The sequence below is a fragment of the Mesocricetus auratus genome, unplaced genomic scaffold (genome assembly GCF_017639785.1).
Source record: "Mesocricetus auratus isolate SY011 unplaced genomic scaffold, BCM_Maur_2.0 Super-Scaffold_100028, whole genome shotgun sequence".
In the NCBI taxonomy this organism is placed as follows: Eukaryota; Metazoa; Chordata; class Mammalia; order Rodentia; family Cricetidae; genus Mesocricetus; species Mesocricetus auratus.
In genome coordinates this window covers 24678444-24926272 of record NW_024429209.1, presented here as the reverse complement: position 1 = coordinate 24926272, position 247829 = coordinate 24678444, and the positions used below count along the sequence as shown (strand labels likewise).

The 247829-nt window shown below is 47.2% G+C and overlaps 9 protein-coding genes, 1 long non-coding RNA gene, 1 other non-coding gene and 1 pseudogene across 29 annotated transcripts; 6 read left to right on the top strand and 6 right to left on the bottom strand.

Moving 5' to 3' along the window:
• Positions 1–11575: 11575 nt before the first annotated feature.
• Positions 11576–11834, bottom strand: LOC110341710 (annotated as a pseudogene).
• A 9847-nt stretch (positions 11835–21681) lies between these two features.
• Positions 21682–92881, top strand: Zbtb46 (zinc finger and BTB domain containing 46). Of its 2 annotated transcripts, XM_040732691.1 has the most exons (5): positions 21682–21839; positions 53684–54653; positions 66137–66421; positions 84476–84651; positions 89181–92881. In XM_040732691.1, the coding sequence occupies exons 2-5, from the start codon at positions 53717–53719 to the stop codon at positions 89583–89585; spliced, it is 1803 nt and encodes a 600-aa protein (XP_040588625.1). In that variant the 5' UTR covers positions 21682–21839; positions 53684–53716; the 3' UTR covers positions 89586–92881. The 2 variants fall into 2 exon arrangements, with proteins under 2 accessions (XP_040588625.1, XP_040588626.1); XM_040732692.1 differs by lacking the exon at positions 21682–21839 and having other exon boundaries at positions 53170–54653.
• Positions 50804–50907, top strand: LOC121134622. The gene has a single exon (XR_005871713.1). It is a non-coding gene; the product is annotated as a U6 spliceosomal RNA (small nuclear RNA).
• Positions 92882–93053: 172 nt separating the features above from the next.
• On the bottom strand, positions 93054–95927 carry Slc2a4rg (SLC2A4 regulator). The gene is given in 9 exon segments (XM_040733123.1): positions 93054–93556; positions 93644–93826; positions 93880–93954; positions 93956–94009; positions 94091–94224; positions 94227–94305; positions 94307–94415; positions 94772–94894; positions 95846–95927. Coding segments are annotated over 9 exon segments (951 nt in total). The 3' UTR covers positions 93054–93444.
• A 957-nt stretch (positions 95928–96884) lies between these two features.
• On the bottom strand, positions 96885–99767 carry Lime1 (Lck interacting transmembrane adaptor 1). Of its 2 annotated transcripts, none has more exons than XM_005074546.4 (6): positions 99648–99767; positions 98189–98308; positions 97958–98015; positions 97806–97887; positions 97359–97708; positions 96885–97261 (listed from the first exon to the last, which is right to left on the bottom strand). In XM_005074546.4, exons 2-6 carry the CDS (start codon positions 98284–98286, stop codon positions 97058–97060), a joined length of 792 nt encoding a protein of 263 aa, XP_005074603.1. In that variant the 5' UTR covers positions 98287–98308; positions 99648–99767; the 3' UTR covers positions 96885–97057. The 2 variants fall into 2 exon arrangements, with proteins under 2 accessions (XP_005074603.1, XP_021085451.1); XM_021229792.2 differs by lacking the exon at positions 99648–99767 and adding an exon at positions 99095–99561.
• Positions 99704–120937, bottom strand: Zgpat (zinc finger CCCH-type and G-patch domain containing). Its single transcript, XM_005074547.4, has 6 exons — positions 120149–120937; positions 102027–102160; positions 101640–101795; positions 100809–100928; positions 100315–100720; positions 99704–100119 (listed from the first exon to the last, which is right to left on the bottom strand). Exons 1-6 carry the CDS (start codon positions 120727–120729, stop codon positions 99981–99983), a joined length of 1536 nt encoding a protein of 511 aa, XP_005074604.1. The 5' UTR covers positions 120730–120937; the 3' UTR covers positions 99704–99980.
• A 124-nt stretch (positions 120938–121061) lies between these two features.
• On the top strand, positions 121062–128752 carry Arfrp1 (ADP ribosylation factor related protein 1). Of its 7 annotated transcripts, none has more exons than XM_040732693.1 (8): positions 121062–121201; positions 121644–121821; positions 122079–122166; positions 122350–122432; positions 125817–125898; positions 126217–126287; positions 127477–127673; positions 127747–128752. In XM_040732693.1, exons 2-8 carry the CDS (start codon positions 121729–121731, stop codon positions 127832–127834), a joined length of 702 nt encoding a protein of 233 aa, XP_040588627.1. In that variant the 5' UTR covers positions 121062–121201; positions 121644–121728; the 3' UTR covers positions 127835–128752. The 7 variants fall into 7 exon arrangements, 6 of the variants coding, with proteins under 6 accessions (XP_040588627.1, XP_040588631.1, XP_012972106.1 ...); XM_013116652.3 differs by having other exon boundaries at positions 121067–121201; positions 127573–127673; XM_040732694.1 differs by having other exon boundaries at positions 121071–121201; positions 121647–121821.
• A 374-nt stretch (positions 128753–129126) lies between these two features.
• Rtel1 (regulator of telomere elongation helicase 1) lies at positions 129127–164305 on the bottom strand. 8 transcript variants are annotated; one of them, XM_040732686.1, is made up of 36 exons: positions 164054–164305; positions 162840–163091; positions 161340–161535; positions 160705–160798; positions 160093–160174; positions 159794–159854; positions 154628–154703; positions 152698–152782; positions 149901–149966; positions 148874–149027; positions 145865–145903; positions 145718–145796; positions 144144–144241; positions 142916–142971; positions 140165–140239; positions 139978–140059; positions 138255–138387; positions 138018–138131; positions 137891–137931; positions 137613–137698; positions 137390–137467; positions 136890–136967; positions 136446–136592; positions 136252–136367; positions 135916–136039; positions 135662–135812; positions 135437–135576; positions 134774–134869; positions 133013–133211; positions 132680–132817; positions 132112–132183; positions 131707–131931; positions 131462–131623; positions 131242–131364; positions 131061–131164; positions 129127–130179 (listed from the first exon to the last, which is right to left on the bottom strand). In XM_040732686.1, exons 2-36 carry the CDS (start codon positions 162939–162941, stop codon positions 130018–130020), a joined length of 3834 nt encoding a protein of 1277 aa, XP_040588620.1. In that variant the 5' UTR covers positions 162942–163091; positions 164054–164305; the 3' UTR covers positions 129127–130017. The 8 variants fall into 8 exon arrangements, with proteins under 8 accessions (XP_040588620.1, XP_040588619.1, XP_040588622.1 ...); XM_040732685.1 differs by having other exon boundaries at positions 132112–132189; positions 164054–164225; XM_021229789.2 differs by lacking the exon at positions 129127–130179 and adding an exon at positions 130642–130960 and having other exon boundaries at positions 132112–132189; positions 164054–164222.
• A 6909-nt stretch (positions 164306–171214) lies between these two features.
• Positions 171215–179095, top strand: Stmn3 (stathmin 3). Of its 2 annotated transcripts, XM_013116717.3 has the most exons (6): positions 171251–171372; positions 172501–172684; positions 176239–176334; positions 176563–176738; positions 178169–178360; positions 178747–179095. In XM_013116717.3, exons 2-6 carry the CDS (start codon positions 172624–172626, stop codon positions 178804–178806), a joined length of 585 nt encoding a protein of 194 aa, XP_012972171.1. In that variant the 5' UTR covers positions 171251–171372; positions 172501–172623; the 3' UTR covers positions 178807–179095. The 2 variants fall into 2 exon arrangements, with proteins under 2 accessions (XP_005074600.1, XP_012972171.1); XM_005074543.4 differs by lacking the exon at positions 172501–172684 and having other exon boundaries at positions 171215–171372.
• Positions 179096–188505: 9410 nt separating this feature from the next.
• On the bottom strand, positions 188506–191450 carry LOC121134460. The gene is made up of 2 exons (XR_005871542.1): positions 191174–191450; positions 188506–188860 (listed from the first exon to the last, which is right to left on the bottom strand). It is a non-coding gene; the product is annotated as an uncharacterized LOC121134460 (long non-coding RNA).
• On the top strand, positions 191422–224194 carry Gmeb2 (glucocorticoid modulatory element binding protein 2). Of its 2 annotated transcripts, XM_005074542.4 has the most exons (10): positions 191422–191551; positions 202777–202964; positions 210535–210632; positions 211457–211584; positions 215756–215859; positions 216909–217066; positions 219720–219791; positions 220033–220170; positions 220393–220515; positions 221182–224194. In XM_005074542.4, the coding sequence occupies exons 2-10, from the start codon at positions 202834–202836 to the stop codon at positions 221820–221822; spliced, it is 1593 nt and encodes a 530-aa protein (XP_005074599.1). In that variant the 5' UTR covers positions 191422–191551; positions 202777–202833; the 3' UTR covers positions 221823–224194. The 2 variants fall into 2 exon arrangements, with proteins under 2 accessions (XP_005074599.1, XP_012972161.1); XM_013116707.3 differs by lacking the exons at positions 191422–191551; positions 202777–202964 and having other exon boundaries at positions 211462–211584.
• An 8022-nt stretch (positions 224195–232216) lies between these two features.
• Helz2 (helicase with zinc finger 2) lies at positions 232217–246933 on the top strand. 2 transcript variants are annotated; one of them, XM_005074597.4, is made up of 19 exons: positions 232217–232302; positions 233207–234301; positions 234668–234851; positions 234930–235037; positions 235611–236128; positions 236229–236870; positions 237791–238574; positions 238759–238834; positions 238978–242656; positions 242792–242928; positions 243014–243145; positions 243228–243389; positions 243470–243617; positions 243702–243818; positions 244347–244539; positions 244641–244994; positions 245167–245323; positions 245418–245585; positions 245678–246933. In XM_005074597.4, exons 2-19 carry the CDS (start codon positions 233286–233288, stop codon positions 245800–245802), a joined length of 8700 nt encoding a protein of 2899 aa, XP_005074654.1. In that variant the 5' UTR covers positions 232217–232302; positions 233207–233285; the 3' UTR covers positions 245803–246933. The 2 variants fall into 2 exon arrangements, with proteins under 2 accessions (XP_005074654.1, XP_012972127.1); XM_013116673.3 differs by lacking the exons at positions 245167–245323; positions 245418–245585; positions 245678–246933 and having other exon boundaries at positions 244462–244539; positions 244641–244818.
• The last annotated feature ends 896 nt before the right edge of the window (positions 246934–247829 follow it).

Genomic DNA, 247829 nt, shown 5'->3' with positions numbered 1-247829 from the left:
AGAGAGAGAGAGAGAGAGAGAGAGAGAGAGAGAGAGAGAGAGAGAGAGAGAGAGAGAGAGAGAGAGAGAGAGAGAGAGAGAGAGAGAGAGAGAGAGAGAGAGAGAGAGAGAGAGAGAGAGAGAGAGAGAGAGAGAGAGAGAGAGAGAGAGAGAGAGAGAGAGAGAGAGAGAGAGAGAGAGAGAGAGAGAGAGAGAGAGAGAGAGAGAGAGAGAGAGAGAGAGAGAGAGAGAGAGAGAGAGAGAGAGAGAGAGAGAGAGAGAGAGGAGAGAGACTGCACAAGCCAGGAAGCAGTGTTCCTCTATGGCCTCTGCTTCAGTTCCCTCCCTCCAGGTTGCTGCCTTGATCTTTTTTTTTTTTTTTTTTTTTCCGAGACAGGGTTTCTCTGTATTGTTTTGGAGGCTGTCCTGGAACTCGCTCTTGTAGACCAGGCTGGCCTCGAACAGAGATCCACCTGCCTCTGCCTCCCGAGTGCTGGGATTAAAGGAGTGGGCCACCAACGCCCGGTTTAACCCCACTCTTTTTTACTTTTGTTTTTGTTGTTTTGCAGAGCTGAGTATTGAAGTCAGAACTTAGAACACACTAGGCAAGCATTCTACCCTTGAGTAACACACCCAGCTTCTGTTCCAGAATCTATTGAAAAGAAATTAAACATGTTTATACAGACTTGTCCTCAGATGTTCATAGCATGAATCATAATGCCTTGAAACTAGCAAAACCCAAGTATCTATACACTGGTGACCAATAAACAAGCTGGATGCAGCCAGGCGTTGGTGGTGCACGCCTTTAATCCCAGCACTCGGGAGGCAGAGGCAGGCGGATCTCTGTGAGTTCGAGGCTAGCCTGGTCTACAAAGTGAGTTCCAGGACAGCCTCCAAAGCCACAGAGAAACCCTGTCTCGAAAAAAACCAAAAAATAAAAATAAAAAATAAAAAAACAAGCTGGATGCTTCTATATAATAGGAAGAAAAGCATCACAGAGATTTTATGCTAAATGAAACAGCCACGCATAGAAGACCACATATGGAGCCAACACTGGTGTCATAGGTCTGTAATTCAAACTCCCGAGGAGGCTGAGGCAAAATGATTAAAGTTCAAGGTCTGCTTTGGCTACAGAATGAATTCAAGGACAGTTTGGTCAACTAGGTAAAGCCCTGTCTCAAAGAAATAATAAGAGGGTTTAGGATGTAGCTCAATGGTAGAGAACTTGCCTAGAGGGCACCGACATTAGATTTAATCCCTAGCACTACACGAAGCAACACACACACACACACACACACACACACACACACACACACACACACCACCACCACCACCACCACCACCACCATCATCACCACCCCCACATACTTACCACAACCATACAAAACGCATGATTCTGTTCACATGAAATCTTGGAACCATGGCATTCTATGACATGGGGCATGGTCATGAATTTGTTAAAATTCATTTGTGCTGTACTCAATATGGATGACTATCATATGTACAAATTAGATTTTTAAATGGAGATTAATTTTTTGAAAAGATGTAAAAATTGGAGGTGGAGCTAGAGAAATGTCTCGTAGTTAAGAGCACTTATTGCTGTTGCAGAGGACCTGGGTTCAGTTCCAAGCACCTACATGGTGGCTCAAAACTGTCCAGAGAGCCAGGCGTTGGTGGCACACGCCTTTAATCCCAGCACTCGGGAGGCAGAGGCAGGCAGATCTCTGTGAGTTTGAGACCAGCCTGGACTACCAAGCGAGTTCCATGACAGCCTCCAAAGCCACAAAGAAACCCTGTCTCGAAAAACCAAACAAAAAACAAAAAACAAAAAACAAAACTGTCCAGAGGATTCAATACCTTTTTTTGACCACTATGTACTCTTGTACACATGTAGTATGCACATATATACTCAGGAACATGCACATAAAATAAGTTAAAAAATATGTATACAGGGGATTGGGCTGGGAGGGGTGGGGGTGGAGCTGGTGGAGGAAGAAGGGGGGAGCTGGGATTGACATTTGAAGCATGCATGTTTCTAATTCAAATAAAAAAAAGGAAAAAATATGTATACACACACATACATACATATTTGAGACATGGTTTCTCTGTGTAGCCCTAGCTGTCCTGAAACTCACTCTGGGAGGCTAGAGAGATGACTCAGTGGTCACTGACTGCTCTTCCAAACAACCCGGTTCAATTTCCAGCACCCATATTGTAGTTCACAACTGTCTGTAATTCCAGTTCCAGGAGATTTGACACCCTCATACAAACATACATGCAGGTGAAAGTCCTAGTGTACACTAAATGAATAAATAAATAAATAAATAAATAAACAAATCTTTAAAAAAAAAACTCACTCTGTAGATCAGGCTGGCCTTGAACTCAGGGATCCATCACCCTCTGCCTCTCCAGGGCTGGGATTGAAGGCATATGTCACCACCACCTGGCTTTTTTGTTGCTGTTAAAATATTTTAAAATTATTTTATGTATCTGATTATTTTGTCTATATGCATCTCTAGGTATCATATTCATGCAGTGCTCTCAGAGGCTAGAATAGGGCTTTGGATCCTTTGGGACTGGAGTTACAGACAGTTGAGAGCCACATGTAGGTGCTGAGAAGTGAACCCTGGTCCTCAGGAAGAGCAAACCAAGTCAGGGTTTCACTGTGTATTCTTGGCTGTCCTGGAACTCACTCAGTAGACCAGGCTGACCGCAATCAAACTCGCAGAGAACCACCTGCCTCTGCCTTCTGAGTGCTGGGATTAAAGGTATGCATTACTACTGACCGGCTCACAACCAATAACACTCTTAAACATGGAGCCGTCTCCCCAGTCTCAATATTTTTAAGAGAAACAAAATATTTGAAGTGGAACCGTGAGAAAGGAAGCAAGTCATAAAGGTAAGAAGTGGAGACAAAGTTTTGGAGCATCCTACCAGATCCCCAACAAAGGGTTTCTTTTTCTTCCTATGTTTCCCTTCCCACTTACAGAGCATGCCTCATGCGTGGACCCCTAGGAGCAGAGACCCTGGGTCACATGGTGACCCTCTTAGTAAGGGGAACAGGCAAATCCAGACTTGAGCTCTATGCCAACATGTTCACTGGTGCCATTTCCCACTTAGAGTTAAGGCAGACATGCAGAGGTGCTCATAGATAGCAAGTAGTGGGTGTTATGCCAAGTGTGAAAGATAGGTAGGAGGCTAATAGGGTAGAGGAACTTCCGTGGACTCTGATAAGGCAGGTGGACTCTCACAGACCCTGTTAAGAGACGGGGCTTTCGTGAGTCCTGGTAGAGAAATTGGTTCTCTCTGGTTCTAGTAGGGAAATAGGGGCTCTCACAAGGCCTGGTAGGCCCAGTGTGGTGAATCAAACTTTCTTGCTAATGTCCTCTAGCTCCTCCAAGGGCCACTATCTCCTAGGCTAGGGTTTGAACTACAGTAGACAGTCTTGGCCCCTGGGGCAAGCGTGGGAGAAAGGTCTTCATGACTTTCAACCACCACTGGATTGCACTTAGCTTGCTTTCTTCCAAGGGCAGTGGACTTTCTTGGAATAGAAAGAAGTAGATGCAAATCCAGTTAGGTAGACATGGACAGCTGGGCCCTGGTTTCCCCCACACTTTGTGATACCACTCTCAGTGGTGGTGCCTGGGTTTGTCGGTGACTGTATTTTCTCTTGTTGTGTGGTCAGCTCCACAACTTAACTGGCTGGAGCCCAGAGGCAGCTCAGTAACTGGGGTATCCCTTTGACATTTTCTCCTTTCATTCTTAGTGCCCTGGCCTGGCCGTTGAGGCACTCCTAGTGAGCCCTAGGCTCCAGTGACCTTTTCCCCTATGGCCCTGACAGGGTCTGGGAACCTCCGACCTGTTGTCCTATGTCCTGCCAAGAGGATGTCCTGTCCACCCCCATTTCCCCACCCTTATTCCTCCCAGGAGCCGCCCAAGAGTGGAGAGGGGGTGAGAGGGTGGAGGGGAATTGGAGTCACAGCATCCCGAGCCCCCATTCCTCCTGCTGCCTCTTCCCTCTGGACCTGATGAAGTGGATGAGGCTCCCATCCCAGCCCCTAGGCCTGCAGATCAGACTCCAGTTTTCTCCCCGGTCAGGGACAGCTGCTATGAAGCAAAGGCTGGGAGGGAGGGACGGGAACAGGGAGGAGAGAGGGAACAAGAAGAGATACTACTCTTGCCCTTCTAGCCCATCCTGAGTTTCCTGTCCTTTCTGTGAGGACTGAGCATGAGGGTTCTAGAGGATGCCTTTGAACTCGGCTCAGCTCAGATTCCTGGGAAGCCTGTTTCTTGTGGAAGAGCAAATGAGAAGGTGTTTCCAGGGTGAGGAGAGTGTCACGAACCCTGGAGTATCGTTATTGGGCTAGTACTTGTGAAGAAGGACAAATTGGGCCAAGCAGTTCTCTGTCCTTTACTTCAGCATCTGGTCCTTACATTCCGCAACAGCACACACACACACACACACACACACACCGGGGGGGATAAGTATGAATTTTGGCACAGTAGATGTGTGCATTTGATGTGTGTCTCAAGTGTATTTCTGTATGGCCTCCCTTTGTAGCTGTGTTGGTGAATGGAATACTATTTCTCCTGTAAGGTTAAGAATGACCAGTGCCCCTAGGATGCCTGGACTTCTAGAGTGTGGGGGCTGGACAGCAACTGCTAGGCCCTTTCTCCTGGGCCCTCCCCCTAGGGCTTGGTCCACCTTCCACTCTGGCAGCTCAGCCAAGTTAAAAATAGCCCCTGGGCCTCTGGAAGCGGAAGGGGTAGAGGCTGCTGAGATCAGACCCTGAGGGAGGAGGTAGGAGCCAACCTCTAGTGGGTGAGGCAGGCAGGCAGTTCCCCCTGTCTCACGCCAACGCTCCCTGGCTAGTTGCCCACGTTAGTGAGGTGGGCTCAACATCTGCTGGCCCTATCCACACAGTTTAATCCTTCTACCCTAAAGTAAGGGAAAGGAGGGGGTGCTGCTCATGAGCTTAGCCTAGCAAGGCAGAGGCATCATTGGTAGTCAGTCTGGCCAGCCAGGCCCTGCTCTAAACCACAACTCCTCCCAGGACACCCTTTCCCTCTTTGGATCCATTCCCTCTGTGAGGGTCCTGTGAGTTTTCTGAAGAGAGAAAAGTAGCCTCAGGGGCTGGCCTAGTCAGGATGCAGAACAAGTGGTCCTCAGGGAACATTCTTTCCTCTGGAAGCATCTGTGCAGGGCTTCTTAGACACTACCCCTACCCCGTGTGTAGCTTATACATCAGATGCCTACAGGAAAGTGTGCATATTTCAAGGATATAGTTTGATAAATGCTCATAAGCTGAAGGCATCTTGTTCAGCACCCATAAGAGAATGGTGCTATTCTTCTGTGGTTTTGTTCATGTCATGTATGTGGTTTGGTGAACCCAACCATGCATGACTGTGGGACACATCTCTTCAGCTGGACAGGTTTCAAGACCCTTTGAGCATCTGCTGGGGCTGCTGTGGGCTCTCCTCTGATGGTGCTGACATTGTCAGAGATTTCAGGGAATGTGTGCCTCTGCTCCCAGGCTTCTAACCTCCAGAATGGGGACTGGTTTGTCTTTGTGGCTCTGAGTTTCCCAAGGAGAAGCTATCTTCACTCCAGGAGGAATGGCAGAGCATATGTCCCTCTTTACTGGCCTAGGCACACCCAGAGAGGCGCCTGTCCTGGAATACACACCCAGCCTTCCTTCCTCAGGAAAACCTGTGGTCTGATAAGGACTCCAGCCTCCACCCCGGCACCAGGATCCCCATGGGAGGAGGAAATGGAGCCTGCCACCTGGGGCTGGGGTCAGGGAGCCTGGCTTTTGGTGTTCCATCCCAGTAGAAGCACAGTACTCCATAAGACTCCAGGAAAGGGGAACTTTGACCGCTTAGGGTATCTGGATTTGGGACTGTGAAGCAGAGGGAGACCAAACAAGAGGTGGGTGGCTGTTTGCATGTACTGCTTAACCAAGGGCAGGACCTCCACTCTCCCTTAAGGCTTTGACCAAGGCTCCAGTTCCTTCTAGCCCCCAATTTTGGGTTTCCCAGAACACGAGCTCATTCTGGGTTGGACTTGATGATGGCAAAGGCCCAGGGGAGAAAAATCCTCAGATCTTGCTCTCTGCCATATAGCATGAAGGTCTCAGGACCAGGCAAATCTGGGTCTGCAATATAGCCTCCTCCAAAGGTCCCACGGCCTCTGGGCCTCCCAGGAGCAACCAGGACAATTTTGAGCCCAAATCTTAACAGGAAGGAAATGTCTATCAGCTATCTAAAACTGAAAACACCCTCCCAAATCTCAGCCCATTCTCAGCATCTCCTCCCTAGTTCTCCTACCCCTCAGACACCTGCACTGTATGGCTGTCAACTCTCCTATGACAATTATGCTAATAAGATGAGAAAGCTTTGCAGGTACAGACTGTGACCACCTAACACCATGTGGAGTGACTCCAACTTTGGCTAGGATGGCTGTGGAGCATCAGGTCACAGGGCCAAGGGAAACAGGAAGGGGAGTAAACAAAATACCAAGGAAAGCTGGGCAGGACTTTGTCTTGGTGATGAGGAACCAAGTTTGGGGTATTTGCTGGAACAGTTGAGAGTCACCAAGGGGCAGGAGCAAGAAAGGCCTTTGGGGTTGAGGGGATAGTAGAGATATCCCAAGTAGTGTGGGGGGTTGGGGGTGGCAGGTGGGGCAATTGGAGAAGGGTACAGGTAGTTGGGTAAACAGGGAATGAGCTGGCCACCTCTTATGTCCAAAGCCTGGTGCCCATCTGGGATTCATGTTCCTTGCAGTGCAGAAGACCGGTTGTGAGGAAGATGGAGGGAGCCCATCTGAGCCAAGAACATGGAGGGAAGGAAGAAAGGAAGGGTCTTTCACCTTTATCTCAGATGTTTTCTGCTTCCTTCAGGTTGTGCTGACCAGCAACAGATTCTAGATTCTGAGCTTTGGGACCTCCTGACATGTGTTGACACTGCAGATTCTGAAGTTTCAGCCTAGAACTATGCAGCCGAGAAATGAGACGAGAGACAAGGCCACAATTGGAGATCATCTTGCTAGGGTTTTGGTTGTTGTTAATTTATTTTTATTTATGTGTACATGTGTCTGCTACCACATATGTTCAGATATCTAAGGAGGCCAGAATAGAGCAAGGGATCTCTGGAGCTGGAGTTACAGGCAGTTGAGAGCTACCTGTAATGGGTGCTGAGAACTGAACTCTGGTCTTCTGGAAAAGCAGGAAGTATTTTTAACTACTAGGCTATCTGTCTAGCTACTAATGAAAAATAATTTTTAAAGCAGGCACTCACTTTGTAGCTCTCTTTCGGCTGGAACTGGCTATGTAAACCAGGATGATTTGGCTGAACTCACATGGATCCTCCTGCTTCTGCCTCTGCTTCCTGAATGCTGGGATTAAAGATTCAGAGACAGATATTGGTGTTTAAGCTTCAAGCTGAAGATCAGGGAAGCAAAGCAGACAAGTCAGTAGCTCCTATCTCTACCTAGTTGAAATGACAACCCTGTCCCTAGGAATCCTCCAGGGCAAAAGGCTCTTAGATCCTGTCTCTTCCTCCTTATATTCCTCTCTCCACCCAGCCACATCACTCCTGTCTCCACCTCCCAGTGCTGGGATTAAAGGCATGTGATACTAGGTGCTGAGATCACCTTTGTGTGAGCTGTTTGTTTTAAGATGGGATCAGGGCTGGGCGGTGGTGGTGCACTCCTTTAATCCCAGGCAGACGCAGGCGGATCTCTTGAATTCAAGGCCAGCCTGGTATACAGAGTGAGCTATTTATTTATTTATTTATTTATTTATTTTTCAGTTTAAATTCAGAGTGAGTTCTAAGGTAGTCAGGGCCACACAAAGAGATCCTGTCTCAGAAAAAAAAAATGTGTACCACTATGCCCAGGTATTTTTCTGTATTTTGATAGGGATCCTGAAGGTCATCATCTGCTGTGGGACAATGTCTTGAATCATGCTGCAGTCTAGATCAGGGCCCTACAGTTCCATTCTGTGGGGGCAGAATGTGGAAACTCAATGAGGGCCAAAGTTATCCAAAGACAGTGTTCTGCTCTATACCCTGAATAATCAATTCTGAAAATGCTGGTTGGGAAGAAGGAGAAGGATCATAGGTTACCTAACTACTGTATGGCTTCTTCTGACCTCAGTTCTCTGCATCCCTGGGAGTTAAGTGATCAATGACAGGGTTGCCACTCCTGTTGTTTCCTCCTAAACTTGCTCCTGCTAACCTTGCAGCTCTGGTTTCTCTCCTTTAGGCCTGGCCTGTAGCGCCTGTTGTGGGTCCTACATCTGCACCTCTTTGGCTTCCAGTTCAAAGAACAGTCATCTGTCACCCACTGCCATGTGGGAAGGCAAGCACCTCCTCTGGCTTCCCCTTTGTCCTTTACTTCTTCTAATCCAAGGCCACATCAGTCCTACCCCCTAAAGTACCTCTGACGAGTCATAACTAGATTGTATCTCTTGTTCAGAAACCTTACTGGTATTCTTTTTTTGTTTTTGTTTTGTTTTACGAGACAGGGTTTCTCTGTATTGTTTTGGAGGCTATCGGTCCAGCCCGGCCTCGAACTCAAGAGATCCGCCTGCCTCTGCCTCCCGAGTGCTGGAATTAAAGGCGTGCGCCACCACCGCCTGGCCCTTACTGGTATTCTACAGAAATCTCGCCTTGGCTATAGTTAGAACCTGGCTCACCCTACATAAGCCCAGTGAGCCTCATCACCAGCCATACAGTACTCACGTGTGGCTCAGTCTACTGAAGAGATTCCCTGCTTGGATTGAGGCGAGTGCTTCCAACCCTGGCTCCCCTATGGAACCAGGTCTAACAGAAAGTTGCTCACAGTCCTCAAATCCCTGCAGAGACGCATGCTATGCTGCTCTGAGATTCAGCTCAAGGGTTTGTCTGCCTCTTGGCATGGGGCCCCTCAAGGAAAGATCTTTTGGAGGGCCAAGGTCCAGATTGGACTTGGCATTGGGTTCATAGAAAGGTAAGTGCACCTGTGTGTATACAGACCAACAGGGATGACCCTCTGTGAACAGTTACTCAGGAGGCTGGACGTTGGTGAATAGCTTGGGCTATGAAGTGAGTTCTAAGCCAGCCTGGGTTACAAGTGAGACCCTGTCTCAAAAAACAAACCAGAGGGCCTATATAGTAAGATCCTGTTCCAGAAGAAGAGGAGGAGGAGGAGGATAAGGGAGGGGGGGGAGAAGCAAACAAAACAAAACAAAACAAACAAACAAAAAAACAAAAAAGGTATAGGTAAAGGCCCATAAAATTTGCTGCAGATGGCAGGACAGATTGATGTTGACCCAAACCACTGCCCTGGGAAAAGATATATTATACATATTTAATGCCAGTATAGATAAAATAACTGAGGTGTTACCTTGTGTTTTATTTCTTTTACTTTTGAAAAATTTTTGAAAAAGAGTCTCACTGTATGGCCCTGGTTGACCAGGAACCCAGAAAAATCTGCCTGCCTCTGTCTCCCTAATGCTGAGAGCTGAGATTAAAATTAACAAAGTGTGTGTGGGGGGGTGGGGGCTGGAGAGATGCCTCAGCAGTTGAGAACACTTTCTGCTCTTCCAGAGGACGGACCTTGTTTTAATTCTCAGCACCCACATGGCAGCTCACAATTGTCTGTGCCTCCAGTAGCAGGGTACCCAACACCCTCACCCTCACATAGACATAATCCTGGCAATGTACATAAAATAAAAATAAGTTATTAAAAGTTTAACGAAGTGCCGGGCAGTGGTGGCGCACGCCTTTAATCCCAGCACTCGGGAGGCAGAGGCAGGCGGATCTCTGTGAGTTCGAGACCAGCCTGGTCTACAGAGCGAGTTCCAGGACATGGTCCAAAAAACAATACAGAGAAACCCTGTCTCGAAAAAACAAAAAAAAATTTAACAAAGTGCTTTTTATGATTACCTCGGGGGTGTAGGTCAGTGTGTTTGTCTAATGCACAAGGCATTAGTCTGGTCCTCAGTTCCCTCTCTATCTGTATTTGTAAATTTGTGTGTAGACAGATATTTGTAACTGAATTATTTTATTATTGTTGTTATTGTTATTATTACATCATTATTTGTTTTTCAAGACATTGTTCACTGCATGACAGCCTTGGCTGCCCTTGAACTCACTCTGTCGGCCAGACTGGCCTCGAACTCCCAGAGATCCATCTACCTATGCCTCATAGTGCTGGGATTAAAGGCGTACACGACCATCATTTGGCTGAGTTTTTTATTTTATTTTTTAAAGATTTATTTCTATGTGCATTGGTGTTTTCCCTGTATGTATAAATATTTGAAGGTGCCAGATCCCCTGAAACTGGAGCTATAGACAGCTGTGATCCACAATGTGAGTGCTGGGAATAGAATCACAGTTCTCTGGGAGAACTCTCAGGGCTCTCAACATCACAGCCATCTCCCCAGCCCAAGGGTTTCTCTGTGTAGCTTTGGAACCTGTCCTGGCACCCACTCTGTAGACTAGGCTGGCCTCGTACTCACATAGATCCACCTGCCTCTGCCTCCCGAGTGCTGGGATTAAAGGCATGTGCCACCACTGCTCCACTGAGAATTTTTTTTTAAAAAACAAAACCAATCTCACAGCATTTATTGTAACCCAGTAAGATACAGATCACCAAGCAATATAAATAAATATTTCAGTCTGCTTCAGCAGAAGACATCTTTATTTTATTATTATTTGTTTTTGTTTGCTTTGTTTTGTTTTTCAAGACAGGGTTTCTCTGTATAGCTCTGGCTGTCCTGGAAGCCACTCTGTAGATCAGGTTGGCCTCAAAGAGTTGCCTACCTCTGTCTGCCAAATGCTGGGATTAACGTGTCCAGGTGAGTGTCCAAAAGAGATGGTGTGTATGTGTTCTTGGGTTTGTGTCCTCGCTATATTGCTCAGTCTGGAGTACAGTGACCATTCACAGATGCAATCCCATTACTGATCAGCATGAGAGGGTTTTTTTTTTTCTGAGACAGTGTTTCTCTGTGGCTTTAGAGTCTGTCCTGGAACTAGCTCTTGTAGACCAGGTTAGTTTCGAATTAACAGAAATCCACCTGCCTCTGCCTCCTAAATGCTGGGATTAAAGGCATGCGCCACCACCGCATGGCTCAGCATGAAATTTTTGACATGTTCACTTTCCTTAGACAACCTGGTGGTCCTGGTTCCTGGGAGGTCATCATATTGATGCTGAACTTAATGCTAACACCCGATCCACACAGCACACTACAGCCCAGAACTCTAGGACTCAAGAGATCCTCCTGGGGCTGGAGAGATGGCTCAGAGGTTAAGAGCACTGATTGCTCTTCCAGAGGTCCTGAGTTCAATTCCCAGCAACCACATGATGGCTCACAACCACCTTGAATGAGATCTGGTGCCCTCTTCTCCCCTGCAGGCATACATGCAGACACAACACTGTGTATATAATTAATAAATAAATAAATAAATAAATAAATCCTCCTGTCTCAGACTTCCCAGTAGCTGTGATGACAGGTGTGCACCACCTCACCTGGCAGAAGACACCTTCAAAAACACTGTATTGCCTTCTCAACGCCTCCTGTCCTTGACCGTTTCTAGTTGGAAACCTGTGAAGCAGAGTAATATTATTTCCTTTTAGCATGATCCGGCCCAGTTGTTTTCTTGACTTTGTTTTGGAATGAATCTCTTACATCATCTAATATGAGGCCCATGTACTCATCAAAGCCAATAATGCAACCCTCACACAACCACATCTGAATTTGGGATCTATTTTGCAAATACTCCAAAGCCCAGAGCTCATATGCTGTCGTGTAGGGTACAGTGGGCTGCACTATCACCCTCTGTACCTTCTGGCCCTGGTCATGGTATGCCATGATGAAAGTCACAAAACATAACTGAGATCTTTTATTTTAAATATTCATTATTAATTTTTAAATGTAAGTGCACTACATGCATACAGTGATGACAAGGCCAGAGGAGGATGTCTGATACTCTGGAACTGTAGCTCAGTGTGCTTATCTAACACACAAAGCATTAGTTTGGCCCTCACTGGCCTCTCTGTCTAGCTATATATGCATGTCTACACACAAAATTTGCATGTAGACAGATATTTGTAACTGAGATTTTTTTTCAAGACAGGGTTTCCATGTGGCTTTGGAGGCTGTCCTGGAAGTAGCTCTTGTAGACCAGGCTGGTCTGGAACTCACGGTGATCCGCCTGCCTCTACCACCCGAGTGCTGGGATTAAAGGTGTGTGCCATCAACGCCGGGCAAGATACTACTTTTTTAAACAAAAATAATCTCACAGCATTTATTGTCACCTGGTAACATGAAGGCAGTCGTGAACCACTAGGAGGCAAGAGTTCTTTAGGAGCTGTCCATCCTTTTATTTTATTTTCAAGATAAGTTCTCTTATTGGAATCTGGGCTCCGGAACAGGCCAACATAGGTTAGATACACTAGCTAGGCACCTATCTGTCTTTACCTTTCCAGCACTGGCATTACAGATACACAGGTGTCACTGCACTTCAGCTCTTTGTGTGAGTGCTGAGGATTGAACTCAGGTCCTCCTGGTAGCATGGCAAGCACTTTACTGACTGAGCTATCTCTGCAGCCCCAAATGGAAGCACCATCAAGGTTGTGCCCATGTAGACAGAGGCTAGGATGGAAGGTGGCAGGCCCTCTCAACAGTGTTCAAGTGAATCTTGTGGTTAGCCCAAGAGCCCAGAGCTCACCACAGAACAGCATCCCCCAGTCTGTGGTGTTTGGGGGGTGGTAGTAATGAAAATTCCAAAGTGCTAATTCCTTTATTTGATTGGTTGGTTGGTTTTTCGAGTTTCTCTGTGTAGCACTGGCTGCCCCGGAACTAGCTCTGACCTCAAATTCACAGAGATTCACCTGCCTCTGCTTCCTGGGTGCTGGGTTTAAAGGCATAAGCCACCACTGTCCAGCTGAAGTGCTAAGTCTTTTTTTCTGTTTGTTTTTTTCAGACAGGGTTTCTCTGTGTAGTTTTGGAGCCTGTCCTGGAACTCACTCTGTAGACCAGGCTAGCTCTGCCTGCCTCTGCCTCTGGAGTACAAGGATTAAAGGTGTGTGCCTCCATTGTCCTGCCATGAAGTGCTAATTCTTCTGTTTGTTTGTTTTCTCAAGACAGGGTTTCTCTGTGTAGCTTTGTAGACCAGACTGGTCTTGAACTCACAGAGATCCTCCTGTTTCTCTGCCTCCCGAGTGCACCACCGCCGCCCTGTTGAAGTGCTATTTCTTACAAGTGGAAATAAACCAGGCGGTGGCAGAGGCAGGTGGACCATCCTGGGCTACACGAAAATGGATCCAGTCTAAAAGAGAAACAGAGCTCACATAATGATGATCCTAGCACTTGGGATCACAGGCCTTTAATCCCCAACATTAGGGAAGTGGAGACAGGAGTGATATGGCTGGGCAGAGAGGTGAATATAAGGTGGGGAGATACAAGAGTTCAGGGAAGTCTGAGTAGCAGTCTGAGGAGCAATCAGTCTTGAGGAGGCAGTCTGAGGACAGGATCACCCCTTTGGTCTGAGCATTGGTAGAGGTAAGAACTCTAGTGGCTGGTCACTCTGCTTCTCTAATCCTTCAGCTTTCACCCCCTGATAGCTGACTTCCAGTTTTTATTAAGATTAAAGAGAATTCCTACTGCAATGGGGTGTGCTTTCTGATGACTAAAGTAATGAGTTTTAGAGAGAATCTCAAAGAGATGAGGTGCCCTCTTGCCGTCTCACTTTGGAGGTACCTGTAATCTACACCATTACCCCCTAGTGCTGGGTGGGGTCACCTAGGTGAGGTGGTATTTACCGAGAATCTCCACAAAACTCCTATTCTTCCCTTCCCTGGTCCTATGTTTTATTTTTAAATTATGTGTACCTGCGTTTTGGTTTGTACATGTGAGTGTCGATACCTGTAGAAGCCAGGGGTGTTGGATTCCCTGTAGCTGGAGTTTCAGGCAGTTGTGAGCCAGCCATCCTGGGTGCTGGGAACCAAACTTGGGTCCTCTACAGGAGCAGTATATGCTTTTAACTGCTGAGCTATCTTCTGGTTCTTCCGGGGAACCCCAGAAGGATTTTCCTGATGGGAGGGAGGAGCTACAACTCAAAAGGCAGGACAGACTGCTTTGCACAGTCCTCTGTGGTCCCCAGTCACTGTTTACTTTCTGTCCCAGGCCCTAGCTCAGGAGGAAGGCCCAGGTGACTCCAGGATAGTAATTCACATGGAGAGATGCTAGGCACATAGTAGGTACTCAGGGAATATGCCGCCTTTTCCTTCCTTCTAGTACTAGTCTGACACAACAGTTTTTCTTTCCCTAGCATGTCTCAGGCTGGTAGACCTGGGAACTCCCAAATGGAATATCAAGCAGAGCCAGGTGTTGTAAGGATTCAGGCATTATGCTGGCCTGCCCCTGTCACCTGGCAGAATGCACTCAGGCAGGACTCTGGTCAGCGCAGGGTTCCATGACTACTAGTCTGCATGAAGATGCAAAGGACCCCTTTAAAAGACAGACCCTTCAAGCCGGGCTGTGGTGGCGCATGCCTTTAATTCCAGCACTCGGGAGGCAGAGGCAGGCGGATCTCTGTGAGTTCGAGGCCGGGTGGAACGACAGCCTCCAAAACAATACAGAGAAACCCTGTCTCGTAAAACCAAAAAAAACAAAAAACAAAAACAAACAAAAAAAGACAGACCCTTCTTCCCCCGCCCACTTATGAGCTCTTTTCCCTCTCTCTTCCCAGCTCTCTTTCCGACTGTTCCCCTGGGGCACACAGGACTTGTCCTGTCTCCCTCTTCTCTTCTGTCCTGTCTCTGTCTCTTAACCTCTTTTCTCTTTCCTTCTCCCTTCCCTCCCCTTTCTAATAAAACTTCTCACTTAAGCTCTGTCTGCCTGGCATGTTGATCCCCACCTTGGTCAACCTCATCTGCCATGGAATCCCGCCAAGGTCCCCCAGGTAAGGTCCCCTCCAAGCTTTATCATAACAGGTGTCCCTTTTCACCTGTGGTGCTATCTGCAGAGCTATCACCAGCCTGTGCAACGTGAGCCTTGAAGGTTGTAGCCTCTGGGATGCAGTGGCTTTAAAGCTGGGACTAAGGCCCAGTCCTCATTGCCTGTTCTGGAAATACAGCCCCCGACTTGCACCAGTAAGGCCAACAACAGTTTCTCTCCCCAAGGCCTGGTGAAGGCTCCAGGTACTTCTATGTGCCCTGGCCTAGCCAGGATGGCAACCTGTCAAGTAGGTTCAGGGAGAGACTGAGTACCAAGGCTTCTGAGTGTGGTTGGATGAGGCAAGTATTCCTTTATATGTGTGACGTGTCACAGAGACTACTGGATAAAGGTGGAGAAGGTGCTTTGGGGATGCAGAAGGGGAAAGAAGACCACAGCTGGGAGCTGGAGAAATGGCTAGAACTTGTGTGGAAAATCTATTCTTAAGAGACAGTCTATGAGCCGGGCATTGGTGGCGCACGCCTTTAATCCCAGCACTCGGGAGGCAGAGGCAGGCGGATCTCTGTGAGTTCGAGACCAGTCTGGACTACCAAGCGAGTTCCAGGACAGCCTCCAAAGCCACAGAGAAACCCTGTCTCAAAAAACCATAAAAAAAAGACAGTCTATGGTGGCCCCAGGACATCAGCTGAGACATGGCAGCAGGGTCCTGCTTTAGTGTGGAAGGCCGGTGGGCGCCTGAGGGTATGGTGGGAGCAGGACTCTTTCTGATCTATGCCAAGACCTTCCCAGGGACAAGCTGCTTAGAAACTCTCAGCTCTACCACACAGCCTGGTAAGGTCTGTCTCTACCCAAAGCATATAGTTGGTTCTGACTGGGCACTGTGGCTGCTTCTTGCCCCTGTGCTAAGCCTAGCAAAGGGTGTGGGCTGACACATCCTCTGCTTCTGCTCTGTTCTTTCACTGACTCTCCCCCTTGGTCTGCTGAGGCCTGGCCCCCAACTTATTCTCTTGGTCTTGAGGTTCAGTACCTCTCCTTCCCCCCAGCCCGTGGTGAACCAGGAATACAGCAGGTGTGGCTTTGCTCCTTCCAGTATGGTTGAAAATGCAGGGAATTCTGGAATGCTAAGCCCCCCCCCCCCCATAGCTGGTAGATAGGAGGCATGGCTTAGAAAGCAAGGAGCTGCCAGTTGGCTATGGTACTTTGGAAGGACAGTTGGGGGTGAGGGAGCACTTGGAATGGAGATGGGGCGACAGTTGGCAATAGCAGCTGGAGTGGCAGTTGGGGCTTGGCAGGGGCACAAGCCTGGAGGACAGTTGGGGTGGGGCAGTCATGGGATTGGCAGGTAGCCTCTGGCCTGGAGCAGCTCTGGAGGACAGTCTTGTGGAGGCCTGGACAGGAGGGCAGGTCCAGATGGCTCTAGACCTGGCCAAGCTATGCCCAGGAAGCCCACATTACAAAAGCCTGGGTGAGGAGCCCTTCCCGTGGCCATGGATTGATCTTTGCTGCAGACTAAGGCAGGCTTCAGTTCCACTAGGGAACCAGGGTGATGTGTGGTGGGCGGTTCCCTGGGCAGCCCCAGTGTCCCCAGCCCACAGGAGTAACCTTTCTTCCCTCCCTGCTCTTGGCCTCTCTAGATAGGGACTTCCAGCAGAGTCCTGGAGAGGGCAGGGACAGGTTCTGGGCCGTTTCTGGAAGGGGGCAGGACTCCCAGGGCTGTTGCCATGGGGACGACTGAGCAACACCAGTGGCTGGAGGATAAACAGGCAGTCTCTCTGACCAGTGACTGAGACAAAGACAGCTACAGAAATCCCAGCTGGAGGTAGATGAGGAAATGGTGCCTTGGGGGAGGATGTCTAGCGATGACAGGGTACATGGGGTGACGCCTCTACTAGATACATAGGGATATTTTGCTGTTCTTCTGGAATTTTCTGTTCCAAAGCACCTCCCCAGGTTATTACTTACAAAGCAGACCTTGAGGCTAAATGTAAGTAAGTCCCTGATTTCTCTATTGTTTCACACCACTTGCCTGAGGTTGGACCTCTTTTTGTTCCTCTGCCCCTTGAGAGCCACATGGTGTGTTTGTGGAGGGCAGGGTAGCAGCAAAGCAAGCAGCACATGGGGTTCTCTAAGGTTTACAGGGGATGCTGGACTTGGCCAGCCACATGCCCCCACTCCCATGGTTTCTCTGTGGCTTTGGAGCCTGTCCTGGAACTCGCTCTGTAGACCAGGCTGGCCTTGAACTTCAGAGATCCGCATGTCTCTGCCTCCCGCGTGCTGGGATTAAAGGCGTGTGCCACCACCACCTGGTCCATATGGCACTCTTTTTTTTTTTTTTTGGTTTTATGAGACAGGGTTTCTCTGTATTGTTTTGGAGGCTGTCCTGGAACTTGCTCTGTAGACCAGGCTGGCCTCAAACTCACAGAGATCTGCCTGCCTCTGCCTCCCGAGTACTGGAATTAAAGGCGTATGCCACTAATGCCTGGCTGCTGTTAGTTTTTTAAGATACGGTTTTACTGAATGGCCTGGATCTTATTTTGTAGACCAAGTTGCCCTTAAACTCAGAGATAGTAATCTGCTTCTGTCTCCCAAGTACTGGGATTAAAGGTATATGCCACTACACCTGGTTCGGACTTTTTTTTTAGTGTGTGTGTGTGTGTACATGTGCAGCTGGCTGCCTATCAAGGCCAGAAGAGGATGTTAGCTCTCCTGGAGCTGGGATTACAGGCAGCTGTGAGCCACCACAACATGGATGTTGAGTGAGAATTAAATGAGTCCTATGCAAGAGCATTAAGCAAACACTATTATTAAACACTGAGCCATCTTTGCAGTTCCTGGGGGTACTAGGCAACGACCTCAACAGGGTTGCCATATGTCTGTTCACATGTCTTTTCTACTACTCACCGTTGACAGCAAGGATTATGCCTATCTTCATTGAACCTTGACAGACCCTTGCTATGGATGCTGAATGCCATGGTCAGAGTGCAAATGAGGCCAACATATCTGTTCATCCTCGAGAGCCATCTCTAAGACAGGCCACCTGGTGTGAATTCCTGAGACATGCTGGCGTGCCTGCTGCGCAGCCTGTATCCGAGAATGTGCGGAGGGTGTCGGGATTGATGACACAGATAGTAGTTTTTGTTTCTTTCTTAGCAATTAAACAGTTTAAAGACAACACAACAGCACACAGTATCCAGACTCTCCGTGTATTTTCCATTGCATATACTTTTACCTTTTTTCTTTTCACTTAATACCAGTACCTCGTTTACTAACTGTTACCAATTTTCAATTCACCTATTTTCAATCCATCCTCCAACCGAGGATCATCTCTCAGGCAAAAGCCTTAAGATTTACTCAATCCACCCTCCAACTGAAGGTGATCTCTCAGGTTCCCCTTTCCCGACCTTGCGGGAGAAGGCCTGGAGATTTTACCTGGTACCCCTAACTTGGTACCCCTTTCCAATACACCCTCATAGTCTTACTTGCTGGCCAGCCTTTGAGGGTGATCTCTCAGTTCCCCTTTACTTTCCTGACCTCAATGGATCAGGTGAAAGGCTGGAGATTAATTTAATATACCTTGTCCTTAGAAGGTGATCTCTCAAGCAAAAGCCTGGGGATTTGACCATTCAATTTTACTGTTAGAAGTTGAGGTACCTTTCTTTTTGGTTTTTCGAGACAGGGTTTCTCTGTATTGTTTTGGAGGCTGTCCTGGAACTCACTCTGTAGACCAGGCTGGCCTCGAACTCACAGAGATCTGCCTGCCTCTGCCTCCCGAGTGCTGGGATTAAAGGCTTGTGCCACCAACGCCCGGCCAAGGTACCTTTTTTAAAATTATTTTCTTTCTCGAGTCTCTCCTGAGTCTTCTTTCTGGCTGATCTTTCCCAGTCTTTCAAGTCTCTTTGGATCTCGGTGGGACCTCCAATTGTGGCGCCTACACCACAAGCAACTCCGAGGTATCAGGAAAAGAAAGACCAGATGTCCAGATGTTTGTACTAAGTAGTGTCTTTATTTTGCAAGTGCTAAGGGGTCTCTCTCTTGTAGGAGGGAGCAGTCTTTTTTTTTGAGACAGGGTTTCTCTGTGGCTTTGGAGGCTGTCCTGGAACTCACTCGGTAGACCAGGCTGGTCTCGAACTCACAGTGATCCGCCTGCCTCTGCCTCCCGAGTGCTAGGATTAAAGGCGTGCGCCACCAACGCCCGGCTTGGGAGCGGTCTTATATATAGTCTTGCAACACAGTAATAAGAAGAGAGCGTGTTTTCCTCCTGCTAGATGTTGATGTCAGTGGGGCAATGCGGGGGCAGTAAGCCGGGACTAGAAAACAGGATGCACTTGTGACTATCAGCTGACAAACAACTCAGAGACCCTGTCGGGGCTAGGCCCCAACAGTCAGAGTGCAACTGAGGCCAACATATCTGTTCATCCTAAAGAGCCATCTCTAAGGCAGGGCACCTCGTGTGAGTTCCTGAGCCATGGTGGTAAAGCAACACATCAAAGCAGACACATCACGATGCCTGGGCCAGCTCAGCGCTATGACACTCCCCTTACCCTCATATCTGCCAAGAAGTTGCAGTTGCTGCTGTTTGGGTTTTTAAACAATTATGGGGTTTATTAGCTTGCAGAACAAGATAGGGTGGGTCTGTCTCATCTCAGGGGGATTGTTCTTCAATCTGTTTACAAGCTGTATTGTCTTTATGTCCAGGCCCAGTGTCCTGCTGTTGGCTTTTGGAGCAGAAAAGACAGGGGTCTTGTTTCTGGTAGAGTTTCTGGGGTGGAGGTGCAAGTGTGTACGAGTATTAGAGAAAGGGGTTATCTATTCTGCCTTGACTCATTTCAGAGTTCAAGAAGACTTCCTAGGAACATGAGTAGCCCTTTTGGCATATGAAGTGGGCCTGTTAGTGTTAGACACAGGCTTGGTTTTAATGGGCTTCCTGAGGGATGACTGAGTCCCATTGTGTTCATGGGCTAGGCTCTTCTATTGCTCTGCATGGAAAACAGACATCGTAACATCAACACAATCCTTCATGAATGATGGCTTGGGTGCCTAGCTACCTTGGGAAAAACTGGGGCTCTCTCTGAGGGAAGAGCGACTGTAGAGGTCTTTCCTCATGCTTTACTTCCTTCATGGGCTGCAACAGAGACCAAATCGGGAAAGGAGACCGGTCTGAAGGACTATCTACAGGCAGTGCTCTTTGTCCCCTCAGAGGGAGGTATATACAGATGGACCCTCCTGGAGGTCAGGAGCAGTATGTCAGAACTGTGCCCGCTCTACTTCTCCAAGGATAGGCACACAGGGGTGTGAGGGGGGAGGGAGGGGGCTTGCTTCAGACCAGTTGTGCCAAGAGGGTGCCTCAGCAGAAAGAATGAGGCTAGGGACACCTGGGCCATGAGTGCCAGCCTAGATGCCTGGTGAGGGGTGGGGAGGGTTTGGAGCCAACGAAGTGTGAGGGAGTATCCCAGGCTTTCATCTTTGACTGCCAGACCTCTGCTCGCCCTTGCTCACTCAAGGAGAATCCCCTTCAGTCAGCCCTCCCACTGCCGCCCGTGAATGCCTCCTCACACAACATGAGAAATCCTCCATCAGGGCGGGCGCCTCCCACCTCCAGAGGAATTCCGTGGCGCTGGCCCCTCGAGGAGGCAGGGAGCGGACAGGCCAATGCGAATCGCGATTGGTTGGCACGGCAAGGCTCAACTCCCCTACGCCTCTGGTCAGCTACAGGCTCACCTCCCTTCCACCGCTGTGCCCAGGAGGGAGTGTGGTGGCCTTTAACCCCTCGCGCAAGCCAGTCAGAAATGTACGTACGCTACCCGTTCCAGCTCCCCAACGACCCGAGGACACAGGACGCAAGAAGGGACGCGCGGCACCGCACCACTGGGGGCGGGGTGAAGATACCCATCCCTAGCTCTACGGGAATCGAGATGCGATCACTGGCTGGGAGCTGCGGGCCAAGACAAGGTTCTCGCCCCTTGTCTGAGCCCCACGCCCTCACCGGCAGTTGGAAGACAAGATCGACGTGCGGCAGCCAATGCTCCTAGTTGGCCAAATATGAGTATCGCTTGCAGGCACCGCCACGTGGCCCCCTTCTCAACGCGCGCATCTCTGCGAGAGCGCCCAGGTCCCCGGATGGCGGGGGTGCACAGTGACCAGCTCCTTCTGGGCACCGCGCCCCTAGAGCGCGTTTTTCTCCGCTCAGCATGAGGCCCGCCGAACCGCCATGGCGCGCCTGGAAGTCGCTAAGTTTGGGAGACGCGCGTACGGCGACGGCTCCTCGGGGTTCGGAGACAGCCATGACCCTGGGTCTCGTGCGTCCCCAGACAACGCGGGGTGCGCCAACCCGACCCGTGCTGCGGTGCCCTTGTCCAGCCCACCTCTCCCATCAGGTGGTCTCCGGCTGCGCGATCCCGCAGGGCGGGAGCGTCGGACCCACGGACCCCATTCCTTGCCACTCGCAAGCCCATGGGAGGGGGCTTCCCACAATGCCCAGCGAGCTCCAGCCCGCACTTCCGCTGTCCGGCCCCGCGGGGGTGGGGGCGGTGGGCCGCCGGAGCACCGGCGGCTACTCGGCCCCGGCCAGTCCGCTGCGCCCTGCCGCCGGAGCGGGGGGCGGGGCCGGCAGGCGGGGGCGGGGGCGGGGCTGGGGCGGTGGCCGAGGCCAGGGCGCAGCACGGGCCAATCAGCGCCGGCCGGGCGCGCGCTGGGGGCGGGGTCAGGGGCCGCGGGCGGGGCGCGCGGGGGCCGCGGGGCTGGAGCAGCGCGGGGGCGCGCGCCGGCCTGACGGACGGACGAACGGACGGGCGGGCGGACCAAGCCACCAGGGCGAGCGCGCAGCTCGGACCCTCCCGGACGTAGCGCTCGCCGGTGGCCGCGCGAACACTGGTCCGCGGCCACGGCGCCCGCCCGCGCCGGCGCCCCATGGGGTCACAGGTAAGCTGCGCCAGCTTCATTGTCCGCGCGGCCGGGCTGGCGCACCACGCCGGGGCCGGGGCCGAAGCCCTGGCCGGAGCGGGAGCCCCGGCCGGGCGGGGGCCGGACAGCTGCAGCCCTGGCTGCTGTGAGCCAGGGCGCGCCCCCGCCCTGCCACCGGCCCCGCCCCGTCCCGCCTCGCGGGGGCGCCCTCCTGGGGGCGATGGCGCCCGGGGACAACGCGGACGGAGACCCAGGCCGGTGGGGCCACGGCCCGAGTGGCGTGGGCGGGGCGGCGCGGCAGGTCCCGGCGGGGCTGATCGCAGAGGCGGCCGCGGAACGGAGCTGCCCGAACCCTTGGACCCGTGGCACCACCGGCAGCCACTGCGACCGCCGGGGTCCCTCTTCGTCACCTCCGAAAGGGGAATTTTCCAGCTGATAATTTCTGCTGCGTCAACGCCTGGCCCCAGGAGGCAGCCCCGGGGGCGTCTCTGTGCCCCCCGCCCGCGCCGCCCCGTGCGTCCCCCGCCCGCGCAGCGGAGCCGCACCCGGACCCGCCCGCGCCGAGTTTGCCAAGAGTCAGAACTGCGGGAGGTGGGCCCTGGGGGGGGTCTTAGGGGTCATTGTCTCTCCAGAAGCTGAATGCCGGTCGTATTAGATTTCCATTTTAATCTTGGACCGAACTGGGGTGCAGGGCCCTCCCGGTGCGGTGGAGAGGGGAGCGCAGATAAGACGCGGCGCTCGGAGCGCACGGGGCGCACAGGGGAACCGGGTCCGCTACGAGTCGCGTCTTTGTTTCCCAGTAAATAGACCTGTCAGTTTCACAGGTTAGCGAAAGTCAGTGTCCGACAACTCAATCCCGAGGGCAAAACCGGAATTTTCTGCACCATGGAGAGGGTTCTGGCTAGTTGGGGGATTCCCTGGTGTGGCTAGCGATTTCACTATTAGTAGGCGGAACCAGCCACACACAATAGGACTGAATCCGGGAGCCCGGGAACAAGCTAAATGGGGCGAAGGACAGATAATTTCTAACCCGAAGAAATAGAAACAGAAGAAAGTTTGACTGAAATTCTCAATGAATTTCCTCCGGTTCTCAACGCTACAACCTCAGCGTGCATTTAGTGAAGGTTACCGTGGCAAGGTTGCTATCAGCATGTTTAAAGAAATGGTAATTCGAAAATGGGTTTAGTGAACCGCCTAGGCACTGACACCTGTGCACCGAGCACTCACTCCTGTGGGTGCATTGTCTGGCTTGTAGAATGTTGGATTGGATCCATCCTCTAGGCTAACTTCCCATTTGGGTGCAGATTCAGGAATTTCGCTCTTGCTGGTCCTCATCCTGCCTGTGCAAGGCAGTGTTTCCACTCGGCAAGAGAATAGTTTGTTCACCAAAAGGAATTTTATGGAAGGGTTTCCACGAGAATGAGGAAGCAAAGTTTATTATAGTAGGATTCCTCCGTTTTGCCATGTTTTGTGATATTAGGTACTTTGAACTGAAAAGTTTAGGATGCATCTCCCATATTATTGCAGAAAAGATTGAGCAAATGATAGTGGTACTTAGGTAGACGTTATTTATTGTAGATAGAGGTTTAGCATTATCTTTGAAAAGCTTGTAATTGTTCCCATATTTTTTTTCTGAAGAGAAACAACATGGGGGGAGGGTTACTGCTAGTTTTCTCTTTAGAATAGTAGAAAGAACTCACTTTGGATTTCTAGAAATCCAAAATCCAGTCTTGCCTCAGGCCTGCCTGAGGACAACATTTAATTAAGCTCCTCACTGACACTGACAATGGAATGTAAGAACTTTGCTGAGATAATTTCTATTCATGTTCCATTGCTTTATGTAAATGTAAAGTTGTCCTGTGTCCGGACCCCAATCTCATCTCTTCCTGACTTGTCAGCTGTTACCAGGGCCACAGGTGATACTCAGTACCCTGCATCAATCGGCTATGCCAGGGTCAGGCCAATCCTGTCCACTTCCCTGTGACTTCTGGTGCTCACACAGTAACAGAGAAACCAGGACATACACATCAAGAAATGGAGAAAATGCTTCAAAGATTCATAGACAGTGCCCGAAAGTGTGTGTGTGTGTGTGTGGGGGGGTGTCGTCTGTTACTGCTGAAGATGTCTTATTTACAAATACTGCTAAGCTGAATTATATATATTAACAGCGAACTTCCTGACTTTCTCCTTGTGTGGGGGGTTTTCAAATTAAGGGTAATTGGGCCACTCTGTCCCTGTGGTCTGGTTTCTGGGGCACCGATCAGCTGCTGTACTGTACTCCATGAGGTCTTAGACCAGCCTTTGAGAACTGAAGAGTCCCATTTAGTGTATAGGGCAAAAAAATACTTGAGCTAATTCCTCACAGTGTAGTCACTTTCTGTGCTTAGTTACCCTCTTAGCTGTTAGTGAGAAGAAAGTTTAAGAAAGAAACCATTGTCTCGTCTAATTTACACACCAGGGTCCTAGCACCTGCCTCAAGCTCCTGTTCCAGGGCCTTCGTGTTTTGTTTTGTCTTTTTTTTTCTCATTTTTGAAAAAAAAAGTAGGCTTTCTATTCTTTTCTAAAAACATACTCTAATTTAAATTCTCTGTAGTGATGGTGGGCTGTTAAGAATTTCCCCTTGAAGCTGGGGCTGGCGGTGGTGGTGCACGCCTTTCATCCCAGCACTTGGGAGGCAGAGGCCGGCAGATCTCTTAAGTTTGAGGCCAACTTGGTCTACAGAGTGAGTTTCAGGACAGCCAGGACTACACGAAGAAAAGCTGTCTTCAAAAAACAAAATGAAACAAAAAAGGATTTAGAATTTCCCTTAAAGTCTATCTCCTGGCTGGGAGTGGGTGGAAATTTTTGTTCCTAGAGTTTGCTGAGTGGCCTGACCCCTAAGAATAAACAGATAAGGGAAATGTTCTATTAAAACCAAAAGACAAGTCTGACACAGTGCCAACTTGTTCCAGTCATGATTTTCTGTCTTGTTGTTGCTGCTGTCTTTGACCTGATCAGTTTGGTCCTGAACTTGTCATAAGAACTGGGATCTGGGAATATGGAGTTGGTAGAGCATTAACTCCTTTCTTTCCTCCCTTCTCCTCTTTATTTTCTGAGATAGGGTTGTACTCTTTAGCCCAGGCTGGCTTCAATTAGAGGCAATTTTCTCGTTTTTAAGTGCTATTTTACAGCTTTTTGTGTTTTGACAGATGCATTTTATGAGTTGTGTTAGCAGACATTCTGGCTTTTCTTCATTATTTTTTCCCTCTCTTCAGTTTTTGAGATGTGATCTTGCTACGTAGCCCATACTTATTGGTCTGGAACTCAAGATCCTTCTGTCTCCTGAAAGCTAGAGTCAGAGATATATACACCATCATGCCTGTCCCAAGGGTTTCTTATGGCTGTTTTTTTTTTTTTTTTTTTTAGCATTCAAAACCTGCTACAGATAAGACCTTGGGTCATTCTGGGGACACAACTAATGTGACAATAAATGTGGGTGAGAAGCATCTCAGAGAAAGTAGGCAAGTTGAAGAGGGTCTTGGATTTTCTCCAGGTAACCTGAGGCAGTGGCCTTCAACGTTTTCACTCAGAGCTTGCACCCAGTTAGATGTGTCTTCCTCTGCTTTGTGGATATTGGATTGCTGGTGAGAGCTGACAGATCGAGGACAGACAGGTAGTCGTGCTGGTCATGAGATGTGATTAAGTTTATATTCTACCTTTTCTAGTTTGTCTTCAGCACACAGCCCCTTCTGTGGGGAGACCCCTCTTTGCTTTTTGAAAGCAGTGACATGGTTCCGCAGCTATCTTAATTGCTGCGTGTACAGGTGCCCAGGTGGCATACTGAGTTTCTTCTACATTTTCTGCCAGTAGTCCTCTAACTTCTGGCTGTCATTTCAATTACCCACAAAATAGGAAAGATGCATAAATTCACACGAATGATGTATTTTAAAAGATATCTTAGGTGGGTAGTGGTGGTGCACACCTGGTCTACAGAGTGAGTTCCAGGCTCCAAAGCTACAGAGAAACCCTTTCTTGAAAAACCAAAAAGGTAGGCATCTGGCTGTGGTGGAGTTCACCTTTAATCCCAACACTTGGGAGGCAGAAGTAGACAGATAGATCTCTGAGTTTGAGGTATGTCTGGTCTGCAGAGCAAGTTCCAGCACAGGCTCTAAAGATATACCCCCCCCAAAAAAAGATAAGGGAGATGGAGAGATGGCTCAGGGTTAAGAGCACTGTCACCTCTATCAGAGGGCCCAGGTTTGATTCCAATTGTCCACATGGTGTCTCACAAGCATCTGTAGCTCCAGTTCCTCTTCTGGCCCTTAAAAACATCAGGTGGAAAAGTGGTGCACATACATACATTCAGGAAAACACACCCATGGACATAAAAAAAATTAAAATTATCTTAATTTAGTCAGACATGGTGGCGTGTGCCTTTAAGCCCAGTACTCAGGAGGCAGAGGCAGGCAAGCTTTGTGAGTTTGAAGCTAGTCTATTTTACATAAGTTCTAGTGGTATAGTGAAATCCTATCTTAAGTGTGAATTAATTTAATTTATGCAAAAGTTTAGATAATATTGCTACTTGGCATGGGGTAGACGTTTGTTTGTAAGCCATTTAGTTTCCTTCATCATCTCTTCCTCTAATTCTGAAGAAGTATGGTCTCTTGCACTTAATGCCAGATGTCTCCTAATATATCCCTTAGGCCCTGTGTCTATCTCTGTGTCTAGATGTTCAGAGAAAGTTGCTCTTGTATTTTGGACTGTGTACAGGGGTTTAAGACTGTGTGGGGGGTTTAGTTTAGTTTTGGTTTTGGTAGTGGTGATGGTACTGGGGGTTTGACTCCGCCTTCCACTTTATTCTACCACTGAAATGTAACTACTAGTCCAACATGTCCAAGAGCTGTCTCCATGAACAGTGGATACACTTGGGTAGCATGGTCCCCTTGCTTGTGAACAGATTACTTGTCTTTGTATAGGACAATAGGAGAACTGGGGATTTAATCTACAGTCTTTGATAACTGTCCATTTTTTTAATTTTGCATTTATCTATAAGAGAGAGAGAAAATGCCTGTCTGCCTGCCTGTCTGCCTTGTGAGTGGAGGTGGCCAGAGTAAGGCATCAGATCCCCTGGAGCTGAAATTACACATGGTTGTTCCTATGGTGGGTCCTAGGAACTGAACTCAGGCCTTCTGGAAGGGAAGCAAATGCTCTTAACCACTAAGCCATGTTTCCAGCCCCAGATATTTTCTACTCTTAATGTTCACTTTTACGTATCTGTTGGGGCTTGGAGAGCAAAGCAATAGCTCTTCATTGGCAGAACAGTAATTTATCCAGACACGCATCTACCTGTCTACATGGTTGAGTGACTACTTCCCTGATTTTCCTGAAAAAAATCCCACCAAGGGTTACACAGATGACACACTGTTGAATTCTTAAGAAGTCTGTCTGAAGATCGCCAGGTGGTGGTGGCTCATGCCTTTAATCCCAGCACTCGGGAGGCAGAGGCAGGTGGGTCTCTGTGAGTTTGAGGCCTACCTGGTCTACAAAGTGAGTTCCAGGACAACCACCAAAGCCACAGAGAAACCCTGTCTCGGAAAAAAAAAAAAGTCTGAAGATCCTGTCAGATTTGTGGGCTGTGGGGTCACAGGCAGACAACAGATTTTTCTAGAACCATCTATAATTAATAACCAGCCACAGGCCCCCCTGCTCAGTGGAGGTTAAGGAATGGAGTGTGGCATGGATGAGATGGTTCAGTGGGTAAAGGCATTTGTTGCCCAGCCCATCCGCCCGTGTTGAGTTCTCCAGACCCACAAGGCAGGAGAAGAAAACTGACTCCTGCACACTGTCCTTTGAATTCCACATGTGTGCTATATACTGTTCATTCGCATGCTAAACAAATACATGAGAACAGAAAAGGAGTTAAGGACTGGGGGTGTAGCTCAGCAGTAGAGTGCCTGCCTGTGACGTGTGAGGCCCGGGTTTCATTCCCAGCACCCGGGGGAGTGGGGAATGAGGCCATTCTGGCTGTCAGGACAATATGAACAGTGGTGGAACCAGAAAACAGAACTGTTCACATTACTAGTGCAGCTGGGCAGTGTGGGGACATCGGTCTTGGAGGAACAAAGGCTAGGGGTCTGATTGCTTACAGTAAAACAGAGGTTCAAGGTCTGTTGCACAAAACTTTGGTATGTATAATTTCAGTGGGTTTGTGGTTGCTGAGTGTCCTCCGGTCCGTGAGATGTCAGAATGGTCATCCCACGAGGCTTAGGTCTGGCTGAACACTGGACTGTCTCTACCGTATACCCGCTGAAAATGAGCTGTAAAGAGAAAGTGGTCCACAGTCTTGTCTTGGTGCTCAAAATAGGTCTGTTCTGTGTTCTCATTCTATCCCATTTAAAGCACTGAAGCCTGTGAGTGGCAGTACGCTTTTATTTAGGAAGTTCAAAGCCAGTTTGGGAATTTCTGAAAGAAGAAATTACTCATCTTCATTTAAAGATGAGGACAAATTGGGAACAATTTGCTGGTGCAACTGGCATTCTTCATTTTCCAGTTTTAAACAGAATCTGTGACCTTTTAAATACTTATATTTACTTATATTTCAAGGGGACCTGCTCAACCTCAAGATAATCTTAATGTTTGGACTTTATGTATATAAAGCCAAAACACCTGTCTGAGACTCCACACTGAGGTCTGGTCACAAGGAAGCCTTGGGTCACCTAAGCCTCTGCTGCATTCAAAAATCTCTCTTTTCAAATGCAACTTTGTCATTCATAGTAACCATTCCTTGACCAGCATCCCTCATAGCCACAGAAGAAGGGATGGTCACAGAGAGCAAGTGCCCAGAGTTCCAAGACATCAAAGGTCAGAAAGACACTGGGGCAGAAGAAAGGAAGATGCAGAAAGGAAAAACAGTATTATGAGGAACACATGATCACAGATGAAGTGTCCTGAATTGTTGTCTATTTCCTTCTTTATGTATTGATGCTCTTAGTCACCTGCATTTTTGTGGCTACTGTGCATGTAACATGTAGATACTATGAATAGTTATTTTCATTGCATGTAGTTTATGGGTGCTGTGTGTGCAGTGCGTTGGTGATATAAGATACTGATACTGTGAGTTCAGAGTGTCGGTGCTGTGTGTGCAGTGTGTGAGTGTTATTAGTGTGAGTGCTGTATGTGCTAGTGTGGATAGTATGTGGTATGCATGCTTTGTCAGTGCTGTGTGTAGTGTGTGAGTACTATGAGTTCAGAGTATGGGTACTACTGCACATGCAGTGTGTGGCAGCTATGTGTGCAGTAGGATAAGTGCTTTGTGTGAATATGTAGCTGCTATGTGTGTATTTTGAAGATGTGTGTCCAATGTGTGGATGCTGTACACATAGAGCGTGGGTGCCGTGACTGTCATTCTGTTTTCCTTCATTGACTGGTACCTGTTCCTGAAAACATGTTTTCAGATCCAGCATGGGAGTATAAAGAAGCTGCCAGTCCTGATGTGTGGCTGAGCCTAGTCTTGTGGCTCATCAGAGAACCCAAAGGCTTGTAAACCTAGTCTTCTGCATTCTCCTCATTGGGCCTCAGAAGCCACTATATCCCTCAGACTTATTTTTCATATTTGCATATGTCACCTCTGGGGATGTTCCCAAGGCTTTCAGCAAATTCCCAGTTGGGATCTATGTCCCACAGGAAAGGGCAATGTTTGGGGTTACTCCAGGGCATTGGACTGCAGCTGGGAGGTGCTCAACAGTATGTGCTCCTCCTTCCTGGCTGACTCTACCTACCAGAACCAACATGGCATCTGCTCTGTGCAAGGATGTCACTTTTCCAACTCTTCCCATATGCCAGTTCCAGTGGATCAGCTTTCTTCATCCATTCCTACAGTGTTAACAGCACTGAGAATTCCCTGTACATTGGAGCTGATGGCATGGTCCTCCCATAGAAACATTTCGGGAGAGAAAGTTAAAGAGTTTTTGGCTCTTGCTGTGCTCATTGAGTGAGGAGATTTTCCTGGATAGTATGACTCGGGCAAGCCACCCTGGCCTTGTGTTCTGAGAACTTGAAGTAGTATGAAGATACTGTTTCCTGGGATTATTTACACTGAATCCACTTGTGTGATTCTGAATGGAAACTAAGAGAGTCAGAGTATTTAAAACACTCGGTGCTTATTAAGTGACAGGAATGCTCCTGCCTGAAACAAATGAGAGTTGAGATTAATGACACTCTACAATTAGACATTTCTTTCCCCCCCAAACAGCCCTGACTGTCCCAGAACTCGTTCTGTAGACCAGGCTGACCTCAAACCCAGAGATCTGACTGCCTTTGCCTATCCAGTGTGGGATTAAAGGTGTGCACCACCACTGCCAGCATTGCTTTTTTTGTTTAATATGTGTGTATGTGCATACACACATGTTTGCAGGTGTATGTGGAAGTCAGAAGTTAGCCTGTACTTTATCTCTGAACCCAGACTCTTTGCAGAGCTTTACAAGGGTTTATTTTCCAACCTCACTATAAAACTGCTCAATGAGAACTTGGTGGCTGAAGTCATGTGAGTCCCAGGTGAAGATAACTAACACCATCTCAGTTTGCGGAAGGTAGGGTCCCATTTGTATGTGTGCCCATTTAGCTTTCAGTACTGCTTAAGAGCAGCTACACAGTACTTTACATATACTTTAAATTTTTTTTATGTTTTGGAAGCCAGAAGTTCAAGATCCAGGTGTCGTCAAGTTCCTCCACTGTGGCCTAGGAGAGTTCTCGTTTCTCCCAGTATCAGGTGTCGATAGTTGTTGTTTATAGACTTATTTCTCCATTCTCTGGCTTCATCTTCTCATGACTTTTCCCATTGTGTGTCTGTGTACAAGGACACCAGTCAGAGTGATTTGGATCTACTCTACTGTATGAGTAGTTTATCTCAACTTGACCATACCTACAGAAACCCTTTTCCCAAATGAGGTCACTGCTGGAGGTCAGAGCTTTCACAGACCTGTTCAGCTCTGATACCTTTCCCACATAGATTTGGATTTTGATCACTCTAGCATTTATCAAGGCCTCTCCAAGCATTACTAGCTGTCGCCTTCCTCAGCCATGATATCCTTGATGGTCTTGTTATTTACAACAGAACTGGCAGGTAATCAGCAAATCAGTTACAATGGACTGTAAACCTGCACATACCCCAAGCTTGTGGTTAGCAGGGTTTTCAGCTTGGGTGTTAGCAGTGACAGCAAACTAGACACTGTGGTGAGGGAGGCGATGATGTAAAACAGATTGGAGTGTCTTTTAGTGGCAGGACCCTGGAGGGAGATGCAGCAGAGGAAGGAGCGAGGAGGGATGAGATTGACATTCTGTGTGATGAGGGGAAGTGGAGACTGCTGAGCTATTGAGGCTGTGCATGCGTTCCCCATCCAAAGCAGGATTTGGGTCCCCATGTTTGTCATGCTGCTGCATTTCTTGCTATCTATGCCACTACATCATATTAGGCTCCTGGCTGTTTCTCCTCCTTGGGCAGCAGATAAGTCCTTGCAGCCTCTTTCAGAAAAGCATTTTGTGGAAATGTGTATGGATGGTGGGGGATCAAACCAAGGGTCTTTACATATGCTAGGCAAGTGTCTGTGACTGAACTGGGCCTCCAGCCCCAAAAAGGCATTTAAAATATCCTCTCTGGAAATGAACAGAAAACCCTGAGGTATAGTTATGGATACTTGGAAAGATTTGGCTTGTGATATAGAAACATTAAATAATTTTGTTGTGTGATAGGTCTAACACTCAGCTTTGAGGTACAGATGGATATAAAGAGATTTCCAGGGTTGTAGATGTAGCTTAGTTGGTAAAGTACTTGCCTAATATGCATAAAGACCTGGATTTGATCCCCAAACACCCCATAAAACCAGTTGCAGTGGGCTGGGTATTTGTCTAAGGTTTTCTATTGCAGCTACAAAACACCATGACCAAAGAGCACGTGGGGAGGAAAGGGTTTAATCTTCAGAATTGCTGTTCATCACTGAAGGAAGTCAGGACAGGAACTCAAAACGGGGCAGGATCCCAGAAGCAGGGACTATTGCAGAGCCCACGGAGGAGAGCTGCTTACTGGCTTGCTTTGCCTGGCCTGCTTAGCCCACTTTCTTATAGAACCCAGGACCACCTGCCCAGGAATGGCACCATCCACCATGGGCTGGACGATACCCCATTGATCACTAAATGAGAAAATTCCGTATAGCTGAATCTCAAGGAGGGACTGGAGCTGGAAAGATGCTCTGCAGTTAAGAATATTTGCTGTGCAAGCCTGCCAACCTGAGTTCCGTGCTTGAAGCTGTAGGAGGCATGTAGGTATTTGTGCTTGGAGAACCCATGCAAAACTAGAAGGAGAAAACTGAAATTTAAAAAGAGCATTACAGCTGGGCGGTGGTGGTGCACGCCTTTAATCCCAGCACTTGGAAGGCAGAGGCAGGTGGATCTCTGTGAGTGAGACCAGCCTGGTCTACAAGAGCTAGTTCCAGGGCAGCCTCCAAAGCCACAGAGAAGCCCTGCCTTGGGAGAAAAAAAAAAGAACATTCTAAGGGGGCTTTCTAAGACACCTGTGGTAGCCGTGGTCAGCTGTGAGAATGTGGCTTGTCTAAAATGGACTCCTATGATCCAGCTTGCAGCACTTCTTGGACTGAAGAAACGGAGTTGCTGTCCCTGAAGGTCACTTTGAGTGTGGCCCTGGCTTGAGGTGAGGGACTAAGCAAGGTAGCTCCTTCTGCAGATATGAGTAAGTCTTGCAGAGGGATAAGGTGACTAGAAGGTGAGAACCACATCTGTAGAATCGGGTACCAGGTTAGAAAGAGTCTGACATATTTGCTATTATCTCTTGAGTACATACTTTCCCAATTTTGTAAGAGTGATATTTGCTTATATCGTACTTGTATTAAAAAATAACTTTAGACAGGGTGGTCAGATGACTCAGTTGGTGTAGTTGCTAGCTTCAAAGCTTGAGGGCTTTTGTTTGGTTCTCAGGACCCACATGGTGGAAGGAGAGAACCAGGGCAACAGTTAAGTTGTCCTCTGACCTCCATACCCATGCAGTGGCCTAGTGCTCACCTGCATTGATATATCACAATTTTTATATATAAAGCTTTAGACTTTTTGTTGTTTTGTTTTTCCAGACAGGGTTTCTCTGTGTAGCCATGGATGTCCTGGAACTCACTCTGTAGACCAGGCTGGCCTGGAACTCACAGAGATCCTCCTCCTTATATCTCCCAAGTGCCGGGATCAAAGGTGTCTGCCATCACCACCTGGCACTCTAGATGTTTTTGAATCTACAGGAACTTAGAAAACTTGTCCCTGTCCCCGACTGTAGTGACTCCTGGGATTCTGCTCTGCTTGTTTCAGTTACCACCCTCTTTTTTTTTTTTCCTTGAATAATTGAAAGCAAATCCCCGACATTCAGTTTTGTCTTTGAGCACATTCTTTCACCCTGTAGGGCTAGCATAGCAACACACCCAGAAATCCACTTGTCCCACATTGAGCATGCCCAGGTTGGGTCCCTGTTTTTCAGACTATCTCATGATGGGGAAAATTCCCTCTTTGTTGTTGAGTCTGTCATGTGGTGTTCTCTGTTTTGAGTTCATAACCTTGTGACCTGGACAAGTGTCCTGGGATAGTATAGTAGTACCAAAGGGAAACTGGAAGTACAAACTCATCTTTAATGGGCAGGTCCTTCTGATGGTGTGCAATAATGACATTTTTTTTTTTTTTGGTTTTTTCGAGACAGGGTTTCTCTTTGGCTTTGGAGGCTGTCCTGGAACTCGCTTGGTAGTCCAGGCTGGTCTCGAACTTACAGAGATCCGCCTGCCTCTGCCTCCCGAGTGCTGGGATTAAAGGTGTGCGCCACCAACGCCCGGCTCGCAATAATGACATTTTTTACCTGAATTCCAATTTAATGTATTTTTTAAAGATTGAAATTTATTTGTTTATATGGTATATGTGCACATATAGAGGTCAGAGGAGGCTGTCTAGTACCCTGCTGTATTATTCTCTGCCTTATTCCTTTGAGAAAGGAGCTCTTACTGAACCTGGAGCTAAACTGGTGACCAGCAAACTCCAGTGGTCCTCCTCTCTGTCTTTCACAGCATTGAGGTTACAGGCATGTGCAGGCACGCTCAGCTTTTTACACGGCTTCTGGGGAGGGGGTTTGAACTCAGGTCCTTAGGCTTGCACAGCAAGTGCTTTTACCTTCTGAGTCATTTCCTTATTCCCAACTGAATACCACCCCCCACCCCTATCCCCACCCCCACCCCCTGCACCTGCTACACCCCCTTCACCCAGCTCAAACCTGTGCGTGCATGTACTGGCAAAGGCCAGAGGACAACCTGAGAGAGTCAGTTCTCTCCTTGTACCATGTGGGTCTCAGGGATAGAACTTGGGTGGCAAGCTTGGTGGCAAGCGGTCCGTCCTACTTTTAAAGATGTGTGTGCCTTTTATACTTTAGCCAAAAGATCAAAAAGCAATACACATCTGCCTTTTGTTGTGGAGACTCATGAATTCTTTAAACTGTCTACCTATGTGATGATAAATCCAAAACCTGTTTTCTTTAAAAAAGAAATTCTAAATTTGTTATTGGCTAATAAAGCATAGGAATGTCTTGTGAAATGTTTTTAACCTCAGAAATGTCTCAGTTCTCTCATTTTAAGTTGGTTTCTATTTAATTTTTAGAAAAAACAAATTAGATTTACTTCTCCTTCCCCTCCTCCCTCATCAAAACTAGCCTATAACAGGCCTTGTAACTCAGGATGACCTTGAATGACCTTCTTCCTCTACTGCTGAAGCTCTGAGATTACAGGAGCCAGTCACTGCACCTGTTTCCCCGGTAATGTAGGAGAGATGGATGTGTAATCTTGCTTAAATGTAGTGTTTTCCAACTAGTGAGGACTTTCCTAGAAAAGAATGCACAAAAACTTACTTTGAGATGTACAGGGTTGTTTCTTTTGTTTTTGTTGTTGTTTTGTTTTGTTTTCCAAGACAGGGTTTCCCTGTGGGCATCCTGGAACTCACTTTGTAGACCAGGCTGGTCGTGAACTCAACAGAGATCCACCTGCCTCTGCCTCCCAAGTGCTGGGATTAATAAAGGTGTGTGCCACCACCATCTGTTCTTTTGAATATTTTAATTAATGTTTCTCATTTTGGAATTAAGACATTTTTGATGTTTTTTTTCTTCCAGTCCACAACAAACACTATGTCTAAAAACATACTTATTCAGTTCCTCCAGGAAAGCAGAGTTGATGAACTAGGCATGCCACTTGAGGTATAGGGTTTGGTTCTAAGAACATTGGAACTCAGGGAGGAAAATAGGCTTGCACAGTGTGCCACTGTTACTCTCTGATCTAACATGTGGCATGAAGGGAACTGTCGTCTGAGCAGGGAGGAACTGAGTTAAGGAAGTACCTGACTCAGTCATCACAGAACCCTGATACATGTCATTGCTTGCTAATCTAGGCATGTTAAAGTCATTGGACAGGTGACCCATAGGCCATCAATCTAGGTCTAGATAGACCATACACCGTAAGTTCTGTATGAGCCAAGGCATCCTGGCTCTCATATTGCTTGTGGTCTTGGGCACAAGGCTCCCGGAAACCTTGCACCAGACATGTGGTGAGGGTACATCCTGCCAGAGCTACCCACAGGCTTGCAGGGGAATTTCCATCTGTTCTGGGAAGTCAGTGCTTTGGACAGCTCTTTTGTGAGGAGCAGGTAGAGAAGCCAGTCTCTGTCTTGTTAAGAAAGACACTGTCCCGAGATAGCTTTGGGATTCTAGGTGGCATGAGGGCAGTAAGCCTCACCTGACCCATGGCCTTCATGTCAGGGACATTTGTGGGGAATCACAGGTACAGGCTTTGCCTGGCTTTCCTAACTCCAGCCCTCACGGGAATAAGGACTGAGGAATTTTCTCATACTGGTATTGGGTTTAACCTCCTGGGCACTGACATCTTACATGGTGACCATATATTTGGTTTTCTTTGTGAATAAGGAACTTACTTTTCCAGGGAAAAGGGTTGAAGCCAGTGTTTTGAGTTTGACCCAGGGATGGACATACACACACATACACACACTGCTATTTCTCTTCTGATTTCTGTGCCATTAATTCCATATGAATTGTTGAGCGTTGATATAAACAGCAGTCAATGTTCCTCTAATTGGAGTCTCAACCATATTCTATTTGTTAGGAATTTGGGAGTTTCTTGCTTTTCCCTGATACACAATAGTTCTTAGAACAAATGAGGTTTGGGGTTGTGGAGACCTTTTCTTAAAATCTAATGTATTGTTCATAGTTTCTTTAGATGTTTATTTAAAGTTTTAATATTAAATTAAGCTGCTAGGTTTAGAATTAACTTTGATCTTAACAGACTAAAACCAGTCAGGTAGTGGTGGTGAAAGCCTTTAGTCTCAGTACTCAGAGGCAGACGCTGGCAGATCTCTGTGAGTTTGAGGCCTGCCTGGTCTACAAAGTGAGTTCCAGGACATCCAGGGCTACACAGAGAAACCCTGTCTCAAAAAACTGAGCGGGGGTGGGTGGTGGAGGCAGGAGAATCAGAAGTTCCAGGTCATTTTTGTGTATGTTAGAAGGTGTTGAGAAACATAAGACCCTGTCTCAAATAACAAAGCAAATAAGGTGAGTGTGGTGGCTCAGTTCTTTAATCCCAGCACTTGGGAGGCAGAGGCAGGTGGATCTTTGTGAGTTTGAGGCCAGACTGGTCTACAGAGTGAGTTCCAAGCAAGTGGTAGCACTTGCCTAAAATCCCAGAGCTGGAGTCAGGAGGACCACCTCAGCCACATGTTTGAGTTTGAGGCCTGCATGGCCTAGGTGAGATCTTGTCTCAAAAAATACAAAGGACTGGAGAGATGGATGGGTCAGTCAGTGGTTAAGATGAAATACAGCTCTCTCAAAGGACTGAGTTCAATTCCCAGAACCCATGTTATGAAGCTCATATCTGTAACTCTCTGGCCTGTGGGCATCTGTATACTACACGGTCTCATACACATACACATAATTAAAATAATAAAATAAAGCTTAAATTTTTTTGCAGGAGTTTATTTTTATTTTATATACATTGGTGTTTTGCCTGCAAGTATGTCTAGATGAGGATGTTGTATCCTCTGGAACAGGAGTTAACAGACAGTTGTTAACTAGCATGTGGGTGCTGGGAATTGAACCCAGGTCCTCTGAAAGAGCCTCTAGTGCTCTGGACCACTGAGCCATTTCTCTAGCCCAATAAAATAAATCTTAAAAATAAACAACTTAATCCCAGTTTTTGTGAGGCAGAGGCAGGCGGATCTCTTCGAGTTTGAGGCCAGCCTGGTCTACAGAGCAAGTTCAAGGACAACCAAGGCTATAAAGAGAAAACCTGTCTTGAAATACCAAAACCAAACAAACAAGCAAGAAAGAAAACAATATCAGCCAGTGTTGATGGTGCACGACTTTAATCCCAGCACTCAGGAGGCAGAGGCAGGTGGATCTCTGTTGAGTTCAAGGCCAGCCTGGTCTACAAGAGGGAGTTCCAGGACAGCCTCCAAAACAATACAGAGAAACCCTGTCTCAAAAAACAAAAACAAACAAACAAAAAAACCCATAAAAAAAACAAAACAAGTGGGGATAAACCAGGCATGCCGATGTCCTCTTCCAATTCCAGTGCTTCAGAGACTGAAGCTGGAGGATTGTCATGAGTTTGAGATCAACCTAGACTACATAATGAGTACCAGGCCAGCTGAGGCCGCACAGCAAGACCTTAACTTCAACAACAAAATGAAAAAGAATAAAGGAGAATTTGGGGAGTTGTCTGGTGCCATCAGCTAAAACTCTATAAGGTAGTCCTGATGTCTTCTTTTATCTGTCTTAGGTACAGCATTGGATGCGTTTGCTCTTACCCCAGGAGGTTCAGACCCTATGGGTAGCTTCATTGCTTCTCTGACTCTAATGCAAAGGAATTCAAGGTTCTTAGTACATACAATGCCAGTTTCTGAAGCAAGGACTAGAAACTGTTGGGGGTGACCCCAGGTAGACAGCACACCGAGAGCTTTTTAATACTTGTTCCTCTCAAAGGGGTCTGCACCTGCCTGTTCTTTCTTTCATTTTCTCTCTTTCATTTCCTCCCACCCTCCACCTCTCTCTCCCTTTGCATTGGATCTTGACAAACAGCCTGTATATACCATGGAAGTGGAGGGCACAATAAGATGCCAGGGATGAGAAAGGATCAATTCAGTGACTGGATCTGATGAGCACCTGTGTCTGAGAGGCCTGTGCCTGTGCATCAGGAACTTTGAAACAAGAGGTCAGACCCCAATGTGACCATGACAGGGACTCTTGGGTTCTAGGCCTGCTGCTCAAGCCCTAGAGCATTTCTACAAGCAGTCCAGAAATGGATTCCCGTGCTTCCAGCTAGTGCAGCTTTTTTGACATTGTATTTGAAATTATTTGACTTATTTGAAATTCTGTCTTTTCTTTTCTTTTTTTTGAGAAAGAGTGTCATGTAGCACAGGCTGGCCTACATATATAGATAAGAATAGCCTTGAACTTCTGATACTTCTGCCTCTGACATGCCTGGTTTATATGGTACTGGGAATCAACCTAGGGCTTCATGCATGCTGTGCAAGCAAGCACTCTACCAATTCAGCTGCATTCTCAGCTAGTGTGGTTTCTAAGAAAGAAGTGAGAAGACCTCACCACTTACTTGCAAACACAGCCTAGAATGTGCTCAACTTCCTGCTGTTTGAGTCTGAGTGGCCAGGAGCTCAAGCCTCCATTCCAAGTCACAGCATTTAGCTGATGTCATCTTTTTAAGTGGCTGGCATCTACTTTTGTCATTTTTAAAGATTTTGGGTATGGGTCTGTAATTGAGGCAGGTATTATATTGAAGCATATTTCCTATCAGTACCTTACTATGCAGACTAGGCTGGGTTGGAATTCATGGTGTTCCTGCCTCCACCTCCTAACTGCTAGGATTTTTGGGCGTGTGTCACCACATCTGGCTCTGATCAGCTTTCTTTCTAATAAAAAGTCTGTAGCTTATGTCTAAGGCCCTGGAGATGCTCATAAACTAGGGGCTTCCAGTAGGAACTTATTCTTGACTGGTTCTGGTAGTCAGGAGGCCAAGGTTAGAGTGTGACAGGAACATTTCCTCTGAGGTCCCTGCCTCTGTGGTTCGCAAAGCATCCTTCCTTGTGCATCTGTGTTTTGAGTCCCCCTTTTATAAGGATACGTCACATCTGGTTGGGATTGTCATCTTAGTTTGGTCAAATCTACTACAAAGCTTTCTTCCCGAATAAGGTCCCATTCTTAGGTGTCAGGGGTTGATTTGAGCAAACCTTTTAGACAGGGTTTAAACCATGGCAACAATAGATGTTCTCTCAAAACAGCACAACCCCTCTGCCTTGTGTGGGACCGGGACACTGCTTGCCTTGGCCTCCTAGCCACCCAGTGGTTACACATTTTCTACCTTCAGTTCTTTTCCTCAGTGCAGGGATTTGGCATCTTGTTTTGTTTCTGTTAATACCCCAAAATGGAGTGTTTAGAATATTTCAAAATAAACTATTATAGATTTAATGTGAAGAAGGTATTATGCTTTTTTTTTTTATTCTCCGTGTATGAACAAGCTTGTGTGGTATTAGGATACGATCTCCAGGCTGAAGTGTAGTAGTATCAGCAGGTAGACGGCAGGGCAGGGCAGGGCAGGGCAGGGTGGATAGTGAAGTGTTATGTACTGGGTGTGCAGTCTGCTTAAGGACAAGTGTCTGGCATGCTTGAGGGGCTTCCTGAAACATGAAGCAGTGTCTGGCTACTGGAAGATGTGTCCCATCCTTACCCTTGTACATTGACAGACCTGATATAGTTGAGCCTTTGAACTCAGGTATAGTCTAAAGGAAGAGTTATAGAAGGCAGATTCAAGGCTAGAAGGGACACTTGGATCCTGTGGCTCACATAAGGGGCATCTTCTATTCCTTTCTTTCCCATTGCACAAAGCAAGGAAACTTCCCCATAACAGTCTCCTTTCAGCCAAAGGAACAGAGCTGACGATCCCCAGTGAGTGGGCCTAGTTAATGTGGCAGAGCAGGAGCCTGTCCTAGGCCTGTCCTTGATCCATGGGGCCACTTTTCCATGAGTCAGAGCCTGAGTGAGGATGTTCATTGCCTTGGTCGGTGGCTTCCCATGGCCACAATGAAGTGAGAGCATTCAGCTGAACTCCCATCTTGAGACTAGAGCCCCAACCACCTGACAGCTCTCTTGTCTCCCAGTACATGCTGACCACAGTTCTCCTTGTTTTCATTCTGGGCTGGTGTGTATTTCTGCCATTTCTATGCTTCCAAACCATCCAGGGACAGGGGCTCTAGGCAGCTCTTTTATTCTTACATGCACCGACCCACCTGAGATCTATGGGGCAGTTCTACCTGAAGCTTTGCAAAGAGGGTTACACTGGGCCAGAACAGCCATACACACTACTTAATGATATGGCCCTTAGCAGGATGCTGGGTCATCAGTTTTTCCCCATTCCTGGAGACCCAGGAAAGGCTTGGCCAAGACTGTCAGGGAGTTTCTTTATCCCCATTCTCTCCATTAGTGGGAGTCACAGGGAGGGTCACAGTTAGAAGGGCCATCAAGGTTATGAATGTCACAGTGGGGACTCCTTGGTGGTCTTCTAAAAACCACCTACCACTTTTTTCTGGGGGATTGGTTTCAGTCTCCCTGGCATCCTCTTTACCTCTCTACTGTGTGGGTCCCTCTCAGGCTTTGCTGGAGTTGGCCTGACAGAAGGGATGGTCTTGGTCTCCCACCCAGTTCTGCTACAAGCTCAGCTGCAACATTAGGGCTCTGGGTACCTGGTCAGAGCTGGATTGTGCAGACGAGACCTAGAGCTCCACTCTTGCCCTCAGCCAGATGGCCTTCAATGGACCTGAGCCCTGGGGGCTAAAGCAAGTCAGGGAAGAAAATTAACTCTTGGCTGGAAAGAAACATTCCACAAAATTTAACCAATGCTATCATAAGATAATGTGAAAGGAAAAAAAAATTAAAAAAAAAAAGATAATGTGAAAGGAGAAGCAACCTACGTGGTCTGGGTGGCATGAACATACCCCCTAGAGAGGATGTACACAAGGCAGGTTGGGAAGGGAAGAGCTAGGTCGCCCAGGCATGAGAAGTCAGGGATGGAGCATAGGGAACTGAGAAAGGGTAGCACCAAGAGGAAGAAGGAAGAGCAAGGAGTGGCCGGTTGCATATGGGGAAGAAGAGTGGGCAGGCATCAGGTACAGGCTTGTGTTTCAGATCACATTGACTGCAAAGTGGAAGAAAAGTTCTCCGCTGTGTGATGAACCAGTTTCTGTTCCCAGGCAAAAATGTGGGTGAGGCCCCGACTCACTGTCTTATTACCATGGTTAGTCAGTTAATGCATTTTGGAGTATTTCCTTCAACTCAGGAGTTTATTTAATTTCCCTCCCTCCCTCCCTGCCTGCCTCCCTCCCTCCCTCCCTGCCTTCCTTCCTCCCTCCCTCCCTCTGCCAACCTCTGTCTCCCACTTTGAACTTAACATAGAGCCCAGGTTAGTTTCAAATTTTGAATCCTCCTGCCTCAGTCTCCTGAGTACCAGGATTACAGGCATTCACTGCCATGCCTGGTGCTCATTTAATATTTGTTTTTAGTACAGCTGTGAGCAGTAATAATGTGATGTGATAGAATTCACTTTATGTAGTAATGTCATGTCACTTGTGCTTCCTTCTTGTGTTTTTAGAAGAAAAATAAGCCCTCTAAATATCTCAGTGTGTGAGGAGGCTACTTGACTCTTGCTGTGGGATATGCAGGGTAGCCTTTGCCTTCCCTGGTCTTGGGTTGCTACTTGGTAGGAGTATCATGTGGCTGTCATAAGTGCCACAAATTAAATTTGTGAGCAACAGAACTTTCTGCTTTCTTGGTTCAAGAGGCTATATCCTTGAAAGTGCTGGGAATTGTGTTCCTGAGCCTGTGGCACAACAGAGCCCTCACAGGGTACTTTCTCTGTTTTTCCTTTTCAAAAGGCACCAAATCATGGGATTAGGAGCCTATGCTGATGGTCTTAATTAACTAATTACATCTAGATGACCAGTTTCCAAATATGGTCAAATTCTGTGGAATTTACACAGGAAGTTTGGGGGGGCGCAATTCAACCTATTTTTTGACACCTGATCCTTTAGATAAGCAAGTAGAGAATTATGACTGACCAAGAACTGAGGCTGAGTTTTGAACCTGAGTACACCTGCCACCCTGGCACTTGCTAGGTTAAGATAGGTGGTGGCACACTCCACACACACCTTTAATTTCAGCATTCAGGTGGCAGAGGCAGTTGGATCTTTGAATTTGAGGCCAACCTGGTCTACAAAACTAGTTTCAGGGTAGCCTCAAAAAAAAAAAAAAAAAAACAAAAAACAAAACCAAAAACAACAAACTAACAAAAAACCACCACTAACAATAAAACTTGAATGAGTAGGTGTTGATGGGATGTAGCTCAGCTATGAATACTTACCTACTATTCATGAGGCCCTGGGCTGCCAAAAAATGAAACAAAAATGTTTTTCATCAGCTATATTGAGGTATAATATATACACAGCAAACTGCACTTCATAAAGTGTAATTTGATGATTCTTTATTCTAGGGTACATTTCCCATGAGTTTTTTCATTTTCTCTTCCTTATTTCACCTCCATCCTGGACATCTACCTACCTACCTTCTGTCCCCAAACTTTCCCTGACACTCTTCTTGTGGAGGGCCATACCCTGCTTTAGTCTAGCTCCTCAGCTCAGCACACTTATGCTGGCTACTATCCTTCTGTGGTGGGAACAGGAAGGCTGTGCAGAAAAGCCCTTCAGGAGTACAGGCCTGTACTAGGGTCTCAGGCATCCCTTCCATTGCTGAGCAGAATCTGTTGCTGAATGTCCTTTTTGTCTATCTGTCCACCTGTCACTGAGCATTGGGACTGTTTTCAAATGCCCAATGCCACTGTTGAGTGGCATTGCATTGTGTGCATGTGTCTTTTAAATTATCTGTAGTATCCCATCTTTTGGGGATTCAGTTGGAGCCCGGTTTGCTCCTGAGAGGGGGAGAGTGGATTGAGAAATGGCTGACAAAGTTTCTAAGGAAAAGACAGAGATACAGGATAGAGACAGGAGATAATTCAGTGAATACTGAGTTCCCCTAATTTATTCTTCAACATTCTTAAATACCTCTACCAAAAAGGGGAACATGGCAGAAGTCTTCTTTATCATGTACAAGGAACAAACAGACTTTCTTACTTAATTCTCCTAACATTTAGTAAACATGCCTTAGACTAAATCTCTTGTTATCTGGCCTTGAGGGTTAAGAGTAACCACACCTCAGAGCAAGTCTATTGTTATTTAGATAAGCCATCCACAACCAAGGCGAAACATCCTACAGTAGCCACACCTTAGACCTTTAGGTCTTAGGACTAAAACTTTGGAAGAGTAAGGATAGTTTTGAACTCTCTGATCTTAAGTCAAGATAAAGCGAAGCCATTTTTATGGGCCTTGACAGTTATCCTCAGATTTCATTGTTCCTAACTGTAAACCATGCTCATGTGGCATTGGGTGTTTTTGTTGTCTGTTTTGATGTTTTGAGATAACATCTTGCTTTATAACAAGGTCTTGCTTTATAGCTCAGGCCAGCCTTGAACTTACGATCTGCCTGTCCCAGCCTAAAGAGTGCTGGAATTACAGGTATCTATAACCTGGCTCAACTTTTCAAGATACTGCCAAATCACTTCTCAACGTGGCTGTGCCAGCCCCATACAAGCTTCCTGTTGCTTCCATGTCTGTCCATTGTGATTGTGTGGGAGTACAGGGGCCTCTCTGCGTAACAGCCCTAACTGTCTTGGAACTCACTCTGTAGACCAGGCTGGTCTGGAACTCACTGAGGTCCTCCTGCTTCTGCCTCCTGAGTGCTGGGATTAAAGGTGTGCGCCACCAACGCCCAGCTATTAGTGGCATTTTTAAGCAAAATATTTTATTGTTGTTATTACTATCTTCATTATTATTTTGTAGCGCTGGAAATTGAACCCAAGGCCTGGAAGAACATGCTGAGCAAGCTTGAATCCCGTTACTTAAATGCAATTTCAAATAAAATGTTTAACCTGAGATACGGAAGTTAAGTCAGAGCTGAGAAACTAAAGTGCTGTGAAGTTTGAATGTGGCCAAAGAGTTTGATGTTTGAGAGGAATGTTCACATACGAAGGAAATGTTATGGAAAAACAACAGAGACTTTTCATGAATATGCCCAGGGAGGAGTTATGGCTTCTGAGGCACTATTGGAGCCCAGTCAGTAGGGGGAGACTTGGAGTTGTAGATTCTGACTCCCTAGGTCACCAACTCTGAGTGTGTAAGTACACAGAACCAGCATGTTGGGATAGTACAGAAACACTAGGTCTAAGTAGTCTAATATCCAGGCTTTGTTGAAGCTGACTTTAAACCTGCCTCCATTTCCTTAGTGCTGGGACTGTAGGCATGCACTTCTTGTCTAGTCAGGGTCTGACATTTTCATTAAAATCAGTAGTCTTCCTGCTCAAGTTCCATAAGCCCAAAGGAAACACTCCACCCAATCTGTTCCTTACCTTAATGCTTTAAGCAGCAAATGAAGACAGTGCTTTGAAGGCTTCAGAGCTCATTGTTCTTGTGTATTTTAAGATGTGCTATTTGAAGGGGCTGGAGAGATGGCTCAGAGGTTAAGAGCACTGGCTGTTCTTCCAGAGGTCCTGAGCTCAATTCCCAGCAATCACATGGTGGCTTACAACCACCTGTAATGAGATCTGGTGCCCTCTTCTGTATGTGGAATGTAGAACATTGTATATATATAATAAATAAATAAACCTTAAAAGAAAAAAGCTTTTCAGTTTCAGGAGATCCCATTTATTGATTGTTGCTTTCAGTGTCTGTGCTACTGGTGTTATATTTAGGAAGTGGTCTCCTGTGCTGATGCGTTCAAGGCTACTTTTCACTTTCTCTTCTATCAGGTTCATGTTGTATTTGAGTTTTGTTCATGGTGATAGATATGGATGTATTTGCAGTCTTCTACATGTTGACATCCAGTTATGCCAGTACTATTTGTTAAAGATGTTTTCCTTTTCCCATTGTACCATTTAAACTTCTTTATCAAAAATCAGGTATTCATAGGTGTGTGGATTAATATCAGGGTCTTTGATTCTATTCCATTGATTCACCTGCCTGTTTTAAGGTAAATGCCAAGCTGTTTTTTTTTAAGATTTATTATGTATAGTGTTCTGCCTGCATGTACACCTGCAGGCCAGAAGAGGGCACCAGATCTCATTACAGATGGTTGGGAGCCACCATTTGGTTGCTGGGAATTGAACTCAGGACCTCTGGAAGAGCAGACAGTGCTCTTAGCCACTGAGTCATCTCTCCAGCCCTGCCAAGCTGTTTTTATAACTATAGCTCTGTAGTAAGTAGAATTCAAAGTCAGGGATGGTGATGCCTCCAAAAGTTCCTTTATTGTACAGGATTGTTTTTTTGTTTGTTTTTTGTTTTTTTTTTCGAGACAGGGTTTCTCTGTGGCTTTGGAGGCTGTCCTGGAACTCGCTCTGTAGACCAGGCTGGCCTCGAACTCACAGAGATCCGCCTGCCTCTGCCTCCCGAGTGCTGGGATTGAAGGCGTGTGCCACCAACGCCCGGCCCCAGGATTGTTTGAACTATTCTGGGTTTTTTGTTTTTCCATATGAAGTTGACTTTTGTACTTTCAAGGTCTGTGAATTGTGTTGGGATTTTGTGGGGATTGCATTGACTCTGTAGATTGCTTTTGGTAGGATTGCCATTTCTATTAGGTTGACCCTACCTATCTAAGAACATGGGGGATCTTTCCATTTTCTGATATTGTCTTCAATTCTTTCTTTAGGGACTTAAAGTTTTTGTCATACAGGTCTTTTCACTTGTTTGGTTAGAGTTACCACTAGATATTTTGTATTTGTGGCTATTGTAAAGGGTGATATTTCTCTTGATTTCTTTCTCAGTCTGTTTATCATTTGCATATAGGAGGGCTGCTGATTTTTTTTTTTGAGTTAATCTTGAATCTCACCACATTACTGAAGGTGTTTATCAGCTATAGGCATTCCTGGGTAGAGTTTTTGGGGTCACTTATGTATACTATCATATCATTTGTGAATAGTGATAGTTTGACTCCGTCCTTTCCCATTTCTATCCCCTTGGTCTCCTTTAAAGCTTCTGTAAGGCAAAGCACACTGTCAATAAGACAAAATGACAGCCTACAGAATGGGAAGAGATCTTCACCAACCCCACATCTGACAGAGGGCTGATATCCAAAATATATGAAGAATTCATATATCAAGATATCAAGATACAAAATAACCCAGTTGAAAAATGGGGTACAGAGCTAAACAGAGAATTCTCACCAGAAGAATCTCAAATGGCCAAAAGATATTTAGGGAAGTGCTCAATATCCTTAGTCATCAGGGAAATGAAAATCAAAATGACTCTGAGATACTCTGTCTTACACCTGTCAGAATGGCTAAGATCAAAAATATTCAGGACAGCTTATGTTGGAGAGAATGCGGAGTCTACAGGGTAAACTGGGAATGGGTGGGGGGCAAGGGAGAGGGGCGGGGGGATGGTCGAGTTGTGGGAGGGATGCAGGGGTGGAAGAGAATTGAAAAAGATATCTTAATAGAGCCACCAAGCACCAGCCGGAGAAGAGAAGGAGAAGGGAATACATGAGCAAGGGAGGCCAAGATAATGAAGGGGAAATCTACAGAGATAGCTGAACCAAACTCATGGAACTCATGGACTCTAGACCGACAGCCATGGAGCCCCCATGGGATCCGAGCTAGACCCTCTCCATGTGGTAGACAGTTGTGTAGCTGGGTCTATCTGAAGGGCCCCTGACCACAGGGCCAGGATCTATCCTTAGTGTATGAGCTAGCTTGTTGGAGCCCATTTCCTAGGGTGGGATGCCATTCTTAGCCTTAATGCAGGGGAGAGGAGCTTGGTCCTGGCTCAACTTAATGAGCCAGGCTTTGTCAACCTGCCATGGGACCCCTTACATGTAAGAGGAGTGGATGGGAGGTGGGCTGGGGGGGGCAGGAAGAGGGGTGGGAGGGAGAACTGTGGTTGGAATGCAAAATGAAATAAAAAAAAGAAACTTAAAAAAAAAGGGGTAACACCCAGTTCAATATTGAACTATCAGTGATCCACTGGCCAGAGGTATCAAGCTGTTTCTTACATTTTTGAAGATACAATCTGAAGTTGCCAGATCTTTTCTTTTATTGTACCTGATTGGTTAACATAGAAGCTACATTCCTCCCCTAGGAAGAGACAAAAGCTACCTCGCTGCTGTTAGTAAATCTAATCCTTGACAGTTTTGTAGTACTATGGTAGCCAACCAGTCTTATTTGGCACTGGAGGGTTTAGGATGGTCTGAGCCACCTGATGAAGATCCTGGATGAACTTTGAGGAAAACCAATGGTAAATAGCTAGGGAAGTAGTCAGTCCTGATGTTCCAGTGGTGACACCAACAACTATGCCTAGGGCTGCCCTGACAATAATGGACTAAACCTCTGAAATGATACGCCAGCCCCAATGAAATTTTCCTTTTTAAGAGTTGCCTTGATCTGCTGTCACTGGGGCCATGGCATTTTGGGTGGCCCTTGCTGCCACCTGGGTCCATGGTGACAACCAGACCCAGCCAAGGTCTGTGTTGATGTCCATGGCCCATGTTTCTACCAAAGGCCATATGAAGCCTGGAGTCTGGGCTGAAACCTCTGGCCTTGCTGGTGTCCAGAGACCATGCTGTTGTCAAAACCATCCTGATCTATGTGGCTGGGGCTACCACCTGGAGCTTGAATGTTGACCTGGCTGAACTGCTGTCTATGGCCATGTCTAGGTTCATGGTCCAGCTGCAGCTGAGGTCTGTGTTAAAGTATGTGACCCAGGTTGCCACTAGGGCCCACAGGGAGGTCTGCGATCTGGGTCACAGCCTTCGGCCTTGGTGGAGTATGTGGGCAATGCTACAGTAGGAGCCATGTAGATCTGGATGGCCTGTGCTGATACCTGGGCCCATGGTATCATCCAGGCCTAGGCTACTGCCGAGGATTACGTTTGGGTTCATGACCCTATAGCAGTCAGGGTCTGGATTGATGTATGTGGCTCCTGTTACCACTGCAGGCCATGAAGATGCCCAGGGTCAGGGCAGCCACCTAAATCTAGCTTGTTGTCCAAGGGCCATGATGCATGCAGATCTGAGTGGTGTACACTGCTGCCCAATACCATGGTAACATCTGGGCCAGGGCTGCATCTGAGGGCCATGTTTGGATCCATGGCTCTGCTGCAGCCAGGGTGTGCTCATGTTTGAGGCTCCTGTTACCATCAAAGGCAATGCAGATGCCCAAGGCCTGGGACCATGTTGGTGTCTCAGGGCCATACTGCCATTGGAGTGGGGACCATGCCAATCTGAGTAGCCTTCACTGCCACCTGGGGCAGTGGTGACATCCAGACCTGGCTGCTGCCGAGGACCATGTCTAGGTCCATGGTCCTACCATGGCTGAGGGCTGTGTTAAAGTTCAAGTCCCATACTGCCACCAGAGGCCTCATAGAAGCCCAGGGTTGAGGATGTAGCCTGAGGCCTTGGCGGTGTCTGGGGCCATGCTGCCACCAGAACCACCCAGGATGTCGTCTGGGCCCAAGCTGCTGCCAAGGGCCATGTCTGGTTCAGTTGCAGCTGACATCTGTGTTGGTGTCTGTGGCCCATTTCACCTCAGGGGTCCTTAGGAACCATTTGAGATTAAATAAGAGGGCCCTGCTGGCCCCACCCTTTGATGACCCAGGGAAAGCTGGCCTTGTCTCTTTATGGACACTGCAGCAAGACAGGAGAGCCAGTCTCCAGAGAGATGGCTCCTCCCCTCACCACAGGGGAGGGTGAAGCAACCTTGAGGGCATGGGCTTAGGGGAGCTGACTCCACCCCCTCATCTGAGGTGGGTGGCCTCAGTGGCCTGGACTGACCAGCTCAACTACCACCCGGGTCCACCATCGGATCTTGGGTTGGCCTAGGGTGACATCTTTCCCATCTAGGACCTGCTGGAACTTGCAAAGGAACCGGTCCTGTTGATCAATACTTGCAGGATCTCCAAGACCCAGCCAGGGCAGCCACAGGATATCTGAGAGAAGTTCTAGTGAGGATCCAGTGATAATGGTGTACCAGAAACCAGAGGCCTTGAACCAGACCAGTGACTCATTGCAATGGACATTTGCTAGTAAAGCTGATAGGACAAAAGAGTATACTATAGTATACTCTTATATATGACACACTGAGGTCCCTGGCGCCCGTAGGACGAATGAAGAGTGTTGGCGAGGCGGGAAAGAGGGAGAAGTGAAGAGTTTTATTTTTTTGTTCGTTTTGTACTTATTTTTGTTTGCTTGCTTTGCTTTGTTTTCTTTTGTGTGTGGGGTGTTGCAGAGGAGTGAGCTGTGATCCCGGCTTCTCCTTGAGGATATTTGACAGGTTACTTCTTGTGGTAGCTTGGGGAGGGTGCAAGTGCTGACATACATTTAGTTAGTCACGAAGAGAATGCTGGACCTGGTGGTGTATGTCTGTGATCCCGGCTCTCAGGAGGCTGAAGCCAGAAGACCTGAGAGTTCGAGGCCATCTTGAACTACATTGTGATACCCTATCTCAAAAAACAGAGAGTGAAGGTATGTACCACCACCACCCGTTACCTGTTAATAAGGGATAATCGTGCTGCAGTCCACAGATCCAGAGAGGCTAAGTAACAAGGAGGGCTAAACATGGGATGTTGGTGCATAGATCTACCCGGGAAAGGGAAATGGAAGAGATGTTGCAGGTGGGGATCAGAACAGGAGGGATCGGGTGTGGGAGAGGTAGTGGGATGAGAGAGAGAGAGAGAGAGAGAGAGAGAGAGAGAGAGAGAGAGAGAGAGAGAGAGAGAGAGAGAGAGAGAGAGAGAACAGGGAGAGACTCCTGGAATTGGGGGACATTTCAGCCCCCCCCAGCACAATGGAAACTCTCCGGAATCTATGAGGGTGACCCTAGTGAAGACTCCTAGTAATGGGGGATACAGAGCCTGAACTGACCATCTTCTGTAACTAGGCAAGACTTCTAGTGGTGGGATCAGCCACAAAACCTTCAACCTGCAGTTTGTCCTGTTTGCAAGATGTGCTGGGGTAATGGTGGGACAGAACTTGTGGGAGTGGCCAACCAGTGACTGATGAAACTTGAGACCCATGTCATGAGAGGGAGCCCACGTCTGACACTGCCTGGATGGCCAGGAACCAGAGACTGCATAGCTCAGAGACCTAGGATAGAACTAGACAAAACTGGCAAAAAAAAAAAAAAAGTCAATGAAATGACTCTTAATGCTATTCTGCTGTATACTCACAGATCAGAGTCTAGCCCAATGGTCATCAGAGAGACTTCATCAAGCAACTGACAGGAACAGATGCAGAGACCCACAGCTAAACATTAGGTGGAGGTCAGGGAAATCCTGCAGAAGAGGGGGGCACGAAGGATTGTAGGAGCCAGAGGGCTCAAGGACACCATAAGAACACAACCCACAGAATCAGCTAAGCAGGGGTTATAGGGGCTCGCAGAGACTGAGGCAACAGTCAGGGGCCTATGTGGGGTCTGAGCTAGGTCCTCTGCATATGTGTTACGGTTGTGTAGCTTGGTGTACTTGTGGGACTCCTAACAGTGGGATGGGGATTGTCTCTGACTCTTTTGCCTGTTTTTAGAACCCTTTTCCTCCTCCTGGTTGCCTCATCCAGCCTGCATATGAGGATTTATGCCTAATCTTGTAATTTGTTATGTGGTGTTTGGTTGATATCCCTGAGAAGCCTACTCTTCTCTGAAGAAAAACAAGGAGTGTGTCTATGGGAGAGGGGAGGAGGAAGGGGACTGGGAGGAGCAGAGGGAGGGGAAACTGTGGTCGAGATGTAGTATATGATAGAAAAAGAAAACCAAAACAGAACAAGGGCTATAGTGCTTGCTTTAGCAACATTAGAATAATACAGAGAAAATTAGTATGGTCTCCGTACAAGGATTATCTACAAATTTGTGAATTGTTCTGTATTTAGAAGGAAAAAATAAAAACGAGCTGTGGTTATAGCTCAGTGATAAAATGTTTCCCTAGCATACATGAGTCCCTGGGGTCCATCTCTATCATCACCATAAAGAGAAAAAAGTGACTAAGTTTCCGTCCTGCCCAAAGGGGCTACATGGTGATCTATAAGAAAGTTCCTGAAGGAAGGATTCCATCTAGTGTAACTCCCTTCCATGAAGGGCTTTTTTTTTTTTCATTTCAAGTGAGCACAACCATGTGCTGATCAGCTAGGAATGCAGAGTCCTTGGGGGATGAGGTGATGCCGTGTAATTGCTTTACCCTTTCCAGGCAGTCTTAGGGATTGATTCTAACCTCAAATAATTCAGGTGTCAAAGTTCTGACCTCCCCTCCCCAGTACTTCAGAATGTAACTGTGTTTGGAAATATTATTGTTGTAGATATAATTAATGAAGATGAAGTCATTTGAGGGTCTCACTAGGAGGGGTATCCTTACAAAAAAAGGAGGTTTGGACACAGACAGCACACAACTAGAGACGGGATGATGTTGTCACAAGCCACAGAACACCAAGGCTGGGACAGGGCCTTGTTGATTTTTTTATACATAGACTTCAAGTCTCCAGTGTTGCATGATGGTACAGGTCTCTGTGCACACTGCCTCATCTGCAGCGTGGGTTACAGCAGCCACAGCCAGTGGAAGGTGGCAGGAGGTGAAAGTGACCGAGTCAGGTGATTCACCATGTGTTCTCTGGTTCTTGGTATGGGTCTTTGGTGGGGTGTTAATTTGGAGAATTTATCTGCTGTGTTCCATGAACTCTGGAAGCCCCTGGGGAGCTGAGATGTGGTCAAGTCCAGCCCTGGTGTTGGACAGTGAGTAACCCTAAGCAGGCTCTCTGTAAGCTGTACAAATTCGAAAGTTTAGAAATTTTCAGGTCTAGCCGGGCGGTGGTGGCGCACGCCTTTAATCCCAGCACTCGGGAGGCAGAGGCAGGCGGATCTCTGTGCGTTCGAGGCCAGGCGGGACCGATAGCCTCCGAAACAATACAGAGAAACCCTGTCTCGTAAAAACCAAAAAAAAAAAAAAAAAAAAAAAAAATAGAAATTTTCAGGTCTAAGGTTGTGAGTGTCTGTTGTGAATTCCTGTGTGTGTGTGTGTGTGTTTGTGTGTGTAAGTGTTCTTTTGTTTGTTTTGAGACAGGATTTCTTTGTGTGGTCTTGGCTTTTTCTGGAACTCACTCTGTGCACCATAGACCAGTCTGGCCTCGAACTCACAAAGATCCACCTGCCTCTGCCTTCCGAGTGCTGGGATTAAAGGGGTACTGCCATGGTCCCTCCGCAGCCTGGGTACAGGTCCTGAGATAGGTAGGGGGCATCAGGGCAAAGAAATGAATTGTTTGACCACGAGATGAGTTTCACACAAGTGACTGGCCCAGAATAGGTCCAGCCATCTTTATACATTAAAAACAAACATGTTTTTCCATACTAACAAACAAGTTTTTCCCATTCTCCAACATTAACCTCTAGCAAAAACAAATAGTCAGATATGGTTATTTTCCCCAACCTTTACATCAAAACATCTTTAAACCAAAAGAAACACCATTTTGCTAGCCAAATATCAAGCCAGGTGCATCCTGTCCTTACAAAACTAAAAGTTGATTGACATAGGCACACATTTCCAAGAATACTGTTGTTCAAAACATATTTACAGAAATGGGGTGGTTTGCCTCTGATCCTGTCAGCACTGAATCAGAACAGCTCCCGGGGTCTGGAGGGACAGCTGGCATCCCCCAACAAGAAACCTGAGAAACATCAGTTCCCAAAGAATTTTAGGGGAAAATATTCAAGAAAGAATGGAGCTTCCAGGAATGATCACATCTGTCTCATACGTGATTGACAAAATGACACTAAAATCTCAAAGAGCATCCAGATTGCATGGTCACAGCATTATTCTGTGCTGAGTGAGACTGTCCCCATGGGCTTTGCCTCATCTGGGGACCCACTGGGCAAGCACTCATATACTGGCTCGAAACTAGGCCACACAGCTTCCAACAGCATATACTTTTAATATGTGTGTTATTAATTAAATTTATTTACTTATTTTACATATTAGTCACAGTTTCCCTCCCTCTTCTCCTCCTACTCACTCCAACCACTTTTTTTTTGGGGGGGGGAGTTTCTGAGACAATGTTTCTCTGTGGCTTTGGAGGCTGTCCTGGAACTAGCTCTTGTAGACCATGCTGGTCTTGAACTCATAGAGATCCGCCTGCCTCTGCCTTCGGAGTACTGGGATTAAAGGCGTGCACCACCACCCGGCTTCTTTATATATCTTTTATATATAAAGGATGGTTCTTAAAATGTGAGGGATGAAGACTGCAGGCTAGGTTATTTAACCTAACTTTTCACTTTGGGTAAGAAAATAGCTTTGTCTACTGATGGGCAGTATTTTGTCTGGGTATATTAGCTGTTGTATGTAGATTTCTGTTTAAAACCTCAAGTCCATTACTGTTTTAGAAGTACTTCAGACATCTTGCCCAGGGACGGGGCTAATGTCCACCTGCCATTTGCTGTCTGAGTGAGTCATGACCTCAGACCTCCTTGGCACATTTGTACTGCAGGGCCTGCGGTGATGGACTCTACTGTCAGTATTTGTCCCTACTGCTTCCACTCTGTTTAGCGTGACAGCCTGTGTGCTGGATGGATGATGACCCTTTGCATGAACTTTGCTGCCATCTACCTAGACTCATTCCATAGCAGATGTGTTTCACGTTGGTGACTGTTCTCTTCTTCCCACAGAGTCTATAGAAGACGCAGCAGCAAGACTCCCAGATGAACAACCGAAAGGAAGATATGGAAATCACTTCTCACTACCGGCACCTGCTTCGAGAGCTCAATGAGCAGAGGCAGCACGGAGTCCTGTGTGATGTGTGTGTCGTGGTGGAGGGCAAGGTCTTCAAGGCACACAAGAACGTCTTGCTTGGGAGCAGCCGCTACTTCAAGACACTGTACTGCCAGGTACAGAAGACATCTGACCAGGCCACAGTCACTCACTTGGACATTGTCACAGCTCAGGGCTTCAAGGCCATCATTGACTTCATGTACTCTGCCCACCTGGCTCTCACCAGCAGGAATGTCATTGAGGTGATGTCAGCTGCCAGCTTCCTACAGATGACTGACATTGTGCAGGCCTGCCATGATTTCATCAAGGCTGCACTGGACATCAGTATCAAGTCAGACGCCTCAGATGAACTCTCTGAGTTTGAGATTGGCACCCCAGCCAGCAACAGCACGGAAGCGCTGATCTCAGCTGTGATGGCCGGAAGGAGCATCTCCCCCTGGCTGGCTCGGAGAACAAGTCCTGCCAATTCTTCTGGAGACTCTGCCATTGCTAGCTGTCATGAAGGAGGGAGCAGCTATGGGAAGGAGGACCAGGAACCTAAGGCCGATGGCCCTGATGATATTTCTTCACAGGCTTTGTGGCCTGGAGATGTAGGCTATGGGTCTCTGCGCATCAAGGAAGAACAGGTTTCACCATCACATTATGGAGGGAGTGAGCTTCCATCCTCCAAGGACACCACAATACAGAACTCTTTATCAGAACAGGGTGCTGGGGATGGCTGGCAGCCCACAGGCCGGAGGAAGAACCGGAAAAACAAAGAGACTGTCCGACATATCACGCAGCAGGTGGAGGAGGACAGCCGGGCTGGCTCCCCGGTACCCTCATTCCTGCCAACATCAGGATGGCCTTTCAGCAGCCGAGACTCAAGTAAGCCTTTCTGTGATAGGCTGGGTGCAGGTGGCCCAGGTCACTGTGTTGACTGTGTCGTCAGCCGGCCATGCTGTTGGTGACGTGGCACATTCCCATGCTCACACTACTGGCTTCCTGTGGTTACCTCCTATCACAGTAAATTAGTATGACTTCAGGGAATATGACCTACGTGTAACAAAGGCTAAGATGACTTTGGGTCCTTAACAGCCCTGGTATGTCTATCCCATCAATACAGCTCCAGTATGGAGAAGTTGCCTGTGTGGGGCTTCCATGAGACAAATAAGACAAGCTACAGGGTCTGTAGTTGAAAGAGTAGGGAGACAGTTGGGGAAGGTCATCGTTCTGAGTTGTCTGCTTTTCCATTTATTGCATCTTTCCTTGGTACTGTCAGGGCCACCCAGAAAGTCACCAGAGTGGCTCTCAGTTCTATTCCCCACCCCGGACCTTTTCTTGGCTCTCAAGTTTGGTCTTCAGTTTCTTGCTGCCTTGAACTGAGATGTTGTAACTGAAAACACAGTGAGGGATGAGTGTGTCTCGTGGTGGTCACAGGCTTGCACTACTCCTGCTGAGGACCCGGGTTCAATCCCCAGCACCCATGTTTGGTGGCTCACAACTGCCTGTAACTCTGCTTCAGAGAGGTCTGATATCCCTGGCCTCCGTAGGCACCTGTACTCTCATACATACACCAGCACCCACATACTTAAATTTCTAGAACTTTTATTATTTTTTAAATCTTAATCACAATTGTATGTGGTGAGTTGGGATTATATGTGCACATGACTCCAGGTACCCACAGAGGCCTGAAGTAGATGTGAGCTTCTCAACATGGATGTTGAGAGTCAAACTTGGGTCCTCTTTAGCCCCCTCTGCATTGTAAACATTTTTAACTGGGCAGTTCACTGGCGTTAGATATATCCATATTGTACTATTATCCATCTCTAGAACTTAAAAAAATTAAGTTTTTAGATTTACTTATTTTGTATGAATGTTTTGCCTGCACTTATGTATGTGTATCGTGTGTGTGCTTGGTGCCAGTGGAAGTCAGCAGGGGATATCATATACACTGGTACTGGAGTTATGATTATTGTGAACCATCACATGAACACTGAAAATTAAACCTAGATCCTCTACAAGAGCAACAAGTGCCCTTAACCACTGAGCCATCTCTCTCCACACATTTTGGTTTTATTTTTAAAGGTCTCATTGCATTTCCAACACTGAGCCACCAATCCCGGAACCAGAGCCTGAGCCAGAGCCAGATTTTGGCATTTTTATAAAAGTTGGTTTCGCTCAGCATTGCTCCACCTTGGGCTGAGTCATTCTCTGTGCTGGCATCCTGGGGATGGGAGGATGTTGGGCATAGCCTGTACCCACAAGGTATCAGTGGCATTTGACACAGTTGTGACAGCCACACATATCTCCTGACATGTACACATGTCTCCAAGCAGCCCCGTGCTCCCTAGGGATAGACTGAACTGAATCAGAAGAGTATCAGTCATTTCCTGATAGTTGTTTCTGTGGAGAGGCCCTCCAGGCAATAGGCATGGATGGTGATGTCTGGCTCCTAGATTTGCTTATAATCTGTTGTCAGTTCTGACCCAAACCTGGTGAATGCTGAGACTTTGGGAGCCCATTTTGAGGTTCACAGATGTTGGGGGCCATCCTCCACTTATCTCATACTATATGTGTGTGCCCAGTCAGTTTTCCTGTAGGCGACAATGCTGGGGGCATGTATCCCATGGGAGTCAATGGTAAATTAGTAAGTGGAACAATCCCAGAGCCTGTGGGCTGGAGGTTTCAAATGCAGTCAGCGAGCAGAAGGTGTTTTCAGAATCCAACAAGTGATTTTGGCTGTATACTTTCTTAGTCTTAAATCCTTGGGTTGCCAAGGCAACTGTGAACTGCTTTTGCTTGGGGATTCTGAAGGCTGAGATAAGGATGTGAGGTGTAGGCTGGAGCGTGGGTTGCTTCCTGCGTGTCATGGTAGCGTGTCATTCGTTGAGCCTCTGCCACCCCGGCTCTCAGATTGATTAGGAAACATAAATCATGACACTTGGTGGAGGTCAGTTTGTTTTCATTAAAGAGTTAGAGACTGATATATTATTTATAGGGGGAAAGAGTCTTTTTAAAGACACCCTTCAGGTAGACATGTCAGGTGGCTTTCTGATCAGTTGCTCAGATGTGAAACCTGGTCCTGGCTACTTGTCCTCTCTGTGTGTCTCCATCTCAGCTCCTGGTGGTACCTGGGACCACTCAACTTTTACAAGTGACTTTCTAAACAAAAAGTCAAATGCATTATAACCCAACAGGTCTGGAAAATCAGTTTTAAAATTGACTTAATGTATGTGATAGCTGGTGGAAATAGCATTCAGTAAGCCCACCACATGCCCATGTGATGGACACAGGCAACCCTTCTGGCTGGGGACCCTCTGAAGCCTTCCCTGATCCATCGGCAGAGCAAGGTCAGTGATGATTCTCAGGGCAGCTAGGGATCCTTCTATGAGGTGAAATAGTATCTAACGAGCTCAGGAATGGTGAAAAAACATTCTAGGTCCTCCAGCTACACATATTCCTAAAATATACAACAGGCATCAAGTGTGAAGCTATTTTAAAGTTAAAGGTTTTGTTGAGTTAATGTACTGGACTTTGAGAAGATTGAACATCCACAAGTTGGAATTTTTAAGGATACATCAGGACCTCAGTGCAGTTCCAGCCGAAGATGGGGAATCTGTGGCATTCAGTGTTGACCGTACTCTGTGGCTTGGGTGATGGATGGCATGGGCTTTCAGGATGAGTCTCTTTTCATTCTTCTCTGGATCAGATATGGCCTACATTTCCCTTCCCAGGTCATCCCTGGCAGTGAATGGGAACTAGAGTTAGGGGTTCAAAGTCTCCTAGACTATCACAGCCATCCTGGTCCACACATCATGGTTGGGAGAGCTTAACAGGAACTAAAAACCATGTGAGCTTGTCTTTGCCCATGTACTGGTTTCATGATCTGTCACGGCTGTGCAGAGTATTGCAAGCACTCTAGTTCTGGTGTTGGCTGGGCCTTGGACCTTTTTATGATGTCATTTAGACAACATAACAAATTTGATCGTCATTTCTCTCTAAATTCTTCTCTCCATCCTGACCACTGTTTCCCCTCCTTCCTCTCCTCCTCCACTTCCCTCCAGAATTGATCATCTTTGTAAAGAAAATCATCTGTGCTCGTGATGGCTTTGAGTGAGGGGATTAGCGTGGCTCTGAGGGAAAAGGTGGCACCATCTGCTTCGGTCTCCACCTACATCCCACATCCCATAGCTCTGCTCTGGGCTTCATCTCACCTGTGTGGTTTTTCCTCCCAAATATGACTGGCAGAAAGCAGTTCTGATTGGACCATGTTATGGTGTGTTTAGAGTGGCAAGCTGGTGACCAGACAGGCAAAACTGTCCATATCTTTTGGATGGTTTTGTTGAAATGAAGACCTGGCACTGGGGTGGGAGAGTTCATTATGCCTTCCTGTCCGTTGTGGGAAGGACAATACTGATGCCATAAAAGAGTGAAGGAGGCCAGAAGAAGGGGCAGGTGCAAGCACAGGTCAGAGACTTGTGGTGTTGTGGGAAGAGGTGCCCTGGCATTCAGCAGTGCTTATGACAGGCTGAACTCCAGTCAAATTCGTACAGGCCCAGTGCATACAAAGTGACTTTTCATCTTGGGGTGGGGTGGGGGCTGCTGGACTCAGTCCCACAACCTTCCCTTTTGCACCTCCGAGCAGTACCCTTCCAGAGCCTCCTTGTGATCCTGAAGGGTTTCAATTGTCTGTCCCTCTTCAGGCTGAGCTGTGAGATGGAAGTGCTTTGCATTGTCATGGTGTTTTTTAAAACGTTGAATTTGCAGATGGTGAACTCAAAAGGGTTTTCTATGGACATAGCCTAAACATTCTTTGAGATGAGGAGACCAGGTGAGTAGTCACCCTGGGGTACCTGGGCAGAGTTGATGGTGTATGGTCCCCACCAGAAAAGTCCAGATAGTGCCTCCTGGTCTGGTGTAGTCACCTGGGCAGAGCAATAAACAGACAACTAACTGTATGGAGGGATATGCTTCTGGAAGCCCAGCAAGTCGCATGTCACGATGACCGTAGGCAGAGCACTGACACCCCCAGACTCTGCAGGGATCTTTCTGGTTTGTTGCAAAGAAGGCAGATTCTGGTAGGATGCCAAGCTGGTGGGACAGTCTCCTTGAATTGAGTAGTCCTTGTCTGTGGTAATATTTCTTGTTTATTTTGCTTTGTTTCACTTGGATATCTTACTCTGTGCCCAGGCTGGCATTGATTTTATGGCTTTTCTGCCTCCACATCTCAAGAGCTGGGGTGAAGGCCTGGGCTTATGGTGATGCTCCCTGTGGTGTATTTCCTAGTATAATGCAGATCTACAGTTTGATCACCATGTTGTCCTCCAAGTGAAGAAGCATCATTGACCAGGTTCCTACAGAGAGACACTGCCTTTAAGTTACTCCCAGGACGTAGTTTCTCCTCTAACAGCTCCTGTGAGCCTACACCACCAAACCTCTCCATCTGGAGTATGTGTGCAATTGTTCTTTTCAACACTCTGCTATGAGGCCCCTGGTTGGATCCTGTCTTGAGCCTGAAGTTTTATTCTCTTCTTTTTCTAGCATCTATAGACTATGCCACAATAGTGCTGTGCTGATGCTGGAGCCTAGTGAGCTGGCCCAGACTAGCCAGTCACAGCAGCATGACTCGTACACATCGAGGAACTCACTTATGTCGAAAAATTCAGGCTGATAGAATTTATTTTTTTCAAGGTTCCACAATCTGTAATAATTCAGATTAAAATAGGTATATAAATGAGAAATCAATTTATAAACTTACATTTAGTGAGTTTATTTGCTTATACTATTTCTTAATGGTTTATTTTTATTTTATGTGAATTGGTGTTTTGCCCGCATGAGGATGTTTGATCCGCTGAAACTAAAGTTACAGACAGTTGTGAGCTGCTATGTGGATGGGGTGCTGAACTTGAACCCAGGTCCTCTGGAAGAACAGCCAGTGCTGCTAACTGATGAGCCGCCTCTCAAGCCTCTCAGCCAGTACTCTTAATACTGAGCCGTCTTTTCTTCCCCTAGACTCTTGATACAGGCTCTTACATAGCTCAGACTGGTCTTGAACTTGCTATATAGCTGAAGATGGCCTTGAACTCCTGGGATGGGATGACAGGTATTCACAACCACAGTATTCTTAAATGGGAATTTTTTGAAAGAGGAATATATATATTTATATTTACTGTGCAACCCAGGCCGGCCTTGAACTTCCTGCCTCAGCCTCCTGTGTGCTGGGATTACAAGACTGAACCTACTATGTCTGGTATAATTTCATGTGCTCATTTGAAAGCTTTTATGCCAGGGCTTTCTTCAAGGACTTTTAAGGACTAGGCTGTGGTTCAATGACAGAGGTTCCAGAGTTGAGCCGTAAGGTAAACTAAAATGACAAAAGATAATGAAAGTCATTTTTAAACTGATTATCTATAAGCTGAAGAGATGGCTTAGTGTTTAAAAGTACTTTTTGCTCTTGGAGAAGACCCAGGTTTGGCTCCCAGCACCCACAAGGCACAACTGCCTGTACCTCCAGTTCCATGGCATAAAATACCCTCTTCTGGCCTCCACAGGAACTGAATGTACATCATGTCCTTACATGCAGGCAAAACTCATACCGTAAAATAAACCCATATCCTAAAATAAAAATAAATAAATCCTGAGGAATTGGAGAGGTGGCTCAGCGGTAAAGAGCGTTGGCAGCTCTTCCAAAGGTCCTGAGTTCAATTCCCAGCAACCACATGGCAGCTCACAACTATCTATAATGGGATCTGACGCCTCTTATGTCTGATGCCTTCTTCTGTTATGCAGGCATACATGCAAATAGAGCGCTCATTTACATAAAATACATAAAGAATTTTTTGGGGCACATGCCTTTAATCCCAGCACTAGGGAGGCAGAGGCAGGCAGATCTATATGAGTTTGAGGCCAGCTTGGTCTATGGAGCGAGTACCAGGACAGGCTCCAAAGCTACACACAAAAATCCTGTCTCAAAAACAAAACAAGCAAACAAAAAAATCTGAGAGTCAAACATTGTTGGGTGAACTCTTCATGGAGAGTTGTGAACAAATATGTACTTACTTGAAATAAGGCATCAAGAGCAAGCCAAAGAAACCATTCTATCAAAGCCCAACTTGGTAAACCAATGGTTTTACTGGGTTTATTTATAGAGCATGGGGAAGGGAAAGGTATCATGGGTGACCCTAAAAGAGTCACATCACCAAAGATTCCCATTGCAGCATGGATAATAACACAAGAGATGAGTCCCCTGTTCAGTTAACCTTTCACTCATTGTATGCTCCAGTGACTTTGAGATCAAAGACCACATAAAGAATTATACTTGTCTGACAGAGAAGTTCAAGCAGGAGTGGCTGAGATCTCAAATGGGGATCTGATGGCCCTCCCCAGCACTTAAGCCCAGTCTTGAGGGTCACTTCCAAGTGACCCTAGCAGTTCTTGAGATAGTAACAGCTATTAGATCCTAAAGACAACCATAAACAGGCAGCAGGAACGTGTAAAGCTGCTAGCACTGCAGCTCACTGAGGTGGCCAGCACCCTAAACCAGCAACCTGGGGGTCGCTCCTATCCCAGAACTGATCCACTGTGGCCCTGCCTTTCCTGTTGAGGGCACTTTGCCAGGTCTGTGTTCTCAAACCAGCCATGGCCAGCTGTCCTCTAGCCAAGACTTTACACTCCTGGTGAGCTGACTCCTTTCTCATGAATGTGGAGCACTGAGGTATGGACACGCTACTAGACTGTTTGCACTACCACGGCTGGCACTTACAGGTCCCCAGCCTTTGTATAGTGTGCCACTATGTGTTGTGGCTCTAGGAGTTTGACATGGTCAGCAGACAGTTCCCAGTTTCCTGTCTTCTCCACTGCTGAGAGATTTCTGTGGTCTTTGGCTCATGGCCCATGCATTGCTGCCCTTGCCTCCATTCTCATTTCTTTAACTCTCCTGCTTCCTCCTTCTGCTACTAAGAACCTTGTGATGACCTGGGGCAGTCTGCCTATCTCACTGTCTCTTACTTCCTCAAAAGGTGACATAATGACAGGCTCTGTGATTATGTGGATCAGACTGTGGCATCATTTCAGGCTGTTGTCAGCTTTCTCATGGGCAAATGTGTAAAGAGGCAAGCTCTTTGGTGAAAATTACTATTCTCTTTTGAGGTGTAATACACATGTAATAAACAGAACATTAATGTTTATGGTTAGGGGGGCTGGAGAGGTGGTTCAGTGGTTAAGAACACTGTCTGCTCTTCCTGAGTTCAATTCCCAGCAAACACATGGTGGCTCACAATCATTTATAATAGGATCTGACTCCCTCTTCTGGCATAAATGTATATGTGCAGATAGAGCACTTACATACATAAAAATAAATCTTTAAAGGTTTGTGATTAGGTTGGGCGTTGGTGGCGCACACCTTTAATCCTAGCACTCGAAAGGCAGAGGCAGGCGGATCTCTGTGAGTTCGAGGCCAGCCTGGTCTACAGAGCTAGTTCCAGGACAGCCTCCAAAAAACAATACAGAGAAACCCTGTCTGGAAAAACCAAAAAAAAAAAAAAAAAAAAAAAAAAAGAAGAAGAAATTTATGATTAGAACAATATTGTTTGTATCTCTAATGTTCTATTGAAAAATTATTCATAATTAATATTGAAGCCAGTATTGTGACATGCCTGTAATTTCAGCATTACAGAGGCTAAGGCAGGTGACTTGTTTTGAGATTGAGGCTGGCCTGGCCTTTATAGCAAGACCCTGTCTCATTAAAAAAAAAAAGGCATGGAAGCAGAGGCTGAGCACTCTTACCTTACTGTCTTTGTGGCTAACCTGTGCAGCATCTACCTGGATGTTACACTTTGTTCGTTAACACTGTCTGCATACTGCATCCTTGTTCATCTGTCTGGCGATGTGTACTGTAGACCTGCGTGTACTGTGGTTGGAAGCAGAGCTTCTGCAACGCCGTTAGGCTCCTTTAGGGATGCCCGTGTTTCTCTATGGCTTTGGAGGCTGTCCTGGAACTAGCTCTTGTAGACCAGGCTGGCCTCGAACTCACAAAGATCCGCCTGCCTCTGCCTCCCAAGTGCTGGGATTAAAGGCGTGCGCCACCAACGCCCGGCTTCATGTCTTTTAATCTTAACCATACAAAGTGTTGAGTTTTGATAAACCCATTCACATGACAGAAACTGTCAACCCAGTTCTCTTGTGGGTGTTTTCAGTCGGTCCCCAAGCCCCAGAGGCAATGGCAAAGCCAGCTTGTGAACAGGCAGAGAATATTTCAGGGAAGGAAGTACCCTGGATCCTCCCACCACCCCACTTTGAGATATGTAGATTTACATGTCACTATGAACAATATCACAGAAGCTGGGTGTAGTAACTCTTTCCTGACATCCTGGTACTCTCACTCTATAGTCCAGGCTGGCCCCTAACTCTCCCATGTGCTGAGATTACAAATGAGAACTACCACATGTGGCATAGGTTTGTTTTTGTTTTTTGTCTTTTGTTTGTTTTGTTTTGTTTTGTTTTGAATAAAGGTCTTTCTTGATTGGCTGTCCTTGAGCTCACAGAAATCCACCTGCTGCTGCCTCCTGAGTGTTAGGATTAAAGGCATGTGCCACCATGCCTTGTCATTCATTTGATTTATTTTTTAACATTGCCATTGAAGTCTTTCCCCCTAATGCCACCAAATCTATTTGCCTCTAACACTTGAGGCAGTGATTGTGAGGGGTTCAGTGATGTAACTTGTCATGTTGGCCTTGGTTAGCCCCATATCTTAGTAAGGATTCTTGTGTGCTATGTTGACTCTTAGTTCACAGAAGCATTTTGGTAGCCTTTGTAGGAGGTAATCTGTTTACCTGGGAGCTATGTTTTGCGAAGAGTGGGGACAGTTCTTGTCGCAGTTGGCAAATGATGTAAGTCTGGAGGGTAATGCCAAGAGCTGCTGCCCAAGTCTCACCATCCACTTGTTTCCAGGTCAGTGGCCCAGCAAGTTAGATGCAAGAGAGAAATGAACTTTAAATTCATGTAAATTCCTAAGAGTTAAGTTGCTCAAAAACCTCACTATTGGTCTGAAGGGATGGCTCAGTGGCTAAGAGCCCTTGTTGCTCTTGCAAAGGACTTGGGTTTGATTCTTAGCACCCAATAATGGTTCACAACCATCACTTACTCTAGTTCCAAGGAATCTGATGCCCTCTTCTGACCTCTATGGGCATCAAGCATACATATGGTGGCATATGTACATGCCGGCAGAGCACACACACAAGATAAAAACGTGAATACTATCTAATAAAAACTTTTTATAACAATGTTAAAGTGCACCCTGGTCTTAGATATCTCTAGTTTCCTTTTGGCATCATTGCTGTTAAGCATTTCTTTCTGTATCAGCCATGGTCTAGGAGGCTGTAAGCATACAGACACATTGATAATTTCTTTGCTTCTAGTGTTCTCTTTCTGTTTTGTGCTCTTGGGGAAGAGCTTTAGGGAGTCATTAGCACTTGTGTTGGAGGGGTCCTTCTCACTGTGGCCTGAGTGTGGAGGAACAGGTGGGCTCAGGCACTTGTGACATTTCCCCCCTCTTCTTTTCTCATGTAAACAATAACAGTTTGCATTTCTTGGTCACTTCAGCTGCTCTAACCAGAGTGCCTTGGGCCTGTCACCTTTGAGAAACTGCCAGCCTTCTCCAGATGCTACAGGATTCATGTTTTCATTTATGACAAGGCTTCAGCTCTCCATCTCTTCATTGATATTGTTTTCTGTTGGTTTAATAGATGCTGTTCTCACAGGTGTGAAATTGTATCACAGTGTGGTTTTGTTTTTCTTACAGTGCTGGGGTTTGAAAGCAGGGCCTTGGGTATGCTAGGCAAGCACTACCATAGTCATGCCTGACTTTTTACCCAAGTGCTGGGGAATCAAACTCAAAGCTGTATGCTTTAATGGGAAGTGCTTTTAACCCACTGAGCCATCCCCCCAGAACCTTACTATGTCTTTGATTTGTATTTCTCTTATGACAAAGATGTTTGAATATCTTTTTGTGAGATTATTGACCATCTGTGTGTTTAGATAACTGTCTAATCAGATCTACTGCATGTGGTGATATCTTGCACAAATAAAGCCTGTCTGGGTTTTTTTTTTTAAGAGGGAAATGCTGAGAGATCAGAGAAGGAACAAGCCACAGCACACCTTACCTCCTAAGCGTCTGCACAGAGAAGAGAGCGATATCCTGTTTGTTCTTGCTTATATACTGTTACTACCCAGCTATGTCACTTCCTGCCTGTCTGTACAAACCTCCATACCTCTATCTTTAGCCGGTGGCAAGCTCCATACTCTGACCCCCAAACAGGCTTTATTTGTGCAAGATATCACCACAACTGCATGTTTTTATTTACATTTATTATTGAATTAAAAGAGATGTTAGAGTCTTGATACATGTCTTGTCAGCTATGTAATTTTGGGGTGGGCTATGGTTCAGTGGTAGAGTACTTACCTAGTTTGTATAGGTCTTAGGTTCAATTCCCCGTAGCAGGTAAACAAGGCATGGTGGCACACACCTGTAATGCCAGGACTCAGGAGGTGGAGACTAGGAGGATCAGGAGCTCAAGGTTTTCCTTGGCTACAAAGAGAGGTAGAGGCTAACATGGGGTTTGTGAGACCCTCTTTTAAAATATATATAGGTAATTTGTACACACTCTCCATTCTGTGGGTTGTTGAAGCATGTCAGCTTTTATTTGTTTATCTGTTTATTTTTATTTATTTATTTATTTATTTTGAGGCAGTGCCTCATATAGCCTAGGCTGGTCACAAACTCACTGTGTAGTTGAGAATGACCTCGAGCTCCTGGTCCTCTCACCTCTTTCTCCTAGGTGTTGGAACTGCAAGCATGTACCATCATACCTGGCACAAGATTTTAATTTTGACGAAATCCAATTCATGTTTCATTGCTAGTGCTTTTGGTGTCTGACAACCTATTGCCAGATCTGCGGTCATGTAGATTTTCTCCTTCTAAGAGTTCTATAGTTTCAACTTTAATGTTCAGGGGTGCCTGTTGAGTGCCTGCTGTTCTTTGAGCTACAGGAGCTACAGGAGGAGATCCTGTAGCTCCAGAGCTGGGTCTGGGCTCAGGTCTTTGACCTCTTATCAAGGGTTAGTGGCCTTCTATCCTGGTTCTGAGTGAAGCTCCCATTGGATTGTAAATTTTGCTGTGCTGTGTGGCATGTTATGGGCCTGGGCAGGTGGGATCAGTAACACAATATGCTAAGGGTGCATGTTGCTCTTTGCAGGTACACTGGTCCACAGGGCTCTACTGGACTGAAGCTCATTGCCTTTATCCTTCTAATTGTCTTCATTTCCCAGTTGCAATATCTCCAAATGACCCGTGTGTACCTCCCCTTCCCTAGATGTGGACCTGACTGCCACTGAGGCCAGCAGCTCGGACAGCCGAGGTGAGAGAGCAGAGCTCTATGCACACATCGATGAAGGCCTCCTAGGAGGAGAAACCAGCTACTTGGGCCCACCCCTCACCCCAGAGAAGGATGAAGCACTGCACCAGGCCACTGCAGTGGCCAACCTTCGTGCAGCACTCATGAGTAAGAACAGTCTGCTGTCACTCAAGGCTGACGTGCTCGGTGACGATGGCTCGCTTCTGTTCGAGTACCTGCCCAAAGGTGCCCACTCATTGTCTCGTAAGTGCAACCTCTAGTGTGTCGCTGTGTCCTGTTTTGATTTTTAAGCACCTCATTTCAACTCTCAGACCCAGGTGTCACTGAGCCTGTCTGTCAGGCAGATCGGCTGTGGGTTGCAGCTACCTTCCAACTGCCTCCAAGTCTTTCAGGATGCAGACTGGCTTTGAGTTCTATGGGACCAGCATGCTTGCTTTACAGAACAAGAAGGGAATTGGTTTGTGTTGTTGGGCATCAAGAGGGAGCAGTGAGTGCTTGTTGGAATGTTTTGTGCTCAAACTTGAAGCATCTAAACCCAAAACCCACCCAGCTTAAAAGTGCACACAATTAGTGGACCTAAAACCACAGCCCCTATAAGCGGGTGGCAAGTCTGGTGTCCGATAGTCTTTGTGTCCAGGGAACTGGGACTGGCTCCCTCTGCTGGTCCCAGCACCCAGGCTTTGTGCTAGGGTTTCTTCTGTGTAGGAGACATGCAGAGAGCCGCTGACCCAGGGATGTGGGGCTTGCTTTGTTCTTGTTTGAGAGCGCTGGTCACGTGTGTGTTTTTAGAGAGGAGTTGGATGCTGCATATAAAACCTTAGTGTGTCTAGCTGAAATTCAGACCACAGACTGACCGTGCTGCAGCTGAAGGGCAGCTACTGTTTAGCCAGTGTTCAACAGCTGGCTCCCTCAAGCTGCCTTTTCCTGTGAGACAAGAGGCATTAGCATCTGCAAAGCTCATAGCCACTAGACAGGCTGCTTCCCTTGTCACAGTTCATGCTGACTATAGAAGTCATCTGTGTGATGCAGGGAGAATGGTTTGACTGCCCTGGGCATCAGCCTAGCTCCAGAACTTCCTGTTTATGTGGTACTGAGCATGAGTGTGAGAAAATGACCTGATACCTTTCTCTGTGGGGAAGTAAGGAACACACCCCACACTGGATACACCGAGTTGGGAACATGAGAGGTATCCTGTCCCAGACAGCCCAAGTACATGTATGGTGGTGACTGGTCATCCTCCAAGCCCTGAATTGCAGGACGGTTTCCAGTTGCCTTTGATGCTGGCACTTTGGATCATGTTTACAGTTTTGTTTCCATGAGCACTAAAACATTATTTGTTGGGCTTTTGTATTGGTTTGAGGAGTTATGAAAATCGCTTATGGCAAATAAAGACTAAAAGTGGAAAATGATGTCTGCTCTCTTTATTTCCAAGTTACCTATCAAGTGGCCATGGAGGCAAGCTGAGGCTGCCTCATCAACAGTGTGCACTGGGATTATTAGGTATGCTGTTAAACACACTTTCAGGCCTTGTTTCCCACATCTGGGAGATGGGGTGGGTCCAATTCATGGTTGTTGTGATTGTTAAACAAACAGCATCCAAGAGTGTTGAACATGGTTTGGACAAACCAGTGTAGTGAATGTCTCAAGAGTAAATCCTCAAAGTCCCAGAGAATTGGGACATTTCATAGAGGTGGTTATAGGGAACTTGGGGCACCTGGAATTCACATGAACAGAGGAGTTCTGAAATTCAACAGTTTTTATGGATAACATGGGACAATGGAGGTGAGATGAGGTTTGGATTATACTTAACTCTTTCTTCGTATTCCCCCTTCAGGGCAGGCTGAGGTAACAACTCCTTGCTTTGTTCCCTGGTTCCCCAGATACTGTTTGTCTTCAAGAGTAAATTTGGAAGCACATAACTTTAATCCCAGCACTCGTGAGGTAGAGTCAGGTGAATCTCTGTGAGTTCGAGGCCAGCCTGGTCTGCAAAGCGAGTGCCGGGGGGGGGGGGGGCAGGAGCTGGTGGATCTCTGTGTATTCAAGGCCAGCCTGGTCTGGTCTACAAAGTGAGTTCCAGGATAGCCAGGACTATTAGAGAGAAACCCAGGGAGAGGGAGAGAGGGAGAGAGAGAGAGAGAGAGAGAGAGAGAGAGAGAGAGAGAGAGAGAGAGAGAGAGAGAGAGAGAGAGAGAGACAGACAGAGACAGAGACAGAGACAGAGACAGAGACAGAGATGAGAATATAATATATAATTTTGGGATGAGGGAAATGATTTGCAGGTTTTCTGTCCTCTCTGTATCTAGTAGCTTCACTTTGGCATGAGCTATGTTCAGAAGAAATTTTAGCCTGTTTGTGCTAGCACCACACAGTAGTCATGTTCAGAGTCAGAGGGGGTGTCCAGCCCTAAAAGCTGATTTCACTTTGTGCACCAGAATCTTTGGTACCTTAGGTCTGACCTCAGGGAGCTTGAGGAAGCCCCTTCCTGTCCTGTTGTCTGAGTAACACTGGTCTGGGCCCTCCGTGATTAGGAGGTGCTATAGCTTAGCCAAGCCAAGGTAGTGTCTGGCTAGGACGGGGCTGTAAGTGTGCAGTTTCCTTCTCGGATCTCTCTTCTGGTGTGAGTCTCAGTCTGTATTTTATAAAGCTTGCAGTGGTGTAGGGTAGCAAGACCTCCTTTGAGGCTTAGCGTATGCACCCCTGTACTTCTGCAGATTGCCCTGTTCTGTCCTTTACAGGTGTAATCTTTGGGTTTGATATTTTGTTATTTCCATGATGTTTTAATTTCCTTATTTTTAATATCCCTAAATATGCCACTGTTTTCTTATAAAAGTGTCCTTTTATTTTCTATGTATAGGGTTAGAGGTTGACAGAACCATGCTGGGTATAGTGGTGATCACATGTACTTCCAGCATCAAGGAGGCTGAGGCAGAAGGATCATGTGTTTGAATACTGAGATCCTGTCCTTTATTTATTTATTTATTTTGGAGTGGCAAGATTTAGGGTTTGGGTGTGAACTATAGAACTTTGTGTGTGGTACCTGAAACACACCTACTGGACTGGTAGATGCGGGATAATGAATAGGTTACTTTAAACATTATTTTCTAACATCCTAAGTTAGGTCTGCCTGGCTTTGTGCTACATTAGATTTGAAACATGGAAATATTTAGAAATAGATTCTTGCTGGGCGTTGGTGGCCTACACCTTGAATTCCAGCATTTGGGAAGCAGAGACGAGCGGATCTCTTTGAGTTCGAGGCCAACCTGGTCTACAGAGCGAGTTCCAGGAGAGCCTCCAAAGCAATACAGAGAAACCCTATCTCGGAAAAAAAAGGCCCCCCACCAAAAAAAAAAAATAGATTCTTGTTTTCCAAAATGTGTGATTTGTCTTACTATGTCAAGATCCATCATGATGGACTCATACCTTAACACATTTGGCTATGGGGTTTGTGGCAAGGTTTGGGGATGGGTAGGGCTAATGTTTCTGGTGGTGGGCTCTGCAGCGGTGTAGCAAGGCAGGCAGTGCCCATGTGCCCTTATATCCAGAAAGTGCACAGGGGCAGCCTGCCATGCTACATGCCCATGTGTGGAACAGAAGCAAGGATTGTTAGTGGAGTATGATTGAGGTCTATTTCTCTGTGATGTCATCTGTTGCTCTGGACACTTGAAGGAAAGTATCCGCACACCAGAGCTTTCCTTCATCACTTTTCGGACTTGCTGGCTGACAGGACAATGTGCTTCGTGTTACTTTCAATGGAAGTTGGAGAGAGATGAGTGGCTGACTCAGGAGGGGGGGCAGCCCCTACTCCACAAACCTGTCTGTGTACCCTACCTAAGCCCCCAGCTCACCTTCCAGTTCCAGAGATGTATCCCCTGAGCTGCAGGTATATTGAAGGGTCTGTTGTGGGAAGCCTCCTTTTTAGGGCTATATACCCAGGAATGCCAAATGCATTTAAAAAGAAGCTCCTAGTGTTCAGTTGGGTATTTTTTTCCATCCCTTCACTGGGAGAGCTCAAGGAGCTTGTGCTTCAACTCTGATGAGCTCCAGAGAGGTACTTGGGAAAGAATATGGCAGGGTGTCATGGTTCTGGCTGCTGTATTTGGATGGATTCAACTTTGTGCTGGGCATTATAACTACTACATGTGTTGCTGGTGGCAAGTTTTGTCCAGGTGGGGCCGAGACTTCCACTGTAGTACCCGAAGGACACAAACCCCAATGGATGTGGAATGTTGCTGGAGAACGGTGACGTTATAGCTCCTCGACGTGGTTTGGTGGCTGCTTTATAGTACAGGACATGAAGCATTGGTGCCCCAGCTGTGACCTGGCTCTCTGCTCACACACTGATACAGTTGTGGTTTGGTTATGGCAATATAGTGTGGAAATTCAATTGTGTTTAAAGATTTTATTATTGTTACTTTGTACTGGAGATTGACCCTAGGCCTTGAGCATGGTAGGTAAACCATTGAAATACTCTCTATCCCTTTTTAACTTTGATTTTGAGACAGTCAGACCCTTGATAAATTGACCAGTTTGCTGTGTAACTCAGACAGATCTCAAGCCTCCTGCACTAGGATTACAGTCCCACACCACTGAACCTAGTTAAGTTGTAGATTTTTCTTCTGTTACTGTTTTTTGAGGCAGGGTCTCATGTAGCCCAGGCTGACTTCAAGCTTGATATGTAGCTGAGTATGACCTTGGACTTCTGATCTGTCTGTCTCTACCTTCCAAGTGCTAGAATGACAAGGTTGTATACCATGAAACCCTGCACTTGAAGGTTTTTTAAATATATACTTTATTTTTATTCACAATTAAGTGTGTGAGTGTGTGTGTGTGTGTGTGTGTGAGAGAGAGAGAGAGAGAGAGAGAGAGAGAGAGAGAGAGAGAGAGAGAGAGAGAGAGAACCATGTGCTTACAGAGGCCAAAAGAAGGTGTCAGATCCATTTGGAGCTGAAGCTACAGGCAACTCATAGCTGCCTGATGTGGGTGCTCCAGACAGGGTTTCTCTGTATTGTTTTGGAGGCTGTCAAACCAGCCTGGCCTCAAACTCACAGAGATCTGCCTGCCTCTGCCTCCCAAGTGCTGGGATTAAAGGCGTGCGCCACCACCGCCCGGCACCATTTTCACTATCTTTGATGACTCCAAAGTGCTGAAAGTTCCATCCCCAAGCATGGCATGCCCCCTGAGAACTGCATAGCCCAGTTATGTTCTGTGTGAATTTTCCATATTCCTTTCAGGTCCTAAGGGCTTGGCTATCACCTTCAAAACCTACCCACTGGTGAAGCTGTCACTGGAGCTGGCATAGTAGTGGACTTGGATGTTCTTCTTTCTATGGCCACAGGCCACACAAGGCAGAAGCATGGGAACCTATTCTACAGAGAACCAAGGCAGCTTGTTTTGGCTTAGAGATTGTTGAAGACTATTTCCTTATGGTGTTTAAATAAGAATCTCAGGCCCTTAGCATAATTCTAGATTGATCTTGAATTTTAGTCTGTTTCCTATAAGGGACTTTGACGAGCTGGACACAGGCCAGAGCATCTTGGAGTTCTTGTCAAGAGCCTGGCTCTCAGAGCTAGATTCTGTGAGTTACAGCTTTCCATGCCAATTCCTCTGTTGGACTCGTTTTGCTCTTAGAAAGAGACCCCATCCCAGGCAAGTGAATATGCAAGGACCCCTGCTATTGGAATTGGCCAACTGGTGAAAATACCCAAAAGTCCATCTTCAACTGTACCCAGGCATTGTCCCCTAGCCAGCTGCACTCCTCAAGAACTCTGGCAGTGCTTCTTCGATGCTCACAGGGAACACTGGAGCAGAGTGTACACATCTCTATCTCCTGCTCAGAACCCAGGGAGCCAGCACTGTTTCCCAGCCCAGGTAAGACTTAAGGGCCACCAGCCACATCTGGGCACTCTGGAGCCAATCATATATCTTGGGACGTGTTCAGTGAGTCAAGTGCAGACTGAGGACTTGGAACAGCCTCATGTAAGGGTCTTACGAGCCACCGTGCCTCCAGCCTCTCTTTATGCTCAGCTCAGTCCTCCAGGTGAGCAGAGCCATCAGCTGTCACCAGTGCTGGCCCTATTCCCACAGTGACACATGTGCTAAATTGATTTATGTTTAATTTGAATATTTCTCTGAGTTACCTAAGAAGCTTAAGTAGAAAGATTACTTAGGCTTACAAGTTCAAGACCAGACTGGGCAACATACTGAGATCCCCCAACTAAAAAAAAAAAAAAAAAAAAAGCCAAAGCATCAACAACAAAACAAAACCAAAAAAACCCCACTGAATTTCTCTGATCTCGTTTTGCCTGGTTTTATTCTAACAAAGACATTTGATTCATTTAGCACCTATCTGTAAAGCTGAGGAGAATGGCCATCTCTCTATTAGGTTTTGTCTGTGTCAGGTTAGTGTGAGCTTCTGACTATCTGTGATTCTATTACCCTCCCCCCCACACACACACAGACACACACACCCTGGCCCGGGACCCAACGGATACCAAGTGGGGTCTTTTTCCTGTTCCTGAGGCTTCAGGGGTCACTGCCAACCAACAGGAGGCCTGTTTGTTTGCTGCCTTCAGAAAAAAAAAGACAGACGTCTTCAAGAAGAACATGGCTTCAAATGTTGGATTCTGATGTTAACTAGGTGTTCTTCCTCTATGGCCTTTCTAAAGCTGTAGCTACAGTGTCAGTGTTCTTCTGGTGGCTTGTCTTCTGCGCGTCTGATTTTTGGGAATTAATGACAGCCTTCCTTTCCAGGTGGCCAGTGACTGATTGTCTTTGTAGAATCTGGACAGTGACCAGGTGAGTGAGGGGTGAGAAAGTGTGTTGTCTATAAAAATCTTACCCAACTTTCTCCCATCTGATGGCTTGTAACACGTCTGTCTCTGGTTCTAGGTTGTCATCTCTTGCGACCTGAACAATAGGCTGAGCCATTGTTGCTGGACTTGACTCCAGCTGGCTCTCTCCAGTCAGGATGCTGGGAACAAGCATCAAGTACCTCCTTGGCCAGTGTCCCTCTCATAGACCTGGATGTCTTTGCCCAGCATGGGGTAACTCTGCCAGGTGGCCTTAGGGTACTAACAGCTCTATTCTGAAGTCATCTAAGGAGCCTACAATGAAGATGTCTCATGTGAACAGAAAGATAGCTTGTGACCTGCCTTGATTTCCAGGCAGCACGGACCTCAGAAGGCACCTTTGGTCATGCTCTGGATCACGTGTTCACATTTGCCTTGCCTGGCTCAAGTGTTCTAGAATCTACTACAGTATACATTTTCTGCAGCCTGCCCAGTGCGAGACCTTGGAGTGTGGCTTCATGTGGCAAAGCAGTTGATGACAGGTGTATGTGTGGGATGTAGAGCATGTGTTGACAATGGTCTGGCCTCCAGTTCTCTACCAGCTTCCAGGTAAAGTTGCATCAATGCCCTTTTGGTGGACAGGGTGTAGGTGCATCCCAGCTTCCAGGTGAAGAATTTCACATTGGGTTGCTGACACGAGCAGACATGCATGTCCTGAGAGAGTACATGGTCCATGGGAAGTAGAACCACACACCTCTAACTCAGCTACTTTCTTTACAAGACTAAATGTAGCCATGACATCTTGTACTTTACATCCTTCCAAATGTTGGGTTACCAGAAACTGATTTTGTTTTTAAAGAAGCAAACAAATGCCCTGTATCTGCTCTTTTTGGTCTTTTGGTGAATGTGTAGGATTTGAAACTAGCTCAACATTAAGAGCAGGTGTTTATAAGCATGGTGGGGTGCCAGGAAGCCAGAGGAGGACTCACCTTTTGTCCTATAGCAAGTGGACCCGGAAAGGTTCTGGAATGATCAGGTGTTCCATCTGTGGCATGGGTAGGTGTCTGGGGGGCAGAGGAGTCAGTCAGGGGACACATCTTCACTGTGAGTACACAGGTCTACCTGTGCCTGACACCACTGTGGAGTCTCTGTGACAGTGAACAAGATGTGAAGATGGAGAAGTCCAGCTCCTGGCACCCGTGGCATAAATGAGTCCAGATGACACCGCAAGGCATGGGGCACCATGACAGCTCCTAGGGGTGTGGCATTGGAGGTTATGAACTTGGGCAGCCCATGGGGAGAAGTGTCCCTGGAGGCCATTTGGAGAGCTGCTGTCTGGAGACACCCAAGTGTGCCCTTAGCCAAGAGTTGATTTTTTTTTAAATCCTTAAATTTTTGGACAGGCTCCAGAGAACTTGAAAAAGTGGTTTTATGGCAGATACTAAGTGGTAGGAATGCAGACATATATGAACTAGATGGCTGGTACTGCTAGTGTTACCTCACTTCAAACTGCAGCCATCATCAAGTATGTGGCATCTCCAGCAGGCTCCTAGACACACTTAACCAACTTCATGGAAATGTTTCATTAAAGTATGGCTGTTTGGGATTTAGTTCACAAAGTTTTAAAGGCTGTGTCAACAATCTTTTTAAAGAGTTTCAGTGGGAAGTTGGCTTTGTCTGTATTAGACTATCAACTGCCATAAGACACTGTGTCTAAATTTCTTAAAACCAGGGAAATAGTCTCATAAACATGGATGTTTACTTTTTTAATTTGTTTACTTTTATTTTATGAACATTGGTGTTGGGTCTCTAGGAACTGAAGTTACAGGCAGTTGTGAGCTGCCGTGTGAGTGGTGGTAATTGAACCAGGTTCCTCTGGAAGAGCAGTCAGTGCTCTTAACCACCGAGTCATCTCTCTTTCCCTGGATGTTTACTTCTAGAAAAGTAGCCGAGTATGTATTTACTTACTGACACTCTGGTAACAGGGGCATTGACTCTGTAAGTTAGTCATGTCTTAAATTCATAATGTAGCATCCACCACCATCATTTTGACAATTTTATTTGTTTGTTTATTAAGAGGCAGGGTCTCATGTAGTTCAGATTAGCTTCAAAGTTACTATGTATTTGAAGATAACTTTGAACTTCTGATCCTCCTGCCTCCATCTCCTGAGTCCTAGGGTTACACAAGTATGTCACCATGCTCAGCTCAAAACTCTTGAGAAAACTCTGAGCTTCCAATTTCAACCACAGTCAGTTTGTATCTGACTTACCTTCCAGGCAACAAGCATTTGAAAAGCTTTACCACAACCCCTTAAAAAAAAATCAAAATCCAGCTATAGAAACACAAAAACCCAGATGTCCCCAGGCACAAAGTTCTAGGGCAATCCTGTTGGGAGGCCTTGTGGAGGGACACCTCCATTCCAGGGGCATCATAGACATTTACTAGAACGAGCACAGAGTGACTGTGCTTTGTGCCACTGACGAAGAGGTGGGTCTTCAGGGCATTTTTAAGGGGCAAAATTACCAAAAGCAAGAAACTACAGAACAGGTACCCCACCCAGCACACATGTACCTAGAACACTCCAGAAGTACACAAGAAATGTAAAATCTGGAGGTCAGACCCAGAGCCAGAACAAGCAAGAAGCTGTGCCTGAACCAGGTGAAAAGATGAAGGGACCCTGGGCTCTCAGATTAAGGCCCACAGTGGTATAAAACAACCCTAAACCAGACCAGCCCTTGGAGCTGAGATGGAGCATCACAGGATCAGCCGTTCGCCACGACCTGTCTGTCTCCGTAAAGGTCAACTACAACAGGCAGCAACTTTCACTGTCTTTGGGGAAAGATCACCTGGCCTGAGGTTGCTTTAACATTGAGTATCTAGCATTGAACAGAAAATAGCAGTGATCTGAGTAACAGGACCCTGTAGCTTCATGGATCAGGAAAGACTCCATCAGGAAAGATGACCGCTACCACACAGGCTCACATGGGCAGGGAAGTCAATAAATGAAGAAGACAAGCTCAAGGATAGACAATTTCAAGATAATTGGACTCTCTATACAGAATCAAGTGGGCCTTTTAGAGCTGGCAATGTAGTATCTGAAGTGAAGACACTATTGGAAGCCAGACATGGTGGCTTACACCTACAATCTCAGCACTTGAGAGGCAGGAAGATCACTTCAGGGTCAGCCCCAGTTAGATGCTGAATATGAGGCAAGCCTGGGTTCCATGAGATCCCATGTTCTACATAAACAAAGAAAAGAGAATTAATTGGATAAGCTAAAAACAGTTGGCATGCAGAAGACAACATAAAAGTGGATTGGTCAGCTTGAGATGGGCTGTGGTGAATGTCTGGGTTCAAGGAGGGAAATGGTTGTCAAACATGGAACATAGGAGCAGTGTTTCGTGTACATGGTTGACATTCCAAATGGGAGGATAGGAAGAGACAGAAGCAGTAGGTGGGAAGATAGCAGCTTTGAATTGTTCTGCAATGGCCAAAGGAAATCAAGGGACTCATAAGCGTCACAAATACCAAACAAGCAAAACAGCAGCAATAAACAGTGTGCAGGCACATGTAGGAAAGGAGTTCTGAGTGCAGCCAGAGGCATGTTTTCTGCAGGGAACACGGAAGTGGGTGACAGTGTCCTTTGGAAACCTCAGAGCCAGAGAGCAAATCTGCTTTTGGGGAAAGGTGGTCCACCTTGCAGCCTGCACGCACAGGAATGGGAACATTTTACACAACTAAAGGAAACCTGTGATCAAACACACAAGTAAAGAAAGGGAAGGCAATGCTGGATGAGTGGACCTCAGGGTGAGAGAGAAGTCTGCTAGGTCCTAATGCTAAGAAGGAGAGGAGGAGGTGGATGTGGTGGGTGACTGAGTATCCTGCACAGCAACAACTGTCACAGTGTTTCAACTTAAATGGAAGTTCAACTTAAAATGATAACACAAAGTTGGAGAAACTGACCTGTTGACTGGCTCTCCAATTCTCTACATAGTCACAGAGAGTAATGACAAAGAACAGTAAGAATGCATTAAGCCTTTCACAAAGAACTGAAAGACTTAATGGAGAAGAGAAATAGAGTGACATTTGAGCATGTGCGTGCCTGTGCGCGCGCGCGTGCGCGCGCGCACACACACACACATACACACGCATGCACGCACACGCGGATAACGGACAAGAGGCTAGGACTTGAGCTCCAGATTCACATAAAAAGCTGGAAGTGCAGGTGTGCACACTTGTAGGGATACAAGAAGGTCTCTGGGGCTCACTGGCCAACCAGTCTAGCCTAATCGGTAAGTTCCAGGCCAAGAATAGACCCTGTCTCAAGGGAAGTGGAAGATATTCCTGAGGATGACAGCTGAGGCTGTCCTTCAGCTTACACACATGAGCATGTGTGCATGCACACACACACACACAGAGTCCATTAAAAGATAAGATGAAGGATACATAGGAAATGATGGTGGGCTTGAACCTAGTTGAGCGCTTGATTCTGTACATACCAGCACTCAGGATGTTGTGGCAGGAAGAATATGGCAAGTTTGAGGCCATCTTGGGCCATAGCGGGCGAAACTCTTGTCTCAGAAGAAAAAAATTAATTTGTTTGAGATAAGGTCTCCTGTGACCCTGGCTATCCTTAAACTTTCTAAGTTTCTGAGGATGACTTGAATTCCTGACCCTTGTGCTTTTACCTGCCAAGTACTACGATGACAGGTGTGTGTCACTGTCCAATTTATGTAGTGCTGGAACCCAGGGCTCTGTCTGTGTCTGCTAGGCAAGCACTCCATCAGCTGACTGCATTCCTAGTCAGGTTGTTTGTTTAGAGTAAAAGTAATTAGTTACTGCTAGGGGAGGTGGGCCTGCCTTACCCCCCCCACCCCCGCCAGCTTTTACACAACAGAGAAAAGTTAAAAGCAAAAAGATAGAAAAAGATACGCCAAGCAAACACTAGCCTAGAGAAAGCAGGTACTGCACAGTAATTTTAAAGTAGCAGAAGCTGTCACCCCTGGAAGGACCCTGCATGGTCATAGAAGAGACAGTCTTGGTTGCACTTCCTGACTCTGTGAGAAGCAGAAGTTGGGAGGACTAGGAGACATGGGGAAGAATGTGGTTATGACTGGGACTTTTAGCATTCTTCATAACTGATAGAGCAGCAAGCGAAAATCTCAGTGAGAATGGAGAGGATTTGAACAGTTTTCAGTGCTAAATCAACCTTGAATTCCTGGAATAAACCCATCTGGTTGCAAGATGTTGCTCTTTTTCTGTATTATTGTATTCAACTTTGTTTTGTTTAAATTCTGTGTCTGTATTCACAGACATGTGGGCCTGTAACAACACAAGTAGTAACTCTACAGTGCATCAACAAGTGCAGAATATTCCAAACTCATAGGAGAGTTTTACCAGCATAGACCAGCTAGGGCCATAAATAACTATCAAAGGTCAAGACTGCAGAGCAAGTGCTTACCAGCAAACAGGTTAGAACCCAGTAGCAGGAGGACACTAGACAGCCCATAAACCCTCCCTCCCTCCCTCCCTCCCTCCCTCCCTCCCTCCCTCCCTCCCTCTCTATCCCCCCTCCCCTTTTCCTCCCCTCTCCTCCCCTCCTTCCTTCTCTCTAGTTACTGTTTTGGAACGATAGCTCAGATTGATTTCAAACTCAGGATCTCCCTGCCTCAGCCTCAAAAGTGTTGGTATTGTAGAGTGACCGCTTTGTCTGGTTTTTGTCCTCGAGACATTGTCTCCTGTATCCCAAAGTGACCTCAAACTCACTGTGTAGTTGAGAATAACCTTTTACTCCCAATTATCTTGCCTCCACCTCCTAAGTGTTGAGGTTTAAAGTATGCTTCTATTCACAGCTGTTTTTTTTGTTTGTTTGTTTTGTGCTTCAGGATAAGGTCTTCTTTGTAGCCTAGGCTGGCCTCAAATCAGGGCGTTGCTGCTTCTGTGTCAAATGGTATTCGGATTACAGGTGAATGATACTGAAAGTACATTCGGTCAAACCTGCAGACCACACCCATAATTGTTTATAGCTAATTGCCCTCTATAGAGAAAAAGGAAGGTTTTAATTTCTATGTCAAGAAGGGAGGGAAAAATTACAAAATTTAAAGGAAGTAGCAGGAGGGAAGAAGTAAAGGTATCATGAAACAGAAAGCAGGCACACAAACAGGGCACAGAAAAATGAACGTAGAGATGGCTCAGTCGGTAAGAGTGCTTGCTGCACAAACATGGGCCCATGTTTGAGTTTTAACCGGGGATGGTGAGTCATACAGGCATAGAAATGACTGCCCTAAAGGAATAAGTTTGTTATACTTAACTGACCCCTAGAAACAGGAGGCATGTCTCACCATGCAGAACCACACAGAGAAGCACCAGGCACTTGGGAGGCAGACAGAGGGCAGAAAATGGAAGCAAGAACCTTGCTGTAGTTTCCATGGGAAGAGCCAGGTAAGGGGGTTATAGGCACAGCCTCTGGTTCCCTGGCACATGCCCTGGGGATCTAGGGCAGGCAGCAGCAGTCCTAGGTGTGAGAGTCTTGTAGAGGACGGGTGGGTAGGAGTGAGCAAAAGCAATGCCTCTCCGGAGCATTTCTCATTGCTGTGGTTAAATGCCGGATGTGCAAATGAATGAATGAATGAATGAATGAATGAATGAATGATGGGTCTATTTTAGCTCACAGTCTGTTATAGAGAGGAAGGCGTGGTGACGGAAGCTTGAGGAGGCAGCTAACCTCGTTGTACCTGCTGTCAGGAAGGAAGCCGGGAGTGATGGATGCTGGTGCTCAGCTGGACTTTTCTTTTTTGTGCAGTCTAGAGCCCCAACCCTTGGGATGACGTTGCAGACATTTAGGATGGACCTTCCCATCTCAACCCAATTTAGATGATCCTTTACTGGCATACCCAGAGGCTCTGTGGTGATTATATATGCTGTCAAGTTGACAGTATTAACCATCACAGCTGGTCATTTACTCTAGGGAATGACCCGGCCTGGAAGTAGCCATCCCTCCAGGGTCCCCTATGTCAAAGCTTTGAATACAGAAAAAAGGGGCTGTGATTGGTAGGAAGTGGAAGGGAACTTGATGTAGGCTGACACTGCATCAGCTGTTCAGAATTGCTGCAATAGAGACTGGTGCACATGGACAAGTGGCTGCATTGTGTGTCTGACATGCAGTACTGAGAGAATTGCAAATCCACCCAGAAGGACTGGAAATTCACCCTTCTCGAAATGCACAAAAAGTAACTTGAGTTGGATTGTAAAGTTTGCAAAGCTGCTTAGCCACTAGTCTGTGGTCCATTTCCTTTCTTTGGTGCCCACCAGAGATAACAGTTCCTGAACATGAAGGCGCGTATGTAGACCACATGTCAGCTCACCAGGCCCAGATGAATCTGCAGAAATGGGCATGCTGTGATTTGGTCGCTGCAACAAACAAGAACCAACAGCACTTCACCAGACTGATGTTGACTGAATCCAGCCCCACCATGGTCAGATAACTCCACAGACACAAAGTCCTAAAATAGCAAAACATTGCCTCTGGAGGGCTAACTCTGGTTGACTTGAGGGAACCTCTGAGTATGCTACAGATGATTCTTAAGATATGTACACTTTACATAAGATTAAAATTTTCTGAGTGCCAGATAAGATGACTCAGTCACCAAGTTTGACTACCTGAGTTTGATCCCCTAAGCCCACACAGTAGAAGGCAAGAAACAGCTCCTGCAAGCTGTCATCTAATTGCTCCATGCATGCCTCCAAATAAATAAATAAATGAAATAACAAATGTTTAAAAATTCTGAAATTTGAAAATGCCTATTTTTACTTAATGTGTTATTTTAATATAAAATGTAGTGTCCTAGTACACTTACAAATGGAAAAATGAGGCATAACTTGTTTGGTTCCATTAATGAGATGCATCACAAGTGCACTACTTTGGAAATTGTCACTCGATGAGGAACCACACAGAGGACCCATTCATGGTTGATGGTTCTGGAAGTGCCCACTGATGTCATCTTCAGTGTCTGCATACAGCAAACCTGCCTATCCAGTCCCAGTCACTGGGGATTCTCTGCACATTTGGCAGTAATGAAGAAGTTACTGAGTGGATTCTATAGCCAGAGGGGTATTGTTGGCTGTCTAAAGGTGGCATCTTGTGGTAGTAAAAATATGAGACCAAGCTACATGTTAAAAAAAGAAAAGCAGCCAGGCGTTGGTGGCGCACACCTTTAATCCCAGCACTCGGGAGGCAGAGGCAGGCGGATCTCTGTGTGTTTGAGGCCAGCCTGGTCTACAGAGCCAGTTCCAGGACAGCCTCCAAAACAATACAGAGGAACCCTGTCTCAAAAAACCAAAAAAAAAAAAAAAAAAAAAAAAAAGAAAGAAAGAAAGAAAAGAAAAGCAACTGTTGGTCAGTCATAAGCAATTTCAAAAGCTGTTTCCTATGTATAAGTGTTATAGTCTCTAGGTGTACAGGCAAACATTACAAAGTTCCTCCTGTTGTTGACATAATCTTACATCCCTACTTTATAGTTGTCTTGGCCTGCATTTTCTGATAAGGTTAAAGGGCTCTCAGTGCTTGAGTTGCTGAGAGGCAGCTAAAGTCTCTACTTAGCCCATATTGCCCTCAAACTCTCCCTCTCCATCCTCCTTGTTCAGCCTTTCCCATACTAGGATTACAGTGGCACCACCAGTCCAGAATGGAAATGAGGGTTTTGGGTTTGTTTGTTTTTGTTTTTGTAACACACTGTTTGTCCTGGAACTCTCTCTGTAGTCCAGGCTGACTTTGAACTCAGAGATCCACTCGTGTCTGCCTTCCAAGTGCTGGTATTAAAGATGTGTGCCACCACTGCCTGGCATGAAGTATGGAGTTTAAGCGGAACACTTGCCCACTCTGGGCAAAACTTATCACAAGAATGGGATCACAGTGCATGTCCAGTCTAAGATACTTTTCTAAGGAAAGAAATCTCTCTATAACTAGATGAGGTAGTACATAGATTTAATCCTAGCACTTGAGAGCAGGTGAATCACTTGAGGACAGCCTGGTATATATAGTGAGTTCCAGAACAGTCAGAGCTATAAAGTGAAACCCTCTCTCTGAAAAACAAAAACAAAAACTTTCTATTTGTATTTATTTCACATATATGTCTGAATTATGTACTCAAATATAAATATATAATTAAACATTTACATTAAATTTTTATTTTGTGCATATGAATGTTTGCTTGCATCTCTATATGTGTACCATGTGTATGCTCACAGAGGTCAGAAGAGGGCATTGAATCCCCTGGAACTGGAATTATAGACAATCGTAAACCACTTGGATTCTCAACAAGAGCAACAAGTGTTCTTAACCACTGAGTCATTCTTCCAGTCCCTATAATTTAAAACTTCAGTACTTTGTTTTTATACATGTATGTGTGAGGTAGCACCATGGAGGCCAGAAGAGGGCATTGGGCCACTTGGAGCTGGAGTTAGAGGTGGCTGTGCATGCTGAGAACTAGACTTAGATCCTCTACAGGATGGTGTGCTAACTGTTAAGTCATCTGAGCAGCCCCATCATTCCAAACATTAATTTTTATGTTTATAAGAGGATAGAGATAATGGATGCATCCCCAATATGTCTTTAAAGAAAACATTGTAGAAACTCGGTTCCGTGTTTCCCCTTTCTGTCTTGGAGTAGCCCGTTTGTTTTATGTGTGATAAGAGGAAACTAGGAATCCTGGAACAGTGTTCTGTTGCCTGGAATGTGAGCCAAGCCAAGGCCTAGAAGGAAAAGGCACAAAGCAGCTCATGTTTTCCTTTTTGGAAGCTCCCAGGAGTGGTGCGGGCAGTGGCCAGACACGTATGTCCCCCTTTTGTCGATCGGCATACCATGACTGTCCTGCTAGTCCTGGTCATGCAGTCAGGTGCCGGCTGCTTTGACTCTATGCCTCCCATCTACACGGACACCCTGACATCACACAGCAGCCACTGCCAGATGCTCCAGTCCCCTGGGACCCCCTCTCCGCAAGGCCTGTCTGCAGGAGCCACGCTGACTGTTCACATACTCCCTGGCCCTGGGCACTGGGGCTGGCAGAAGGCACAGCAAATGGAAGCAGAGTCTACCTCTCAGGATCTGTGCGGAGTTGTTTGTAGAGACCGCTGAAGCATTTCTGTGGACAAAAAAATGGGAGCAATGTAGATGTAGATGATTCAAACACTTAAGAGATGTGTGGTTAAAAACTATGGGCTTAAAATGAGGTCACAATATGTTACATATGATATTCTGTCCAGGACACACATGATCTCAGTTCTTTTAAGTACACATAGTGTTCAAACAAGGAAAACAGAACCAAAAGAAATCCCATTGCTGACCTCAGTGTCTAGTTTCATTCTCTAGGTCGTGATAAATCTCCCTCTTCACTCCTGTCCCAAGTTGTTCCTACCTGTAGTCCAGCTTGCCTTCTCTCTCTCTTTCTTTCTCTCTGTCTCTGTCTCTGTCTTTCTCTTTCTCTCTGTCTCTCTCTCTGTCTCTGTCTGTCTGTCTGTCTGTCTGTCTGTCTGTCTGTCTGTCTGTCTCCCCTGTCCTGCCCTAGAACTGGCTTTATAGACCAGGCTGGCCTTGAACTCACAGAAATCTACCTGTCTCTGCCTCCTGTGTGCTGAGATTAAAGGCGTGTATCACCATGACCTGACTAAGATCTTAAATCTTAAGGAAGAGGAAGCCTTGGGGACAGTGTTCTCATCTTCCTGAGGGAACTCAGTGTCCTTTTTAGGAACACAGAGCCTGGGAATGTGTACAGTGACTCTGGGGAATAACCAGTTGCAGATGCTAGGTATAAGCTCGTGGCCTCTCCAGGACTAGCATGTACAGTGTTTGTTCTTTAGCACAGAGTACCCAGTGTTCACTTGCCTCAAACACATCCCGGGTACCTAGAACGGCATGAGATTTGAGAATAAAAGGCTCTGTCATATAAGCATGGTATGTCTCCCTGACATCATTGGGGCCGGTACACAACCAGGTGCCCTGGAAGCCCCACATTATGACTGGGGCCTCAGGAGCAGACTAGCATCAGAGACACTGAGGGGTCCATGACAATGGTGTGTCCTTGTCACAGTGTGCTGTCCAGTTGCCAGGCCAGAACTATATTAAAGCATTTGGCTATTTTTTTTTCCTAGCTTTTGCGCCACACGGGAACACTGGTTTTTTTTCTCAGCTTCCTTTCCAGGGTTGTGTCTGATGCACCCTTGCCCAATAGCCTGCCTTGGTGTCCAGTGGGGTCATGGGTACAGGGAAGGCCTGAACAGGGTATAGACAGCTGTGCCGGGCGGCTTGTTCCCATAGCAAGCTGCTGACTCAGCAGAGCTCGTGGTCTGTTCTCAGCAGAGGCCTGGAAGATTGTTTCCTGGGAGGCTCCTGGGTGCCGTGTTGTCTCCGTCCCTCTGGGCTCTGATGAGTGGGTAGACCCATCGTCCTGGAGGCAGAGTGAGTTGGTTGGTTGTGTGGGGTCAGGTGCTAATGTCTCCGCCACTGTCTTTCAGTGAACGAGTTCACGGTGATCAGGAAGAAGTTCAAGTGCCCCTACTGCAGCTTCTCGGCCATGCACCAGTGCATCCTTAAGCGACACATGCGCTCACACACTGGAGAGCGGCCCTACCCTTGTGAGATCTGTGGCAAGAAGTTCACTAGGCGAGAACACATGAAGCGGCATACTCTGGTGAGTGCAGGGTGCTAGCGGCGTGTGAGGGTGGGCACGCAATGTGCTGGCTTAAGACGTCCGGACAGTCCGGGCGGTGGTGGCGCAGCCGGGCGGTGGTGGCACACACCTTTAATCCCAGCACTCGAGAGGCAGAGGCAGGCGGATCTCTGTGACTTTGAGGCCGGGCTGGATGGACAGCCTCCAAAACAATACAGAGAAACCCTGTCTTGTAAAACCAAAAAAAAAAAAAAAAAAAAAAAGACATCCCGACAGGCAGGTCGGGAGGAGGGTGCAGAATACCCAGGACACCCCCCACAACAGGGAGAGCTGCCCCCTTGCCACATCACCGTGCCTCTTCTCAGGGGCTCCTGACCTGTCTGAGTCTGAGTACGGGGTTTGGGTAGCATATCACCTGCTGTCCTCCTCAGCCACCGTAGCGGGTATGCTCCCCTCTACACTCGGGTCCACCGGTTTATATCCCCACTCTTGTGCCTGGCTCTTGGTACCTACCTAGTATGCCATTTCCAAGCAGCAGGCATTGAAGGATGAATTTGCCTGGCCAAGAGATGGCAGAAAGAAAAAGTTGTTCAAAAACAGGTAGATGGGTTCAGGGAAGATACACTAGCAAAGTCAGGCAGGTACAGGCAGATCATGGCAGGCCGGACTCAAGGAATCGGAACCCCTAAAATTGAACCAGGGCTTTGATGGGGAATGTCCTCCTGTATATATGTTCTCTTATTGGTTGATGAATAAAACACTGTTTGGCCAATAGACAGGTAGGACTAGGAGATGAAGAGAATTCTGGGAAAGGTAGGCAGAGAGGCGCCAAAAGGAGACACCATGTAGCAGAGGAAGAAGTAACAGATCCGGACCCTTTTCCGGTAACATAAGACCACGTGGAAATACTTAGATTTATAGAAATGGGTTAGTAATTAAGACAAAGCTAGCCAATAAGAAGCCCTAGACATCGGCCAACAGTTTTATAACTAATATAGCATCTCTGTGTGTTCATTTGGGGCTGGCGTGGCAGGACCAGGCAGAGAATGAAACTCCAGCTATAGAGTTTGGGGAGGGTACATTTAGAGGATGGAGTTAGGGGATCTCAGGTGCCAGCTGGGCCACTCCTGAGTTCACGGCTTGTAGGCCTGCTAGGCTTCTCTGCAGGGGCTTGTCCTAACTTCAGGGGCTTTGTGGTATCTGCCTGGCTTGCAGAACTCAGCCTCTGCCCCAGTCTTGGGCCCTAGCAAACTGTGTGCACAGCCACCTCATAGCTGCTTGATGTCTTAGAACTGGCTTCACTTCCTTTTGCTAATGAGGCTAGGGATGTATCTCAGCTGGTAGAATGCTTGCAAGACATGCAGGAAGCCCTGGATTCAATCCCTAGCACCACAGTGATGTTCATTCCTGTGATACCAACACTTGGGTACAGTATCAGAAGGTAGAGTATCAGAAGTTCAAGGTTAAGACATTTAGTTGGCTCGGTGGAGGCCTGCCAGCAAGTCTCACAACCTGGGTTTCATCCCCAGGATCCACATGGTAGGAAGGGGAGAACAGACTTCCACAGGTTGTCCTCTGTCTGTATGGACAAGTATGGTGTTGATGCGTGTGTGTGTGTGTGTGTGTGTGTGTGTGTGTGTGTGTGTGTGTGTGTGCATGCAGCACAAGTGCTTGCGTGTGTACACACACTCACATACATGCACACACACAAATATATATATGCTTTTTTTTTTTTCATTCAAGGCCATCCTTAGTTACATAGTGAATTCAAAGGCCAGCTTGGGATTTATGTGACCTTGTCTCAAAAAAAAAAAAAAAAAAAGAAAACAGAAACTAGGTAACATTTCGCTAGTTCACTAGTTCACTTTGCCAGCTCTTCATTATAACTTCCTAAAAATGTACTTAAAATGTGGAAGCTTAGTTTGGTGTGGTAGCACATGTTTGTAACCCCGCCCCCCCCCATTTGGAGAAGGAGGCCGGAGGAGGAAAAGTTCCAAGCCAGCCTGTGTACCAGGGTCAGACTCTGCTACATAGTGACACGTTGTATTTAATGATGATGATGCCCCTTGTGTCGGGGCTTGCAAGAGAAAAAGGCCCATATAGTTTAACCCTTTAGTTTCTTCCGGGTGCCTATTTTTGAAAAAGCGGAGTCCTCTGCATTAGAGGCAGCTCTGTAGCCCAAACCATCATGTTCACAGCAATATCTACTGATCTGTCCTGATGTCTTCTTGGCATGCAAAGCCTCTTCAGGCTCCCCCATAGGTGGAGACAGTGATGAGAGCCATACTGTTGAACTTTCCCAGGGATCAGAAAGGAGTGGGTTTATACGGCTCCACACACCAACAAGGAGCGTGGCAGCAGATTGCCACGAAACCCAGCACCCTTCTCTTGTGCTTCCCTCCGGGGCTTGTCAGTTAGGGTGGGTGAGTGTTCTGATGCGAGGCTCCCCGAAACCCCGTTGTGGTCTCTGAGCATCATAGTGCAGCCCCCAGATCCTATGGTAGTGCCCGGCCACAGGGCTCTTGGTGGTGTCAGCTTCCTGGGCCTGCTCCTGTCTGATCACAGGTTAGACAGATTAGACACAAACCTTGTTGTGACTTGGTCAAGTTATGTTCTGTGGTAGAGAAAGGGGGAGACTCTGGGGAGATATGTGTCAGTGGGTAGAGTATTTGCCTAGTGTGCAGAAAGCTCTGGTTTGAACCTTTGTGCTATGTAAAACCAAGCATGGTGAAACAGAACTGTGGAGACTGAAACAGGAGTGTTGAGAGTTCCAGGCCAGTCTGAGAGAGGGAGAGAAGCACACAAACCAAAGAAACCAAAAGGAAAGAAGTGTGGTGTGTACCAAGCTATTGGAGATCTCATTTCTAGAATCAAGCCTCTGGGAAGCTTGTGAGGCTGGTACCCCAGCTCCAAAGGCTCCACAGTTTCCCTAGTGACAACCCTTCCCAGGTTATGCTGTGGGCTTCTTAATTTTTTGTCAGTTAGTGGACAGTTGTATTCCAGTCTTAAGTACTCGGAGTTCAGTGGAAGGCAACTCTGCCTGCAAGAAGAGTGTATTCAAGAGGGGAGGCTGGGTGTTCTGCATGATACTGGGTATTGCAGGCCTGGGAAGCTCAGGATGGGGAGGGTGTCACTCAATGCCCAAACATGGAACCATAGTGACATCTTGTGGGCAGATCTTTGTGAGTGGAGGAACCCTTTCCCATCCATCATGTGTACTGTTTATAGTTGGAGGACTGGCAGATTCAGAAAGGCGAGGACAAGTTAAACTCACCCCCTTGAGCTCTGTGTAGCCTGTTCTCCAGCTGGACCCGGTGGCAGCATACACAGGAAGGAGGGGAGCCTAGCATCTGGGGAAGATTCCAACCAAGGAAGCCTTCTCTAGAGTGCTGACCTGGGAACAGGTCTCCTGTGTATGGCCTGGGGCTGCCTGGCCAGGGACAACTGTGGTCTCCTCTGGGATCCCCCATCCTCCAGTTTTGAAGCTTAGGGTGAGATCTGAGATGCAAGGAGGCACAGTGGAGCTAGCCAGGCTGAGAATGCCTGTGGGCACTCCACAAATCCCATTTACCTGGTTCTAGCCATCTCCAGGAAGGCAATTCTGCATAGGACAACTTTCTACAGAGTACACTGGTTCCTACGCACTCTTCCTCAGGCTCAGGCCTCCTGGGTCCCCTCCAGGAGTTCCAGGCTTTTGTGTTCTGTGCTTTCAAGGCCCCTCTACTGAGTACTGTGTCTTCCTGCCAAGTACCACAATGGGCAGGGAACTGCTGTCCCTCCCTGGCTGCAGTCTCCTCTGCAGACCCTAATTGCTAACCCCTGTCCTTGTATTTCAATTGAGAGGTCAGGACAGGAGTTTCCCCTTTTCATTGGAAGCAAGGTACATAGCAGCCAGGCTAGGGTCCAACTCCTTTGCCCTGCTGTCAGGCTCTAGTCACCTACCATCTCATGGGACTCCATGCTGACCCCTCTCCCTCTGCTCCCCACTTGTGGGTCCCATGCTTCCCAACCCACCAAGCTAGACTGGCCTTCCTGGAAGGCAGATTCCACTTGCAGCTTCCAACCACAGCCGTGTATGGGATCCCTGTCCTGTGCACACAGGAGAACAGTGTTGTCTTTCTTATCTCTGCCTCACTTGGGCTGCCAGGCCAACTATTCTGCTCTAGGGATCTGATAGGAGCCCGTCAGCCCACCCTGCAGGGAAGTTTATAGGAAGGGTACTTAAGGCACAGGGAGTAATATATGACCAAGTGAGAAGTGTACCTACATACCATTGAGTGGGAGTACTCGGGTATGGATATGTTGGGACCGGCCCAGTTTGTAGCTGGGGGCATGACACTGTTGACCCTGGTGCTTATAGCATCTTCTGAGGACAGGGTGATTTGCTGCCTCTGTAGATATTGCCCATGTTGCCTCCAGATAGATGTGTTACTTTCTTTCCCTGACAGAGACTGTCCCTCTTGTGTATGTATCTCTCTCTCATGGCCCGGTAAAGCCTGTGCTCCTCACCCCAATACTTCGCCCCTCCACTGACTGCTCTGTCCTTCCAGGTGCACAGCAAGGACAAGAAGTACGTGTGCAAGGTGTGCAGCCGCGTGTTCATGTCTGCAGCCAGCGTGGGCATCAAGCATGGTTCTCGCCGCCACGGCGTATGTGCAGACTGTGCTGGCCGGGGTGTGGGCACACCACTGGACCATGGTGGAGGCGGTGAGGGCTCCCCCGAGGCACTGTTTGCTGGTGAAGGGCCGTACCTAGAAGACCCTGATGACCCACGAGGGGAAGGTGAGGAGGAGCTAGGTGAGGACGAGGATGAGGACGTGGCCAAATGGAAGGACGACGTGGGCTTGACACCTGAGGATGCGCTGCTGGGAGATGACAAGGATGATGAAGACTCTCCACAGGGGCCTCGCAGCCCCTCTGGGGAGCCCGATAAAGACTTTGCCTGGATCTCCTAGGGGCTCTGCTCTGGTGGGCAGGGTGGGTGGTGGCTGAATCGCTTTGTCCACCTGTGTGTGTCTTAGTGGGTCTTTCCTTAGCCCAGGAACAGGGCCATGCTGCACCCTTGAAGCTCTTCCTACAGGCCCTTCTGTGCTATAACCCCCCCCCCCCTTTGCAGAAACTGGTCCTGTGAGCTAAGAAGTGTGTGTGACTCCAGTGATCGGGGGAGCACCAGGACCGAACACAAAGTGAGGGGTCCAGTGTGGGTTTAGGAAAAGAGAGAATGCCTACTCCCACCTGTCCAGGTATTAATGGAGTCCCCAGCAGGTGTGTCTACAAGTATGGGCAGGGCTGCACCAAGGCCTGGGCATGCTTCCTCAGGGTATCAAAGGAGCCCTTTGCTGTGAACCTGGCTAGGAATGCAAGATGACTCAAGTGGCCAGGTCAGGGTTAGCACTAGTTAGGGTCATGAGGGCAATCCCCCAGCCCACAGGTCTGAGTAGGTGTTGAGTTTTGCGTAAATACAAACTGCTCCATTCACAGCATTGCTCAGTCTCCTTCCATCCCTATCCTCCGGCCGTCAGGTTATGGGCTGCGGCCCTGTCACTTTGTCCTCTTGGTTCCTGCTGCCCGGTGGCAGCTGGTAGAACCCAGTAGGCATAAAACCCTGCAACCCTCTTACCTCCAGGCTTTGGTGCTTAACACAAAATGGCTGCAGATGCGTCTCTGGAAGCCCTAGGCCCCAGGTGCTATCTCTGTGGAAGCAGCTATCCAACCGGCAGGCCAAAGAGGAAGAAGGCTCTCTTCAAGAAGGGGCCTGTGGCTGGGTGCTTCCCCCTTTCAGGCCCACAGGGTTGAGTTGCCAGGGCCACAGCTCTTTGTTGTGTGTGCACTTTCTTGGAGAGCCCCATTGTGCACCCTGAGTTCTGCCTGCATCCTTGCTGACCCCTCCTTGGACCAGATAGAGGTCAAGCTCCTGCCTTTGTTGCTGCTAACACTGGAGGTGGGTGTTCCTAGCTGCAGTGTGCTGCTGATGCCTCCCTGCCTAGGAACCAAATTTTAAAGAAGTCAGAGACATTTTCAGGTGGTTACTACAGGTTACTTTATTTTGAATTGTTTTTTCTCACTTGACAGGACTCTACAGGAGTGGTTTTTTAACTCTTCATCAAGTCCTCCTACTGTATTTCTAAAGGCTCTCACACTTGTTCTGTGAAAAGTGTAGGCTTCATTTCCATGGCTCTGAGGCCCAGAGAGGCAGTTGTCCACTTAACCTGCAGGGCAGACACAAATGCTGCAGCCTGCCTCTTCTTGGGGCCATTTCCGACAAATTATCAAGACATTCCATCCCTCACCCACTTCGTCTCCCAAAAGCCCACTGCAATGGTGTTCAGTGAGCGCTCTGGTGAGGTGCTGATGGGCTAACCCCCACCCTGTTGCAAGGGCTCATCAGGCTACTAAACATTAGGGCCAATTAGAGAATTTTGGTTTTCCTTTCTCAAACACTAAGTTAAACTTTTTTTTTTTAACTGTCACATCTGTCCTCTCTAGGTAAGTAAGAGGAAGCCCCATAAAACTGTAATTTAGGTCCCAATGGTTATACAGAGCATATGTCACCTGGTGACATTTCCCAAGTACCAACTGCCCGGGCAACAGAAGGGTGCAAGGCTGACCCTATGGAAGGAATGAATCACAGCTTTTATTGTTGTCAGAGAGGAACAGAGCCTACACAGAGTGTAGGGACTGTTGTCTGAAAGCTGTGTGCCCCTGTGCCCTCTCCCTCTGAGGCATGCTGGTTCTGGAGTCCATTTCTGTCCAGCAGGGCAACATAGCTAGATCCCCTTTCACCAACAGACTTTTAGGTTGAGACTGTCTAGCCTTGCCAGGCCCCCTGAGGGCCCTCAGACTTAGTACCTTCCTCCCTCTTTTAAAACGCCTTTTCTAAACACTTTCTTACAAAATGCATTTGGAAACTAGACCTTTGCTACCACTGTCTCTGGGTTTTTGTATCAGTCCCTACTTCTCAGGCTGTCCTGCCCAGGACCCAGGACCCAGGACCCCCTGGCCCACCTCCCAAGGCACCTGTGCCTCCACTCTCAGGATGTCTTGCTCTGACTGGCCCCCCCCTTCCAGACTGCCTTCGCTGGCCTTTCTGGGGTTCCCTGTTGGTACACAGGGCACTTCCTTAAAACCAGTACTGTACCAGAAAACTGAGGGTCCCAGTTCTGGTCCCACCACCTTCCAAGTGTTTGCCATGTGGCAGGCTTTGTTCTGGCTCAGTTTCCAATTGGAAAGTGGAATTCTAGAGACCCAGATGAACACATCCGTCTCAGGAGGCATGGAGGGAAAAGACGTATGTATTGAAATTTTTTGTTTTTTGTTTGTTTTTATGTGAATTTTTTTCAATTCAATGTTCAAACTAATAAATATTTTTTTATGAAGAAAAATGTGTAGATTACATTTCACATTTTGTATTTTTTGTGCGTGTGTCTGTATTTTGGTGTTTGTAACACCAAAGTGGAAAATATAGTCCATGGGGTGGGTGTTGTTAGGGTTGAGGTGGGAAAACTATATGATTTTTGTATGGATCTTTGGATCCTGACCAGTTTGCGTATTTGAACTCTGAGTTTTTGGGGAACAGGACACTGCTAGGACTTGACAGGGACCTAACTCAAAAGACACAGATATGCTTCCAATTTTGCACATCTTCCTTTAAAAACAACAGAACAAAACCTGATAAAATGCAAAACTGGAACTTTTTGCAATATTATAAAAGATAATCTTACTTTGGCTCATTCTATGACATGTACAACTCCTAAGAAAGCCATACTTAATGGTGGTATTATTTTTTAGATCCTATTGTGTTTTGTATGTGGCTCTTTTAGAATCACTTGTAGTGAGGGTGTTGTGTGTGTGCTTTTCTTGAATATTTATTTTTTTCAACATGCTTTCAATCTGTCAACAAAAAGTAAAAAGAAAAAAAAGGCAGTGTTTGAAGATTGTTGATTTTTTTCCTGGGGATAATCTATATTATATTGACTTTATATTAATTATTATAAACCTGTGTTTGTACTGAAGATGTGTTTAATACTTGCAGAAGGTTTGTCATAACCCGTTGGTGAGGCTCACAGCTCTGTTGTCCTGCTTCTCTATAGCCACAGACAAGTAAAGATCACCTTCTCTATAGTGGTTCTTTCGATTTCTTGTCTGCCTAGGTGTGCTCCAGGTTGCCTGTGGGTTTTCTTTCTGTGATGGGATTAGTGTAGACATTCTTGCAAAGCAATCACTTTAAATAAAATGGGAACTTGCTGCTCCATGCGGATGCCTCCTGTGTGGTTTCAAACAGTACCCTTCCTTGGACCTCAACCTGAATGGAGGTAGCTGCCAGCCCCTGTTGCTTATCATCCGTTTCCCATTACCCTCCTAGTTCCACTTCCTTCCCCAGGAGGTAACATCGGTTTCTGGAAAACTAAACAAACAAACAAACAAACAATCCCCACAGGTTTTAATTTTTCTCCCAGACACCAAACACCTGAGCATCATTAACATGGTAAAATGCCAGCCCCAGGGGGACTTGGAACCACCACCTTAAATGTGGGCAGGAGAGTGCTCTCCCTGACACCCCTCTAGAGGTGAACAACCCAAACAGGCTCTAGTAGAGCCCACTGACATCTTTGACAAGTCAGTGAGTGATGGGCAGGGAGGCAAGCTGCCCCTGGAACCAAAGGGACAACGTGCAGTTTGGCTTTAGTGCAAAAGGCTGGTTTCCTCCAAGGCACTTTCCGTAGTCAGTTACTCCTCCACCTCTAGGAGTCCAGGTTTGCCGTAGCTTCAGGCTGGGAGTGGTAGAAAGCCTGGGCAGCAGCATCATGGATGGGCTCAGGCCAGGAACTGCCAGCAGGCTTTTGTCCAGCGGCAGGTTTTGCACCACGGGCCCCTGTAGTCCATGCCGTACACTTGCCAGCACTTCTTGGCATCACCCTGGGGCTTCCTGGAGGGGACATGCAGGGAGCACGGAGAATTGTCAGCTAAGACCTTTACCACCTAGTACATGCCCAGTCCCTCAACCTACACATACCTCAGGTTGACCCCAAGCTTGGCAGGCAGGGCTGTGCTGTGGCTCCAGGTGGATGGGGGCCAGGAAGCTCTGGAAGGAACTGTACCCCTGAGCTGTTTCTCTAGAGAGTGCTCTGAGACCTGCCCCCAATCTCCATTGCTAGTAGGCTTGGTCACTGTGGAACAGCTGAAGGGATGAGCAAGTTAGGGGCTGTAGCCAGTTGGGAAGAACTGGGGGGGGGGCTCCAGTAGCTCTACATGAGGAATGGTGAGTGGCATGGGAACTTCGGAGACGCTGGGGTCAGGCTGGATAACCTGTCAGTCAACACGGCCATCCAGCTCTGTGTAGACGTCCTCCCCATCACTCTGCTCTGGCTCTGCCTGTCTCCTGCCAAGGATAGAGAGGGGAGAGCTTTAAGTTCTAGCCAGGTCTGATCCCACTCTGACCAAGCCCCCAGTCCCACCACACCCCAGGTGCACCAGGTAGGTGTGTCTCTGCATCTCCAACACTGTGCTCAGCACCTTCCCACCGCTCTTCCACAGGAAGAAGGTAAGGAGATTTCCCCACACTCACCTTCCTTTTTCTAGGGTGGCCTCCCCAAAACAAAAAAGTGAGTTTCTTCAGGGGGCAGCAGGGATGACGGAGTGGGTGGAGATGACGGGTGGCTGGCCAGGTCCCAGCCTGTCTCTGCTGTTGCTGCTGCTGCCGTAGCTGCCCGAGGGATGAACCAGGGCCTCCTTCCAGAGCTCCAAGCCAGACTCCCCAGGGACACTCCACTCAGGAGCTTGGAAGGCTCAAGCTTCTTTGCAGAAACTGCTGCCTGCCTGCTCTCTCCCAAGTCCCTGATTGAGAGTTGCCACCTGTTCAGGTGAGCCTTGTAGAGTAGGGACAACTAAGAGAATTTGGCCTCAGGGACTTGGAGAGAAGTTTCTCTAACAGAGGAAAGGTAGGGGTGCTTGGCATGGCCAGCAAAGTGGAGATACAGTTTTGGCTTCAGTGAGGGGCGCTCAGGGTCCAGATGTCTCTTCAGAGACCTTGAGGCAAGCTTAGAAGGTGGCACGTTAGGTTTGGGGCACTGCTTGCCCCATAGAGGCTTGGTGGCTTCAATTTTCTGGACCCTGCTCATACTTGAGCATAAGTTTGAGTCTCATCTGGGCTTACGGTTGCAGCTGGGGCCCCCAGACAAAGCAGGGGTGGGGTAGGGTGGGGTGGGATGGGGGCTGGTAGATAGGCTTATAAGGGCTGCAGCAGCCATGACCTCTTCTAGCCGGGCTTTTCATGGGGGGTATTCTGGAGATGAGGTCAGAGCTCAACAAGTGCCCTAGGCCCCTCCCCTGGTCCAGCAGTGTGGGCATCAGGCTGCCTCACTCCAAGTTCTGGCCCCCGCCCCCATCTCTGGTGGCAGAGCTGAAAATCCAGGAACCGTGGAGCAGGATGGAGATCCGCAGAAAGCCTGAGTTCTCTGTAACGCGGGCTTTGTTCCACAAGGGCTCCTTCAGACCCCGGTGCTGAGCAGAGAGAGGTCTGAAGGCCCACTATAAGGGGCGGGGCCAGCTATGGCTCAGCCCTTCCCGCCATCACACATTAACCACGGATGTGAAATAGCAACTGTGGGCCAAGTGCCAGGTCTAGGAGGGTGGAGCAGCAAGCCTTTGGCAGCTGTTAAGGAGATTGTGCCGTATGCACAGGCAAGTCCCCGGGTCCCAGGGGGCTGAATAGTCAGACCCTGCTGCATGGCCAGGACTATAGGGCTGGCAAGTGGAAGCCAGGGACCCTGAGAGTCCTAGATAGCTAGGTTGAGACTCTGACTCGTTCTCCACCGAAGCCTTCAAAGGATGACATCTGTGCCAGCATCTGCCACTCCAGCACACACTGGCACACACGCATGCACACACACTCCTAGTCATGGGGCATTAGTCCCTACCCCACCTCCTTACTGCCACTGGGATGTTCACAGAAGTCATTGGGACCCGTGCTAAGGGTCCAGACCTGGTTCCTGAGGTTCCTGGGTTCTCAGCCTGAGGTTGTTGCGGTTCAGGCGCCACCTATGGAAGGACCCCGGAAAATGGGTGGGGTCTCCGTGGAGGAGTCGGCCTGGAGACCTCAAATCTACTTGGTGCCCAACTCTCACACACCAGACAGTGTGTGTGGACCGCATGGCCCCGCCCTAATCCCGCCCCCTGATCCGGTGGCGGGAAGCATCTCAGCTTAGCTAGACCCTACCCACAGACACGCACACAGACTGACACAGCACCCCCAGCTGCCATGCCTTCAGAGCCCAAAATTTGAGCAATCCCGACGCCATTTTTGCAGGGAAAGAAACTTTGGCAGTGCCCCTGCCCACCGGTACCTGTGGTGGTGTGGGCACCGTAACAGGCGTGGCGCTCTGACTCGGGCCCTCCGCACTCACGTGCCTCCCACGATCTGGGAGACTATGAACGCTAGTTACTGACCCTCAGAGTGGGGCGGGTGATGTTCACAGACCTGACCCAGTTCTAGGGGCGCTTGGCCCCCACGGTCATCCTGTTACAGAAGTAAGGCTGCACTTTCCTGACTGGGCCCCAGGTTGGAGCCAGGCCGGTCGACCCTGACCCAGGATCCAGCCTGGCTCCCTGCGGCACCCGAAGCTGCCTAACTACACCCCTTACGAGCTCCGCCCCAGTGCACAAGTCCTTTGGTTCACACAGGGCAAACACCCCAAGGGGTTCACGCCTCGCCCCTGGCAGGGTGCTCCAACTCAGGCTAGTGGAGGGGCTGCTCAACTTCTCCAGCTGACAGCCTTGACTGGGACGCCCTGAGCAAAACCCTGCAGCTGGAGGGCTGGTTCCTCCCTGCTCCCCCACCTCCTGCCCCCTCCAGGACTCCATGTATGGTGAGCTATCAGAGCTAGGAAGGGGTTGCACCTTCTTGACTGGCCTCCTGGGAGCAGATTCTTTAATGCCAGAAGGTCTACCTCCACCTACTTATGTAACCTCAAGGGTTGGTGGCAGAGGCTCCTGGAGGATCTGAGGGCCCAGATCCCACTCTTCCAACTGGCTGTGCTGTCCCAGACCCTCCAGCCTGGGAAACCACCACAGCAAAGGGCTTGTTTGCCTTTTTTCCCCCCCACCCACTGACTTCTGAGTCTGACAACCAGGTCATGGCCTCGGGGACCAGGTATGAGGAAACTCTCCGGAAGATCAGAAAGGGACATCTATAACCCTTCTGGGAAACTCACACTACAACCTTTACAGCTTTCAAAAAACGCAACCGAGAGCCAACATTATGTGACAGAGGTTTAATCAGGCCACAAGGACTGAACCTGAAATGTGTGCTGTCAGCTGTGGCGGTGGAAGGACAGAGAAGGATCTGCAGTCAAACCCTGCTGCGGCAGAAGCCTGGGTATCCTTCCTAAGTCGATGCGTGTCAATAAACAGGATGTGAACCCTCCACTGCTCAGGGGCCCATCTCCCTGATGCTTTCATACACATTTTCTAAGGGATCTTGGTTGGTATCTTGGCCCCTGAGAGCGATGGCCTCATATTCCACATCACTCCCAAGGGCCACAATTGCTCTCCCACCCCGGGGGTCCGGCTGATCTGTGACAGGTCTTGGGTCTCTCCTTTTAGGCTTGCAGACCCTGGAGTACAGCAGATCCACCTGGAGAGAGGAAGCAAACCCAGGAAGGGACTGGCGTTGTCCTCTGCCAAGGGTGGGCTCAGTCCCGTCTACCCTACCCTACCCAGGCTCACTTTACCTGAGGAACTGGGATCATCTTAGATTCTTGGCAGCCCTGCTCTGTCTCTTTGCGCTTCTGGATGCAGGCATACTCCGCCACAGGCCCAAGCTTAGCACAGCTAATGGTCAGCCGTGTTCCAGCCCACACCACAGGGCTAGCAGCCAGGCTGGCCCTGGGAATTGCAGCCAGCCCCACATTGGAATAAGTGGCCTCAGGGCTAGTAGAAGGTGCAGTTGCAGGGGCAGCAGGAGGGGCCCTGGGCAGCTGCCGAGGTGGGAAGGCAGAGGGGGTTACCTGAGACCTGGTGCTGCCCCTGGATGCCTCCAGCCAGTGTGGGTGCAGGAGATCCATGCTGGCAGGCCGTGGGGCTAGGGATAAGATCAAGGCAGAGGTCACTGAGGGGCTAAGGCAACAGGACTGGCCCCAGTGGGCCAGCCCTACATTAATGGCCTCCCAGGAGCTCACCTATGCTGGAGCGAGTGCCTTGGCGAAGCTCGTGCAATCTGGTGTCAGACTTGCTGAGGGAGCGGGTCTGTCTCAGCAGTGACTAGGGGCAAGGAAGGCTGGTTGATTCCCTGCTGTCCCTGCCCTGACCCCAGGGACAGTCTGGCACTCACCATTTCCACTGGTATCAAACTGCCCTGCAGCCCAGTTTGTTGCCTTTGAGCCCGCTTCCTGGGGGCAAGAGTGCCGTTAGTCCAGTAGGCAGAGGAAGGTGCAGGGGTGATCAGAGATGCTGGCCCAGGCTCAGTGTGGAGGCACATGCAGAACCCTCATATGGACTTCTCTGTTGTGACTTCTGACTCTGAGCCATGCATGGCGAGGGCAGACAGAACCCAGGCACATACCTGTGACAGGCTGTGCACAGTGCCCACAGCCAGAGGAGCAGGGAGAAGCACCCCAGGAGCAAGAGGGCTAGTGGGGCTGGAGGCACTGGTGGCCTCATCTTGTAAAGCAGGAAAGGGGACCTGGGGACAGAAGAGATGAGCGCTGGGGGCTGACTGAGGGACCAGTGCACATCTGCAGCTCTATGTGCACATCTTGCCCAGACGGTGGGTTCTTCTTCTTCCCTGGTTGACTCAGCACACCGGAAACCCCCAGGCCTTGCATATTTGCCCTGCCCCACAGGCACCCGCCTTTTCTTCTCTGGCTAGGGTTCCCGGTAAAAAGGTGAGGCCCTACCCACTCCTTTCGTTATCTGAGATGGCTGTGGGGATGGAAGAGCATGGCCAGAGCAGCTACAACCTGAGCTGTACTGTAGCTCAAAGCCATTACCTGGAGGGAATCTCTGACACCACTCTGACTTTGAGCCACAGACCACAGACGGCACCTCCAGCCACCACTGCCCAGGAGTGACCCCTTGTGTCAGGTGATGTTCTTAGATTACTCACTACAGAAGCTAAGCACTGGGAGCGGGGAGGATCACTGAACATGAGTAGCTGTTATGTAGGCCAAGTACCCCACCCTACTCCTCCCTTCCCAGGATCCCTGCTTCTCCTGGAGTTGCCCTTAGGGGAGCTGATTAGGGGCTCACCCAAGAGGTGAGCAAAATGAGGGTGAACGGTCTTCTGAGGTGCCGGCCTGTCTGTTCAAGCTTGGGGTGTAGACATCTTACACAGAGGGGGTCAAAGTCAACTAACCTGGCTACAGCCAAGTCTCAATGGCCTGGTCAGGCAGGGCCTATCCTTCCTAGACCCCAGGGCATGGAGAGGCTTGGGGACTGGCCCAGGATGGGGGATGGGGCAGGCACTTACCAAGGCCACAGTGGGGCTGCTGCTTGGCCCTGCCTAGGACAGCCAGGAAGGTCTTTGTGGGCTGCTGGTGAGCTCCCCACCTCATTTCCTGTGTCTCTCAGAGCACCTCCCAGCAGCTGCACAGCTCTTGCGCAGTTGCTCCCACGGTCTCTGCTCCCCTCCTCACGTCTCATCATAGGCAAATACCACAAAACTAGCACAAAACCCCACCACAGTGAGGCAGACGCTCATGAATGGGGTGGGCATCGCAGGTCAACTGGATGGATTATCAGTGGCAACTGAAAACCAGAAATGAACCCCAAACCCACTTGAGTCAGGCCTGCCTGCTTTCATCACTGATTGATAGTGTCCCCAAAGGTGCTTCTACCTCCTATACCCTACCTGTTTGTGAGTGCTGGGCACTGAAGGGCCACCCTAAGATCTTACCCACTTGGGCAGAGAAGGGAGGAGAGGGAAGATGCTCCTCCTTTGGACTCTTGGGCCTTAGATAGAGGCAGTGGCCTCATTTGGGACGCCCTCACCCCCAGTCCACCTGTCTGTTGCCAGGACCTACTCAGATCCATTTGTCCCCAGAGATCCTGAAGCCAGTTGAGTCTCCAGTGAGAGAAATTGTGATGAAATCACTTTAATGTCCTCACTACGGAGATACCCCAAGACACTGGTAGATGGGCTTGGTGGTCAAATAAGTGTTCAAAATCAACCCTGACACCCCATGTCTACTCAGTAGTATTCATACAATTAGGCTGACAAGGCTGAATAAGGGACAGCCTTGGAATGGGCTGACCCCTCTTCTAGGTGCTGTTTCTGTGTCAGGATGACAGCTGTCTTTCTGCCAAGGCAGTTTGGAGTTGTTCCCAGGGCTCTGTCCACGATATAGGCAGGGATGCTAGAACTCTGTCATCTTCCTGTGGGTATCTGCCTTCCGCTGCTCCTTCTTTAGGCTGGCTTCTTGAGCACGCAGCTGACCCAGCTTCCGCTGGGCTCCCTCCAGCTTCTCCTGCAGATGGGCTGTTGCCATGCTGTGCCTAGGGAGAGCCTGCTGGTCAGCATTATCTTATGGCTCCCCACTACCAGGCCCCCAGCTGCTATGGCCAATGCCCGTTCTCTAATATTTAGACCACCTCAGACTCAGGGGCTACTGAGATCAGGTGACCTTTAGCAGGCATCCTGTGGGCATAGCCACTGGAGCCCATACTGCCTCAACTGGACCCCACACATACCGGCCGGCATTCCGGGTTAGGGCCTCCTGGATGCCCCGGATGTCCCGTTGGGTCCTCTCGATCTTCTCCTCAGTCTGGAAGAGCTGCAGAGTCAGAGCCTGCTTGGCACTTTTGCTGGCATGATACATGTCCTTGTTCCTTTTTCCTGGAGTGTCCACCCCAGCATCTGGAGTCCCAGGTGCCTGGCTTTGCAGCTTTTCATTCAGAAAGTCAAACACATTCCGAGGGGGTGGGCGGCCCTCAGGTCTACCACCACTCCTCCGACATCGTGGAGGCCTATTGGTCCCAGCCTGGCCTCCCTTTGTCTTCTTCTGTAGTATCTCTGTGCACTGGTCCAGTGATTTCCCTCTAGGCAGCACTACGGCGTGGATGGGCTCCACTCGGCCTTCTGCATGCCGACCCAAACCTGGGAAAGACAGGGCCTTGTCCTACCTCTGCCAGAGTCTTAGGCTATGTTGAGGCATCCCTCCCGTCTGAGGACAGTACACACTCACCCTTGCCAAACTCATAGCCCATCTTGATGAGGAGTTTGGAGCCAATGCCCCGTGTGTGTACCTCCCAACCAGCAAAGGCAGAACTGCAGGTCCCGGCGTCCACGGTGTTTGGTTCCACCACTGCAGGAGACAGAGGACTCCAAGTAGTGGGTTCTAGCCAAGGCTACCCAAGAACTCAGGTCCTACGTAGGGCCTGATCTCCTGGATTTCTGGCCCCCTCAGGTTCCTCAAGCATGCTGTGGACAGTCCTGGCAATGCTTCAGCTTACTATCTGCCACCATGGATAGGAGCTCAGAAACTACCAATTCACATCACAGGTTCCCCGAGACACCTTCCTATCTTCATCCTAACCAATCTCTCAGGAGAATTATATACTACCTAGTTTCATTTCCTGGACTCTCTATTTTACGTGAACACATTTTCCATCTGCCAAAATCTCTTCTCCTCTACTACCAGGCACACAAGCTCTAAGTCTGGGAAGCCATCTGAAGAAGTCACCCTTTCCTACACTCTACATTCAGTTACTTCCTGTGACTCCTTGGCAGATCTAGCACCAACATTCCCTTCTCTCTGACAGTGTGGTGCCATCTTGCTTCAGGGAGTTCTGACTGTTACATATGATCATTGTGTCTGTTTCTTAAAGGCAAAAGCCAGGTCTTGGGTCTTACCCAGGCCCATCACACACTCTCTGGTCCCTTGGGCCCTCTCCTGTAGATTACCATGCTAAGCTTCTCACTACATCACTTGTTCTACAATTATCCTGACAGCTGGGTGCCTGTCTAGGTCTATTCCCGCACCAGCCTGGCTTCTGGGCACTGATTTCTGCCATACCTCTGGCATAGCTGGAGTCACTGGCATCACCACTGTCTGAGTCAGATGACTCTGTAGCCTCAGTGCGCAGAGGAGGCAGGATGCTGTCGCCCTCTACCACAGCCTCCTTCAGCAGCAGTGAGTCAAACTTAACAGTATAGTAGCCATTGTCCACATCTAGGGTGACAGAGACAGGCTGTAGGTTAGCAGCTTTATGGGCTGGGCAACCAGTCAGGAGCAAAGTGAGAGACAGGAAGGGAGGGGGCTTGGGGAAAAGACAGACTTGCTCCTCTTGGGCCCAGATGAAGTCAAAGCCCAACCCAGAGGAGGTGGAAAATGCCTATAAGAATAATAGTGAGGATGTCTCAAAAAGGGTCCCACCAGGCAGGCCCTTGTAGGCCATCTCACCAGTGATCCGTGCTGGGTGCCAAAGGCCATCCTGGTGCTTGGCCAGACACGCAGAGCCAGTCTGTAGTAAGCTCAAGTCTGGATCCTGGAAAGGACGCAGCTCATCCACAGAAACCACCTGCCCATGGGAGAACCTGTAGATGTAACCACAGGAGGCAGTGGCTTAGACATGGTCCGTTAGGAGCGAGTAAGCCAAGAATCACAAAGACCATCAATAGGGCACTGCCTATAATGGAGTAAAATTCAAGAACGCAAGACAGGAACACCAGCAAAAACATCTACACTTTCATGCCTATGGATTTATAGACACATTTCTCTCTCACATACATACACATTCATACATTCTCACTCACATACAAATACATAGGCACTCTCATACTCTCTCATGCATATACATACACATAATTTATGTACATATACACCTGCATATCCATATATACAATCTCTCTCACACACGCATGCACATACTACCATATACCTATGCCCACTAAACACATGTGCCCATGCATATAAATGCATAGAATGTACCCCCCCATATATATATATATATATATATATATATATATATATATATATATATACACTCTAAAATAACACACACATATACACACTGGAGTTTTCTCTCTTAGGACACACAGGGCTACTTTGGGGAGATGGCTTGTGTTTCTATCAGCTTTCTAGGTTAGGGGGACAATGTGGCAGAGAGCCTTGTGACTATAGCTCATCAGCTCTCACCAAACATGATGCTCTTGACACTAATATTCAAGGCAGGTGTGTTAGATATTGGGAAACATTGAGTCTGCCCTGGGAATGAGTACTTGGAAGCCCAAGGCAGGGTGATCATGAGTTTGAGACCAGCTGGGGCGACACAGAGAGATCCTTTCTCAAAAATTGAAACAAAAACTCGGAGAACTTAGTTACAACAAAGGTGCTGTGTCTTTTATATATCAGTGCATCTGCAAAACTAAAACCAAAACCAAATCTGACAGAAAACAAAGAGGAAATGTGGAGACACAGAAGACTGCAGCCAAGAACTCTGCCAAATAAAGGCATGAAAAAAGCTAACTACCAACTACCACTACATGCCATCATTTCAGACAGGAAGTTGTTTTAACCTCAAAAGAGCAGCTGAGGGGATTCACTCCGGGATAGCTGAGGCCTTCTTCATAATCAGTAATGAGTGGGTAGGGAAAGAGGGAGATGAACAGAGAAAAGGTCAGAACTTGCCATAGCTCACACCTACAGCCTCTGCTACCACATGGTCAGGCCAGGATTCCAGGAAGTACCTTCTCACACAAACTATCTTAGACCTACAGCTAAATGGCATCAACAGCTGTAAGACTGTGCCACCAAAGTACAGTAATGACTGAGAACCAAAAGGTTTGATCCCTGGGACTCAGATGGCAGAAGGAAAGAACTGATTCCCACAAGCTGTCCTCTGATTCCATGCTCTCATAGTGGCACTTTCATATGCCTTCATATGAAACAATAAGTATTTTTATAGATAGTTATGAACCACCATGTGGTTGCTGGGAATTGAACTCGGGACCTTTGGAAGAGTGGCCAGTGCTCTTAACCACTGAGTCACCTCTCCAGCAGTAAGTATTTTTAAAGGGGACTGAAGAAATGGCTCAACAATTAAGAACACCAACTGATCTTATAGAGGACTCAGGTTCAATTTCTAGCACCCACATGGTGCCTCACAGCCACCTGGAATTCCAATTCCAGATGATCCAATACCCTCTTCTGGCTTTTGCAGGTACCAGGCATGCAAGCAGTGCACAGACATACATGCAGGCAAAACATCCATACACATTAAAAAAAAAAACAATAACAAGGAAAACAACAGCAAAACATGCTTAGGATCAGAAATGTTTCCAATTTGTATTTTTTTTTAAAGATTTATTTATTTATCACATATGCAGTGTTCTGCCTACATGCCAGAAGAGGGCACCAGATTGAATTGTAGATGGTTGTGAGCCACCATGTGGTTGCTGGGAATTGAACTCAGAACCCCTGGAAGAGCAGTCAGTGCTCTTAACCTCTGAGCCATCTTTCCAGCCCTCCAATTTGTATTTTTAAAAAATATTAGTGGTATCATATTAGTGTTCAAAAAACTTTGGATTTGAAAGGACTAGGATGCTGGCTCAGTGGGTAAGAGTGCTCACTGTGCAAGTGTGAGGACTCAAGTTTAAATCCCCAGTGCCCACATAAAAAGGTGGATATGGACCTGAATGGCTAGAACCCTAGTGCTTGATAGAAGACAGAGACAGGAGGATTGTTGGGACTTTCTAACCAAAAACATGAGAGCTCCAGGCTGAGAGACCCTGTCTCAAGGAATAAGGAAGAAGTGATAGAGGACACTCAATGGCCTCCTCTGCTTGCACACACAAAGTTAAAAAAAAAAAGTTTTATGGTGGCGCGCACCTTTAATCCCAGCACTCGGGAGGCAGAGGCAGGTGGATCTCTGTGAGTTTGAAACCAGCCTGGTCTACAAGAGCTAGTTCCAGGACAGCCTCCAAAGCCACAGAGAAACCCTACCTGGAAAAAAAAAAGTTTTAGACTTTGGAACATTTCAGATTTTGGATTATTTAGAATAGATGCTCCAGATGTATATATATTTTTAATCCAATAAGTGCTTCTAATAAAGGATTTTAAGGAAGTAATAGTGTTTGCAAAGATTTAGCTACAAAAATTATTTTTCATTTTTAAAGTTTTACTTAATTTTAATTTATGTACATGTGACTGCTTGTCTCTATGCATACCACATGTGTGAGGTGCCCTCAGAGACCAGAAAAGGTATTGGATTATCTGGAACTAGAGTTGGTCCAGAAGTTGAATTTAGCAGACTTCAAAGCAGATCCATAAGTGGCATATACCTTTAATTCCAGCACTAGGAGGCAGAGACAGACCGATCTTTGAGTTTAAGACTAGCCTGGTCTACGGAGTTCCAGGACAGCTGGGGCTACACAGAGAAGACCTTTCTTGAAAAACCAAACCAACCAACCAACCAACCAACCAACCAACCAAACCCACTCATATCTGGTAAAACAAAATACAAGTCCACAAATCTAAGACTACTGTTCTATTGCTGTGAGATACTATGACCAAAACAACTCGTTTTCTTTCTTTCTTTCTTTTGTTGTGTTTTGTTTTGTTTTTGGAGACAGGGTTTCTCTGTGGCTTTGGAGGCTGTTCTGGATCTAGCTCTTGTACATCAGGCTGGTCTCGAACTCACAGCAATCCGCTTGCCTCTGCCTCCCAAGTGCTGGGATCAAAGGCATGCGCCACCATTGCCTGGCTCAAAACAACTCTTAAAAGCATTTGCTGATGGAAACCGGAGCAGATCCACAGGCGAGCACTGAGCCAAATCCTGGAATCCAGTTTCAGAGAGGGAGGAGTGATGAACAAAGGGTCAACACCATGCTGGGAAAAACCACAGAAACAGCTGACCTGAGCAAGTTGGAACTCATGAACCCCAGTCTGACCAAGCTGGGAAACCAACACAGGACCAAACCAGGCCCCTTGAATGTGGTGTCAGCTAGGAGGCCTGGACAATCTATGGGGCCTCTGGCAGTGAAACCAGGATGTTTATCCCTAGTACACAAACCCGGACATCGGGAGCCCATTTCCCATGGACAGATAATCTCTTAGCCTAGATACACAGGGGAGGGCCTAGATACACATGGAAGGCCTCACTCTCCCTGGGAAGTAGATGGGGGATTGGATGCGTAGGGAGCATGGAAGGATGGGAGGGAGAGGGAACTGGGATTGATATGTAAAATAAGATTTTCTAATTTAAATAAAATCTATTAAAAAATAAGAAAGCATTTAACTGGGGACTTGTAGCTTACAGTTTAAGAAGGCTAGTACATTATCATCATAGCACTAAGGCAGTAATTGCAAGCTTTATATCCTGATCCACAAGCAGGAAGGGAGGCAGACACACACACACACACACACACACACACACACACACACGGCCTGGCTTTTGAAATCTCAAGACCCACTCCCCCAGGGACATGTCTTCTCCAACAAGGCCACACCTAATCCTTTCCAAATAGTTCATCAACTGCAGACTAAGCATGCCATTCTTACTCAAATCACTGCACTTACTAAAGACCCAGTGGGACAAACACAAAAATAACATCTAGACAAGTCATAAACTGGTAAGGAAAGCCAAAGACAGAAAACCTTAAAAACAGCAAGAGGGAGGGGTGTGTTCTTCACATATAAGGAAATACAGTTTGACAGTAACTTATCACTAGAAACCATGGGTGAGGATGTAGTTTAAGAGTACAAACACTTGTCTAGCATGTGTGGTGTTTGACCCAACATGGAGTATGGGTGTGCCTTGTTCTCCTTCACTGACATCTCAGAAGCCTTCTTCTCCTATGCTGTTTCAAAAACCTCCTCAAACTAAAATAAAATGACCCTCCCTTCTACTTCTTGGGCATCTATCTTCCTGACTCCCTCTTACTCTATGTTTTTTTCTTAATAATCTTTTTTTTTCTTTTTCCGAGACAGGTTCAGGAAGGGACCCTGACTCAAAGGAATAGGCAGAGTGATAGAGGACACCTGGTGCCCTTTCTGGACTCTGATGTATGTGTAAGGACTACATGCATGCGCCATCACGCCAGGTTCATACAGTCCTAGGGACAGAACCTAGGCTTTTATGCATGCTAAGGAAGCACTCTATCAATTATGCTACATCCTCAGTTCCAAAGATGCAACTTTTTTTTTTCCGAGACAGGGTTTCTCTGTGTTGCTTTGGAGGCTGTCCTGGAACTCTCTTTGAAGACCAGACTGGCCTCAAACTCACAGAGATCTGCCTGCCTCTACCTCCTGCATGCTGGGACCAAGGGCATGCACCACTGCCTGGCTCAAAGATGCAACTTTTAATAGTAATAGTAAACAGATGAGTTTATACAGGATAACCTTTTTTAAATTATTGATACTAAATTGGTAGTGATGCAAACTATACTGTTATAAATTTAAGAGATTAACCATATACCAGAGTAACTATTTTTTTTTTCGAGACAGGGTTTCTCTGTGGCTTTGGAGGCTGTCCTGGAACTCACTTGGTAGTCCAGGCTGGTCTCGAACTCACAGAGATCCGCCTGCCTCTGCCTCCTGAGTGCTGGGATTAAAGGCGTGCGCCACCAACGCCCGGCTTAGAGTAACTATTAAGGAAATAAAGGGACTGGAGAGATGGTTCAGCAGTCAAGAGTACTAGCTGCTCTTGCAGAGGACCTGGGTTCAATTCCCAGCAACCATATAGCCGCTCACAATTGTCTGTAACTCTAGTCCCAAGGGACTGATGCCCTCTTGTGGCCTCAATGGGCACACACGTGGTACACAGATAAACATGCAGGCAAAATACCTATACACATAAAAGTAAGTTAAATAATAAAAACGAAAATAAAAAGTATGCAGAAAAGTGAACTGGTAAGAGAAAAAGGAAACAATAAAGATAGTAACAAACAAATGACAAACAGAAAACAAATATTTTCCTTCAATAGTCACTACTTGGGTTAAACACTAAAAGGCATTGATTAGGGGGTAGAGATGGCTCAGAGGCTAAGAGCACTGACTGTTCTTCCAGAGGTCCTGAGTTCAATTCCCAGCACCCACAAGGTAGCTCACAACCATTTATAATTACAACAAGCTGTAATGAGACGACTCTTCAAACTCAGGAAGACAGCAAAACAGTGGAAAGCAAACACTGCAGATGTGGAGAAGCTGGTACCCTGAGCTCTGCTGTGGCCAAGAAAAACAGTACACCTAATTGTGAAAGTTTGGCAAAGGTGATCCAGGAATTTCTCTACTATCATAACATATATTTTTAAGGATAAAATGACAAGTTTGAGGCCTAAACTATGTAAGACCCTGCCCCTCCACCCCCCAAAAATATTTGAAACTACCTAATGGAAGAGCACATTTCTGAGAAGATCATCTTAAACCAATCCACATCAAGACAGACTGTGAAGCTGAGCGGTGGTGGTGCACACCTTTAATCCCAGTACTTGGGAGGCAAAAGCACGTGAATCTCTCTGAGTTCGAGGTCAGCCTGGTCTATGAAGTAAGTTCTAGGACTGCCAGAGCTGTTACACAGAGAAACCCTGTCTCGAAAAACCAAAAAAGAAAAGAAAAAAGATATACTGTGAAAACCACTAAAATTTATTTATTTATTTATCTATTTGTTTATTTTTGATTTTTCGAGACAGGGTTTCTCTGTAGGTTTGGAGACTGTCCTGGAACTCTCTTTGAAGACCATGCTGGCCTCAAACTCACAGAGATCCGCTTGCCTCTGCCTCCTAAGTGCTGGGATTAAAGGTGTGTGCCACCACTGCCTGACAAAACTACTAAATTTTTAATGTTTGTTTTCTTTTTAATCATGTGTATATGTGTTTGTCTGTGTGGGAAAACGTGCACATGTACGTAAAGGTACCTGCGGAGGCAGAAGAGGGTATAGGATCCCCTGCAGCCAGAGTTGCAGTTGGTTGTGAGCCATGCAACGTGCATGCTAGAAACAGAAGTAAGGTCCTCTGCAAGAGCAGCAGGCACTCGACCATGCAGCTATCTCTCTAGCACCTAAATTACTAACATTTAAACAAATAGACACATGGGAGCAAAGAATTTTTTTTCTTTTAAAAAGGAGAGAATCTTTATAGGGCATTGGTGGCACACGCCTTTAATCCCAGCACTTGGGAGGCAGAGGCAGGTGGATCTCTGTGAGTTTGAGACCAGCTTGGTCTATAAGAGCTAGTTCCAGGACAGCCTCCAAAGCCACAGAGAAACCCAGCCTTGAACGCCCCCACCAGACAAAAAAAGAATGGGGGAAAGGAAGTGACTAGTGAGATGACTCAGCAGTTAAGAGCACTTGCTACTCTCGTAGAGGACCCAAGTTCAGTTCTCAGCACCCATATCATGCATCCCACAGCCTGTAACTCCAATTTCTGAGTATCCAATGCCCTCTTCTGGCCTCTGCAGGCACCTGCACATGTGCAGACACAAGACACAGATACACACACACATTTGGAAGTTGACTCCCTCGCCCTTAAGAACCAGATCCTAAGATGAAAAACCAAACATGTGATCTAGGTGAGGCTGAGTAAGAACACAGTAGTCATTAAAAATACTATTTTTTACCTACATTATACATGCTACGTTCACATAAATATACACATCACCAACATTTGCTATTTCTGCCCTAGAAAGGACTTCAAAACAGTGTCTGGTCAATGGTAATCAGCAACGTGGCACCCTTTTGTGAAGGGGAAGCAGAGCAAGCACATTTGGGCAGGAAGTTATGTGACCCAGACAGTAAGGAGACAGCCAGTGTCAGCTGGCTCAGATCAGGATAGGAAAGCCTAACTGAAGAGACCCCACAGGCCAAAACTGGGGCAATATGAAGCTCAATGAGGATTAGAACTGTAATGGAGTAAGATCCATCTAAAAAGGGAGTGGTGGCACGTCTTAAATCCCAGCACTTAGGAGGCTGGGGCAGGCATATTTCATTAAGTTTGAGGCTAGCATGTTCTACAAAGCTAGTTCCAGGCTAGCCAGGGTGTTACACAGAGAAACCTTGTCTTGGGAAAAAAAATCCAATCAATACATTTAAATCTATGAATTTATAAGGCTATTACTATTTTCTGAGACAGGGTCTTAACTACATAGCCCAGGCTGGCCTTAAATTAGCAGATTTTTAAAAACGTTTTATTTATTTATTTATTTTTGGAATTTTTTAAGTATCCTAAATGCTAGAACTATAGGAATGCACCACTTTTCCAGTGAAGATATCATGTTTAAGAACAGCCAGGAAAAATAAGATTGTTTCTAATTTAAATAAAACAAAAATAAGCCGGGTGGTGGTGGCGCACGCCTTTAATCCCAGCACTCGGGAGGCAGAGGTAGGCGGATCTCTGTGAGTTCGAGGCTGGGCTGGACCGATAGCCTCCAAAACAATACAGAGAAAATCTGTCTCGTAAAAACCAAAAAAAAAAAACAAAAAAACAAAAAAAAAAACCACACACACATATATATAAATATATATAAAGAATATTCAGAAGTGTGGAAGTACACAACTTTATTTCCAGCACTCCATAGGCAGGGGCAAGTTGATCTCTGTGAGTTTGAGGCCAGTCATATAGCCTATAGTAAGTTCCAAGACAGCTGGGGATACATGTAATAGAGACTCCATCTCTAAATAAACAAACAAAAATAAATTGTCTTGGAAAATAAGTAAACAAAACAGAAACATCCAGCATTTATCTTCTCTTTCCTATATGAACTGTACTACTATGTAACCAAACTGTGAAAAATTTCCCCTTTCACTCAGGTTAACAAATGATGCCTCTGCTACAGGATATTTGATCACACTGTGAACCCCGAGATTGCCTTGTTTACTGGAGGAAACTGTTTATAGCTCTGCCCTAGTACACATCTTCAGTCAAAGAGCTTTCTGTTTATAAATAGGATAGAATAAAAACAACATTCCATAGGTCAAGAGATGGAGCAATCAACCAGTTGACTGGAAGTAGCCACAGGGAGTGGAGGGTAAGTCAGGAGGTGGGAGAGAGGAATGCACAGGAAGAAGAAAGGGAGGGAGATCCTGTTGGAGTTTGTTTGTTTGAAACAGAGGAGGAAAAGCTCTCTTTCTGGGATGACAACAGAAGAGGAACTAGCAGGTTTTCACCCCAGCATCTGACTCCCGACTCTTTACTGATAAAATAGAATGGTTGATAAAACAGAACAACATTTGGTGCTCCAATTAGTGACTGCACGACCACACAGTCAGGGAAATTACTCCAGTGTCAAACAATGAGTGACGAGAAGTCATCAGATTTAGTAAGACACCTGGGAAGTCCTTAAGGAGAGAGTTAAGTATATTAAAAGGAAAAATCTTTCCCATGTTAAGGACGGGGTGTTAGGACCCTGTAGAGTGCTACTTTAGATAAATGATTTAACTGAGATTGACATAAAACTGATTATAAGTACCATCAGTCTGGCAATTCATATTTTATCCTTCACAGCCATAGTGGTTTCTTTGTGCCAAGTATGAAAAGTTGAAAGATACAAGCATTAGAAAGACTTAAATGAAAGTAAGGAAAAATACTCAGACACAGACAGAGGAGCTTAGTCAAGAACCAACAGTGTCACCACATGATGAAAATGAAGAGGGATGACCCAAGGTTATTAGAAACCAACTTTAGTTTATCCAGTTACTATACAAGAACTACCCGGAGATTATAGAAACCCCCAAGGCTATCAAGCAGTTAATGGGATTATATAGAAATATTAGATTTGAGAAGATTTAAAGCAGCAGCCATCTAATATGGTATGTATTCACCCTATGTGAAACAGAATTCATGGGCAGAATTATCCCCCAAGACTGGAGAGATCAGGCAACAGCAATATTGGAAGCTGGTTTTCAGATAAAAGGGGAACACGGTAGGAAGAGGAAGCTAGGGCCATAGAAAAATGATACAGGGCTAGAGACATTGACATTCCCAAGAACAGCTGCTAGCTGAAGGCCAATATGCTGAATTGGCCTTAAATTTGATGATCAAACCTTGGCACTAAGTCATTTAGCAGTTTTAAATGCTTGGGGCAAGGTTGAAGAATCAGGAAAGAGAGCCAAGTCATTTACTAAAATTATACAAGGCCCAAAAGAAGCCTTCACTGTTTTTTTTTTCTTCTCCAGAATGCAAAAGGGTAATTAGGCCCTTAAAGGCAAGATCATCACCAATAGATAAATGAATCAGAAATATAGCCAAGGGCTTGAGAGATGGCTCAGAGGTTAACAGCACTGGCTGCTCTTCCAGAGGTCCTAAGTTCAATCCCAAGCAACGACATGGTGGCTCACAACCATCTGTAATGAGATCTAGTACCCTCTTCTGGCCTACAGGCATACATGCAAGAAGAATACTGTATACATAGCAAACAAATAAATCATTAAAAAATATAGCTGATATTGGATCTCAAGCTTATGATGCTACTCTGATGGAAGTAACTTCAAAAAGTTTTAAGAAAAATCAAAATGTCAGTTGTTTTAATTGTGGCAAGCAAGGACATTTGAAAGGGGATTGTAGGCAAGTTGTTCTAAGAAACAATGTTTTTTCTAGAGATAACCCAAACAGAAGGCTCCAGTTTTCTTGGAGAATGCAGAAGGTATGGCAAAAGCCAGCATTAGACTAATGAATGCAAATCAACAAGAGACAGGCAAGGTAACCCTTTGCCTTCTGGAAATGCACTAAAGGGCCCCCGTATCAAAATCAATTCAATCATCCCCTGTCAGCTTCAGAGAAACTCATCCACAGAGCAATTAAAAGACTAATGCCTGTTGTTAAAAACAGACACTGCTCTGGATGTGATCAAGGACAGAACAGCTTCAGTAGATAGAATAAAAGAATTCAAGAGAAAACAAGTTTTTTGGCAAACTGATGATCAGAGAACAAAGGTAAAAATACAAAAAAATGGTAGTGCAATTGTAGGTTTGGTAGACACAAGGGAAGATGTAAAAATAATTTCACCAAAATCTTGACATCCAGAGCAGGCTCTTCAGGTAGTAAATACTCAGGTTCTGGGGATTGGAACTTTACCTCAGGAAAAACAAAGTACAAGAAGGACAAATAGGAAAATTAATGCATATGTGGCTAATATAGACATGAATTTATGGGGACATGATTTGTTGCAGCAATGGAAATCACAGATTAACATTCCTCCAATCTCAGAAACAAACCATAAAACAATGCTTCTGAGAAGAATATTAAAAGGTATTGTCAAGAACAATTGCAGACCATTCAGGTTGTTCATAAGCAGAACACAATAGCTGTTGATCTTTCAAAGATGCCAAAAGCCCTGCCTTTGAAACGGTTAACTGACAAACCTGTGTGGGTGGAACTATGGCCTTTGACATCAGAAAGATTACAGGCACTAGAATGGCTGGTACAGGAGCAGCTAAACACTAGAGATACTAAAGAATTGACCAGTCCTTTGAATTCTCCAGTATTTGTCATTAAAAAGAAGTCTGGAAAATAGAGAATGTTAGCAGATTTAAGAGCTATAAATTAGGTGATTCAGCCAATGGGCTCCTTCCAGACTGGAATTCCCCTGACTTCTTTTTTTTTATTATTTTGGTTTTTCGAGGCAGAGTTTCTCTGTGGCTTTGAAGCTGTCCTGGAACTCGCTCTGTAGACCAGGCTGGTCTTGAACTCACAGAGATCTGCCTGCCTCTGCCTCCCGAATGCTGAGATTAAAGGCGTGTGCCACCACCGGGCCGGCTTCCCCTGACTTCTATATTACCTAAGGGATGGTCTACTCTATGATTGATTTTAAAGACTACTTTTTTAATTCTACCTTTGCAAGAACAGGATAAAGAAAAATTTGTTTTCACAATGCCTACTTATAATACGCAACCTGTTAAAAGGCATCAGTGGAAAATTTTTCCACAGTTAATGCCAAACAGCCTCACCTTGTGTCAATGTTTTGTACAATAGCTATTAGAAATAATTCATAAAGTTTCCTCAATCTAATGTTTATCATTACATGGATGATATCTTACTGGCTGATTTAGACACAGATACCTTAGAAAAAGTGTTTGATGAAGTAGAGAATTTTGCCTTGCTGGGGGTTACAAATTGTTCCTGAAAAAAATAGACAGAGAAGGGGAGATCCTATCAATTATCTAGGCTAGAAGACAGGCTTACCAATAAACAAACAAACAAACAAACAAACAATTTAACCACAAAAAGTAAAAATCAAGAGAGATCAATTACAAACTCTTAATGATTTTCATAAATTGCTGGGATGTATTAACAGGTTACGGCCTACAAACTGCATTAATTAATCAAGCACTATTTATTTCAACCCTTACAAGATGATAAGAGCTTAAAAAGTACAAGAAAATTTTCAGTTGAGGCTAAGAGAGAATTGGCTCTGGAAGAAAAGAAATTACAGAATGCACATGTGGATCAGTTGGATCCAGAATTGGATTGTATTTTAGTTATTTTTACCTTCTACTCATTCTCCCACAGGAATTCTTATGCAGAGAGAAGATGTTATCTTAGAATGTATATTTTTAGCACACAGAGTAAAAAAAAAAATTAAAGACCTATATAGAATAGATTTCTGAATTGATTCTGAAAGAAAAATGAGACTTCATCAATTAGCAGGAATAGACCCTGCAGAAATTGTGGTACCTTTTATTAATGCTGAAATTGCCTCATTTTGGGCAGAAAATAAACATTGGCAAAGAGTCTGCAGTAATTTTGGGGGAGAAATTAACAATAAACATCCCAAAAGCAAGAGAATTCCATTTATAAAAATAAACAATTGGACTCTCCCTCATGTAGTAAAAGGATACCAAGTTCTGGAACCCCTACATTCTATACTGATGAAAATAAATTAGGAAAGGCAGATTATGAGTCAGGAAAAATAAAGTGACTCAAAGCCCTCATACTTTATTTCAAAAATAAGTTACAGCCATCCTTATGGTATTATATTTTCCTGAATCTTTTAATATACTTACTGACTCAGAATATGCAGAAAGAGGTGTTACATATTGAAACTGCTGAACTTAATTCTGAATGGCTCAGAATTATATTTATCAAACTACAACAAGTAATCAGAAATAGAAATCATCCCTTATACATCACATCCCATGCAGGTCTACTAGGCCCTCTAGCACAGAGTAATGATGAAATTGATTAGCTCTTAATAGGAAATGTGCTACAACACTCAGAATTTCATAATAGACACCATGTTAACAGCAAAGTTTCAAAGAAAGATTTTTCTATCACTTGGCAACAAGTCAAAGAAATTATAAGGAAATGTCCCATTTTTTCTTTGTGTAACAAAACTCTATTACCTGCAGGAAGTAAGTCGAAAGGTACCTAAAGAAATGAAATTTGTCAAATGTATGGGTTTCATTTTGCAGAGTTTGCAAAATTAAAATATGTGTACCATACCATATATACACAGTCAGGATTTCAGTGAACAATGGCTTTAAGTTTGGGAAAGGCTGATTCTGTAAGTATCCATTTATTAGAAGTCATGGCCATTATGAAAATAGCTGTACAAATTAAGACTGACAATGCTCCAGCACATTACAGGTATGGCACACAATCCTACAGGAGAAGCAGTTACAGAAAGATTTAATTGCAGCTGGGTGTTGGTGGCACACGCCTTTAATCCCAGCACTCGGGAGGCAGAGGCAGGCGGATCTCTGTGTGTTCGAGGCCAGGCTGGACTGACAGCCTCCAAAACAGAGAAACCCTGTCTCGTAAAAACCAAAAAAAAAAAAAAAAAGATTTAATTGCACTTTAAAAGATATGCTTAATAAACAGAAAGGGATAATAAAGACCCCCCCCCAGAGAGAGATTACACAGGTTATTTATTAATTTTAAATATTTTACATGCTAATGAAAAAGGAACAACAGATGTGGAGAGATACTAGATAGCAGAAAAAAACTTCAGAATTATATCAGTCTGATATTTTAAAGATATGTTGACCTCAGAATGTATACTAGAATATGTGTTACATTGGGGAAGAGGTTTTGCCTTCACTTCACCTATGAAGAAACACTGTGGATACCACTGAGATTCATAAAGATTAGATTTCAGCTGGGTGGTGGTGGCACATGGCTTTAATCCCAACACTTGGAGGCAGAGGCAGGCGGATCTCTGTGAGTTTGAAGTCAGTTTGGTCTACAGAGCAAGTGCCAGGACAGGCTCCAAAGCAATACAGAGAAACCCTGTCATGAAAAACAAAACACCCAAAAACACCAAACAAAAACCAAAACCATAAAGATTAGATTTAAACAGAAGAGACCTTCTGAATAGGAAAGGTGATACTTCATCAGACAGCTTGATCATTCAATCCAGACTAATTTATAAATCCTAATGCCTTTCATTTGGTCAGGCATGAAAAAAATTTTTTTTAAATTTTTGAATGACAATTTACCAAAGGCATACTTGCCTTACTGATGTGAAAGAAAAAAATGGGCTTTCTTAAACCACATGTCTTAATTCCATGTTAGAATGTCAGATTGTACATTGCCATGTAGCCCACACCATCTTAGACATCAGCTCTTGATCTTCTTCCTAAATAAATATGACATTTTTTGTTGTTTGGTATTAAAAACACAGTTAAGATATTTAAGATTTTTTTTACTAAAGTTCAAAACTTGTTTTCTAAATTTCTGAGAGTTGTAGTGATTTGTGGCTAAGATAAAATATTTGAGCAGGTTGGTGATAGCCCATGACTTTAATCCCAGCAGAGATCAGTGAGTTATGGATGTTTGTCATCATCACTTAGGGGGATTGGTTATAAACTGTTACTGGTCATGATCAGGGAGAAAGCTGAATAAAGGAGATTAGATTCAGGAATCTTTTTCTGAAGGGAAAAAGAGAGATATAGTATAGAAATGATGGAATAAAAGGGTAGATTGTTAAATCTACTTTTAAACAACTGTTACTCTCAAACATTTTACATTGGTATGGATGTACGTATATCTTTAAAATATCAGATTGATATAATTCTGCAGTTTTTTTCTGCTATCTAGTATCTCTCCACATCTGTTGTTCCTTTTTCATTAGCATGTAAAACTCCCAAGTCTGTTCTGTAGCCCTGATTGATCAGCCCCCTCCCCTTCCCCTCTTCTTTTCTGCAGCACTGCATTAAATCTTGCCTAGCTGTAACTTCTTGTGTCTGCTTGGGATGATTTGGAGCCTCAGACCACAACAGGCTAAGTGCCATCATCCACCTCCAGCCTCTTCTGCCACCAGGCTCTACGCAAACAATGGACACCTTCGAGGTTCCCCAAGAAGATAGTGGGACCCTGCAACGGTGAATCCACCTGGACTGTCGTAACACCACTAAGCTGACAAACACCATACAAAGATCAGCTTCAGACTAAAAACTGCTCAGGAAATTCAAAATCCTAAGACTGCCAAATACAGTGAAGCTAGACATTGTGGAAAGCTCAGCAGAAATAGCTTCATTACTGTAAACATTTTTTTAAAACTTATGTGGAAAGTTTAATTGGGGGAAGGTAAGGGAGTAAGGGAAGGGAAGAGAGACAAGCAAGAAAGAGGCAGACAGCTGCCTCCTCAGAGAAACAGCAGAAAGAGTGTAAACAGTTTTACTGTGTTAAAACCTTTCTTTTTTATTTAGACAAAAGGAGGAAATGTTGTGGGATTTGATCACATTGAACCCTGAGATTTCACCGTTTACTGAAGTAACCTGCTTCTAGCTGTGAAGTGGCTCAGCCTTAGTACATACCTTTAATCCAGGAGCTTTCTGCTTATTATAAATAGGATAGAATAAAAGCAACATTCCATAGGTCAAGAGGTAGCGCATCAACCAGTTGATAAGAAGTAGCCACAGGGAGTGGAGGGTAAGTCAGGAGGTGGGAGAGGGGAATGCACAGGAAGTAGAAAGGGAGGGTGATCCAGTTGGAAGAGTTTTTTGAAAATGAGGTATGAAAAGCTCTCTTTCTGGAATGACAACAGAGGAGGAAGCAGCTGGGTGCTTTCTCTGCCTCTCAAGTCTTTATTGATAAAATAGAATGATAGAGCCTTAGCCTAACACAACATGCCTTCTGGTAAATTAATTGCTCCTACTTGTACTGATGGGGTTGGAACAGTTTGAGTAGGTGATGTGATCTGGTTGCTAATCCACTGGAACCACAGCAACAAATGTGGTCCTTTAGCATATATGCTGACTGATGAGTCAAGGTGGCTGATTCTCCAATAAGAAAAGAGTTAGGGCAGAAAGACCTGGAGAAGTGCATAAATGGCTAGATTCAGCTACAATCAGGTTTAGAAAATGGACAGTATTGAACTATGATGTCTACATCACAGTGACACCTGAGATATATGCTACAAAAACACAAGAAGCACTTGTTATAAAAAGTTTTGAATCCCAGCACTCGGGAGACAGAACAGATGGATCTCTGAGTTGAGGCTAGGTCTACAAAGTGAGTTCCTGGACATCTAGGGCTACAGAGAAACCCTGGCTCAAAAAACAAATAACAAAAAAACCACACACCAACAACCCCCTCATCCTGCCCCCCCCCAAAAAAGTTGTTTTGTCTATTGGAGAGAGATCGAATCTGATGCTTGTTAGGGAATCTGGGGTGGCTGGCAAATGGCAGCTGTGATATGAGCTTGACAGCTACAGTTCACTTTATAACAGTTCTCTATACTCAAGTTCCTATATCGGAATTTATTTTACAACACACAGTAAACAAGTCTACCTGTGCCCCTTCAGGGTAGGTCCAAGGTCTGCATTCTATTCCCACCACAGAGAAGATTATACACTGGAAACACATACACCAAAGTTATGCTAATACAGGTGGAGTTAGGGATAGACTGATACTTAACATTTTTTTAAAATTTATTTTTAAGAATCTAAAGCAAATTCAAGAAAACAACTCATTAGTCCTGGATGGTGGTAAAGACGGTGCCAGATGTTTTACAGTCTTTTAGTTCTGCCCTAAAATTGATACCACAAGCAGCTCCAGATGAAGTGGTCTCAGGGCCAAGCAACACTGTACCAATTACTTATTGCCTTGGTGTCTGTCTCTCCATCTATAAAATGGGGTGGGGGCTGACAAGACAGTTTGACAAGTAAAGGTGCTTACTGCCAAACCTGATGACCTGAATTCAATCCCCAGGGCCCACATGGTTCTTCAGAGAACCCACACTCAAAAGCTGTCTTTGGACCTACACATAAGCACCGCGGCATATGCATGTGCACATAAAAATTATATAAATTGGGGGTGAGTGCAGGGCCTACCTATAGGGTTCCTGCACAGAGCAGTGAGCATATGCCAATCAGAGAACGCACTCAGAGGTATTAAATCTCTCATCACAGGGCTTCCTACATAAAGGCTATGGCAAATAAAGCAACACGTGTGTTCTTGGAGAAAACCCGTTGAGCACACTGATCCCTCATGCACCTATCAGCATGAGAAGGAAGGAGACAGAGCAAAGGGACATGTCAAGTCTACTAGGATCTAAAAAAGAGTGCAGAGCCAAGCTGGGTAGCACATGCTTGTAATCCTGGCCCTTGGGAGGTATAAGCAAGAGGTGAAGGCAGGAAGATCAAGAATTCAAAGTCATCCTTGGCAATACACGGGGTACAAGGCCAGCTTACGCTACATGAGATCCCATCTTAAAGAAAAGATAAAGAAATAAAACGCACAAGAGTATAGATGTAACCATGGAAGTAAGAGCTTAAAGTGATGCAAGGGAACCACAAACCAAGGAATACGGGTGGTCTCTGGAGGCTGGAGAGATGGCTCAGTGGTTAAGAGTACGTGATGTTTTTGAGGAAGACCCAAATGGTTCACCGCCGGCAGCAACTCATGTGTCAGGAGATCCAACACCTTCTTTTAGCCTCCTCAGGCACCTGCACTCAAGTACACATGCCTATTCACACACACACACACACACACACACACACACACACACACACACACACACACTTAAAAAAGAAAATAAATACACAGAGCTAGGGAAATGGCTTGGGGGTTGGGAGTATACTGCTCTTGCAGAGGACCTGAGTTTGCTTTCAAGGATCTATGTTGGGTGACTCATAAACACCAGGACCTCCAGCTCTGGAACGGTCAACACCTTCTTCTGGCACCTGTATTCATGTTCACATACCCACACAAATACACATAAGCAAAAGTAAATCTTAGCTAGAAGTGGTGGCCCACGCCTTTAATCCCAAGCACTTGGGAGGCTGAGACAGGTAGATCTCAGAGTTCGAGGCCAGACTGGTCTACAGAGCAAACTCCAGGACTACACAGAGAAACTCTGTATCAAAAAGGGAGAGAGAGAGGGAGGGGGAGAGAGGGAGGGGGAGAGAGGGAGGTAGAGACAAGCAGAGAGACAGAGAAGAAGGAGGAGGAGGAGGAGCAGGAGGAGGAGGAGGATGGAAAGGAAGGGATGGGAGGGGAGAGAGACTGTTAAATAAAGCTTGTCAGCCACCTGAAGCTCGCCCTTCTCTTTTATCAGTTCTGCGGGATGGACAACAAGTTGTGAAGGCGGCAGGCCACAGCAGTGGTCCTGCCGGAGTGCCCCTCGTTGCTAGTAGCAGAGGGCTTTACCTGCAGTTCTCCTTGAAGCGGCATTTTCCCTCCAGGAAGAACGGGCAGGGCTTCAGGGACTTGTGGGTAGGGTACAGGTAGAGCACGCGAACGCATGCCGAACCATCCTCTGCCTCCTCAGTGCCCACAATCATTGCGTTGTGGTACTCTAGCGTGCCCCAAGCGCTGTGGTAAGGGGCATTCACTTTAGTACCGCTCAGCTCCTCCTGGTCTGGATCCTCCTCGTCTTCCTCCTGTGTAGGGGAGGTGGGTCCCGGCTGCACCTCGCTCCCAGGGACCGTCTCCGAGTCATCCCCGCGGGCGACGGGTGCCTCCCCTTCCTCCGCCACAGCCTTCTGGAAAGCCAAGTACTCAGCATCCTCCTCTGCTTGGTGCTCCTGGTCCACCGTAGCCAGCAGCTTGCTCTTCCTGACCGACAACAGGCTGGCCTCGGTGAGCTCAATCAATTCCTTCAGATCGCCCTGCAGCTGGCGCAGGTCCGCCAGCTCCGAAGCGTCCAGGCCAGCACCAAGGGCCAGCTCTACCTGCCCGAGCTGGGCCCGGTAGGTCTGCAGGGCAGTCTCCAGGTTGTCCTCGTCCATGCCTACACCGCGCAGACAAGTTTCGGAACCGCTAAGGCAGACGAGACCTGAGGGAAGAGCAGCCGGCGGGACTCAGGACAACGCCGCCCCGCGGCCGCCCGAGAGGCTGAGGAGGACCTCGGCGCTGCCAAGGGATACTGCAAAGTATCCCACCGGCGTCCTCTGAGGTCCGCAGCCCCGCCTCCCGCCGGTGCTCGCAGCCTACAAGGGCTTCCGGCCGCGCCAGCAAAGCCCTGGAGCTAGCCTTCCGCCCGCCGCGGGCACTTCCGCCCGAAAGCTGATGCTGCCGGAAGTGCCTGCGTTCGGGAGCCTCCTGGATGGGACGCGCGGGGGCTGCCGGGATGCGGCTCCGCCCGGACTCGGGACGGCCGGTCGGTGTCCCGTCAGGCTCCGCGCGGGGTCAACGCGAGGTCGGTTGGGGGTTTGCGACGCGACGGTGGCGCCTGCGGCTCCGAGATCTGAGCAGGTGCAGGTGGGTCTCGGCCGGATTGAGCGGCCGGGGGTTCTAGAATCCTGGGCTTAGGGGGACGACGGAAGCGGCTTCGGCCGCTGGTTCCTAGGCTCCGTGGGCCCGGCAGCGGGGTTGGGGAGGGGGAGAGACATCCAAAGCTGACCCACGGCAGAAGCGCTGCCTCTCTGGTAGCTGCCTAGACGGTCTCTGGCCTAGGAGCCTGCGACGGTCGAAGTTCCTAGTGCTGAGTGGAGGGTCCGGAAAAAGGAGCCTTTTAGGAGGGCGGAGCAGGGTAGGCCTCCACGGGTCTTTCAGGACTGGTGGTGCATTCAGAAAGATGACCCGAAGTGGGATTGACCCAGGTTTAGCGGTGGTGCAGGCAGGGTCAGGAATCGGGAGCTGGGGGCGCAGGGGGTGGGGGCAAGTGAGTCACGAGCCACGAGGTTCCACATTTGATAACTAGCAGGACAGACGGACCACTGATGAAGCGGGCAGGAGGCCGATACGCCCGGTACACACCTTGACATTTCTCGGGGTGCCGGGGCAGGATGTACACGTTGCTTTCGGGGCTGTACAAGTACATGTTCCAGAAGGATGAATACTGCATCCTGATCCTGGGCCTGGACAATGCCGGAAAGACGGTAGGCGCATGTTCTCTCACCAGTTCCCGTTCCCTGCCTTACGTTTGTCTTGTTTGGAAATCTAACCCCCTACCCAAGACTACAGGTTAGTTGCCAACAGCCTCCCGAAGAGCGTTCAACAGGCAGAAGTTCGTGTGTATGGGCGTGGAAGCCTGAATTTGCCCAAAGCATGTGGTTGTGGGGAGGGATATTTAGAAGAAGACACCAGGAAATTACTTTAGCTGCCGATACCTAACCACCTCTCTTTCTTTCCTCAGACCTTCTTGGAACAATCAAAAACACGGTTTAACAAGAACTACAAGGGGATGAGTCTGTCCAAAATCACCACTACCGTGGGCCTAAACAGTAAGGGGGATATGGGCTTGGGTCCCTTAGAGATGTAAGCACCACAGCCCAGCGTGGGCCAGTGGCCAGATCCCTCTCAGTCCATGCCAGCTGGGATTGGTACCAGAATGGTTCTCCTCATCCCCGGGAAGAGCTGGGACTTTGTAAAGAGTCAGGAGTTAGTTCATTCTGTCCTCTCCCCAGTTGGCACTGTGGATGTGGGGAAGGCTCGCCTCATGTTCTGGGACTTAGGTGGACAAGAAGAACTACAGTCCTTGTGGGACAAGGTAAGACACGCTGTCTGCTCCGTGCTGCATTTCTCTAGATAGCTCCTCTTAACTTCTTCTTCCATGAGAGTTCCTGTCACCCTGAAGATTTTCTCTCCTTTTTAAAATGACTTTATTGGGGGGAGGGGAGGCATGTTACAGCATGCTTTGTAGAATTGGATTTCTCACCTTTGCATGGGATGGGCTCCAGGGATCAAGCTCAGATTGTCGGGCTTGCATAGCAAGCATCTTTACCTGTTGAATCATCTCATTGGCCCTGTCTAAAGGTTTTCTCTTCAGTCCTACCCCCAGGGTTCCAGGTTGCTTTCTGTCTCACTCTGGCAAAGCCCAGGGCTAGAATCACCACCAGGCAAGTGGCACCGGAGAGGTTCACACTGGAAGTACCTAACCTTTTCCCAACAAGACCAGTGTCAATCGCAGAGAAAGCAGCGTTGTTCGCCAGGGTAGTCAGTGCAAAGCACTGACTGGGGAGTTGTCAGAGGACTGTAAACCTGTCCTCTTACAGGCAGGTGGAGATGGCAGAGACCACACATAGGGAGTGCACAAAGCCTTTGTTTCCTGGTGAGTCTGTCTACCTCATTCTAGCTTGTCATGGTTCTTCCAGGTGGCCTCTTCCACATCTGAGGAGGATGGTCTCAGGCAGAAATCACTTGCCTCTTCTCTGGGCATTGGTTTTAGACATTTCTGAGACTTCTCTCTGTATACATTCCTACACTGGAGTTTCCTCCACCTAGCCTATGTCATGTACTACTAGGTCTAGCACTGAGCAGGACAAGCCCTGACTTTTCTTCGGTAGTCTCCTGTTCTGTGGGTTGGCATGGTCATTTGATGCAATGCAGTGCTGTAGTATAGATTCTTTAGCTACTGCGATGCTTCCCAGCAGGCATGTATTACAACTGAGGACCAATTTCTTTCCTGGGCTCCCCTAAGATGTTTCTTCTGCTATAACTTAGCAAGAGCATAGCATCTATCCTATAATCAGAAGGTCTCTGTGGCTACCACTTTGGACAGAGGACAGGCCTATTCATGGGGCAGTAATGTACATTGGCATCTCCAAACATCAGACACAGATGGGGACTCACACCAATTAATGACTGTCTTGTCAGCAGAGTATGTGTATTGGGTCATTACCAGGAGGGTGCAGACAGGGAGCTTAGCAGTGGTGGCCAGGACCCCAAGCCTGTTATCTTTTGAGTCACAAGTCACTGCTCTTTGGGATGAAGAGCACTGCTTGGATATGTACCCCACATTGAGGAGTAGCCCCTTCTAAGAGGAGCATAGACAGCAGCCTTGTCAACTGGTTGAAGAGTTGTAGTCATCTTGGCCATGATGTGACTTCCTGGTTGCTGGCTGAATCATCCTGTCTCCTGCCAATCAGGGACAGTTATCTTTGAGCAAAAGGAGTCCACTGTGCCCAAGGTAGCCATGTTTGGTGACTCAGTGGCTCTGCTGGGTTTATTACTTTGGTGGGTAGGACCTATACTCCCTTAACCCCCAATCCCTCCAGTACTCAAGGTGGTGAAGAAGAGTAGTAAAGTTGCTTCTAGATTACTAGGAGGGTCAGGAAGAGGGGCCTTGGTTCCCAGAACCGTGCCCTGGCCAAAATGCAGAACCTCAGAAAGATCTTTCATTGTGAGGGTTGGTATCCTACAATAGTGCTACCACATGGGTAGTGTGGCCCAGTGCTGTCCAGTTATGGCCACAGGCTGTTTGTTGTGACTTGAGTCTCCTCTGCTGACATCACTTAACATAGACTGTGGTCTGGTGTCATGTGCCCAGGGAGTTTATGTTGTTGCTAAGGAGACATGTTTATATTCAAATTCCCTCTGATTTCCTTAAGAGATGACACCTCATAGGGCTTAGCCATGCTGCTCTCTCTATAAAATGAACGGCCTAGTGGGGGACTCCATTGGCCTTGGTGAACGGAACCTACACTGATACGTTTGTGGTCTGCCACTCTGCTCACTGCTCTCTTCAGCCTAGTACAGTGTCACTGTTGGGCAGGTTGCTCTCAAGAGTGTGCTCTGGTGAACCTTGAGATGGAAACCAGGTTACCATGTCTGCTGCTTACGTCTGCCTCTGTTAACCAAGCAATATTGCTGTCCATAGATCTGTGCACATGCCATGCTTAGATCATAACTTCTCACACAAGCAGAATCAGGTGGGCTATCTGCCTCTGGTCTGTACCAATATGTCCAGCTGAGAATGTTTCCTTATGCTGATGATGCAGATCTCTTTTGCACCTCCCTGCATCGCACACTCATAGCTACAGGTGTCTTCTCCATTGAGGTTTAGTATCCCACCCCATCTTGGTTCCTAAGTCTTGTGCTTAATCACAAGACATTTCTAACAACCTTCGGAACTGCTAGTGCTGCCTGCTGACTCACTGGACTCGTTGCAAACCTTGTATCATCCAATATTACCTCTACAGTAGGATCTGCCAGCTCTCAGGCCTCTAGCAATAGGCTAACCCACTGCCTTACTCCCAGAACTGGCAACTTCTGTGCCAGGCCCATTGCAAGGCTGGAGCTGTCTTAGGTGAGTCTGGCTGCAAAGACCTGCAAAAGGGACCTGGGACTGTCCTCTATGGGAAGTGCAGGTGGGGAGGAGTTTTACTGCCTGAGTGGAGTGTTCCTTTCTTACTTGTCAACAACCTCAGTGGTATGCAACCCACCCTGTCTGCAGCACATTATTTAACCAGTCAGTGTTGACTTCTTTCTTACTGTGACAGGAGGGCCAGCATGGTCCCAATGTACTATTTACTATTTTTCCTTCATTGACAGGCATTATTTTTCTGATTGGGATGGGAGCTCGTACAACATCTTTATTACTGTGTGGATCTCCATCTCCTATGCTTATCTTGCCCTATCTGTTTTGCCTCAGCAGTGCTGTCCATTCCTTACCCTTGCTGTTGAAAGCCCAGGTCTGGCTACATTCAGCCTGCAGAAGCCTGAGTTCAGTACTGTCATTTTTGTTCAGGCAGGATAACTTCATAGGCAGTGCTGACCTCAGCCATGAACCTCTTTTGGTTTCTCAGCCTCTAGTCTCTCACCTTTTTCTCAATATCATCTAGCCAGAGCAGCAGGTGAATTCTCAGGAGCAGTCCCTGAGCAGGAGGAGAGTGATCACCCTGCTAGGGTTGGAAAACCTTCCTCAAAGGTGCTATGGATCTTTACCACCAAACAGTCCCAGAAAGCTTTCTAGCAGGTCTTCCCACTGGGTTGTGCCCATTTCTTCATTGTGGCCCTGGGGTAGCAAAGTTCCTACCACTTACTGCCTGCCTTCCTCTTACGGGTATCTTCTGGTAGTTGTGACACAGGGTCTCGCTTTCTAGCTGACCCAACTATGAGTACTCGAGCCCCAACTTCCTCCTCTTCCTTCTAGTACTATGCAGAGTGCCATGGCGTCATCTATGTCATTGACTCCACTGATGAGGAGAGACTGTCAGAATCCAAAGAGGCATTTGGTGAGTGTAGCGTGGCCACTCCAGGAGGGAGAGAAGACGGGAAGACCTACATCTAGGGAATTACGTGGGGAGGGGCATGCCAGGGGGTGGTGTACTGGTCTAATCTGGACCCTTTCACTTGTCTGGAACTTGCCTTGAGGGAGGCTGGGCTTACACCTAGATGCCAGTACCAAGAAAGCCTCAGTCATGTTGCTTGGGTGTCTAGTATGTGAAGTGAAGGGTGGAAGGGAGCTGTCTGTACACACCTTTGGGTCTGGGCAGAGCCTGCAGTCATGAGCAGGACATGGTGCAAGGCACCACCTCTCCTGCTTTCCTCAGAGAAGGTGGTTTCGAGTGAAGCACTGGACGGTGTCCCCATCCTGGTGTTGGCCAACAAGCAGGATGTGGAGGTGAGCCCCACAAAGCTGCTGTAGGGCCTCTGTCGCCATTGCAGAGATTCCAAAACCTAGTGTCTATACCACCCATCCCAAGTGCCTCTCTGCCCTTCTTGGGACCCTTCCTTCACACTACCTTGCCAACTTCAGTTCCTCTCTGGGGGTCTGGAGCTGCCACCATTAGAACAGACATGTTCCTACTAGAAGACAGAATGCAAATGCCATCTTCTTTCTTAAGGGAGGACCAGGGGCTCATGTCTGGATGCCCCCATGGGTTCTGGGACTATGGGGCCTAAAGCAACACCAAGGGGAAAGTTCTGAGTTCAAAGAAGTGGGGGTTCGGTCTCAGAGGTGGCTCAGTGATTTGAGAGCATGCACTGCCCTTCCAAAAGGCCAGAGTTTGATTCCCAGTACCCTTGTCAGGAGGCTCACAGCCATCTGGGACTATAGCTCCAGGGCATCTGACACCTAGCCTTAGTAGACACCTGTACTCATGTGTACATACCCTGACACATACATATACATATATACATACATACATACATACATACATACATACATATATATATATATATATATATAATAAAACCCAAATCTTTAGTTTTTAAAGTGGTGGTGGAACTGGGATGACAGTAGGCATCCTCTTGAGATGAAGTGCTGCTTTCCTTTCCACTTCTAGCCACACAAAGTCCCTACCATCTGACAAAAGGGGTTCTGTACAGAAACAGCTAGAGGACATGGTAGCAGCCGGTATCTGGAGAGCCAAGGAAGCTTTACTTTTCTGAAGCCCTGTTACAACCACTCATTTTTCTGAGGACTTCCCTCACCATCTCATCTGCATCCCCAAACTAGTAATAGAGGTCTCTAGTACTTGGCTAAGGAACACAGGGCATTCCCTTAGATGAAAAGGGGAACAGAGAAGCCACTGAACTACCAAGGCTTCTCAACTCCAGGGCCATGGGCCCTTCCTCACTTGGCACTTAACTCCTGACATAGTTCACAGTGCTCTGCTGGTAGATACTCTGGGGGCTGTTCTTGCGGGTGGTGGGGGAATGTTCTCTTGAGAGCTGTCTGTAGACTAACCCAAAGCCCTGGGCAAAGGCATCAGCAGTAGACTTGGACCCGGTTCAGCAGTCTCACCACTGGTTTTTGGGGGACACTCGAGCTCTGGGCAGGCTCACCCCTACTTATTTTTTTGGGTAAGACTGTGGCCTTCCTGAAAGTCCAAGTGAACAAGCAAAGCAAGCTAGATGGAACTAGGTGGTGGAAGTGTTCCTCAGAGTCTCACCTCCCCTGTCAGACCTGCCTCTCCATTCCTGACATCAAGACTGCATTCAGTGACTGTACCTGCAAGATTGGCCGGCGAGACTGTCTGACCCAGGCCTGCTCTGCTCTCACAGGGTGAGTTGAGGTCTCATTCTGCAGAGTTCTCAGGGCCAAGGCTAGCCCTGCTTCATAAATACTGTCTCCACAGCAAAGGAGTTCGAGAGGGCATCGAATGGATGGTGAAGTGTGTCGTGCGGAATGTTCACCGGCCACCACGGCAGAGGGACATCACATAAGCACCAACTTTGCAGTCTTGGAACTGTTCATCCCCTGGTGTTGGAAGAGCGCTCCCTGCTGGCTCTGTGCCACTGATTTGCTGGGGTTAAGCTGACTGTTAATCTTTTATTTGCTTTGTTTTCTCTTAAGACAACGTCTCTGTGTATGGAAAAGTGTAGGTATCCAGAGACAAACGTAGAGCATACAGGCCATCCAGCTGTATATGCCCTACCCCCCCGTCCCAGATCTGGGACCCTCCCAAACTAGTGAGGCCACTCCTAGGCTTGTCTGTTAGTCCATTCCAAAGTGGAATTTGAGGGCATCCTCCTTGAAATGGGGGCCTATCTTTGACACCTGCTTTGTTCGGCTTGCCCATGGAGAAGGTGAGAATGGTCAGGGCTGTTCTCACTTGGAAAAAGACCATCATGGCCCTAGCTTTGTTTGGAGTTGAGTGTGTGCCAGACAGGATTTCTCTGTAACCTAGTTAACTTGGAACCCTTTGCCTCTTGCCCTGTACCTGTGGGAATTGGGGCATCACACTCAACTTTCCACTAGGCTTTGATATTCTCAGGACAGGGTTCAGTAGACCTTCTGGGGAAGTCTGACTTCCCTCACTAACCCATTCTCACCCTGCTTTTATCTCCAAAGGAGAAAGCTGGAGGACAAATCTTGCTGAGTGTACATTTCAGTACACCCGTACTCAGGTTGTGTGGTATCCTTAGGGTACAGCTTTCACCAGGCATTAGGTGTTGCTGTAGCTAGTATAGGTGGACTGGGTCCCTACAGGATCCAGGTCAGTTAAGTGCTGGGTTTGCATCTCCAGATGGGTGTGAGGTGTGGGGTTCCTGGGTGGCAGCAGCCATGCTCACTAGCCCTACTGGGTTAAATCTTGCTCATGTGGCTAGGATAAGGTTATGAAATAAAGACAGCCTAAGTAACACCTGTCCAACCATCCCTTCGAGCAGTCAAACGCTGGTCCCCCACTGTCTGGTATGGTGATTACTGCCAGAAGCTGTTATCCTGGAGTGCCTGCTTAGCAAGAGCTCCCAAGGAGGTTTGGAGCTATTGCTGAGCCACAGGTTCAAGACCTATCAACTCCTTATCCAAGGTCAGGTCATCTGGGAGGGGTGACTGAGAAGCTACAAATTAGGAACGGGGGTGTGAGTGCTCTGAATCAAGGAGAGGCCCCATCCCATAGGTGCCCTATGAGCTGGGTTGAGTACTTCTTAGAGGATCCTCCTGGGAATTAGAAAATGGGTTACTCATGAGCAAACCAAGCAGAAGTGTAGCATGGGACATCAAGACATCCTGAGTCTTTCTTGCTAGCTTTCTTCAATTCAACAAAGTAAAGCTAGAGGCTTCATGGGGTGACCTTTGGGACACCTATGGTAAACAGGGAGCAGATAGAAGGTGGTCATTCTGAAGCTTGTTGGCTTGTGGACAGCCATAATTTGAGAACAGTTGTATCTTCTGAAATGAATAGCTTTATAAAAAGTAAACCTGAAGAAGTATAAGGTTAGGGTGTCATTGGTTGTGAGTGTAGGATAAAGTCCTGTGTACAGTGAAGAGAACACAGTTATAAGGAAATTGTGCATTAGCACCTCTACAGATAGAGCAGCCTAGCCTCGTGCAACAACTGGAGCAGTTGTAGCAATAGTGCCTAATCCTGAAATTCACTGAAGTTGGAGAACTGTTGAAGCTGCAGCTGTAAGGTCACAAGGGCCTCCTGTGGTGGTGGTTAGCTGTTTTCTTGGTTTACCAGGGCCAGCTGCAGCCACCACAACTCTTTAAAGGAAATGTCCTAGAAAGTCAAAAAGTCCATGAAGCTGCATTCATATTCCGAGAACTAAAGAGAAATTCCTAAACAAGGCATGAAAGTAGGTAATAGAAAAAGTAGGAACAGAATACCCATGAGAACAAGGGGCAGAGCAACTATTCAAATAGGAGTTTCAGGCTAGACTACCAAGTAAAAAAAAATCCCCTGAGCCCTATGTTGGAAAAGGTGGGGAGATAATATAGGTGGAACTAAGATCTGCCATTTCCTGTAAGGATTCTCTCAAAAACTTCAAGTCTGGTTGACCTGTTTTTCATTATCAAAAAAGCACCATCACCTTGGGCTGATATACAGGAGTTGCCTTCTCAGGGCTCTGACCCTGTCCACAAAGCCACAAATTTCCAAACAAAGTGCCCCAAAACTTCTGGCTTACCAGGTTCTGGTTCCAAGGGGAGGAACTGGGTAAAGTTGAAAGGCAAACTCAGGGCAGAGCAGATATGGTGAGGATGGCACTGCTCTGAACTTGAACAGCTGGCTGAGTGAGGTGCCTGTAAGACACAGGCCCCACTGAGCATTCTTGCTGTTATGTGCCTGATGAAGTGGAAAGAAAGGGCAGGATCAGGGAATATCTGGGGTCTATCTTCCTCTTGCAGCTTAAGTTCTAAACTCCTGTAGCCTTGCTCCTTGCCAGGCATCCACCAGGACCAATCATGCCAGCGCTAGACAGCTTGCAGTGTGGTTAGGTTGAACAATTTCATGTAGATGAGACCTGGAACCACCCAGAAGGGCTTTGAGGCACGGCTGGTGGAAATCTGTGAGGCGTGGCTATCGATTGGGAGGTGGCTGGACATGGAGAACACTACAGCTCTACAAGGGATCTTCCCAGACCTTGATTCTTCCACACTTTGAGACAGGGTTAGTCTGTGTAGTACTTTAGCTGTCCTGAAACAAGGAGCTATCAGCCTGCTTCTATAGGGATTAAAGGTTTGTACAACTGTACCTAGCACCTCCATGACATTTAAATTGTCCAAGCCCAAGACACAAACACCATCCTGACAATTGTTGGTTTTATTGAACAGCCTGAACCTTTAATAATATAGGCACATTGCCAATATAGGCACGCATAAAAGCTCTGGCAAGGAGGCATCTAATAGACACACCCCTTCATGCCCTGAAGTTCCAGACTTTCTCAGAGGTAGGTTCAGAGCCAATTAGATGGCTAAGTATGAGACTTGCAGTGGATCAACCAGTGTCTAGCCATATCAGGGCTTCCAAGAGTCTCCATTTGTGTTCACTGTGGCTTTGGCCAGAAGACCTGTGCAATGCTCTGCTTCCTATTAACAGCACCGCAAGCTGGACACATTCTAGAGGCCTGTGGAGATACCTGCTAGGCACTGTAGCATGGCTAAATGCATACCCTAGACCTGGCCCCTTAGCCCACCACCTAGGGACAGAGAGAGTCAGACCCCAACCTGGAGTTGCAGTTGCCAGCAGGCCCGGCAGCGGTAGAAATCACAGGAGCAGCACTGGAAAAGCACCGTGTCTTCAGTTGCACAGGCCGGGCACACAAATGCAGCTGCAGGAGGTCTACGTGAGCGCACACAATTCAGCTCCCAGCCATAACCAACAGTCCCTGTAGCCCCTATTGCTTACTCCATTCAGGCTTCGTGGGCTCTGGGGTGGTATCATCAGACATTACACTCTGCTCTGGCCTCTGTCTAAAGAAGGATGAGATCTTACTCTGGGTCTTCTCAGGCTTCTTGGACACAGAGGGACCTGCAGACAATGAGTGTAGGGAGCTTGTTTCTCTCCTGATAGCTCCCAGGTGCCATGAGGGGCTTAGGGTGACAGGAGTCCTTAAGTGGGCTCTCACCTGGTTTTATGTCCTCATGGGCAAGCTCAGAAGGCACAGTTGTGCTCTTCTCCCTGGGACCTGGCAGCTCCAAGCCCCCGCTTGTGGTAGGCAGGCCCATCAGGTCTGCACATGTCTGCAGGAAGTGAGGCTTGTGGTGGTGACGCACAAACATGCCAAACCCTGTGGGGTACTTTTGCTCAGGCTCTGCATGATCACATGCAGCCCCCACACTGCCCTTTCCCCAGAACCTATGCCCTACATACTCTGTAACAGGGATAAGTGTTCAGGTTTTGCAGTGGTCAGTGCTGCCACCACAGCCAGTGCCTTGTCCAGGTCATCGTCCTGTTTGTATGCCCTCAGAGCTGTCATAAGCTGGCTGCAGCCTGTAGATCCCAGAGCCTTGCGGACATCAGACAGGTAGGCACTCACAGCAGCCTGGCCAGGTTTTTCTGCTGTACATCCCACTTTTGGACAACTGCTGGGGTCTCCTGGAGGAGAGATGTTACTGGGGGTCTAATGGTTTGGGACTACCTCCTCACTCCACTTCTTCCAGATACCCCTATAGAGTCTGTCAGCTGCTCAGGACAAATAAGGTTCAGAATCAAGCAGTTCAACATGACTCTTCAAGGATTTTTAAGTCCCACCTGGGGTCTTTAGAAGCCAAGTACCTTTAGGTGGCTGATGGGCAGACAGGTGAGGCCTCCCTCGGTTCAGGTGCTCTCCAGTATCCAGCTGTCTACCTACACCTTCAGAAAAGGTCAGTTTAGGAACATGCTCCTCTGAGACTAGACCTCATAATCCTCAGACAGGAAGGTGACCCTGATAACAAGCACATGTCACAGACACACCCAACTGACTTGGAGGGCCCAGACAATGGGTCCCACTCAGGAGCATAAGTACAGTAGGAACCTCAATGAGTACCAAGCCCAAAGGGTGAATTCTCCCAATTGGTGAAGTCCCTCTGCCACATCTGCCCTGTATCAAGCACTGAACAGGTACTGCCTCTGTGGAGCTTAGGTATTAGGACAGAAGTATGACAGGTCCCCAGCAGCCATGACTCTAGCATGAATTCCCCAGTGGCAGGTCTCTTGGATGCCTAGGCTAGGAGACTGAGTTCATCCAACAAACTGGGCTATCCTTGGGCAACAGAGACAGGGATTAGCTTGCTATGCCCATCTCAGGTGTAAACTGCCTTTCAAATGTGAAATTAAGGGTCTAGCCTAGGGTTTTGCTCACAGGTGGAGTCCGCAGCTGACTGTGCTTGTTCTTGGAAAGGGAGGCCTCCTGCTTGGTGGCCACAGCCTTGGCCTGTTAGCTGGAAGCAGATGTCTTCAAACTGCTGCTTGTGGTGGGGTCGTACAAACTGGTAGAAGCCTGTGGGGAGTAGATGTCTGAGTCTACGGGCTCCATACACTGCTGATGGGCTAGGGCCTCTGTGGACCATGGCCTACCCACCAAGCCCTTTCTCTGGAAAGCAGAGACACCCTTGGGCCCTAGTAGCCCTCCTAACCAGTCCCACCCCACCACTGTGGTGTTATCCCTACAGCAGCATTTTGAAGGTCAGGGCACCTTTAAATAGAGTGTGCTTCTTGGGGTCTTCAGCAAAGAGGCAGGTGAGAGAAGCCACTAGGGCTTCAAAGTCATCAGAGCCCTTATACTGCTGCAGGGCCTGCGTAAAGGTGTCGAAGTTGGCTTGGCTCAATGCTTGCTTCACTGCTACCATGAACAGCTTGGCTTTGTTTTCTTGTGTGCCAGCCACTGGTTCCTCCTGCAAGACATGATCAAGAACCCTATCAGAGGGGCTGGAGAGATGGCTCAGAGGTTAAGAGCACTGACTGCTCTTCCAGAGGACCTGAGTTCAATTCCCAGCAACCACATGGTGGCTCTCAACCATCTGTAATGAGATCTGGTGCCCTCTTCTGGCCTGCAGGCATGCATGCAGACAGAACACTGTATACATAATAAATAAATCTTTAAAAAGATGTTTAAAAAAAAAAAAAAAGAACCCTATCAGAGTCAGCCCTTCCCTCCTGCCTTGGAGGCAGTACAGAGCCTAGGGCCAGGGGATAATGGTTCACTGCCTGTGAACCATCTACCGGGACAAAAAGCAGAGAGTGTTTCTGGAGAAACAAGGTCCAGTTCTGGTGTGTGGTGAAGCTTAGGCCTGTCTGAGACCACACCAAAGGCAGCCAGAAATCTATAGGGAGCCTATGTGGTTACTGCCCCACAGCAGATACAGCTGTAGAGGAGACACTTCTCAACAGGTTCAACCTTAGTTCTGTACATCTCAGACCTATACAGAACTACGTAAATCAAGGCAGCTCCCACTCCTACCATTTCCAGTAGGCTCAGGCCCTCCACAGCTAGTCTGCTTTCTGATGCATCAGCCCTCCTGGGCACTGACTCTTCTCACAAGCATGATAAAGCCACCACACTTGGGGCTTTACAGCAGGCAGGGGGTTAATGGCTCAGGCTGTGACTCAACTTTTCATCTGAAACTAGGAATACATTGTACCTCCTCATATAGATAATTAATTCAGTGCCCATACTCAGGGCCATTCTGCTCATGATGGTGGAGGAAACCACAACCAGTTATAAACCCCAATTCAAATAGTCAGGCCAGATTCTAACAGAAAAAAAGATCTCTTGAGCAGGGCTGGAAAAGAAGAGTCTCTTGGCAGGGTGAGCATGGTAGCACATGCCTGTAATCCCAGCACTTGGGAAGCAGAGGCAGGAGGATCAGGAGTTAAAAGTCATTCTTGGTTACATAGTGAGTTCAAGGCCAGCCTTTTTGTGACCTCTCTGAAAACTAAAGATCATGGGGGGAAGAAAGAGTTTGATGGAGGAAGTCCTGTGTATATGTTTGTCTTACTGGTTGATTAAATAAAGCACTGTTGGCCAATAGGGAAGCAAGATAGGTGGGACTAGGAGTCGAGGAGGATTCTGGGAAATGTAGTCAAGGGTAGGAAGTCACTATGTAATCCTGGAAAGATAAGACCTTATATATTATGTAGTAGTCATGGGTTAATACTTAAGACAGAAGTAGCCAATGAGAAGCCCTGGACATTGGCCGACAGACAGCATTGTAACTAAGAGTCTATGTGTGTTAATTGGGGTTGACGTGACTCTGGGACCAGGCTGGCGGGAAGAATCTCGTTACAGGGGCTGTCCTCTTGGAGAAAGAATGGCAAATTAGAGCCCCTGGTAGTCAACATCAAGTTATTCAAACCTAACCACACCCCTGCTTGGTCAGGGGCAATAGGTACTGAAGGCAAGGTTCCCATACATGCCCACAAGTAGCTAGCTTAGCTCCAAGGGTGGCTAACATACCGGATGGCTGACCAGCCTGACCTTCCTCCTTCCTCCTCTCTGTTCAACAGATGGCCTCTTCTCATACCGGAGAGATAGGGGGGAGGAGCCGAGTGCCTGAGGGAAATACAGCTGTGGTACTAACCCAAACCCAGAATTCCCAAAGTGCCTGTGATATCCTTTTGGGTCCCCAGGATCCTTACTTGTGTCCTGAATGTAGGGCTGAAGGGGGAGGGTATCATGCCCTAACCCTGGTGGCAAGGCTGAGACTCTGTCCCTTCTGTGTCATGTCGTTTGCCCTTGTTATTTGCAGGCAGCAGTGAGCCAAAGGTTAGGTTGTGGTAACTGATTGTCAGAGCAGGAATAGAGGGAAGGAGCTCCAAGAGAGACCTAGGAACTTACAGGCTTTTGGGCAATGGCCTCTGAGGAAAAGGAACTCAAGATTCCATTCACACAACATAAACTGGAAGAAAGGCCAATCTGGAGCAAAGCAGGGGGCAGGATGTTCTAGATTTTGAGTGACCTGTGTCAGAGTGACCCACCAAAGACATGGTGGTAGCATCATGGGAGCCAGGGCCTGAGGATGAGTCATGGTACAGTGGAGGTGCTGGAATCTCTCACTTGCCCACCTGTGTGCTGGAAAGTGTCCATGTTCATGCCCGACACCCTCGCCCTCCCTCACACCTGCTCCTCAGATGCCCCGGCCTTCTGCTCGTTGTACTCTAAGGCGGCTAGCAGCCCCACAGGCCTCGGCTGGGCAGAAACTGGCTGCTGCTCATACTCCACACACAGGCTGCTCTCAGAGTCTCCAGAAGCTGATACTCCTGAAGAAATGTGTTGAGAGGAAAGCTTACCAGTAAGCAAGGATACTGTCTCTGTTTCATGTGGTTTGTACCCAACCCTACACACCTGTGGGCCTCTTCCTCAGGCTGGGCACATGTACATCCAAGCTCATGGCTTTCTGGGTGGAGAGGAGAGGGTTGGACAATGTAGCTTCCTTGAAAGCAGCTTCTCTCTCACTTACACCTGAGGTCACAGCCTGGGGAACTGGCAAAGGCATCTGTAGAATTATATGGTGAGGAGGCTTGCATCAATTGCTCCTCAGAGAAGGGACTCCAGCCTTTCCATGGGACAGGCAAATCAACCGGGCAGTTGGAGCTCACAGTTTTCTGAGCAACACGGAAGAACTGGGATACATCTCGGATGACGTGGCCAAAGTTGTCATACACCTTGAGGTAGGGGCGCACCCAGGAGGGCAGCTGGGCCCTGGTATCAGCATAGGCGAACCTGCATGGTGAATATGTGACTATCAGCTCAAGTCCTCTACCACAAAGACTAATGGCCATCCCTGCCCTACAGCACTACATTCAAGCCTCAAAGTGAAGGAATAGTAACTGTTGGTAGGGCAAGAAAGGTTGCTATAGGTATTGAACAGGCAGAAGAGGGTCCAGGGTCTAGAAAGTAGAAAGAAATGCAGATGGTCACAGAGCATCCTGTACCTGTGGTCACATAGGAAGATGGCCCCATAGTCATGGCGGTGTCGGATAACCCTCCCAATAGCCTGGTTCACAGCCCTGGATGCCTGCTGCTGGTACCACTCCTGCCCTGAGAGATACTAAAGAGGAATGAATTTTGGTTATTAGGGCCCTTGGTCCACAAAGTTCCCTGCTCACTCAACTCTGTGGTGTCTCACCTGACCTCTAGCCCCACTCCGGCCTCTCAACTCATCCAAGAACTGCATCTTGAGGACAACACGGGGATCCATTCGTGGGGGATATGGGAGGCCGGTGACAATCACACCTCGACCGTTCATGTCTGAGAAGTCCAGCCCTTCACTGGCCTAGAACATAAGAAATAGGCACTCCTCTCCCCTGTCCGTCTCCACCCCAGTTTGTGGTCTACCCATGCCCTAACCCTTTCAGCCACCTATCCCAGGTATTGCAGGGATGCAAGGAAGTTCTATCAGGTCCACAGCTGGGCCCATGTCAATTCTACAACATTCAGAACCTCCTACCTAACTTTGACCCTGGCATGGCTCCTTACTAATTTACCTGCTGGTTGTAGGACCCAAAGCAGGAGCCTTGTTGCATCCAATGTAAGGAAAACTAAGAATGAAGATGACCTGCAGAGACCTCACCTTTCCCCGGCACACAGCTAAGAAGGTGGCCCCATTAGACCCAGGTGAAGCAACTCGCTGGTAATAGGCATCAATGACCTAGATGAGAAGGATGGTCAGTCGGGTTTAGTTTCCTGCCCTTCTCAAGTGACACCCAAATGTTATTATCTGAGATGAAGAATGGTCTCAGCTGGGTGGGACACCAAGGTTCTGAAAGCATATTCATGATCCCATTACCAGCAGAGACACACCCAACACCCAGAGCCTGCCCAGTGTTTCCAGAAAACACGGAACCCCACAGTCAGGGCAGCTGCTGGGTCCCAAAGACACAGGCAAGAAGATAAGCTGCCATTATCTACATGCCACACCATGTCAGGGGTTTTCTAAAAGGTGACACACTTGGAAGTAAGCACACAGCCCAGAACAGGCGGTCTGGAACCAAACCAGAGTGTCTGGTCACACACAGTGGTCAGCTATGAGGGATTGTAGAGTTACCACCTGAAGTGTAGTTTGTTACAGACCTCTGAGAAGCTGCCTTTGTTCCTGGGTTCCACAAACAGAGGTTTCAGCGTCTCCACTCTCTTGGCCAAGTCTTGCGCCTGAGCGAGGAGAAAGCCAGGATGTGAGTGGACAGGTAAGGGCTGTCGCCACAGCCCTGTTTCATAGCTCTGCCCAACCACCTTGCCCGGACTTCTAATGACACTGGGAGCTCCATCTCTCAGGAGTGTATGTAGAGGAACGCACCCGCCAGAACTCCAGGCTTTTCTCCATGACAGGGTAGGAAGGGAAGAAGACCAGAAGCCCATGAGGTACCACGCGAGCGATATTGCCTGTAAGTGCCATAGCTGTGGTCCAGGCGAGGCCTAGAAGACTGCTGAGGGCCCTGTTGGTTCTCAGGAATGGAAACTGGGGAGTACCAGGCCCCTAACCGCCATGGGATAAAGTAGGGTAGAGGGTCTAAGACCGGACCAGTTATGAACAGGGGTTGCCTAAGGAAGGAACAAAGAATCTTGTGTACTTACCCAGGGCCTTCCCCAAGGAAGATAAGCACTCCTCAGAAAACCTGTACAATTAGAGGCTGCTGCCATGAGAAGCTTGGATCTCAGCAATCTACAACACTGCAGAAAGGCCCAAACCAGGACCCCTTACCTTTTGTCATAGGCAGAGCTCAGCTGGACACCATCAGGGCCTCTGGGGATAACCCCCACCCAGAGCTGGTTCCTGTCAATGATGTGTGGGTTCTCCAGACAGACTGGAAATGGGCTGGGGATGGCCAAAGGAAATAAATAATGAATACACCTGAGGTCTGAGACCCTTTGGGACAGCACCCCACCCCCATCCAGCATCTTCCTAGTGTTTTGACTTCTAGCCAGAGGTGGTTCATACATCTGCATCTCCAGAGCGAAGGAAGATAGCGGAGCCAGTGTGCCACTGGTGAGGATAAGAGTGCGGACTCCTTGACAGACCAGTTCACGCATGCTGTGGCTGGGACTGAAGCACCAGTAGCTCAGCACCTTCCCTGCAGAAGAATTGGGTATGAAGACAGGACAGTGGTCCACCATCCTTACATAGGCCCAGGTACACATATCAGGACAAAAGGCAAGGTGTGAGATGGGACCTGAGACCACCCCTTCTCAGGGATCCAGAGAGCAAGAAAGAGGTTGACCCAGGATACTGGCAGATACAAAGAAGACATATGGCCCCAACCATAAACTTCTGTAGAAACCATGACATGTGACACTGGACCTGGAGTTACTCTGCCAAAAGCACACAGAAGGAATAAGCATCCAAACTCCTGACATTTCAAGCATAACTGCTAAAAAGGGAATCAAATTCCCAGACCCTGGTCATATCAACAGCAGCCAAGGTTGCTGATTCAGAAGGAAGCACAGCTCCAAGCAATATCTCACTGACTAGAATCATACTGCTCATTCCCATTGATCTCTGGAAGGTCCAAAACCTAAAACACCATAACTTAAACATCACTGAAGGCAAAGCCAGGTGCGTTCAGAGACCATTTCCATCCTGGGTCAAAATCTGCCTTGCTTGAATTTGAGGCTGTCAACAATCTCAATAAGCTCCTTCCTCCAGGGAAGACAACTTTTGAGAAATCACTCCTCAGTACCTGAATACCCACCAACCTCCCAAGTTGTCACTACCATGAAGGACACTTTTTGCTTGGGAGGGTATTTTATACAGCAGGGAGGCCCCTGGGGGCAGAACCACACCACAGCTCTTGCTAAACATGCCACACCTCTAACTCTTTCCTCCCTCTAGGCCACAATAACTTGAACAACAGCATCCACACAAGCTCCATTGGACTGCTGAGGCTGAGGCTGAGGCTGTAATCTGTAAACTACAAAGCAGCCTCAGGATATAGTGGCATGCAGTTGGGAGGCAGAGGTGAGCAGATCTCTGTGAGTTCAAGGCCAGCCTGGTCTACACAGTGAGTTCCAAGACAGCCAGAGATAAATAGTGAGGCCCTGTCTTGGAAAAAAACAAAACAAAACAAGGCAGCCCAAGAAAAAGTGGTCCACAAAAGGAGAGATCTGAACAGAAGCTCAAGGCATCACTGGAGAATGAGAGAGACGTGGGAGCTGGCGCTGGATGCAGCCTTGATGAAAAGCGAACCTGACGCGTAGGCTGAGTGTTATCTAAGTCAGTGGTTACCACAAGGCACATCTGAAAGGCCAGACTCATTGCCAGGGCACACTACCATGCAAGGTAGATGAGGCAGACTGCAGTCAAGATCCCAGTGCTAAAACAGGGTGGGGGTGGCACAGGTCTTTAATCCCAGCACTTGGGAGACAAAGGCAAGTGGATCTCTGAGTTCAAGGCCAGCCAGGGCTATACAGAGAAACTCAGTCTCAAAACAAACAAACAAATAATAAATTTCAAAGAAGTGTGCCCTAAGTCTGGGAGGGGAGGCCTTGCAGAGCTCTGGTTCTGCCACTGCCTCATAGGTGATTCTGGATAGATAACAGTTTTTCTAGCTTCCTCCACATTCTTTGGCTTTCAGTGGGCATAAGTGTGCATGACGCCAGGTATGATGGTACTATTATGCAAAGGTTGGGCAGGATAGAAAATTTCCTGCAGGGCAGGTTTGTACCTTGTTTCCTAGATGTAGAGGCGTTCCAGGCATCTGACCTCTGAGCTGCCCTCCGGTGGCTGGTTTCAGGGTGTATGTGTACCTGGAAGGACAAACATATATATATATGCCTGCCCAAGTCCTAGAACAACTCCCCCACAGGTCTGTGAAACTCTATACTAGCCCACATCCTGGAAGCTGCTCTTACCTTATAGGAATCTGAGATACCCAGCCCCACGAGAGATCCATGGCTGCCTTCAGGAGGATCTACACTGAACACGATCTGAAAGGCAAGATAGCACAGCAAAAGGATTAGGAGCCTGAGTTGAGAACACAAGTACCTTCAAGCTGAGATAAACAAGTATTTTCATGGTGAGATGGAAACTAAGGCCCCTTAGTCCAGCATACAAGAGCCCAAGGCTAGTCATCTTTCTCTAAGTCAGCCCTCTACTCAGTTCAGTGACCTTATCTACCCAACCATGAAACAAGACTGCATATCCAGGCTGAGGGGAAGTTACTTCTCTCTGCTGTCTCCCACTCCAAATGGCTCCAGGGCTGTCTTGGGCTTATCCCACTGGGAGCTACCTAAACATATCAGGAATAAAGAAGCCTAGACAGCCCTTACTTGACTAACTCAATTTACTCTTCCTTCAGTACCTCTTAGTACTCCAGATTAATCTAGAAACTCAACATTCAAGTTAAGATTGTGACAGGGTTCCTAAAGTCCAGGAATAGTTGACAGGGGAAATGCCAAGACAATTTATGAGAACAAAAATGAATCTATTCTAGCCAGTATCAGAACTTACCAAAACCATAGAAGAGAGTAAATAGTAAAGCAATATGACAACAGCAGCAAGAGATCAAAAAGTGAAAGAGCCAGATAAAAGTAGACACCTGCCTCCCATACCCTTTATAAGAAATGGTGGACAAATGCTCAGTCCCTGTACAAACCCACACAATTCTACAGATGACTTCAAAAACCAAAGGAAACCAGGCATGAGTTAGGCAGCATAAGCCAGTACCACAAAGCCTTTGGCAGCAAGAAAACCTCATCGAGCCTACCAAAAGGCAGAAAAGGCAGGTAGAAGGTAATAAGATATGTTCATCGTCTAAGAACACACAGGATTTACAAAGGCTCCAAATCAGTGAGAAGCACAGCCGTATCAAAGAAGAGCCACCCACAGGGTAACAGAAGTAAAGGAGACACACACGGGACAAGTGGAAGCGTTACACATGGTTCTGACTTCCCTCAAGAGGACCTCTCTTTGCATGGACCGCCTACTTTGTAAAGGTAGCTTGCCACTGGCTCTGGCCTTCCTTAACAGGCAGAACCCCCTTCACTGTGCTTCCCTGATCACCTCCAGCTAAACTGACAACCCCAAACTCTCATCCCAGGAGTCTGCTGTGAGTAGAAGTCCCTCACAGCCTGTGTAAGGACCCCCCCAGGCACTGTGTTCCACCCATTGTATGCAGGCAACCATTGTGCCCATCTTTGCACCCCTAGTAGCACCAGGTAGGACCAGCTTCTCACTTGGCCTGGGTAAACAGGGCCCCACGTTTTCTCAGGATGTATCTGTGTCTGCCTTTAAAATGAAACAAACAAACACCCTACCCCAAGCAAAAACAGACAGGGTCTCACTATGTAACACTGGCTAACATAGAACATACTATGCAGACCAGGCTGCCCTTGAACTCAAGAGATCTGCTTACCTCTACCTCTCAAGTGCTGGTCTTAAAGGTGAGCACCCCTATACCTGGCTCACAGCTAGGGATCTAAGATGTGCTATGAAAACTTATCAGGGTAGGGGGTGTGCTAGAAGGATGGCTCGGCAGTTAAAAGCACTGACTCTTCTTTCTTTCAAGTTTGATTCCCAGCAACCTCCTCTCCTGTCAACCATGGACACTAGGCACACATGTGGTATACATACATGAATACAGACAAAAATAATTCACTAACATAAAAAATGATTAAAAAGAAAAAAGAAGAAGAAGCCGGGCAGTGGTGGTACATGCCTTTAATCCCAGCACTTGGGAGGCAGAGGCAGGCGGATCTCTGTGAGTTCGAGGCCAGGCTGGACCGACAGCCTCCAAAACAATACAGAGAAACCCTGTCTCATAAAACCAAGAAAAAAAAAAAAGAGTGCAGGTGCACACCTTTAATCCTAGCCCTCAGGAAGCAGAGGCAGTTGGATCTCTGTGACTTCAAGGCCAGCCTAGTCTACAGAGTGAGTTCCAGGACAGTCAGAGCTACACATAGAAAGCCTGTCTCAAAAAAACAAAAACAACAACAACAACAAACTTAGCAAGGCTTAGCATATTGAAGATGCCCAAAGTGCCCAACACCAGACCTACCCTCAACTATATGGTCAGGACTGGCTGGCTCACTAGAGTTGAGGACATAGTTGCACTAAGACATTTGCACTACCCAAGGACAACTGCATGTCACACAGACTAGGAGGGAAGGCATAAAAACAGCAGTGACAAGCAGGAAGAGGCATAAAGAGGTTTAGGTAAGAATTCACATGCTTCTCTGTCAGGGCTCCACAGTCCCACCTTTGTCTTTGACAGTGGCTCCATAGCCATCCCTCCCTCTGCTAGGGACACACAGACTATGGATGGCACTTATAGGGCCCATTTCTCCTGATCTGAATCTATCTGGAGCTGCTATGAACAAGGAGATCCTGCCCAGCCCCAAATGGGCTCTAATAGCTCCTGACTTCACTCTTTACAGGACCTTGGTCCCAAAACACCTATGGATGTATCTGGTCACTGAATAGTCAGAAATGTCCAGATCTGTCCCCTGTCACCTCCCACTGAGCCTACATTGCATTCAAGAGAAAGTAAGGTGCTTAAGGGTTTGTTAACTATAGATAATATAAGGATCTTTGTCCATTCCCTGACGCCCTTGCTGCCACTTCCAGAAACAGAGACACCCCAATATTTAAAAGCAGTCTCTTACCTGGATAATGTCCATGAGCTTCTGCAACCCGACCGTGTTGGTGAACACACCAGTACCTGTGGAGCATCAAGGAGCTGACATCCACACAAGCAGAAGAGATGTTGAAGCCCACATTACAAGGGGCCAACACAAATCCATTTTCAAGCTCTATCACACATCTGCTGAACCAACCAGACTCCCCATAACCAAATATTAGAGACGGGATGTGCTAAGGAAGGACAGATGACCTGTTCTTCCTGGTGTGGTGTTAAGAAGCAGTCTGATGGGGAATCTCCCCAAAGGAGTACAGGCTTCCAAAGTAACTCTGTAGTCAAATGGTAGGTGGAGGGTGGCTGTTATCCCCCAGTGCATAGCAGATAATGCTGTATGTGGAACTGCAGACCTCACCCACTTAGCAGAACAACCCTTAAGAACACTGCCCTTTGGAAACTAGATTTCCCAGCCTAAGCAGAAATCAGGTCCGGTAGCAAGGGGGAGAAGCCAGAGAGGTCTACATCTCACTAAATCCACTAAGGCATAAAAAGGGACCATAATAAAAAACCACAAACGGGGCTGGAGAGATGACTCAGAGGTTAAGAGCACTGACTGCTTTTCCAGAGATCCTGAGTTCAATTCCCAGCAACCACATGGTGGCTCACAATGATCTATAATGAGATTTGGGGCCCTCATCTGGCATGGAGGCAGAACATCGTATACATAATAAATACATAAATCTTAAAACAAAAAAACCACAAACAGGAAAGCTACAAAAGATTATAATGGTTGGCCAAATGTCATTACCTCAAGTCTCAATCAGAAAGAGGAAGCTATCTGGGCACAGTGGCCAACCCTGTAATCTTAGCACTCTAGAGATAAAGGCAAGGGGATAAACTTCAAAGCCAGTCTGCAGTCTGAGACACACAGTAAGAACTTGTCCCAGAAAACCAAGGGTTAGGGATATGGCTCAATGGTAGAGCACTTGCCTACCATGAATGAGATCCTGGGTTCAACCTCCAGTACTACCCAAAAATAAACAAGCCTGAAGGGTGGGTTGGTTGGGGAGCTTTGTTGACTAGATTCTTGATCATGAGGAAGGTGTGAGAGCAACCTGCTGACACTGGTGGTCAAGTGCCACTCTACAACTTGTGCTCAGTGCTGGACACGGAACAATAACCCCGCCCTGTTCATCTACTTCATCTACATCAAAACCGAGAGCATGGCATGCTCCACACAGGCAACCAAGACTCACGTCCTGCCAGGTGCTGGATTATCTGGTCCAGTGATTCCAAAATGCAGCCTTTGGTTTGAAATGTTATTTGGGCTTCAGCAAACAGCTCGAAGATGTAGCTGCCAAAGAGGAGAGCAGAAGCTTGAGACTGAGGACACGAGGCTGTGGGGCTGTGGTTTCAGGGAGCCTACAAGTGGGTGCCCTTTAAATTTCTTGCACTCAGAAATAACTTCTGAGAACCTCAATGAGGCCAACACTGGAGATAAGAGGCTTCTCCCTTTAGTGGTCTCCTGGTAGTCAGAGGACAGAGGGTTACTGTCATGAGAATCACTACCTACCAAGGAAAAGACCAGGCACCTGGGAAAGGGACCACAACAGGGTGGCCTGAGTGCAGGTCTTTGGAGGTGATGACTCTGGGTAGCAACTCTAAGAGCCTTGGAAAGAGATGGGAAGGAGGTAACAGAAGCACAAAAGTCGGGAGGTTGTGGCAGGATCTTCAGGTACAGGTAGAAAAGACCAAGAAAGCACACTACAACTCAGGTCAGGTTGGTCTATCTGGCTTATCTGGAAGTAACTGGGAGTACCTACAAAGCTTAGCACTCAGAGGAACAAAATGGTTCAGCAAGAAGGTAGGAAACCCAAGACCCCAGAAAATGCTTTATCCTCCATAAGCCCAGACCAGGGCGTAACATAGCTACTGGTTGTATGCCCATAAGAGCAGCCCCTCAGCCCCAGCCACAATCCCTTGTCAGTCTTCAAACCAGCCTACCTATAGTTGAAACAACAACAACAACAAAAAAAAAACCAGACTATGAAACAATCTAAGAGCCCTAAAAAGGCATCAGTGATGGTCCCAAAGAGAAAGTTTAGTTCTAATTGGAACTTGCTGCATCAACAAGGGGCCAGAGAAAGTTGGGAGGAAAAAGCTGGAGGAGACACTGTATAATAGTGTATGCTGTTACTCCCAATGTTTTCAATGATTACATAAAAAGCTGGCAACTGGCTTGGAGAGATCACTTGGTGGTTAAGAGTGCTTGCTCCTTTTCCAGAGGACCTAAATTTGGTTTCCAGACCTATATAGGGTAACTCATAACTGTCTGTAACTCTAGATCCAGGACATTCAACACCCTCTTCCAAACTATACAGGTACCAGCATACATGGTATACATTTACACAACCCCCCCCCAGTGTGTGTGTGTGTGTGTGTGTGTGTGTGTGTGTGTGTGTGTGTGTGTGTGTGTGTGTGTGTGTATGATTTTTAAAAATCTGGTAGAGGGCTGGAGAGATGGCTCAGAGGTTAAGAGCACTGGCTGCTCTTCCAGAGGTCCTGAGTTCAATTCCCAGCAACCACATGATGGCTCCCAACCATCCATAATGAAATCTGGTGCCCTCTTCTGACCTGCAGGGTTACATACAGGCAGAACACTGTATACATAATAAAATAAATCTTTAAAAAAAAATCTGGTAGATCTTAAGCCTTGAAAATTGAAAACAGACCTCACTACTGGGTGACGTGCTCAAACAGAACTTTTCAAGGACATTATCTCCAACCCTAGACAGGACTTGGGGTAAAGAGCTCAGCACCTGTACCTCACCTTCCAGGTTTGGTGACTCCTCTGTCATCCCCAGGCAGCTGGACAGCATCAATAGCCCCCTCCAGGCGAAGCAGGATCACTGTGAATCAAGGGCATGTTAGGGGCATGCCTCCCACCAAGCCCAAGGGGAAGGAAAGAAACACTTACTCTTCAGCTTTGCGATGTCCTCTAGCTCCATGCTGAGCCCTGGGTGAAAAAAGTATGTACACAATTACACCTCTTTCTACACTGTCTGTAGCGTCAAGGACCAGGGATCCCAGTGTGGTAGAAAGGGTAGGTGGGTAGGAGGTTATGTGAGATTCACATTTGAATTGGATACAACAGTATGAGCCCATGTTCACCCTTAGGAACACACATAAATACATCCATGCACATACAAGTTCTTCATACTCTGCTCCCAAAAGACCTCAAAATAATTAATGGCCAGTGGCCATCAAGCATGTGCCCACATAGGCTCAGACAGGACATCTGAGGTCAGAGGACAGAGAGTAAAATATCTGAAGGGAAACCAGAGCTTGCTGAAGGCTAGCTTGTATCAGGTCTGGACAGGAAGCAGAAGAGTGTCACAAGCACAGCAGCAAATAAGTTGTCAATGACACCTAGGTCAGGTCAGCAGGACACAGAGGTGACCTTCAAGAGGATTTCAGTGGGATACTGAGCCTCAGCACTAAGACAGATGATGGGCTGTACCAACCACAGATAGTTAAACACATGAGTAATGGTTAATATTAGTTAATATTGTCAACCTGATAATCTCTAGAATAAGCTAGGACCAAATCTCTGGTCATGTCTGTTCATGAAAGCGTTTCTAGGTTGGGTTAACTGAAATGGTAAGGCCTACCCTAAATATGAGCGGAGCCATTCCATGGGCTAAAGTTCTGGACTGAATAAAAAGGAAAAGGTGACAGAAGTTAAAAAAAAAAAAAGAAAATGGCTGGAGAGATGGCTCAGCCTTTAAAGGCTAGGCTCACAACCAAAAAAAAAAAAAAAAAGGAAAAAGAAAAAAGCAGGGTATGGTGGTACACACCTAGGAGGCAGGTGGATTTCTGTAAGTTCCAGGCTGGGCTGGTCTACATAAAGATCCAGTATAGCCAGGCTACATAGAGAGACCCTGACACACACACACATACACACACACACAAAGTGAGCTCAGCAGTATCTCTCTTGCTCTCTCTTTCCTCTCATTCCCTTCCCTTTCTTTTTCTCTCTCCTCCCCTCACCTTTGTTTCCTGATTATAAATACACTAGCTACTCAAGCCCTTGCCACCACCAAGTCCCAGTTAGGGTGGATTATACCCTGAGAATGTGAACCAAGATAATCCTTCCTTCCTTAAGCTGATTTGAGTATGTATTTTGTTATGACAAGGAGAAAAACAACATTCAGACAAGCTATTCAAACACTGTTCCTCTTCTGAAGATAACACTCCATCATGAACTGAGAATCAACTCAAACTTTCAGATTTGAAATGGGTGGTGTGTGTTAAGCGTGATCCTGCTTTTCAATATGAACAGTGTCACCACAGAGCTGAAGAATCTTTAAATTATTTCTGCTACAAAACTAAAGGGCTGAGTGAGACATCACCACCTTGAAAATCACTGATAATCACTGAATGTAGGCATCAAACAGCCATGGAAGGAGAAGGTGGTTGGTAAGGCCACTCAGAGAAGAGGAGCTATGGCTGTGATAGCAAACCCCCTTCCTGACTGGCAGCAATTCCCTGAGTGTTCAGCTCATCATGTATCTCATATGCAATCTATTTTGTGTGTGTGTGTGCTGTATGCATATATGCCTGTGTACATGTCCATGTATATCAGCACTTGTGCACACAGAAGTCAAAGGAAGCTATCAGTTGTCTTCTTCCATTGCTCATTAGCTTAACTCCCTTAAAACAAGGTCTCTCACTGAACCTGTAACTCAGTGTTTTAGCTAGGCTGGCAGGCCAGTGAGCTCCCAGGATCCCCTGTTTCTGTAACACTGTAGTTATAAGCACAACAGTTATAGCGGACCTTTTTGTGTGGATTTTCTTTACCTGTGCTTTGCTTTAAAATTAAAAGCAGGGCTGGGTATGGTGGTGCATGCCTTTAATCCCACCACTAAGTAAGAAGGCAGGGGTAGGCAGATCTCTGGGGCAAGCTTGGTCTACATAACAAGTTCCAGGACAGCCAAGACTACATTGAGAGACCCTGTCTCAAAAAACAACAAACAAAACAAAAAAGTAGCTAGGAAAAGATGTAAAGATTTCAGAAGCACTGGAAGAGTTAGGGTTGAGCCGGGCAGTGCTGGCACATGACTTTAATCCCAGCACTCGGGAGGCAGAGGCAGGCCTCTCTGAGTTCGAGGCCAGCCTGGTCTACAAAAGCTAGTTCCAGGAAAGCCTCCAAAGCCACAGAGAAACCCTGTCTTGAAAAAAACAAAAACAAACAAACAAACAAAAAAGTTTGGGTTGGGGCTCAGTTGATAGAATGCTTACCTAGTATGCACAAAGTGCTGGGTTTGATCCCAGCACCAAATAAATCAGTAATGGTAGCCTAAGTTTAAAATCTCAGTACCTGGGAGGTAAAGGCAAGAGGACCCAAAGCTAAAGTTCATCCTTTCTTTCCTATGTAAGTTTGAGGCCAGCCTAAGCTACATGAAACTCTTGTCTCAAAGAAAAGAAAATGAAAAGCACTGAAAGTATCCAATGAGCCAGTCCTCCCTGGTCTACAGAGATGTTATGTAGCAGTTTCCTGCAACTGAAACACTCTACCCAGGAGGGAAGAGTGAAGTTCATAAGACTCAGGAAGTAACCAGAACTTAAAAATCTCAGAAAGCTGAAATGTACAAGAGTCACAAGCTCCCTCCTCAAGGTTATACAGACAGCTGTCATTCTTTTGTTTGTTTGAGACAAGGTCTCTATGTAGTCCTGACTGTCCTGGAACTCACTAAACTAGATTGGGTAGAAGTATTTCTTTGGTTATTAGTGCCCTAACTGGGATGAACAGACAGGAAGTCAAGCAAGAGGAACCCTGAACCAAGTCTCTCAGCAAACTCATGTCCCAGAGTGCTATCCAGACAAAAGGTCCCAGAAGATCAGACACTGCTCTAATGCAGAATATACTTCTAAGATGCCTCTAATAGGCCCAAACTCTACTTTTTGTTCTTGGCTATAAACTTACCTGAGCTGGGGGTGTCTGCACTGAACTCCAGTTGGAGTTCATCCCTCTGAGCCACCCGGGCTTGCTCCTCCAAAACCTGGTCAATAGCCTCCAGCCCTGAAGCCACATCACGGGGGGTCAAGTCAAAGGAAGCCGACTCCTCACATATCTTCTCCTGAGGGCCAAAGTGAACTCATGTTACAGCAGAGTGAGACTGAACAGCTCTAGAGGCAGAAGTGAAGACTCAAGAAGGGCTGGACGACAACAGCCAAGTCCCCAGAGGCCCAGCTCCTGGTCTCCAGAGTCAAGTCAAAGCTGGTCCAAAGACAGCTCTCTGCCCACACCACTATTTTACAAGATTACTTCACTTGTGTTGCCAAGATCTTGTTATTGGAATATTTACCAGCAAAAGCAGTATCTCGGGCTTCAAAAGTAGGAAGATACAGCATATCAGCTCAATAATTCCCATAGCAACAGTTGCCTGGAGCCAAGTAAGAAGTGAGGCCCTGCCTGGGGTGGGGTGGACCTGGCTCTCTGTCAGTCTCATCCCAGGCTCTGTTGCAGCTAAGACTGAGGCTGTTCATTCCACACAATCCCGAGTAAGCAGTGACAGCAGAGACCGGGGTGGTGGACTCACTGTGATAATGTCATGGTGAAAAGAGACAAAGGGACCCAGGAGGACCCCCAGGAGCACACTCTTGTTGCTATTGCCACCAAGGATGAGCAGCTGTCTACACAGAAGTTTTCTAAGGGCCAAGCCAAGTAGCCTAAAGAGCAGAGACAGGTAGGAAAGACAACAGAGTATGGTACAAGAGACAGCAGAGCCAGGGTATCCCTACCAACTGGCTACAAGGGGAGAAGCCCACACCCTGCACCTAAGGCACATCTGAAGCCCAACTGGCAAGTCTCTGACCCAGGTGAGGCAACGGATAGACCGTCAGGGACCAGCAGCACCTGGCCTCTGCATCCAAGGCAGAGCTTCTCCAGAGAACATCTAGCAAGCTAGGAAACGCAGGAAACACTTAGCACAGAAGCCAAGGGGACTCACCACATTATGAGCTTCATCAAAGATCACGACTGTCCCCTTCAGGTCAATGTTGTGTGCTTTACGACTCTACAAAGAGAAAGGACCATGGGTTGGAGCTGGGTCGGGCAGGGCCAGCTGAGAGTGCGGGCCTGCATGTACAGGAAAAGAAGGAACCTGGGGCGTGTGTATGTGGTGGGCACCAAGCATCATAAACAGGTCACACAGTCACTATGGAAGAAAGAACAAAGGTTCTCATACTTCACTATGAGAATTGGCACCTGCTCCAAGCTGCCTGTGGAAAGCAGATTCACAGTACCTGTTGCGGAATATTTTACACTGTGTGAAGATGTATGGCTGTGATTGGTGTAACAGAAAAATGTCCAATAGTTAGGCAAGAAAGGATCGGCAGGACTTCTAGGCAGAGAGAGAGAGGAAGATGGGGATGAATCTAGGTGTGTGGGAAACACCAACGGGATATCTGACATATGGGATAGAGGAAAGTAACAGAGCCAAGGGACAGAGCATAGACTAATAGAAACAGGTTAATTAAATTACAAGAGCTAGTTAGAAAGAAGCCTAAGCTATGGCCAAGCTTTCATAATTAGTAAGTCTCTGTGTTATTTGTGGGCTGATGGTCCCAATGAGAAAGTATTATTATAAGTATCTATCCAAGTCTGACTTAAGTTGGATGCATGTGGCCATCTGAGGGAATTGCTCAGACAGCATAAAGGGGTATATGCTACAGTCAACAGGATGGCCAAGTAATCCAGTAAGATGGCTGGGCAGGAAAAGGCACTTGCCTCTAAGGCCTGATGACCTGATTTCGATCCCTGGAACCTACAAGGTGATAGAAGAGAAATGAACCTACAAATTAAGTGTACAGTTACATTCTGACGGAAATAGGCACCAAACCAGGCTTATCACTAAGCTTGGGCTGGCCTTGCTCTAGTGTCTTTCTGCCTCGGTCTCCAGAGAGCTGAGATCAAAGGAATACATTACCATGCCCAGCATCACATCTGGGTTCTGTTGGTTTTGTAAGATTTATTTTTATTAGCCAGGTGGTGGTGGTGCACACCCTTAATCCCAGCACTTGGGAGACAGAAGCAAGAGGATCTCCTTGGGAAAAAAAATTTTTATTTTATGTGTATGGGTGTTCTGCCTATATGTACATCTGTGAACTACATGCATGTAATACTCACAGAGGCCAGGTGGGCATCAGATCCCCTGGACCTATAGTAAAAGAGAGTTGTGAGATACCATGTGGGTTCAGGGAAATTAAACCCAGGTTCTCCAGAATAAGAGCCAGCAGTCTTAACCACTGAGACATCTCTCTCCAGTACCACAGCTAGGTTTGGACAGATGTGGGTTTTATATAAACAGTATTCTACTCCTCCCTAGCCTTAGTTAGGTAGTTTGTCTAAGGCTTACTCACTTCTTACTGCTGGCAGTTTCTACCATACGGATATACCAGGACCTGCTTCCCACCTCTGGTAGTTGTAAGTAAATTCCAATGACTGCATGCATAAGTCACTAGACTAAGGACTTCATTTCCCTAGAGGGCAGCCATGGCACACTATGTTGACAGAGCTACCACATGGTCTACTCAACCACCAGCCAGAGCTGGGACTTCCAGATGCCCCTACAGCTCATAATTTAATTTCCTTTCAAAGGCTTTGTTGGTTTTTAGTTTACTTTGTGGGGGATGGAAAGTGCATATGTAATAAGAGGTCATAGGACAATGTAAGAGTTCTCCCCTTCCACCATGTAAGTCTCAAGGATTGAACTCAGGTCATCAGACTTGCTTGGTGATAACCATCTTCACCAGCTGAATTATCTCACCAGCCTGCTTGTGAGATTGACTGCAGGGGCTCACATATGCTAGACAAGTGCTCTACCACTGACTCATGTCCCCAAACCCTCCTTGATTTCATTCATTTCCATCAGAATACAGATTTACTTCCTATTGTTTGGATCTAAATTGTCCTTGTCACTAGAGCTATTGAACAACTTTCCATAGGCGGAAACCATTCTGTCAACTTTGGAAAAGTCTCTCTCTACTCAGGTTTCTTAGTAGTGAGCTGGGCTGTTCAATTCTGAGACCTTTGTACACTGTGGGTCTAAGTCCTTTGAAAAACAGGGGCATTTCCTCATTTTCTGCAATTTGCATTTTAAAACCTTGTTTTGTAGTTTTTATTGACTTGCAGCTACATATTCCTTTTTTGATAAAGATCAAATGTGTACATAGTATAAATAAGCACTGGAAGTCTGACTTTTTTTTTTCTTTTTTGATTTTTCGAGACAGGGTTTCTCTGTGTAACAGTCCTGGCTGTACTGGAACTCACTCTGTAGACCAGGCTGGCGTTGAATTCACAGAGATCCGCCTGCCGCTGCCTCCTGAGTGCTGAGACTAAAGGTGTGCACTACCACTGCCCAGTCATAATTTAAAAATTTTAAGAAAAAAAATTATAGCTATGTTAAATGAAATGAGTAGTACACAAAAAGATGACCAAACAAACATGCAGAATATCAGGAAGAACAAAAATGCTCAAGTTTCCAGAGTCACCTGTACTTCCTGTGGTCTGATCTGAAAGTGACTGAGCTGAACAGTCAGGACCAAGAGTAAGCAAACACTGGGCCCTTCTCACGCCAGTCAGCCTGCCTATGCCTATCGAGCTCTGGACTGTTCACAGCTGCATCTGGACAGGTCTTCTACCCAATCATTAATGGAAAAGAGGCCTCTGAGGACCTAACAAACAAAAGCCCAGGCAGCCCCTCAAATCCCAGGGACAACCCTAGACATAAGTAATTAACTCCTCACCTTAGCATCCAACAAGTAATTGTATGGCATAAAGATGATGTCAGCTTGCTGCTTCATGTTTCGAGAAAGGTAGTAGGGGCACACTCTGGATGTAAAAGGAGACAGAGGACCCTGTAAGTCCCTTCACAGGGGATATGCAAAAGGTGCAGCCACTACATGTGCCATTTGCCCTCTGATAAAAGCCAAAACTTGATGGGATCAGGAAAATGTCTCAGCAAGTAAATCACTTGCCATACAAACCTGATAACCTCAGTTCGAATCTTAGAATCTATATAAAGTTGGAAAAAAGAGAATGAGCTCTACAAAACTGTCCTCTGACACCCACACTGACCACACACACACACACACACAGACACAAATAATGGGCTGAGAATGTAACTGAGTTAGTAGAATGTTTGTCTGACGTGTACAAAGCCCTGGGTTCAATCCCCAGTACCATGTAAACCCCCCTGTGGTGCATGCATCACCTCAACACTCAACAACTGACAGCAGGAAGGTCAAGGTCAGCAGCCTAGGGAAGTGGCTCAATGAATAGTGTTTGCTGTAAGCATGAAGAATGAAGTTCAGATCCCCAAAATCCATATAAAGCCAGAAACTGTAATCTCAGAGAGATGAGAGACACAGACAGGGTAATTCTTCTAAGTTCTCAGGCCAGTCATTATACTCAATGATAAACAAGAGAGTCTACAAAGGGTGTACACTTACACATGCCATATACATACAAAAATTTAAAAATAGTGTGTGTGTGTGTGTGTGTGTGTGCTCATGGTCATATTGGTCACATAGTGAGCTCAAAGCCTAAATAAAAAAAAAAAAAAAAAAAACAAAGAAATCCTCCATAAAAACAAAATCTAGCCCCATCCCTGGTTACAGGTCACCAGAAATAAAATAAATAAATAAAAATAGAAACATAAGAAATACAAGAGAGCTATTGGGCCTTGGGTAGTAGATCAGTATTTATCCCCGGTATACAAATGGACTTTGGGCGCCCATCCAACAATGTGAGATGCACTCTCACCCTGGACTCCCAGGGGAGCACCTAGGCCCTGCCCTGGATGAAAAGACAGACTATGGACACCCCCATGGAGGGCCTCACTCTCCCTGGGGAAATGAGGGGATATTGGAGGGGTTGGTGGGAGGGCGTGGGAGGAGGGGAGAGAAAGGGACCTGGAATTGATATGTGAAGCAACCTTGTTTCTAATTTAAATTTAAAAATAAAAATTAAAACAAAAAAAACAAAACAAAAAAGAAATACAAGAGAGAAAGAAAGAAGGAAGGAAGGAAGTTTGTTCTCCCCTTGGTATAACCAAGTCTCAATCTGTCTTTCTTTTTTGCAGTAATGGGAATGGAACTCCAGGGCCTCACACAAATCAGGCAAGAACTATATACAGCTTTGGCTGTTGAAGTTTTTCTTAATCATCACTTAATATACAAAGCTACAAAGCCATAAGCATGCTTGGCAGTGCACGCCTATGATCCTAGCACATGGGAGGCAGAGGCAAGGGGACCAGAAGTTCAAGGTCATTTTCAAGTTACATAGCAAATCTTGGAAGTCAGCATGGGCTATAGGAGACACTATCTCAAAATAAAACAAACAAGACCGCACAATTTACTATCCTCAGAAGGAAGGGAGCTAAGCTTCATATACCCACAAGGAAAGCCATCCATGGTACACTAAGCCAGAGGACATTTGGAAAATAAGCACAAACAAAACTGGGCTTGTACATGCAGACACTGTTTACAATTGAATGGACTAAGGGACAGGGAGCAGGAACTGATTTCATAATTTTCACCTTATATCCCTCAAAACTGGTAAAAAATTTTTCACATTATTAGTTTCATAAAAAGAAAAGCAATGTATTGTGCTTCCCATATGAGAGCCTATCAATGAAGGATAAAACAGGCATGGCTTCACAGAGAGAGGTCTCACTTGTGTTTGCTTCCATTCTTGACGAGGTCCTCAATGTCCAGGATGGGGGTAGCCAACTCCTGCTCCAGGCTTTTCTCTGAAGGTAAGATATAGAGTAAGCACACATGCTCAGGGTCCACTTGAGTGTCCAAGAGCCCAAGAGACACCCAAGACAGAAGAGCTCCTATGAAGCAGGCAACACAGCACTCTACTACCTTTGAACTTACCAGAATGAATCCTTACCAAATGGACCACGTCCCCAGGAGAGACCACAACCTGAAGTGATCTCAAGAGAGTCCTGCTCTGTACTTGGGAGACAGGAACCAGTCTAAGGCATCTGGTACCCATATCTCTGTCAATTCTAGAGTTTATAGATTATCCTTCTGAGGTCTTTGATGGAGTTCAATAAATATTTATGGCTATGTTTCCCTTAAGTTATGATAGCAGATAAGTTACACATAAAACTGTAGACTCACAAAGATTGGTTAGAAGATAGAGTATTTTCTTTAAATTTCACCAACTATTAATAGACTAAATATTGTCAACTATAGTTCCTACTTGATTCCTGTTTTGCTATATATAATTTCACTATGTTAAAGTTAAAACCTCTCTTTTTATATTTAGACAGAAAAGAGGAGATAATGGGTGATGTCCTTCTGTATATATGTTTCTCTTATTGGTTGATGAATAAAACACTGATTGGTCAGTAGCCAGGCAGGAGATATAGGTGAGGCTACCAGACAAGGAGAATTCTGGGGCAAGGAGGCAGAGGGTGAACCACTGGAGAGATGCCATATAGACACCCGGAAGGTAGAATGCCTGGGCATTCTCCTGTAAGCCAAGACCATGTGGAAATACTTAGACTAATAGAAATGGGTTAATAATTAAGAGAGGGCTAGCCAATAAGAAGGCTGGGCCACTGGCCAAACAGTTTATAATTAATATAAGTCTCTGTGCATTTACTTGGGACTAAGGGCAAGAAAAGAAACTCCATCTCCAGGTACCAGTATCTCCCAAGGACCCAAGCAGCCTGTATACCCCTGGCCATCTCAAAACAGGACACAAGGCCTCCTAAGGTAGAGTAGGGCAGAGCATCCCACAGACTCACAGCTTGTCATGATCATTCAGAGCATTAAAAATAGCGTCAGACGTTGGTGGCGTACGCCTTTAATTCCAGCACTCGGGAGGCAGAGGCAGGCGGATCTCTGTGAGTTCAAGGCCAGCCTGGTCTACAGAGTGAGTTCCAGGACAGCCTCCAAAACAATACAGAGAAACCCTGTCTCGTAAAAACCAAAAAGTACCACTTACCCTAGCTTCCTACCAATCAGTGGACCCAGATTGGCACCAAAAGGAAAAAGCTGGAACCTCAAATAATATATATAGCAGGGCACCCAGGCAGAGTCTACCCAGTTCAACTTGTAATCTATTCCATTCCTTACAACAGCAGCTCAGAAACAGGCACCATCTGTGCTGGCTACAAGGCACAAGGCAGAAAGGCCCTTAAGGACTACCCTGCCATAACACAATGCCCCAACCAGAAACTACTAGAATGTCTTTGGAAGTGACTGCCAACTATGGAGCAACTATATATGAAACCCAGAGAGCCTCCCCACAGCTCCCAGCTCTCCTTCCTAATGTGTCTGTTTCATTCCCAAACCAGATGTCAGGCTTCCTCTCTGGGGGCAGACTAAGGCCCTTCTCTCAGCTGCAGAGGCAAAAACACAGGCACATACACAAGCAGTGGTGCTTCTCAAAAAATGCCCCCAGGAATAGCAGGGCTGGTAAGAAAATAAGATCATATCCCTCAGCAGTACCATATGACAGATCAGCCCAGCTGACACTGCAGCAAAGACCCAGTCTGCCATATTTTCTGTTCAGTGCCGAGGAAGGGATACCTGTAGAGGGACAGCAGAGGACAGGGCAAGAAGACACAGGTGGATAAAGATGACAAGAGTTGTTGCAGAACTATTTCTGAAGGACTCCTAAGTGGAGATGGCTTGCCATCTACCTCCTAGGGCCTTCTGGGATGGCAACCAGGCAGCATTCCAGCTCTTTACCACGTTCCTCTCTCACCAACACCACGAGCGTTCTGTGCTGCTTAGTTTTATGTCAGCTTGACACAAGCTAGAGCCATTTGGAAGGGAGAACCTCAACTGAGAAAATGCCCCCACGAGATCAGCCTGAGGACAAGCCTTTGCTGCATTTTCTTTTTTTTTTTTTTTTTTTTTTTGGTTTTTACAAGACAGGGTTTCTCTGTATTGTTTCGGAGGCTATCGGTCCAGCCCAGCCTCGAACTCACAGAGATCCGCCTGCCTCTGCCTCCCGAGTGCTGGGATTAAAGGCGTGCACCACCACTGCCTGGCTGCATTTTCTTAATGATTGATGTTGGGGGAGAGCCCGACTCACTGTGGGTGGTGTCACCCCTAGGCTGGTGATCTGGTTATTACGAGAAAGCAAGACAAGCAAGCCACAGGAGGCAAGCCAATAAGGGGCCCCCCTCCACAGCCTCTGCTTCAGTTTCCTACCCTGCCTTGAGTTTCCTACCATGCTTCCCTGGATGATGTACTACAAACTGTAAGATAAAATAAACCCTACACTACTTTACAAAGACAGTGAACACTGGCCAGCTTAAGAGAGCCTGCCACAATAGACAAGCAGATTCACAGATAAGCAACCAGCCAAAAGGCCAAGCAGTGAGATAACCAAAGGTAAGTGTAGAATGAATTGGTTTACAGAGCATAAAACTAAACCCAGAAGCCTAAGAAGGAGATACAGAGGTCAGAGCTGTTAGACAGGCAGAATGGCTCCTTTATGTTGCAAGGAGCATAGAGCCCCAAGGAAGGGGTTTATAGCATGGGTCATTGCTGTAGTCAAAACGCCCTCATCCCTCAGGACCTGTGAAGGGGAAAGACAACACAGGCGAAGGCCAGGGCAGAACACAAAGCTTATAGGCATCAATGTGCTGACCTACACAGTGTGGAAAACTGGCTAGGGCTGTTCCTACAGGAACTACACCAGAACCCTCTGACATAATGCAAAGGAGCGTTTACATCCACCTCCTTTGACAGGAGTGTGAATGGAAGCGGTCAGGATGAAGCAGAGTGAATGGGTGAATCAAGCAAACACAGGCCGTGGACTAGGTAAGGGCTGAACAAGACGGGAGGGCTGTAAGCAAAGAGATGGACAAGGGGAGAAGGCACAACACCCTCTAGGGCTGGAGATGGGGTTCAGTTGGTAGAACTCTTCCCTGGTATAGAAAAAACTGGATTAAATCCCAGCATTGCACAAGCCAGGGGTGCTGGCACAAGCCTACAATCCCAGTACTTGGAAGGTAGAAACAAGAAGATCAGAAGTTCAAGTTCATCCCTGGCTATAAAGCAAGTTCAAAGCCAGCTTTAGCTATATTGAGTTGCTGTCAAAATAGAAAAAGAAAGGAACTGTTAAGACGGTTTGAAGATTAAGAGCATTTGCTGCTACTGCAAAGAACCTGTTTGGATCCCAGTACCCACTGGGATCAGTCAGTTCACAACCATCTGTAACTCCAGCTCCAGAGGATGCAATGCCTGCATCTGGCTAGGTACCTACACTCATGTGTACACATGTACACAGACACTGTTTTAAAGGTGAGGGGGGAGGCTGGACAGATGGCTCAGCAGTTAAGAGAACTGGCTCTATCCAGAGGTTCCAAGTTTGATTTCCAGTACCTGCATGGTGGCTCACAACTGTCAGTAACTCCAGTTCAGAGGATCCAATGCCCTCTTCTGGCCTTTGCAGACACCAGGCACTCAAGTGATACACAGACACACATGAAAACAAAACATCACATACATTAAAAAAAAGAGAGAAAGAAGAAAGGAAGGAGGGAAGAAAGGAAAAAAAAGAAAAGGAAAGGAAACAAAACATCTCCCAGGCAACCCAACACCCATGGAAGAACTTATTTAGGGTAGTTTGTAGTCTCCCACCAGGAGACAGGAGCAGTGGGGACTGCCCAAAACCAGGCCACTGCAGAAATGCTTCGTGTTGTGTATGTATGTATGAATTCCTGTTTCCAACAGATCCCTGACATAGAGGCTTGAGGACTTCCAGAAGGTCCTCCCTCTAAGAAGCTAACAAGGACAGGGAATTACAACTCTGATCATGGAGAATTTCCCAGGTCACCAGGCCCAGATTCACAGTACCCAGATCAGAAGCCTGAGGGCTGGCACGGGTTCACATCAGTATCTCAGGTCTGGACAATCATATTGAGACGACTAAGAGTCTTCAGTGACGTCAGATCAAAGAACAAAGCAAGCAAAAAGGACAATGGCTGAGGTGCTAACCACAGAGCCATGTTTTACCTTGTTTCTCCAAGAGCTCAGAACAAAGTTGCTGGGTGACGGGAGACCCTCCCTCTGAACTCAGGCTTCTGGTTCTATCAGCAACGGATGCAAAGGCCTCAATTCTAGTGCCCTGGGCACTTAATAGACATCAAGGAGGACAGAAGCCCTCAGATCATCAAAGCCTTAGAAATGCTCCAAAGACACCTCTCCTGAGCCCTCCTACTTTATGTGGGAATCTCAGCCTCAGCAGCAGGGGAGAAATAAAAGGAACTCTAGTCCTGGAGAGGCTGAAGCCCCCAGCCATGCAGTCAGTTCTGCAGATGTAAGACCCTTCGGGTTACAGAAAGCAAAGAGGTACATATCATAAGAAGCTTATCTTAAAAAAAAAAAGCTTATCTTGTCACTAATGAAAGAGGGAAGGGACCAACTTAGGGGAAGATAGATATGTTCAACTCTCAGTTGCAAGTCATGACACCTGTGAGATATTGTCAACTGAACAACTTATAGGGGACTCAGTGTCCTAGTTCTTAGGGAGACTGGTCAAAGGCCACTTCTGTCAGGCATCGACCAGGCTCCCAGAGGGAAAGCAGGTACTCAGTATGAACCCTGTCTGGACAGGTCACCTGATGGTGAGAGCCATTCCCGAGTGCTGGTTCCTGAACTGCATGAGCTCTTGAGCTCTTCTCCATATAATACCAGTGCAGGCAACCCCTCGTCAAAAAGAAGACAGTACCCAGGTACATAGCCATACTCTGCCACACAGGGCAAAGCAGATAGGTTGTGTTGCTACTAAACTCTAGAAGGCTGCACAAGCCTCACCCAAACTCTGACAACAGCAGCAGGAGCAGCTTTAAGAAGCTGGTCTCACCTTCTACATTGTTGTAGAAATGACAGGAGCGACTCGATACCTTCTTGCGGCATAAGTGGATCTATAAGAGGAAAGAGAATGCTCACCTGGAATGGCTAAGAAATGGTCCACCCCTGGCCCTCAGCCCTCACCAGCAGCTTCCCTATGTCTATCTTCCCTGTGTTCTCTAAGCCCTGACCCAGCCCAGCAGGGAGGCACAGTGGCCAGAATTAGCATCTGTTGGAGCACAATTCCGGATTCTAAGACCCAAGCACCACCCAATCAGTGGAACCATGGAGACTGAGTGCCCCAAAGCCTACCTGCATGTGGTTACTCTCCTGCTTCTTCACTTCAGGGTGAATACACAGCTGTTCCCGGGAGCCCAGCACACACACCCTGGGCCTGACAAAAGAAAGAATGGAGGAGTCGAGAAGCAGCTGCCTCAAAACATGCAGATTACAACGTGGCCCAGCAGCATGAGGTATTCTGGGGACAAATGGATGCCCACAGAAAACTTGGGGAACAAAGGAAACAAAAAGGCTAGAAAGTGGTAAGTGAGGCAAGAAAAACTCGACAGAGCAACCTATTGTACAAGTTCTTCCACATGGGAGCCAAGCAAGATATCTGGGTTCAGTTGGATTGCGGCAAAAGGCAGATTCTTCTTCCATCATGAGCAAAGCTGCCTTAAGGAGTCAGAGCTGACCCTAACCACAGGGAACATGATAGCCCTGCAAGAAGCCCAGAGTTCAAGAACAAGGACAGCCATAAGTTCAAAGTTCAAAGCTACTTTCTCACATGTAATGCATGTCAAAACCCAGCCAGTCTTCATCTCTGACGTACTACACACACATACACTCAGCTGGCTGTGGATACAGCTCCAAACCAAGATCATTATCCAGATCATCTCTGGGGGTGTGAATGTGCTGACATACCGGTAGGAAGTATTCCGGAGCTCACCGATGACCTGAGTTAGCTGTGAGTGAGTTCTAGAAGCATAGATGATCTTTGGGATGTCTGTGTAGCAAGCTGCACAAGCATAAGCAAAGGGGGGTGGGTAGCTGTGAGGCAGTGTCTTCACATGTGTTTATACATGCAGCACTGAGCTATCTCAGCCCTGCAGACATCCACAAACCTGACACTAGACACTGTGGGTTTGCTGCAGTAGCAGAATTCCAGGGAAAAAAAAGCTCTGACCCCAGGTGTATACCCAGAATGGTGAGAAATGTGAATAATACAAAACTCTCCTTTCTTAAATTCTGCTCCAGAGACAGTGGGAGCCTAGGTGAGCTGGCCCTGTCCCAGGCTCTAGCCCTTCCCTATCAACTGCATAGGAGGTCAGGAGAGATGAGGGGTGGGAATGGGGAGATAAGAATTACCTATCGAGGGGGCTGGAGAGATGGCTCAGAGATTAAGAGCACTGACTGCTCTTCCAGAGGTCCTGAGTTCAATTCCCAGCAACCACATGGTGGCTCGCAACCATCTACAATTCAATCTGGTGCCCTCTTGTGGCATGTAGACAAACTGCATCTATCATAAATAAATAAAAAAAAAAAAAAAAAAGAATTACCTATCGAGTCTCCATCTGCAGCAGCAGCATTCCAAGATGACAAAGACCGACTGGCAAAGAGTTCACCTTGAACTCTCTCAGCAATCTTTTGGGAAGAAACAGCATCTCGGAGATGTTCCCGCCATGCCAGCGTAGTGCAGAGGAGGCAGAGCGTCTTCCCAGTGCCTGTGGGGCTCTCTAGGATGCCATTCACTCTCTAAGTGGAGTCAGCAACAAGGAGGGTATGGAGAAATGGGGGGGGGGGGGGAAGTGAGATGGCTCTTGGATAACCAGTACACACCCAAAGGACATAAATTAGTTCATGACATTTTCCACTTTTACCCTAAAAGCTGCCATACACTAAGCCTCATTAGCCAGGTATGGTGGTACACACATTTAATACCTTGCCTCTGTCTCCCAGGCAGAGGGGAGGCAGAAGCAAGTGGATCTCTGTGAGTATGAGGCCAGGCTGGTCTGCCTAGTAAGCTCCAGTACAGTCAGGGTTATGTAATGAAACCCTGTCTCAAAAAACAAACAAACATACAAAAAAAGACTGCCCTAATTAGCAAAACAATTTCAGAGTATTACCCCAAAATCTGACAGTATATTTCAGCCTAATATAAATAGTTCGATGACTAATTAGGTGTCAAGTCTCAAAATAGGAAACTGTTCTGCAATTTTGGGTCCAGACATTCACTCCACCTAAACAGAATTTGATGCCCTATATTCCAGGTATCAGATGGGAGCGTGAGCAAGATGTCTGAGGAAAAGGTGATTAGAACGCACGCCTTTAATCCCAGCACTTGGGAGGCAGAGGCAGACCGATCTCTGTGAGTTCCAGGCCAGCCTGGTCTACAAGAGCTAGTTCCAGGACAGCCTCCAAAGCCACAGAGAAACCCTGTCTCAAAAAAAAACCAAAAAAAAAAAAAAAAAAAAAAAAAAGAGGGCACCTCAAGAAACTCAGTGAAAGCTATCTGCCTTACATACTCCTAAATTTAAAGATTTTTCTCATGTCTCAAACAAAAAAGTCAACCACAGTTGACACACACCTTTACTCCCAGCACTCCAAAGGCAGAGACAGAAAGATCTCTGTGAGTTGGAGGCTAGCCTGGCTTATTCGGGACAACTGCAGTGAAACAGTTAGACCCTGCCTCAAAAAAAAAAAAAAAAAAAAGAAAAAAAGAAAAGAAAAAGAAAAAAAATTCAAAGATTTTTTTTCCATAGTGAGAGCTGGGCATTCCCACTCTGCTATATAGAAACACTGCTCCAGACCCCAAATGATATCCACTGAACTCAACACAAACACCATCTACTTAGAAAGGGCACTAAGACATTCTCAAAGCTATCACTATCTGGAATTATCTCTTTTGTTCATTTGTTATAGTTTCCCTTAACCTAACCAGAAGCTCTAGAGACCAAAAAATCCTGGAATGAATGAGGGTAGAGGTGTAGGGGTTTGCTGAAGGTACACCCTTATTGTCCCCTCCCCTAGAAGAAATGTCTTGAGCTCTGTTGCATTACCTTCTGGAGACATTCCAGCACCTTGGTCATGTACTCCTGTTGACATGGGTAGGGCTGGAAAGGGAAATCCACTGTCACACCATTCAGGACTACCTTGGGCATATCAGCCTATATTCAAGAGGACACAGTGGTGGGCCAAGATGCAGGCTCTTTGGGTCTGTCAGACAAACCCCTCTGAACATCTCAGGGTTTCAGCCACTCCAGGTAAGTGCTGGCAACATGCAGCACTGGTTTTCTCTCGGCAGGAATTCCCTACAACACAGACAAGGAAAAGAAGCCTTTGTAGCCACAGGCCACTACACCAATCGTTTAAGGAAGTTATTCCTGCGCAGGTCAGGAAGCCTGCTATTTCCTATCAAAAGGGGCTTGGAGCCAGTCGTGGTGGCACACGCCCTTAATCCTAGCACTTGGGAGGCAGAGGCAGGGAGACTGGACTACATAAGTGAGTTCCAGGGCAACAAGGGATATGTAGAGACCCTGTCTCAAAAATAAATAAATAAAAAGGTGCTTGGAGAGGTAAAGATACCAAATGATCTCCTGACTCACACAATTCCGGCCTACTCTGGGGGGGCGGGGATCTATTTTTCCAAGCAACAAGCACGATCTACGTGCCCTAGCCGAAACTCTTCACAAAAAAACGTGCGACTGAAATTCTGGCAGCATCACTCGTGGAATGGGGTTGGCACACTGAAGTGGTGGAACGCCTCCTGCCTCCGAAGCTCTTGAGGCAGGGGCCACGCGCCCTTCAGTCCGGGTGAACACCCAAGTGCAGATGAAGTAGCGAAACAGGCCAGGTGTGGTGGCTATGCCTTGGTTCCCCGCACTCAGGAGGGCTCCGGCCTGGTCTACATAATGAGATCCTGGGTAGCCTGGGCTACAGAGACATAGCTGGTCTCAGGGTGGGGGCGGGGTGGGGGTGGGGGTGGCGGTAGCAAAACAGAAATCATGGTGTGTAAAGCTGTGCAGCCCTTACCAAGTTACTCAGCTTCTCCAGACCTCCGGGTCCACTCTATGATGGCACTGACAGGCTAGTGTATATCCTCCGCCTTAGAGATAGCCAAGGGAGGCGCCTCTAGCTAGACTCCAGTGGGAGCAAGAGCCCCCCCCCCCCTCCCCGCCCCGCACCACGGCCGCCCCAGAACAGGCGCGAGCGTGGTCTATGACCTCGGTCCAGGGACCGCTCAGATAAAACTGCCAGCGGCCTGAGTACTCACTGGTCTCAGTGGGAGCGCCTTTCAGAATCCGGGTCCCGAGGTAATCATCTGTGAAGACGCCCATCCAGCGTCCTCCGAAGCCGGCTGATTGGAACTTCGCGGGCTGATCAGAGGATTGCGGCTAAACGTTGCACTTCCGTCCCCTCCCTTCCGGTCCTCTGCTTTGCCATCCGGGTGGAAACCGTTCCCCAACCTCTGGGCCAGCAGGTTTCTCCCGCCCCTGGGCGCCGCCAGCTCGCGGGTTTTTGCGCAGTGGGCCTGAGTCATCTCTGTATTCTAGCAATCTGTGTTCTTGCAATCGTCTAGAAATTCGCTCGCCTCCCACTTCTGCATCGTAAGCTCAGTCTTCTGTCGTCGACTAGCTCACTTTGGCCAGACCACCATCATTGTCCTCACTACTACACAGATCCTAGCTTTCTCGTGGTTACTAACCTCGCCCCACAAGAGGCATCTTTTTCACAGCTGGAATATAAGTCTATCATTTTTTAATAAAATCCATAAATGGCTGTATCTTGCCTAGGACTCCCGATTAAGAGTCCTCACTTCCTGCTCTCTCACACTGGCTACAGCTTATTTTCGAATCAGTTACCCACCTCACCCCCAGCAATCAGGGTAAGTCCTCTAAATCTTCAGCACCTGGCTCTAGTTGACAGTCAACCAGGAACTCCAGGGAAGAGAGAGTAGCCCAGTCCTTGAGGGCAGTCCTGACATCAGAGATGTTGCCAAAAGGCAACGAAAAGAAATAGATGTTTCATGTCTACTGCCAGTAGACACTTGTTTCAGAGTTTTTCTTTTTCTTTTTCTTTTTTTCGAGACAGGGTTTCTCTGTGGCTTTGGAGGTTGTCCTGGAACTCCCTTGGTAGTCCAGGCTGGTCTCGAACTTACAGAGATCCGCCTGCCTCTGCCTCCCGAGTGCTGGGATTAAAGGCGTGTGCCACCAACGCCCGGCCAGAGTTTTTCTTTGATTCTCTTTAATACCCAGGTAGTTTCCTACAGATATGCCCATACCCATGAATGTGAGATCATACTTATGGAACACCCTGACACATCTATACACAGTCAGTAGACACCTGTGTCAGCCCCTCAGCTCTCATTGGGAATTTTTTTTTTTTTGGTTTTTCGAGACAGGGTTTCTCCGTGGCTTTGGAGGCTGTCCTGGAACTCGCTTGGTAGTCCAGGCTGGTCTCGAACTCACAGAGATCCGCCTGCCTCTGCCTCCCAAGTGCTGGGATTAAAGGCGTGCGCCACCAACGCCCGGCTCTCATTGGGAAATTGACAGTTAGGGGGGCACCAAGCACAGAAAAAGCTTCCTGGGACACTAGAGGAGCTGAGGCCTTACCTGATTCGTGTGTCTCCTGGGTTCATAGCAAGGCAAGTATAGGTCCTCAGCATATAGTTAGTTTCTTTGAGGAAACATGAACAGCTTCCAATGAAACGTCTGGCAGGAATGAATATATTCTAAAGAGATACATATGATGATCTTCCCTTTGACTATCAGACTATTTAAACAATGGATCCCCCAAGAAATTAGAATTTTCCAGGAAATGAAGGAAAAGAATGAAGTGGTACCATCTGGAGAAGGGACTCGTCTCTGGGAAAGAGATTTTACACAATTATGACAACTTGTCAGACCACTTTGCCAGAGAGACTGAAGCCAGAGACAAAGGCTAGGACCCAAGACTGCCTATTAATTATACTTCTTGTCCTCTAAATAAACCTAAACTTTATGTCAGATGTCTGAAGATCACCTGGGAGATAACTGGACCTCATTGTTCCTCTGCTTAATGTTGCCACATTGTAGAAATCTGTTTCTGCTTTCACTATTGCATTATCTGCTTAATTGATGTATTTAGAACCAGTTGCCAAGCACAGCTTGTTAGGGCTTCCAGAGCCCATGCTCTGATTCTAACAACTCTAGTAACAAATTGTGTGGAAGATATTCTCATGAATCTAATCTGAGAGATGAGGGGGTGGGGAAACTGAGGCAAGATCTAGCGAGTCTCACTCAGGAGGCAAAGGAATCTCAACCAAGCCAACAAACGTAGACACTCAGGGTCTGCTCTGTCAGACTCCAAGGGATACCGTCTCAGTCACAGGGTAGATGTAAACCAAACACAGATAAGATTGTGATAAGTATAAAGAAAGGAAATAATAGTGAGGGGGCTCCCTTGGCTAGAGGTTAGAAAAGGCTTCTATGAAGACTGTTCTGGGGGTAGTATGAGTAAAGTCATGTTGCTGGCTCTGGGACTCTGAAAAGTGACTGGGACACAATAAACCTTCCAGAAAGTAGGAAGTTCAAAGAGGCTAATAAGAACAGAGAAAAGAGTAGCTAACCTAAGGACTCCCACTCTGTTCAGGAGTATATTGATGCCTGACTGGAGGTCTGGGAGACTGGAAATGAATATAATTGAATGGATCTGCCTGAAACTATCTCCAGGGGCCTCCTCATTGCCAGCAGCTGCCAAGTACCAGGATTCTGGTACACCTCTCCTGTCCTCTTGTCTGATGTATTCCAAGCCCCCAGCATACAACAGGTGTTTTACTGATGCTTGTTGGATGACTGAGTACCCTTCTGAGATGCAGGGCCCCTTCTAGAAGATCCACAATTAATCAGAGCAGTAAAGAGTTATGATCTGTAAATTCTTAGTCCATGAGTAGCATCCCCAAAGCAGTAGCTCATGAACTTTCTTTAGTTGATCTTAGTGAGAACTCAAGGTCTGCTCCCAAACATGGCACCATACTAAGGCAAACATTTAATATGCCCACTGTGCATAGTGTTTTCCTTACTGTGTGCCTGACACTGTGCCGGGGAGGAACAACACAGCTGGTCTGTGGGTTTCAGACAAGGATAGAAGTTCATGAGAAGTCGTGCCCAAGGTCAGAATATGGCAATACAGTTCTGTGATCCTGCCTGGGTGTGTGCTCTTCTATCTGCCAGAGAAGACTGGAAGGTCGAGAGGGTTACTTCTCTTGATCTCAGCAGCTGAGTTTCAGCCTCTGGATCTGAGTTCATCTAAAGGAGACTACAATACACAGGTGCAGGTGCACTAACTAATCTAGAAGACATGGTGGCTTCCATTTGTGTCAAGGCCACTGTTAGGAATAGATTTGTGAGTTTCTCCCTTCTTCCAAGTCCCTCCCAAAGCATAATTCTTTTTTTGTTTGTTTGTTTTTGTTTTTTGAGACAGGGTTTCTCTGTATTGTTTTGGAGGTTGTCCTGGAACTTGCTCTGTAGACCAGGCTGGCCTCGAACTCACAGAGATCCGCCTGCCTCTGCCTCTAGAGTGCTGGGATTAAAGGCGTGTGCCACCAACGCCCGGCTTCAAAGCAGAATTCTAATGATAGACTATACATAGAAGAACTGTGCTTTCTGCATGTGAATGGTGTGGTATTTATATATAACAAAGTACCATGAGTAAGCAGCTCAAGACAATCTCTAGCACACTCTCCATCTTTGGGGGTCTGGCATTATAACTTCATCTTACACCAAGATGTAGATACTCAGAGAGGTCAGCAACTCTCCCTCCAATAGAGAATATTAAATAGAGGATGTTAGAACTGGTGCTGCGACCTGACTAACTCACACCAAAACCCTGTTCTAGGCCTCACATATTAGGCCTGGACTTTTGTCTGGAGGCTCTAAAGGTAAACTTGTATCCAGGGTATTCATGTTGGCAGAGTTTGCTTCCAGTGGTGGTGGCTGTAAGGTCTCACTGACTACAAGATGGAAACAGCTTTCATATCTCTGCTACTTGACTCCACAGTGAGAACTGTACACTCTGATCTGAAAGTGCTCTTGTTAGGGTTGGAGAGATAGCTCAGTGGTCAAGAAGACTAGAGTTCATTGCCAAGCATCCACAACGGACAGATCACATGCACCATTAACAGTAATTTCAGGTGATTTAATGCCCTCTCTGGCCTCCATGGATACAGGTACACAAGTGCACACAGACAGGCACATGGGCGCACACACACACACACGTACACAGAGAGAGAGAGAGACAGAGACAGAGAGAGAGGATCTCGTTAGAAAAAAATGGTGCTCCTGTTACTCAGGTCCACTAGATATTCCCTTTAAAGGTATTCTTTTTTTTTTTTTTTTGGTTTTTATGAGACAGGGTTTCTCTGTATTGTTTTGGAGGCTATCGGTCCAGCCCAGCCTCGAACTCACAGAGATCCGCCTGCCTCTGCCTCCCGAGTGCTGGCATTAAAGGCGTGCGCCACCACCACCCAGCCCTTTAAAGGTATTCTAGTCCATACAATGCAATTTAATCACAAGTGTCAGATCCACAGGTTCAGGCCCAGGTATACATACCAGGTGCAAGGTTGTACGGAACCCTACTGGAATGACTCCATATATACTTGGTCCTTAGGTTTTCCACTGACTTTGGCCTTTCTGAGCTGCCTCATCTCTCTTCGAGTCTTGGAGGATTCTCAGTGGTTTAATTCCTAGCCTTATGTGTTAAATGCTTGTGAAACAATCCTTCTTCTTTTGGCTTCTTCAGTGGCTCCACCTCAAAAGTGGATGCGATACTCCATTTGGGTATCAGGCTCTCTCCTCAGGAAAGGCAAACCAGGTTCCCCACATGTCCAAGTTAGCCTTACCTGTCAACTTGGCAGAGCCTGGAGTCACATCAGAAAAGAATTTCAATTAAGAGATTGCCTGAGTCAGAATTTGCCTGTGTGCATCTCTTTGGAGGACTCTTTTGATTGTTAATTGCCGTCTGTGGGCAAGGCCATCGCCAGGTAGGTTGTCTTGAACTATATAAGAAAGCTACCTAGTGGTCCTGAGGTCATGAGAGTGAGAGCGCTACCCCTGCCTCTCACAAGCTGCAACACTAGGAAGAACAGGCCCTGCACCTTGCCTGGGCAGAACAATAGAGCCAACCCTGTTATCAGAGGTGTGAGTGAGTCAGCTCCGAAGTTGTGAGTGTGGGAGAACCGTCCCTACTACTCATCTGTCATTTGGTGATGTGGGTATGGGAGAACCCCTCGCCCCTAACCACCTGTGTGACAGATGAGTGTACTGGCCCTCCTCCTTCCCAACTGCAGCACTCAGGAAATCGGGCCCTGCTCTTCGCCTAGGCAGCAAGATGTCCCCTTCCCCCTTGACCCTGCCACCTGTGGTGGGTGAGGGAGTTGACTTTCCCCTCTTACCAGCTTCAGCACTCCAGAAAGTGTCCCCTGCACCTTACCTGGGTAGCCTAGTAAAACTGACCCTGTTAGTGGAGGTGTGGATGAGCCAGCCCTGATATTGTGAGTTTGGGAAAACTGTCCCCATTACTCATATGTCATTCAGTGGCTCTCTCCCCCACCCATCAATGCCTGAAGTGGGTATAAGAGCTGGCCCTGAGATTGTAAGAGCAGGAGTGCTGGTCCTGCCCCTTATCAACTGCAGCACTCGGGAGAGTGCCCCCTACACCTTGCCTGGCAACACTGTAAAGCTGGCCCTGAACTAGCCCCACACCCTGCTCATCTCTTCTAGGGGTAAACTAGCCAGGGCAACACTGGAGAGCTTACCCTGGTGGTGAAGACAGGGAAGAGTTGGCGGACTGACCAACTCTGCAACTACTCAGGCCCAGAACCAGAGTTACGTGTTGGCTCACCCCAACATCCACCCCATCTGTGATCTGCTGGAACACGGGTCAGGGGTCGGGAGCAGGAGCTCCATGACACAAGGCAGCAACTGGGTGTCCAGGAAGAGTCCCAGTGAGGGCCCAGCATCTACGGTGCGGCAGAAACCAAACCAGACTGATGACTCTGCAAAAAACACCTGCACGTAAAATATATATGGATAAAGGGGTTGACTGCGTGGCTCACTGTGTCACTCTGTAGCTTCCATGGTGAGACTTTTTCCCTTCTCTCCTCCTCCCTTTTCTTCCTAAATTTTATTTTGTTTTATTTTGGCAGGGGAGGGAGAATGGATGGGGTTGGAAGGGTTGACGTGAAAGACACAAAGAATAAATAAAATTAAAGTTAAAAAAAAAAAGAAGAGAAAGCTAGCTAAACATAAGCCTGCTTATGAACGGGAAAGCAGCCTTTCTCCATTGTCCCCGCTGCCTTCCCTTAAAAGTGACCATATCTCTTAGTCAGAGGCAATGCTTTATGGAATAGCAAGCAGACCTGATTTCAAGTTCCTGCCTTGACTCCCTCAATGGTGGACTGTAACCTGTAAGCTGAAACAAATCTTCCTCCTGTATTGCATTTTGTCAGAGCCTATCCCCACTCCTTGGGGGTCTCACTGTGGCCTGGAACTCACAAAGATCCTGCCTCTCGAGTCTTGGTACTAAAGACATGCACTACTAGCCGGGCGTTGGTGGCGCTGGCCTTTATCCCAGTAATCAGGAGGCAGAGGCGGGCAGATCTCTGTGAGTTTGAGGCCAGCCTGATCTACAGAGCAAGTTCCAGGACAGGCTCCAAAGCCACAGAGAAACCCTGTCTCGAGAAAAGAAAAAAAAAGGCACGAACTACCACACCCAGCCCATGATCAGAGAATTTGGTCACCGCAAACTACATGTATACACTCAGTTCTGGCACATCTTCTCTTTTCCATTTTCTGGGGTCTGGAATTTTGGCTTCATCTTACACCTAAGAAGCAAAGGCCCAGAGAGACTAGAAATTCTTAACCCATCAAAATAGAGAATCTCAGAGCTGGTGCTTGAATCTGACTCGAGGTCACATCAGTCATAGGCCTCACCATTCCCCCTATCTAACCAGAATCTGCTCATCCCCTGGGCAGAGTCACCTCAGATATTCTTGCAGGCCCTTATCACCCCTTGCAAACCAGGAATCCCTTCCTTTCAACCCAGACGGGGACTTAGGGGTCATCCAGCCTCACACTAGCCTTGATCCTTCCCTGCCTGTTCTGGGGAATAAGTCTTGTCTCCATATCCTCCAAGTCACACAAAGCCATGTAACAGAAGTGTCATCCACGGTTGCTTGCAGATGAAACACAGGCCTTTTGCTACATCCTTTGCTATTCTCTCCCTCCATCCCCTCTCACTGTCTTCCCTTTGATAGTTGTTGCCCTCGGTTTTTCATTCACTGTCTGTCTGTCCGTCCGTCTGTGGATTAGTCTGTCTCTGTCTCTCTCCCTTTCCTCTCTCCTTTCCTCTTTTTCTTCCTTTCCCCTCCCCTTCCTTCCACCCCCTCTCCCTCCTTCCATCCCTCTCTCCCTCCCCCTCCTGCCGCGCCCGCCCTTCCTCCCTCCCCTCCACAGCATTGCAGCATTCGCCGACTGCAGCTCCCAGACGCCGCCCGTATCCCTCCGGCCTCCGCAGCCCCAGCCGCCTCCAGCACCATGGCCAGCACCGTATCTGGTAGGGCTCGGGGACTTGGGGGATCGTGGGAACGCGGTGGGTCTGAGCAGAAGCCATTGTCTAAGCAAAGGCCTTGCCTGATGCAGGAACAAGTTACTGACTCCGTTTTCCTGTGTTGAACCTTATGCATGGCGAGCTGGGCTGGCCCTGCAAGAACGGGGGTCCGGAGCCCTCTAAGGCGAAAGGGGACTCTAAGTGCGGGAGGAGCAGCAGTTGGACACGGGGTAGGAGCCGCGCCCTAAAGCAGCATTATGTGAAGTCGGGTTCCCGGGCGCATTGCCCCTTCGGGCGCCGGGGTGCAGGGCCAAGGTGCGACTGCGGCAGAGTGGCTCTGCGGATTCTTGCCTGCGCATAGAAAGTGCCTGCAGTGGAGCTAGGAGGTCCCCTAAGGCTCCTGCGACCTTGGATTTCAGTGCCGTGGAGTCTTCATAGGGAATCGAGGGGGAGGTGGGACCTTCCGCGGAAGCCTGGACCTCGGTCCCTGAGAAGTGGGGGGAGGGGCGCGGGAACACAGGAGGGTACCTTTCAACGGCGCGCGGAGGGAGGCTAGAGCCTGCAACAAGCGTGGTTTCCCCACCTCCATTCCCCTCTGTGACCGCTGCAGCTGGGGACCACCCTCTGCGCATCTAGGGCCACCTGCTCCAGTCAGAAAAACCTCCGCCCTTTTAGCCACTGGGTGTAAGTGGAGAAGAGGCTGTGGCATTTCCAAACCTTTCCAGGGTGTGGTGGGGGAGTCTGCTTTCGTAGGGAGTCTCCTGCACTTCAGACTGCATAGAGGGAGGCGGGGGGGGGGGGACGGACACCAAGAGGATACTAGGCATGGGGTGGTTATGGTGGTGGCTGGATTCCTGACCTGAGAGACCCTAAAGCTGGACAGCCCCTCCCACACTGGATGCCCCGCCCAGTCGCAGCCCCAGCAGGGTTTCGTCTTTTTTTTTTTTTTTTTTTTCTGGGTGCTTGAGACTGCAGGACGCTTGAAACCCCCGCCCCCCCCCACACCTCCTGACCTTGGTTTCTTCTAAGAACCACATGTTCTTGCTGCCTTTTCCTTCCTTCAGCCCAAGAGGCTGATCTCGGCGGTCAAATAGGTCAATGCGTGGTTCGCCCACTCCTTGGCTTTGGCCCTAGGTATAAACTCCACCCATCACGCAGTCCTGCCCTGAGCCCACCCCTCACGCCCAGAGAATTTCAGTATCATCCTAAGAGGGGACCACGTGTGTAAAAGACCCTTTAAGCTCCGGCTCCAAAAACATGGACCCAACCTCAGCTTCGTGCTATAGCCAGACCTGGCCCATTTCTCCATCAGCCCCAGGTAAGGTATTCCTCTTGCTTACCGTCTCTGAGGTACCAGTTCCTCGTCAATTGTCCTGTCTTCTCCAACACGCTCGCCTTCCTGCAGTCAGATCAAAGAGCAGGCACTGCTCTGTGGTCACTTGTCTATTTGCTCCTTGAATATCTGTCTTCTGGGAAGGAAGTTCCTCATTGTCTATCAGACTGAGAGAAACCATACCAAGGAATGTCCACGACCACCGGACTCTGTGCCCCCCCCCACTACAGCTACAATACATGGTACCTCACTTGCCAGTTGGACACTTATTTTTCAGGTTTTGACTTCAGGGATCTCTGACATAGGTGGACAGCACCCTACCCTTCTCTCTAGATGCTCACACCTTCCCTGGGCTGGTATTGCTCCCTGAGTCCCTCCCAGCCTCTCCCCTGCTGAAGTGACAGCTATCTGGAAGACAGTCTCCTGGTACTGGTTCCTAAAGCTGATGTTATCTTCTATGAACCTACAGTCCTTTCCCTGTGGGTGATTCAGGCTCATGCAGAAATGGCCTTTGAGCAACTGTCAGGCCCCAGGTTCCTGGCCTGACCTCTGAGGACAGTCTGCTAGGGGTTTGGATACAAGATGAGAAATGATAATATGTAATACCAGGACTGGCAGGGAGGTGGGTGCTAGCAAGCTCAGACCCTCTTTTACTCTCAGCACAAGACTGACCTCCTCTAGAAGCACAGATGTCTACTGACTTGTTGCTGTTAATCTCTTAATTCCTCTAGCTCCTCACCACGTGACCTGGAATATTACCCCCCCAACTCCTTTGTTGGATTAATCTTTCATAGCTCAAATATATGAGTAGATGTTGTTTATGAAAAAGGCAAAACTTGGCTAGGCATGGTACACTCAGGAAGTAGAGGCAAGATGATCAGAAGTTCAAGGACAGGTTTTGCTACATAGTGAGTGCAAGGTCAGCCTAGGCTACATTATACATTGCCTTAAAAAAATAACAGAAAGGAGGAAGGAAGGAGTGAAGGAAGGAAGGGAAGGAAAAACAAAGCACGGGTAATAGCACTGGCCAATCTTCCATAGGACCTAGGTTTGATTGTCAGCACCACTCACAAACCTCTGCAACCCCAGTCTCAGGGGATCTGACTACTCTCTTTTGACCTCTATGGACACCAGGGATAAATTTGGTGTACAGATGTACATGCAGGAAAAACAATATGCACCATACATATAAAAATTTAAAAAAGCATGAAGTCCCCTTTGAGGCCTGCCCCTCTCTGCCTTTCTCTTTTTCCCTCCCAAATTCTTCTGAAGACAGTGACTAGCCTTGACTTGCCCACTTCGGGGATTCCTTTCTGCCCTTTCTGCTGCTTCTTGGGTTCCATGCTTCTTGCAAGTAAATCTGAGTTATTAGAAAATTTAAATTAAAACAGTATTCTCTGTGCTTGTTGTGGGAAGACAACATTTACCATGAAACTTTTTACCATTTCTACCCCATATCCTTAATTCTACGTCAATCCATTTTTTTCCCTTGAAACAGGGTTTCTCTATGTAGTCCTGGCTGTCCTGGCACCCACTCTCTAGACTAGGATGGCCTAGAACCCATAGGTCCACCTGCCTCTGCCTTTCTAATGCTGGAATTAAAGGCACGTGCCACCACAGCCTAGCCCAACTCAATTTTTAAAAATTATTGGGTAAAACTTGATCAAAAGTTTCTGGTGTATCTAAATGCTTGCCCAAGTTCCTCTTGTCTGTCCCCTCAAAAGGTACTAGTAGGTAATCAGACATGGAAAGTCTTCTTCTTCCTCCTCTTCCTCCTTTTCCTTCCCCTCCTACCCCCCCCCGTCTTCTTCCTACTGCTCTTCTTGAGTCTATCTAGAGACCTAGGTCTGAGTCTCGGAGCCTACCAGACTTTGGGAATTGCTAAAATGGAAAAGAACAGTGATCACCTAGAATTGCCTTTCAGTGACTGTTGCTAATGTTACCCCAGTAAATTAAGACCTAGCCTTGTCCCTGTGGAATGGAGTAACTACACTGGGCTTGCAGGATCTTGGACTTTACCAAGACAGTAGTCTCCAAGGAGCTGGTTCACAAGTGAATGGACCCACTACAGTAAGACTATTTCCATTTTAAAAGTAAGTGTGGCTGGATAGTGGTGGCTCATGCCTTTAATCCAAGCACTCGGGAGGCAGAGGAAGGCAGATCTCTGCAAATTCGAGGCTAGCCTGGTCTACAAGAGCTAGTTCCAGGACTGCTTCCAAAGCCACAGAAAGACTCAAAGCTGGGTGTAGTGACTTACATTTGTAATATTTTGATTTTTGGTTTTTAGGGACGGGGGAGGGGTGGGGGTGGGGTGTTCTCTTTGTAGATCAGGCTTACCTCTGCCTCCCAAGTGCTGGGATTAAAGGTGTATACCACTGCTGCCCAGCTACATTGTAATCTTAACACAGGAAGCTGAAGCAGGAAGATTATTGGGAGTTGAATGCTGGCCTGGACTGGAGTAAAACTCTATTTAAAAACAGAACCAAAAAGCAAAAATCCAGAAGGAAAGGACACAAGAATAGTGATTAAGTAAAAAAGACAGAGGACAGTGACCCTGACAGAAGTGTTATAGTCTGTTCAGACTAATCAGAAAAATATACCTTTATACTGGGTGTTTGTTCTAAAAGGTAGAAATTTATTTCTCTATAGATTAGAAGTTCAAAGTCAAGGTAACACTAGGTTTGCTGGTCTAGTGAAGGTTGCTTCTTCATTTATAGGTGTGTCCTTGTGACCTCACTTGTTGAAAGATCTGAAGGATTACTAAGAATCCTGTGCAATAAGGTCATTAACCTCATTCGGAAGTCTGTACAAAACAAAAAACAAAACACAAAACTGCTTTGATTTTCTTATTTCAGACAAGGTTTTACTCCAATTTGCATGATTATGACCTGCTCACCTCCTAACATGGGAAGGGAACATTCCGACCACAATAGGAATAGAGAAACATACAAAAAGTATAAGAGACCAAAACAGGCCAGATGCAGAAATGCACATCTGTAATCCTAGTTTTTGGGAGCATGAGTTAAAAAAAAAAAGCAGCCTTGTGGGCTGGAGAGATGTCTCAGAGGTTAAGAGCACTGGCTGCTGTTCCAGAGGTCCTGAGTTCAATTCCCAGAGACCACAACTATCTGTAATGAGGTCTGCTGCCCTCTTCTGGCCTGCAGGAGTACAGGCATGAAGAACTGTGTATACATAATAAATACATCTTTAAAAACAAAACAAACAAAAAACCCCATCCTGGTGTACATAATGAGTTCCAGGCCAGCATGGGGTATATAACAAGACTGTCTCAAAACAAGCATGGTGGTGCGCACACCTATACATCCAGCCTTTGGGGGGTGGAGACAAAAGAATAAGGAGTTCAAGGTCATTCTTGGCTATGTAGTGAGTTTAAGGCCAGTCTGGACTACATGAGACCCTGTCTCAAAACAAAACAATGCAAAAAAATATGCATGTAGGTAAAGATCAATGTAGAAAAGGAAGACCTAGAAACATCAGGGTGGTCATAGTATCCCCTCACCGTGACTTCATATCCACAGCCTACAAGGAGAAGATGAAGGAGTTGTCTGTGCTGTCACTCATCTGCTCCTGCTTCTACTCACAGCCTCACCCCAACACCATCTACCAGTATGGGGGTGAGTGTATCCGTGCAGCTGTTAGCCTTGCTCTTGTTTCTCCTGATCTCTGGTAATGCTGTGTGGCCTGTCTGGCTGCTGCAGAGAGTCATTCTGGGAGGAGGGACCCATGCCCAAGAGTACTACCTGAGCAACCCTTGGTGGGATGTGTGCTGGAGAAAGCCTCTCATACTGCCTGTATCCTCTGGCTAGCCCCTCATTGACTCCCCTTCTGGTCTTGCCCTGCAGACATGGAAGTGAAACAGCTGGACAAGCGAGCCTCTGGCCAGAGCTTCGAGGTCATCCTCAAGTCTCCTTCTGACCTGTCCCCAGAGAGCCCTGTGCTCTCCTCTCCCCCCAAGAGGAAGGATGCTTCCTTGGAGGAGCTGCAGAAGCGGCTGGAGGCAGCCGAGGAGCGGAGGAAGGCAAGGACTCCCCGCCATACACTTGGCATCTCTGACCAGGCCCTTTGCTTGATCAGGGCATTGGACTGGGAAGTGGCAGGACTTGCTGCTGAGCAATTGGGAAGAGATGAGAGGATAGTGTGGAGATGGTGACAAACATAGGGTAACAGGAACCACATTCTTGAGAGGGACTTCAACTTTGATCATGGCAGAGGAAGGTCAGGCTGTGTTCCCCCCGGAAGAGCCTTGGGGGACATTCAGCGGAAGCTAGCACCCCTTTCAAGAAGAGTAAGAAGAAAAGGTCTCACAACTGATCCTTAGTTGGGTTGGTTAGGTAGTTCAGTGGGGCCCTGGGAGACAAGAATGGGGCTCCCAGCCCCTCCTCACGCCAGCCCCTTTGAAACTGAAACACAGAGAACAAGATTTGTTCTAGGAGTTGGACATTGGTGGCACACACCTTTAATCCCAGCACTTGGGAGGCAGAGGCAGGGGGATCTCTGTGAGTTTGAGGCCAGCCTGGTCTACAGAGTGAGTTCCAGGACAACCTCCAAAGCAATACAGAGAAACCCTGTCTTGAAAAAAAAAAAAAAGATTTGTTCTAGGATTAAGATCCAAAAGGCAACTGGATAGGGGAAATTACTTAATCCATGCCCAGTAGGACACAGCAGGACTCAGGCTCAACAAGTTTATCTCGAAATTGATGTACCCATGGGTGCCCGGTATCATTCAGGAGAGCAGGGATCCTGGCTCTCCTCATCATCCTTTATCCCAGCAGTCACCAGACATTCCTTTCCCCAGCAGGGTAGGGCAGGGTAGCACCATCGTGTCCCTTCCCAGTTCCCAGTGAACACATCCCTTTATTGAGCAATAGCGGGGAGCTAGGACTTAGCTGACCCAGCTGCGCCTATACCTGCTCAGTGCTCAACAGGGAGTTGGCTGGGGGAGATCTGGAGAAGCCACCATAACTCAGGGTTCAGAATTTACTCTGTTTTATTCAACATTTCTGGGTTTGGGAGTTCTCAGTCCAACAAGGAGACCGTGGCTGAGGGTAGCACAAAGCAAAGCCACTGCGGTTCACCTGGTACTGGTGGGGGTCTCCTGGCAAGCAGGATTTTCAGTGCAAAAGCCCCAGAAGTCCCAGGCAAACTGAGATGGAACGCAGGATAGTGTTAAGGCCTCTAAGCTCATAGAAATTAGTACCAGGGACCGCGGGAAAAGTTATGGGTATCAGGTGGAGCTGGAACAGCAGGACAGCGAGTCGCAGACAAGTGTCATTAAGCTAGGAACGTTAAGCATTAAGCTGCTTGGCTGCCAGACCAGAAGACCAGCTCTGGGTCCATGTCTTGGGAGGTGAGGCACGAAGGGTTTGTTTACCGTTTGGGCATCAGAGAGTGAAGGCCTGACTCAGGAGGGGTCCCAGACGCTGCTTACTAACTCCTGGCTCTGCGCAGACCCAGGAGGCTCAGGTGCTGAAGCAGCTGGCAGAGAGGCGTGAGCACGAGCGCGAGGTGCTGCACAAGGCGCTGGAAGAAAACAATAACTTTAGCCGCCTGGCGGAGGAGAAGCTTAACTACAAGATGGAGCTGAGCAAGGAGATCCGCGAGGCGCACCTGGCCGCTCTGCGCGAACGGCTGCGCGAAAAGGTGGGCGCGGGTTTGGGGACGTTGATGTGGGGTACGTGATCATTGCTGGGTGTGGGATCCGGCTGCATACTGAGTGAAGAAGGGAGTCCTAATAATGTCTTTCTAGATTTTTTTTGGTGGGGGGGGGGTTGTTTGAGCACTTCCCGTAATGTTGGAATCAGGCCCAGAACCTGGTCCTAGTGAGGACACATTTAACAATCACAGTAATATATGATTGAATTAATTATGAAGCGCTCTGAAGGAATTCGCATCCTCACGGGGCACAGCTCCTAGAAGGGATGGAACTTGTTTACGCTGGGGGTCAGATGCCCAGGCCCTTGATCTGATCCCTAAGCACTGTGGCTCTAGCGCTAAATTCCTCAGGGCTTCTCCGCCTGTCTTCACAGGAGCTGCATGCTGCTGAGGTGCGCAGGAACAAGGAGCAGCGGGAGGAGATGTCTGGCTAAGGAGCACTGGACCCAGCAGCGACGACAACGCTTTCGGGTTTTGTTTTTGTCTTGTTCAGTTCTGTCTAGATGCAAATTTTGTTCCTGCTCCTACCCGCTCTCCTGCACCCCTAGCTTCCTGCTTCTCTTCCCACACAATGAACTGTCCAGTCCTTATAATGTGTCTGACTTTGGGCTCTCTCTAAAGGAGTTCCCTAGTTCAGACACCAGGCCAGGTGCGGCTGGGGCTCTCTTGGTGGCCCTCTTAGTGGATGTGTTGGCAATCTTAATAAATCTAGTGGCAGTGGCACAAACGTGTGGATTCTTCCTTTAAAAAAAATTATTATGATGTATATAGTAGTCTGTCTGCATGTATCCCTGCAGACCAGAAGAGGGCACCAGACTTCATTACAGATGGTTGTGAGCCACCATGTGGTTGCTGGGAATTGAACTCAGGACCTCTGGAAAAACAGGCAGTGCTCTTAATTCCTGAGCCATCTCTCCAGCCTCAAACGTGTGGATTCTCATCGAGGTTCTCAGACTGTGCTTTCAGACTCCCAGCTTCTGCAAGACCAGTCAGCAGCATCTGCCTGTGATTTTATGGGAAACATTGTGGAGAGGCTCTATGGAGGGCAGAGAAGGACTGAGCACCCAGAGTCCTACCCTATCATTGTGGCCAGCCCAGGAGCCTGTTTACTGCAGAGCATACTAGAGCTAGAGAGTGAGAGTCACAGCATTCTAATGTGGTTTCACAGGCGTCCTGAGGTCACCTAGGCCAACCTCAGAGCCTATACTCATTGCACAAGGGCTGTGGTAGAGTATTATCTCACCTGAGTTGGTTTGGGGTAGGTATTCTCCACCAAGAGTCCAGGAGCTTCTGTGGCTTGGAGAGTTATGGGCAGCATGGACACCTACTGTTCCCACTGTCTTAGAGGTCCATGCTCTTTGCAACGCCTTAGCTGAGGCATTCTGTGGAGCCAGTCTCAATGCCCCTGCACCCTCAGGGGTTTTATAGCCCCTTGAAGCCCTGCCTCCTTCCCCCCCTGTCCTGTGCTCTGATCCAAGAATGCTCCTGGACAATGTAATTTTGCCTCACTCACTGGCAGGCATGGCCAGGTGTGAGAAAGTAGCAGCCATGAATTCTCAGGGAGTTCTTGGGGGGTGGGAGGTTCCTTAGAACCAGTTGCCTGCAGATTCAGATGCTGGAAGGGTCAGAATTCCCAAGTCACCCTTTCCATATTCGTCCTGGAATTCCTTGCTAAAAGCAGAATGCCTGGCTCTAGGCGTCTCCTGCTTAAACATCTAAGCAGGGTTCTTTCTTCTCTCTCAGCCCAGGGGCTCCAAATGTCCCAATGGTGACCTTTGAAGATGGTCACCTGCCTGGGTGCACTGGGGATCCCATGCTTTTGTGACACTGCAGCAGATCCTCTCTTCTGCACACAGCTCCATTCCACCATTGAGTTCTAGAAGCAGGGTGCCTTCTGACCTGCCTAGTATGAAGTGCAGGGAAGACACACAACACATTCTTTAACAACCCAGAACCAACGTTCCAGAAACCAGGTGGCTGTGGCCATGGGTGCTCTCACCTTCCATCAGACAGAGGGCACTGGGAAGGGTCTTCCAAAGCCTATCCAGAAAACACAGTCATTACTGAACATTACAGTGGCTCAGGGGAAATAGGATAATCACAAGAGGAAGCAGCAGTCAGAACCTGGGCTCCACAGTGCCCACAAATGGCTTTTGTGGGACTCAGAAGGGGAAGAGGAAAAGGAACTGAGTCTAGATTTCTTCTAATGGCAGCTCTTAAGTAACCAAAGCCCAGCAGGGCATTGGTGGCGATGCATGCCTTTAATCCCAGCACTTGGGAGGCAGAGGCAGGCGGATATCTGTGAGTTCGAGGCCAGCCTGGTCTACTGAGCGAGTTCCAGGACAGGCTCCAAAACAATACAGAGAAACCCTGTCTCAAAAAAAAAAAAGTGCAAGGAAAAAAATCACTTCCATAAAGTTGTGTCCTCTCTCTCTCTCTCTCTCTCTCTCTCTCTCTCTCTCTCTCTCTCACACACACACACACACACACACACAAATAAAAAACAAAGTACTGGATGCATTAACTTATTAAGTATGTGGAGAAAAACAGAACCAACTGAATGAATAAAGAAAGGGGGATTTATTAGATTGACATTCAACAGTGGCTGCCTTAACAATGGAGAAACAGAACTGTTAGCTGCTCCAGCTACCAGGTTAGGAACCTCATTAGTCCCAATTCGGTGAGGTGCTGAAGTCCCAGAAGATTCTTGGAGAGCCACCGGTCTTCAGTTCAGGTTGGAAGGCTGAAGACGCTGGGCTCTGATGTCAGCAGAGCAGTGACAACAGCAGCAACAATGTAAGTGAACTCCTGAACAGGGAAGATGAACTCACAGAAAAAAAAAAAAAGAAAGAAAAAAGCAAATGTTGGGGCTGGAGAGGTGGCTCAGTGGTTAAGAACACTAGCTGGACTTCCAAAGGACTAGAGTTCAATTCCCAGAACCCACATGGCAGCTCACAACTGTCTGTAATTCCAGTTCCAGGGTATTTGATGTCCTCTTCTGCTCTGCAGATCCTGCACACACATAGGGCACCTAATCCATACAAGCACATACAGATACACATACAAATAAATGATAAAAATATATTAAAATAACAACAAGGGGGAAGGGGAATGGGAGGGTGGGAGAGGGAAATGGGATTGGTATGTAAAATGAGATTTTAAAATTTAAATACAAATTAATAATAATAATAAAAAGAACCCGGGTGGTGGGTTGTGCACGCCTTTAATTCCAGCACTTGGGAGGCAGAGGCAGGCGGAACTCTGTGAGTTCGAGACTAGAGCTAGTTCCAGGACAGCCTCCAAAGCCACAGAGAAACCTTGCCTCAATACACCAAAAGCAAAAAATAATAATAATAATGATTAAAAAAATAACAAGACTAAGTTATAGCCTGCCCAGACATAAGTGTAGAATATTCAAGTACTCAGAAGAAAATTGAATGCTTATTATATGTGTGCTGTTTTGCATCAGTGAACAGATTAAACTATGCTAATTATAAAAATGTCTGTGTATGTTTCTGAGTGCAGGTGCACATGCACACACATGGAGGTCAAAGGGCAACTTCTGGCTCCTTTGAACTTTTTTTTGAGTCAGAATCTTTTCTGCTGTTTGTTGTTGCACTGCATACTCCAAGCCAGTGGGCCTGCAAATTTCTGAGAATTCTCCTGTCTCTGCCTCCTGTCTTCATGCACCTCTGTGTCTTTTTTTATGTGGGTTCCATGGACTTGTCATCAGGAATGTGTAGTGGAGAAAGTGCTTTTACCTACTTGTCCTTTTTATTTTCTCTCACCATATATATATGTTTTTTTGTTTGTTTGTTTGTTCGTTTGAGACAGAGTTTCTCTGTATTGCTTTGGAGGCTGTCCTGGAACTTGCTTGGTAGTCCAGGCTGGTCTCGAACTTACAGAGATCTGCCTGCCTCTGCCTCCTGAGTGCTGGGATTAAAGGCGTGCACTACCAACGCCCAGCTGCTACTTTTATTTATTGTGTATGTGTGTGTACAAGAGCACGGCATGTCACACGTAGGGAGGTTAGAGGGCAACTTGCAGGAGTTAGCATCCTCTTTCTATCTTGTAGGTCCTGGGGATCAAACTCAGACCTCAGACTTAGCAGTAGGTGACTTACCCAATGATCCGTTTTACCAAGCCTTTCACCTCCCCTTTTGAGACAGGGTTTTCCTACTCTGTAGTCCAAGTTGGTCTTAAACTCTTATTTAGCTAAAACTGGCCTCAAATTTATGATCCTCCTGCTTTAACCTCCAAGGTGCTGGGATTATAGCCACCAAACCTTGAATTAAAGGACCGGCCCCTCCTAGTCCACACTGGGGATAGTACCTAGAGCCTCTCACATGCTAGGCAAGAAAAAAAAATCTGATATATGTATCATAGTTTATTTTTTTTAACTTTCATTATTTTCGAAGTACAGGGTCTCTCTCTATGTAGCTCTGGCTATCTTGGAACTATGTAGACAAGACTGGCCTTGAACTCCCAGAGATCTACTTGCCTCTGCCTCCTGAGTGCTGGGATTAAAGGATTGTGCCACCATGCCTTTAACTCTTTACAAAAGATTATATTTTTATACATGTGTATGTATGTGTGTGTATTCTAACAGTATGCACATGTAAGTGCAGGTGACCAAAGACGAAAGCAGAGAGCATTGAATTCCCTGTAGCTGGAGTTACAGTCAGTCGTAAGCCACCTGATGTGAGTGCTGGATCCTTTGCAAGAGAAGCAAGCTCTCGAAATCTCGGTGTCATCTCTCCAGTGTCCTATTTTCAACACTCTTGAAAATGGGTTTTAAGCTTCACAGTGTTCATTGAAGAAAATAGGATAAAGCAGTATCTTTTGACATTAGTCTCTTTCTTGTGTACAACCTAAAGTGTTAACTCATTTTGGATTACTGAATAGAGATAGACCATGACAGGGTCTTCTTTCCTCAGGAGCTCACTGGCTGTGTCCAAGCTCCAGGCTGACTTCAAACTCACAGAGATATGACTGCCTCTTTCTCCTGAGTGTTGGGATTAAAGGCATGCACTGCTATACCCAGCATATCAAAATTATCTATTTTGTTGGTGTAATAAAACTTCAAGGAGGCTGGGCAGTGGTGGGGCAAACCTATAATCCCAGAACTCCTCGAGGCAGAGGCAGGCAGATCTCTGTGAGTTCGAGGCCAGCCTTGATCTACAGAGTGAGTTCCAGGACAGGTTCTAAAGCTACAGAGAAACCCTGTCTTGAAAAACCAACCTCCCACTCCACAAAAAAACAAAACAAAACAAAAACTTCAAGGAAACACACAAACTTTTGAGATAACTTCTAAACTTCTGGTTTCAAAAGGGTTCATTACCATGTTAATTTTTTTTTCAAAACAGAGTTTCTCTGTGTAGCTTTGTAGACCAGGCTGGCCTTGAACTCACAGAGATCTGCCTGCCTCTGCCTCCCAAGTGCTGGGATTAAAGGTGTGTGCCATCGCTGCCGGGATTCCCTGTTAAATTTTCTTGGACAACTGGAGATATAGTTGAGTGGGAATGCTTAGCATGTTTGGGGTCCTCCTAGGTATGGTGCTCTGTCTCTTGTCTCCTCACTAATGGCACTTACATTCAGACCATGTTCTGCAAAATACAAAACAGAAACCAAGTTTATCTTACTTTTTAATATACATAGCTGAAATAAACAGTGGATAAGATGGACATTTGCTCACAACTGACTATTTAAAAGACACCTCCAGCAAACCATAAAAAAACACCATGTTCTGTTAGAATGTCTAGAATTTTTTTTTGAAATTTTTACATTTTATATACGTGTGTGTGTGTGTGTGTGTGTGTGTGTGTGTGTGTGTGTGTGTGTTGGGAGCTTGTTTGTGCCACAGCAATGTGTAGAGGTGAGAAGACAGCTTATTGGAGTCAGTTCTCTTCCATCATATGGACTTGGTGACCAAACTCAGGAAGCATCTTCACTAGCATCATGACAGCTCATGACAGTTAATCTTTTTCATCACTAGAAGTCCAATGCGCTATCCATTGTGCCACAGAGCCACGCGACAGTTAATCTTTACCATCAACTGGATTAGATTGAGAGATATCTAGGAGATCAATAAAACACACCTCTGGGGTGTCTAGAGGACATTTCCAGAGACAATTACGTTATGATGACCTTGACTTAATCATGGTTTAATATATAGCTTTTTAAACTGTGAATAGTGGAGTTATATATGTGGGGGCCACAAATTCTTTGGCAACATCAAAAGGTTTCTGAATGTGTAATGACCAAAATCAATTCAAACTAAAAATGGCCTAATGAATCCAAATTGTTTCTGGCAATACTCTTTCATATTACATCCTGAGGTTTTGCTTGTGCCTTCATTCTGAACATACAACTTGCACTGTGTGCCATTAAGTCACACAAAACAGCAATGAACCCTGCCTGGAAGACTTTGGTTAGATTTGAGGCTACTGTATGCTATGCATTGTATTGTTTTTATTGTACATACAAAGTTTTTTGCTCTTATAGAAAAATAATGGTTTAATTATGGAAGATGGATTTTAATATTTTTCTACTCCTTAGTATGTATCAGATTTGTGAATCTTTGGATTTTACTCTTAGAATGCTTGACTTTTTAAATTGCTATATGTGTTGTCTCGACCTCATTAAGTTGAACATGCTTTAAGTCTCTCTGAATCTTATGCTTGTCTAGAGCAGTATTTTCAGCCCAAAACTTCCCAGAGGGGTATATGGATTCATTTCTGGGTCAGAGCGTGGTCTTCTGGGGGAGCATGCTTTCCAGTTTGCACCTTAACACACAAGTGTCGGCCTTGGAGAAACATAACCATCTATTTAACTAAGACGGGTAAAGCAGTGGGAGATTTGGGTTCTAAATTTGGTTTTCTGTTTCATCCCATTGTTTATATTCTCCAAGGCTTTCTTTGAATAACTCCTAACTCTCCACTTTCTTTTTACAACCATAGCCTTTCCTACTTCTGTACCTCTCCCCAGCTGTGTTCTTTGTTGACCTTCTCAGGGATTCCTATCATCTTATTTACCTAAAACCTGAGCAACTGGCTCTGATGTTCATTAAATATGTATTTTGTGACATAGATATAGTTTGGTGGTAGATCAAGTAATTGTTCAACATGCCCTGAGGTAGGGGGTTCAGTCCCTGGCGTTAGTGTGTGCACAAACACAGAGGTACCAGAAAAAGTGTAACTTTTTGTTGGAAGCTAAAATACATAAAATAATTTAAAAAGTAGGACAGTGATTCCACATATCATTTACCCAGCTTCCCCTAATGCAAGTATCTTAACATAACAACAGGGTTTCTGTGTAACCCTGGATGGTTGTCCTGAACTCAATCTGTAGACCAGGCTGCCTCAAACTCAGAGATCTGCCTGCCTCTGTCTCCTGAGTGCTGGACTAATGGCATGAGTCACTACTGCCCGGATGCAAGAATCTCTTGATGCCTTTGGTTCTGTATCTCTAAAGCCTTCCCCAATTTTGTCTTTTTTTTTTTTTTTTTCCGAGACAGGGGTTCTCTGTATTGGTTTGGAGGCTGTCCTGAAACTCGTTCGGTAGACCAGGCTGGCCTTGAACTCACAGAGATCTGCCTGCCTCTACCTCCTGAGTGCTGGGGTTGAAGGAGTGTGCCACCAATGCCTGGCTCCTCATTTCGTCTTATTATTAATTTTACATACTGACCAGTGTAATGTGCATTCTTCCCACTAGCCTGGTCCCAGAGTCACACCAGTCCCAAATGTACACACAGGACAGTATATTAATTATGAAGATGTTGGCCATTTGCTATAGTTTCTTAATGGCTAGTTCTGACTTAATTATTAACCCATAATTACTAATATATATTTTTATAAGGTCTTATATCTTACCGAGGGACACAGCCTCATGTGCCCTCTCTTCCAGGGATCACATGGCGACTCTTCACTCTTGACTACATTTCCCAGAATCCTCCTCGATTTATCTTGCTTTCCTATTAGCCAACAGTGCTTTATTTATCAACCAATCAGACAAGCATATACAAAGAAGGACTTCCCTCCTCAGACCAGTTTCCTCTTCCTCCTCTCTCCCCATTCTCTACTCTGCCCTCCCTTCTCGACCCTCTCTCCCATTCACTCAGAAAGGAGAGGCTGCCAGGTGTTGGTGGTGCACGCCTTTAATCCCAGCACTCGGGAGGCTGGGAGTTCGAGACCAGCCTGGACTACCGAGCGAGTTCCAGGACAGCCTCCAAAGCCACAGAGAAACCCTGTCTCGAAAAACCAAAAAAAAAAACCAAAAAAAAAAAACCAAAAAAAAAACAGAAAGGAGAGGCCTCCTATGGGAATCAACACAGCATGGCACATCAAGTTGAGTCAGGACCAAGCTCCTCCCCCTGCATCAAGGTTGGGCAAGGCAACCCATTTTGGGATTGAATTCCCAAAAGCCAGCTCAAGTGCGAGGCACAGGTCTGAATCCCACTACTAGGAACCTCACTAACAGACCAAGCTACACAACTATCACACCTCATTTTGTCTTTTATGACCTGGTATGTCTTTAAAGAGCATCAATCGGTTATATTGCTGATTTCATCAGTCTGAGTCTGTTTGATGTTTTCTAAGATGGATCAGGGTTAGACATTCTTGGTAACAGAACCACAGAAATGGTTGTTGTCTTCAACGGACTGTTACTGGAACAAAGTCTGTTTGCTTGCCATTTAAAAGCCAAAATATTCAGGAAGAGAGACGAGTAAGAAGGAAACCATTCAAAGACTGGTACCCCCAAGAAGTTGGAAGAGGGTGTTATCATCATTCCCTCAAGAGATCACCCTGAAGGACTCAAGTGGATGGAGGTGCTATTACAGAGAAGGAAAGGAAGTATGATTGGACACTGGGCAGAAAGGCTGTATTCTTCATCCATTGTGTGTCTTCTTTTCCCCTTTCTTTTTATTACTTTGGCTAGAATATCATAGTCGACCTAAACTACATCTCCCGAGCCCAGTTTCTTTAGACAAACACATTACCTTTCTGTAAGTTAAGCACTAACTTACACATTCCTATATACCCTAATGTTCACCAGATGTGCTGAGTTTTGTTAAGTCTACAGAAAGATTATTTGGCAGTTAACATTTCAATCATCAGATGCAGGATTTCTTCAAAATTTAGAAGCCAGTCAAGGGTAGAAGTGGCTCTGCAAGGGACGATTCATGAAGGAGTGAACATTGTTTTAAGATCACTTCACTCATCACTATATTTAATTTTTAAAAAGTATTTTATTCGCCGGGTGTTGGTGGTGCACGCCTTTAATCCCAGCACTCAGGAGGCAGAGGCAGGTGGATCTCTGTGAGTTCGAGGCCAGCCTGGTCTACAAAGTGAGTTCCAGGACAGCCTCCAAAGCTACAGAGAAACCCTGTCTCAAAAAACCAAAAAAAAAAAAAAAAAAAAGTATTTTATTGAACCGGGCATGGTGGTGCATGCCTTTAATCCCAGTGCTCTGGAGGAAGAGAGATAAGTGGGTCTCTGTGAGTTTGAGGCCAGGGTGGTCTACAGAATGAGTTCCAGGACAGATCTTTTACACAGAAAAACCCTGTCATGCAAACAAACAACAAAAAAAAACAAAAAACAAAAACAAAAACTATCCTTCCTTTTGTGGTTTGCAAGTTTTGAGAAGGTAGAATTATCACCCCACAAGAGGCCCATGTTTTCAACCATGGAATACCAATGAATATGTTTGGTTATGACATAAAACCAACCAAGACTCCAGGTCACTGTTTCCCCTAGGGCTTCTTGGTTTAACAGTTTTGACTGCCCTGGAACTCACTCCATAGTCTAGGCTGGCTACCCAGTTCAGTGTCTTTGAAGTGGGGGTTTTAGACTTTATACAGATGGGCCCAATATACTTGCAAGGGTCTTTAAAAGTAGGTAAGGAAGCAGGGCATGGGTGGTTCACACCTTTAATCCTAGCACCCAGGAAGCAAAGCAGGCAGATGTCTGTAAGTTCAAGTCTACAGATCAAGTTACAGGATAGCCAGGGCTACACGGAGAAACCCTGTCTTGAAAAAACAAAAAAGTAGGTAAGGTGCTTCTGGATCCTAATGACTATCTCAGAGGAGGGAGTGAGAATGCATATTGTCAATAGCATAGACACTAGAAGTCATGTAAAAAGCAAATAGCAGACTCATCTATTCAGCAATGGGGAGAGCCTTGTATACCCTCCGTCTAGCACCAGCCGGCAACCGAATCCATTGATATCGCTTGGTGGCCCCTCATTGGCGAGGCATGATCAGGACCTCCGATAGCGCCTTTTGCTAGGCCCTCAGGCAGACTCAAGGTTAGCTCATCTCAGCCTACAGGTAAGGGAAACAGGAAAGCTAGCTTTAAAGATGTAAGGTCAAAAACCAAGTCCCTCTGGAAGCCATGGGAGGCAGGAAATGATTCCCCTTTGCTTCATCTAGAAGGCACCAGTCTTGTATAGCACGTGGTCATTGAATTTGGGTTGGGCTTCAATTCTGGCCTGCAGAGGAGTAAGAGAATAAACTCATGTTATGTGTTTGCTTTAGACAGGGTCTTGTTATGGAACCCAAATTGCCACTTACCTCTCAATTTTACTTCCTCTGACTCCTAAGTGTGGGGATTATAGGTGTGTGATATACCTGACCTAAGCTGTACTTTTAAGGCACTAAATTTGAGGTGGGTATTTTTGCTTGTTTGTTCTTTGAGACAGGGTTTCTCTGTGTAGCCTTGGCTGTCCTGGAACTCTCTCTGTAGAATAGGCTGGACTTGAATTCACTAAGATTTGCTTGCTTCTGCTTCCTAAGTGCTGGGATCAAAGGTGTGCACAGCCACCACCTGGCTTCCACTTTTTTTTTTAAACAGTAGTAATAGAAAGTATTTTAAGGGAGATATCTTGAGAACTTGTTTTACCTCAAACTTTCATTAAATTTCTTTTATAATATTTATTTTATGTATATGAGTGACCTGTCTTCATGCACATCAGAAGGGAGAGTCAGATTCCATTACAGATGGTTGTGAGCCACCATGTGGGTGCTGGGAATTGAACTTGAGACCTCTGGGAGAGGAGCCAGTATTCTTAACTACTGAGCCATCTCTCTAGTCCTCATTCATTAATTTTCAAAACTGTCCAGTGGATTTTGTCTGCCACAAAGTAATGGTGTTTTTTTTTTTTTTCCATTTCCTATTAATCAAAACTCCACTGTAGGGGGGGAACTGTCCTTTCTCCCGTTTACTTATGAAGTATTTGAACCTACACACCTTTCTGTTCTGTGGGCAACACTATAATTCATGAGTTGGTGATAACATGGATTAAGCTCTGACAGGTGGAGAGTTTTCGAACTACTCTATTTCCTGGGTAGGCCTGACTGTTTGGGGAGTATTTCCTTAATTGCTGGGAACTCATTTAACACTGGCTTAGGTCACTGAGGGTACTACAACAGAAATAACCATACAGTAGGTGGCTTATAAATGATCCAAATTTATCACTCCCTGTTTTGGAGGCTGGCAGTCCAAGATTAAGGCATTGCCTAATACTTGAAGAGGGCTGCTTCCTGCCTCAGACAAGGCACCTACTTTCTACTGCTTTCTTAGGGAGTTAGGATTTGATACATAAATGGGGGTGGGAAGGGTGGGTCATAGACAAGCCTCAATACCACCTGATAACACCCTTCATTTCCTCCAGACCTGCTCAGATGAGGGTTGTCCGAAGCAGGTCTGATCTCAGGTGCTGGTGATTAGAATCTAGTCTGAGTATGTGGGAGAAGCTGATTTTTACATCTGCTAGATCCTGCAGGGAGAGCTTAACTTAGGTGTACCTTTAACTAAGGTGGTAGTCTTTTATTCCATTCTTCAGCTCCCCTGAACAAATGCTCAGACTGGGCACCAGTTCATTCCACTCACGTAGCAGCAAAAACCTACTTACAGACATTAAGGCTCATGCAGGCCTTGATCTCCATTGTACTTCTCCAGCCTTACCCTTTAATTTCATTTCCATTTATTGCAGAAGTGACAAACTCGCATATTTATCACATTTATAACCAAAATCATTTCAGAACGAAAGCGCAATTCTCTGAAGACTCTAGGACAGGCAGAGCTAGGGTCCTGAAACCTTTGATTGAACTCTAGAGACCATACTCTAAGAGTTTAGGCGAGCTGGCCCGGTGCTTAGAATTGGCGGTCTCAGCCTGTAGTGGCTGGGGGAGAAAGGGTTTTATTGCCGAGACCACAATGTCTAACATGGTGGCCAGGCTCCACCAGGGCCGATATAAACACAGCTCAGGTCACTAGGGCCTAACGCTGTGCTACCTTTGAACCACACAAGAACTGCTGTTTTTGGCTCTCAACTGAATGAACATGTTGGCTGAGGGATGCTTATGTTCTGGAAAATCCAGATATCCTAAATAAAAGACCTTTCCCAAGTTAGAAAAAAATAAAAGCATTAATTCTTTAGTATCCAAGACACTCTGAGACTTTTATGGCTCCAAGATACTCGAGACACTTAGCTTTTATTAACTTTCATTTAAAACTTTAGAATTAATGGGCCAGGCATGATAGCACATGCCTTTAACCTCAGAACTCGGAAGGCAACCAGATCTCTGTAAGTTCCAGGTCAGCCTAGTCTACTAGCGAGTTCCTGCTTGTTTGGACTGCAATGGCCGGTTGGTCAACCGCAAGAAAACACCGCTCCGCAATGAGCAGGTTGAGAAAGCAAATTCGCAAAGCCTTCAATTTCAAAAAAAGAAAACACGATTCGGCCCGAAATGGGCAAAAACGCCCGCACTCGATGGTCGAGGCTGGGTTGCAGAGCACACACCTGGGAGATACGGTTCCCTGGTGGGGCCCACACCCGGACTACAAACCAAACAGCGACAACCAGAGCTTGAGCCGCGGACACCTAACCACCGGGCACAGAGGCAAGGCCACACACGCAGGCGCGCCAGGGCCCTTCGGGTCCTATCTCACCACGCCATCCGCTTCCGCACTGGGCGCCAAATAAGTCCCGAAACCCGCCCGACCCGTGCGTGCGCGGCCTTGGTGTCTGCGTCACTAGGAAGCGCGCGCCCGCGCCGCCGCCGCCGCCGCCGCCGCCGCCGAATCCCCAACAAGGAGCGAAGCCTGCGGCCGCCACCGCCACCACCCGCCGCCGCACCCGTCACAGCCGGGAGCCAGAGCAGGCCGGTGTGGGCCCCAGGTAAGCGGCTTCGGCGTGCCCGCGCACCCCCGCGGCGAAGCTTCTCGCGCCGCTCACGCGCCGCCGTCCAGTCAGGGGTCCCTGCGGAGCGTCAGGACGTTACGGCGGGGGGGAGGGGAGGCCGGGGGAGGGGCGGCGGGCGCGCGAGGGCGGCGGCGGCGTCAGGCGCGGCGGCGGCGTCAGGCAGGCGGGCGGGCGGGCGGGCGGACGGGCGGGCGCGGGCGCCTGGCGAGAGGGCTCGCGAAGGCGGCTGTGCTTCCGGCGTCCATCTTGGCTTCGCCTGAGGCAGGGTCGGGATCGTCAGTGAATGCCGAGGCGGAAAGGGACGGTGGGGGTGGGGGTGGGCCGTAGGCGGGAGTGGCGGCGCTTGGGATCCATCGGTGGGCGCCAAGTGGATCGGGTCCCAGAGGGAGGGTGGGTCGACTCACGGGCGGGAGGGAATTCGTACCGGCGCGCACACCCTTCGGTGGCCCCTTCATTGGTGGACACCCCCCCACACACACCCCTTAGCTCGGAACAGAATCCACAGGGGACCCATGAGCGTAATTGTCAGGGAGTCGTCATCGGTGGAACCACGTCACTGTGGACTGTTGGTGGGAACTGCCTTAGGGGACCCAGGTGTAGAACTGTGTGGCCGGTGGGAACTGCACTGATAAGAACTCATCGGTAGGAATGGGGTGGATAATCTTAGAGGTGGGAACCGAGTCAGTTTGGCCCATTTTTTAGTCATGATTGGGTGCATCTTTAGCTACTACTTAGTTGGTAATTTTTTTTTTTTTTTTTGCTGAACCGGTTCTCTTTTTTTGCAAACATTCCAAATACGACAGTTTCAATCACATTATCCTTACTAAGTTAAAATTAAATGTATGATAAATGTATGACTGCCTGCTTAGCTTGTTTTTTATTTCCCCCCATAGGAAGTATGCAAAACTTTTTGGGAAGCCATCCCGAAGTACACATGCATACATACCATTTGGACATATGTAGAGTGCAAAGAACAAATGTGTGTGTGTCGGAAAGAGATTCAGAGCACCAGGGAAAAGAAATTCAGACCTAGGCCATAGATTGACTCATTTTTTTGAGACAGGGATTTTCTGTTTTGCCCTAAAACTCAATTTACAGACCAGGTTGGTCTCAAACTCAAGAGATCTGCTTGTTTCTGCCTCCCAAGTGCTGCGATTAAAGGCGTTCGCCGCCACCACTACCGGGTAGACACAGCCTACTTTTTATAACACACCTGGAAAGGGAGGATAGGTGTCCCTTCGGTGCAAGGGGACAAACTCACATGGATTGGGCCTGCCATATGGTGAAGTTTACTGGTCCCTGCCCTCACTCCTTCCCTTCCTTCTCCCTTAACTGTCTTTATTGCTAGGAGGCTGAGGCAGGTGGATCTCTGAGTTTAAGGCCAGCCTGTTCTACAGATGCAGTACCACGAATGCCAGGGCTATACTGAGAAACCCTGTCTCAAACAAAAAACCTAAGACTGGCCTGGAACTAATCCAGGATCTTTTATTATCTCTCTCTCTCTCCATCTATCCATCCATCCATCCATCCATCCATCCATCCATGGCATGGCGTCTTTCTGTATCCTGACTGTCCTGAAACTCCTCACTATGTAGACCAGGCTGGCCTCAAAACTCATAGAGATCTGCCTGCCTCTGCCTTCTAAATGCTGGAATTAATGGCATGCACTACTGTGCCCAGCTCCAGGATGGTCTTGATGTCTTATTGTAGCCATATCATCATTACTCCTGCCTCAGCCATGTGCTGAAATTATAGAATATTTTATATCTATTGTTGTTTTGGGATAGGATCATACTACTATGTAGATGTGGCTGACTTGAAACTGAGTGCTGGGATTATAGGTGTGTGCCACCATGTCCTAATTAATGCAATATTTTTTTAGATGAAAATTTTAAGTGACTTTATTTTTATGTGCATTGGTGTTTTGCTTGCATTCATGTCTGTGTGAGGGTGTCAGGTTCCCTGGAACTGGAGTTAAAGACATCTGTGAGCTGCCATTGGGTGCTGGGGATTGAACCTGGGTCCCCTGGAAGAGCAGCCAGTGCTCTTAACCAGTGAGCCATCTCTCCAGCCCCTCAATGCAATATTTTTTTAAAAGTGAAATTTAAAGCCTAATTAGGTAGCACATGCTTAAATTCCAGCACTTGGAAGGCAGAGTTCAAGGCCAGCCTGGTCTACAAATCGAGTTCTAGGACAGCCAAGGCTACATAGACCCTATCTGGAAAAACCCAAAAAAGAAAAAAGAAATTTAAAGTGTTGAGGTGTGTTTAAAGGTCTTTGCTTTGAAATCTTACACTCAAACACTACTGAAAAACTTTGTTTCAGAATTAGGAAGTCTGTCAATATACATGGATTCCTTGTAGCTTTCTTCCTGAGAAGTTTGTCTCTACAGACCTAGATTGGCCTAACCTGAGAATAAATGACAAATGATGTTCTGAATTTTTTTTCTCATTGTTGGGGATGGAATTTATGGCCTCATGCAGGGCTTCACAAGTACTTTGACACTGAATTTTGAAACTATGTTTTCTGTTTTTTGTATTTCTTTTTCCTTCCCTTGTTCTTTTTAGTTTTTTTTTCTCCTCTCTATTGCTCATTTTCTAATCCTTTTTAATCAAGAAAGTATCTTTAGTGTCCTGTGCTTAGAACTATTCTGTTGGGGCTGGGAACATGGCTCAGTGGGTAAAAATGCTTGCTTTGCAAGTGTGAGAACATGTGTTCAAATCCCCAGAACTCACATGAAAGCTGGACATCTAGCAGGAGCGTCTATAATCCTAGCCCATGGGAAATGGGAAGCAGAGAAGGAGAATCCTGAGAAGCTCACATAGTAGCCTGGCATATGAAGCTGTGTAAACAAAGACATCCTATTCTGAAACAAAGTGGAAGTTGAGGGCCAACACATCTGACCTGTGCACAAGGAATGTGGTACACATGCCCCTGCATTCATCTCTGCTCTCCCCTAACAACAAAGCAAGATATATTCTACATATGTGTCTAGTGTGTTCTCTGTAGGAAAAAATCAATGTGCTTCCCTGTGGATTTGACTCTGATTTTCCTTCTTACTCTAACTCACCCAAATCTATGTGGTGGGGCTCATTCTTACCAGCCTGTGATTATTTTGGAAAGTGGCCCCTAGTTTCTTCTTTCTTCTTTTTCTTTGTGAATGTTTCCTTGCCACAGTCAACCTATATTTCCTGGTTCCTTGGCTCTTTGGGTCAGGGGTACTACAGGGACTGGATGCTGGTGTTTGGTAGCCCACAAGTCCTAACCTTTACTTCCCTTTGGCCCTTGGGAATCCTCCAGAGATCCAGGTCCTTCCCAGAACCAAAATCATTGATGGTAATGTTTGCAGGGAGGAAAACTAGGGGAATCTGAAAAGCATGCATTCCTCTCCCCAGCAGAAGAGCATAAAGAGCCTTCAAATGTTGAGGCTTGGAGCCAGGTGTGATGATGGTGCATATCAGTAATTCCAGCACTCAAAAGGCTGAGGCAGGAGGATCACAGGTTTGAGGCTAATTTGGGTAACAACAGATCCTTTCTTTTAAAAAAGTGCTGGGGATATAAGGGCTGGATATATAATTTAACAAAGAATTTGAGCTCTAAGGAGATGTGTTGTGATTGGCTGTTTGGTTAGTTGGTTATATCACCAAAGGCTTAATTGTAGAGGCTGGAGTCTGAGAACTGTTTCTGTCCTTGGACATGCTTGCTGCTTGGTGAGTTATTTTATCATAACAGTATGATAAAAATCAAGTTCTGATCCAGCATGATAACTCACACACCTTTCATCCCTGTATTGGAGATGCAGAGACAGGCAGATAGATCTCTGAGAGTTCAAGGCTAGCTTGGTCCACATAGTGAGTTCCACCCAGCTCAGGAAGGACTAAATCGTGAGACCCTGTCTTAAAAAGAGAGAGAAGATTTTGAGACCAGGAATCATCAGGAAAGGGCTCTTACCGTTAAGTCTGACAACCTGAGTTTGATTCCCCAGCACCTTCAAAGTGGGAAGAGAAAATTATTTCCACCATCCTCGGTCTCTGATCTCCATGCTCTGTGACACAAGCACGTACTCTCACACACAAATAATGTTAAAAAACAAATTCTGAACTGGGTATGGTGGCTCATGCCTTTAATCCCAGCAGTTGGGAGGCAGAGGCAAGTGGATCTCCCGAGTTCAAAGCCAGTCTGGTCTAAAGAGCAAGTTCCAAAACAGCCAGGGATACACAGAGAAATCCTGTCTGAAACACACACAGTTTTTTTTTTTTTTTCTAACATACGTTTTTAGAAACAGGGTTTCTCTGTGTAGCCCTGGCTGTCTTGGAACTCCCTCTGTAGACAAGGTTGGCCTTGAATTCACAAAAATCTGCCTGCCTCAGCCTCTCATTCTTTTTTAAAAATCCCTCTCAAAGGATTAAAGGTGTGTGATACTATGCCCAGCAAGGTTTTTTTATTTATTCATTTATTTTTAAAATATTTTCCTATTCTATCTGTCTGTTCTATCTCTATGTGTGTGCATGCTCACCAAAAGAGAACATTCCAACGCCTGATGTGGGTATTGGGAACCAAACTCTGCAAGAGCAAGAAACACTCTTAACCCTGACCCATCTCTTCAGCCCTTTAGCAAGTGTTTATGGTCTCAGTCTTCTAGCCTATAGATAGTCCTAATGGAATTGTTTTATTATAATAACATTAAATATTTAATCCCAGCACTCAGGAGGCAGAGGCAGGTGGAGCTCTGTGAGTTCTAGGCCAGCCAGAGGTAAAACAGGAGAGAAACCCTGTATCAAAATACTCCCCCCCCCTCCCCTCAAAAAAAGAAAAGAAAAAAACAAAAGCAGGCTCTTCTGTGTCCTAGGCTGGCCTGTAACTTCCTTTTTAGGCTTCAGTGACCTTGAGTTTCTGTTTCTTCTGGTTGTTTTGTCTCCACTTCCTACCACACCCAGTTTTATGATGTGCTGAGATGGAATTCAGGACTTTTCACAGGCTCCACCAGTGGAGTTTCATTCCTAGCCTAAGTAGAGTATTTTTATATGTTTATTTCCCATCCTTATGTCTCATGATAAAATGTTTATTCCAATCTTTTACTCATTCTTGAAATTGGGTAGTTTGTTTTCTTATTGTTCTTTCTATATTCTGATTGCAAGTTCTTATTAGAATCAAGATTTGTAAATTTGGGGGCTGAAAAGATGGCTCAGCTGTTAAGAACACAGGTTGCTCTTCCAGAGATCCTGAGTTCAATTCCCAGCAGCTGCCTGGTGGCTCACAATCATCTATAATGAGATCTGGTGCCTTCTTCTGGCATGCAGACACATACATGCAGGCAAAACACTGGGTGCATAATAAACAAAAATAAACAAACAAATCTTTTTTTAAAAAAAAGAATCCAGTACCTTAATTTGAAGGTAGTGTAGTCTTAAGACAAATTATCAAGAAAGGCACAGAATTCCCTTTGGTTTTTAATATCAACTTGGCAGGATCTAGAACCACTTAAGAAACAAACCTCTGGAGGGAGTATCTAGCTTAGGTTGAGGTGGGACAACCCACTGTAACTATGGGTGGCACTATTTCATGGGTTGCTGGTCTTGCACTAAATAAGGGAGCAGAGCACCACCTTTTTTCTCTACCTGACTCATATGCACGGTGATCAGCTGCCTCATGCTCCTGTGGCCTTGACTTTACTACTATGGACTGTATCATAGCAACAAGAAGTTTGTCAGAGTAACAATTCCCACATGTTCCTCTCCTTTCTCCAGCTTCTCTCACTGGGAAACTCCACAGACTCTGTGCTGAAACTGATAAGTCTATACTGACATATTATTCAGAGCCCACAGTTTATAGTAGGTTTCTTGTGGAACCTAACCCTAACTCTGGTGACCCTTTTAGAATTGTGGAGAATAACTTCAATACCCCAGAGAGTCTGTACTCCACTGCTCATCTCTCTCCTCCCGAAACTATTGGTTTTCATAGCTTACCTTTTCCATAATGTGAGAAAGGAAGGTCCTACAGGGTGTGGCTTCTTCTACTGAGTAATATGTGTTTTTGTTTGTTTTATGCCTTTTAGCCCTAGCCCTCCCTAAAAGAATGTGGTACCATTGCAAGGAATAGCAAAAAGGCTACTGTACAAAGCCCTTCCTCACCCTTCTCTTTCTTTCCTTTATAGTTTTTTTTCTTTTTCAGGACAGGGTTTCTCTGTATAATAGTCCTAGCTATCCTTGTCCTAGAACTCACTTTGTAGACCAGGTTGGCCCCTAACTTAAAGAGATCCACCTGCCTCTGCCACCTGAGTCCTGGGATTTGGCAGGGTTCAAGGAAGGGGACGCCTGCCAGCCTCACACCTTCCACAGGCTGACATTGGGATAGAATAAGCCCAGTTACCTTTTTGTCTAAATAAGAAGCTGGATCAATGTACCAAATGCACAAGCCTCTAGGGTGAGTCGTAGCGGATTAACGAGACAGGGAGCCAGGAGTGGGCATTTGACTGAGCAGCAGGGGTGCTGGATGAGCTGAGGTAGAGGGGAAGGAAGCTGTGGAGCAGGGATCCTCTCTCAGGGACCCAAATGTGGGGCATGGAAAGTGCACCAATAGTCACAGAGGCTGCAAGGCCACTTGGGCTGGGGTCCGTTCCCTGTTGTGCACCAGTTGTAGTGAGAAATCCACATGCGTCTGTTTAAGGGGTATCAGATGTGGGCTCTGTTATTAAGATATGAAAAAGGAAAAATACACTCATGAATAGAATATGGTAAAACCAATTGCAGAGTACTTGAAAAGTTGGGGCTCTATCACACGCTGCTTCACGATGACTGACCTGGTCTACCCCCTCCCTCCTTCCTTTTTAAAGGAAGGCGAGAAGCACTGCCTCTATCAGGCTGGACAGCCCAAGGTCATGGATAGAGCAAATACCCATTACATAGCTCTTCTCCACCGTTTTGGTATTAGTTCTCCTATATCTATTTGCATATCAGACAATGTTACAATTTTTGTTTTCAGCTATAATACAAGAGTAATTTGGTTTTGTTTTCCGAAATGTAGTAACTCATGTCATCTGTCGTAACTCACGTTTGGGGGCATCTGCTGTAGTCCATATTGAAGGGCATCATCTGTTGAGTTTGAAGAATGAATGCCTGATACTGACTGCTTGCTCCTGTCTTTTATACTCCTTTAGTGCTGAGATTAAAGGTGTGAGCTGTAATTCTCTTTTAGACTAATTTAATCTTGTAAAGATCTGGGTGGCCTTGAACTCACAGAGATCCATCTACCTCCTAATCCTGAGTCCTAGGATTAAAGGTGTCTACCACCACATTCTATTTTCTGGCTGCTGAGATTAAAGGTGTGTGCTTGCTTGATTTCTATGGCTTGTGGCTGACTTTGCTTTCTGAATCTTCAAGCAAGCTTTAATAAATCATAAATAATATATCACCACAGTTGGCCATTCCTTTTTTTTTTTAAGACAGGGTTTCTCTGTGTAGCCTTCGCTGCTCTGGAGCTCACCAGATTGGCCTCAAACTCATAGAGATCAGATACATTCTTTAGCACACTAAGAATATTCTTTGTAGTATCCGGTAGCATGAAGCCTGGAAAACTTGGTAAGACCCTGTCTCAAAAAGTAAAAATAAGGAGCTGGAGAGATGGCTCAGTGGTTAAGAGCACTTGCTGCTCTTCCAAAGACCTGAGTTTGGCTCCCAGCAACCACATAGTAGCTCATGACCATTTGTAACTCCAGTTCCTGAAGCTCTGATGGCCTCTTGTTGCCTCTATGAGCACCAGGCACCCAAGTGAAGCATACATACATACATACATACATACATACATACATACATACATATCCACAAACCTAAAATAAAAATAATCTATTTTAAAAAGTAGAAAGTGGGCATGAAGAAGGGCCTGGGTTTGCTATCCACTGTAGGCAAACTTTTCTTTCCTGCCTGCCAGTTCCCAAATAAATGACACAGAGACTAAATATTAGTTATAAATGCTGAGCCAATAGCTCAGGCTTGTTACTAGCTAATTCTTACATCAAATTAATCCACAGTTCTTATTGATGCTTTGCCGCATGGCTTGGTACCTTTTCTCAGTATGTCTATCTTGCTTCTTTGTCTGCTTGCTACTCTTCTGACTCCTCCCTACTTCTTCCCAGCATCCTCCTAGTCTGGCTCTCCCACCCAATCTTCCTGCCCAGCTGTAGGCCAGTCAGTTCTTTATTAACAACCAATGAGAGTAATACATATTCACAGTGTACAGAAGAATCATTCCACAGCACTCCAGGACCTAAAAAACAAACAAACAAATACATAGTTTTTGTTTACGTTGTAGTCCCTGTGGTTTCTTCTGAGGACTCCAGTTACCATATGGTAAAGCATACCTTTTACCTGATATTTGGAGACTTTTTTTTTTCCAGCTTGATTCTGACTGACTGGGATATGCCTGTTGGAGGTTTACCAAGCTTCTAGGATATGTATGTTCGTCTGTCACTAAATTTGAGGAACATTTAGCATTTTTCCCCTTTTTTTTCTAAGGCGAGATTTTGATATATCATCCAGTTATCCTTGGATTTTTGGCAACCCTCTTGCCTCTTCTTCTTGAGTGCTGAAGTTAGAGGTGTGCATATATGCACAACCATGCCTGGCTATGTTCAGCAAGTGTGTCTTAAAACTTTGTTTTTCAGCTTAATGCTTTTCTCTCACTGTTCTAGGACTCCAGTGGCACTCACTGGTTTTGCTGCACCTTTGTGAAGCTCAGTTCAGCCTGTTTGTTCCCTGATGCTCAGGTTGGATAATTTCTGAGGCTCTGTCTTTATACCCTGGCGCCTCCTTCTGTTGTCTCCATGCTACCATGGATCCCATCCAGTGTTGTTTTACTTTGTATTTATTTTTATTGATCTTTTATTTTACACACACACACACACACACACACACACACACACACACACACACACACACTTTTTTGGTGGCGCTAAGATTGAACCCTGGGCCTTGACCATGCTAAGTAAGCATTCTACACTCAAGTATTCACAGTCCTGCTTATTTTTTATTTTCAGACTTTTGATTGGTGGTAATTTCTGTTTTGTGCCTAGGCCTCTTCTCGGACATATCTAGCTTACTTTTGGAGGGTGGTACACTTAGTTGTCTACAAGTCTCTCTGTTGACTATAGCAGTAAGTGTCTCTTCATTATTTTTCTTTTGAGAGTAACCAGGCTTTCCTAGCTCTTTGTATATCAAGCAGCTTTCTTGGGTTTCTCTGTGTAGTCCTGGCTGTCCTGGAACTTGCTCTGTAGCCTTGGACTTAGAGAGATATTTTTCCTGAAGTAGGGGCTGCACCTAGTTGGTCAGGCCAAGTGGTTTATTTTAAACTTTAAAAATTTCATTTATTTATTTAGTGTGTGTATGCATGCATGTATGTGTACATATGTACAGTACATTTTATAATGTATGTGTGGTCGTTAGAAGATAACGTGAGTCAGTCAGTCCTCTCCTCTGTAAATGGCTTTCAGGGATCAAATTTAGGTTGTCAGTGTTAGCAAAAGGTGCTTTTACTCCCTGAGCCATCTGGTCAGTCCTGAGTGAGACAGGGTCTCACTCTGTAATCCATGCTGACCTCTATCTTGGGATCCTCTTTTGCTTAGCCTCCTGAAGACTGGTCTTACAGGTATGTGCCACCACACCCAGCCAAGAAGCACTTTACTTTTCCATGCTATGTTCTGGTGCATTTTCAGAGCCTCTCCAATGATCCTGTGAGAACTGTCCATGGCCCAGTCTGAAGCCTAAGTGGGACTGTCTTAGTTTTTGCTGTTGTTGTTACTGTTAAAAAATATCCTGACAAAAGTGCAATTTAAGAGAGAGAGGGTTTATTTCAGTTCACACAGCAGGACTAGTCACAAGGAAAAAGCAATGTGTGCTTCTCAGATTCCTTTCTTTACTTATATAGTAAAGGATTCCCTGCCCAGGGAATAGCCCCATCTATAATTAAGATGGGTCTTCTAATATCAATTAAGGTAATCAAGATAATCTCCCATTAGGCATGGGCAGAGGCTCATCTCAAAGGTGATTATAGTCTATCAAGTTGAAAATTGACATTAACTATTACAGCAGTCTGCCCTGTAGGTCAGTACTCAAAGTCATTAGTTTTGCCATGTAGGGGTAGGTTCATACATACAACATCTCAGGATGACCCACATGTTCTTGTGTAGCTATGTATAGGCCTGTTTGTGTGTCCTTCCTGTTTATACAATGTCCCACTCTAATTCTATGGTCTCTTTTTGTCCTCTGGCTAGAAAGCCATGCTGTGCTTGCTCCAGCATTTCATGACTGGGTCTATCCTGGGCCTGGTATAGAGCTTGGGGTATGAGAGTGCAGTCTTCAGGCTCTTGAGACTCAGTCCTCTAGTGAGGAAGACATTCCTTCTAAATTTAGTGCTTTCGAAGCTACTACCACCATCAGAGGGTTAGAGCTTGAGTTTGCCTAGGGCAGGGCCAGCAAAGACAGAAATTAACAATAATGACAACAATAATTAACCATAGCAATAATAGTAAAAACAGGACATTTTCCCCTGTCTGTCTGATGTAGATTTCACTACACTTTCCTAAGGACAGGTGCTTCCTGTCTACACTAGAGCTCAGACCACTTTTGAATTCAGCCAGGAGATGCAGAGGGAAAAGTAGTAATTGGGAAACCTGCCTTCAGGAAAATCACCCAGAGTCTTCATTCCTTCCATATCATGCTGCTTGCTGCCTCTGAGCTTCGAGGTCCACATGGATTAAGTGGAGGAGTGTGACCCGTCTATCCATGGCACCTACCAGTCTAGAGCCATAGAGGGCTCCTGCATTGCTGCCATCTCTTCACATGATTTTTTTTTTTTTTTTTTTTTTTTTTTTGTCCAAGACAGGGTTTCTCTGTGTAGCACTGGCCGTCCCAGAACTAGCTGTGACACTAGGCTGGGCTTGAACTCACAGTGCCACCACTGCCCAGCTTACTGCCATTTCTTTTCAGAGAACAGTAGATGGGGACTTGGGAGAGTCTTTGATGATATTGAAGACCATCAACTGCATTGTACTGTGTTAGCAAACTTTTTTTTCCAGTGCTGGAGATAGAACCCAGGGTCTTAACATCTCAACAGTGCTCTACCACTAAGCTGTACTTCAGCCTTCGACTGTTCTGTTGTGCCAGTATGGAAACTACCCTATAACCTGTGCCCTGCTTTGTTTGCTCTAGGATTTGAGACCCTGGAGGAGTGACACTGCTGATCTCAGGCATCTTCTTCACTAAGCCATGGCAACCCCAGATGTGAGCGTCCACATGGAGGAGGTGGTGGTTGTGACAACTCCAGACACTGCGGTTGATGGCAGTGGTGTGGAGGAAGTGAAGACAGTGCTTGTAACAACAAACCTAGCCCCTCATGGGTAAGAACTAAGCCTTGGTCCTGACAGGTTATAATGGCACAGCTTGGTATGCCAAGTGAAGGGGTGAGCTTTAAGATTTCTGTACAGACAAGATTCTAAGATTGAACCCAGCATATTTTAGGCAAAGGTGAAGTACAAAGTGCACCAAAAAAGAGGATTAACAGAGTCTCTAGGGTGCTGTTTCAGCTTATCATTGCGGTGTGGTTCTAAATCTCTTGGTGATATCTCCTTTGATAAGTGCAACAGTGGGAACTGAATATTTTCTTTATCATCTCTTGTTCTAGAGGTCAGAATTAAGAATTAGTTGGCCAAAAAGTCACACTTAACCAAACTCTTATCTCCCTTATATATCTTATATACAAATTGTGAGGAGGTAGCAGGACAGCTGCTGCCCCTGACAAGGGGTAGGAGGAGGGCAACAGTCAGGGGCTGTGGAAATTCTTTCTCTCCTGAGAGGCTTGGTCTCTGAGCTTTTGACTTGTCTTTGCTGTATCTTATGTATAGTATTGTCATACTGATCTTGGCTTTTCCGGGAGCCTACGTGAGCTTTTGGCTCACTAACAATGTGTTAACAGTGAATTTTTTTTCGTGTTACCAGACAAGGTTTCTCTGTATTGTTTTGGAGGCTGTTGGACCAGCCCAGCCTCGAACTCACAGAGATCCGCCTGCCTCTGCCTCCCAAGTGCTGGGATTAAAGGCGTGCACCACCACTGTCCGGCAACAGTGAATTTTTAAGAGGAAGGTTGTAGACCAGTCCTCCCTCTGTGTCTTCTCATATGCATGTCTTGCTCTCAGCTGCAGAATAAGGATCTGGGCTCTGTTTGGGAGGTCTGACCATGCCTTCCTTCTTAGGAAAAACATGGAAGTTGGTGTGCCTAGTTGTGCAGGGATGGCTTTGGGTGGTTGTGAGTTGAATTACATGTGATCCTCCCTGCTTTGTGGATGTAGTACAAGACCCTATTTCCACTTAGTCTTCTTCCTTTTTTTTTTTTTTTTTTTTTTTGGTTTGGTTTGGTTTTTTGAGACATGGTTTCTTTTCATCCTAGAACTCACAAGAGATCTGCTTGCCTCTGCCTCCCGAGTGCTGGGATTAAAGGTGTGTGCCAATACTGTCTGACTTATATAGCCCTGGCTGTCCCAGAGCTCATTGTGTAAGCCAGATTGGCCTCAAACTCAGATATGTGCTTGCCTCTGCCTCCCATGTACTGGAATTAAAGTGCTAGCATACCGAGCCCACTAAGTCTCTTTTGATTTTTATCTGTGTCTTGCATACATGGGTTAGATGTTTCCTGTGCATATATTTTAGGTACACTATATTTTCTGACACCTCCCATTGACCTTTGTGTACCCTTATCCAAAAACCATACCTGCGTTTTCCGTTAGATTTGGGATAACCTGTGGTAAATAGTGTGGCAGAAGTGACACTGGATTAGAAAAGGCCGTGCAGCTTCTGCGTTCTGCCCTAGGGTCACTGTTAAGAGTTCAGTTGTCATACTTCATAGCTCTGGTATCATCCAGCATTATAGGAGATGTGAGGAGGGCCATACTCATGATAGTCTTTCCAGCTGAAGCTTAGCATTGTGGTGGACCCTACTATACTTTTATGCCCCAGCCAAAAGAGGGGGATACAAAGAATAAACCTTCTCAATACCCAAAATATCAAGAAACCACCATAAACCAAATAACCTGTTATCAAGGCAAGGCATCCATTAAACCAAATATCCTGCTGTCAAATAAGATATCCATTAGGCCAAACATAACCTTGAAAGAGCAATAGTGGGTTTGAACTCTCTGACCTTAAGTCAAGATTTGCAGAGCCATTTTTGTGGGCCCTGACAAATACCCAGTGCTTTTTGCTTTCTTGGTGTATTGGGTTTGCTTTGTCTGGGTGGCCTCACTCTATACCTAGAACACAGGCTCTTCATGTGACTGTCACTTATCAGGATGTCTTCATAGTAGAAGGTTCTAATAGCAGGGTTGGGAACTGTAGAGTCTTATCCATTCCATTAGTAAGCTGATAAAAGTTTGCCTGAGTTAAGTGGGAGAATAATGAATGACTCCCGTTGATGGTAAAAACTATGAAGGATCAGAAAGATTCTTCTATCTGTGGCCCTAGTACCAGGGTACTAGCATGCTGCCCCAATGGTCAGTCCTTCCTACAGAACAAGAGAGGCTGTGAATTCCTCCTTTGGAAGAGCCCCCATAGCCCCCAAAGCAGATCTATACATGATTCTGCTAGTTGGAAAGTGAGACTTGAATCTTATTATTTATTTTTATTTAATGTGCATTGGTGTTTGGCCATAGGTGTTGAGTCCCCTGGAACTAGAATTACAGACAGCTGTGAGCTGCCATGTGGGTGCCGGGAATTGAACCCAGGTCCTCTGGAAGAACAGTCAGTATTCTTAACCACTGAGCCATCTCTCCAGCCCTGAGACTTAATGCTTAATGTGGGCCAATAATATTAATAATAATAATAATAAAGTGAAGTAGAGGCTAGTTAATTTCTTTGTAGGAACTGATTTCCTTTCTGATTTGGGGAGATCTGGGAAGTATTCTTTACTTAGAAAGCCTGGCAGAATTATTCCTGCTCACTACTATGCTGTGGCAAAGTCTGCCAACTGCAGAGAAAAGTGCAGCTCTCAATAGAAAGCCAGAAGTTCACATGTTTAGGGAAAGTATACATTTTTAATGTAACATATGAACAGAAATGTCAATTTGTTAGCATCTTTTCTGAGAGTCGGAGAGAGAGAGTCTTACAGGTTGTGCTGCAGAAGGACCGTACTTTATATCCATGGTGGTCCTTCCCCCCTTGGTCTTCACTTTGTTTTCCTCAGCCATCTCTATCTAATGCTGATTCTTGGCTTGCTAATGTTCTTGTATGAGTTTTCTCTTGACACCCCCCCCCCCAAGTTGGGACCTGTAATCTCTCTCTAAATGGCATGGCTAGGGGTTTCGGTTCTCTTTTCCCCACTCCTGACTTCCTTCCTTGGAAGAATTTGTTTTGGATAGGGTGTACATTCTGGTTCTGTCATTGTCCTCTGGTTTGTCCAGAGTTCTGGCTGAGGAGGATAGCTTCCTTTCCAAGTTCCTGCAGACTTTTTAGAGTCCGGGTGTTCCCATGTAATATTACTGTTCATATCAGAGTCATTCTTTGTTGTTATTGTTATTTTTGAGACAGGGTCTCTCTAAATCAGTGACTCTCAACCTGTGATTTGAGACCCCTTTTGGGGGGTTGATTGACCCTTTCATAGGGGCTGCATTATCAGATATCCTGTATATCAGATATTTACATTACAATTCATAAAAGTAGCAAAATTAAAGTAATGAAATAGCAATGAAAATAATTTCATGGTTGTGGGTCATCACAACATGTGAAACTGTATTAAAGGGTCTCAACATTAGGAAGCTTTAAATAGTCCTGGCTGACCTAGACCTTTCCATGTAGATCAGACCTGCCTCTGCCTCCTGAGGACTGAGACTAATGGTGTGCATCACCATGCCTGGTTCAGAGCCATTCTTAATGTCTCAAAAGGCAGATTCCATGCCAGGTAGTGGTGGTGCATGCCTTTAATCCTAGCACTCAGGAGGCAGAGACAGGTGGATTTTCTATGATTTTGAGGCCAATCTGGTCTCAGGACAGCCAGAGTTACATAAGAAAAGCCCTGTTTTGAAAAACCAAAACCAAAAAAAAAAAAAAAAAGGATTCTAAGTTTGTATTTCTATTTAACTCCCTTTTCTGACCTGGTTCAAGGTAAAATAAATCTTGATGATTGGGAAGTAGTGAGTTGACTTAACATCATCAGGTCATTTATAACATCATAGGAGAGGTCAGGTTAAACCCTTAGGACAGATATGCCTGCTGTTCAGGGACTGTTTTCCTGAGCTGCTGAGATGCTAATGTGGAGCTCCTGGTACATAAATCCATTGAGGGGAGTGGTCAGGCTGGAGACTGTGTGTGGCTCTGACTATGAGGACTCACAGTGGGCAAGTGTGCCCTGGCATGCAAAGCACAGCTGTGGGCTCTAGGTACCCTCTTCTGTGCATTGAGTAGCCCATGTTTTAACCCTGAGCAACTCCTGTACTCCTAGGCTCATCTTGGTACCCATTGTCCTTTATGGCAAATCTGAGATTGTTTTCTAGCCACACATTGTTATCCACACTATATTTACTACAGTAGACAGCCTCTCCAGGGTCTGACTTTCTGATGCTGCTAAATATTGGTGCCCTGGCCTTAAGTCTTCTCTGTTTCCAGGGATCATCTATGTATCACACTATCTTTGTTTCTTTATCTCCTAGGGACCCTCTTAATTAATTTTTGTTTGTATGGGTGTTTAACCTTCATGTGTGTCTGTATACCACTAGGGTGCCTTTTGTGTGCAATGCTGGAAGAGGGTGTTGAATCCCATGGAACTTGAGTTACAGACTGCTGTGAGATTGAGCCCAGGTCCACTGGAAGAGCAGCTGTCCAGCTCAAGGGACCTTCTTATTCACAAGAACTTTTCACTGAGGGATCCCTAGTCTGGGCCAAGCCCTGACCTCTGATGAACTGCAGACTTGCCAAGAATATTGCCCATTGCTTGCATAATAATTGTAATTTTGTAGACTAGAACACTCTCTAGCCATGGGAGAGAGAAGCCTACAGCTATGCAAGTAGCTGTGGATGCCAGATACCTGTTGGTAAAGTGGTTTCAGAGCATGGTAGTTAGATTCATTGTTTCTAGGCCATGGTGAGGTAGAACATGGTGGTGAATGGAGATGACAGGGCAAAGATGCTCATCTCTTGACAGCAAGGAGACAGAAAATGAAAGGAAGTGTCAGGAACAAGGTATTCCTTCTAGAGCACACTCCCAATGATCTACTTCCTTTAGACTCCACCTTTTACTTTCTATCACCTCTCAATAATATCATCATATTATCATCCATCAAGTGATTAATTCATTGATAAAGCCAGAGCCTTTGTGATCCAGTCACTTCCCCAAAAGCTCCAGCTCTGAAAACTGCTCTATTGGGAACAGCCTTTAGCACAAGCCTTTTGGGTGAGCTACCTTACGTCTAAACAATGACATGTGCCCTCTTGGGGTTTTCCAGCTATGCTGGAGCACTACTGTTCCACACGTGTGTTATCACGCCATCAAGCTTTTCCCATAAATATCTTGGTGATAGGTGATTCCATCTTTGGACCATCTAGGTGAAAGTGGTTTCTCACTCATCTTTCTTTTCTCCCAGTGCTGGAGATTGAACCCAGGCTCTTGATAACACTAGGTAAGCACTCTACTACTGAACACCTCAGTTCTCACCGTAGTCCTCATTTGTGTTTCTTAGAAATTAGAAGCAGTCTCTTCACAGGTTTCTCATGGCTCTGGTCTTGGACCTTGGTAGACTGTCCTCCAACTATTCATGTGTTGTCTCTTTTAAAAAGTTGCTTATGTTTTTTTTTTATCCCATGCTAAAAGGGTTGTTTTGCTTTGTTTTTGGTTTTTGGAGACAGGGTTTCTCTGTATAACAGCTCTGGCTGTCCTGGAACTCTCTGTAGACCAGGCTGACCTCGCACTCACAGAGATCCACCTACCTCTGCCTCCCAAGTGCTGGAATTAAAGGTGTGCACCACCACCACCTGGCACTAAAAGAGTTTTTTGTTGTTGTAGTTTTGTTTTTAATTTATTGTGTGTGCCTTGGTGTTTGTGTGGAACTCAGAGAGCAACTTGAGTAGTTGGTTCTCCCTCCCACTTTTATATAGGTTCTGGGAATTGAACTCAGGTCATCAAGCTTTTTTTTTTTTTTAATTTATTTTTATTTCATGTGCATTGGTGTTTTGCCTGCATTTGTCTCAGGGTGAGGATGTTGGAACCCCTGGAAGTGGAGTTACAGACAGTTGTGAGCTGCCATGTGGGTGCTGGGAATTGAACCTGGGTCCCCTGGAAGAGCAGCCAGTGTGCTTAACCACTGAGCCGTCACTCCAGCCCTCATCAAGTTTTATAGCAAGTACTTTTACTGGAGGATGATCTAAACAACCCAAGATTTTAATTTTATTTTTTTAATTTTGGAATAGAATATGGTGATGTACGCCTTTAATCCCAGCACTTGGGAGACAGATAAAGGTGGATCTCTGTGAATTTAAGGCCAACCAAGACTGCAAAAGAAAAACAAAAAACAATGATACAGATTTTTGCATTTTTATTGTGTATGTATATGTCTTTCGCCTGCGTACTGTGTGTATGTAGTGCTCATAAAGGTTAGAAGAGAGCATCGGGACCCCTGGAACTGGAGTTACAGGTAGTTGTGAGTCACCATATGGGTGCTGGGATGAACTAAGTTCCTCTGTAAAAGCAGCAAGTACTCTTAATTACTGAGCCATCTTTGTAACCCGTAATTATTTATTTATTTATTTAAGTTTTAAGTTTTGGAGGAAGTTTGAGGGTCTTGCTCTATAACCCTAACTGGCCTGGAAAGACCTAAGTAGATCTAAGTAGATCAAACTTGTCTGGAATTTGTAGTGATCTCCCTGTTTCTGCTCTTGAGTGTTGAAATGATAAGTATATGTTATATACACCCTGGCTTCTATTTTTTAAATTTAATTAATTAAAATGGAAATCAGAAAACTAAGTTCCGAGGATTGATCTGAGGTTGTCAGGTTTGGCAATAAGTGGTTTTACCTGCTGAGCTTTCTCACTGGGCCCTGGATTCTATTTTTGTTTGTTTATTTTGAAATGGAATCTCATGTAGCCCAGGCTGGCCTCGAGCTTACTGTATTTCTAAGGATGACCTTGAACTTCTGGTTATTATGTCTTCTGATAATATAGGCATGTACCACCATGCCCATTGTTATGTGTTACTGGCAAATCAAAACTGGGTCTTTGTGACCAGCTGAGATGCATCCCATCCCCAAGTATTTTTACTTTTTAAGCCAAAGGTATCCTTATTTTTTTGTGGTTCTAGATTTTGTATATAAGAAAAACCTTTACTATCTTATAGCCACTATTACTAATTCTCTTATTTAAAAAAATTCAATACTGTAGGGTTTCACCTTTTGCCTTTGCTTTTGGTTTGCTCATAATTTATTTTGGTGTGAGATAAGAGTTGGTTAAGGTGAATTTTTTTCCCTCTTTCAAAAATTTTGTATTTTCTGAGTATATGGCTCAGTAGAACATTTGCCTAGCATGCTTGGGGGCCTGAGTTTTATCTCTAAAACTGTATAAAATGTATATTTTAGCAACTTTGTATGCTATATTGGAAATATAAAACTTTATTAAATAAAGAAATAATGGTTTTGAGTTCCCACATGAACATTTGTTGCTCTATAAATTCCTCACATTGGCTTTGCTTGTCCATGCCATTCTGGGCACTGGTGGAAGGAAAAAATGGAACAGAGAATGCAAGCTACATATTCTCCTGAGGGTAGCATAGGCATTTGGCTGTACATTTTCTCTGCATAGCCACCACGGTTTCTGAATAAAGATAGAAAAGTGTAATTGGTGTGTCAGCAATAAGATTCATCCTTCCACATTCTAGGTGTGCCAGGGGTACAAAGTGTGTTCTTGTGATTCTGACGCTCTTTTTCTCTGTCTACCAGGGGTGACTTGACAGAAGATAACATGGAAACAGAAAATGCAGCAGCTGCAGCCGCTGCAGCCTTTACAGCCTCCTCACAGCTCAAGGAAGCCGTGTTAGGTAGGAAACCCTATTGGCTGGGAAGCTGTATTAGGTGGGAAGCCTGCCTTCTGCCTAATCTGTTGATTGTAAGGACAGGACAGTCCCACCCTTGAGGTAACAGCCAGGGCTAAATAGGCCCTTGTTTGGGCTGTACACAAACATGTAAGAGACCAGGTCCCAGGTTTTCTTAATTGGGAACAGCACATTGTATCTTAAATGAGAACTGTGTCTACCAGCTTCTAGTGGAACAAAAGAAATCTTGCAGCTTTCCCTCTTTTGTATTTTGTTGTCTTCCCCGTTTCCTTTGTCTACCAAGTAATGATTGTAGGTGCTCTTTTATTATCTATGGGGTCTTGTGTCAATCAGAGCAAAGAATTGGGATACCTAAGACTTTTTTCCCTAGTAGTGTTTCAAATATGGCTTGATTTTTTTTTTTTATGAGACAGGGTTTCTCTGTATTGTTTTGGAGGCTGTCGGTCCAGCCTGGCCTCGAACTCACAGAGATCCACCTGCCTCTGCCTCTCGAGTGCTGGGATTAAAGGCGTGCGCCACCACCGCCCGGCAATATGGCTTGATTTTTGTCTTTAATTGGCCATTTTATGAGCTTATATTAATATTGTGGTTAGTAGTTACTGATAAATAGCTAAGTCTTTTTGTGGATTCATCTGAAACTCTCCATGGGATTGATGGGAACCCCTGCTTCTGGGCTCTGTCTCAGGCCTTTTTGGATCTCACTTTGGTTTCAGGTTGGTAGCTGCTTTCCACATTTGCAAGAAATATTTTGGAAAGTTTCTAACTGATTTTCCCTTTCTGCTTTTTCTTGTCCATGTGTCTGTGAGAAGTGAAGATGGCTGAAGAGGGGGAGAACTTAGAGGCTGAAATTGTGTACCCCATCACTTGCGGAGACAGCAGAGCTAACCTCATTTGGAGGAAGTTTGTGTGCCCTGGCATCAATGTGAAATGTGTTCAGGTGAGGGTCAGGTGAGGCTCACACCTTTACCTGCACTTCCTCCTGTTTGGGGGCTGGGGGTGGCAGTAGCCTATGCAGGACACTCCTCTGGAGGCTGAATCTCATGGCCCTGGGGAGACAGAGGAGGCACAGCAGATAACCTCTGGGACCGATGAGTGCAGTGAGGAAAAGCCTCCAGCAAGAGTAATTTAATTTCTGCTGAGGTTGGTGAGAAGACATACCCAATTGAAGGATAAGTTTATGGCCATTCATTTCATGCCATTTTTTTTTTTATTTATGTTACGTACACTTACTTTTGTTAGGTATGGTGGAAGCTATGGCCTGTGAGTTGTGAATGGCTTTGTTTGACAGACTGAGGTATACTCTGAAGAGACTCATTTAGTAGCTAAGGAATATTGAGTGGGGAAGATATTCTCTTCCTGGCAACATAATAGATTGGTACCTAAATTCATCTTGTATTAAAACAACCAAAATTCCTACTAAAGTGTATTCATAAAGCTGATTTGAAATTTTTAAAAATTTATTTATTCTGTTTTATATGTATGAGTGTTTTGCTTACATGTATGTATGTGCACCACATGCATGCATGGTGACTGAGGAGGTCAGAGGCCATCAAATCCCCTGCAACTGGAGTTACAAGTGGTTATGATCTACCATGTGGTTGCTGGGAATTGAATTCAGGTCCTCTGTAAGAAAACAAGTACTGTAACTGCTGAACTCCAACCCCCGTAAAGCCATCTTAAGTTGGCAAAAGGTAAAGTTATCAGTCCCAGGGGTATAGTACCCAGACAGAATGCTGAGTCTTGCTCTTGCCCAAGACATGAATCATCTCAGTTTTGCCTGCTAAAGACAAGAAGGTAAAACATGGGGTACCTCATTGAATGTGTTTAAAGGGGCTGGTCTCCTCTGATGGAGGTTCTAACCATACTGCCACAGGTCAGTGTTCTTGAGAGCAAGCTTCTATTCTCAGTGCTTAAACTGGAGGTGCCAACACTCTTCTCAGGGTGGGCTGATGTCATGAGTCTCATCAGTACCAAGTGTAGAGACCAACCCCTCTATAAACACATAAAATTGCTCTAGAACACTGACCTGTGGCAGTGTGGTTAGAACCTCCATCAGAGGAGAGCTTGGTTTTAAGTAGGTCCTAACCTGATTTTTTCCACAATTTGACAGAAATAGTTGAAAATCTTTTTGAAGAATCACATTTATCTTATGTAATTTCTACAAAGTTCTAAGGTGTATGTGTGTTGGGGGGGCGTCACAGAAAAAGAAAACCAAAGCACTTGACACAAGGGAGCAAGGTGACTTGGGTGAGCATGTACAGAAACAGTGAGCAATAGAATCAACTCATCACTGGGATTACAAACATGAACCACTGTACCCAGCTTTTTATGTTGGTGCTGGGGTTCCAAACAGATCCTTTATGTTTATGCAGAAAGCACTTTACCAATTGGCCATCCCCTAATTCCAAATAATTATTTTAAATTTATCTCAAGAAATAAAAGATAAGCCTGAACATGTAAGAGGGACCTGGAACTGACTTGTGAAGCAACCTTGTTTGTAATCTAAATTTAAACTTAAAAAAAATGAGCAAATTTGACAAAAAAAAAATTAGCTAGAAATGAATATAATTAAAACTAAATATATGGTTGATTAGTTTCATAGCTGAAGAGATGATTGATTAGTAGTGAATTGGAGGACATAACCAAAAATTTCATCCGAAACTCTGGTTCATAGATATAAGAAAGTGTCAGATAGAAGCAGGAGAAAAACATGACAGGCCTGCAAGGAAAGAGGCTGAAGATTTCATGAGGAGGGAAGACTGCAGTCCATCATTTGAAAGACCTGAAGTATTCCCAGATGAACAGAAAGACTCCCATCTGGAATTATTTGATGTTAAATAACCACTGATCTAAAACTAACAAAGAGCAGACTGGAACTCAATGGCTAATCACTTGTTTAGCATGTACAAGGCTTTGAGTTTAGTTCTAGCATGACAAAAGAGAAATAATTAGCAATACATGAGTAAGATAAGGCTCCCCTCCTCTTTTCAGTTTATTGCATAAATGTGTTATACTAAGTTAAAAAGCACACTCCTTGTGATTACGATATAAGCTGTGAAGCTTTTAAATTTGTGTTGAGGGACAGAAGGGGAAATTCTATGCCTTACAGGGAAATCTTTATTAAGCTTTCATGAATTACAGGCATCTAAAACAGTAGTTCTCAACCTTCCTAATGCTGTGACCCTGTAATATAGTTCTTCATGTTGTGGTGACCCCCAACCATAAAATTATTTTCATTTCTACATCATGACTGTAATTTTGTTACTATTATGAATCATAATGTAAATATCTGATATGCAGGATGTCTGATATTGCAACCCCTGTGAAAGGGTCGGTTGACTTCCAAAGGGGTTGCGACCCACAGGCTGAGAACCACTGATCTAAAACTAACAAAGAGCTGGCAAATGTTATTGTACTGGCTACCCTGTAGCTTAGTTATTTCATTTGTATTCTGCATGCTCAACTCTAGTGTTACTGCAGGCAAATTTCTTCTTAAATTCCTTTACTACTGGTCTGGGGATATAACACACACACACACACACACACACACACACACACACACACACACACACCTTGTGTAGAAACCAAAAACCCCTAGATTTCAATTTCCAGCACCACCTAAAAAAACAAACAAATCAAAACATCCTTTGTGCTAGGAAGATGACTCAGTTAGTAAAGGGCTTGCTATGCATGCAGGAGGATCTGAGTTAAACTCCCTAGCACCCTCAGTGAGTTTGCTATGAAATTGTGTCTCCTAGAATTATCAGAAACTATAGCCACCAAACTACAGTCTCACCAACATGACTTCTCAAATATTAGGTGAACAGGGATGACATCGATGAGCGTGCCAAACTGGATGAAGAAAATCCACAAAGCCTCAGCCCTATACAAAGAACTGTAGGTAGCAGGAAAGCTGGTAGTGAGAGAGGCAGTCTTCCCCAGGGAAGATCACACCAATTGGTTGTCCACTGTTACATAGTCAGCCCTGAAAATATACATACCAGTAATATTATATGGACTGAGCATGTTATATTTAGGAATAATATGTATATACATATATGCATGCAATAACAATTAATGGAAAAAGAGGCCATGAATTTGAAGGAGAGCAAGGAAAGTTATATGGAAGGATTTAGAGGGGGGGAAGGGAATGGAGAAATGTTGTGATTATATTATAATTTTTAACCCCCCCAAAAAAATCCTCATTTAGATGGGAGGGGTGGTGGTGACACATGCCTTTAATCCTAGCACATGGAGACAGAAACAGATAGATCTCTATGAGTTCCAGGTCAGCTTGACCTACATAGCAAGTTCTTGGCCAGCCATAGCTACACAATGAAGCCCTGCCTTTAAAAAAACCAAAACCATGACAAGGTGCTTAGTTTTACTGCAACTTGATATGCCAGTTTTGTTGATATTCGTGGGACACCTGCCCTTTCCTAAGCAGAAATGGAGGAAGAGTAGATTGTGGAGTGGGAACAGATTGGGGAGGAGAGAAAGGAGAGGAAACTGCTGTTGGGATGTAAAATAAATAAATTCAAAAAAATATATCAGCAATAGACATATGTACCAAAATTCATCAGGCCCTGAAAGGAAACTATATAATTAAGGACCACGTCCCTTTTTACTGTGGAAACTCTCTGTGGCATTTGGCAAAATTGTTGCTTTTAAGTTTGCTTTGTGAAGAAGGATTTGGTGACTCCTAACCCTCAAGGGTTGTTGTTCTCTGACCCATCACTTTTCTTCATCATTTGGCATGTTTACTTGAAGTAAATGCCATGGGGTTGGAGGGCAGACCAGACATGTGAGGGACAGCTCTGTCATAAAGGCAATAAAAAGTGAGTGGGTGCTTCAGAACAGAACAAAAGAAAGCCATCTGGGCAGTGGGGGCACACTCCTTTAACTGCAACATTCTAGAGGCATATCCCAATGGGACACTGTATCAAAGTGTTCTAAGGCCTGTGACTGGTAGATCCATGCCGTGGTTCTCCTCCATCCTGTGAACCCTTGGTGCAGACTGGAGCAAGAAGAGAGAATGGGCTGTTTCAATTTCACCATGTCCGTCGTGTTAGGCTGAGAAGGTCCTGTGCTTCTGTGTTTCTTTCTAGTATGATGAACATGTGATCAGCCCAAAGGAGTTTGTGCACCTGGCAGGGAAATCAACCTTGAAAGATTGGAAGAGAGCCATCCGGATGAATGGCATCATGCTCAGGTGGGCATCTGACCAGCTTGAGATGATGGGAGGGGAGGCGTTCACAGCCCTCACTTTTTCATCTGGTTTTGGGTCTTTGAAGATGAGTTATTTTGGTTAAGTTTCATTTTAATTTCCACTAATTCTTTACTTGGTGGTGGTAGTGTGGGTGGGTATTTTGAATGTATCACTATTTAAAATTAAGGATATACTCTGGTTTTTGTTCATAGACAGACATATAGGTTTAATTTTTTTAACAGTGTTCTGTGGTACCCTTCTGTTTTTTCTACTGCTTTTTATGAAAGTCCCCTGTGAAGTGCACAGGTTCTTAGGACATGCCAGGCTCATGCCAGGCCATCCCAAGCTCAAATCCTTACTGACCTAAGAGCCATGTTCCTTTATGTGAATCTGGAGACTAGCAGGCTCTCCTTAGGGGTGTTCCAGTAACCAGTGACCTCACTCCCTAAGATAACACTGTTTTGTGTCAGCTCTAGATGCTTTCTCATAGCTCTCAGCCTTATACCTCTGAGACACTGTTTTCTAAAATGTCTGATGTGATAGCTATTGAGACCGCAGGCTGAGAGAGGTGTCACCTCTGACCATAGGCCAGAGAGAGTACTTAAAAGGGAGGACTCTGGTAGATGAGAATACGTGACTGTAACCTTAGAAATTGTTTTAAGGTTTGAGGAACTCCTTTCCTGTCCTTCCAGAAGGTAAGGCTTCCTCCTGGAATGATTCTTAGCTCTCTGCCTCAGGACTAGGTCACTCACCACCTTTGTTAGCTGTAGGTCTGCCCCCTAGGTACACTTGCTAGTCACGGCTTTCATCTCCTTCCTGTGGACAGAATGCTGTGCAGGTGACCTTGGGTGGCTGTGCCACTTGTCCTGTACTGGTATTTGAGCTTTGTGCACAGTGAAGGTTGTAACCCTTCTCCTACCTAAGAAGTGGAGCCTGGCCCCAGCTGGTACCTTTGCGAGAACGTATCCCCTGCAGTTGGACAGTCCAAGTCACAATGGTAGATGAGGTATTTTCAGTTAGGTCTCACCTGGACTGCTCTGGCTCCTCCACAGGAAGATCATGGACTCTGGGGAGCTAGACTTCTACCAGCATGACAAGGTCTGCTCTAATACCTGTCGCAGCACAAAAATTGACCTCTCAGGGGCCCGTGTGTCCCTGAGCAGCCCCACGTCCACCGAGTACATCCCGCTCACACCAGCTGCAGCTGATGGTAGGTACAAGGGGCTGCCTGTCTTGCAGGGCATTGTAGCTGTCCTGACCAGCCCTCTCTGGGTACCATGTATCTTGTCTGTTCTCCAAGAACACGCCTTCCACAGGGGCCCTGCAATGTTGAGTCAGCCTTCTTTCTTGTGTCCTTCCTGGAAGCACATCTGGGGATTTGTTGGGCTTGCTAATGGGGAATCTCTGTTTTTTGAGACAGGGTTTCTCTGTGTAGCCGTGCCTGTTCTGGAACTTGCTCTATAAACCAGATTGGCCTTAAACTCATAAAGGTGTACACCACCACTGCCTGGCATTAATGGGGAATCTTAAGGCATCTTCAGTCATTTTCATTTTAAGATAGTAATTCACATACAGAGAGGGCATATAGGATGGTTAAGAATGGCCTGTGTCCCTAGGCCTGCTCTTGGTCACTGAGGCCTGAAGTGGAGATATATTTTCCTTGTTGCCTGATGACTTTTCAGACCTTTTACTGGTATCTGAATGCATGTCTTTCATGCTCTTTGGATTTTGGATGATAATTTAGGGTATTCTTCTCTGTTGATATCCATCCTTAAGAACTGTAGAAAGATTGACTCCTTCCTCCCTCCCTCTCTTTCTATTAATTAATTAATTAATTAATTAATTCGTTCATTCATTTATTCGGTTTTCTCAAGGCAGGGTTTCTTTGTGTAGCTCTGGCTATTTTGGAATTAGCTTTGTAGATCAGGCTGTCCTTGAACTCACAGAGATACACCTGCCTTTGCCTCCCAAGTGTTGGGATTAATAAAGGTGTGTGCCAACACTGTCTGGCAGTTTTCTAGAATTCTGTCCTGTTCTGAGTGAGGTATTTTGTAAACTGAGGTGAGAATAAAGTTGGGTCCTGAGCTCCTTTATTGTATTACCTGGTAAGACTGGGCTGTGTTATCTTTCTGTCAGTGTCACTTACTGTCCCTGAGCTATCATTCTGCAGTGTTAAGCTGGCATGTACTTCCATGGGATCAAGGATGTATGTTCTTGAAGAGCCTCATCTGGGGATGGGGAAGAGAGTGAGGCCCTGTGAGTTCTGCCCTGTTTTCTTTTCAGAGTGCTTCTTTGCAGACTGGTTGGTGAAGATTAGGCAGAGTCAGGGTGAGGACTCAGCTCTTCTGGCAGTGCTGCATCCTCCTCTTGAGAAGCCCGGGCCTTAGGGACTGACCTTTCCTCAGTCCATGCTTATGGTCCTCTCTGGACCCAGAGCACCATGTGTACTCAGAGGTCAGCATAGAGCACTTCTGGGGACACACCAGAACGAAAGGCAGTGTGGGGGGTGAGTGCTCCAGGTCTTGGTGCCTGTCTTGGCTTACCTTATTCAAGTCAGTCCCAGCCCAGCAGTGACCAGTATGGTGTTTTAAGCAGCCTTAGAGTTGGCTAAACTATGGGGTTTGTAGTGTTACCAACTGATGATATGTTTATTAGTGTGTAACCCCATCATAACAGGAAGGAGGAACACCTATTAACTTATTCTTGCAAACCTTAGTGAGATGGTAACCAGCCAGAATGTCAATTTCATGGGATTATTTGGTTAGGTCTTATACAAAAAAAAAATGTATGCAATGTATAGAATAGCTTTTACAGTAAATAGCCAATAAGTAGCAGTTCCTGGAAAAAAAAAGAACATTGGTTGTAGGTGACAGGCCAGGACAAATAGGAACCACTAGTGCCATCTCCTGATAGAGCAAGTGGTCTTTCTGAGGCCTCTAATTAAGACTGTGTTGCCTGGGGAAAGGTAGAACTGGGATTAGGATTTAGCTCTTCTGGTTACTTGGTTCCTTTCACTTAGAATTTATATGAATGAGTCTTTGGCTTGAACATTGTACAGCTAGGGAGAGGCATTCCTATTCAGTTGATTCCAGGCATACAGGACTCACAAGTGTTACAACATCGATGACCCTACCGTGCATCCTTAACTTCTGTGGAGCTGGCTCCTCCCATTGGCTGGTCCCCAGGAGCCAGCCCAGCACTGGAGGTCAGGAACTCTGAGAGGGGCTCAGTTTTTTACTAAGTTTTTTACCTTTAAGATACTATCTTCCATATATTCTGAAATACATGCCTGCTTCTGAGTCTGTCTCTGAGCTAGGTGCGTGCATGATGCATGGTTAGAAACTCTAAGACTTCCAAGTACAAACTGTGTGGACAGTTGGGTTTGTAGGTGCCAGAAATGAATTTGGGGATATACAAGAGTGGATGGTTTGTCTTTTTTAATATTCAAAAATTGGAACTATAATGAGCTCTAGGATTCCTATGGTATCAGTAAAACCATAAAGGTGACCTATAGGGCAAGGAGAGAGAAACAAGGTAGGCAGAGAGTTCCCCTGCCAGTTTTCCAAGGCTTAGTCACAGGGGCTTGCACACAGAACCAGACGAGCAAAATTGGGAGCTGTTGAAGTTGGATGATGGCTCAGAGGCTGTTTTTCTGTTCTTTCTTTGTGTGTTTAAAGACATCTATGATTAAAAAAAAAGCTCACTATAAAGCAGAAAAGTACTTCGACTAGTGTTAGTGTAGTGTGCTTTTCAGCTCTCTGAAAATGGGTGGAAAAGAAGGATTCAGAAGGATCATCAGGACTTAAAGTTCTAGGTGCTGTAATATAGAGCAATACTCACCCACAGCTCTGCCTTACTTGCAGTGAATGGCTCACCTGCTACCATCACCATAGAGACCTGTGAGGACCCTGGTGACTGGACCACAGCCATTGGAGGTATATTCCTTCAGCTTCTCGGGAATACAGGTGGGCTTATGACAGGATCTATCTATCAGTGATCTGATCCTGACTGGGTTCAGGATCCAATCGCTGACCCATTAGATTTATGGGCAGTAATGTGGAACTCAGTGCTTCATATGCTGGCCTCCTCAGGTGATATCCTTTACTACTTCCTGCTGTCAGTTACTCCATACATCAATTTGCCTACTGCCTACCTGACTCTCTTTTTCCATCACAGATGACACATTTGCATTCTGGCGGGGACTGAAGGATGCTGGCTTACTGGATGAGGTCATACAGGAATTCCAACAGGAGCTGGAGGAAACCATGAAAGGTCTGCAGCAGCGAGTGCAGGACCCACCCCTGCAGCTCCGAGGTAGGGGGGCCTGATTCTCCCTCCTGCTACCCCTAGGTCTTGCTATCTAGCTGGAATGGAAGTTGAACCTGAACACAGGACCCTACTGTGCTGAGGGGAGCTGTCTTTTGGTATGCATTCTAAGATTCTGTGGTTGGTTTCTCAGGAGCCAGCATAGCACTGGAGTTCAGGAACTCTGGATGGGGCCCAGATTTTACTAAGTGTTGGTGTTGTCTCTTTAAGATGCTGTCCTCCTCAACAACATTGTGCAAAACTTTGGCATGCTAGATCTGGTGAAGAAGGTGCTAGCCAGCCATAAGTGCCAGATGGACCGCTCTCGTGAACAGTATGCCCGGGACCTGGCAGGTATGCCCAACAGCGGTGTGTTTGGGGAGCTATAGGCTCACTCTGTAGTCATGTGTCCACACACTTCATAGACACAGCCACATAGACTAACTTTTCATTTGAAGACAAAGAAATCAGCAGAACACAGGCATCGTACATGGAAAAGTCAGTAAAACTCCAGTGACTGTGGCCTGACCTTGCCAGTACGGAAAGCATAGGTCACTCTCTACTGACCTTTCTGTGATGAACCACATTATTTAATTTAAAGGGATATGACAGGGGAATGGAAAAAACCACCTGCTCCAGCCAGAGCTGGATTGTCCTATGGTATTTGTATATTAGTAATATGTTTTCCCTAAATGTGTGCCTTTTATGTGACTGTGTGTGTGTGTGTGTGTGTGTGTGTGTATTTACTTGGTTGCTTTGGCCTAACAACAACTTTGATGTGAAACTGAATGGAACACTTTGATGCTGAGGGGAAGGTTTGGCCTGTAGAACTTCCACTTTGGAACTGAGGGCCATTAAGGAACCCATTGCTACCAACCTTTCCTATGGTAAGCAGTCCTAGTTCCCTGGGTTGCTGTTGTTTTATGATCTGCTCACTGATTGCACATGTCTGCATTGTCCCTGTGGGAACACTGTCTGTCCCAATCTGTTCTCTGTGGTGATGCTGTGTGTCCCCTGCAGCCTTGGAACAACAGTGTGATGAGCACCGTCGCCGTGCCAAGGAGCTGAAGCACAAGTCCCAGCACCTCAGCAATGTGCTCATGACGTTGACACCAGTCTCCCTGCCATCCCCTATGAAGCGGCCCCGTCTTGCACGAGCTACATCTGGACCAGCTGCTATGGCTTCCCAGGTGCTTACACAGTCTGCACAGATTGCCCTTGGCCCAGGAATGCCTGTGTCCCAGCTGACCAGTATGCCACTTAGCAAAGTGGTATCTACACTGCCTTCCACTGTGCTGGGTAAGGGTTCTCCTCAAGCTGCCCCAGCCAGTTCACCGGCCTCCCCGCTGCTTGGGGGCTACACAGTCCTGGCCTCCTCTGGCTCTACCTTCCCCAGCACGGTAGAGATCCATCCGGACACATCCAGCCTCACAGTTCTGAGCACAGCTGCCATGCAGGATGGCAGTACAGTACTAAAGGTGGTCAGCCCATTGCAGCTGCTCACTCTGCCTGGTCTGGGACCCACCCTGCAGAATGTGACCCAGGCATCACCTGCAGGAAGCACCATCATGACAGTACCCACAGCAGCTGCTTCTGGACCTGAGGAACACACAGCCACTATTGAGGTGGCTGCTGTAGCAGATGACCATGAGCAGAAGTAGCTGGTAGGGAGGGTAAGATCCTTCCGAGTTGGGCTGGCTGCCTCTCCTCAGGCCACTGCAGGCAGAGGCCACTACAAACACAGGCCACAGGGCTGGCTCAGCACCGGCAGGTCTGATGGGCTGAACCAAAGAGAGGATTGCCGGATGAATCAAGAGAAGAAAAAAGGGGCAGAATGATGCCAGCAACCTGGAACATCAGTCTTCAACTTCTAAACTTCCTCCCCTTTTTTCGTGGGAAATACTCTTTTCCATCTGTTGCTTATTAATCCTGTTTACACATTGGGCCTTGAGCAGGAACCAGGGGGTCAGTGACCAGGAGGAGGCCTGGGTGCTTCTGGTACAGCTGCAGAGCCAGCACCAGAGCCCAGCTGATCATATGTCTTGGTGCCTGCACCCCAATGGGGCTGAGCTTTCTGGGACATTATTGACACATGTCTTGGGCTGCATGCCTGAGTGTGGAAGCCATAGATCCTATGGATTTGGTCTCTTCCCACAGTTCTCTGTAGGTTCAGTATGGCCAGTGTCCATGTTCCTTCACTGTGGGAACATGCCCTGGGGCTGAATGCAGATCCCAGTCAGGAACCCTCCCACCACACAGGCACTCAGGTGGTGAAGGGGTCTCATGGACCTGGTGTGTTCTAGACCCCTTTGCACATGGGCTGCAGGTGTTAATTGCTTAGTAGGCTTCTAGTAAAAATTAAATTTATAGTGTTCTCAACCAAAACAATGCTGAGTGCCTAGGCTCCTGAGTCAGTTCCGGGAGAGACCCAGAGCACCTATACATACACCTAGCCAGGTGCTAGAGGTCTTAGGTCCTGCCTTTCCCTGAGACAAAGCTCTGGAGGATTTGTATGGAGGTATGCCTGTGACTTGGGATAGCTCAAATGACTCCTATGTGCAGCCTGCTCTTATAGCCCCCTATAGTAACCCCCCTAAATTTTCCCTGGAGATAGAGCAGGGCCTCTCTGGTCAATACTTAGTGTCTCTATCCTGAGAGCCCTAGGGCATGTGAGAGGGCTGTTTAGAGTTGGTGGGTCAGTCAGCTGGAAGAGAGGATCCAAAATATTCCATGGAAGGCTGTCTGCAGGCAGTTTTTACAGGTCTGGTTGGACCCATGCAAGGGACTGTCCTCTAGGCCAGAGTCCTTGGAGTCAAACAATTCAGGGAACAGAGTTTTGGCCTCTCAGTAAGGTATGTCCTGGGATAGTCCTAAGGTGCCTCTTGAACCTCCTGTTCTGTCAACTGAAGGCTTTGTTTTCAAGGGCCCCACAGCAGGAAGGGACCACTGTCCCGTTTCTATGCTTTGAAGGGAACTGGCTAACTTTTGTCCATCCATCCACCCCCACCTCCCCCTCGAATGCCCAGATCCTTTTACACCCTTGCTGTGACTGGGGCTTTGTCTGCCCCGGCTCACCCCATGTCAAGCTACTGAGGTTCTAGCTCTTGTTTTCCTTCTGTTACATCATTGTTCACTGTGGTCATGAATCAGCTGGTTTTGGCAGATGTTTACCTGTTTATGTATATACTCCTTTTTGAGAACTCTTTCTTTTCCCTTGAGTTACAAGTCCTGTTATGTGCAGCTGTGTGACTCTAGGGGAGGGCCAGCAGGGTGGGCACTGCCCAGAACTCCCTGCTCTATGAACTCAGACTAGACTAGTGCCACAAATAAAATCTTCCTGCCCTGGGAACCAAAAGCTTTTCCTTGGCACAAGTCCCAGGTGCCATCTGCTTTTTGGGATGTGGGCCAGTTTCCTTTCTTCATGAGAGCAAGGTCGAAACCCTTTTAGCCCTTGCCCCTTAGAACATGGAGGTACTGGAAGGTGAAGTTCATTTCAGAGCCATACAAAAACAATCCCCAAACAGCTTCAGAATGATTAGTTCACACCACTCATTCCCAGTGTCCCCAGAGGCTGTTCACAGCCCACCCTCCAGAGCTGTTCCTGACCGGCTAGGGAGGGTTCTGCAGGACAGAGAAGGCCCAATAGTCCCATCTGCATGGAAACTACAGTCCTAAGGGAGGGAGGAAGTGCAATTTTTTTTTTCTTTTGCCCCACCACTTTTGTTTGTACCTGCCTCTTGTGGTTCCTACTGACTCCTCAATTGTTGTGTTCCCTGCCCATTGGGCCATTCAGGATCCAGGAAGGAAGGTCTTCCCCTCTACATGCAAACATGGGTGCTTGTGGCTGCTTTCAGTTTGGTTTTCTGAGGAAACAGGACAGGATTTGGTTTTGCTGAGGGTGCAAGCTCCTTTCCATGCCTGCCCAGGAGGCATGCAAGGGAGGGCAAGTTTGAGTTCTTTGAGTTCTACTTTGTATGTTGTTAAGTAAGTATCTGCTTGGTACTTTGATTTAAAATAAAAAACACTTTTGTAATTTGTGTGTTTTTGTCTCTTGTGATGGAAGCTATGAGAGAAACCAAATTTAACTTGTAAAAACATGTCCCTTGTGACAGTGCTAACTTGTTTCAGGTTCTTCAGACATACCTGTCTATTGACTCCAACTGTTGTTGGGGTTAGGGGCCAAGGGGCCTTCCTAGTGTCTTGAGGTCAAACAGTTTTTTGTTTGTTTGTTTGTTTGATGGTGTGTAGTTTTTTGTTTTGTTTTTTTGGTGGTGGTGTTTGGGTTTTTTGTTTGTTTGTTTATTTGAGACAAGGTCTCTACTTAGCCCTGGCTGTTGTGGAACTCACAGAGATCCCACCTGCCTTTGCAGGGATTAAAGGTGCGTATCACTACACTCTGCTCACACACTTTTAATAACGACACCGGGTACCATTCGGCTTCTGTGTTCAGCTCAGTGTGCAAGTGTAGTGCAGATGCTAGGCATCTCTCTGTGTGCCTTTCTGTTGCATCAGGCTTTGCAGACTGGGTGACTCAGAAACAACAGAGATTCCCTCACCTGTACGTCAAGGCAGACACTGTAGGACTGTAAGGAACATGAAACAGGATGAAGATAAATCTGGAGTTAACTCTTCTTCAGCCTTGACCCAAAGCTGAAACTCCAAGCACCTTCTCTAGAAGGTGGTACCTTTGCTGCCAAGCCAGCCACATTCTTCCCTTGCTCAGCTTGTTCAAGATATTTCTTCAACACTGCCACCCTCTTTGGTACTGTGGTCCCTAGGAGACCACAGGTACGCCTCTCCTACATCCAACAGAGCAGAGAGGCAGATACAATGTCATGTCACTTAATAATGAGAGTTGGATGAGGCAGAGACTTCCTTCGGGTGGATGTTGATGGATGTGTGACTTCCTAGGGGGTACCTAAACAAATGTATACTTAGCATCTGAAGACTTGCTCTGACTCAGCGTTCTTCCATGAGCACGTGCCACTGCAATGGAGCCAATAAGAGGGTCACGGGCACTGCCTATCCTCATACTTCATAGACAACCTGTATCCAGTCCACCTAACACTCCCCCAGAAAATCTGTAGGCACCTCAGATTTAATGGGTCCAAGACAGAATTCTTACTTCCTCCCCTGAACCTGTTCCCATTGTCCCTTGTCTCTAGGAAGGGTATCATCAGCCACACATTGCTTAGGCCACCTTTCTGCACTCTCACCCCCTCTCTAAGCCATACCCTTCCGCCTCTCAGATCAAGAGAGTTCACACTTGTTCTTTACTGCTATTCTCTATAGTCACTCTGCCCCTGGCATTACCAAAGAACCTGTTTCTGCCCCTTGGGCAAGGAGCATGTATGTACCTTCATCAGCCCTTTTGACCCCCTACTCCTGACACTTGTGGCAGTTACAGGCTGCAGACTATATAAACCCACTAGCTCAGAAAAGTTAACCTCTTATGCCCCCACTGAGAAGTCCCTAGAGATGGGTTATAGCACTGACTACTCAATGGAAGAGGATGCAAGAGAGAAGAGCAGGGATCAGAGGAGCAGTCTATCCACTCAGTGTTCTGAAGCATTAGTCCACAGAGGATGGGGCTGACAGATATCCCACATCTGGACAGACTGCCGTGTGCCAACTTACCTACTGAAGGAGGATAATTTTTTTCCAATTCTTTTGAGTAAATAACTATTGCTAGATCATACAGGAATAGTGTTTTAGTTTCGTGAGAAATTGCCAGTGTCTTCTAGTGCAGCTGTATCATTTTGCATTTCTATCAGCAATGAGTGTTCCTGTTGACCCACATTCTCACTCCATGTAGTATGCTTAGCATTTTGGACTTTGGCATTGTGATAAGTATATGGTGGTATCTCACTGGTGCATTTTTGTTTGTTTTGAGATGTTATCACTGGTAGCCCAAGATAGCTTCAAATTTGTAATCCTCCTGCCTTTCCTGTGGGATTACAGAATTGTACCACCACAATTGACTTCCCTATTAAAAATTACTATATTACTATGTACATGATTATGTGGGGGTGCATGTACTATGTGCATGCGGAGGTCAGAAGACAACTTTGTGGATGGAGTTAGTTCTCTCCACCTTTGTATGGATTCCAGAAATAGAACTCAGGTTATCAGACTTGTACAGCAAGTGCTTTTACAGACTGAGCTATCTCACTGCCCTTCCCTGTTGTTTCAATTTTGATTTGTAGTTGCACAGTGGCATACGATACAGAACACCTTTTTAAAAGATTTGCTTTTATTTTAATGTGTATGAGTGCTTTACCTACATGTATGCATGTGCAGCATATCCCTGCCTGTTGTCTGCAGTTCCCCAAGACAGATCCTGAACTGGAGATAAAAAATGGTTGTGAAGCAGGGCAGTGGTGGCACACGCCTTTAATCCCAGCACTCAGGAGGCACAGGCAGATAGATCTCTATGAGTTTGAGGCCAATCTGGTCTACAGAGCGAGATCTAGGACAGCTAAGGCTATACAGGAAAACCTTGTCTCGAAAAACAAAAAGAGACTTATGGGTTGGCATGTGGGTGCTGTGAACTAAACTCAGGTCCTTTGCAAAATCAGGAAGTGCTCTTAATTGCTGAGCCATTTCTCCAGTCCTTAAAAGACCTTTTTATGTGCCTGTACATCCTCTTCAGAAAGGTGTCAAGTCTTTTCCCAGTTTTTAAAAGACTTATTTTTTTTATTTGTGAGCATTTATATCTACGAGCACTGCCACTAGCATGTCAGGTGCGCACAGAGTCACAGACAGATGGTAGCTGCCATGTGGGTGCCAAGAATTAAACCTGGATCTTGTTAATTATGACTTCTGTTCTATCTTTTTCTTTTCTTTTTTTCCCAGCAGTGCATGGGAATCAAACCCAGGGTCTCACACATGCTGAGATTGACGGTAGGGGCAGATATTAGCCTTTTATTGGACCTTCTCATCTGATGATTTTTCTTTTTTTCTTTCTATTTATTATGTATACAGTGTTCTGGCATGTAGCAAGCCAGAAAAGGGCACCAAATCCCATTATAGATGGTTGTGAGATACCATGTGGTTGCTGGGAATTGAACTCAGGACCTCTGGAAGAGCAGCCAGTGCTCTTAACCTCTGAGTCATCTCTCCAGCCCCCAGATTTTTTTTCAAGTATCTCTCCCAGATTATGGTTTGTCTTCTCATTCTTTTAACAATATTTTTTCACAGCATTTTTTCTTTTTTACTTTTGCCGGCATGGTGGTACACTCCTTTAATCTAGTACTTGGGAGGCAGAAGCAGGTGGTTCTCTGTTATGTTCCAAGCCAGTGCTACACAGTGAGATGCTCTCTCAAACCAACCAACCAACCAACCAACCAACCAACCAACCAACCAACCAACCAACCAACCAACCTACCAATCTACCAACCAACCAAAACTGCACTTATACTTTGGAGTTTGAAGATTTAAAAACATTGTGGGTTGGAAATATAGCCCCTTGGTAGAGTTCTTGTCTAGTATGTACAAGTTTCTACTTCACCCCCAGCACTGGAGGAAAAAAAAAGGGTGTGGGAGGAGAAATCTGTAGTACATCAGGCATGAATATTTTTACTATATTTTTTCTAAGTCGGTGGCTGCTGCTGCTTTAGTTACCTTTCTATTGCTGTGACAAAACACCATATCCAAGGCAACTTATAAAAGAAAACATTTAATTTAGTTCTCAGGATTGTAGAGGGTTAGAGTCCATGACCTGATATCATGGTGGAGAATATGGCAGCAGCCAGGCAGTCATGGTGCTGGAGCAGTAGCTGAGAGCTTACATCTTCATCCACAAGTAGGTTGTAGGGAGAGCTAATGGGGAATGGCACAGGCATTTGAAACATCAAAGCCCAAACCCCAGTGACGCACCTCCAATGAGGCCACACTTCCTAATCCTTTCCAAATGGTTCCTCCTACTCAAATTCATGAGCCTATGAACCATTCTATCTCAGATCACCATCGTGACTTAACTTTTAATTTTTCTCAGTGGTCTTCACTTGGTAGGACTGTTTAGGAGATGTAGCTTTATTGGAGGAATATGTCACTGGATGATGGGCTTTGAGGTTTCAAAAGATTCCCAGTGCCCTCTCTGCCTTGTGATTGTGATCAAGATAAGATCACTCAGCTGTTTCTTCACTCCACCATCATGGACTCTAACCCTCTGAGGCCGTAAGCTAAATTAAACTCTTATAAGTTGCCTTGGTCATGGTGTTTTATCACAGCAAAAATAGCAATAGGGAAGTAATTAAGACATACTATTAGCATGCATATGCATATTTATAACTTGTACTAAAATTGTATTAATGATCTAATAATTTTGTATATGCATGTTTTTTCTTAGTCCAATTCTAGATTTCAGTCATACCAGTTCTTGGGCCTTCTTGGCCTCTTCAGTCTGGTCTAACGCCTGAGGACTTCTCTGAAGTGAACAGGCAGTCACTGAACATCTCTTAGGAGTCTGTATGGGGCTCATTGTGATGAAGTGATCTCAATCTTTGTCATGAAACAGGGGGTTGTATCTTCCCAATCCCTTATCACAGGACTTGTGACATCTGTTTGTCTGCCTTTAGTGATGTACACTCTGCTGCTCTGTTTAAGAAACACTCAGGCAGTCAGTGGCTTCTGAGGACCTTACCCTGAAATCAGCGCTTATTTCTGAGCTGTGATCATCACAGAAATGAGAAATAGGGAGGCCACGGAGGAATTACAGTTGGGATGAGTAAGATCAGTGATCTGTACCAGCAGTTTTGTTGGGTATGGATGAAATGAGGTATCCAGGGACCTATCTGTTCAGATTACGTCCCTGAGACAATGGCTAACCTTTGCTGTGTTGGGAAGGCTGCTAGAGAAATAAAAGGAGTTTGGGCTAGGTACCTGTGAGACACTCCGGAAGAAGAGCCGAGGAGGCCCGTGGATCTTAGTGCCTCTAGTACACCTTGGAGAGGCAAGAGAACTAGGTTCCTGGTGTGTAATGTGGTACCTGACCAAGTTATCCTAGAGGCGTACAGTATTCAGTCCCTCAAAGCAAAGGCACATAGGCTGAGAGAATAGTAAGTCCCACACTGGCTACAGCCTACTGTGTGTGTGTGTGTGTGTTTATTTTTATAGTAAAAAAAAATGCATTGCCGAATACATTTTCTGCTTTAGTAAAGTGTCCAGAACTTGAGAGAACCCTTTTCAATGACTGCCCGGTATTCCCTGCATGAGAGGTGGGACTACTTTTCGGGATGATGAGTCAGTCCACTGCAGTGCTGTGTCTGGGGACCTGGAACTGTGGTGATTGACAGAAAGGCTGTCATGAGTAAGCCCATCCACGACTATCTTGTCTCTGTTGCTATTCCTTGGTATATGGTGCCCTGTGATTCTAGATGTGCCTACCTAGTTGTTTTCCTTCTGGAATCCAGGTGACCCTGGGCTTAGTGTGGTCTTGCTGATCCAGAATGGAGACTCACTCAGGAGGTTCTGGTCTGTGTCTTCCTTACATGAAGGTGAACATTTCCTCTATATTTGGAACAATTTCTTTCTTTCTTTTCTTTTTTTTTTTCTTTTTTTGTTTTTCGAGACAGGGTTTCTCTGTGTTGTTTTGGAGCATGTCTTGGAACCCACTCTGTAGACCAGGCTGGTCTCCAACTCACAGAGATCTGCCTGCCTCTGCTTCCCTAGTGCTGGAATTAAATCGTGAACGACCAACGCCTGGCTATTTGGAACAATTTCTATTTCCTGTTTTGTTTGTATAGCAAATATTGGTTCATATACTCTGCCTATATTTTTCCTCATAGGCTGTGAGTTCCTTCTGAATTTATAATATTTATAGTTTAAAATATATACTCTATTAAAGAAACTAGACTGTTACCTGTGATAATAGTTACAATTTTTCTTTTTCTGTTTGGCTTTTGTTTTATTGATAGTGAAGATCTTTCTCCTATACAAAATTGTTTCAGTTTTGTGTGATGAATTTATCAATGGTGTGCTGATAGATGTTTAACAATTGGCTCTCTGAAAAGGAAACTAATTTCATTGTGACCTTGGTGGCCTTTCAAGCCATTGACTGGGAGGAACCAGCTTCAACATGTCTGCTCAGGTAGGAGTGAGTGATTACACTTGTCTCACTTCAAAGATAAGATTACTAACTGGCCCATCAGTGGTGGCTCACACCTTTAATATCAGCACTTGGGAGGCGAGGCAGAGGCAGGTGGATCTCTGTGAGCTCAAGGCCAGCCTGGTCTGCAGAGTGAGTTCCAGAACATCCAGGACTGTTTCAAGAGAAAGTCTGTTTTGAAACCACCCCCCCCCCAAAAACAAGATTACAAACTGTGAACATATTCAGCCTGAGGTTCTTTTAGGTTGTTGTGATTTTGTCTGTTAAACATCTTTGAACTACCTGCTGTAAGATATTGGTAGAGGCCAGTCCTGTTCTGTCATTCCTGCTTCAGGGTGATAACTAGCTCCTAATGAGTAAGCCGAGTCTGGATGCAGCTTCACGCCACATATTAGACTCCTGCATGCATATTCTGATCAGTTTGTGGACCCTGATCCAGAGATCTGCTTGTCCATCTGTAAGAAATATTAAATATGAATCTTTTCTATCAAATACTATAAAAAGAATTAAAATCTTTTCATCCTCCCTACCCTGTAAGACTTTCTTGCAAAATGTTTTAATTTGCCCACCTAGTTAAACTTTTGTTTACACAAAAGCCCCAGCTGCATTCCAGGAGTTGATGACCTGGAGCAGTAACAGTCCCTTACCCCCCATCCTTTTCTGTGCACCAGTCCTTTTCAGACTAGCCAATCTAATTAAGACTGATCTCAGACCCCCAGCCAATGGAGAAAAAGACACAGTCACCTCCTGAATTAGAATAAAAACCAAGTGTTATTTCCTGTCACTGTGTGTTTCCTCTTGTGAACATACCTTCTTGATCAAGAGCAAAGTTTTGCCTTGTTTAAACACTTCTATTGGAGTGACTCCAAACTTCCTTCTTTCTCTTTCTCTTTTCTTTTCAGTTTTTGGAGATTGGCCTCTCTGTTTAGTCCCAGCCGTCCTGAAACTCTGGAACTCAGGGATCTGCCTGCCTCTGTGCTATTCAAAGGCATGTGCCACACCCAGCCCCAAACTTACTTAAAACACATCTGTGTGCTTAACACAACTTCACAGTTGTGTGCGGGCAGGGGTGGTGGAGTGGGGGCGGGTGAGGGGGAGGAGTTTACCAGCTTCAGCCCCTCCCCCCACAAACCGCACCCCTCACAGAGGAGGAGCTATCATTCAGTATTTCTCTTCTTCCACCCCTATTGTAAATGACCTAAACCACAAGGAGGAAGCTGAGTCTTTTCTACGATTTGGTCATTTCTGCTGGGTACTCATGTCTGCCTTTTGCAGCCTGCGAGCCCAGGTTTCCTGTGCCTCAGCATCCTAGCTCAGTGGGCTACTCGGAGAGTGCCTTTGGTGGCGGCACCTACCTCCCCACAGAGCTCAGGTCGGCAGGCAACTAACTCCAATGAGAAAGTTCCTTGCACCCAGTCCTTCCTGGTCTTTGGTTTGGGGCCAGAAGTTTTCTAATTCTCTGAGTTCTGGCGCAATCCCAACAATCTCTGTATCTTAAGGGGTTGGCTATAATCATTAGAGCCTCTAGCGAGAAGCCTAGTGCCTTCTAGGAACAGAAGCACAAAGTTCTCAGTTTCTGACCTGTCTGGCGCTGCTCCCAGGGACCCTAGCCCTTGGCCATAGCACACAGAATAAGTTTGTCACGGGTCTATAGGCAAGGGCCCTTCCACTCCTGATAGGAGCATCTTTTGACCCTAAAGCCATCCCCCTCCAGGGGCTCACCTCACCCTTCCCCACACAAGATGCTTCAGACATCCAACTGTGAGTTGGGGGCGGGACAGGAAAAGGGCCAGGTCAAATTCTGCAGTGTTGACCCCAGGGAAACTGTGGGGGTGGTAAGTGTGGGGGGGAAAATCTTACCAAGTCCAGGGAGCTCCGCCAGGTCTGAGAGGGAGGCTATCACTTGAGGGCGGGGCGGGGGCGGGGCAGGGGGGGCAGTGAGGTAATTTCCGTGCTCTGTCGTCAGAGGTCTGAGTCGCCCCAGGGGCAGAATCGAAAGTGATCGCTGCTCCAAGTCGATGCTGTTGTACTGGGTAAGTATGGGGTGGCGGCTGGGGACTGGAGGGACCACCCGGAAAGGTGTGGGGACCATCCCCTTGCCTACAAATGGGCAAGGACCAGCTGCCCCAGACAGACTCCAGCAGCGGACAGCCCCATGGCCCCCTCCTCCTGCTTCTCCAGCTGCGGGGGCGGGGGGGGGGTATGGGGTTCTAGCTCTGATGATTTAGAAACCTCCACAGGAGTGCAGGGGGCACAGGCTTTGCCTGATGCTCACTCTTTCCTTTTTAAAACACAATCTTTGTAGCTCAGCCTTGAAAGTTCTCTTTAGAGTGACAGGGTGTAGGTCAGTATTTGCCGGCCGTGTGTAAGAAGTCTGGGTTTCATCCTCAACACTGAAAAAGAAAAGAAAAAAAAAAAAAAAAAAGGAAAATTCCCCTTAGACCTGACCGGGTGTTTGCAGGGAGTTCCCTCTCCTACCCCTGCTGCGGTGCCACTAACTCAAACTCTGGGCTCTGGACATTACCTCTCCTCCTGGCATCTCTGAGAACTCTAATAAGGACTATCCGACCTGGGTAGAGCAAGACTTCTGCAAGTCTGTGCCCTCTCTCCCCGAGGCTCCTGTTACTAAGTCTGGTAGGCGATGACAGTCCCAGGAGCCGACTAACGGCTCTCAAGAAAGGTGGTACCCTTTTAGTGGTCGGGAGATGTGGAACTTGAGGGGTGAAGGAGCCCCAGAGGTACTAGATGGAGGATTCTTTGCCCCACCCCCGCCCCCAGGCCCCTTCTTCTACCAGCTGCCGCTTGAGTTCCTTTTCAGGAAGAGAGGTTCAGGTGGAACGAGGTTGGACAGAAGTTCCTGTCCTTCACCTGGCAGGGGGCTATGTGGACTCTTCCTGACCTTGGGCTGACTCGCTTCTCTCCCTGTCATCTCTTCAGGGCTGATGGTTTTTCAGTAGATCGGCTGCTCAGAAGAAGCCTTACCCCACAACGCTGGAGAACCTGGCCGTCATCTGAGATGGCATCTTTGGGGCGCAGCCTGCAGCCTGCCAGCACATCGGCCTCCACAGAGACATCCTTGGCGGAACTCTATGCTCAGGTAGACCTCCGCCTGGGCTGTGCCCACTGCACCCAGTGCCTCAACGAGAGCACCTACATCCTGTATGACGTGGAGCACGACTGCCTCACGGAGATCTTGCTGGTCCGCTACAAGCAGGGTGCCAGGGACAAGGTCTGGCGCAAAGTAGGCCGCCGACCCAGCTTCCCAAGACCTAGCCGCTATGAAGTCTGTCGCTACTATAGCCCAGGGTTGGGCTGTAGGCGCCACCGAAACAGATGCACCTTTGCCAGCAGCTCTGAGGAGGCGCTGGTCTGGACATTTGAGCGCAAGCACAACCTTTCCCGCCTGAACTTGAAAGCTGCTGTCCGGGGCACTAGAGCCCTGGATAGGCCACAGACCCCGGCCGACACCATCCGAGCAGAGTTCGGCGGTCATTTCCAACTGCTCTGTGCCCTTTGCTTCAAGTGCCGTCCCTCATGCCTACGCCCTGTGGATCCCAGGGGCCATTGCCCTAGGCACCAAAGCTGCCCCACACTCCTCATCCATGTTATAACCGAGGGCAGGAAGCGGCAGTTTGTGGAAGTGCGGCCACAGCCACAGAACAGACGTCCTTTGAACTACTGCAGGTTTGTGGGCCGCGGGTTACCGTGCCGCCATGGGGTCTCACGCTGTGAGTTTGCACACAGTGCTGTGGAGATGGCTGTGTGGAAGGCGGAGCAGCTGGATGGACTCCAGAGAGGAGACCTGCTCACATACCCTCTCCTCAGAGAGGACAAATGGAAGGCCAGCCAGGGTCAACCTCCTGTGATCCAACTGTACTGCCACGCCTGCTTGGTCACCTGTAGTTCTCAGGAGGCATTTGAGAACCACTGTTCCTCCCTGGAGCATGCGCAGATGGTGGCCTTTGACCAGGCTGTGCCCTGGAATCACTGTGCCCCACCAATGGGGCTCTCCAAATTTGAGCTCTGCCCTAGGTAAGGGGAATTATGTGGGAGGGGGCAAGGGTAGGAGAAGAACCCCCCCCACAAACACCTCAGGTCAGCACCAGGGATTGTGAGGCCCAGCAGGCCTGAGACCTGCCTATCATCCCCTGTGTCCTGTGCACGCATGTCAGGCTAGTACTGCAATGGCCTCCGAAGAAGGTCCCTTAATGCCAGCCATTTCCCTGGAGACTTAGGGTGTAGAGCAAATGAAACCCCTATCTCCCCAACCCCCACCCCACCCCTAGCCTAGAATCCATCTCTGCTCCCCATTCAGGCCCAGGGCTGGGCTTGAGAGGGTTGGCGGCTCCTGAGGCCATACACCTCCACGAGTTCCCGCTGACCTCCTCGCCTCCCCAGGCCCGACCTCTGTGAGTACGGAGATGTCTGCATCAAGGCACACTCAGAACAGGAGCTGCAGGAGTGGGTTCAGCGGGCTCGGGCCGTGGAGATGAGAGAACAGGCTGCCTGGCAGGATGGGCTGGTGTCTTACCAGGCACGGCTGCTAGCTGAGTACCGGTGCAGCAGCAAAGAGGTGTTGGTGGTGAGTAGAGGCTGGGGAGAATGTGAGGGAGGACGGGTCCAGGGCTGCCCTGCTGAGAGCCAGGGCCTCTTCGTGCAGATGGCTGAGACTGTCGATGGGGTGTCTGTCACCTGCCACCAGCCGCTAGTGCATCAGGCCCAGGCGAAGACAACTCAGCACGACTGGAGGTTCACCATCCACTCTGAGGTGAGGGCTCCACAGCCCTGGGACATCAGGTCTCATGGGCAGAGCCTGCCTCGGGTGGGTGGAGGGATTCCCAGGGTGTTAAGGACGACAGGCGGGCAGATACAGGTTTGGAGCTAACGCTGCCAATGGCTCCACCTCCTCATCTATGTGACCTGGGACAAACCCTACAGTCTCTCTGCCTCAGTTTCCTCCCACAGTGGCAGGTGATCACGGCACCCTCACCCCATGGGATCGCTCAGCGGAGTGTATTAATTAATATCAGAAATGAGTGTGCCGGTGTCTGGCACCTGGAGAGTGAGTGTGACTTGTAATGACAGGACCCTGAAAACCCCAGCTGTTCATCTCTCTCTCTCTGTCTCTCTCTCTCTCTTAAATGTCTTCTGAGGCTTAGGCAGGGTCTATGGGCAGAGGTGGAAACCAGGGCAGATGAAACAATCTGAGGGCCCCACACTCAGAAAGTGGCAAGCTACCTGAAGGAAGGATGGGTGGTCAGGGTTGAAGGAGTAACCCCGGGCCCTGAAAGGGTCGGAGGGCCCGTTTGACATGTTGCGGCCTATCTGTCTCCTTCTCCAGGATCCCTTGTTACATGTTGCTCTGCTCAAGCAAGAGCCTGGAGCGGCCTTCTCACTGGTGGCCCCCAGCCTCCCACCAGACCAGCTCTATGCACAGGGAAGGCACTTCCATGTGCCCGGCTCCCCAGCCGAGTTCCAGGTAGGGGTGCGCGTACAGGCTGCCTCCTTTGGCAGCTTTGAGCAATGGGTGGTCTTTGACTTCGGTCACAGACCGGTGCTGCTCCAGAAGCTGAAGCTGCAGCTGGGCCAGTCACACAGTCCCGGGCTCAGTGCAAAGCCGGCATCCAGTCACTCTCAGGAGCTGGAATGCTGGCACACGGGCAACCGCCGCGTGGTGCGTGAGGTAGACTGGACACCCGAGCAGGAAGCCCTGATGGCCAAGTACAAGGTACCCTCCCTGGCCCTGGAGTTCAGTCACAGTGGTGTGGTCTGGGGCCCCATCTCTCGTGCAAACTACCGGCAGAGGATGCACAAGTTTCTCTATGAGGAGGAAGCCGCTCAGCAGCAGCTGGTAGCCAAGTAAGTGGGGGCAGTGGGGCTAGCAGGAGCCACCCACATCTGGACTTGGAGATGGGTCTTTGACTATGGCGTAGGGAGCTGACCTGTAACTTTCCACCAGGCTGGCCATGAAGGGTCAGGTAACCCTGAAGACAGCACTGCAGACACCAGCACTCGGCATGCTCTTTGCACCACCAGGAGCCCTCTATGCCGAGGTCCCCTTCCCCTCTTCTCTGTTGCCAGACACTGACCAGGGCTTCCTGCTGGGCCGAGCAGTCAGCACAGCCCTTGTGGCTCCCGTGCCCGCGCCTGACAATACAGTGTACCAAGTACGGCTGGAGACGCGGGCCAGCTCGGAGAATGCACTGTGGCTGCTGTTGCCAGCGCGGTGCTGTATGGCTTTGGGGCTGCAGCCGCAGGACAGCCCCGTCTTGGAGGTGCAGTTCCAGATCGACCCTCTGACCTTCCGGATCTGGCATCAGGCGGTAGATGCCCTGCCTGAAGAGCGCCTGGTGGTCCCTGACCTGCCCACCTGCTCCCTGCCCGAACCCTGGCCCACCCCACCCTCGTTTCGTGGCAACCACAAGCAGAAGCTGGCTGTGGGACTCATTGCAGGCAGAAGACCTGAGGGCACAAAGCCCATTCCACCACTTCTCATCTATGGCCCCTTTGGCACTGGCAAGACCTACACGCTGGCCATGGCCGCCCTAGAGGTTGTCCAGCAGCCCCACACCAAGGTGCTCATCTGTACACACACCAACAGGTGAGCCCAGAGCTGCTTTCAGCTTGCTTACAACTGGCCCTACCTCCTACGATGTCTGGCTCTCTGATTATGAAGATGTTGCTGGTGGCTGGTTGCATTTTAAACCCAACTGGGGTGCCCTGAATCAGTCAGTGCATATATGGTGTGGGTAAGGAGAAGTGGGTGCCTTTTCACAAACCCTGGGCCAGGGAGGGAGTTATAGTGGTGTTGTGTTTTGGCCTACCCCATGTTTCCTGGTCAAGGCTCTGTATTTCTTTATTATTTTATTTGTTTATTTATTTGTCTATCTCATCTAGTTATTTATTTATACATACTTAATAGAAACCAGCTATTCAACCAAGAAGTTCCCCTTTGATTAATGTGGTTTTTTTTTAGTTCCCTAATACATATTATTACAGGCACAGGGTTCTTCTTTAGCCCAGAGAAGGGGGAGGAAGGAAGCCCAGAATGATGGTCATGTGCCCTGAGGCAATTTCTAGACTGAGCTGCAGATCTGAGTGGCCAGGCTACTGCTTACCTGGAAAATCCTATACAGCATCTCCTTGGCCTCTTACCTCTCAGGCTTTGCTCCTAAGGCCTGAATACCAGTTCTTGTTGCCAAAATTGCAGCCCCCAGAAGCTGGGTTTAGGATCAATGGCAGGCCTCAGCCACCATGGGCTGTCTTGGGCCACGGCTAGCTCTCCCCTTGACCTCAACTCAAGAGACCACCTTCTCTAAGCTATCCCTTGACCACCCAGGCTCAGACCTTCCCCGTGTCTTTGCTTTTTGATCCCTTTGGGGACATTTGGGTCCCTGGGCAAGACCCCTGTCTGTCTGCCTTATGAGTGTCCCTGGCATCCAGGCAAGGCTGAACATGTGTTTTAGCCAGAAGCCTGGGGTCCTGAAGGCAGCATCTCACAGTGCCTTACCCTTCTTACAGTGCTGCGGACATCTACATCCGGGAGTACTTCCACAGCTATGTCAACAGCGGCCATCCAGAGGCAGCTCCACTCAGGGTGATGTACACAGATCGCCCTCCAAGACAGACCGACTCAACCACGTTGCAGTACTGCTGCCTGACTGAGGACAAAAAGGCCTTTCGCCCACCCACGGGAGCAGAGTTGGTACATCACCGATTGGTGGTCACCACCACTTCGCAGGCTCGTGAGCTCCAGGTGCCGGCTGGCTTCTTTTCCCACATTTTCATTGATGAGGCAGCCCAAATGCTGGAGTGCGAGGCCCTCATCCCACTGGCCTATGCCTTGTCATTAACCCGTGTAGTGCTGGCAGGGGACCACATGCAGGTCACGCCTAGGCTCTTCAGTGTGCCCAGGACCAAGGCAGCTGGGCACACACTCCTGTATCGCCTCTTCCTATACTACCAGCAGGAGGTACACAAGATTGCTCAGCAGAGCCGCATCATCTTCCACGAGAACTACCGTTCAACTGCGGCCATCATCAACTTCGTCTCCCACCATTTCTATGTAGCCAAGGGCAACCCCATCCAGGCCAGCGGCAAGGTCCCGTGTCACCCCCAAAATTACCCACTCATGTTCTGCCATGTGGCAGGCAGCCCTGAGCAGGACATGTCCATGACATCCTGGCTGAACTCGGCCGAGGTCACCCAGGTGGTGGAGAAGGTACAAGAGATCTACAACACCTGGCCTCACTGCTGGGGACCTCGGGAGCAGAGACACATTTGTGCGGTCTCCCATGGCGCCCAGGTGAGCTGTCTGTCTCCTTTGGCTCCCACAGTTTTACTTTTCTTTCCTTGCGAGGGTTGCTTTGTTCCTTTTCCAGTCTGATCCGCGTGACCATGGCTGGGGTGAGGGTGTACAAGGGTTGGCAAGAGGACCTGGTCCTTACCGGGGGACAGGCCCTCAGAACCCTGGACTTGTCTGCATGCAGGTCAGTGCGCTGAGGCAGGAGCTAAGGAGGAGGAACTTGGGTGAGGTGTCTGTGGGCAGCTTTGAGATCCTGCCAGGTAGGTGACAGAAATATGGGCCAGGGGCTAGCCTTATCAGGGAGGCAGCTTCCAGCCCATCCCTCAGACTTGTATATGTAGGGTGGGGGCGGGCTAGCCAGTCTGCTGGTTCTGCTTGGCTATCTGATCCATGTCTCCCACAGGGCGTGAGTTCCGGGTGGTGGTATTGAGTTCCGTCCACAACCGCAATAGTCTGCTCAGCCCTGGGGCACCAACCTCGGAATTCTTTACTGAGCCTCGTGTGCTGAACACGGTCATGACCCGCGCCCAGTCTCAGCTGGTGGCCGTGGGGGATGCTGTGGCTCTCTGTTCCTCTGGAGCCTGCAGAAAGCTCTGGAAAAGCTTCATCCGTGAGTGCATAGAGCATCACAGCGTCTTCCCCGAGGACCTGTCCCTGGGACAGATCGAGCAGGGCGTGGCCCAGAGACAGCACTGGTCCTCTTTGACGCTCAGAGCTGGGGACCCAGATGCAAAGCACACAGCCGTGGCGCAGGACCTGCAAAGGCCCGTAGCGGAAGGGACCACGGTCGCAGTGAAGACAGAGACTAGAGCCAGGGCGTCAGCCACAGCACAGACGGAGGTAGTAGCAGCAGAGGACACCGCAAGGGGAGACTCAGCCTCTGGAGACACAGCAGAAGGAGTGTCCACCCTGGAGGGTGGGCTGTCTGAAGAACCTGAGGACTCCGAATCTGACTTCTGGCCCTCTGACTGGGAGCTCAACGCCGATGATGCCATCTTGAAGGAGCTCCTCGATGAAAGCCGGCAAGTGACCGTGACTGTCCGGGAGGATGGGCTTCTGGACACCATGATTTGGCCCGCATCCCCACAACAGGCCCGACAATACACAAACCTACCCTCATCTGTGCTGCGCAAGTTGCTGCGCTCAAACCCCAAGCAATACCGCCGCTGCAGCTTCCTACAGGAGACGTTCGAGAGAGCATTGGCCACTCCACTGGATGACATGGCCTCTAGCCCTATCCAGGTCAGGGGTCGTCTGAACTGTGGGATGGCCTTCACAGGGGATGAGGTACTAGTACAGGTCCTAGACGCAGCAGATAATGACAGGGGCACCTCAGGAAGCCCGCAGGGTCGTGTGATGGGCGTCCTGAAGAGGAGGAGACATGAACTGACCTTTGTGTGTCGTATGGATGAGTGGGACCCCCGAATCATGATCCCCATCAATGGTTCTGTGACCAAGATTTTTGTCGCAGAGATGAAGGACCCACAGCAGGTTCCCGTCCACCGCCTCATTCAAGGCCAAGTGCAGCGCGTAAGGCACGAGAGTCTCATGCCCGAGGACCGGAGCACACGGCTCTTCTGGGTCCGAATTGTCCTTTGGAGAGAACGGTTCTACTACCCGCTAGGCATTGTCCTGGAGGTGCTGCCCAAGGCCATCACCTGGGAGCAGGGCCTTCATATCCTTGACCTAGAGCATGGCCTCAGGGCCCACACACCAGACCCAGCCTCTGTTTCCAAGGCGTTGCAGAGATACCACTCAGAGCTAAACATGGCCACCGGTCAGCGAGAGGACTGCCGCCACCTCTTGACCTTCACCGTGGACCCCCAGGGTGCCCGCAACCTCGATGATGCTCTCAGTGTCCGGGATCTGGGCCCGGTGTATGAGGTGGCTGTGCACATTGCTGATGTGGCCAGCGTGGTACCCAAGGATGGGGCACTGGACGTGGAAGCCCGCCAGCAGGGCTCCGTGTTCTATGCCCCCAGCAGGGAGCCAGTACTCATGCTGCCAGACAGCTTGTGCCAGGACGCGCTTAGCCTTCTGCCAGGCCGGGACCGCCTCACCATCTCCCTCTTCCTCACCATGGGGAAGGGCAGTGGCCGGATCGAGAATCTGCGATTTGCACCCTCCGTAATCTGCTCGGACCGCCAGCTGTCATACGAGGAAGCTGAAGCACTGATCAGGGGCCACCCTGGGGCTGGCCTGGAGCTGCCAGCCCACCTGGACTCTGTGGAAGCCTGTGTCGTGGCTGCCTGCTACTTCTCGTGGGCGCTGCGCCGCCAGCGCCTGCCAGCCACCTGCTACTATGAGCCGCCAGATGAGGACAGTGTGCTGGGCTTTCGCACAGCCCACATCATGGTCCAAGAGTACATGATCCAGTTTAACAGCCACGCAGCTGAATTCCTGGTGCGCAGTAAGCACACACAGACGCTGACACCGCTGAGGTGGCAGCCCACACCCAGCAGGCACCAGCTTGACGGTGTTTTTAAGAAGCACAGAGGACTGGCGCCCCTGTCGCTGCACCTGTGCCACCACGTGGACTCCCAGTACACCCCCAGCAAGCAGCTGCATGTCCTGGCTTCCCTCTGGAAACAAGTGCAGCTTGCAGCTGGCACTCACGACTACAGCCAGATGGTGGACCTGATTGCTGCAGATGACATGCACCCTTCTCTGGCTCCTTTATGCCTGGACTTCCGAAAGGCTCTAGGCCGCTCTGTTTTTGTCCGTTCCAGACAGGGTGAGCAGCAACCCGCTGGCCACTACTCGTTGCAGGTAGATTGGTACACATGGGCCACCTCACCCATCCGTAGGTACCTAGATGTGGTGCTGCAGCGGCTGATCCTAATGGCATTGGGCCACAGGGGCTGTACGTATTCTACCAGGGACATTGATGGGCTCTGCCAGGACTTTAGTCGCCAGTATGCATGTGCCCAGAGTTACCAAAGGCGGGCCTATAGCCTCTACCTGGCCGTCCAGCTGAAGGCCCAGCCTCGATACAAGCTGGGCTTTGTGGTGGATGTCGAGATAGGTTCCCCGTGCTTCAAAATGCTCTTCCCCATCAACCGAGAAACCCTGCCCGACCCCTGCCCTGTCTACTACCACTCTCTGCAGCTGGCTGAACACCCCCAGGAGCTAGTGAGCCAAACAGGCCTGCGGCTTGCATGGCGGCGCCGTATCTACTCAGTGCAGACGTCCAAGCTGTCTTTACCAGTGCTGGGCACAGGTTTTGACCCACACACCCAGATTATAGATGCAGCCCTGTGGACTCAGCTCCTGGAGCTGGTGAAGGAGCAGCGCTGGCCTGAGGTGGCTGCCCTCATCCAGGAGCAAGGTAAGAAGCTTCCTCGTCGAAGGGAGAAAGTACAGATACACCAGAGTCGCTGTGGACACTTTGTAGAGGTGTCCTACGAGCTGAACCGGGGAGATACCCTGCAAGTACAGCTTGGTGCCAGCCTGCAGCGGGGCTTCCTGGCACCAACTCTGCAGCTGTGGACTGTGGTACCTGGCTTCAGCCTCTGTCTGGAGCACATGGAACGGCCAGGTGACTGCTTTTCAGGCCATGTGCACCAGACTCTGCAGGACCACTACCGAAAAGTAAGCGAGTACTCACGCGTGTGGGAGCCACTCTGTGCCCTGGAGTCACTTACCAACGCTGTTTCAGAAAATGACTCCATCGTGCTGCAGAATGTGCACATTTTCTGGGATGCAGATCGGACATCAAGGGGACAGCTGCGGGGCACCTTCCAGCTGGAAGCTGCCTTTCTCCAGGAGAACTATATCAACGCCCACTTAGACTGTTGCTACCTCTGCATTCGGCTTGAGGGGCTCCCTCTCCCGCAAGCCAGCCCACTCCCTGGGCCCAGTTGCCCTGGCCCCTTCCTGAGCATTGACCCTGATACATATACCTGGGTGGCCCATGGGCTGGCTGGTGATTGGGACCAGGAGAATGTGGAGGATCGGGAGGAGGTTCCCAGGCAGGTACATTTCTTCATCCACCACATGGCCATGGAGAAGGTTCCAGAAGAGGTGCTGAAACCTAGTGCTCGGTTCACTGTGGAAGTGATATCTAAGCAGCTTCCTGACCTGTGAGTGGTTTCTGTCACCTGAGGTCAGGGAGAAGGTCCCTTGGATTGAGGTCCAATGGCTCCCCTTTCCTGGGAGGACATGACCCCTCCCTAGGAGAACCCTGTTCACTTGCTGGCATCCTTTCTCATCCCCAGCCGCAAGGAAGAAGCTGTGCGCAGACTGAAAGGGGCATGCCCGCTGGTCATCAGCATCGCCTTGGGACGGCCAATCCCTGAGCCCCCTCACCGGCCTCACCGGCCTCACCGGCCTCACCAGCACTCTTTCTTCAGGGGTAAGTCCGCTCTTTAGCTTCCCCACCTCTCCCCCAGTGCACGGTGCTCAAATGATCCTTGGCTTCTGCTCCATCCCCACCCCAGCACCTACCAGCAGGTTCTTGGAGCGACAGAACTACAACATCCCTGGTGGACGGCATAAGCTGAACCCTAGCCAGAACAGAGCCATCAGAAGCGCTCTGGAGAAGCAGTTCACAGTCATCCAGGGCCCACCAGGTGGAGTTCATTTGCAGGAGCCAAGGGCTGCCCTGGGCGGGCAGGTGTGGCTACGGGGACTCACACTGTCCTCTGTCCACAGGCACAGGGAAGACCATTGTGGGCCTCCACATTATATACTGGTTCCATAGGTCAAACCAGCAGCAAGTACCAACTGGCAGCAGCCCTGGCGGAGAGGAACAGCAGGGGGGGCCATGTGTTTTATACTGCGGCCCCTCCAACAAGTCCGTGGATGTCATGGGAGGTGTGTGAGGGATGAAGTGTGGGACTGCCAGAGGGTGCTGGACATCGAGGTGCAGTCTCTCAGATCTTCCCTTGCCCTAGGACTGCTCCTGAGCAGGAAGACAGAGTTGAGGCCCCTGCGTGTGTATGGGGAGCAGGCAGAGGCCACCGAGTTCCCGATGCCAGGAGTCAGTAGCAGGACTCTATTCGGCAAAACCTCTCAGGAAGGGAGGCCGAATCAGAACCTCAGGTAGAGCATATTATCTGTCTGTGCTGGGATCGAGGCAAGGGGACCTCCATGGCGCAGGGGTTCCACCAAGGTCCTGCCTTGTAGGAGTATCACCCTTCACCACCGGATCCGCCATGCCCCCAATCCATATGCAGCAGAGATCAGAAAATTTGATGCCCAGCTTCGGGAAGGGAAAACATTCTCAAAGGAAGATCTTATGGTGTAAGTGGTGGGCTTAGCGCTAGGTGGAGCTGCCTGTTGTAGAATGTCATCTTAAGGTGTGTTACTTTGTTGTCATATGCTCTGTAACATTTGCTTAATGATACAAAGATGAGTTTGATTAAATAAGATTCACTTGCGGTCAGGAGGCTGGGTCAACAACTAGCTGACAGGAAGCTGTAGGGAGGAGCCAGGTGGAGAAGGGTTTATAGGGAGGGGTGGGAACAAGCACAGGGGCTTGAGGAGGGGGCTGGAGAAGGAGGTGAGCCGCTTGCTATTCAGCCTCTCCAAGGAGCAGAACTCTACCTCGACCACTGAGTTTTGAGTTCTTTAGAGGGACAGAGATTTAGACGAGTTCCCTCGTAGCTGTGAAGGAGGGAATGGGATCCCCTCAGGGGGCAGCTCTTGTGGCCTAACTGCTGCCTATAGCTGCAGACAGCAGTGGCAGGAAAGGCATACACAACCGAAAATGAGAACAGCCACTGCCCGTTGTCGGCAAGCTCACCGGATGACGCGTGTTGCCTCGCACAGGTACAAGAGAGTCTTGGGGAAGGCACGTAAATATGAGCTTGACCGGCACTCAGTCATCCTGTGCACCTGCTCCTGTGCGGCATCGGGGAGCCTGAAAACCCTCCGTGTTCGACAGGTCCTTATCGATGAGGCAGGCATGGCCACTGAGCCAGAAACCCTTATCCCCTTGGTGTGCTTCTCACAGATCGAGAAGGTAAGACGGGAAGGGTTCTAGAGCTGCTGCCTGGGTCCCCCAAGAAGCTGGGATGCCTCTGGCTATAAGGGTGTCAAGATCATATCTGTCTGTGCTTCCAGGTGGTTCTCCTTGGAGACCACAAGCAGCTGCAGCCTGTGATCAAGAACGACCAGCTGCGAAACCTGGGGATGGACCGGTCTCTCTTTGAGAGGTACCACAGGGATGCCATCATGCTGGACACACAGTACCGTATGCATAAGGACATCTGCTCCTTTCCCTCCATGGAGTTCTATGGGAGAAAACTGAAGACCTGGCCTGACCTGAAGCGTCCACCTAGCATCCTGGGCCATGCTGGCAAAGAGAGCTGCTCTGTCATCTTTGGCTATGTCCAGGGCCACGAGCAGAAGCTGCTGGTGTCCACCGAGGATGGCAATGAGAACTCCAAGGCCAATCCAGAGGAAGTAACAGAGGTGGTGAGTGTCAGAGCAACTCGCCTTGGTGCCTGGCAGGTCAGGGAAGGCTTCCTGGAGGAGGGTGAAGGCCAAGGAAAGCTTCAGTGGTCAGGAAGACTGGGATCAAGCCAGGTCTCTGTGCTCAGGACAGGAGGACTGGGTTCCAACTCTACCTGCCTTCTCATCTACTTAGGTCCGCATCACCAAGCAGTTGACCCTGGACCGGACTGTGGATCCCAAGGACATCGCCGTCCTTACACCCTACAATGCACAGGCTGCCGCAATCAGCAAGGGCCTCAGGCAAAGAGGGGTCACCGGAGTGACTGTGACTTCTATAACCAAGAGCCAGGGTGAGGCTGGCCCCCATATTAGTGTGGGAGTCAGCAGGGGTGTTGGTGGGCATAGAGCTGTGAATTCATCTACCATCCCCTCCCCTCCTCCCAGGGAGCGAGTGGCGCTATGTATTAGTGAGCACAGTCAGAACATGCCCCAAGAGTGACGTGGACCAGCGGCCAACCAAGAGCTGGCTCAAGAAGTTTCTGGGCTTTGTTGTGGACCCCCACCAAGTAAACGTGGCCATCACCCGGGCACAGGAGGGCCTGTGCCTCATTGGTGAGGGTTTGCATTTCTGGGGAAGGCTGGGGTGAGGCAGTGTCAAGCATGCTCAGGGCCAGAACTAAGAGCTACCTTGATTCTCTCTGCAGGGGACCACGTATTGCTACGCTGCTGCCCACTCTGGCATCGTCTCCTAGACTTCTGTGAGGCCCAACACAGCCTTGTACCTGCTGAGAAGGTGCGGGTCCAGAGAAAGTCTGCTCTGTCCTCCTGAAGAGCCCTCGCCTGCCCAGCCTTTGATGTACCAGCAGCTGAGGACATGTCCCTCATTCTTCTGCCAAGGCCCTGGGCATATAGTGGATTGCCACAGCTCACAGTCCCAGATGAACATTAGTCAGCCACCTCTGCTATCTTCTTGGGAGAGGCCCCAAAGATACTGGCTGCAGTCATGTAGCAGTGACAGTCCTACGGGTGGTGGCCTCTTCCTGGGCCGGAAGCAGAGTTAATAATGATGACCTTCCTGTTTGTGCCTGAACTTGAGTGGAAGGGAAAGGGCTAGAGGTGGGCCCCTTTGCTCCTGACTGTGTTGCTTTTCCTGGGGCATTTGGTGACTGGGACACCTCTTAGTGACCCCAGAGGACCCTAGGATATACCTTTGCTGTTACTAGGAGCATCAACAGGAATGAGACTCCTCTGAGCTGCACTTTGACACTGAGATCCATCTATAGTTGCACTGGGCACCATGCATTCATTTGTCATATTTTCTAGTCTTAATAACCTAAAGATAATACCTCTTACTGGGCCACTCAGAATGGGCAAGGAAGCCTTCCTGGAAGAAAGACTTTTTATCTTTTACTATTTAACTACCTTATATCCTGCAGGGCTACCTGCTAGGATAGGGAGAGAGAAGGACACAGCTAAGCCAAATGATCACAACAGCCCTGTCTCCTGGGATGTGAAGTAGCAGCCCTGCCTGTGGGCAGGCAGCTGGGAATGAGGTACCCCAGTACCACTGGGGGGGGGCTATGCTTCTTTACCAAGCTTTCATGTCTATATCTAGGGCTTTAGGACAACCTAAATCTAAATTTTTTTTCTGCGGGACCGAGCAGGCAAAAATCTCTCCCTTCATGTCTCCCCCTTGTGCTCCCACCTCCTGGCAGTTCCAAGGCCGGAGCCACCTCCCTTCTCAGTGAGAATCTCCTCTCCCGAGGACAGGGATGCTACAAGCGAGCTGTACTACACCAGAAGAGGCGGGGCTCCCTAAGGCCTGGCTGCAGAGCCTTCTGTGGGAATGACATCTGGTGTTTTCTACAAATGAATTTCTACACATTCCATCTTTTAACCTTTTCTCAGGTTATGCCTTCTGTAACTGGATAATTTTATTATAAAAGTTTCTCTGAAAGTTTTCATGGGTGTTTTGTGCTGTGGGCAAGAGTAGACAGGACTGGCCTTCATCTTGTAGCCGTTGAGGTGGTCAGAGGAGGAGTTGGGTCCAGAACCTGGGAGAGTGGGAAGAGAAGGTAGTGGTATCCTATCTCATGACTCGGAAAATGGATGCACAGTCATAGGAAGCTAGTGGATGATTTAGCAGAGATGGGCTGGAACTGGAGTGCTAAAGTCTGATCCTGTAGGTTTGGCTAAGTGCTCTTAGTCCCCAGGCTGAAAGCAGGTCCAAAGTCCTTACGGTTGTGACCTCAGTGACAACTTACCTGGTCTGGGCCCTATGACCTCCTCTCCAAGTCAACTTGTGACATGCATTCATTTGGCCTTTGACTTGTAGCCAAACAAGCTTACCCTAGCACAGCTGATACAAGAATGATCCTAGAGACACTGTAAGGAAAAGAGGTCCCCAAGGGCTACATCTGTTTCTAGAGTTACAGAGCACTAACCCCACCTGCCCCCTCATCCACGTAGGTCTGCAGCTGAGTTTGGCAGGGATCGTAGTGTCCTGGCTGGGTTCCTGGGGGCAGCTTGTACTAGGGGTGTGATAGTAGAAGATGAGCTTTTAAAAGGTTTGGGGTGCCTTTGGCTCAAAGAGCAGTTCGAGAGCAGCCATAAATAAGTAGTGGAGTTTGGGGATGGATATGTACTAAAATAAGCAAGGCATCCCCAGATAAGAGACAGTAGGATCTCCCCCCACCTAGAGTCAGGGAGGGATTCTTTTAGAGGAAGAGGATTTGAAGTTGGTGGGAAGTAGTGAGGGATGGTTTTTAAGTTGGAGCTCAAGATGAGAAGAAACCCAGATCCATCATGAATAAAGATGCCAAGTGTGGTGGAGGTGAGATGAGCCTTGAGAAGGTA

Excerpts from the sequence above, each read along its gene's own strand:
- Zbtb46 (XM_040732691.1), top strand. The coding sequence starts at position 53,717 with ATGAACAACCGAAAGGAAGATATGGAAATCACTTCTCACTACCGGCAC. Across the intron at positions 54,654-66,136 it reads TTTCAGCAGCCGAGACTCAA|ATGTGGACCTGACTGCCACT; the intron begins GTAAGCCTTTCT and ends CCCCTTCCCTAG. Across the intron at positions 66,422-84,475 it reads AGGTGCCCACTCATTGTCTC|TGAACGAGTTCACGGTGATC; the intron begins GTAAGTGCAACC and ends ACTGTCTTTCAG.
- Lime1 (XM_021229792.2), bottom strand. The coding sequence starts at position 99,270 with ATGATGAGACGTGAGGAGGGGAGCAGAGACCGTGGGAGCAACTGCGCA. Across the intron at positions 97,709-97,805 it reads AGGCACTCGCTCCAGCATAG|CCCCACGGCCTGCCAGCATG; the intron begins GTGAGCTCCTGG and ends TCTTATCCCTAG. Across the intron at positions 97,262-97,358 it reads AGATGATCCCAGTTCCTCAG|GTGGATCTGCTGTACTCCAG; the intron begins GTAAAGTGAGCC and ends TCCTCTCTCCAG.
- Zgpat (XM_005074547.4), bottom strand. The coding sequence starts at position 120,729 with ATGGACGAGGACAACCTGGAGACTGCCCTGCAGACCTACCGGGCCCAG. Across the intron at positions 100,929-101,639 it reads TGACTCCAGCTATGCCAGAG|TGGTGGAACCAAACACCGTG; the intron begins GTATGGCAGAAA and ends TGTCTCCTGCAG. Across the intron at positions 100,721-100,808 it reads GGGCTATGAGTTTGGCAAGG|GTTTGGGTCGGCATGCAGAA; the intron begins GTGAGTGTGTAC and ends TGTCTTTCCCAG.
- Arfrp1 (XM_040732693.1), top strand. The coding sequence starts at position 121,729 with ATGTACACGTTGCTTTCGGGGCTGTACAAGTACATGTTCCAGAAGGAT. Across the intron at positions 125,899-126,216 it reads AGAATCCAAAGAGGCATTTG|AGAAGGTGGTTTCGAGTGAA; the intron begins GTGAGTGTAGCG and ends TGCTTTCCTCAG. Across the intron at positions 127,674-127,746 it reads GCCTGCTCTGCTCTCACAGG|CAAAGGAGTTCGAGAGGGCA; the intron begins GTGAGTTGAGGT and ends CTGTCTCCACAG.
- Rtel1 (XM_040732685.1), bottom strand. The coding sequence starts at position 162,941 with ATGCCCAAGGTAGTCCTGAATGGTGTGACAGTGGATTTCCCTTTCCAG. Across the intron at positions 140,240-142,915 it reads AGCTCATGGACATTATCCAG|ATCGTGTTCAGTGTAGATCC; the intron begins GTAAGAGACTGC and ends CTTGCCTTTCAG. Across the intron at positions 137,699-137,890 it reads TTCCTTGGGGAAGGCCCTGG|GCAATATCGCTCGCGTGGTA; the intron begins GTAAGTACACAA and ends TGGCACTTACAG.
- Stmn3 (XM_013116717.3), top strand. The coding sequence starts at position 172,624 with ATGGACCCAACCTCAGCTTCGTGCTATAGCCAGACCTGGCCCATTTCT. Across the intron at positions 176,739-178,168 it reads CAGCCGAGGAGCGGAGGAAG|ACCCAGGAGGCTCAGGTGCT; the intron begins GCAAGGACTCCC and ends GGCTCTGCGCAG. Across the intron at positions 178,361-178,746 it reads GCGAACGGCTGCGCGAAAAG|GAGCTGCATGCTGCTGAGGT; the intron begins GTGGGCGCGGGT and ends CTGTCTTCACAG.
- Gmeb2 (XM_005074542.4), top strand. The coding sequence starts at position 202,834 with ATGGCAACCCCAGATGTGAGCGTCCACATGGAGGAGGTGGTGGTTGTG. Across the intron at positions 211,585-215,755 it reads TCAATGTGAAATGTGTTCAG|TATGATGAACATGTGATCAG; the intron begins GTGAGGGTCAGG and ends GTTTCTTTCTAG. Across the intron at positions 220,516-221,181 it reads GTATGCCCGGGACCTGGCAG|CCTTGGAACAACAGTGTGAT; the intron begins GTATGCCCAACA and ends TGTCCCCTGCAG.
- Helz2 (XM_005074597.4), top strand. The coding sequence starts at position 233,286 with ATGGCATCTTTGGGGCGCAGCCTGCAGCCTGCCAGCACATCGGCCTCC. Across the intron at positions 238,835-238,977 it reads CAGCTTTGAGATCCTGCCAG|GGCGTGAGTTCCGGGTGGTG; the intron begins GTAGGTGACAGA and ends TGTCTCCCACAG. Across the intron at positions 245,324-245,417 it reads TTCTATAACCAAGAGCCAGG|GGAGCGAGTGGCGCTATGTA; the intron begins GTGAGGCTGGCC and ends CCCTCCTCCCAG.